The sequence below is a fragment of the Atractosteus spatula genome, chromosome 8, assembly GCF_055471065.1.
Source record: "Atractosteus spatula isolate fAtrSpa1 chromosome 8, fAtrSpa1.hap1, whole genome shotgun sequence".
NCBI lineage: Eukaryota > Metazoa > Chordata > Actinopteri > Semionotiformes > Lepisosteidae > Atractosteus > Atractosteus spatula.
This window is the reverse complement of record NC_142713.1, coordinates 31,383,114-31,594,302: the sequence shown is the minus strand read 5'-3', so window position 1 is coordinate 31,594,302 and position 211,189 is coordinate 31,383,114. Positions and strand designations below refer to the sequence as shown.

Genomic DNA, 211,189 nt, shown 5'->3' with positions numbered 1-211,189 from the left:
CATTGCTAGGTACAGAACAATATATTTATACATTTTAGAAAAGATTAAAAAACAAATGTGACAATTTATCATTAGAATTTATATTTTGACCTTCATAAACATTTTAAGTCAAATGATAAGATGTGAATAAAATACATACTTGATCAGGATTCAAGGTAACTTTCTGAGTGTGTCAATACTACAACTCACATGTTGAACAATAAAAAAGCAGGATAGGACCAGATAGCCTCAATCTCAAAGACTTGCAGACTGGTTTCTATGTCAGACTGTAAATAAATACATTATAAATAACATCATTTTAAATTTGCCACAAAATTGCAAACAAGCCTATTTGCAAAATATTCTTCTTTTGAGTAGAGATGCAATGTGCTGGTTAGTTTTGTAAACCCATTTACCCATGATGTTCAATACATACCGTATACATTAGTGCTGAAAATAAGCTGTTACCATTTCTTTTAAAGACCCATAATTGCTGTATTTAGATTCTAGTTCAATAATTTCATTTTTGGTACCAATGTAGTTGGTTTGAGAAAAGCCTGGTTTCATGTAAACAAGGGAATTATGATAAAGAAAATGAAATAATTCTTACATTTGTATTGGGATATTACAAACATTTCTCTGGATTGTACGCTTTATCATGCAATGATGTTAATGCATACAATAGTGCTATTTTGATAACATTAATTTAATGGAATTATTTAAATGTAATTCAATACTAGGTGGACTAACAACATTTGGCACGAAATAGAGTAGTTGTGATTTCCTTAGGTTTAAATTTGACACATCCCTGTACTTCAGAAAGCAAACCAAAGAAGGCCAGTGCTTGTGGATGAAGCTTAATGAACCAACCAAGGAATGATTTTTTAATACTGTTGAGAACGTTAAAAAAAAGTCTGCCTTCATTCCTTGGATAGACTGTTTCTTTTAAATATATTTTGGTTAAACAAGGCAATAAATTGGTTTCAGACCCCATTGTACAAAATTTGTTTTTCAAACAAATTTGCAAACCATGCAATGTGTATCTCGAGTTAGTGCCAAACTGCCAGCTATTATAAATTAATCAATGAAGCAATTACTCTGGCAAAGAAAGTAACGGGATGTTGATTTAGAGCTGGAAATCTGAACTGGCCCCGGAACAAAAACAGACATTTAAGTATAAACCATTAATCCTATTAATTTGCGTGAAAAGGGTGTTTATGCAATGAATTTAGTTGAATTATTCAATTAGAGTCTTTTATAATTGTATTATTTTTACTAATCTGTAGTGGTCACACTCAAAATCCCTTTCCCCTTATAAAACAGACAACCCCTTATTCTATATATTCTATCCTTATTCTATATTCTGTACCAGAGACAAAGAGAAAAAAATAAATCTAAAGAATCTAAGGATTAAATCTACAGAATATTTTAACATTATCTCCATTTGTATACTGCATTTATATCTTACATTTACAGTAAACCTGAAAGTGTCAGTGTTGGAATAAAACTTGCATCTTTGTCAGCTTGTAGATGTATTCTCAAATTGTATGACATTCACAGAAAGACACAGTAGACTTGTTATAAAATCCTAGTTTGATCAGCATGGAATATATCCTGACGCACAAAAGAAATGCAACACTTAAGTGTACAGGACTTGTAAAATATTTTAAACAAACCCACAGAAAAGAGTGAAAAAATACCTTATCTTCTTAGCTTTTTAGAATAAAACATGAAACACTACCATAGTGAAAATATTACAAAGACAGCATAAAGTGTAACCTTTCTGAAAATTAACACTACCTGGCACAGACCAGATCATCCTCTGGGTAGAGCGCCTTGTACATGCCTTCACTCTGCAAGGTACCAGTTATTTGTCTGCTGTCTTACTTGAGGTTTGAGGTTAGGGCGAAGGTTGGGTTCATGGTTGAGACTAAGGTTAGGTTTATGGCTGTGGAACTCAGCTAAGGCAGCTGCTGGAGTCATTGTGGTTCCACCCACTAGCATGGGGAGCTATAGTAAGCACACTAAGGTCCACACTAAAGTAAACGGCTATGCTCCCAGGGAAGAGGTGCAGTGCCTAGTTCACAACAAAAGTGACTGCAAGGATCGACTGCACCTGTGGGATGTTCTGCCACTCTTCATCTTGAGCTACAGCCAGCTGGGCCAGTTGTTGCCTTCTGTCGATTGCACTGGCAAGTTGGTCCCAGTAGATGTTTTATTGGACTCAAATCAGGAGAAAAAGCTGGTCCCAGTAAGGCTTCAGGATTGCATTCTTAAAGCTGTGTGGTCCTGCACTTTACTCACGGAAATTGGACACTTCCGGATTGGCTTTCAGGAGCGGAAATCTGTTGGCTAAAGAACTTTGTCAGTGTATTGCCAAGTGTTCCCATAATGAAAATATGAGGGGGAACAGTGTATCGAGAGCGATCCAAATTCTGATAAGGTTTGGAAGACATACATGTCAGACCCAATTGCAACTGCACTGTTGAGACCTTTCGGTTTCTCAAACATTCCTGCAACTGGCACTTAGAGCCAATCATTGACCAAAGCAACTGCTTAAGCTGTTAACATGCTGTTAAGCTGTTAGCTACCAAACATCCAGGATATCTACTCAGCTAGATACTTTAGATGTCCATTCTCAAGGACCCCAGTCATCCCAGTCACAAACTGTTTTCCCTCCTACCATCCGGTAAACGGTACCAAAGCATTCGGTCCAAGTCCAACAGACTACAGAACAGCTTCTACCTCCAGGCAACAAGACTGCTAAATAGCCAACCTGCAGCTCCTTTAGCAAACCACCTGTAATGGCTACATGGACACACAGTTTTCACTGTATTCAGCATAACTGCACTACATGTATATAGTGCATACACCATGGACACACAGCAGCTCTACTCATATTGAGTTTTTCAACTTCTATTACATCTATTATTAAGTAACCTTATTTTCATAACCTCAATTTTGTGATTTCTGTGATTTCTGTGATTTCTGTGATTTCTGTGATTCTTGTGATTCTTGTGAGCTCGCAGAAAAGACATTTCATTGCCAGCAACTACTGCTGCACGCTGTAATGTTGTGCATTTGATAAATAAACTTTGATTTGATTTGATTTAAGGATGTTGACTGACTCACGTTCAGACCAATTCATGGTTAGTCCACCTTCCTTCATGTAATTTTCCTGCTTCATGTACAGTAAGTGCTATCACACTTCATATGCTACTGTGTTCTGGTAGGTTTGTGATTAATCACAGCAGGTCACCCTGGCACCTGGAGAAGCCAACCCCTCGCTCAGGCAGTGACGCAGTAACTGCTTGAGATGACAGGCCAGCCGTGATGATGCTGCTGGGTGCAGGTGGCATTGCGAGCTAGAAACTAACAGCAAGGGCAGACAGAGCTCAGGGTGGGGGTGATGTAGTGGTCCCCATCCACTGCATGTAAGGTGTGAGAAGTCAGAATACAAGAACAATGGAAATGTCGTTATCAGACAGCTGTTTGTTCCAGATTGGAAAGGAATGGCATGAAAAGCAATTCCCATGGAAAGGGTTCTGGCAACCTGGAGCACAACCCAAAAAGACAGGATGTCTGTCTGTCACACGGTACACATAATGTAAATACAGAGATAATTAAGAAACAGAAATCAACCTGTTAACTTATAATACACGTTGGCATGTATTTAGAAGATAGACGGAAAACAGAGAACTAACACAAACATACTTATGGGGAGAACATGCAAACCACATACTGTAGAAGGCTCCCCGGTTTTTAATCAAACCGGGCCATTACAATACCTGTATGTTTATCAGCTCTTTTTTCTCCTTATGACAAAAATACCAATCCACTGTAAATAACAGTGCATTTTTTTTTCCGATTATTGTCAAAAAATACTTTGGAATACATTAGATTATCTTGTGTTATACTGCTTTATCTTATAATCTGATAGGAAAATTTGATTTTTATATTTGTATAAATTCTAAATTCCTTGTATTGCATTGTTTATGGAGGACAGGTAATTGTTTTTGACTATTTGCGTATACATGATCACCTTTAATAGCTCCTTATAGATCATTTTGAATGTTTTTGATAGAATGTTCAGCCACAACTAGTATGATAATTCTCACCTACCTCTGCCTGGAATTGATGACCTGCATTTCTTTAAATATTTTAAAAAGCCTAGGACCTTCTTACCTTTGAAAGAAATTTGGTATCATATACTGTTCATTTCCACCAATATAAAATGTTGGTATTGACAATAATAAATCGCCAAGCAACTATAAATCTAATTCATTCATTGAGCCATGAGAACAAGAACACAGTTCTCAAAGCACCTCTTTAACAAGTAGAACCTTTTGTATTACTTAACTAAATTAAATGTAGCCAAATCAAAATGACTGATATTTTTGTATTTATGTTCGTCTGATCCATTCTTTTCAACAAAAGGTCAACATTTCTTTGCGGCAAGAAGTTAAACCAGGTTCTCCGCCTCTTGTTGACTTCAGTCCGTTCAGAAAGGGCAGCTGGATAATCTGTGCAAACAAAAATCAGGTACAGCTCTGCTTCTAAGATTCAGCTGAGAAGTGAAAGTAATAAAAGAAAACATATCAGGTAAAGTAGAGATACTCTTTGAAGTAACATATGTATATATATTTTTGGTGTTAGACCTCTCTAGAGCAAGAGAAGGGCATGTTGCAAACATAGTAACCACTTTACTTTGAGCCTTCTGTTTGTTACCTTTTCATTCCCTGTGAGGCACAGATCCGTATTTCACATTTTGAATTCAGCATTTGAAGCTGGCATCTTTCAATCTATCACAACCTTCCATTATATACACAGTAAACCCACTGGCAGGTCTTTCTCAGAGCAACAAAAAAATAAACTGAATCAACCTTGCTTGTCGGGCGACCGCCAAACTCTGGAATTAACAAGGAAAAAATGATTTCCGTGCTTAGCTTGGCCCAGCATTTCTCAGGGCCTGCATTAACTCAGATTGGTTCCAAACTCCCAATCGAACACCCTTCCTGGAGCATATGAAGTGAAAGAAAAAATAAAGAAGATGGAAAATAATACAAAACAATAATAAAAAACTAGAGGCCCATGTAGTTTTTCAATGGCACCATCATGCCCTTGCTGAACCATCCCCCCCTCTCTGAGATGTTTTACTTCTGAGCTCATTGTACATCCATGAGAGCTGATCATCACAGAGGAGCCACTTTGTTAACTATACCTAATAAATCAAAAGCAGACATTCAGCAGAAACTCACCACTGCTTTTGGCCACAAGTACCAGATTGAGGGACATGCCAACACATCAATGTATTTAGCATTTCACTGTAATTCTTGGCCCAGCCAGAGCTCAATTTTTCAATTAAGTACTGAAAAAAAGGGAAAAAAACTGGCAGTAGATCTGCCAAAGCTGACAATAAGAGGCTTGTTCTTTGCAGAAGACTTTATTTATATTTCTGCAAAGGTGTGCTATCAAGGACAAAAAAGGCAAAGAGAAGTTTAATCTCATGCATCTTCTTTCTCGCTGCCTGTCTCTTCAGATTTTATATGTTAACAATTTTTCTCAACTGTGGTCGCTGTTAGCTCTTATACAAGAAGTGGAAGCAATAAAAATGCAACCACTAACATGTGAGCAGGAAGTTGCTAGGTGGCAGTAAGTTACATTCACAACACTTGACCCCTGAACAAAAACATATATTCATATCATTAGCATTATTAGAATCATAGTGAAACAAGTTAGCATCCCATTTAAACGATTTACTTGAAGCTGATCGACACTCTTGCAGGTCTATTAAATACACTTGTGGTTAATTCCCAAATTGAATGAATATTCTTGTGAAGAGTAAAAAAAAACACATCAGACCTGAGTGATCTGTTTCATTATTTAGTTATTTAAAAACACAGCATACATACATTAAAACTGATTTGCAAGGGCAGCTAAACCTGTCACAATGACACTTGCTAGGAGTACAGTTTGAAATCTATGGCTCCAATGTAGCTAGTTTGAGCCTGGGTCATGTCACTACAACTGGCACCAGGATCCCCCAAGATGTGGCTGAGCCTTGCCAGGGTAGCGTTGGGACACACCAGCAAACAGTGCCTTCTTTTAGAGGCTTGGAGTAGTGATAAGGAGAGATGCACTGCTCCTCCAATTGGCACTACCTCTCCAGAACATGTGGAGGTTCCCATGTGTCGAATGACAAATGGCCGTGTAGCTCACCATGTCAGAGTAGTGTATCTGTGGGTCATTCCCTCTTGATCAGGTACAGGAATTTTTGCTGAAGAGCCGAGTCAAGGTTGTTCCTTGGTTCTTATGAATCTCATGCTCTACCAACAGAGCTAGTCGAGGCCCTATTCCAAACTGAGTTGATATGTAATAAGAAATAACTGGCGATTCCAAATTCATATTCAAATTTGTATTTTGTATTAAGTATATTTTCAGAAATACTTAAAGTGCTCAAAAAATTTGCCAAGCCTCAATATAATTAAGAGAAGTACAATTTCCTATCATGATACCCGTATGTACAGTAACAGGCTGCCAAATTGGGAATGTATAAACGTGGCTGAGCCGCCAGAGGGCAATGTTGAGACACTCCCAAAACAAGGAAATATGGCATTCTCACGAAGGGATCAAGGAATTGGCTACACCCGTGAGCATTGCTTCACTATATAAAAGTCATTCAGAGTAGACAGGGGTTGTCTACTCAGACTCTGGATGTTTTAATCCAACGGCAACCTTTAATCCATCGACAACCTGTACTACACTTAACCACTTTTTAGTAGCAGATTTAATTGTTGCTGTACCAGTCCGATGGTAAGAAAGATTGTGTTTTGAATGAACTCATCTAATTGGGGCCGACTTGATAGGGATTCCACTGCTATTGACCTTAGGAAGGGGAATAAAGGTGTGCACTCATAGGAAGGCAAATATAGCATCAGGGCTGATCAGTTTGCTGCTTAATTCCCTGCTATAGGGACAAGTTTATGTACAGATTCCCTTGCTATGCTACCAATTAGGGGAATCTATGTCACGATTGTTACTCCTCCTCTTAAGGGCGCTCCAGCCCTTCCTCGTTCTGTCCCATTCCCCACACCTGTTCCTTATTCCAGCCCCTCTTTAGTTCCACCTTTAAAGCCAGACGCAGGCGTTTGCCCGAGGCTTCTCATTGATTTCCGCATCGTGAGAGCCCGGGGTCCTGCCGCGTCTGGCTCCGTTATGGTTTTAGTTTCCTGTTCCTGATTCCCTGCCCCGCCGGTCCCGACCCGGTTCTGGTTTTAACTTCGGATGGATCCCCTGGTCTTGGACTAAACCTCCCGTCTTGGATTCCCCCTCTGGATTTACCCTTGGATTGTTCGCCCTGATTCACTCCCCTTGGACACCTGCACTCCTCGGACACGCCCCCTGTCTCCTGACCCTTCTCCTGCATGACTATTTTCCCAATTGTATCCTCACATTCCGGATCGTGTCGTCCGCATAGGGCCCGGAAAGAACTGCGCGTGACAATCTAACCCTCTAATTAGATTAGAATATTACACCATGTTTAATTGAAATGGATATTTTCTTAAATTATTAAAGGGGATTATGTGCACCAATTCAATCTCTGCAGAGATGTAATGGTGTATTATTTTTTCCTATTTAAAAAGAATCACTGTATGTGAAACAATAAGTGAACACCTAGTTTACTTAGCATCCTATGGTTTATGGCTGGAAATGAAACAAGCTATTCATGCAAGTAACCTTCAAATGCCTCTGACTTGAAGCAGTTCTATCAGGAAGAATGGGCAAAAATTCCTAAAAGCTCATGTGAGAGACCGATAAACTCTTCTAGGAAACACAGCTGAAGACATTTTTGCTCAAGGAGGTGCTACCTGTCACTAAATCTAAGGGTTCTCATACTGATTCACACTGAAACACGTATCATTGAATCATTTTGTTAATTAAAGACTCTAAAGATCTCATGTCTTGATATTATACATTTAATCATGCTATATTCATCTCTTATTAAGACTTTCATGAAGCTTTAACTATGTTTTAAAGCCTAAAATATACAAGAATGTGGACCAGTCTAGGGGGTTCTGTTTACTGCACATTCTAGTCTTTCTTTACCCTTTCTCCATTCCCCCACTTCCAGAGTCCATTCCTTCTCCTCCCTCAGCCCTCTGTGGTGGAATGAACTACCCACAGAAATCAGAACTTTCAGCCCCTGACCACATTTCAGCACCGGCTCCAGACTAATCCGTTTAGACAGCACCTGTTTGAATCCATCAATAAGTCTTACAGTATATTACATCAATCTGTATAATTCACAAATTCACAAAGGATTTCTTCAAGATCAACACTGATACGAGAACTTGCTTTAAACATTATGAGAGTCTGGAACCAATTCCCTATTCTCATTTGGGAAGCTGACTTTGGGGGATCTTTTAAGAAATGGGTTAATGGAACCCTTGCCTCATTAGTAAGCTAGTAACTAAATAAGCAAGGTGGCCTTAAAAGTTCCCTGTCATTATCATTCGTACATGTTCTAATTAGGGACAGGCATGTAAATTTAAAATGATACAGTTCTAAAAAGAGCCTTGGGGTCTATCCGAGCAAACTTCTGTTAGGTGAACAGGATCGTAAATATTAAAGAGCAGCACTGAAATGCTTACAAAGTTCAAGAGTTTCACAATTAACAACATCAAAAGGTTAGATCTAGTTTTGTAAATGGTCTTGACTGAAAATTATTTTAATCATCGCTTCTCAATCATAAACCGTCAGTGGATGTTTATGTATTTGATAGTCACAACATGCTCCACAATTTGCCTGTACAGACAATATCATATAATATTATGTGTGAGCACTGTCAAGAAAGTCATAGTGCTGTACAATAGCACACACACAACAAGAAGCATGTGCTGCTAATGAGATGGCTCTATTATTGATTTAAGGTTAAGAGGTAAAGTGTACTCATTTATATACACATGCAATAAGTCCTTAACATAACATGAAGGTAAACCATTCATGCCTTAAAAATAAGCAACTTATATAATTTTAAATTGGAATGACATAAGCATTGGACATTTTAATAGAAGCTTTGAATTGTGTTTTCATTTCAGAGAATACTTGCTCAGAGAAGTATTTGCCTGAAACATGTTTAAGAAAACATTTAAAAATTCTACCATCCTGCCACTGTTAGACTAAGCAAAACTGCTTATTCCTGATAAGAGCTGTGGAAAACCTGCACCAGAAGCAAAGGGGACAAGGTGTGTCTATATCCTTGACCGAACATCATGCCTTCACAAAGTACACACTGTACATGAGCACACACAGGGACACTACAGAGGGACACCAGTTAACCTAACCAACATGTTTCTGGAAAGTGGGAGGAAACTGGATCACACAGTGAAAAACTTTGTAAACATAAACTCCACACAATCACCACAAGTCACCCCAGTCCAGAAATGAACTCAGGACCTAAGAGGTGGGAGATGGCAGCACTAAACATCATACTGTACAAACATTGTATGATGAAATAAAAAACATGAATTCCTTGTTTTCTGTGCACCCAATATAATGTATACACCTCAGATTACATTTTGTGGATATTTTCAGGCAGAATGAGCATTTAGTTAAAAAGAGCCATTTTAATTAATAATGCGCTCCAATTTGTACTGTATAAAGTCAGAACGTTGCTTTGAACTGCAAGCACTGCCATACAAACCGATTTTCAGCAGGGACATCTCTGTCATTTTCCTATTAAATAAACAAGTTTCATATTGTTTTTGTTAAGCAGAAAAAAATTGGGTTATGTATTGCTCCTACCTTTACTCTAAATCTATACAACAAAGACCGATTATATGTTTTTACATCTTTGCAAATTAATGCAGTTTAAAATTGTGCTTACGAATGTGTAAAAATGCTGAAATGCAAATAATAATAAAATGCAACTTCCTAACAGGCAGCAGGCCTAAAATGCATCCAGGCAATGTAAACTTTTTACAAAATCAGCAAATCCTTATACACAGTAAAAGGAAATTACAGTTCAAAACGACAGTATGTACTATATATCTACGTAGAAATAATTTATGGAAAACGAATGCTTTTTTGCAGTTCTTTTAATATTTGTTTCTGTATGCATACACTTTTTATTTATAATCTAATGTTGAGAGAAAGAACTCGCAAGTAACATGTTTGGTCTGTGTCAGCAAGCATGTGGGAGAATAACTAGAATTATTTACTGATTCAGGACTGCAATCAATCAATAGCTTTCTTGTGAAAGAGCAAGTTTTTATTTTCAGATATTTCCCTTTAGTGGAATCCCAGTGGTGAAAAACTGGCTTATTTTCCAAGCTTTTTTTCAAATCCATAACAAAATGTTGGATGTAGTTTAAGATTCAAAAGGCACATAGTTCTATTAGATAAGGTCACCAAAACGCTCTGCTGTACTGAACATCACAAAGTGTTAGAATACAGCTTCATAAAGCACGGTCATCTGTAACATTCTCCGGAGCAAGCTTTTATGCGGGTATAAATGTTAATTTTTCAACAAAAAGAAAATATGCTTAGCTTAGCGATCAGTTACCCAATGCTCATTCAAACCTCAAACACAGTATTAAGCACGCCTACAGAGGTGTCTCAGGCATGTACTGTTGAGCCAGAAAGCTTCTCTTGAAAAAGCAAGATTTTTTCTTGTTTTTTTGCTTCTTAGAAAACCCCAACATTTCATTCATTATTCCTTTTTGTTTTCACAACCCAATACTGTATACAGCACACCTCATTTTTAATCTTTAAGTGCCTTGACATTCACTAGACTAGAGTATTAGACTCAACAGTTATGACATTTTGGCTAGCAAATCCTACCTGTGGGGATTTGTTGGGACGGCACTGTTGTTTTCACTTTATCTTGGGCTGTGACCCTGGAATGGGCTGAACACTTAGGGTTTTGGTGGTGCCAATGGCACACGTTTGTAAGTCATACCAGTGCCTCTTTTCAGAAACCTCACAGCATGGCTTGCTTGTGCCAGCGGTGAAGGAATAAGGTGCCAAAGTCTACTGGGTTTGGCTTTTTCACTACACTCTGGCTTAGACTCCCATTACATCCAGCTGAGGTACAATAATTTGACACCTCTTAAGCAGCAGGACCCTTTAGCGTGACAACCACGGCTTTGTTTTATATTTCTTAGTATTTCTAATGCAATAAAAAATTACAGTCAGCAACATCTATGCTGTATTTTTATCCACCTTAGCAGTTCTGCCACCACCCCCCCCCCCTTTCCTATGTGGGATTTAACATACACTTTGTGGTAGCCCTGCTAAGTTATTAATTTATTTTTCCAAGCTCACCTACACTGAATAAAGGTCTGTTTCAGTATGTGCGCCCCCTAAAAATTCAAGGCCAGCTTCCTCCTGCTGCAAATTAACCCTCCAAGGCCTCACTATTGGGTTCAGTTTTATTTGAACTGAAAATTTACTGGTCGTATAAAATCGGCTCCCATGAAAAGAATCTGAATGTTTTTTTACAAATTACCCCCTGTGCTTCTGCTTGGAAAAGGTAGTGCCTTTGACTTTTTATTGTTATTATTGTTATTATCTAAAGAGGGGCCCTTACCAGGGGGAAATCTACCAACATAATATGGTATATACAGTACTTGCCCGCAGCTCTAGATCTTCAGGAACAATCATGCACGTACAATAAGCGATCAAGATGGAAAAATAAGTGGAAGAGGAATACAAGCTAGCATACCATGCTAGGCAATACGAAACAGTATACAGACAATATGGACACCAAGCAGCACTGAATACAGTCCATGTCTACAGTGACTAGAAGCAACAGGCAAACTACACTGCCAACCTGAGATCAAAGGATACCCTAAAACAAACAAATAACAGAAGAGAGATATTGGGCCATGTGTCAACAAGTGAGTCTTGAGCAGGTGCCGAAATGTGGTCAGGGTGTGAGCGGTTTTAATTATTGTGGGTAATTCATTCCACCTCTCAGGATCAAGAGTGGAGAATGAATATGTTCTGGAAGTGGGAGAATGGAGAGAGGGCACAGAAACTATAAACTATAAACTATAAAGCCATAAATTGTACTAGTAAGGATACTGTTGCTCGATTTTGGCAGTTAATTACCATGCATTTACCCAAGTACAGGAGTTAACAAGGTCTCAAGACAAAATACAATGTGTAAAAACTGTAAGACTAAAGAGGACCTGTGTTATGGGTGGTTGTGCTTTAAGGATGGCATCTTATTTTCAACTATGAAGGATGCTTCCTCACTGTAGTGAAAATAGCTTCACAAGCACAAAAACTGGCATGACATTACTAGATTCTTTACAGTGAAAATTTGTAAACTGGGTAGTAACATCTTCACGAAAGTCTTAAAAGATGAAGATAATTTAATTTAATCTATAGCACAAAGACATAAATGTATTTGGATTAACAATACCCTGGTGTGAATACAGGCAGATGTGAACCGTAAGTGGTAGCGCCTCCATCAGCAGCTGTGATTGTAGATGTTTCTTGTAATTATATCAGTCTCTCTCATCAGCTTGTAACATCAGTGACATTCTAAAAAGTCTAAATTAAAGTCCAGACTTAGAATTCTAAAAGTGAAATTCCTTTTTTACCCATTTTGTTCAGCTTCAACTGACAAATATCCTGACATTCTCCTCCAGAATCTGCTAATATGATGCTGAAATTCCAGTTCCATTTATTGAATCCAAAGTTTCAAATACTCACATGAAGATTTTTGCTGTTGGATTCATTTTGCAAATTAAAAAATCCAAATGTTTTATGTCTTGTGTTTAATCATCTTAACAATTATGACTTTCGTGAAGTTTTAATTACATTTCAGGTCTAAAATATATAAGAATATGAATTAACTAAAAAGGTTCATAAATTGATAGCTGAAAATCAGTAGATAGGCAAGACATAGACATTCGTGAAGATAACAACCCAGCAGAGTGAAAGACTATTTTTTTCTCCTTTCTCCCTTGTTTTTTGGTCAATTGTTTTTCAGGTTGAAGGATCACGATACGAAAACCAGCAAAACGGAAAGGAAAGCAAGAAGCCAAGGTTAGACAGACAGCACCATGAAGAAAGGTATCCTTTCGTTTGCTTTTACTTCCTCAGACAGCAGAGACAATAAATATATAATTATAGAATATAAATGGGTATTTGGTAACAACACTAAATTCTGATGAAACAAGAGAAGGCTAGAATAACAAGACAGGGAAAAGAAAAAGACAGATTTTTCACATTCTGCTAGTCCTTTTTAAAAAAGTGGGGAGCAATAAGAGATCAAACCCATACATACCAAGTTCTCAAAAAGGTAGCTCTTGATCCGACACTTTATCTGAAACAAAGTGCCAAATATCCCTGCTCTCCCTCCAGATCCAGCTATTGATTTTATCCCTAAATTAACTCCAAACATTAGAGGTGTCATTTCCCAAATGTATTCCACTATACAGTTTCTCTGGATTGCACTCCATTTGCATCTGTGAAATTTCTATGGGAACAGGATTTAGGAATTGAACTTTCTGAAGAAACATGGTACTGTACTATCTTGAATACATTCTTCATCTACACAAGCAAGGCTTAGTCTAATACAGTTCAAAATAGTTTACTCCATCCACTTTTCAAAGGTTAAACTGGCTAAAATTTTCCCAAATATCACTCCAAGTGTGATAAATATAAGCAGACCCCTGCTACACTCCACCACATGTACTGCTCTTGTCCAGCACTGGAGTTATTTTGGAAATCTATATTTGAATATCTTTCATTTTAGATGTGCCTCTTGAGCCCACATGAAAATCTTCATGTGAGTATTTGAAACTTTGGATTCAATATTTTATTGAATATTCAGTTCGGCACCTCGGCCTTTTCAACTTTACTAGCGAGACTTTTGATTTTGCTCCATGGAGCAACTCGATGCATCCACTTTTACTCACTGGGTAAGGGATGTGATGTATTGTTTCCACCCTGAAAAATTAGATTTTCCCTCCATGGCTCAACTGCAACATATTATTCTGCCTGCAAACCCGTTTTAAACTTCTTTAAGAGCTTGCTGTTTGACCCAGACATTCAAAAGATCTTGAAGACTGTGGTTCCATCTTCTCCTCCTTTCTTATATTAAATTTGGATTTATAAAGTTTGTTTAGGTAAAAAGTCTGCCATACATAATGATTGTTCAGTTTTGTTCTTCATTGTATGTGGCACCCTGTGATATTGGATTTTCAGAGAAAACAAATGAATTAAAGGGTAGCTCTCAAGAGAGAGAGACGGGGCGGACTGTGGATCTAAGCAAGGGCTAGAGGTCATTTTTCACTTCGATACACACACTCAAACAAGGCAAGACCTACTTGCTCTGCACTTATTTATATAATAAAACTAAAGAGGACACGACAGAGCTGAGTGAGCTCTAAATCTCCAAGGGAGGAGGATGGAGACAGTGTCAACCCACTTATATAAAATGCTCAGTTCCCTTGCCTTGTAAGTTGTGATATCCCCCTTAGTTATTTGCTACTCTTCACAATGTAAAGAAATTACCACAAAAATGCTTAACGTTGCCATTTACCATTTTCGTCACATACCCACGAGAACTGGAATCACCAGCTGTCTGTTTTTCCTTGATTGGCTTACAGCTGCCTAGCAACCTGGGGAGGATGAGGAAATGTAGACAAACTTCTCCGAGTCCTCCACCTTCCAGCCACTTGTCTCGTTACACATCACAGGTTATACCATCAGTACCAGAGGAGCAGCACCATTTGGAGGACAGCCACATCTCTCATATACAGCACCATGAGCCTGCAAGTGACAAGGAAGCTGCATGTAGCGAACTAATAATAAATTGCACATCACTACAACAGAAGTCCTGGTTACCATCATCATAGTGATGTGACTGAGACTCGATCTTGCAATTGACTGCATCACAAAACTCCACCTGCAGTCATATAAGCACCCTTACTGGTTGAATGCCTTGGGAACCATGTTACTTTTTCCGACACCAAACGTTTTTTATTTTTGTAGCATACGCAGTATGTTGCAAAAGCATTGAGATCCTTCCAATGGTATCCTATTTATTAAAGTTAAACAATGATGCATACACATTTTTAAAATGTTAATTTTATTCAGAACCTCAGTGCCCATACTAAAGACTTCTAAGGGCAAAAACCAAAGAGAAAATCTGAAATATGTTGATTGCTTACGTATTTAGACCCATGAATATTTGGGGGAAGGACCTTTGGCAGCAATTATAGGAGCAAGTAGTTTTGGATAAGCCTCTTCTAACTTTGCACAACATTCAGTGCAAGTTTTATCCATTCTTATAGGTAGATTTGCTCTTGCTCTCTCAAGTTACTGTACATGGTGGCTGCCTACTGACTGCAGTTTCCAAGTCTTCACACAATTTCTCAATAGGATTCAAGTCTTTGTTTTGGGTCACAGTTCTGATATATAATTACTGCTGTAGATATAGGCGGGACTAAACTAGAAACTGGGTTTAGCATTGGAACTACTGTTAATATGCAAGTTAGGTTTAGGGTGGGACTGAAGTAAGTGGTAGGGCTAGAGTATTGCCATGCTATCCAATTTATAGTTTTATACTATGAAATATCTACTTTACAAAAGTAATCGTTAATTATTTTGTAATAATGCCATATAGTGTATATACACAGCCATAATGTCACTTCACTAGAACTTCACTCCAAATGCTAGTTTACTTTGGGACTGTATGGGTAACATTTTATTACATACATGCTAATGTAAGAGTTTACAGATAATATTTCACAAGCTCTGCAGGCACTATATCAATAGAACTTGAGTATTCTTTGACTTTGATCATTTGACCACATACATTGAGAGGCAGATGTACAGTAACACCATCAAAGTATGTACAGTATGGAATACAGTAAAGACACAAAACAAGTTACAAAAAGAAACGATTATCACCTAAAGCAATTGGAAGTGCATACGCCAGTTATTGATCATTGCACCGCTCAATAGACTCATGAAGATAACATTCTGCAATTCTGGGAAGATTACTTAGTCATAAAACTGCCACAGAGGCATATTTCTTTCAAAAGATTAATAGTTGAGTAGGTCAACTTTAGGGGACAAAAGAAAAAGGGATCTGGAAGGAAACAAATTTAGTTGAAGATTTAAAGCCAGAACCTTTTAAATTCTGGCACTATTAGAAGGTTTGGCACTTCACCTGTCACATGAAGCAACATCTCCAAAAGGAAGCTTGCTCCAACTTCTTGGGCTAACGATAACTGGAGTGTTCCAGAATTAACCACAGTCAAACCTCAGAGAAGAAAAAAAACCCTTATTTTCTAGTTTGTGGAATTCTTGATGGAAAAATGGAAAGACCAGCGGTCAACTGTAGTGAGCAAAAGCAGGTTTCCATCTCAAACAAAGGATGAATAACCAACACTGGGTGGATATTTTTCTAAATTACACTGGCTACTGCACCTTCAACAGGAACTACTACCATAACTGTATTTAAAATACTTTCAAAATGTGCTTACATCCCAGTGCTGGGTTAAATTGCAGTTTAGAACCGCTTTTTGTATTTAGGGAAATTATAGAAAATGAGGCATTGTCCACTAAGAAAATCAATTTGAGATGTCAAATGGTGAAATCATTTTTTTTTAATCTAGTTTTCATTGTTGAATTGTGATATGTCAACTTCTGTCATGAATCCAAAATGAAACTATGAATTATTAACATAATTACTATAATGTCTGACATAGCTGCTCTCTGAATGCAGGAGGGACCAGACCTCTGTCAACAAAGATCTCTGGGCTGAGGACAGGCTACTACTGCTTGAATGTTGTTCTGTGCCAGGAATGCTTGGGTGAGTCTTTAACATTGTGTGTAATCTGTCAAGGTGGAGTCGAAGAGGCAGTAAGAAAAGAAATGAGAAAAAACAGTGGTCTTGATGTCAAGACACATATGGATGATCACTTCTGGGATGGTCTGCAACAGTGTATGTTAAGGGTGAATAATCCATCAAAATCCCAAAAAGTTATTTTGCAGTTACAAATAAGACACAAATTGGTTATAACTACTGTATTGTCATAAATAAGACAAGTTTTATTTTTACTATGGAAAAAGGAACCAACACCTGTTGAAATAAAATTATGTGATACGATGCTAGCAAGGTTTCCAGACTTCTCTATGAAGGAGATATTCCCACTGGCCACCATGGCAGGTAACAAAGATTGATATTTTAAAAAATAGCTCCTTTTTTATTATTAAAAGTTCATGCATTTGTCCTCTAATAACAATTCTTAAGTATGATAACATCAATGGATTTACTAAATCAAATAACAGTCAAGAAAATACTAGGCCTAATAGTCTAACTATAGACAATAGATTGGTCATTTTCTAATTGTAAAAACTTTTGGCTGGCTATCCCCTCTTAGAGAAAGATCACCCTGTGTTTTTCAGGTGAGGGCTCTAGAGTGTAGTTATTTCAGCATTTCTACATCCCAGTACTGGGTTAAATTGCAGTTTAGAATTGCTTTTTACCTTTCGGGAAATCATAGAAAATGAGGCATGTCCACTAAGAAAATCAAGGTTGACACACATACAGGGAGAGAAGCTTGGGGTCAGAGCACAGGGTCAGCCATTGTACAGCACCCCTGGAGCAGTTGGGGTTAAGGGCCTTGCTCAGGGGCCCAACGGAGTAGGATTCCTCTACTGGCCACGGGATTTGAACTGGCAACCTTCCAGCCACAGAGCCCCATCTCTATTTTTTTTATAACCCTGAGTGGTGTGTCCAGTTGAGCCACTCAAGAACCCCAATAATAAATAACAATAATAAAATCATAAGAAAATATGAATATTTTTATTGTTAATATTATTAACATAGTGGCACCTATATCTTCTTAGTTGTCGATTGGATAAAAAAAAATGAAAAATGTGATCGGATTGCGTTAGACTTAACCATATTTCAAGTATTAAAAAGAAGAATGTAGAACTTGTCTAAGTACTAGCTAGGGTTCTAAGCAAATGTCCTGACTAGTTAATAGATTCGGCGCTCTTTACTGAGTGCACAAGCTATAACTCTCAGGCACTGTACCGGCACTAATCAGCCTCAGGACACTGCAACACAATGAGACACATTGGCTTCAATTCACAGAACAGGAGTATGAGTCCATTACTCTCCAACCAGACTGAACCTTCTCACCCAGATGCACTGAACAAGACACTCTTGTATTTGCACCCCTCCCCCCCGGCTAAATAAAGAGGTCACTGAAAGGGGGGGAGGTGATAAAACAACAAGGACACACACACACACAAAAGAACACAACTAATACAATTAAAATAACTGTCAATAATTCAACTATTTATAAAGAAATGCCTAGCTCAAATGTCTCCAGTGTCCAATCAATTCCCACGGGTAAGTCAATAGATGTAGTGAATTTGTGAATTATCCTCCACAGGCAGGCAAGTATAATTTTTCAGCTTATGTCCTCTTGCAAATCCACACACTTTGGTCACTGTTTCAAAAACACCTCAGTGTTTTAGAAGTAGATTATTGAAGCTCTGGGTTTGCCCCATTTTATATTTTCAGTTAGTGTTTTTGCAATTTTCATGTAACCTTTTGTATTGGTCTACTGTACATTGAAAGTCCTCTGCCAGCTGTTTCTCTAGTCGTGAACTTTTCTTCTGAAATCTCAAATAGAAATTTTGATTTCTTTGTCTGCCTCTCCAGTGTTTGCTAATCATATTTTGGGATCATAGGCAGACTCTCTACCCCTCCTGGGATCATGACCTTCTCGTCTGGACTCACCACCCATGAGCCGGAGGACTGGGGCCAGGTGTGATGACCGGCAGGAGACAGGCATAAGCGGGATGGATCTGGACAGACTAGAGCTTGGCTCTTGGGATGTGGACCCTCGCTTCTCTGGGGAAGGAGCCGGACCGGTGTGGGAGTTTGAAAAGTAAAGACAACATAGTTGGTCTTCCTTCTATACACAGCACTGGATCTGGAACCAGAATCCCTGGTTGGGGATGATCTGTCTAAGATGAAGCATCTCTGTGTTCCCCCAGATCACTTTGGTCCGAAGGTCAATGACTGATTGCGTGGTGGTATCATCAGATCTGTGGCTGGGTGGTCTGGACTCTCAGGTAAAGAGAGCTCTGTCCACTGATCAGCACTTAGTGGAGATCTGTGTCTGATGGATGGGGCATAGGCTGGAGAGAACCGGGAGGCCCAGATGGGTAGTGAGGATGTGCTGGGAATGCCTTGTGGTTGCCTCCATGTGGAATTGGTTCAACTCCCACCTTTCGAAGAAGTTCTCCCCTGTCCTTATCCAGAGGAGAGGGGAGGTTAGGGACATCAAGTCTGAATTGACCTTGTTCATGGCCACGGTCATTGAGGTGGCTGCAGGGAGCTGTGGCTAGAAGGTAGTCAGTGCCTGTTGTGGAATGGACCTATGCCTGACTGGATGCTGTCAAGCAAAAGAAGGAGGCCTTCCATGCACTAGCAGGCCAAGTACCAGAAAAATACCATCAGGCCAAGAGGCTGCTGAATTGAATGGTGTGGGAGAAGTTTAGAGAGACCATGGAGACTGTCTGTCAGATGTTAGACCATTCCAATATCTAAATAACTTAAATATATTTGGCATAATAGTTTATAATAGTTTACCCCATTCTCTCTAACAGACTACCTGATCCTGTACTACTAGTACTACTATGCTTTTGCTGTTGTAGTAAAATATATGAAAATATTTTAGTTTCCAATGTAATACTGTTTTCTCTTTTTGCCTATCAGTTGGGACTCATTTTGTTACTTTCAGACACTCCAAAAGGTTCAAGATCTTTAAATCAAATAAGATTATGTAGTAGCCACAGTTTAACTAAAGTCCAATAAAACACAAGTTTTCATAACAATGGTATGTTATATATCTTTTGTGCCCAGATGGAGTATTCTCCTGGGATACAGATCTAAAATACCTTTAGACACCCTTAACAATGAAACAAAATACCAAGAACAAACATTCAGTGTTTTTTCATAAGTTAAAAAGAAAAAAACAAATGTGCATTGTCATTACTTTGACTGCCAACTGAGTTGTGTAATTCAAAAGGAAGCATCAAAAGAAACATTTTTACAATGTACAGTATATACAGGAATGCATGTAAATACTGTCAATCTTATACATAAGTATTTGTAATGTATACAAATTAATTCCATTTACAACAAAAACATGCTGTACACATTATAAAAAAATGTAAATACGGTATCTTGTCAGGTTTCCAGGCAATGGATTTTTTCTTCCCACTTTTGAAATGAAGCAGCATGGAAACGTAGGTAGGTATATTGTGAAATATAAGCAATTACATTTGTGACAAAACAGGGGTCCATCATCAATCAAGATGGTGGCCTAATTTGTGCATTGCAAAACATTTTCAAAGTCTTCTTTTGGACCACCCACCAACTGAATTGAACCATGGTAGACCATCAGCAACCAAAGCTTTATTAAGTTTGTATGTGAAAATCTGGAACATTAACATTCTTTCTACTGCAATGGGTAATAAACCGTGAGAAGTGGTCCATCATGCAAAGTTCTCCAGCATAAACATTGTTTGGCCAGTTATCTCCAAATTAAATTTGTTGACTTCTAGTCTAGGATGAACAGAGCAGAATATTGGGTACTGGTACAGTATAAAACAAAATATTCACCTGACTGCCATTTTCTCAGCTACTAACAATAACACTTGTTGATTCTTAGCATCTTTTTAGTGAGCATAAAATTAACTGCTGACATGCTGTCAGTGACAGAGCAGTGGAATCTGGATGGTGAGGTCAGATCATGCCGAGTTGCATGTAAGCAATTCAGACACTGGAGAACTTATCAGTAGCAAAGAAACAGAAAATCAGAAACACCAGCTGTGACCCTATTTCTCTCTATACAGTACATCATAATGGGGACAAACACAGAAGAGTAGGAATGGCAAAGTTCCACTATCCTTAAAATGAACGCTCACCAACCAGAGGAAAGCTGCTAAAACATAAAGTGAAGGTGTGGTGTCCTGACTAAGAGACGCCAGGCAGGTCAGGGTGGGAACCTGAGACCACAGACCGAGATGGGGAAAAATGCGACAGCCACACGTACACTCGCATAACATGTACACGAACCCCTGTCCTTCCCCCAAGTCCCAGAAGTTAACAATCTCATTAACTCAAGTTCCCAACTATCCCAGTTTCCCCATTTACCTCTTCATTATACACAAGCATTTTAAGAAATGCTCTTTAAAAACTCCAACAATACTTTGTACACCCAACACCAGGTGATCATATGCTTGATGAAATGCACCCTATAGTGACAACCCCACTTTGGTTAAGGAGATAGCAAAGGATGGACCCTGTGATGATCCAGGGAACTCGAGAGTTGGTAAAACAGAGTTAAACAGGGGGAGCCAAATACAAGGTCCAAAAAAGTAGTAGGTCAAAAGGTCTTAGAGGAATAAATACCTAATAAATACCTGATTGAGAATCCAAGATTCTTGGTCAAAAGCAAGACTAAATTCCATAAGCCAAAAGGGAAGCAAAGACTGGCTCAAAGTAAACAGGAGGTATGGCTCTCACAATATAAATCTATACAGGAAAGGGACTGAGAGCTGGGATTAAGTAGGCTGGGAAATGGAGGTGTGGTGGTGAAGAAGTGCTGGGATTGGTTGACGAGCTCTAGGTAGTCTGAGCGTTCCTTGAGTAGTTGAGGTAGGTGCCTATGGGTTCAGAGCCCCCTGGTGGCTGGATGATGGTACAGTAACAACTTCTACAAAAATGTTAGGTCACTTGACTTGAAATTTTATAAGTATAATGGTAACAAAAGATCAAATAGATGTGAAAATGAACTACTGGCATCAACCTATATGGCTACATTATTGACTTATTTTTCTGTGCTGTTAATGTAACTTTGTAACTAATAATACTAACTCTTGTTATAGGTGTTATATATATGCAATAAAAAATGAGCTCCAATCATGATATAGATAAATCTAAACATGGCACAGTATAGATCCAGTTTCCTCTTTGTCATGAAAATGGTTAAAAAAAGTTGTATGGACTTGCTTAGAAGTCTTCATAACTGCTTGCAGTTTTACAATTTTTATTTTCTAGCAATTAAATACTGTTATTGGTACTGACTATCTCTCTACAATTCCAAATGTTCCAGCCTTTATTATAACTTTATGGTGCTGAATGACAGTAAAAGCTGTATTTCCAAAACTGAATAAAGCTCAAAGGTATGTCACTACTGACTTGGTCCAAGAACTTTCAATGTGTCCAGTGTTATTTCCATTACTCAAGCAGAATTCATAAATGCAAAATCTTGACATAAGCAATAAAACAAAACATAGCCCCAAATGCAGTGTAGGAAAAAAATATGTTGTGAAGGAAAACAAAATATTTAATACAATTTTAAAGTCCTGTGGACTGTGCACCTCAAATCCATAAATGAAGTGTTTCAACTGTGAAGCACAAATCAGAGAATAGAATGGAAATTAAGGGGAAGTGTTTTTTAAAACAGAGAGTAGGAGACATTTTTTTTACACACAGTGTTGTCAGGCATTTGCTGGAAAAAGCTACCCTGCCATGTCCTCAAAACCAATTTACTGGCTTCTATCATGAAATACCTGGATGAGATCCTAGGATCAATGGTTATTACCAACCAAACGATCAAATTACCTTCTCTTATATGCAGCCTCTTTTGTAAAGTTTTTTTTTTACATTGGAAGTGATTAATTCAGCTGTTCAAACTGATTTGCTCTGATGTGTGACACTGATTATGTGTAGAAAATCATAGATTTTATGAATTTTACCGTTGAAAGAGACTTTAAAAGGGGTCTAATAGAAACGTTCAAGTCTGGTGTCACAAGGTTCTAAATTAAGATCATTTGGGGACCAAAGTCTTAGTTCCCTTCAGCAGCTCAAGGCCCTGAGTTAGCTCAGCTACCTTGTGAGCCTTCTTAGACCCGAAGAAGGCTCCACAGCCAAAACATTGTGTTTCTTTTCTGTTCCTTTGCTGTCTAATAGAAAAGTCCTGCCTCATTCAGTCACTCAACCAGTTGATGACTATAAACCAAGAAGCTGAGGTTTCCTCAGGGGTTCCACAACTGCCATTTGGTGACACAGGTCAGGATCCACTGTTCTGCGTGGCAAATGTGATAGAAGCCGAGACTACGAGCGAACAACATTCCCGGGGACAAACTCAAGCCAGTGTTGGGGAGAGAAACGACTTGATTCTTGAAGAAAGACAGAGAGAGTGTGAAAGAGTTATAAGGAGAAACATTTTTTTTTGTTTAAAATATATTTTTGAGAAACAGTGTTATGATGAAAAATATTAGCCAGTTGTTTTTTCCAGGTTTTGAATTTCACTGCTGCCGCTGGTTATGGAGGGAGAAGAACTGAAGAAGTCAGAAGCCCAAAGAAAAACTTAGGCTTTTGTTTTTGATTACTTTTCTGCACAATGAGTATATTCTGTTAATTTATTTTAAGAATAAATTAGCATTATTTTTACTTTACAGCAAGAGTTTTGTGTCTGTTTTTCCTGGGTCCCATCTATTAAAACCTGTGTCACATTACCTATTCCTCATGTTTGGAATCTCTTGAAACTTAGTAATCAATTAAGTAAGCAAGTACTTTTCTCGATTCAGAGAACTCAGGTTTTGAGCTTAATTTAGAATTATTACTTGAGCTTAATTTCACTCATCATCTGATCATTCATCAAAATTAAATTGTGGAAATTGATAATTTAATATTGACCAAAATAACCTGCTGGTCTAGGGCTCTCAATGATCATGATTATAGACTCCTACTTTAAAAAACACCATATAATGACTATAATCTAAAGTCATACACTAATCTGTTCTTCTTACTGACTTGGTTATTTGAAAAGACTAAAAGACTAATCCAGTAAAGCATTTCCTTTCAAAATTACTCATTTCCTGATCAGTAATTAGGATTCCCAATTCCTAATTTCCTAATTTCTATTTGTTAATGCTTCTCTATCCAGTATATCTGATCCATATAGACTGTGAGACTCTTAATTCACATAGATTAGCATTCTTGTGCCTTAATGCTCCTCCAGCTCTACTTTTCCATCTCTCATTTCTATTCTGAACTCTCTTTATCCACTATCTTGTACTCATCACCAGCCCTCTGTTACCCATGTTTCAGTGATTCCAATTACTGTACTTCATAATTGCACACTAATGCAGAAGCTTCTAACACAGCTGGTATTTCTGTACAAGCACTTAATTAACAGGTCTTTTGAAGTACTGTTACATATGTTAATTTCTGTGATTTTTTTACTTTTTTGTAAGAAACATTTTACAACGGGTTTAAATCATGGGTGACTAATTTGATTATTCATATTAATTTACAAGGGAAATCTGATCAATGTCACTTCATGGATTAGCTAGACATTTGCAGGCAGTAGGTCTGACTGTATTTTGAAAGAGGTGTAGTGAAGTTGTGAGTTTTTTTAAATGATCCTAAGTTGTCAGACATGTACGAAAAGGATGATAAGCCTTGATTATAAGATACATACTGTATACCTGTATATATAATCCACATTTTTATTTGTATTTAAAACAAACATAAAACTATTTCAATAAAAGTCTACACATTTTCTTTTTATTTGTGAAATGTAATTTTAATTTTCAAAAGATAATATCTTCCTGATACATTACAGGCTTCGGGTTTTATACTTAAGACCACATTCAAGTGTTTTTCTTAAACAATATTTCAATTTCATTCTCGATAAAAGTTGAGATTTCTTCATGAAATATATTTTTGAAAAATGGAAAAATACATATACATAGGTTCATACAGTATATGAAAAAGATTTGCGGTTTTAACAATAGGAGATTTTCTTCCCCACAAGTTAGCCTTGAGGAAAAGTTGCGCTCGCAGTGAAATTCAAAACAGGGAAAAAATGACTGGCTAATATTTTTAATCATAACCTTTTCCCCCAGATTTCTGGAGCAGGCTGTTCTCTGGATTAGTACAATTGCTCAAAAAGTTCACAAATTACAACACTTGGCCAAATGTGTTGCTTGCCTTTGGACATATTTACAATTGCTATTTCATCTTGTATCAGCTGTGCAAGTTAACACTTATGAAGACCTACAGGCATGGGAAATAGTTGTCATTTTGCTGAAGAGTAGACTGTTCCAAAGGCTTTTACCGAGTTCTGCCTAAGTTTTGTTCCTTCTTCATGTCAAGATAAAAAGCAATTTAAAGAATCCTCTGAAAATAATTTGCAAAGTGTTTCTACATTGATGATTACAGAGAAATTAAATTAAAATGATAAAAACAGAAAAAAATATCCAAATGAGAGGTGGAGCGTTTATGAGCCAAACTCTAGTACTTAAGACTGCATACTAGCTACTGTATTCTAAAGTACTTTTTAAGCTTGGGCATCACAAATCATTTTCCTTGTTGCTGCCACTTGTTAACAGCTTTTACATCACGTGTCAAACATAATTTCTTCTTGATCGGTTTGAGAGAATATTGGCTGAAGATGCATTAAACTGTGTGTGCCTTCAGTAAGTAAACAAGTGTATAGGAATCATGCTGAGCATCTTCTGGGTCTATGGTTCTCACTTCATGCAAGTAGAATATTGTAATATACTAATGCGAAGGGCTGCGTAACTCCTTCTTTAACATAATGTAACAAATTATATTATGATCGTCAAAATGAGTTTATGGTTTAAAGCAGAATTACCTGACTGAAAGCCACTTTCTTTATATTTACCACAATTTCAATCGGTCATTTTAAAATTATTTGAGAAAATAACCACACAGTAAGCATATGAACGCAAGACATGGTGAAGTAGCTACACATTGAAGGCTTGGTCAAAGAAACTGCACTGTCATTTTCTTAAGCGGTTTTTAACAGGACATGATGGTAAAACTGATGTTCATTTTTAGAATAACATAAGCAACTGCTCACCCATTGCTATTTATCCTTCTACACACCAGGTGCCTGTACTGGTACTGTACTTATATTAATATTAATATAAACCACTTCTATATAAAAGGTTTCTGTATGTTAACATTCTGAGAAATTAGTTTTCCTACAGATGCTTGAATTGAGCACATTTACTAGTAACGTGCTACCTGTGGGTATGCAAGATGCGGGTACTGTACATAGTATACATTAATTTTTGAATGCCTGCAACATAGACCCTTGTCACTGGGCTTTTGGAAATTGATTCAATCTTCCTGTGATGTAATCATTGTGTTTGATACTTAAGGTTATGTGGGTGTGTTGCAGAAAAGCAAACAGACCCACGTTCAAAGCATACAACTAAGTACAAAAGCCTCAATTTACCCTCAGACAAAGCAAAACAGAAATCTTTTTCGTTAGAGGAGATACTCAGTTTTTCTTCCCTCTCCGTAAACATAATGGAGGGAGTGTTCATGTATTTAACACAAAATAAAACAAACACAGTTCCGGACCTGGGTTAGTTATCTGCATGGAGTTTGTATGTTCACCGCGCGTTTGTGTGGGTTTTGGCTTGGGTGCGAGTGTGCGTCTGTGTTTGTGTCTGTGTGCCTGGTGGGTGAAGGACTGCTGGCCCGTCAAGGGCATATCTCACGTGGCGGCCATTATTGGCAAGGCTAGGCTCTGTATTGGAATCCTCAATCCAATAAATTGGAATGTCATCTGTTCTCTCTGTCTGCCGTTGTCTCTTTCCAGGCTCCATATTCAATACATGACATCTCGCCATTTTCACGGCATCAGCTCAGCTGGCAGGGGAGGCCATCATCAATCATCAAATAACCTGGATATATTAAATCGACTGATTGTAGGCATACTGCTCAATAACAGAAAAAAAAATCTTAAAATAAATGCACAGCAGTTCGAGCAGTTAAAAACTGGAATTCTTCACACTTGAACTACGACTTGAATGTAATTGGTCTGCCTATCGCTTGCTTGGTCATTCAGGCAGCATTAATCATCAAATAGACACAATTGTACGAACAGAATGCTCAAATAACAGTCAGCAAAGAAGAGTATTAACATTATTATTGTAATCACTACCCTTATCATTAACATGACTAACTTTATTACCACTGTAAACCATATTATTGTTTATGATTGTGGACTATAGGAAACACCAGGGAGGAGATCACACACCTATCTACATCAATGGGACTGCAGTGGAAAGGGTCAGCAGTTTTAAGTTCCTGGGAGTTAACATCTCAGAGGACTTAGCCTGGACCCACCACACCAACACCGTGGTCAAAACAGCACAGCAGCATCTATTCTTTCTCCGTAGGCTAAAGGCGTTTGGCATGCCATCACATATCCAGGCCAGCTTCTTCTGGTGTACTATTGAGAACATCCTGACTGGTTGCATCACTGCCTGGTATGGGAGCTGCTCCGCCCGGGATCACAAAGTACTGCAGTGAGCTACCAAACATCCAGGGTATCTATTCAGCTAGATGTCTAAAGAAGGCCAGGTCTATTCTCAAGGACCCCAGTCACAAACTGTTTTCTCTCCTACCGTCTGATAAATGGTACTGAAGCATTCGGTCAAAGTCCAACAGATTATGGAACAGCTTCTACCTCCAGGCAATAAGACTGCTAAATAGCCAACCTGCAGCTCCTTTAGCAAATCACCTGTAATGGCTACATGGACATACAGTTTTCATTGTATTCAGCATACTGCAATACTTGGACATAATATATTGCATACACCATGGACACATAGCAGCTCTATTCATATTGAGTCTTATTCAATTTCTATTACATTATCTATTATTATGTAACCTTATTTTCGTAACCTTAATTTTGTGATTTTTGTGAGCTTGCAGAAAAGACATTTCATTGCCAGCAACTACTGCTGCACGCTGTATTGTTGTGCATTTGATAAATAAACTTTGATTTGATTTGATATTAATTACACTTCTACCTTAACTGTTATTTACTTTAACCCTTGCACAGTGTGATAAAAGCTGAACAATACTTTCAACACTATCTGATACACTTGAATCTACAGTCAGCTGTAGTACTTGTACTTCCCATCGGTATCATTCTTTAAATACTGTTACATACTGTATGGAATCCTACACTTATGGAATGCAAAGCATCTTAGTATCCTTAAACCCTACAAAATAGCTACACTATTACTGTACTGTAAGCATGGCTTTATAAAAAAACAATCAATCATTTCTACGAATGCAGTTCTTTTCTAGATACCAGCAGTACAGTAGAAAATACTTTTTCAGTATTGTCTCTTAATCAAGAAAGACAACAGTTTAAACAATTGTTTTATGGAAAGAAATAGTATTCTTATTACTCAGTTTCAGTTGGGCAGCAGGAAACAAACTTGCCACTAAAGCATTGTCTAATAAGTCTACCAACTGGAACATTTTGTATCGAAAGGCGAAATAAAATTATTGAAAAAAATCTCAGGATTGCTTGACTTTAGTCTCATAAAGACGAACACAGGCACAACCCCTCCTAAGCAATAATTGGTGTATGACTCAGTATCTGGAAATTAAAATATCAAAACAATCTGGCCTTTTGAGACAAAAATAATTATAAGATATATCTCATGAAATAGATACAGTAAGTAGTCTATGTCATATTTCTGTGCATTTCTTTTTCTGGAAACCTAGAAGTATTCCAGTAACCCTTTCGGCAAATGCATTATAATTCTGAGAAAAAACACAACAGCGCCCTGTTGTCTTATTTTTAAGGTACAGATATGAATTTCATGCAGGAGAAAAAGCCGTTGAGAATAGAACCATCTGTTGCTATTTACCCAGCTGATTTTAATTCTGTAAATTTCAAGGAATTTGATTCAACAGTGTAGCTGGGTTGCTGCCCAGCCTCTTAATACCAGATCAGGGACATATGATGCTGACAAGAAAAGAACATTTTATAACTAAGTCATCCAATGGCTGGACAAAGCCAGTGGGAGAAATTAGAGGTATCTGGGACGTTTTTCAGGCCGCAGCTGAGAAAATCCGAAGTGCTTGAGATTTTATTTTTCCTGCAGCTGGAATAATAAATACCGTTGGCCACCTTCACAGTTCCAACATCTCTTAATTTTTCTGCCTTTTGTGATGGATGAGTCTGGTCAGAAGTTAGTGAGGGGTTTAAATGGTAAAAGTATTTTCTTACCAATGCCAAATCTACAGATGATACAGTACTTGGCTGGATGCCCTCTTAACCCATACTGTAACAAATTCTTGCAACCCCCACAGTCAGTAGCCATAACAACTTCATACATGCACCCATCAGGTGTTGGTGAATCTGTGCTTGGTCTGGCTGGTATATTGACACGAGAGCTCAAGAAGGTTTCCTCTAGATATGGAAAGGAACAGGTTTATTCCATGCTGAAAAGAAAAGAGACACAACATTGTGGCTGTGGAGCCTCCTTCAGGTGAGAGGGACAAATTGGCAGTTGATACCTGAACTTTCTCTAGACATGGTATTGGCTGAGAAATACAGTAAATTGAGGATACCAAGGCTACTCTTCCCCTTTACAGGAGAATGGTACGAACTCTGATGTCACAACTATAGTAGATCAGTACAAGATCCCTAATGTAATTTCTCTATGTTCATTTCAGCATGAAATGCTGTTCCTTTTGTCTTCAAGCTGTTCTTTGTCTGTGGTCTTATATTAGAATCTAATGTTCCTATCCAAGACGTGTTTAAACACTGATTATGCTATTCCATTGAAGAAAAATCTAAGAGTAGTTCCTTAGTTCTGATCAAAAACACATTTCCCAGCATTTCTTTAAAGGAATTATTAATGACCACAAAAGATGTTAAAATATCAATTAATTTGATTTACATTTCAATTTCACGAGGAATGACAGCAGCCGAAAGCTTGGGAGAAATTAGAATCGTTTATTGGGATGTGGAGATTTGGCGTAACCCGCTTGGCTGAGGGCCAACCTCCCGGCCGTTGGACGGGGAGGATAGGACCCCCATGCGACCAATTGGGGAGCTGCAAAGGTGGAAAGGGGGTGGAGGAGGGATGCAGAAAACGAACGAGGAAGAGGAGAGGGTGACGTTTGATATATATGGAGACCGGTTGCTTACGTCAGGATTAGTGAGAATTGCAGCAGCTGTGTCGAATGAGTGCGGCTGCCTTCATTCCTCCCGAACTTTCATTAAAAACTCCATTAATTAATACAATGAAACATCAAAGACTCTTTGAGATGATTACTTATTACTGTGCCACTAATCAAGACCCATAAAATTAACTGGCAAATCTGAATGTCCTGATTACTTTTCAGACTCAAGCCTCATCCAAGCAGATCCATCGAAAAGCTCCAAAAAAATTGATTCTGAAAATCAAGTATAAAAAACAGTCACTTGCTGATTATAAAATATTCTTCCAATAAGAATGGCAATCATGGCCTTGCTATAATTAATGTTCCAGTTTAAATATATTTAATTATTGTGACATAACATTTTATATACAAATACTGAAGCACATGGAATATCGTCTCTCAGAGAAAGACAAAATAAGAAATGAAAAGAACATGACCAAGGTGAGAATATGTGCCGCCTGTTCTCAGTTTTAAATTTTCTTTCACTACTGACCCCTCTCTGGATCATGTTTCACTGTTCACTCTGAAGAAATACGCTAATTTAACTTGTCACTGCCTTTGAGGACTTTGAACACTTGTATCAGGTCCCCTTCACAGTCTTCTCTGTTCAGAACTAGTCTCTGGGTACTAAATGTTTCTTTGGCACAATTCTTGTAACAGTCCCTATGTTTTGTGAACAGCATCTCTCATTTCCATCAGTATAATTTATAAGATACCATCAGGCACTGGGTATTTATTAATCTTAAGTGCTTCTACTAGTACCAAAAACAATACTCCCTCTTCTATGCTATCTTTGACCTTCCATTGCCTGAGGCATGTTGTTAATTTTGTCTTTAGTGAACACCTGAATTAAATAATTTTTAGTAGCAGTATAATAATATTCCCCATTCACTGTTTAGAAGATTACCATTTTTGTCCCAGATATGTTTTACTTTATCCTTCACAGTTCTGTTGGTGTTGTAGAGCTGAAATAACTTTTTATTGTTATTGTAGCCTCCGTTGCAATATTTCTGTCAATTTCTCTTTTGGACTAATATTCTTTGATGCCTGAGCCTTTTCTTTTTCTTTAACAACTTCCTGTTGTTTTTTTAAGTTTTCTAAAGCATTTTTCTCTATTTTCTCTTATATTTTTCCAGCAAAAGAAAAACTCCTTCACAAAATCATGCACATCCCTGTATATTGTTTAAATCAATTTGTTTTCAATAAAAACCAAATGTATTTGGTTTCTATCTGATAAATATGGTGAACCTGTAATGCAAAACACAATAAGAAGTATTCATCAAGGTTTGTTGTCTAATTTAGTATAATTCACTTACAGTTGTCGTACATTTGCTTTTGCTATGTGATAAAAGCTCATCAGGAAGGGTGGACTGAAAATCAATGGATCAGCGATCAAATGAATCAGTGGATAAAAATGTATCATTTTAAATCAACTGAATTTACATAAAGGGTTATCAGAGCATGTAAAAAGCTACCCAACCCAACAACCTTGGATCAAATAGCCACTAAACAACTTACTGTAGATTAACTACAGTAAATACCCTTCACTCATTTGTAACTCTTCTTTTGTTTTCATGATGCATATACAGTACAGTATATATAAAGGATATCTAAGACATATATAAAAACGTGAGAATCCAATAAAGCATAAACAGAGTCTATCAAAGCATACACAGCTGCTTATTTAAATTATCAAATTAAATCAATTGGTAGTTTCATGAAAAAGAAGAGCAAAATTTATAGTTGCCTTTCATTATTTCAATGAGATACTAGCACAAATAATGGTTTGTACAATAAAAAATGCAAACCATTACAAACCAATACAAACCATTAATTCTTAATATCTAAGAATTAATTGTCTATTTTATTGCTTATTTTCCATCCTTCTATGTCCCACATAAACAGTGGCTTGTTCTGATGCTGCCGTTCATGTTGTGATGACGATAGAAAATGCAGCTCAGAATCCTTATCGAGGAAATGTAGATACCAAAGAAACAGAACCAGCATGATAACTGTTCAAAACATCCAATCCATGATCCCATTATCACTGTATAATTACAACACATACGTATATACTGCTGTTTGACTTTCCTTGTCAACTCAAAATTGTGTGGACTGAATAATCTGATTTTGACAGTAAAGGGACACAACATACACATGGCTAAAAACAATAAAAATACATAAAATAATAAACTGCAGAGGAAGGAGGTGGGGCAAGATAAATATAGGAAAAATACAAGACGCTGTTCCCAGAGACTACCACAACAGGAAAGCAATATTTTCTCTAAGCAAACCCTTAAGTGCCACAAGTCTAGAAGCCAAAAATATTTTAAAAAAATGATGGAATTTGAAACTGCGGGATTAATGTAAGACTCTAATGTCATCAGAGTAGCAGAAACTTGGCAAAACTTAATGATGGAAAAGAATTCTCTATTAGAACATTATAGTTGAGGGTAAAAACAGACAACAGAGAATAGGTGAGGCCTCATACTCTGTATTATAAAACAGCCCAGAGGTACTGTAAGTGCACGAAAACCACAGGGCGCAATCATTCAAAAATCATATCAATCACCTTCATAGACAAAAATATATTAATCTTTGTTACAACAGTGTGCTAAAGGCAACCAAATTCTTCTTCCAAAATACTTTTATTGTACAATTAAATTAGAAATATATGCAACACAGAGTATGTCATAATCAAAATTATTTCAGCTACCTGTGCAGACCGGCAAAAAACAACCCAGGGTTATGCGCCGATATTGAAACAGTGAATCTCATAAATGTATGCTTTCTAATCTGATTTAGAAACACATCTTGCAAGTGCTGTAGACTTACCGGGCCCCTCAGTGAAAACAGAGAAAACAGAAGACAAAATATAATTAAAATACAATACCATGTAAATGGGGAGCCCACTGGAGATTAAAGGAATTGGAACATATACTGCCCTAGCGAAACATGAGAGAGCACCGTTAACAGTGAATCAGTCCACTCCCAGTGGCAGCTCCAGCTGCTGTGAATCAAGGCCCTGACTTCACTGACGTTTGGAGATGTTCAGAGATGTCCATCGAGATGGACGTCCACTCAGTAGGATTTCTCACAAGATGTGAAATCTGCTGTCGGTCCCTTTGACTTCAAAGGTTCTTGTGGGCTTTGTAGTTCTTTCTGTTGACACTCTTCCTCCGAGACCATCGAGGATTTGTGTTCAGTACACAAAATAAAACGAATAGGAACAGGGAAAACACCATAAGCAAGAGGTTATAAGATACTGGTTCAATTTCATGATTTGTTTCACTTAATTTGGGTTTGCCGAGTCGGCTCCCAAGGGTTGAAGAGAAAGTGTGAAGCCAAAAGGGGAGGTTTGAGATACATTCTGACATTAGGTTGGATTACAAGTGCATTTGCTTGTATCGGTACTATTTTTAATAAGGAATGTGCTTACAATTGTCATACATGCTTATAATTCAAAGGTAGTGTAAACAGCACGATTTGAAGCAATCAAAATACAATTATCAAATGTTACCACCTTCAACAATCTGTGTGGAAAAAACACAGGACTGGTTGACAAGTATGTCAGATACCTGTAGGAGCTGCTAAATGTTAAATATTACTTTTCTGTTACAACAAAGAGAGAAAAAATGTTAGCAGATCTTAACAGGTAATGTCAATAACAGAGCTCAACTACAGGAAACTCCGCAAACTCCACGGCTGAAACGTGTTTTCTTTTTTCTTTTTTTCCGGCATGGAATAAACCTATTACTTCTTTTTTTTAATAAACCTATTACTTGTTCCTTTGCAGCCTACGCCTGCTGACGCAGCTACCCACCTGATCTATTACTAAACTGCTTATATGAATTCAAAAGTAAGAAACAGCACAGAGCAGACACCTATTGGAACCATTAGGAATAGCCTTAAGTAAAATACAGAAGTGATCAGGTACATTTATAACAAGACTGGTTGAAATATGCATACAGTATATACAGTACAGTAGCACTCCAGAGATTATAGGTCAAAAGCATATGATCTCATGACATTCATAGCAAAACGAGATTCTAAAAAAACATAAAAAGGTATAACATCTAGAATCTGTTTAAGTATTAATGAGTAAAAATGTTCAAGTAAATAATCTGTCATAATTATATCATTATCAAGTTCTGTTGAGGAGAAATGAACAGATTGGGGTGGGCAGTAAACTATTACAAGACCAGTCATTTTATTAACATTAAGACCACACATTAAACAAAGATCTTCTCTTTTAGATGAACGAGAAGAGGACAAATAACAAGTTTCACGATTCTAGAGCATCTTTATTAATACATCTTACTGCGCACTCTAGCTTTCTGCTGTTCTCCGTCTTATTCCACCCCGCTTGAAAGGAACTATTTTCCACTGGTCAATAAAGCTCCAACCCAATTTACCCAGGACACTGTCTCAATGCCACAAGTCTTTTTCACTAGTTCATTAACAGTCACCTCCATTAATCTAAAGACAATCCCTAAAACAAAGAGACCTTCCATATGTCTCCAGCAGCTGACCCCACATTTGGCCGGTGCCTTACTTCCACGTCAGTAACACCAGTCCGGCTGTTGCGCTACTTCCTCTCGGCTCCGTCGCCGTTCTCGTGAATCCTTCTCCTGATTCTGGCTCTGATCTACAGTTTATCTTCAAATTGTTAAATAGACAATCTTGCTCTGTCTGTTCGTGGCCACAAATAAGCATTTTCTTTAAAGGTGTTTTAAAGGTATTGTAGAAACATCTTTACTATCCAAACACCAGCCGTTTCTTTTCGAAATCCTAGCTGATCAGCTTCATGTGTAACAAGGTCAGTTCTGACCCATTTCAAATCCTGCTGTTGTACAGTAGCTTTTGGCCTCCACTATAATCCGACACTTTACACTTATATGGTTGAGCGACGACGTATGTGCTGCCTTTAAATATTTACATTTTGGGGACTTTTGCAAAGTCAAACGGGTAATCCATTTATCCGCATTCGTAGTTTAAATATGACTAACCCTAAAAGCTGTTGGATACATTTCTGTTATGTTATATTACATGTTGTGTTTCTTTTTATAGTGTTAATGTATGGTGCGGGTTTGTTTAACTTACTAAAAACGAACATTTTTTTATTTGTCAAATTAAATGTATTTTTACCGCACGATCACTTAGTATTGTAGGACCCAACCGTTTGATGCTGCTGAGCTGGAATATAATCCCGAGTGCTTTACTAAACATTTCTGTTATTTTCTGCATAAATCCATTTTATGTTCACGTTGTGGTCTCTGATAAATTCACGTTGCGATCAGGCCAGCAGCAATGGCATTCAGTACACTGCTCCTTCAAGCCTCTAGTCCATTAAAGTCACAGAAAGCACAGCCCCGTGCTGTGGGTTCAGTTTGCACCCGTTGGATCAGAGTCACGTCCCTCAAGACAGTACTGCATGCAGGATTTAGCCAACTAATCCCATCCTAAACCCAGTGGCACTGGGAGGTCACAGCAGGATAACAAGATGATAGAGATGATGATCATAGAGCTCTATCACTAGGGCTCGGGCATGTACCCCTGTAATGGTCTGAAGGACAATTCTGGTCAAAAAGTGGTCAAATCCTAACTATCCCTCGTCCTCTCATCTAATTATAAGTATCACAATTCTACCATAACTTCCTGCCCATAATTCCTGCGCATCCCTCCCAACTTCTCCCTGCTTGTTCTTTGTAACAGCGAAAGGAAGACCATCAGGATTGTCGTTTCCCTCAGGCAGGTGGAATAAGTCAAATGAAGAAGCCAAAGAATCCGAAAATTCAAATTGGGTCTTTATTTATGGTTTGACTGAACTAAGAAAAAACAAAATTGAATCATTCACTTAAATGGAGAAATCCATAAATGCAGGGAGAAGCGCTGATAAAGGAGATACAGTACGTGACATCAACACTACTCCCTGACTACACTGCACAACACTATTCTATGCATTCTCCAAATTTTTAGAATCGAGATCCAAGTTAATGGTGAGCAATCAAATAACTGATTAAAATGGATTTGTTTGCTTAAATAGAAAACACTTAGTAGATGCAGGCATACACTTTACATACTCAACTAATATGCTTGTAACTATTTGTAAGGAACCACTCGTAAAAGTTTAAGCATTTGTCCTGGGTAGAAACTGCTGTGGTGCTCGTGATTGGATTTTACTTTAACAACTTTATTGTTTTTTGTTCAGAACAGCTCAGAATCTATCCTGAGGGATGCTGTACAGTCAAATTTTCAAGAATTTAAAGAAAGTGATGAATCAGAGGCAAGAACTCAAAAAATAATTGTCAATTTTTCTTTTTCAAGCTGTAATGAACCCCTCCTATGAGGATGTAGATCACATTTCATGAACAATCATGGCCTTTCCTGAAAACAGGAAAGTTGTCTACGAATCCAGCGTTCTCTAAGTTATATTAATCTTTCAGCCTGGTGTTTTATGGGGAAGAAGTTCAGTAAAAGTTTGTCCCTAGCAACAGGAATGTGGCCTAACATATTAATTTTTCCATTCTGCAGATTTAGATTTGTGATGAAGGCTTTAAAATCTGCCTTGTATCATTTACATCAGCATACACAGCCAGTTCATGCTGTTCAATAAACCTGATTAATTTATAAGAAATATTTACTCTTGTGTAAATATTGTAATTTTTCTAAAGCTCCATTAACATAGAGTTATTTACTGGGTGAGGCAGTTCTGTGAGTATAAATCATCAATAAACAAAATACATTGAAAAATTGTGTGTTACAGAAAAAAATTCTGATTTTTTTAGCCCACGTAGTTTGTTCATACTATTTAAATCAGGTAAATAACCAGAAATATCACTCAAAGATAGGGTAACATAATATAATATGGGTTTCTAATTTTTGAAAATCAGGTGTCTTATTTTAATTTGTTTCGAAAGCAGAAGGTGGCTTCACAAAGTGCTTGCTTTCCACTTCAGAATAACTTAATTTGTACACAAATTGTTTAATTATCTATTATTATTAAAAGTCTTTGATTTCACACAATAGTTAGCTATTAACCATTTAGGTTAGGTTTGTGGAGGTGTGGGAGATGATCTGTTTAATCAAATGGTTTTAATTAAACTAAATTAATTTAAATCCCAAAAGATTTACCTTGATCAAAAACATTGGCTGGGTATAATAATACAAATTGTTGAAATTATAAACTATAAGCATATGCAATAATAAACACATATACAAATACTGTAGGTACACAGAGTTTAGGGTTAAGCAGACATCCAGGTTTATTTCAGAACTCGCATGACTATGAAGTGAAGTTTTAGTTGTATAAATACCACATTTGTTTCAGTTTACTCTTTGTGTGGGTTAAAATCACACAGAGCGTATAAGAATGTCTTTCCTTTTTTCTCACAAATGGGAGTCAAAACCACATGTACACAGTGTAAAATGCCGAGCAGCATTCTTGAGCAGTGATGCTGCATGCTCTGTGCAAATCTTCGGCAAGTTTTAACCAAAATATTTATTGACCACTAAAAAACAGAGAATGTATTTTTAGAGACTTAGCAGAGCCTTAACATTTGCCGCTGAAGATCAACTTTCCATGGATTCCTTCTTGGGGGTATAGGAGTCATCAAACGGGCTGTAAATAAGATGCACGGCAGGGTTGTAATGAGACTGCTTGGTCTGAGCCCTGAGTGCTTGGATTAAGAAGGTGCCAAACCATTCCAGGCAAGTGGGTTTACTTTGTATGTTCTGGCTCAGGAATCGTCTCCTTTATTAAAGAAATTAAGATGTTACACCTTTGAATAAGTTATTCCTCCCAGCACTTATGATTGGTGCTTAGCTCGGTGCGTCAGTCTTAGTCTTTACCCATACTGTATAATGCTAGGAAAAGGCTTCGCCATGACATATGCAGAGGAGGATTGAAATTTTGTGTTCGTTTCAATGCCTTTTAGGTACCCAGTGCAAAACATTAGAATAATAATTCTAACTATCCTACTGTGACCAGTCTACAGGAAAGTCAGCAGTAACTAACACCACCAAACTTAATCTCTTTTTTTAGAATGTTTTCTTAAAATAGTGCATGGAGCAAAGGGAAACAATTAAACAAGAACATGACAAAACTATGAACATAAAGAAGTATTTAGACCTCTTTTGTATGTAATAATAAGAGTTCGCAATGGATGAAGGAGATTTCATGCACTGGGACAGCCTGCTCTGTCTTTCATACCGTTTGGTGAAAACAAATCAAACCACTGTTCAACATTTCTTATCCATAATTGTGCAAATCACTTTTTATCAATGACATGGGTCTATTATAATTTGCCCTGTCTTGATTCATCCATTGATTCATGTAGAATAGGATTTATATCACTCTTCCTGTTCATTTTGGGCTGAAACTTGGAACCATGCATTTTCTAGTTACACATTCTCTATTTGATGCCTTAATTCAGGTACAGTAGTTCTTGCTACTGTGGCAGAGCTATGGGTTTACTTACCCTCAGTGAAATGCAGCTGGACTGGAGTGCAGATCTCCCAGGGAGTTTGACCAGAGTGATCCTGTGTTCATGTGCTTCTGTGTTCTCAGTTCTCAGAAAGTGAGGACTCACTTTCTATCCTGGGTTCAATTCTTGCAATACAACAAACAGTTTAAGGACTGCTGGGAACAGTAAGTACATCCACAGAAAGAAGATTAATAGTTCTGAAATGGAACATTTTTGGTCAGGCTAGTCTCCTTAAATAAATCCTTATTTTGAGCTATAAAGTGGACCTTTCCTTCTCTTTCTCATCTCTTTCTGGAACATAAATATCCACATTTAAGCTTTAAAGCAGAAACTACATTTTAAAATAAATCCTCCCAATTTACTCTACAGTTACATGCTGCACTTTGACTTTGCCTGGGTCTGAACCTACAATGCTACTTAACAGAAAACCCCTGTAAGACATGTAACATTTTACAAATTACATTTGCAACATTTTCTTTGGTAAAAAATCTCTACTTTTCAGGTGAAAACACTTTAGATACTGTATGAACATCGTGTGGAAAAATTGTCAAGGCACAATGCATCCATCTAGCTACCCATTTTCTAATCACTTTCTCTGATCCAGGGTCATAGGAGGGCTCTGACCTATTTTGGTGAGAAACGGACCCCTGCACCACCCTGCCAACCACAGTGCATCCCTGTTTGAAGCAAATGAGCTTTCCTACTGTGACAACCATCCTCAAAGCATCTTAGACTGAAGTCTGCTGTAGGTAAGGTTTGTGTAGACTGCTATTTTTAAAAGCAGACCATGCTGAATTGTATTGCTGAAAATGTAATTTAAACTGACTTCAATTTTGACTATTTCAATGCTTTTAAACTGCAGCAGAGCAAAACATCTCATAATGCAATAATTATTTACTACTTTTAATTCATGTAAATTTAGAAGAAGGATGGTTTTGGTATCGGCAGCATGGTGCTGTGTTGTTAGCATTACTTACTCTGGGTTCAATTCTATATCTGCAGAGCAACTGTGTGTGTGTGTGTGTGTGTGTGTGTGTGTGTGTGGAGTACATATGTCAAACATGACACTGGCATGAGTGTGTGTGCCCTGTGATGGACAGGTATCCTGTTCAGGGCGCGTCCTGCCTTGCACCCCGTGCTTGCCGGGTTCGTCTCTAGTGTCCCCCGTGATGCTGTACTTGATAAAGCTGTTAGAAAATGGATGGACGAATTATTGTGGTTCAAGCGTTATTGTGGATCAAGCGTTATTGTGGAGCATCTCATATCTTTCTCTCAGAATCAAACATGTAATAGACCAAACTATCTGCATCTTGCTGCATATACTGCATGCTGTTAATGTCACAGATGTCGGAAAGGACGGACCGTGGAATGACAGGAGAGCAAAAAGACCCTATGCATAGCGGCGAGACGGGGGTTAGCCCGGGCTCAGCTGTTCAGGGAATGCCGTATAGAAACCAATGCCCTCAGGTAGCGGACGTAGGGCGACCTGGTGCTAGGCGGGTTTCAGGACATCCAAACGTCAAAGCTGAGCCCAGGCAGACTGAAAGACCCGGAAATATATAGCCCCAGAGAGAGAGAAACACCGGAAGGACAGCAGAGAACCAAAAATGAGAGACAGGACAGAGAAGGAGCGCCTTCTGGCTACAGAGGGCGTGACAGTTAAAAAGTAAATGAAAAAAAATGCAAATTCTCTCTTCAAATCTGGATTCTCTACATGCAAAGACCATGTACCTTTCTGTGCCACTTTCCCCTGTGTTACTATCCTTCACAATCAATTAATTGTTCAGTGTAATAATGAATGATGATATACAATTTGGCACTTTTGTGGATGTAATGCGTCACCATAAAATATCTTTCCTCATTTTAGTGCTGTTTATGAATACAAATCTTAGTGTCTCTTGTGAGACACTAACATAACCTTAAAGAGCAGTTTACTATGCAGGGGCAGGGGTGGGGACTATCAGTAGTACAAAGTAATCAGGACTTCACTGCCCCACAATGCAAACTTGAACTGTTACCTGTGGAGGAGAAGGGAAGGAAAGCAGACAGGGTATTGTTACAGTTCCAACAGCCCGCCACCAGAGGACACCCAAACCAAGAGCAAGTACTTCATCCACTCTGGGGAGTCGTAGGTTAACCACACCTCGTTAACTCATTACCACGCCTCCCCTCCCGCCTATTTAAAACCTGCTCCCTGTTCATTCAGTGCTCAGTATTGGTTCAGACCTTGTGAGTTACTGACCAACTATTGTGATACCATCTCTGGAATCCTTCCTGACTTTTGGCTATGATTTTTGGAATTTGTCTTGGACTCATTTTGTGAAGTTTCTCCTAGTTTTTTGGCTTCTTGACCCTTTTGCTAGTCTTTGACCACGACCTTGGATTTCCTTGTTGTTTAAGTGTTTACTCTGTCCACATAGGCTCCATCCCTTTGCTAATTGCTGTGTAACAAAAAAGCAAAAAGGGAAAACGAAAGCGGGAGAAGAGACCCAGGGCGGATCCACCTTCGGAAGGACAGAAAAAGAGAGTGGTAAGGGAAAACCGTTTCCTCGTCCTAGAGGAAACGGAACTTTCTTCCCTCGAGGCCCAGGAACAACCGGAGGAGGCGCTTCAGGAAATGGAAACCCTCCCCCCCGAGGCCCAGGAAACGGAACCCCCCTCCCCTGAGTCCCACGGACAACAGGAGGAGGCAGCCCAGGAAGAGGTAACCCCCTCCCCCGAGGCCCAGGGGCAACAGGAAGAGGCAGCACAGGAAGTCGGAACCCCCTCCCCCGAGGCCCAGGAACAACAACAGGAAGAGGCAGCCCAGGAATTGGAGCCCCCCTCCCCCGAGGCCCAGGAGAAACTGGAGGTTCCCGAAACTCCCGGAAAAAGGGAAGAAAGGAGTCTTCCCGAAGCGGTGGCGGAGAGTATCCTCGAGGAAGACGAGGATTACTTCGAAGCCGCCCTGGAGCCCGGACTGATGGTAGGGCTGGACCTGTCCAGCATGTTTACATTTCAGTCCCCAGCGAGACCTGGAGGGAGCCCAGCATATTCCCCCCAGGACCCGAACGAGAGGAGTTACATCTAGGCTAAACAGTGCCCAGATGTAGACTCCCAAGTTTCAACTGTAAGTACAGAGAGGAGGTTTAACTTTCACTAGTTTAATCATGACTGTGAAACTAACCTTCCTAACAACTAACGTGAGAGGGCTGAGAGACCCAGTGAAAAGACGGGGAGTCTTTCATGATCTGGCCTCAAAGTCTTTCTCAGTTTGTTTCTTACAGGAGGTCCACCTGAAGGATGAAAGCGACAAGCTGACATTCACCAGGGAATGGACGAAGGGAGAATCATGCTGGAGCGTAGGAGGGGTCCACTCTTCTGGAGTGGGAATCCTCCTCGGAAACCCAGAGATGGCGCTGGTTTCCTCCTTCTCGGTGGTGCAGGGCCGGATCCTGGTCGCAGACATCGACTGGAGGGGGCAGAAGTTGAGAGCGATTAACGTCTATGCTCCGACGGAACCCTCTATCCGGAAGGAAGTGTTTGCTGATCTGGCCAGCTGCTGCACCACCAACAGACAGGTGGTGCTCGGCGGGGACTTCAACGTCGACCGGGAGAAGGGGAGCGACGCTAGCTCGGCAGAGCTGGAGTCGCTACTCAAGCAGTTCTCCCTGGTAGACAGCTTCAGACGGTGCCGCCCTAATGACGCCGGAACGACCTGGAAGAACTCCCGGGGAGTGTGCAGCCGCCTGGACTACATCTTCCTGCACACGACCTGCTCCCTGGAGTCGGCGACGGTGTCCCCGGCGTGGTATTCCGACCACGAGCGCTTGACGGTGGTGGCTAACACCAGCCTGCCGGCATTCGGTCGTGGGTACTGGAAGCTGAACCGGGAGATACTGGAGGAAGACGACTTCAGGGCACTGTTCTGGAAAGACTACGCGAGCTGGGTCGACCTGAGGGACGGCTACAGCTCCGTGGTGGAATGGTGGGAGTCGGTGAAGGACAGGACCCGAACCCTGGCGCAGACGTACTGCAGACGGAAGGCGGCCAGGGAGAGGAAGGAAGCTGCACGACTCCAGAGGCAACTCGAGGAGGAGTACAGCTCGGCTAACGGGGGAGGAGCCTTCAATTCAGCCCGGGCACGGGACCTGAAGGAGAGGCTCCGCAAACTGCACACCGAGAAAGCCAAGGCTTTCCTGGTCAAGGCACAAAGGGAGCATTATGAGAATAATGAAACCTGTTCCTCCTATTTCTTCAATCAGGTCCGAGGAGCCCAGAAAAAGAGGGTGATCCACAGCCTGAGACGGGGAGATGGAGAGGAAGTGCTGGACGAGAGCGACAAAGTAGAAGCGGCCACCGCTTTCTACAAGGAGCTCTTTTCAGAAAAGCAGACGGAGGTGGAGGCAGGCGATGCTTTTCTGGAGGGGCTGAAGGCACGAGTACCGGAGGAGGTGAGGGAGGACTTGGAGGGTCCAATCACGGCCGAGGAGCTGAAGGCGGCGCTCTTGTCCATGGAGAATGGCAAGGTGCCGGGGCTGGACGGACTCCCCAAGGAATTCTACACCTGCTTCTGGGACACCCTGGCGGCAGATCTGGTGGAAGTGGCGCAGGAGATCTTCCGCCGGGGGAAACTCGGAGACACCATGAGGGAGGGCGTCATCTCCCTGCTCTTCAAGGGAGGAGATGCCGCCGACCTCAAAAACTGGAGGCCGATCACGATGCTCTGTGTGGACGTAAAGATCCTGTCCAAGCTCCTGACCGGCAGACTGAGAACCGCCCTCCCCCACATCATCCACAGCGACCAGACGTGCGGGGTGGAGGGGCGATCCGTCAGCTGGAACCTCCAGCTGACCAAAGACGCCATCGCCTGGGCCGAGGACCGGAACGTGCCCATGATGGTGGTCAGCCTGGACCAGGAGAAAGCCTTCGACAGAGTGAACCACAGCTATCTGTTCAGGGTGCTGGAACGCTTCGGTTTCGGAGAGAGTTTCAGCCGCTGGATTCAGATTCTGTACTCTGACGTGGGCAGCAGAGTGAACGTGAACGGAAACCTGGGGGATTTCATCCCCCAGGAATCCGGAGTATGACAGGGCTGCCCCCTTTCACCCCTTCTCTATGTTCTCTTCACAGAGCCCTTAGCAGAGGCGGTGAGACGGGACCCTGTCATCGACGGCCTGGAGATACCGGGAGGCGCGGGGGAAACCCTGAAGATCTCCCAGTACGCCGACGACACGACGCTGTTCCTGAGGTCGGACAGGGGGTTGAGGAGGGCCCTGCAGGTCATGGAGCAATACTCCAGAGCCTCGGGGTCGAATCTCAACCGCCGAAAGAGCAAACTGAAGTTCTTCGGGCCCTGGAAGCACAGGACGACGGCGCCGGAGGGTCTCGAGCTCTGCACGGAGCCCCTCAGAATACTGGGGGTTTCCTTCCAGAGCCAGGACAACGAGACCAACAACTGGACCGAGAGGATCGCCAAGGTGAACGCGAAGCTGGGTCTGTGGAAAACGCGGTCGCTGTCCTACACGGGGAAAGTGATGGTGTTGAAAGCAGACGTCCTGCCGGCTTTGGTTTACCTGGCGGTGGTGTACCCGCTGCCGGCCAGACTCAGACGAGCGCTGCAAGGGATGATCTTCGGCTTCGTCTGGGGCGGCAAGTACAAGTACATCACGAGAAACCGGATGTGTCAGCCGGTCGAGGAAGGGGGTCGAGATGTCCCACGTTTCCCCCTGAAACTCGACTGCATCTTTTTCTGCAACCTCTGTCGGGTGCTGCGGGAGCCCATCGGCCACAAGTACCAGTACTTTGTCAGGCTGTGGCTCTCCGTCCCGATGAGGCACTTGGTCCAGTGGTCAAACACTGGGCCCAAGGCAGAGAGGCGACCGAAGTTCTACACCCACGCTGTCAAGTGGAGCAGGAGGTACGAGGCCACGAGACAGCCAGAGCTCTGCACCAACCACAGAGCTCTGTACAAAGAGGTGAGGGGGCATCTGGTCGCCGACGAAAGGCTGCAAGTTCCCAGACAAGTCTGGGAAAGGACGCAGCCTAAAGAACTGGACAATCAACTGAAGGACCTCAACTGGATGGCTGACACAAGAGACTGGCAACCAGAGAGGTCCTCTACAGACACTCGCTCACCAGGAACCCGCATTGCCCCCGGGACACGTGTTTCGTCGAGGAGACTCAGGAGCACGTGTTCTGGAGCTGCCCCTTCGCCAAGGCAGTGTGGGGCAGAATGGACAACACCATGCAACTCCTGGAGACGGGTGCGGTGCTCAGTTACCAGTACATTCTGCTGGGGCTGGCACCTACCGGATTGGACAAGGGGACGCAGTTCCTGATGTGGCTGCTGCTGTCCCTCACAAAGAAAGGCCTGTGGGACGCGAGGAACAATCTCATCCGGCACAACATCAAGTGGGGAGCGAGGGAGCTGGAGGAGAGGATCCTGGCGGACCTCAGGAGGAGGATGAAGCGCGACGTTGCCAAATGGGGTTTCCCTACAGCAAGGGAGCGCTGGAAAGGACTATGGACCCTGTGCAGGGATTAATGTTTGACAGCAAGCGGTAGGGTTTGGAGGGACTCTCATAATAGCGCAAATCCGCCCACCCTTGCAACGATTGATAACGGACAATCACCGCCGTTCCGCCGTCGTTTTTTGGAGAGTTAATGTGTGAGATGGTTACTTTTGCGATGCTTTTTTTCTGATTAAAGTATATTTTATAAGAAAAAAAAAATATGGCACACACCCTAGCACAAAACCTGAAGTTTGGTAAAAGCTACTTTTGTTCAGTGTCTGATCGAATAGTGTTTTTTTAGAAAGTGTACCTTATGTGCTGTTTTTATATTTTTTGTTCGTAATAATTGTATCTGTGTAGTATGTAAAACTAACACAAAGGTACTTTATGACAGATTTCGTTCCTGCATAATATACATGCTATTAGCAGGAACTATCTGACAAGATCTGGAAAGAAGGTGGTAATTATCTTTTATTTAATCATTTTCTACTGACATTTTGAACTTTGCAGATGATTGTACTGGAGCAATGATATGATAATGATCTCATGCAATGGTAACAAAAGGTTTAGTGCCTCATCTTTCATCTATAGGAATTTCATGTGAGATTCAAGTTAAATTGAGGTTATTCTCAGTTTTGTTAAGGCCCCTGTGTTTGACGCAATGGCTGATGACTTTTTCTGTTTAAGTTTTTTTTTACTTGATTCACACATTTGTTCATACTGTATTAATCATTCTGGATACATGTTGATTTGTCTTGGCAACCTGTCAGAGCCATTAAATTAATGCCTGTGTTCTGCTGAAAGGAAAAAGGCATCTCTTTTAATTTCCACAAACAGTGGGTGTCCTGCTTTACCAAGAGTGAAAAAGTCATGTCCAGTCTTGTTTTGCAGTGAATTACACTGGGTTAAATAGCTAAATGCTGCTTAAGATCTGAACTGAGCACATGTTTCATCAACTATGCCAATCTATCTTTACATTTTAACCTTTTGAGACTTATTGCAATACAGAACTGTCATTCTTAAAAACTGTCATGTTTTCTGAAATGCTAGATTAAAGGCTTACTATTTTCCATTACATTTCTCATTTATATTTTAATGTACCGGGGATGTGTCACATAAGAACAAAGAACTGTCTTTATATGTTTGGGATGTAACAGAATGGTAACCCAAGCACTCAACTAAAGCACATTTGCAGCATGATGTCATTCATACCTCATGTCATTCAGAAGCTGAGAAATAGTGATTTCTGAGAGCTTCAATCTAAACAATTAAGTTGTTACTACCGAATCTAGGATTCTAATGTGCAAAAATGTAGTTTAACCAGTCACAGTTTTCAGTGTGAAATTATTCCCAATATATTTTTTGCATTTCCATTACTTGCACTCATTTACTTAGTTCAAGTGTTTAGGAGTTGAAGCCTGAATTCAGTAGGAGACGTACTTTGGCCGTCATTTCCTACTTTAAAAAGCAAAATCTGTCTGTTTTCTGAGCCCTTCTGCATGGAAATGAAAACAGTTTTTAAGAATGAAGAGTTTTCAGTTTGTTGCTAAATATAGCATAGGCCGGTAGGGGACGGCAGGTTTCTCAGCCATTTTCAACAAAGATGAGCCCCAGGGTCTGCCCAGAGCCCAGCGGGTGGTGGCTGCCGGTGGTCTGCTTTTCTCTTATGCACCGGCTCTTAAATAAACACACTGCAATCCTGCGGTCATCTTCAGCATGGCAGCAAGCGAAAGGGCTCACTGTACTAATGGCAGCTCCACACAGCCTCTGGTGTTGTGCCTCTCCACCCCCACCCACCCACCCCTAGCCTGAAAAACCAAAACGCTGTTCCAAAAAGTTCAGGGTTGACGTCTAGCGACATCCACCTTGTGTAATCCTGAAGGAAATATGTTTACTCCTGAGGGTGGCAGTGTAATACCTTTCTTTAGAAACTCCATAACTTGCTCAAACAGCAGGCTTGAGTACTTTGGTACCCCAGCCTTCACAGCATTTAAATTTCCTGTTTCTTTTATTAGCCTCAGTACTGATCTTTAGTCCTTCAACTTAATAAAAATCCAGTTCATACATGTATACATTCTGATGCAGTAGTGAATTGCATGGATTTCTCCCTATGCAGACTACAATGTATGCTAAAATACAATGAGCAGATCATCTAATGGAAATCTGACTATTTTAGATAATGTGATTTCAGATCATAATGGAAGCCCTAGTCTAATAATGTTCCTGAAAATATATTTAATGTGTTGTATTGATTTGTGGGGTTCTTTCTACATATATTTACAGTAACAACCTTAGAAAAAAAGACAAAAATCTCTGCTTAACATTGAGCAGACATGATGACAACAAATTGTCTAATACTGGTCTCAGAATATGATATTTCATTTAAACTTGTCATGTCTTAAACATTGTGGAGTCCTAACTGAGTTACTGTTACTAGTGCAGGACCATGTAAGAGTGCTAATCGACCTTGACTTTCCCATGGGTTGGGGAAGGAAAGTCAGTTGGAGTGAGTTAGTTTGGCAGACTCAACCACAATAAACCCTAATAGGTTCCTGGTGAAAACAGATGACCTAACCTGGACTAAGCTTCTTCCTCCCTAAACCATCATAGACTAACATTCAGTATCCTGACCAATATCCAGAATTGCAGATGGTATTTGTCAAACGTGCTTCAGATATCAGTGTTTAAAGGGAATGTCTTATAGAAATCAAAGTTAAGGCTTATTATTCCTTTTGGAATGAAACATTTTTGTAACATACGCAGTACATTGTTATATTCACGCTGCTTTCTTCTAGTTAATGATTAAAATGACACGCTGGGTTAAGCACAGGCTGAAAGCCAGTCAAGTGGGATTTACACAGGCAATGAGGTTTCAAACATTTTTGAAAATAGCAGTATAGTAAAAAAATCAAACACAGAGATGTTTTAGTCTTCTTATTACTTGCAAAATATATATATATTTATTTGCACTGTACTCCAAATGATCACTGCCAATGATCAAATTCTGTTTTATCACAGAATCTCCACCTCTAACCCACATCTTCAGTGGATAAAGAAATAGAAGGGGCATTATAGACAAATACGTTTTCCTTTTAATGGGGTGCTATGAATTCTCAGCAGATTAATACATTTAGCTGATGACAATTCTATTGAATTTAAATCAAATGTGTTACATACTGACAGATACTAAAATGCAACTATGTAGTATTGATAATACCATATTCTGTAACATTTGCAATGCTTCTCAGTGTACATACATCAATGCACATATACTCAGGTCTTGAGTGCTGGGTTTGATTCCTGACTTGATTACTTTCTGTGTGGCATTTGTATGTTTGCCCAGTATTTGCACGGGTTTTCCCTTTGTGTTCTGAAGTGTCTGTGCTCTGTGATGGACTGGTATCCCATCCAATGTGTAGCCCTATCCATTTTGCCCCTGTGCTTCTCGGATAGCCTCTGGGTAGCCATGAGCCTTGCCAGGAATAAGTGGATTTCAGCTTATTGTCCCTTTTAATGAATGCAAAGGAAAAAATTGAAATTAGGAAGAAATGGAATGAGGGTTATGCATATTCTATATTTATAATTTAAAATGTGCACTGTAGCACTGTACCTCTGCTTAATGCCATATTAAATCGTAGTACTATATCGTATTTATGTTATATATTTCAGACAGAACTGCACAGTCCTACTGTATGTACCAGTAAAAGCTTTTCTTGTGTAATTATGTTTCAAATGAAGAATATTTCAAAGTCAAAAGGGTTTTGATGGAGGTTGTGAGTAAATGCCTTGTTTATTTTTTTTAGTGGAGCTTTAATGTGTTTTGGGTATATGTTATACATTCAAAACTTCAAAAAGTGATTTGTTTTTCTTTCATGTGGTAATGGGAAACCTTTCTTGTCAATACAGGTGCTAAACTTTTAAGAGCTCATGCCAGTTCCTTGTCATTCCTGAGGCCAAGCACCCAGAAGTGTCATTGTAGAGCACAGGCAGGAAAGACCATCTGTACAAGGGAGGAAAGCCTTGTTTTAGTAGACAGGTTACCCATGCGCTCAGCCTTTCTTAAGTGTGAATGAAATCTGTCTGGTTATGACAGTTAGCTTGATGTAGAGCTGTTCTGTGAACACAGGTTCTACTGTGTTTCTCCTCATGAGAGGGAAGTCTGCTTTTCTCATTTCCTAAGGAAAGCTTTTTTAAACAAAATGTCCTTAGTCGTGGATGTTTTATTGACTAATATTAATATTAACTAGCAATGCACCTGCAATTTAGTAGAATAAAGCAAGAAATGTGCAGTGTATGAAGTCTTACGTAATGTTTTTATATCACCAGAGCTTACACGGCAAGAATAAACAAAGTTTACCTCAGTGATTATTTAGCTTATTTCATATAGAGCATAAGAGTCAAGGCCCATGTGTACCATGAAACTTCTTTATCTTGGTGAAATAACAGTCCATATTTTCCATTTCATATTTGCCATGGCAGCTCTACATTTTGTGAACTGAGGTAATATAAATGATTGCCTTTATGTAGTACAAAAGAATGCATTGCAGGTGAGTTTGTCATGCTGTTCAGCTATGGATGGGTGTAAGAGAGAACTGGACAGTTAGTAAATGAAGAGTCACTTCCAGTAACAGAGGAAAACTACAGGTTGATAATGTGGAAAAAAAAGACCTTTGGAACCACAGAAAGTTAATTATAGCGTCTCCAATGTTGTACGACATCTCTCAAACACGGATAAACATGTCCTCCAGTTTTAGTGGTATAACTCATCTGTCCAACAGGGTAGCAAAAGCAATAGAGATTAACAGCATTTTGATTGGCAATGTTAGTGAGTTGAAAACAAAAGGAAAAAGTGCAGGGACGAGTATGAATGCTCAATAAACAAAAGTCCAAAATGGACTAATGTGCCACACAACCAAAATTATATGACAGTAGAGGGCTTGCACCCATCTCAATTTTTTGCGTATTTATTTTGTGGCAAGTCAAAGCAATGCCAGTTGAATAAGGTTAACCTAAACAAGAAATGCCTTCCACTCACCATCTGACAAGTCAAACCCTAAGTAAATCTTTCATGTCACTTCCAGAAAATTGAGTGTTATACACTCTAGAATACATAACTGTACCCCTCCTGAATCTGTAGCATTTACTGGAAAAAGGGATCAAGTTTCAGTGTCTGATGTGATTGATGTCTTCCAAACTACACTTATTGTGATCTTTTCTGTTGGTTTCTTTAATATTGGTTTCCTGGCAGTAAGCCTTCCATTTTGATCAGTGGCAATAAGTCTACGTCTAACAGTGCTGGAGATGTAGGGGTCCAGATTCAATGATCAATGCAATTGTAAAGTTTACATTGGTTTACCTTAGTTAATTAAGTGCTGGGTAAATGATTAAATGTCACTCAACAGTAAAGAAAGACACCATATAAAAAAATGAAAGACCAGGCAAGGAGGGTAGAACAAGAGAGAAGAGAGGAGACAGGAAGAGACAGAACTTTTAGCATGTGCCACGTACTTGTCCAGATCATCCGTAAAGAACAGATATGAACTACGTATTTGAACCTTACTAAAACTTATTTGTTAGGGAACTCTGATGTCCTGAGTGAAGAATCCCTCGCTTGTCCTGGTTTGTGGGTGTATTTCCAGGTTCTGTTTATTTTGTGGCATCCGGATTTGCAGAGAGAGAAAGAATTTCACTTCTTTTGGCCTTTGTAGTTGAGTACTTGGTAACAGTCTTGGATTTTCTGTGTGGTTAGGACATTAGGCCTGTGGGACACCTTGTCTGTAAACTTCAGCTGTACATACACTGTAGGGTAATTTGCATGTTGTATGCGTATGTTGTGTATAGTGTAGTTTGTGTATTGTCACTATTTGTTTAATGAAGTGTGCCTGCATTATTACTCTTTTCACCAAAGCTGTGCCAGAGAACAAAGTATTCATCTGCCTCTAACTATACCACTCAGTTACAGCATATTCTTGGTAAAATCTTTACAATTTGGGGGTTATGATTATTTAATTTGCTTTATTAATTAATCTGCTCAGTCAATTCCTGTTATTCCTTAATTTTCTCCATTCTTGTAACCCCCCATTCATAACAATAGTGATGCTCTAATGCATTACTCTTTCAACTAAAGTAGTTAAACCTTCTCTGACTTTCATCTGTCCTGTAAACTGTGACTTGAAATATTTATTCAAGCTTAGAGCTTGTTCTGAATAGCCTTCCTTTTCATTTTCTCTTTGAATCATCTGTGAAACATTGCATTGTTGTCCTCCATTGTAAGAAATCTTGTTTCCTTACTATTTAAAAAAGTACAGACATCCCTAAATGTCTGAATTCCTATGTACTGTGTAATTCATGAGAAATTACTTTTCGGGTCATTTTTGGAATTGGTTTCATCTTTCCACATTGTTAAGTCTACAACATGGCAATTTTAAATGTATTTGAAGACTCACATTTACAATTTGGTATTTAGTCACTGGAAATGTATACAGTGCATAAAATGTATTTTGGATTTTTTTACCCGATTTTTGAAACGAACATTAAATGGACAATTTTCTCTTGAAATGCATTAACCATAAGATCAACAGTTTATTGGCCAAATAATGTTATTTCTATTTTAAATAATAAACAGCATGGTATTGTTGATTGTTTAAATAGCATAGTTCCTTGGGATAGCAAACTAGTGAGCTGAAGTCATATTTTCAAAATTAAGTCAAAATTCCATAAAAGTCCCAGGCGTGTGGTGTTTCAGTAGAAAATGGCCAAAATATAGTAAATTAATTAAGCATTTGCATAAAAACTCATTCAAAACTCATTATTTTAAATAATTCAAGAACAGTGAAAGATACAACAGTGCCCTGCTTGAGTAATGAAAGTCGTCTTTGGGCTGCTGTTGGAGTAATTGAAGGTGGCTTGTCTGTGATAAACGTCGCCCAGAGAATGAGATGCTCTGCCTCAACAATGCAAAGAATAATCCAGAGCACCCATAAATCTGGCACCATGAAGGGGACAGGCCAAGTCCTTGATGGCAGTGGATCACCACACTGACCTACGACTGTTTATCTGACCCAGCTGCCTAATTGATTTTTGATTGTATTGGCTATAGCACAAGAAATTCCAGGAAGAAGTAACCTGCACATCAGCAGAATGACTGTAGTTTGCCATCTGCATGCTTGGAGGCTTTACAGGGGTAACATGCTGACAGCTGAGAGATGAAATTGCCATCTTCTATGAGCCAGAAAACATCTGAGTTGGCGGCAGAGAGAGTGGTGGAGTGTGTTATTCACTGATGAATGATGTTTGGCCCTTGACAGACTTGACAGAGGACGGCAAGTGTTGAAAAATTGCAAGCATTATGCTGACTGTTGCGTTGTGCAAGCCAACCTGTAGGGCAGTGAAATTGTTTTGAAGTGGCGATGAATCTCCTTTAACACCAGAATGCCTTTGGTGCAGACTGAGGGCAGCCTTACTGCTCAGCCATGCATCGATAAAATACTTCAGCTAATAATGAATAACAAGAATCTGTTCTGGAAAGCCAATCAGGAGGTATCAGGTTCTTTCGCAAGACCACGCAATGACCAAACTGTTGTTTTGTTGACTGGTTGTGGTCAGTTTTTTCCAATGGGTCCAACAGAACACCTGTGGCACCAGCTGTAAATCAACAGGAGATAACTGCAACTTAATCAGGTGGCAACAGCGACACAGGAAGAGTGATGCATCCACCCACAGCAGTCTTCCCAGTGGCTGATCAGGAGAAAGCACCCTCACTGCCAGGATCATGTTAATGATCAGAAATGTCATACTTACTTTATAATATTTTCATAAAGACAGTTACAGATAGTTATATAGACAGTCACTTTTCTGTCACTGGAAAACATATTTTATTCTTTTATCCTCAGTTTTGTTGACATTTTCCATGATTATGCTTGATTTTTGTGTTTACAATATTTGATAAAATGCATTAGGAGTTCTATGTTTTCTTTTGTACATCAGTATATATAATCAGAAATCACTTTGGAATCAAATCAAAACAAATCTCCTTGAAAAACAAATAACCCCAACATAAGCACACTATTGCGATACTGATTATATCGCATCTTTAATTTTCCAGCATTTTCTATGTTCTTTCATATTGTGATTTTTATTTTTAGAATTTTCAAGGAACCTCTTTTAAATCACACCCTTTTCATGTGGTCTTGGTGGAATATGAATATCAGTTTGATTGTAGAACAAGGTCTACAAGATGCAAAGAAAGGAAATAACAATATAATTAAAAAATCTAGATACTCCAAAAAATAAAACAGTATAGTAATGTTTCCCATTTTTGTGAAAGCAAAGGCAACTATTACTATTTGTTCATACACTGGACATTTCAGACCATTCCATATACATTCTATGGCATAAAAAACACTTAACTGTACAGCCCTTTGTTATGAGCATCCATTGTGCAAGAAGGTTTTGATTTTCCTTATCAATGCAGAGTAAAATCAAGTCTATCCTTGTCCCATGAAGAACCGAAAGGTACGTGAAGTGCTTTTTAATGAAAATATTTTGAATTAAAACACACAACCCCGATCAAACCTTAACCAAATTTAACATCGCACAGCAGATTTGAAAGCTGCAGGAACTCAAAGCAACCAAATAAAAGAGTCGGCGAGAGCAGAAATAAACCAACAGGTTTCTGCCATGTGGCGGTAGTGGGTTATTTTTTTCTGCACTGAAAGCAGGTTCCATTTTGCAGATTGTAATGTAGAGGTGATAAGCAAGTTTAAGAAATTATGTTCAATTTGCAATTGAGGCCAACTTAATGAGTGAAGTAGGACTCGATATGAAAGGCAACAAAGAAAAACAAATGTGGAATGTCCTCACACAGGCCCCATCTGACAATCATGGTGAAAGTGTTCATTGTTTCAGGGTGCTGGCCAGGGATGTTTGGCTCTCCTCTGCCTCCACAGGCTTATCCTCCATAAGGCCAGAAAGCTGCTTTTGTGCACAGGTCAGGAACAGCTCCAGGCTGGCCAGGTTTCTTTGTCTGGCTAGCTGATCAAGCTGTGGAAGAAAAAAAAATGGCGATAATTGAAGTAATACTTTACAAAAGGGCCTCTAACTGTTCAAACTTTTTAGTCAAATTAAGTTAATATGTTGCAAATGTGAGAAAAACAGGCCCAGATGTATCGTAAGATTACATTCACATTTTAAACTTTGCATTCAGGAAAAAAAAAATCGGACAGGTTGCGCATCTATAATCATAGTTTAGGTCAGAATATGTGATGAATGAGGGCTTTGTCTGTGCAATGATAAAAGCCTTATGGCAAAAATTTGCTAAACTTTACCACCTGCTTCACCCAGCTTTTGCTCAATTATAGTGAACCTGTGTGTAATTAGCACCTGTTTACAGCTCAGGTTTGAATTCCTAATTGGAACATTTTCTGAAACAATGCAAGGTGCAGAGACACCAGTTATTATGCTGAGATCAGTGGAATTGCCTCCTCTCCTTTGTAACCTTTCTTATGTTCTGATGTTTCCCATGTTGTAACCAGAGGACACAAGAGAAAACTATGGAGGAGTACATTTAGAACTGAGAACAGGAGGCCTTTTTCTATGCATAGGATTGTGGGAGTCTGGAACATCTGGAAAAAATGACACCCTGCTTTCATTCAGTAAACAGCTAGATGAAAACCTTTCATCAATTATCTACAAGCAACCAATCATGCTAGCTGGGTCAAGTGGCCTCCTGACAATTGTAACCTTTCTAAAGCTCCATAGCACATTAACATCAGAATAAGCAGTGCATGCAATCTGTGATTTCCGATGGAGGAAAAGCAATTGTGCAGTCTATTTTTAATAGGCACACTGAGAAGTATTAATATCTCACACAATTCTACTTTTAACTTAAGCTCCTCTGAAAAATCATTGACACAATAGGGTCAGATTAAATTTTAAATTTTGTATTGATCTTTTTTATGAGATCCTTGTCATCATGATTTTTCCAGTCTCAAAAAAACTGGAGGAAATGCACACCTTAGATTAAGTGAAATTTATCTGTACAGGAATGTAGGTTATAGTAAGGTTATACTGACGGCAATGGCATGTATTTGAGTCAGCAGTTTTATCTTGGTGAAAAACAATGGCATTTAATTGCACACTCAGCTTAAACTCTAACATCTGGCAAGTGTCTATGCTTTTTGCAAATGCTTGGAATTGATACGATATTTGTGTTCAGAATTTCACGCTTGTTGGCTCAACAAAATGCAGTTATTTGATATTTGATTGTAAAATCTGCATTGCTCTTTGTATGAACAGTATATCATGTCCTATTATAAATGTAATCTTTGAAAAGGTTTGTTTTTTTTCTCAGAAGAAAGGTAAAAAATTGATTTACCATGCTGAGTTTTCTGTGAGTTAAAAGCAGCCGACACGATGTGATTGCACTCTACATACAGTACAAGTTACATGGCAATATGAAGACATGCTAGCACAAAATGTTCGGTTTTATGTAACATGTTAAAATATATCAGCTGGCAGCTGTTTTAGTTCTGATACAGAATGTATATGCAGTCACTAAGTACATGCTGCTGCTTCATCTGCTCAAAAGAAATGCCTACATGCTCCTTAGCCCACAGCTCACTACTGAATAAATGTGTGTTCGAATGGCCATTGTTATGATAACCACCTAGAAACATTTGAAAAGTGCTGTGGAAAAGTAATTGCCAGGTTGATTGAGACTGATGACATTTGTCAATCGTACTTGAATGGAAGTGTGCCTCTCTAAAAAGGAATTATAAAGTACGCAAAGGCATGAGAAACCTACTTGAGCTAAATTACGTTTAAGTAGAACAAAAATATTTTCTTTACTTTTTTCTTTCTTTTTAAGAGACCAACCATAATTTCACATAGAAAGAGATTTTCTGCCTTTATATTAGCCTCACACACTGGAGGATTGTCTCAGAAGGTTCATTTTTAAGACAACACAAAATGGTTTTTTGCTTCGTAATCAGGTTGCAATTCATTAAAACACTAATACCGTAAACACTGGGTTTGAATAGAAAGCGGATTCCTTTGCTACCTGCAAATTATTTGTTTTTACATTCCTTTTTTTTCTGGTGTTAAAATTAATGTAATTTTTCTGCAGAAGACAGACTATTCTAATTTTCCTTGTGTAGGATCAAATCAGACTGGGACTACAATTGGCAAGGATGTGGTTAAGAAGCTCATGTGTTCCAGTGTTAAGACGCCTGGTAGCATAAAAAAACAGATTCCAATTCTTTAATCATATAAGGGTATTTTATATCTAGATTGACAGTTTCATCAGAAGAAGGTAAAAGCTTCAAACAAATAGCCATTGTTTATATGTGGAAAGATACTTGTATTCAAATACAATATAGCCTTTCAAGAATATTTTAAAAATGACCACACAGAACAAGAAATGCCACACTTACATACACATGGACGTTTAACACAGGAAATCATCTAAAGATCCAGTACAGATTATGCTGTTTTTAAATATATTAGTTACCCTGAAAATTCCCACTCTTGGTTACACCAGAAAGAGCAAATTAAATAATATTAACTTGTTGCTTTTTGGACCTATTCTTTTCTATTTTTACTCAACATTCTCAAAGGAGAAATGATCTCATTTTCTAAATAAACATCAATGCCATTTTTGGCAATTAAAAGGAGACCACTCTCCAAATGTTCACAGTCTGTAGAACATCATTTGGCCTTTAAATGCTCAATTTGTGCACTCAGACAAGTGGATTGTAAATGAACGAGCCACCATGGCAACTATCTGTCCTTGGGTTACTGAGTTTACTTTCAGAGGCTGTGCATTCTATACTTGGAAAGAATGTCTCTGCCTCACTCAAAGGCACTCATCTTTGACACTGCCTAAAATAAACTGAGTAAAAAAATATACATTTTTCACTCTGTATGTGAAATAGTTCTGCCTATCTACTGTATTTATTTTCTTAGTTTTCCAATGATACACTACTTCACACACTTCATTATAGTTTGAAGGTTGTAGCTATAATACAGTATGCCATAAGATTTTGAGGGAATGAAATACTCCTTCTTTTGAATGCCACACTAGTTCATTCGAAAGGTACTCTTTCAAACATGACCATGGGATGTTTAAGGAACAAATAAGGTCTCAGTTTAACATCTGAAGGACAACGTTTACACTATTACACAGTGACCCTTGTCACCATACAGGGTCATTGGCTGTGGAAATTCTGGCCCAGAAAGAAAATTGCCCCCTCTCCTACCCCAGCACTGACCAGGCCCAGCCTTGCTTATCTTCTGATATCTTTTGAAACTGTTATATATAGTAATACAAACTATGTAAATTACTATAATTTATTTAAAAAACTCCAAAATGTGATATTAATAAAAAATTGCACACACTCAAAGTAATGACACAGTAAAATCATTCCTACAAAATAACATATTTTCACAAACATCTTACGCTATAGTAATGCAAAGCATGTATTAAAGTATGTTTGAGGAGTTTAAATACTGTAGTCATTCTGCTGAACAATGATTATTCTTATTTTGTCAAAATGACCATGATCAGTCCTGAAAAAATGTCAAATATATTTTAGCATGTTTTGTTTCTATTTTAAATTGTGTGGCATATTACTGTCATCAATAAAATTAGGCAATCCACACTTTGCCTATTTTTTATTTCTTCAGACACTCCCTAGAAACAAAAATATTCTTGAATTTTGTGTTTCCTAGTATCTTGAAGGAAGTTAGTTGAGAAAACAATTTCAATACTGAAAAGGAGTATATAGTACAATTAATCTACTGATTTGTTTTTCAAATTAATATAATTTAATAGAAGTTAATTTAGTTTGAAGCTCACATGTTTTATACAGAAAAAACATTTCAGTCAATGTGGATTTAAAACGTGTAATTTTATATTAATGCTTTCTTATGAAAAAACACTTCTCCTTTTATCGATCAGGTAAATTTAGCTGTTTAAAAATTGTTTAAAAAATATGATATCCCTTCATCCACTAAAGATGCTGTCTGACCTTAATTTTCTCTCTTAATGTTAAGACAAATAATAGTAAAACACAAAGGGTCTGCTGCTAGCCACAGCTACTTGTTCTCCAGTGTGATGGACTGTGGTTAAGGAAGTTTAATTTTCAGACTCCCACATTAACTTTCTACATTTTTTTTGCAAAGTCTCACATGATTTCCTGCTCATTTTTGCCATAGGAAACAACAGCAATTCAGAATATGGAATTCTCACTGACAATTATTGAATACTATTTATTTTCATAACAGTGATATAAATCTGGTGCCTTGAAAAGCAATGTGAAATAGAAAAAAAAAAGCTAACAAAGTCATTTTCAAACTAGTTAATGTTCTGTTCAGGGCAAAGCAATCAATGGCCTCAATTAGAGGCGGTTTGTAAGGACTCCAAAACTGCAGCTAAGTGCACACCAAGAAGTGAAAGTGATTTTCTTCTGTTTACACTATTACTTTCATTCCACTGGATTTATAAGACAGTATTAGTATTTAAGGAACTTTTGACCTTTAGAAATGTGGTATGTGCAATTCAAACAGAATCCACATCCATTGCAGAATTCAGAGTAATTCAAGTTAACTTAAAAAAGGGGGAAAAGGAAACTCAGCAAAGGAAAGCAAAGTGTAAAAGCTAACCAGTGTCCCTGAAACGTGTTGTGGCCATGATCAGCTGTATCTAACACAATTCTATCCATTCATCAGCTATCAGATCTTGCAGGTATACGGTATAAACTCAAAAGCAGGTTTAAAAATAAAAAAAATGTTCTTCCTCTACGTTTTATTTTGTTACAGACGTCATTTTTTCAAACCTGATCATTATAGTTTGCATGCATTCATTCATGTGAGCTGATCTTAGTGCACTAAAGTAGTCAAGTGTTAAAGAGAAGAAGTAATCATAAAAGTGGCAAAACCTTAAGAGGGGTTATTTCTTGAGCAACATACTGTAAGCAGTCTTCACAAGACTTACAAATTGTATTCTGTTCCATAGGCAATTTTAATATGCACACGTGTAGCTTGCTTCATTATTTATTTTCCCTTCTCAAGATGAACATGTTGATGATAGTGTCTTTACATCTCTTATTTTTAATGTTATTTTATGACAGAGAGTACAATACCTGCACTAGGAGATATCATGAAATAAAACAAACAATAAGCACCCTTCTCACAATTAAGGTCCTTGAATAAATCAGTTTACTACTGCAAAGAAGCCAATATTTTTATCAACATAACCTTCATCAATCTTACTCACTTTAATGAGGCTTTAATTTTTGGGCCTACTTAAATAGTGAATGACATGGCACACAGAATTACCTTGATTTTAGAGAAGTCTGTTGATTTTGTTCTGTGTGTTGAAGAATTAACACCTTCTTTTCAAGTTCAAATTTGATATTCAGTTTAGGCACTAAGAAGAGAGGACAAATGCATATTTTCATTGTTTCTGATCAAAACAAAAAAAGACTAATAAATGGGATAAACCAATTTTGACTTGTAATGCTAAATCATATCAAAACATTATTTTCCACGAATGAGTTTAGAGGAAGGGATGCTTGTCAATAATTATCCCTTGTAGTGAGAAATTGTACTTTCTTTTAGGATCCATTTTAAACTTAGTAAATAAGGTCTGAGATGGTGGGTGTAGTTATGTTGTGGGTGGGGTATGGTTTTGAGGTGGGGTAAGCGTTACTTATGGTAAAGTTCAATCTGAGAACATCGGTATCTTTCAGTCTCTGGAAAACAGGAATCCTGTGACTTGCTAGCATCTGAAGGCTTGCAGCGACACCAGTGAGAGACATGCAGCTCCAACAAAGAGATCTCACCTGTCAGGAGTCGTGAAGCTTGCTGCATGAAAAATGGTAAATGGCTCTGCATGTGCGCATGTTGTAGGTGCATGTCTATGTGTTTCAGTCACAAGTACAGTAGGTGCAGGGGTTACTGCACATATATACCTGTACGGTATAGAAAAATCAATTGGCTATTCCAATCTCTTATATAAAAAATGATTGTGGCACAGAACTATTGGAATTGCACAGTATTGATAAAATCCGTACAGAAGTGCAGAAAAGTCCGTAAATGAGAATGTATAGAAAGAGTGGTGGGATTGCACAGTGTATTAAAAAGGGAAATGAAACTAGAAGGGACAAACCATATAAATGATACTAATGGATAAAAACACCAAAAGCTTAGTAATAGGGGTATGCTACCGACCACCAAATTTGATTCCAATGAAAATACTTTACTATATGAAAAAATCAGAAACATATGCAAGGAAGAGGAAATTATAATAATAGAGGGTTTCATTTTTCTTTACATTGATTGGGAGAAGCCATCTGGGAGTTGTGAGGCTGAAACTGAAATGGTAGAGCTCGTAGATGACTGCTTTTGGACTTAATCTGTAATTTCAAGTGATGTTACATGAAGATATTTGGTACATTAATTTGTGGACATAGTGGGCACACATTTATTTTTACTAACTGCTCACCAATAATGTTATCCTTATTAATGTTGTGACAAAAATCTGATTTTGAACAGCATAACACTAGAAGAACTTTGGCACACAAGCTGGGAAGCATGTTGTGTTTTGCTGCTATTACCTTTTCTAATAAATTCTATTACAATGTAATGCAAAACACTTTATTACATTAAATTATGTTCAGCTACAAGAACAATTTCTGTTTTGTATAACAATAATTTATGCAGCACAATCACCTTATGTTGACAGCAAAGCTTCTTTACCTCAAAACCATAGGGGGAAATTCCTCCTAAACCAGAGAACAGCAAACATATGAGGAGAGATTCTTGTCTTTACCACACAACACATACAGCCATCCCTCAATTTGTGAACAGTTTAATTCCGTGAAAACCTAAGGGTGAAAATTTGTTAATTTAAGTTCCATAAAATTAGATGTAAATCCTTCTGATTGGTTCACGAATCCCAGGACAATTACAGTATAATCTTTTGTACAAAAGTATTACAATCACAACAGTATTATTTTTAATGCTACGTTCTGACCATTAAAACCTAGTTAACCTAACAGACCACTTTTCATATAATAATAATAATAATAATAATAATAATAATAATAATACAAATTGCTTACACTTATATAGTGCTTTTCTGGACACTCCACTCTTTACAGCGCCTTACAGGTAATGGGAACTCTCCTCCACCACCACCAATGTGCAGCAACACCTGGATGAAGCAGTGGCAGCCATAGTGTGCCAGAACGCTCACCACACACCAGCTAGCATTGGGGAGGAGAGCAGAGTAATGTAGCCAATTCATAGATGGGGATTATTAGAAGGCTGTGAATGGTCTTCTAATAAGGGTTACATCCCTACTCTTTTCGAGAAATGCCCTGGTTTTTTTTTTATGATCACAGAGAGTCAGGACATCAGTTTTACGTCTCATCTGAAGGATGGCGCCTTTTTACAGTATAGTGTCCCTTGTTTAATTTAAGGTTTAAAGTTTAAACTGAACACTCAACAGAAAGCTGGCATAGGAATGTGTTAATCAAAGACTAAATTATTTTTGTTACAGAAAACACAGGTCCATATTTCATTTTGCATACTTCGTTATAGCACAATTAGCAGTATCAATATGTTGTGCGATGCTTGGACCTATGTGATGCAGTGGGACGCACTCCTCCAGTTAGATGTGCACCATTTTGCAAAAATTTAATTTCATTTTTTGAAAAGAGGGCATAAATTTGCACACATCGTTGAAGTGAAACTGTAAATCGCTTGTTCGTAAATCTAAGGATGCTTACTCTATAATTAACGAGAGGAAAAGGTCCCCCGGACTTTCCACAAAGTTTATCAAGGAAGGCAACAGAGGCTTGACAATATATGTGAAAAGGAGACACCTTCACAATGTACCATGTACACAATGTTTTATTAACTAATTCAAACACAAGTTACAGATAAATGGAAGTGAAAAACAAATATGGAATAGATCCTTACTAAACATAAAAAGAAGAATGAGACGGAACGCTTATATTTAAGACTACCATATTTATGTGACAATTTCATTTTTTGTGAGGTGTATACACTCAGTTTATAAACTGTTCTATGATCATTCATCGCATTGCATCATCCACACCAAAACAACAAGAGCAGACAAGTACTATTTTCTTCAACCCCTCCACACTTCTGTTAAAACAGAAGACAGATTCAAGTTTGAAGCAGGTCACCGAACATCGGACATTGCTTAGTAACTAAGAAGGCATGCATATGGTAAAGACTGAGAAGTGTAGCAATAAAAAAAATGAGAACACCCTGCAGTCCACAACAAAATAATCTCCATTGATCCACAACAAAATAATCTCCAATCTCCAACAGCAAAAGTGTTCTTTAAGAAATCATTGACAGATTAATAAAACAACAGACAAGGGAGAAGAATAACAAGGATAGCCTGTATACATATTGTAATACACTTATCTCTGTTTTCTCCTTAAATAGTGTAGGATGTTCTAAAGAAAGACTATACAGAATACGTGGCTGAATACCCTTCACTTTAAATTAAAGCCAAGCTGAATGTGGCATACCTGACTTTGCCTAACCTTCTCTGTCTTTTTTTTTAATTCCCCACAATCACCACTGGGAATGAGCATGTTCTTAACAGTTGCTAAATATAGCAATGGGTTGATTGATTAAGTTGAAATAGGTATTTCCACCACCAAAAATACAGCTCTTGGAGAAAAACAGATGAATTACTGCACACATGAGGCACCATATGCTTTAGTGAAGGGTCACATATTGACCTGCACAACCCTAGACCACTCAAGCGCTCACATCTTGACACGCCATCACCAGGTCCAAGGAATGTAGTGTGTAAAAGCTGAAGCACCATTAAGAAAAATAATTTGGCCATCTGTCCAGCACACATTTCTATCTCTTGCAGCACACAGAAGCACATCTGCCCTGTCTTGTGTGGAAGAGATAGGAAAATAACTTGTCTGTCCACCCTTACGCCTGCTGTTTCACAGCTGGTCCCAGGAATGTAGAAAAACACAAATGTGCCTGTCTGAAATCAAACACACATAAACACATGAAAGTGTGACCAACTTTTAATTACTCAAACTAAAATTACAGAAAAAAATCTATAAAATGGCAACCCGTGTCATTTATGGTATATGAGGGTCATATTCAGATTTAGGCTACTTCTGAATTTCAGGTATATATCTGAAGAATTCCACTGTGGAATAAAAATAAATAACCTAGGAGGATCCTTTGCAGAACCAGAGGAAGGGAGTGTCAGACATCCTTTTTATTGTCCATGGCTAAAGCTGTACCAGACCAAAATATTTTAAGCCAGTGAAAGTCGGCAGTTCAAAAGGACAGAAGGAAGAATTTTCCACAGATGAGGGCATATTCTTAACTCATAAAAGTAAGAAGAGGTCAATAGCAGAATTTGTTATTTATTTATTTCAATGAAAAAAAAGTGTGTTTCTCAGACATTTATGTTCAGGCAAATTCTATTTCATGCCAATACTTTCTAATGTAACAGACAAAATCCTTTTCTTTCCTGTGAGGCATCTCGTGCACCTTTAATACAGGGAGAATTGGTCCTTTAAACTGGGACCAAAGCATAGGCTTACAAGTCTGTTCTTAGAATTTGGAGGATTAAAAAATAAACTGTGCTGAAAAAAATGTTATATTTACTAAATCTTATACTGTATATAGTACCATCCAAAATTATTGGGACAGCAAAGTGAAAATGGTCATTTTTATTTTACAGTCAAGCAATACATAATTTTTGTATCGTGAGATCACTATAAATTATAACAAAATATGTGTTTTGCAAATATATATATATATAAAATATATAAAAAAGAGTCTGGTGAACTCAGTGGGCCAGAGATTTCATGCAGTTATTGTTTTAAAGGATTATGCAATCAAATATTGGCATTTCAATCTGAAAGTTACTTTAAAGTGAATGTGTCCCAAGTCTTAAGGTCACTTGAAATCACTGGATTGAACACAAAGTATGTTTTTGTTCTAATGTGATCACATGTTTGCTAGGAATATTATTATTAAAGCATATATCATCCTGTATTTATTATTCATATTATTTTCATAATGACCAATACAAATTGTTGAACTATAAAGCAAAAATAACCATTTTGACTGTGCTTTCCCAATACTTTTGTAATGCACCATAAATCTATCCATATCTTTAGGATTTATGCTTGGATTTATTTTACCGTAATAATTTTTTTTGTGAAAACCGTTAAATAATGTTTTCCAAGCATTACAGAAAAGGACTATTTTGCTGAAACACATACGGTAGAAACAAACTTCAGTACTTGGTTTTATGAAATGACATATAATAAAATTAAATTAAAAAGCCTCTTTACTGAGACTGCGAGCATCTGGTCACTGTGAAAACTTGACTGTTAACTAGGACTTGACTTCTTAGATGTAAACCTTGCTGGAGGATCATCGTGTGTCTGCAGGAGAGCTTTGTCAATTTGTGTTTTCCACTTCAAGCTCTGCTTCTTGTGTTTTAGTTTTTCAATGTAAAAAGCAGTAACCATGCTGGTTTGACACATCAGAGGAAGAACTCTTGTGCTCTTCAGTTCTCCCATGGAAATGTGGTATAGCCTTGGCAAGCTGGGATAAAAAGAGGCAATGAGTCTCCATAGGGAGTAAAATCAGAGAAAATGTATCAAAACTGTAAAAAAGTACCTCAACTTACAATAACAACTTTACCGAATTTTGTAGAAATATAAGAGGAAACATTCCCTGGACAGGTTTGAAGCAAGCCTCTTTGAAGTTTCAATAAATAACGTTTGAAAATGAAACTTAACACTGCCTTTGTGGTAAACTTGGTTAACTTCTTGGTTTCCTGCTTATGGTCTGGGTTTTGTTAAAGACTTGTGTTTTACCAAAAAAGACAGTGATGCTGTTCAGACCTTTGCCTTAAGGTTTTAAGGGAATTGTTATTCTCTGCCCTACAATTGGAATTTGAGTACTTATCTTAAAGAACATTTTTGATTGTTAAACCATTCTTTTCATAAAGAAAACTCAATAAACTACCAAAGCTACTGTTTAATACAGACTATTAGTGCTGAATTACTTCAGCAAAAGTAAGGGAATGCTTATTGTATCAGAGCAACTGCTGTGCTAAATTACTTATTTAAAGGAATCAACTACACTTTCTTGTGTAGTGGTCCTACTGAGCAGATTTGGGATTTTATAGTGTATTACTGATCACATCTTTATTGTCTCAATATCCTCCAATTCTGGTAGCAAAACATTTAAAAACATATAAAAAAACAATTTAGCCCCTCCCCAACTATTTTACATAGGTGTTCACAAAGAAAAAATAAAAATATGCCTCAGATGGAGGAAAGGCAAAGTTCTATTTTTAATAATTTTAGCATAGAAGAGGCTGCGGTGTTAAATGTACTAGAAGTACATAAGATAAAATCTTATTTTATAAAATCCTATTTTATCAATTGTATCTGGAAAATAGAAATGTTAGGAATCACTCAGTCCCTTAAGACTGGCGTAATACCTGTTGACTGAAAAATGTCAAATGTAATACTCTCCATAAAAAGGTAACAGCTTATCCAAGTAATTACAGACACACATGCCTTATTTCTATTAGATACAAGGATGGTCAAACAAACAACAATAATTAAAACAAAACTGTAAATAATCAGGATAATAATAATAATAATAATAATAATAATAATAATAATAATAATAATATTCTAGCAGCTTGCCAACATTAGCTTGTCCTCTAAAGAAACTACAGCTGTAATGGAAACTTATGATGTATTTGAAATGAGAATATATTTAGATTTCCCTAAGGTGTTTTATAAAGTACATCATAAAGAATTCAGTCAGTATTAGGACCAATGCTCTTCTAGATTCTAGTATAGTGACTACACTGGTCTAGTTTGAAATTGATACAACATTAGGATGATTAGCAAACACCGTAGAAACCTCACAGGAAATTAAAACACATGTAGACAGAATTCAAGACTGGGCAAACATCTCTTAGAAAACATTTACATACAGGTAGCAAAAACAAACTATAAATACAAAATTTGAATCACTGAACTTAAAAGAGCTAATTGAGGAAAATGATTTAGATGTTTATGTTGGCACGTTTTTAACACCCAAAAAATGACAAAGCAATACAAAAGTCAAACAGAATTAAATTGGGCGATGCTACAGTATGTTAAACTTGTACAATGCCCTAGTATAATACCTCATTTAGAATATTGTATAGCTTTGGTCACCATGTTAAAAAATATATTTGAACTCTAAAATCAGTCCCAAGATTATATCAGATCAGGTATAGTCCCAGACTTAAAGGAATGTTCTGATAGATCCTTATTTAAGTCTTGAAAAGAGAAGACTATGAAGAGACCTGGACAAAGAATTCAAAATCCTCACGTACATTGATGAGCTCATCTCAAATCAACTCAGAAAAACATGGGTGACCGCTGGACCGTGTCCTTGCTCAGTTCTCTCTCTGGCGCAGTGCTCCTCCACTCCACGAAGGTGCAGGAAGAGGGCAGAAGTTAACAGGCACTGCAGGCCTCCACTTCCTGTTCTTCCTGTCACCTGGCCCGTAGCTTTCCTCCACTTAGTCAGGTGGCCAGGATGGCAGGTCATTCCCCACTGCTCTCTGGTCAATGTGGTTCTGATGAGAAATGCCATCTTGTCCTCACTTACAGTACTACCTTCCTCCAGTTCACAAAATAAATGTATAGTAGATTTCTGTCCAAGGGTCGTGGAAACCCTTACAATTCCACCCACCAAAAGGGAGAACCCTCTCCTTGGCCTTTTTTCAGTAACAGCAGCTTTAAATGACAATTTGTAAAGTTTCAGGTTACACCATCACGGTTCTCTGGATCTGCATCACCAAATGTTTCGATATTTGCCACTTAAGTAATACTTGGACAGTTAAGTTTGTAATCAATGACTTATGGGTGTCAAATGTTCTATAATCTAATTTTCTACTCTCCAGACATAACAGCTTGCAGTTTAATTTTGATACTGGAAACAACTTATAGCACTTTGGGGTTTCACTTACGCCTGTTTTATATATGACTAATTCATCAAATTACTGACAGCACTGAACTCTGAAGCTCCAGATTCTTTACCCTTTTACTTTATGGCTGAAGTACTGTTCAGACATCTTTAGGAAGAGGGTTCAGCGCTTTAAATGAAACATGAATGGGCCTGTTACACTTTATTTGTTTGAAGTAAGGACATTTTGGAGTCAAGTCCTTCTCGAAGTCGAGAGCACTACAGTTCAGCTTCACTGTAAAGACTATCAGCCAGGAAGTTCTCATGGCAAGATTAAAGTGATACAAGATGCTAAACTTCTTGGAATTATTTTTCTTCAAACCAAGGTTCATGGTCAGCAATGAGCTTGCCCAGAATCTGTACATTTCTTGAAATGCCGTCTATTACAATAAAATAGTACTGCCAAATGTCAGCAAGCAATCTCTTCCAAGGCTTGTTTGGTAAAGGAGCTGTCAACAGAGGTTCCTCGTGTTGTCTGGCCTTACTTCCTCAACCAAAGCCATAAGATGCATTTATTTCCAAGATGTTTTTTTCTCTTCCAAAACTGGCTACTGTACTGACATGTTTGCACGATCATGGCATTTAGTGATGATGTGGTGACCGGTTGGAGTCTCTCCATCCTGTTTGGCCTGTTCAATACTGGAACCACAATCCTGTTTCCATCTTGTAAAAATCCTGTTGAATTTTCTCCGACTGCTTCTTATTAAGACATACTCCATTGCTTGGCACGCATTGCCTGCTTTGGATATACGTAACAATCTGAAGTGCAGCATCTTCTTTAGTTGCCTATTTCACTTGAAGCATGTTTCAACCAGACAAGGGTCTGAGGGAATGATTAGTGTCTTTGTATGCTGAAATGCTTTCGAAACTTCTAAGACTTGTCCTTATAATACAGGTACAGGGAGGATGCAAAAGGTTTTGGTTTCTACAGAGGTCTGGGGTTAAACATTCATTTTCTTCTTATCACATGCACCAGCAACCTTCTAACTGATGGAAAACTCAGAAATCAGTAGCTCATCCTTGGGTCATGATCTGTCATGATCATGATCGACTTTATATAAAGAGTTGTGGAAACTTGCGCAGGGAGGAAGAAACACCTTCTCAGCACCTATCAGACCAGTCCCCCCACATGTTAAACACATTGAGCAACATGCCATAGGATTCAGCTGCAGTAAACAGCTGCCCCATAGGCATCAGCACTAAACTGCTCCTCCTATCACTATGTAAAACACAGACCTGCTCTTCAGCAGGAAGCTTAATTTCACTTCAAGTGGAAATTTACACTAATCTGGATTCGTCTGTATTGCACTGCATGAAATTGTGGAGAATTGTTGGAGATTTCTTTTTGTAGGTAACTTATGCATTGCACATTATTTTCCTCTTTCTTATCTCAGTAAACAGCACAGACGTCTGGTCCTATTGATGAGCAATCGCAAAGGTAAGCATAGAGAAAAAAACCCTCTAAAGCAGCTTATAAAAGTGGCTAATTTGGCACTGGAGGGCTTTAGTGGGTTTTTGCCAAAAGTCTGCCTGCCGCATCCGGAAGGGAGTTTTCTAGCACACTCCGGCGCCAGTTAGCCTGGGAAAGATATAACTCAGTGTGGAGGTAACACATATCTAAAAGTTCTGTGCTATTTTAGATCCCCATTCAGTTTACTGCTCAATTTTTCTAGGGCGCCAGCACTGGCATCACTCAGAAGGCCTGGTCATTGCTTTTCATTAACCTGCTGTTAAAATGTACAGGGAATTTTATTTTCCTTTTTTCAGAGCAAGATGGTGGCTATTTGTCACCCTGACCATTTGGATGTCTGGTCTCTGACCTACCAGCTCAAAAATACAGTACATGGCTATTGACATTTCATTTCTTGAAAACTAATTTTAGGTTCTAAGAGTAAATCTAGAAAACTCTGTATTCCTATGACTTAAATATCTTTCCAAATAGTCAAAGTGAAGTCAGCAGACTTCAAAGAAGCCCTTCAAAAGAAATAGCTGTGAATTCTCAATTATTTCACTATGATTCTTAACAGCATAGATGGGCTGAAAAGACACCTCTCTTCTGTAACTATTCTTTTGAAGCACAGCAGTTGTCATTTTAAAAAGGGAACTTGTCAGGCCTGCTCCCACAACAAGCTAGCGTTTGCCATGGGAGCCGGACACTCGTCTGCCTCTCAGTGGCGGTTACCATGGAAACATGTTATGTCAGGAAATCTGCATCACCTGCTAGCTGCTATTATAATAATAATAACAATAATAATTGCTTACACTTATATAGCGCTTTTTCTGGACACACCACTCAAAGCACTTTACAGGAAATGGGGACTCCTCTCCACCACCACCAATGTGCAGCATCCACCTGGATGATGCGACGGCAGTTATAGTGCGCCAGAACGCTCACCACACATCAGCTAGCAGTGGGGAGGAGAGCAGAGTAATGAAGCCAATTCACAGAGGGGGATTATTAGGAGGCCATGATTGGTAAGGGCCAATGGGAAATTTGGTCAGGACGCCGGGGTTACACCCCTACTCTGTTTGAGAAACGCCTTGGGATTTTTAATGACCACAGAGTCAAGACCTCGGTTTTACGTCTCATCCGAAGGACGGTGCCTTTTTACAGTATAGTGTCCCCATAACTATACTGGGGCATTAGGACCCACATAGATCGCATGGTGAGCGCCCCCTGTTGGCCACACTAACACCTCTTCCAGCCTTAAGTTTTTTCCAGGAGGTCTCCCATCCAGGTACTGACCAGGCTCACACCTGCTTAGCTTAGCGTGATTATGACAATGTCTTGTGGATTTTCCCTTTGTGCTTTGGACTGTTCTCATCCACCCGCCCTCCCCTGCCTGACCACGAATCTGAAGTACAGCCTACTATTGCCCTGCGTTATCTGCCCGTGTGCTGCGTGCACAGCTCTGTGGCCTCTCTGAGTCCCTAGCTTGCTGCTCAGCTCACTGGGCTCTCCTGCCTGTGTGCAGAAGGCAGCCGGTCCCTTTGAGAACGCGCTACCCTCTCAGCCCAGCACCTGTGTACGTGCACACAGCTCAGTGAGCTCTGAGAGACTGCTCGCAGTTTCCAAGTTACTGTCAGCTGTCTTGCCCAGTGCATGGGTTCATCCTACGTCTTATAGAAATGTGGCTTCCTCATCAGCAGCAGGACCTGACGGAAATGCTTAGAAATGACTACATGTAATTCATGTCAACACAAATTCATATTAATTCATATTCAGATTTATCTATTTCACCGTTTATATAGACTATTTCTATTAATATTGACCATTTGTTTACTATATTGACTATTTTTTCTTATCTTTAATTTGGTAAAATATTTCCTGTCAAAGGGACATAAAAACTGACCATTTTTAGAAAAAGTAACCTTAATACTGGTAGAACTAAGAAAGCTAAGATACAAAAATGTTTAAAAATGTTATGGTGATTTTTGAAAATTACCAAGCCTGTGTCTATGTACAAAAGGTTCACATGTTCAACTTATTGTCGGTTGTCAAAATCCCGCTGCCGTTAGGGTGTGTTCTAAACATGCTTTGCAATTGTCCTGCGCTATCATAATCATGGAGTGGTGTACCTCTTGGAATTCATATTTCCTGGACAAACTGTTCGCATATTGAAACAATCAAAAAGTACAGTAGGAAAAAAACAGTGTTTTGCTGTGCTGACTCATTTGTGGGCAGAATTCAATGGGAAGACGTTAAAACGTTTTAATTTTTCTTTCCACACATTTTCAAAACCTTAAAGCTTGTAGCATTTTTAATAGTACCCTAATGGGAAGAACAGTGACAGAATTAAGAAGTTTGAAATATGCTAGATTTTGACACATTTTACGATTTCAGAAATACCTCACCACATTTAAATTGTGTCCTCCATGAACAAGCATTTCTCTACGCTTTTAAACTCTTAGAAGCAGTATCAGGTATCATCTTATTTGAGAACGAAGCCTCCATGTTTTTCTGTTTCAGCATTGCTGTAACTACTTCTCCAGATGAGTTCTGGACAGACCCATCCTTGATAATGTCCATCTGTGTGTGCCACAGCCAGCTCTGTGCTCACAGCTTTAACACAATTCTGCTAACACTGTATTGTAGCAGCTCTTTTCAGCCTCCAAGAAGTAACATTCTTTAACACGTCTGGGTACTGGCAATTGTTTTACTCATCAGAACAACTGGCAGCTGCTTGTAATACCACCTTTGACCCCCTAACACACAAACTACCACTGCACTGTTTAATAAATCCAGATCAGTGCTTGTATGTAATGAAATGCCCAAATTAATCGTCTTATGTTTTCAAATCAAACAAAAAATAATTATCTTATAGTGAAATTAATCAAACTTTTTTTAGCAGAATCTGTATTGCAAACATATTTGTCTTCTGTATGGATTTGAAATACACTATAACCAAAGGCCATACTGGTGTATTTTAAAAATAACTTTAAAAAGAATCAAAGAAGTGGTTTTCTGAAAAAGAACATAAAAATAATCAAAAATTAAAAAAGCATTACTGCAAAAATGTGTTTGTAGACATAACAATCATTTTTGTACATAAGCAGCTATAATGAAATAAATAGAAAGGAAAAAATAAATAAAAAATGTATACTCTATGTGCACCCACAAAGACCTGCAAAAGCAAATATAGTCGAACATAAATGTAATGCAAGAATTCTGTGCAGGCCAAAGCTGTGGCCTACTAAAACAACACAAAGTTGGTATTAGCAGGCCTGGGGTTTGGGCAATGGCTAATGTGACCTCTGGGAAACCGTTAGGTTAATGTGACTCTGCTTCTGAAATTCTTTTTTTTATTTTCCCCACCACAATCCTATATACAGCACATGATCTCTGGATAGGAGCAGAGAAATGAGGCTTTGAGGCAACTGCCAGACCAAATATTTAAACCTAAGTGCACTGGTAACACAGGCCTTTCTTATGTAGAGTGTAGCCTATAGACCCTCACAAAAAAGGTGTTTCCTTATTTCAATGCACTGGATTAGCACAATTAGCCACCTTTTCTGCATGGAAAAACAATGTATTTGACTTGTACCTGTGTATTTGACTTGATTAGGGGCACGTTAGCAAAGTACTGTAAGATGGCAGACGTTCTCACCACACAGAAATAGACAGAACAAATCTTTTGTGCACACTGGTTGTAGCACAACATAGGGAGACTGTTCCTACTGATTAAAGTAAATTGAAAGACCATCTTTAATTCATTTCTGTTGAAACACCTCAGCTTGCCCTGTGTAAAAAAACCACAAACTACAAAAAAAAACTCTGAGATGATTGTTATACTCATGAACCATATCCTCTAGGATCCTGATGTATTGTTCAGATTGATATTTCTACAGTACATTAGTGTTACTTACTGTATGTCTTGTATTATGTGTTCTAATTTAACTTAACATTTGAGATCTTAACCTACTATTTTCCATGCATTCTTCCTTTAACGCAGTTACTGGGAATGAGGAGAATAAGCACTAGCATGAGAATAAACATAAAAATTATCAATGGAACTCACACAGACATATAAACTATACAAACAGTTTAGTATGCTATGAATATGTTTTAACTATAAACAGCTTTGATTTAATTGAATAGGGCATACAGATTTCCTGGATCCTACTATTTGTAAATAAATGCATTGTAAAAAATGGCAAAGATCTTTGTGTCATATATTGACACTAGTGCCTATTTTAAAATATATTTCTCGATCACCAGATTATTATACACAGATTTAAACTGACTGATGGACTGTGTACAACAGATTTATTACAGTATCTGCAAAAGTGCATAATAATGAAAAATGTTTAGCATCGTTCATGACACATCATCTCAGGGCATTGTAGAATGAAACAAGACAAAGGAAACAATATACTCAAATGTACATACTTAATTAAACAGAATTAAAATGTACTGTATGAATGCGAGTTTTACACAGGATATGTGAATGGTTACTGACTGACATGAACAATCTATCCAGGCCGGGAGTTTATTCCCCTCCAGGGTTTGCAGCTTCACGCAGAGCCTTGCGAAGGAAGGCTAAGTCCAAGGAGTGCAAACATGCGGGTGTCGAAGGAGTTAACAGCTCACCGCTGTAGTCAGGAGCCAAACCAGTCGCAAGCCCTTGAAGTTAAGCAGTATTTTATTCACAAATAACAAAGCTAAAAGGGAGATATATGTTCCAGCCCGTTTGGCTACACCAGCGAGCACTGCATTACAATAATCAAGCCGGGAAAAAGATATAAGCGTGCATGAGCTTTTCTGTCACACCATGGGAGAGATATGAAGAGATACAGTCAAAATTAAAAGGACAAAATAGACACTTTCGCATCACTGTGGAACTCAGCTTCAAATTCAAGGCCTGAGGCAAAGATGGCAGCGAGATTCCTGACCTGAGTTCTTGTGCTGATTCCAGCACCATCCACTGTTGACAGTTGAGGAGTTGATAAGGAGAGCCAATTATCTAACTACAATCAGAGTTCATACAGTACATAAAACATGTTGTTGCATCCATTTTTAAAATGATCTGAGCAATACCATAAGACAGATACCGCTTTATTAACATCAGTTTTCATGCAAACATATATATGCATTTCATTATTATAGAAATGAAAGCTGATGCCACACCTAAGAAGAATTTGACTTGTACTGTCATTACTGTATAGATAATGGTAACATATACTATAGATACTACAATGAATGGGATTAGTAATATGACTAGTAAAGTTATTTTCTACTACACTGTGCTGATAGACTATGTAATATGATAGACTATGAGAAAATGCATTGCAATAATAACTTAGCAGATCTTGTTGTACTGAAGGTTGTTAGTGATGAGCAAATAATAGATACTACCTTGTTAAAATTAAATTAAAGCAACAAGCTTTATAGAGACAATTACAGTATACCTAATCTATTTAGCTGTTCCTCTAATGAAAGTGCTTCTTCATCAGCAATTAAGAACATAGTTAAGGTTAACAAAGTAAATGATCACAGTATATTCAAAACTTGTGATACTTCCACTCAACTTAATTTACTAACCGCTCCGAATCACAAAAATAAGCCAGTATGTCTTTTTGGAAAATATGTCATATACTAAAGAATATAAAAGTATTGTGGCCAATTTGGAACAACACTGTGTCAAATATCAAAACCATTAATTGTCACTGATTCCTGTGAACTATAAAAAATCTTCAAATGTTTAATTGTCCTTTAAAACAAAGGTAAATATTTTGGGTCACTTGTAAAATCTGTAAATATTTGATATTTCAGTTAAAACAGGTGATATTATAAAGAAATGTTTTAATAGATTTACCTATGCCAAACCATAAATGGATTCAGACAAATGTTCAGGACTAGATTCAAATTATTTTAAAAAAATGGGTCATTCATAAAACAGAAACTGATTCAATGATTCAAAGACACAAGTATATTGAGACCAAAGCTTTGTTCTTTACTAAAAATACAGAATATCAAAAGAGAAAATAAAATTGAAGTAACTAGAACTAGAGTGTTTTTCCTTATTTGAAAGTAACAAAATATCAGCATCTGAAATTGCCACTATTTGTTTTACTGTGTATTTCCACAATTTAATATGGAAATATATTTTAAAAATACATTGAATATATTTACATATAAAATAGTTTTATTTTAGTTTAGTTTTGCATTATTTTGGAAATTCTGCATTGTGATAAGTATGGCAATGCAGTCATAGCATCTTTTGAGAAACAAATGAAGCTGTGGTTAGCTTAGACCACAGCACTGGGAAAAGCTATAATCAGAAAAACACGAAAACTATAGAATTCAAAGGATTCAAGGAGTTTTGTTGCTGAGAATCATTAGAAATGCAATCCTAGAGTGTGTCAAGAAACACTTTTAGAGTATTAATCACCAACCTTGCTCCTGAAGAGTCTCAGTTTAGTTTAACTTATTTTTCACCTACAGTATTTCTAAAAATAGCAGCTTTTGGAGCTACTAGTGGATAGAGAAAGTAATTTGTCCAATTAAGAAAACTTTAGGGATAAAAAGTACTTCTAAACTGTACAATATTCGTCCAAATTTACTTAATTTAACAGATCACATTTTTAATCAATAACAAATTTTTGTTCTTGAGATTATCTCACTATTTGATTACATCTATTTTTATTAATGCATTTTATATTTTTTATATCTTATTTTATTTGGCTTTGTTTAGAACACTACTTACTTGTGTGAGGTTTGTCAGCTGAATTCAGCTTCTTCACTATTGTTACAAATTCCACTGCTTCCAGTAAAAAATATGCTTGTGAAATCTCAGAGGTAAAGATACTGTATCTGTTCTATAGCTACTGTAGCTGCCTCAACTGTAAAATAACAACTACTGACATTTGTTTTGGCAATGTGAAAACAATACTGTCCTATACAGGTATGTAGTTCTCATTAGATGCATTGATGGAGAAGCATTCCACCACCTCTTTGTCTTGGAGCCATTCTTTTCTCATGTACAGCAATTCTACTTGAACGGCCATTCAGCTATGCATGATAGTGTTGGCATTCGTGTGTCACAGTAACAGGTGTCCATGAAAACTAAACTGCTGTGATGAACATTGACTGTTGCAGCTTTAATATTACAATACTAAAGAAATCCTATCACTTTCTGCTGTTTTACACTTCTAGACCCCTAAATTTCCCAAGCGAAAATATCAACAAAGCATCCATGGTTCAGAAAGAAACCAAATTGACATGTGCCCTTTTACTTGCCTGTGGTCTCTTTTCATTGCATTAAACAATCTATTGAATTCTGAAGGCCAGAAGGGTGCTTAGACACTGTCCAGCTAGACTTCTGATATTTATGACTCAGTGCAACATACTGAGTGCAGGAAACGTTCCCTAAATATTACAGCAATCCCCTTTCACATGACTCACATTGGGAAAAGTTCAGCAGCTATTTTAATCATACAGTATATAACTCAAATATGTTTTTAGGAACTGCTGGACGTCAGTTGTGAAGTCGGTTGCTGGAAGTCATTATGTGAATACAGCAATATATTTCTGAGTCCAGAGTAATGGAGAACAGCCCTCTATTGAAGAACAAGGTGTTCTTCCACCTCACACTAAAGAAAGTCTCAAGCTAAATTTAGAGGACAGGTCCAACTACCATGTAGTTCATCTGATAGCAGATGAGTTTTTGAAAACTCTTCAAACTTACTCCCGACTTTAACAACAACAATACCTACAGTACAAATAATTCACTGCTGTGTGCATCCTTAAGATCTTCTTTCATATCTTGCTTTTAAACGTTTGCTGCTCTTCAAGAAACACTAACAAAATATCATTAGATTATGTTTTACACATGTCATAAGTGTCTGTCTGTCAAAAAGGTGTTAATTGTTCAATGTGGTTATAATAAACACTTTAGGAAAAGACTGTGGATCAAGAAATGTTTCATGGAAGTTATGGACCAAAAAGAAGAACAAAGAAGAAAAAGCTGTAATTTGTATAGGCATATCTTTCTGCTTGGATAATGGAGTCCAAGGTTGATCACAGGATGCCATTAGAGGCCACTATCATTTGTAAATAGACACACTGGGTGGTTATCAGTTAATGAATTAGATCATTGGTGGTGGATAGGTCCACTTTCTCACCTGAGACTAATTAGTGTGGAATGTTTGTGGATATAATGGGCCTCAAGGGGATAGTCGTGGTTGGGCTTTTAGTAGCAGTTTAGTAGCAATTAAACTTTATGTGTTCTTTTGCAGACCATGCGTGCTGACACACTGCTGTACTTGAACCTCTAGGAACTGGGAGGTTGTGGTTCAAATTCCAGGTGAGAAACGTACCCTTGAACGAGGCATCTCACCCAAACCGTACCAGTAAAATACCCAGCTGTTTAAATGGGTGCAAATGGAGGGTGGTTGGATACAAAATGTCAGATACAAATTTGTCATATACACCTGAGCTATATATATACCTGAGCTATGATGGAGGGGAGCTCTGTCTCCTATATGACCCTGTATTTGTTAAAGCAGTTAGAAAATGGATGGATCATTTGATTCCTTCATAATACTCTGTAATTGCTTAAGTCTACAATAAATGTCCTCTGCCAGACATTTGCTAAGTCATGAGTTTTTGAGTTTTCTTAATGTTTTTTAATCGTGTATTTTGGTATCATCTGCAAATTTTACTAACTACCAGAAACTAAATCATTGATATACATTAAGAGCTGCAATGGTCCTTATACAGATTCCTATGGTACACCACTAATTCATCCCTTTCACCCCTAATCTTTGCTCTATATCAATCAATTTTCAATCCAAATATATGCATTACATATAATGCTTACCATCTATAAAATCCTCACTATATCTTATGATCTCCTATTTCCATCTAGATTATCCTCTAATGTAGTTCTAATTGTTTCCATAAATGTACATGCAATAGAAGTGAGATTGGTCTATACTTGGCTTTGTCACCCTATTAATGGATGTGAATTACAGGTACATTAATAGTTTTTCAGTCAATGGACATTAACTCTGTTCTGAGTGGGTCTCTTCAATGAACTGTGATTATGAAAGCAAATTGTAATTCTCATTCAGACACAGAATCACCATTTACAGAAAAGCTTGAACTTGACAGGGACATTTAAGACTGAAGGGTAAAGCTAGTTTATGGGTAGTCTGCTGATAAGTAGGAGCTAGTACAAGATTCACTGTTATCACACACTGATCAATAAAAACCAAGAAGCTATCACCACGTAGTGACTCAGAGGAAGAGGCTAACTTCAGGAAGGTGCATGCAATTGTAAAAAAATGTTTTTATAAGCTTAACTAATGGTCTGTGGGTTCTGTATTTCTCCAAATGTCCTTTCTCTCTTTTCCCACTTTAATGAGGAAATAATGAGCAAAGGATTATCCTGCTTAAAATGTCAGAATAATCATTGCCTGCCTGATTTAAAAAACAATTTTTGAGATGGAATGACCGTTCATCATGCTTGTTTTGAAGGTGAAGGATCTGCCTCATTTAGAAGTATTTACAGTACAGTTACTCTGAGTCCTGAGACTTTATAACAAGGGCGTGTCACTTAAGTTCATACAAAAAATTGTTTTTAATTCATCACCACTATTTGGGTCATGGCTCATTTAAAAGCTTAGTCCATCAAATCCTTATGCTAAAAAATGATTTCCTGCTTCTCTTCTTGGCTGGAGGATACGTGCTTGAGTGAGGATACTCCTCTAAAAACACAGGTCCCTATGAAACTCAGTACGGGGTTGTCATCAAGCTCCTGGTCAAGGATGGTTGAAAAGCTATGAATGGTGGGTTGTGGGCAGCCAAACCTCCCAGCAAACCTCAGCTGAGGTCAAGCATGAATATAAGTCCATTGTGGATGACTGGTCATGACACCTTGGCTATGTTTTCACGTATGACTTGATCTCTTGGGTCAAAATTAATAGTGATCACTATTACATCACAATAAATGAAGGAAGACCCAAGGTTTACATTTCCCATGGGAGGGATTTAGCCATCATCATATAAGTATGTCATAGTCCTAAGAAGTTGGACTCATCCGAATGTCAGGGGTCACCAATGGAAAGAATCAATTTTCAAGGGCATATAGGATCAAACTATTTTAAATGATTACATATGGTAACTGAAAAAGGTTTCTCCCTTACCTTAATAATGTACAATTTTAGTGACAGGGGTTTAATAAACATTTACAAATCAAAAATAGATATTTTCACAATGGAATATATGCTCATAATATGATGTATTTTTTTAAATGGTAAAAATCATCAGACATTCAAGTAGCAGCCATGGCTAAACGTATTTGCAGTAAATATGAAAACTGCTCAAGGTAAAGGATCAATGTAAACCTGCAAATCCATGTATTGTAAAAGAACCAGAGTTTGCCACTTTTGACTGGATATGTCAAAAATGTAAAAATGAGCAGATCAATTCTAACCCAGATAGATAAAAACAACTACTATGTTAGATAAAAACAACTACTGTTGAGAAGTATTGTGCCAGTTTGGGACATGTCATCAAGCAGAAGAAGAAGAGGGGGCTGTTGATCACATGTGGTGATTTTGAAAAGGTTAATCACCTACCCTCCAGGCCACACCTTGCCTCAAGATTGTACTATTAACATTTTAGGGGTTCACCCATTTGTAAAGGGTTAAGAAATGATAGATGTCTGAAGGTATTCACAGAGGACACACTAAAGATGCAGCCCGAAGAGTTCAAATACGCTAACCTATATAAGAGGATGGCAAAAGGCATTAAAGTCAAGGGCAAACTTATAGAAAAAATGGCACAGAGAAAATGTAACTAAATACATTTTAAGTTACTTCTATGAACCTATTGATTCACCCCCATTTAATACAAAGGTAATCTGTCCCAACAGCATGAAGTACTTGTTATTTTACAGTGTTCAGTCAGTGACTTCTTTGTTCCAGTAAACCACTAGCGGAGATTTGTTTCTTTTGTGTCACTGCAAAACTGATACCTAAATACATCCAAATACTTTTTACTGCTAATCAAAGGAGGTGGGCTGTCAAGCAGAATGTAAAAACAAGGGACTGTATTCATCAAGGTTAAATGAAAAATACTGGATATATTTTTTCTTCTCTTCAGTATTTTATTCTTGCTTTTAAAAACATATTTATTCAATACATGCCTAAATGGATTAGATGGTACAGAAAGCTTGACAAAGTCATTTGCTGGCCAAACTGTTATCATAAATCCATCTCAGGACTAAGGCTTTCATGTTGTCTCATTTTTCTGTGTATTGAGGAAGAAGTAGACAAAAATATTCCACTTATAAATACAGACCTGAATTAGGCTACATGCTAGTAAAAACACTGGAACAGAGTTGTAGTTTTCACAAGGGAAGTTGCAGAGACCTGGCATAGAAAATGCCAGAATTAAACCACCTCCTGAGTGGGTTTTCTACTGCTAGTATGAAGTTTTTGCCTTCAGCAAAAAGCTGTGATGGCATAAAATCATTATGTGTGGGCAGGGTTAACATTCTCTGACTCCCCGAACAAGCTAGTAAACAGTGGAGTGTTCAGGTTGTACATAAAATGTATCTGAACATATATATAAAATTTAAATGTATACATTTTATATATAAATCTATATACATTTAAAATTCAAATATAAAATATCTATAAAAATTCAACAAGCAAGATTTTGACTGCATATGTCAACAATTTAAAAATTAGCAGATCAATTCTAACCCAGATAGTCCAGTATTACAATTTCTAATTATTTGTTAAGATCCAAAGTTGGATGCATAACTCATTTAGTTCTTATCATCAAAGAAAGACATTGAAGTTTTGTTTCAATAAAATTTAATTAAAAATAAAATGGTATTCTTTTTCAATGGTATTTGTATCTTGTAAAAAATTAGAAAATGATCACAAATAACATTTAAAACTTTAAACACTCTCAATGTCCATTAGTATTATTCACTAGCTTTTTAAGAATGATCAATAATGTTTGTTAAAATATACACTGTTGAGAAAAAGTCTTTTCATGAGTTAAAATACATATAACTCCTGTCTGTCTATCTGTACATGGAACAATATACAGTATATGTATATTATCAGCTTTAAAATTTACATAAAGGCTCCAGTAGTGTTTTCTAATATTCTAACACATTTGTTACTAATACGACTTAGCTTGAGAAGATTTTCATTGAGAAATATTTAATTTACATCAATCACAACCTTGAAAAACATTATCAAAATCACACATGAGCAGTGAAGTGTTGTTAATCCATCATATTAACCAAATCTAATTTTCTAGAAATTTTCAAATCTCATCTCTCAAGTGTTCCTCATCTTAACTGGTTCCTTTCTACTTATCTGTGAAAATAAAGGCTATTTTTGTAAAACAAGATACAGATCTTTGTGTAACTGTAAAGATAAACACTGAGGCTAAGAGTAGAACAAATGTCTAAGATGTTTGTATATATGGTAATGTACATCCTTAATTATATTTATTTTTAAGTTTATTGAACTTTTTATTTAAAATGTATTGAAGTTTATTGAAATACTGCCAAGTGGCTGCAAATATGTTATAACTTATGCTAATATATAAGTAACCTTATATTTGCTGTGATTCTGCTTTTCAATTAACTAAAGAGCTTCAATATGATTGGCAAATAATTCCAAATACACAAATATATAACTATTTACTATTTTTATTTATAAATAAAAAATACAGAGTAATTATTATTCTCATAGTAAAAATACATTTCTAAAAGCGCATTACAGGGAAACTGGGGAATTAATCAAGTAGAAGGATAAAGCAATACGTTTGAAATGGATGACACTACAAATTATCAAAACCATCTAATTTCATGTACATAATCATTTCCTGTGTCCCCTTAATTAAGACTAAGAGGAAAAAAAGAACTGACACAAAACAAAAAAATGACTCACCCAAGTGAAATGTCTATTTGCATTATGTTTTATGAGCAAGAACACCCCAGTAGACGCTAACTTTGCTATTCTGTTAAGGTACTTTAAACACTCTTGCTATTTTGAGTTCTGTTTTCTCTGAAAATGTACTGATGCACTGTGAAGCCATTTAAATTTGTCACAGGAGTTTGTTCTGAGCACAGCATGGGCCATAGGACTGACTAATCTCTAACTAAAGATGAGGCAGTTTTTACACAGTGTTGAATATGGACCAGAAATGAACAAGATTGATTTTACAAATATATTCAGGCAAGAAACATAACAATTTCCAAGCATAAAAGGGCTGCTAATACAATGCAATTTTATAAATAGTATCTTGGTGATTTGGCAGCCATGAATAAGGTGGACAATTATGAAACAGTAACTAAAATACCCACCATGCATGCATTAGCTTTAATATGCACACACTAAATGGTACTGTACAAACAATATCTGTTATCTTTATGAAGCCACATTCAATTAATACTTTCTTCTGTTTTCTCCACAGCACAGTAAATTGATATTTGAACCCCTGCCAAATCAACTGCAAAAACAACAATTTCTCTCATTATATCTTCAAAGATTTCGATCATAAATTGGACTTCTACATCTTAAGTATGGTAGCGATATGTTATCTTGCAAGTGGTATTGTAACGTTTTACTTTTTTATAATTTTTTTTTTTCTGTCTGAAATCTCTGAAATTATGGGCCGATTGTGTTTATGACAGTTTGGGGGTCATTTTTAATGTACTGGTTTTCTATAAAGTGGCTCCCCTCTATAGTGCTGACAGGGTGGTGGGATGCTGAAACACAGAGTGGTTCATGAGCAAGGCCTGATGAGACGCACAGCACTGCAGCTTGTGAAAGCAACTAAGGATCAAGATGTGCACTTCACATTCAGTGCCAACAACTGAAATGTCAGGGGCACCAAAATAACAATAAGCTACAATGATTCTATAGATACAACATACAGCAACTTTTTAATAGTCTTTATCTGCCAACAGCAAATTAACAAGTCAACCTAGATTCCATAAAATATACATTAAGTTAAGATAAGATTAATGTATATAGAGCCATCGTTATAAACTGTCAGTCTGATCCTGAAACAGGTTTGGGTAATTAGAAGTCTGTACAATGGCAACTCCATCTAACTGTGCACAAACATCTTTTAATCTGAGCATTCTGTTGGCCCAAATCTTAATTCAGTGATTTAGAACCATATTTATTATTTTCTTGAAAGGAAAACATACCTGCAAATATTTACAATAGGTTATAATCAGATTAACACAAAACCAACCAATATGGTTACTGTGACATTGGCTTATATTTAACATTAATCAAGTGTGAAAGCAGTGCTTTAAAATGTCCTCAGACAGGGTATTAAAGGTATTAAAATTCTTTCATAAGGTTTTATTGGGCTTTATTTGGTTTCAGAACCACCAGTGACCTAAAATTTGAGTCTGCCCTTCCATCTCTTTCTGAACGTTTCTGCCACCTCAGACAGGTTGGTTCATTTCAGGCGCTCTCAATCATTTCGAATGGCTTTGTTTAGTGATTGTTCAGGATAATTCAATGTCACTATATTCCGATACACTTACTGCAACATACTTGCAGAAAGTTATGCTCACAGCTCCACTACATGAGCAGAAATCTTTCATCTTTAAGGAGTGATGCAATCAGATCTCAATCCTATCTCATGCCATGCATGTGAGGTGAACTGGAAAGACAACAGACAGTTACTGTACCACCGTGATCTGCTGTGGTAGACTTCCCCACCCCTGCAAATGTTTAATCTGCACTAGCAGAACTGCTGGACCTAATATCTCCTTCAGCTCGTTTAACGGATCAACTGATGTAGGTGTTTACCAAAGCATAAGCTGTATGTCTTGAACATTATTGGAATGTGGTTCTCAGTGGTGTGGTTCTTAACCCAACAAGAAAAGGTCCTTTGTTTTAGCTAGGAGAACCACGTCTTTATTTGCTCTGCAATTTAGGTGCTTTCTTCTCAAATCAAATTGGTGCCCAATGGTTTGAGGATATTCATGGAGGGTAGAATGCAGCTTTGGAAAGTGAGTGCATGAAACTTAAAGAGGATGTGTGGTTTTGGGATTTACAGAAAGGGAGGGGTACTGTCAAACACCTGACATGCTTCACTCTACACTTTACACAAAACCTCCTTAAAACATTCCAGACTTCTCTTACTGAGTTTTGCTTTTTTAGAAAAAAAAGGTTGTATCAGCATTTAAAGTTGGTGGTATGTCTTTCAAAAACAACAAAGATTATTTATTAACTCTGACTATTTATACATTTCAATAACCTTTCTAAACAATATGCCATTACTATTACTACTACTACTGATCAATTTTACCGAAGTAAAATCAGCATAAAATACTGTATGGATACATATCAAAATGTGTAAAACTTATCAAAAGGACAGATGCCAACTTTTGTTGGAGCTTCACTGCTATTTTTTCTAGCCAAAATATCCTCCCTTATTAGCAATCACACATTTATGCTTGACATTCTGTTTCAAATTTAACAGTGTAACACCGATTTGGTCCATTCAGTTCCCAGCCTCCCCAGGTCTTTCTTCAGCATCCAGCAATACATTCAGGAAAGATAACATGCGGGTGAAGTTTTTCTAAAGTATAAAAATTAACAGAAATTGATGTGCTATCCCCAGTCCCCTCAAGAACCCCCATGACATACCTGTGTCACCGACTGTGCATCATAGCAGAGTGGGAAAGAGTACAGTCTGTGTGTGAATATACAGCACAGTACATATTGTATATCTTTAAGCAGAATACGTCTCTCAGACTGCTTCAGTAAATATCCAGCTGTTTGCATGGGTACAAACAGAAGTGGCTTTGGATAAAAGTATCAGGCAAATAAAATATGGAGAAGGAGAAGAAGGAGGGGCGACTGGAAAACTATTAGAATGAGGGGACAGCTAAAATTTTGTGACAGAATGTGCAGAAAAGCTGGAAAAGCTGAAGGTCTGGAGGAAAATGTCTTTTACTGCGATTATTTTACTGCACCTATTTTTCTGCATTATCAATAGCTTAGGGTGGCAAGGTGGTGCAGTGGTTAGCATTGAAGCCTCGCAACACTGGGGCACTGAGTTTAATTCTGAACCTGGGGTGCTATTTACATGGAGGTTGAATGATCTCCCTGTGTTTGCATGTGCTTCCTATGGGTGCTTCGGCTTCCTCCCGCAATTTAAGAACATACTGGCGGGTTAATTGGAATCTGGAATCTGGGAAAACTGGAAGAGAAAAAGAAATGAGACAGAAAAGTGGTGCTCTGATTGGGCCTCAATTGAAGGACTGAGGGACAGAAAAACAATGAAGAAATGTGAATATGAAAAGGTCAGTGAAGCTTTGTTCTTGTGGTTCACGCAGCAAAGGGATAAGGGCATGCCTATCACAGGTCTGATACTTCAAGAGAAAGCTCTGATTTACAGTAGGTTAATAAACCAGATTTCATACTTATACTGCACTTCCATTAATCTGTGATTTGTCTACTCAGTCTCCGCATTATCCAACATACTATCGGTCCCATTTAGGTCGGATAATCGGGACTCTCCTGTACTCCAATAAAATTTCCCCCAAAAATCTGTGGCACACATTCTGGTATTTTATACTAATGTTGTGGAAGGTTGAAGTGACATAACTGTCCTCGTGGTCTCCACCAGAAAAGAGAGAGAGTGTCGCTGGTGGGTGACAGCGCCCTGCCCGCAGTTTTCACCAGATGAGCTAATGGCAGGATCTTGTAACCTCCTGCCGTCAGATGAGGCACATGGAGAGTGTTGTTTGGTCTAGGAGTGAAGTTAGTTTGGTCTCTTCCCTCCAGCCTGCCCTGGTTTGGTGCAGGTTTACGCCCTTCCCCTAAGCTCGAGCCGAGAGGGGAGGAAATATGGTAGGTAGGGTGAGACAGACTTCAGCCAGCCTTCCACTAGGGGCCACTAGAGAGCCTCTTATACTTGTGCCGTATATAGACTCATTGCTAGTATAAAAATCGTGCTTGCCACCCAATAAACACCGGACAGTTTATTACAGATAAAGGACGTTCATTGGGAAACCACTTCACTACCAGGTAGTAGTTAGTGCAGGGCCGATGAAAAGAAACATACTCGTGTGTATTCATAGAGAGTTGCTGAATAAAGACTCCTTGTAATGTACTTCGTTGTGCCACCCTGAGTTTTAACGTGCTCAGACCCCTTGAGCAAACCTAGTTTAAGCTGAGGCCAATCACAAAAGTTTTTATTTTTTATTATATTTCAATTTCACACACAGTTCAGTGTAGTTAAGGCCATTTATGTGTAACAGGCATTAATGGGTGTTAACAGAAGGTTAAGACATCGGAAAAAGATCTACTGGGTTGTTTAATTTTTTGGAATGACTGAAATAACTTTTGCATTTCAATAGGAAAATGCTTCCTGGTTTTTTCCTGGGCTCTTCTTTGCTTTCCACTGACACAGGAGTTTAGTATACATGGTTAACATTTTGACTTTTGCAACACCATAAACCATCACTGGGCTTTCAAAAGCTTTCATTAATCAACATGGAAAGAAAGTAATAGAAGCACATTTAATTATCTAAATGCTCACATTGAAGGACCAAGCTATTTATACAGCAGCACTGAAGGTTTTTCCTTAATGAAGATTGAATGAACAATGCTTTGATGTCTTAAGCATTCAGTTATTAGTATGTTAATTACTTAAATGATTATAGGTACAGCAACTGGCCGCCAGTACAGCACACTGAGCCACACACCATGTTCAGAGCTAAGCCACCGCACTGGCACTGCTATCAAGCATTTTGCAGCCAGCCAAACCTGGATCAGAACAAAGAGCTGTGAGCCCAGAACTATCCTCTTACAGCCTGGGCTTTGGAACACACAAGTCGCACACAGGCACTGACACCACACAGCGATCAAACAGAAACCTACACAACCCTACACTACAGCTCCAGCCATTTACAGTACATAATGAGCAAGTTGGAGCCAAGTAAGGAAGCAGAATACACAATACAGCACCTTGGAAACCTCTCATCTCACACATAGTACTCAGGCAAGACTTTCTCGGCGCAAGACAACCCACTTCCACATTTACAAACAAGTAATCCTTGCGGTTCAGGAAAATAATGAAAAATCTGAATAACTTCACTTCTACAGTAAAAATAATTCTTACTCTATTCTATAGCTTAGAATATTTTATGAAATATATTACTATGATATTTACACAAAATGAAAGTAGACCTGACCTTAAACACAGCAGCTATGTTTTTCATTTCTATGTGAAATTTAAACAAATGTGAAAACGTGCAAAGAAACAAAAGTGAAGAGTCTCTAGTGGCCAAATGGTTAAAAACCCCAGTCTAAAGTGAAGAAGCTGACAGATTTAATTCGGAGTTTGTAGCTTATGGTGAAAACTAACCGTTTTTGAAGACCTCAGTGGAGGTGCAAAAGTTGCCCAGGGCTACTAGAATTTAAGCAGACAGGTTTTTAAGATTTTCTTGCTTTCTCACAGAATAGCTGCTGCTATTGGAGTCCCATGGAGTGTGCTAATATATGCGTATTACATCTTTACCCTAGATGACCCTTAATGTCTTTTGTTTCTATTGCAGAACAGTAATAAGATAACGCCTTTCAATGAGGATGTGTGTTTTGCCTACAGTTTTTCAAAGATGAGAGGCTCTTAATTGATTTGTGAAGTGTAAAACCGCAGCACCATGCTACACAAGGTTAAACACAACAACACTGTTAGAATTATGGTTACTTAGAACACTCAAGATACGAGCTTGTTTACTGCAACAATGCAAACTTCTGCTGCAATCAATCCAAGATTCCACACCACTGCATCTTCTACCTTGCGTGTCCCCATGTTCTCTTTCCTATTACATCATAAGACAGCCACATGTGCTTTGGAACTCTTCATCACTCATACTTTCCAGACACCATTGCATTGGACCTACTCCCTCTCCCCATTTCCTCATTCTTCACAAACTGTCTACAACTTGGCTGCCTTACCTCCTAATTCAAAAACTCGTATAACCCAGATTCTCAGAAAATCCTCCTGGACCCTCCTATTCTAAAGAGTCTACTCCACAGGAAATAGAATATAAAGTAAAGTATATTCTAGTGATAGAATTATCACCATCACTGTGTCAGTGAAAGTCCGGAAATATACTGCTCTTATTTGGACTGATTCCAGCACAGCAGTATATTTTCTATAACATGGAAATTTTTTGCACACCTCCTCAAGACCCACCTTACTCACTAATTTGTCTGGCTAACGACATCAAAAGTAATTTATACTTGAATCCACTTATACAGCTGGGTATTTTACATGAAAAACCTTGCACAAGGGTACAATAGCAGTGTCTCACCTTTGAACCCACAACCTTCTAGGACCCTAACCACTGTTGTTCAGTTTGTGTGACTTAACCCTGAAATTTCAATGCGTTGAACTGTACCACTTGTATTTCAGGTACTTTGGCATGTACATTGTAACTGCTTGCAGTTTATTTTATGTCACTTGTTCTAGTTACTGTTTTGTGATATTGGTGTTTTAATTTCGTTTGGTTTTATACCTTTTTCTACATTATGTTTTTACACTATTAATATTTTACTGTACTTGTTCTTTGCTTTAGATGAAAGTGTCTTCTAAACAGATGAATAACAATAACTACAATATACAGCCTTGTTAATTATATACTGTATATCATGACTCCATAATCACTTTATTCTTTTGTTTTTCCTTGCTTAAAAGCCTTGGAAAATCAGGTAATAGTTTTAGGCTATTTAGATATTGCTTTATAAAAGACAACAACAACTTATTGTAGAAGAATATAATTTACTGAATGATAACCACTGTCAAAGAAAGCCTCCTGGCATTGAACGTTTTCGGTGAGTGAACAGGCTATGAACCAAACCACGCACATTCTGCTTCTTCACAGCTTTTTACAAGGCAGATCAGCACAAATTTGTTGCTTACAGCACAGACTTGCTTACAAAAAATAGTAAAAGAAGGCTGCATTGGGCTTTGACCTTGATTTCAAACAATTCAGAAACATACAATATAGAACCATAGAGTATCTGATGGACTACCGGTAACACTGAAACATAAAAATAAAGAGGTGTGATCTCATTACCTTACAGGACAATCATTCCTTTTCAGGGGTGGGGCAAAAACGGTGCAATCAAACTGTAAAAATGAGATGGTTCAAGTGGCTTTATTGAAGCTTTTTTGAAGCCATGGATCAACAGTGGCAGCAAGCCAAAGCAAACTGAAGTATGTGTATTTCCACTGGAATAAAACCCACCACCTCAGGCGAAGACAGCTGCTTTCAATGACCTGCCTGTGTCCTTGTGGGGGTCCCGGCCACTTTAGGAGAGGGAAGAGTATGAAGTTGAGTGCTCCGTCTTTTTCATTCGATAAATCTTCCAATCCACTCATTTTCTCAATTCAAAGCATTTGCAAAACTCAGAACAATAGTATTACTGCCCTTTCATCTTTCCCATTGCAGCATAAAGAATGTTTTGGGTGGGCAGCGTTTCATGTAAAAAAAATCGAATTGAGTTTGTTCAAACAACAAAAACCAAGAGGAGTAAAAAAAAGCAGATCTTTGAAAAGGCGTCCATTTTAAGCAAGAGGTTTTTATTTCTTCTCCTCCCTAGTTTTAATACAGACAGTACCAAACACAGACACTACTGAACAGCATGCTATGGTTAAACTGAAACATTGCATCATTAACAGATCATCATTTATTGTACATTTATATTTATCAAATAGTATATTTCTTGCCAATTACTTCTGACTTGAATTTGACTTGGCTCTTGTTTTTATGGTTTTATCATTGCAAAAAGCATAATGTATTATCATCATTATTATTAGTTCCAGGAGTTCTATACTTTACTCACTTGACCACCTATTGTATATGCCTCACTGGAAATACAACCCAATATTTTCTTTTAATGAATGGATTTGAAATTAGACATATTTTTGTGTTAGGAGACTGTGAATGCTATTAAAAGTCACCATAACGCTGAAAGTTGTTCCTTTAAAATACATATATAAACCTATTTCACTGGTCAGTGATTTATGCTAGGCTGATAATCCCTAATAAGGGCAAAACAACATGTCTGTGGTTGCTTCCAAAATCTATACAGTATATGCAAAGTGGAGTTAGAAGTCTGTTTAGGTGTTTTTGCTTTCTAGCATTGTAAAACAGCGATAGATAATGAATATTCACATTCTATAATTCATAGAACCTTGAAAGATACAAGGTGTTCCTTGAAATTTTTTTTTTTACTTTATTGTTGCCTCTGCTGTTATTTACATTTGTTTCAACTGGCTTTAATGAGCTACGCAACCAGACTTCCTGGGATCCTTCAAGTAAGAACTGGACATGATCTTCAGATTTTCGAAGCTACAAGAAACTGAGTAAGAATAGCCAAATACAATCTTCTCTTTAGTACCCTTTCTTAAAGGCCTCTTCTCCTTTGTACCCTTTAAGTTTCAATTAATTTGCAACAGTGAGATTAAAAAATGAAACTGAAGCTCTACATGATTCTTAAGTGGCAGCTAACATTACAGTATTATAGAAGACACAATATTAGTTGCCTACACCTTTCTGCTGGACTGCAGGTAGTTCAATGCATAAATTGGAACTGAATCAAGCTGAAAACCTCTTTTAACACCAATATCAGAAAGGTAAAGATTGCCACAGCATAATAGAGGTAGATGGGAAGACAGTTTAGATGGGTAGATAGACAAAACTGATACGGCTATCAGCTTTTGTTGCAAAGTATTCCATTATGTGCATTTTATAAGGATATCTCTGGTGGCTCTATAAGGAGTAAAGGTTGTGTGACACAACCAGGGGCTCATTGCAGCAACAGACCTCTTTTAAACAGACAACACAGGCACTCCTAAGGCACACAAATGTTGTTCTTAATTTACATAAGCAAGAAACCCGAACTTTCCTAGAGTTTAACTTAACTCATCCCAGATTGTCTTCTCTGGAAATAGCCGGGCAGCTAAGCTGCCCAACAGCTTCAAAACCAAACTTTCTGAACTCACAAAGTCTAAACTTTTTGGGGTCAGTCACTTCCTTTCCTCTCTGGATCAGAGCATAAGAGGGAAATCTCCTGTGCTCTCCAGATGTCAGATATAGAGTGACCCTGGAAACCTCTGCTACTTGCATTTTCCTTCCTCCATCTGACCAAGTGACAAAGGGCACTGCTGCCACCAGATGTGATGTGAAAAGCAAACATGTGGAAAGGTAAGGGAGAGCCTAATGTGTGTGTTTCATGTTGCAGGAAGGATGACAGGCACTGTTTGTGCAATTGCATGCCAACACTGAAGTGAAAACATACAATTCCTTGTAGTACTAAGGAACTGAGAAATTAGAACACTGCTTCAAAGTCATTTGGTGCAATAGGTGGGAAACAGGAAAAATATTACTTGCTATCCAATAAACACTGGACACTTTATTATAGCCACTCAGACTGTAAAGACACTGAGGTTGAGGATGTTCATTGGGAGTTCACCTCAATGGATCAGGATGTCTAGTAAATGCACTTGATTAACATCTATATGTATAAATACATTGTTATTCCTACTACTATTGGTATCATTGCACACTCATTTCTATAATAATATTCATGTTTTTTACCACTTCATCAAACAGGCCTATACCTTATAAGCTAATAAAAGCCAGGCTGCCTGAGGCACACTTACCCTCTTCTGCTCTCTCACATATATCATGAGCTCCTCTCGCGCTTTGGCAACACCTTCTGCAAGTCTCCTCTCACCAGCCTGACGCTCTTCATCTATGGCTGCTTTCAGAGCTTCCTGCAAAAACAGAAGTTTCACTGCATTAGAAAATCATGTGTGTGTTCAAAGCTGTCTTGATTTGAGGCAAACTTTATTTTCAACTCCATTCTAGGCTACATGCTTGGCCACTCTTGCACAAACGGGACAGAAATATATTTGACTCAATGTTGCCTGGTACATTGTTCTTATCATGTCAGAAGTGTTTCACACGGGGAGTTTAGTCTAGTTTAACTCCAACAATGGAGCACTCTTTGAACAAAGTAAAAAAGAATGACATCTGTGGTTCTGTCTCAACCTTCATAAAACAGCCACTATCAGGAGCCTGTATTCTGTGTACACCAGATTTGTCAATTACTTCCTCTGTGTAAGAGGTCAAGTCAAAACTAATTCTTAAAGATCAAGCATTTAAACAATGGCAAAATCTTTGGAAATTACACAAACATATTATATTTTTTCTAGACTAAACATTGATCCCCATTTTATGAATGTAGAGGCTTAAAGGTACAGGATTTGCCAAACAAGGGGCAACATTATTATAAAAACTTTATAACATTGTGATTTTAAAAGATTAAAAATTGGAATTTTATTTGCATTAAAAAAGATGTGCAGAATGTTCTGCACTTTGATGGGAACCTTTCAAAGAGGCTACATAAGAAAGTTAGAAGGTTATAAAAATGAGAAATTATGTCAGTTTAGCTTGTTTGGTTGTATGCGCTTCAGCAACATGGCTGGAAAGCTTGGTTCAGACTATCACAATTAGTTGTTTAAAGAGATGGCCCAAGTTTGCCAGTGTAAACGCATTTTCCTTGCATCAGAAATGTCTCCCTGTTTATTCTGAAGAAGTCCATTGGGTTGATATGTCAACACCTTTGCAAATGTTGAGTAGTTTTAGCAGGATCCACTGTAGTTTTCTCTGTTCAAGACAGTTTGTCTTTTTATTGCTTTCTTGAAATGTGTTGAACAAGAAAGTGATACATTAAAATAGCTGTGTTTCTCATCTGTATAGCTTATTTTTATTCTACCTGCAACACTCTCCACTTGTCTACATTAAATGTCATCGGCCAAGTGTTTGTCTAGTCCTGAATTTTGTCTAGGACTTTCTGAATTTCCTTTTTAGCTTCTATAAAATCTATATATATTAAACTTAAATTACAAAGACAAGCAGGTTTACCACAGATTCCAATGGTACTTCACTTATTATATTACCCCACAAGAGAATTCACCTCTTATTTTTATTCTTTGTGTTTTATCTATTAACCAATTCTCCACCCAAATGCATGCATTATCACTAAAGCTTACCACGTAAAATTAAAGATATTTTTTTAGGATTTAGTTGTTCTGAAGATCTAAATATAGCATGTTATATGATCTGTTTATATCTATGCTCTGCTCCTGTTTATTCAAAGAACTCTATAATTAGTTAAGTAAGAGCTTCCTTTTATGCAGTAAATTCTAAATTAATTTTGACTACCCCTAGAATCCTATTGCCATACAAATGATCTTCTGCTTTACTTCTAATTATTGTTTGAATAACCTTTCATTTAATAGAAGTAAGACTTATTGGTTTAATTTTATCACCTTTTTATGCTTGGATGCTACATTAGCAATTTTCCAGTCAATGCATATTACCCCCTGTATTGTATCACAGAGATCTGAATGACTGTTGTTAACTATCTATGAATAACATCTCGTTTCATCAAGTACAACAGTTTGAATACCACCTAACCCTGGGGATCTCTTCATCTCAAGAGCTCTTAATGCCTGAAACACTTCTTCCTCTTCTGTGGTAATATATACTGAATATACGAGTAGTGGACAAATAAATGCATGCACCAATGTTAAGTCACTTAATAGGGTGTTGGGACATCATGTGAAACCAGAACAGTGCCATGGTACTAGATTCTACTATCCACTGGAAATCTACAGGAAAGATGCAGCAACACTGCACAAGAAAGTCAATTAACTCATGCTTGGTTGATGGAGGTAGAAACCACTATCTCAGGCATCATTGTAGAAAAAGTGCTTATTTTGATTCAGGTCTGGTGACTGAGAAGGCCACAACTTAAAGATAACACCAGTGTGGATGAGGATATTGTCGTCCTGGAAGAGATGAGTATAGAGTTATCCAAAAACATCTGCGGCTGTAACTGCAGCTAAAGGTGTTGTTACGAAATATTAAGGGCACGGGTCTGAATATGTAAGCATTCTGTTGTGCCGAAGCGAACCAGAGCTTGCAGCCCTTGGTCTCCACAGTCAAATACCTCCCGGTGCCGTGACAACTCATTTGGGTGCGCAGTCCCAGCCACCTGCCCTCACTTTACAGGAAATTATCTCATTAGCTCCAGTTTACTTAAACCCTGATCTGCCTAGAGTCCAGCACTCTGTCATGGAGCTTCTTACCTCGTCAGAGAAGTACTCTCAGCACAACCGGTCTGCCCGAAGAAAAGTGAATCTGCCTGGTTCAGCCCTTCAGAATCTCCCTAAATCAGAACCGCACTGCCAGCCAGATCCCCTTCTGTCCCCTGTTCTCTACCAGGTGCAGTTACTGGTTCTCCAGTCCTGCTAGGCTGTGCAGCTTCCCTGCTCTGCCCTGCTCTGCTCTGGCTGTGCCAAGTCCTTTCAGCCCAGCTGCACAGAGCATGTCCTACTTCATCTGTCCTTTTCTGCACAGAGCATCCCCAAGCTCTGACCTCTGCAGTGCCTCACTGGGACCAAGCAAGTGGATTCCTCAGCCTATCCCACAGACGTCTTATAACAAATTCAACAAAAACTCTTACCCTTAAATCATCAGTGTGAGCAATCTGGTTTTCAATAAATTATTCAGTTTAAAAAATGAAATTCTATGATTTGTTGACTTGACAAAATAGTAAACCACAGGAAGGCATTTTGTAAGTACATTTTTCATCTGTAATTTACTTAATCAGTTTGAGAAAGTTTTAATTGGGTTTTCATATTTTCTATTTTAATAAAATTAGTTTATGTGACATATACGCAGCCTACGTACTTAGCTACGTTGATACAGTGCGCGCTAATACTTGAGTGTTCATACTCCTCTCAAGCTTTCAGAGACAGTTTAGTGCCACATTCGCCAAGAGAACAAATGATCGAAAATGAATACCTCGCAAAAATCAAGTATTATGTCATGGCTGAAAGGGATAGGCGGCAAGAGTACTGACGCCAGCTCCGACAGATCAGGCACACCTGTTGAGAACGAGGAGGATTATACATCGGCCACCGACACTAGCTCTGCTTATTTTGTTATAGTTTATTAAGTCTTTAAGTTAAATAAGTCTGCCACAATGATCATTTAAAGGACTGTATAGGCACTGCAAATATTTACTTTGGATTTCATACCATTTGTCATTTGTTCGCTGGCTTTTCTAAAAATTGTGGTATGCTTAGCACGGTGGAAAATGTTAAGTGAATATAAGTGTTCTGCCTAAAAGCTGACAGGGATCATTTTTGAAACTTAAAAATTAAAAGTATTCAGAAAAACAATTCCACTGTAACTTCCAAGAGCCAATATGTTTTCTTTATGCTAATTATTAAATTTTATTCAGAATTCCACAGAACTCAAACAAGTTCTATTCACTTAAAAGAGTCACTAGTTTGAGTGACAGCTGTATTTCCACTTTGCCAAAACAAGAAAGAAATAGGACAATATGTGTTTTTAGGTAAAGGCTGGAAGTTCTTTGAAATTACATACTGAAACTGTTCTGGAGGGAAGAGGTTGAAAAAGGGTCAAAAAGGAGTATCTAATACTGAGGAGGGCAGTATGAATGAATGGTCAAGGCTTTAATTAAAGATTCTGGAGGGTTGTGGTGTTGAATGATTTGTTTTATTGCTGCCATGATAAGGCACAGTGGTGTATGATTTAACATTTACCCTCAATGTCTAATGTTTGTATGTGTAAGATACTTCCTGTTCAACTTTAATCTAAGGAGATACATCAATACAGATTCAGACATCAAAATACCTGGTGCAGCTAAGTATTTTTTAACTTGAAAAATGCCTGTTTTTTTAAGGCTACCTGGAAAGATAATTGGAACAACCTTCCAAGAAAAAAATATATTAAAAAAACAAATTTCTAAAAGCAGGGGGATACTTCCATTAAATTACTGGTTGAATTCAATATTTACAGGAAACAGTGATATTTTTGGCATAAGAAGTTACAAATTGTGGTCTTTATTTTTCTGCAACTATGAAAAGAATTAAAAAACTGGATTTTCTGCCCTCTTTTATTAAACTTTTGATTTCAGATTACACAAACATTTATTCTTGAGAAATCGTTCTTAGCAGTTTTCTGTCCCCGATGTAGAAAAAGAGAACTGTTAGGGATTTCCCTCCCATTCTAACACACAAGATGCTGTCCAGATTATCCCAAAGCATTGCAGTCAGGAGGTTTTATCTCTCTTATGTCTTTTTAACTGGGCTAAAATGTGTGCTGTGGTATCTTTTTAGTACAGTGTGGCTTTCTTTACTTCAGTGTGGCAAAGGGGAAGGATTTACTGTTACTCCCAGACAGACGTTCACAGCTTGTGCTTGGTGGACTCAGTGCAGACTTTTGGCAAGGCTGAAATATTGTCACTGGCATGGCATCAAACCCACGAGACTCACATCCAACACTACCTACATAAACCCCTAGGATATTAGGATGATAAATCTCCAACATTTAGTGGTAGAACAAAAAATATTGGCCTTGCTGGGGATATTAATTTGAATACATTTAGAGAGAGAATGCATTCTGGGGGTTTTCATTCAACTATATCAATATTGAACAAAACGGAGGAGAACTGCAGGATGATTTACTATTAGAGCATTAGTTACAATATGACAGGGAAGGCTTTGTCATGCTCAACAGGGTAACATTAGAATTCCTTGGCAAAAACTCAGCATCTTTGATTGAAATGGCCTCAAGCCTCAACCTGTGTTGTGTCAGATCTCATGGAATCTGACCAGATATAATATGCCCTAGGTTTGCACTATATATTTTCATTAAAAATTTAAACATTTGTTTTCTGTAAACACAATATATATTAAATATAAGCAAATATACATCCATCCATTTTCTAGCCGCTTTATCCAATACAGTGTCACAGGGGAGCCAGAGCCTGTCCTGGTAAGTAACAGGGGCAAGGCAGGGTACACCCTGGAAGGGACACCACTCCATCACAGGGCACACACAGACACAAACACGCACACTCTCATACCAGGGCCAGTTTTCTCAGAAGCCAATTAACCTACCAGCATGTGTCTGGATTGTGGGAGGAACCAGAGTATCCAGAGGAACGCAGGAAGAAAACATATAAAAGTCCAAGCAAGATACAACAGCACCCAAGACATTTTTAAACCAGGGCCTCAGTTTTACAAGGTAGCGATGTTAATAACTGTACCACTGTGCCATCCTGATACACAAAGAATGAAAATCAAAACAAAAGGAATGAATAAATACTGTCCAAAATTGTGTACAATAAAAAATGAGTGTGACCCAATGAATTAAATTGGATGAAAGAGCCTGCTTAAAAATTAGGTATCTTGGCAACAATATTTAGCACAATGCTAAAGACACCAACAAACAGGGCTATAGTTTACTGTATAGAATCATCCAGAACACCTGGGAGAAGATGGTGAATAGAGCTATCAAAGCCAGCTTGGGACAGGTCCAGCACCAGGGAAAACCTGTGCAGTGGCATTTGTTTCTATCTCAGAATCTAGGTTCAAATCTACGTGGATTTGACCAACATCACCTTAGGTAATGGACAGGTGAAGATAAAGAAGCAGTAAAACATAAATTGTGAGTGCTCCTTAGTTTCCACTCATGTTCTCTGGTTCTTGCTTTTTTTTAATTCAATAGAAGGTCTATTGGATACACTGTATGTTTCTAAAGATTTTTTACCACACTATTGTAACTACTTTTATGTTTTTGAGCATTATACACCCTAACAAAAACATTTATTTTTTAGCAGCAGACTCTCGCAATTTTAGATCAAGCTGGGTAAAACTTTTTTTTCATTGGACCATGAGCAGGTTCCCAAACTTTGTGGAGAAGCAGTGAAATGAGCCTTCATTTTCCAAAGCACTTACATGTTTACAAGTCTCTTCTGAGAACAAACCAGACTAATGAAAACCTGCATGCACTGCTCAGAGATGGTTGCCTCCTCACTGGAGCCCAGTGTCCAGCATTATCAGGACAGTGCTGCAATTATTTTTATACTGTATATAGCAGAATGTTAAATATGAAATTAATATTAATAAGTAAAAACATGGATGAACCTCTGTAGTGTACAGCTAGTAAACACATGAATCCTGCCACAGGGAGAGAAAACAAAACCAGTTTTACCAGTCACTTGACTTCCAAATACTAACAATCTCCAGGATATTCCGAGAGAGTTGGGGGATGCCCTTATTAAAGATGCCCTTAAATAGAAATGGCAGTTTAGTTTTTTGTGCATATTTACTCTAAAATATTAAATTTTAAAGTCACTATGTACATTTTTATTATTATTATCTAAAATATTTTCAGTTACATTTGTTTTTGCTGCACTTTTTTTCTTCTTAGTAGTTGATATAATTTAATAATTGTTAATAATATATACTGTGATAATAAGTTTTATAATCATTTGGCTTCACCAAAGTGGTTGAAGTGCTTTCTCATGTAGCACCTCTTTCAGCTTAACTTTTCTGATTGCATTGTCTCCTTGCAGTGGTACTGGGGGTACACCTTTTAGAATCATTGATGTGTAAAGAGGTACAAACCAAAACCTTGTTATGCTGTAATTATTTTCAGAAATTTAATTTAAATGTTATCTATTACCTAATTGCATTTTAGGAGCCATTGCTTTTTGTTTATGCACAATACGTAAGGCTAGAATATGGCATAACAGCGGTGTACATCAGCTCACGACAATTACGGTTCAACAGGTATATTTATATATACCTGCTTATGAATATATAAAGCAGAATACCACAAACTCTGACTACGGTACAACTACTGTATGCATCTTGTGTGGGTACTGGATTCAACCTTTCTTTTGATTAAAGAAAAAGCCTCTATATAGTACAGACTTATATCAGATACAGTACATTGCAACTTTTAGTATGCGACCAACAAAGTCATTCAAATCATAACTCGAAACAAATTTTTTGTTTTTTACATGTTTAGATTTTTTAAAATATGACCACTGTGTATAATTACTATCTATACTCAGTTACTGATACTTCTTTGTACTGAATGCAACTAAGAAAACATTCATTCTGTTAGTGTTATACAGTATTGTTACATAATGTATCTCATTTGGAGTTGTGTGTAATCAGTGTATTTAACAAAACTGTCACTAGTACAGTATGCATACAGTATGATTCGCCCCCTTATGTTTGTTTATCTTAGGTGCTTTTAGGGCCTGTAACACTTCTACCTATTCTAGTTGTTTGTTCTAAGTTTAGATTTCTAGTGACCACTTATTCCTAGGCTATGCAGCAGGAGAGTAAATGTAGGAGCCCACTTCAGCAGCATTTTCAGCCTGCGGATCTACTTAACCCGACTTTCTTCAGTTTCTGTAGTAAAGGCATACAGTAGCTTGGTTAAGAAAGAGTTACACTATGTAGAAGTGCATCCTGGGTTATGCTGTAGCTTTCCAGTTTCTTTCGGGAAAGTGTTAGATGTGCCTTGTATGTAGACCTGCTATCAGAGTAATGGCTTGTATGTGACTCTGTGTTGTGCTGTGAAATAAAATAAACATTAAATAACAAAAACAATCCTTGTGGTCTCCTAATCCCTAATCACAGCCCCAGTTCTTGTGTGTCTCAAAGAAAAGGATAAGAAAATAAATTACAAGAAAGCGAACTAGACAAATTGCAGAAGCAAGAGAGCAAGTTGAGAGGGAAGGTAGTGATTTCCCTTAATTTACTTTGCTATCTGCTATATTATAAACTTTGTTGCAGTACAGTAGCACTGCATTTATAACAGACAACAAGATGTAAAAGGTAAAGAAAAGTTCTTATTTCATTCTCCAATAAGAATAAAAAACAAACTGTTCTACAGGGTAAGCTACAATATCATAGCAGTGATCACATTTGTGTGCACATGAAATAACCTGAGGTACTGTCTAGGGAGAAAACAAAGTTTTTAAAATTTCCAGTACTCATTTACATTATATACTTTAAATACTACCAATAATTACTAACACTATTCCTGAAATAGTTAACAAAAATGTTATACCTGAAGAAGCCTTCACAGCTGAAACACTGTTTCTTTTCCTAACCTTTTAGCTTGGAATTAACCTTTACCTGCTCCTTTGCAGTCTATACTGTACATGCTGATGCAGCTACCTGCTCGAACCTCTAACATAAATATTACTATGGAAATGCTTGTTTCAAGAGCTGCAGAACCATACGCTATTTTCCCATAAGGTATTAATTTCCTTATTCCAAATCCTTAAGGTACCTAACCCTCCTGGATACTGGGGTTTTACTGTACATACTGTATATACTGTATTTCTACTTCCAATATACAGTATAATGTATACTGGTATAGGCAATGTCGAAGTACATATGTAGATATGATTTTCTACAGTTTACTGTACCAAAAAAAAAACTGAACAACAAGAAATATTTGGGCAATGTAGTGAGATGGCTTTGTGAGAAATCACTATCTTGATTTAAACCACAGGCCCAGTGGTGTGGCAGTGAGCCAAAATGGCTGCCTATTAATTGGGAAAACCTGCAGAACGAGGCACAGCTGGTCTGAATGAGTAATTGGCACTCAAAAGAAGTGAAATTCCACTTGAGGAAAATGAGCTGATAGGATAGGCTCCTTGTGGAACTAACCACTCCTCTGGGCTAATTAAGAGGCTTATAAGACTGGTTTGGAGGAAAAGGGTTTCAGTCTGTGTAAAGGCTCCAGCCTGGAAGGAGGGAAAGTGAGAGTTCCAGAGGGAGAACTCCTTCAGTAACAGATAGGGGGTTTGCTTACAGGCCCATGGGCTAGAGGGGAGTAAGGAGACACAGATAGTGTATATAGTGAGGGGTCCTGAATACCCCTACTACCTTAACATCAGCAGACATGGAAGGTCTCGGAGTGAGTGAGTGAGAGAGAGAGAGTGAGGAAATGGCAAACCTGGTTGCTGTTGTAGGAGGGTCTAAAGTCTCTGTGATGGAGAGGCGCTGCTGACTAATGGGTGAAGTCTAGTGATGATAAGTGAGTGACGACTTGTGATTAAGAGATTGTGAACTGGGCTTCATGGGGTAAATTGTGATGGAAAATGATGGTGAATTCCTTGTGGAGACTGGAAGAGGTATGCACAGCCTTCCCTGAGAGGGGACCAATGAGTAAGATCTAGGATCCCAGAGGGGATCTGAAAGAACAGCACTGACCACTTAAAACGGAAACAAGTAAGGTGGTGTGCTGGTGGTGTTGGTATTGTGGTGCCAGGGTTTGCAATAATTAGCTTCTTTGACAATTCTAACCGCTAGGACTGACCTGAAGTTCAGAGAGATCATAACAGTGCCTTCTACCAGTTAGTTCTGTTATATCTGTAGAGTACTGGCCCACACTGCAAGAAGGCCAAATCGCTGACAGCTCTCCAAATTGAGAGGAAAAGACTGGAAATGTTGGTCACATCAGTGAGCAAACAAACTATGAAAATAATTTGTTAAAACTGCCTACATTACAATTATCCCTCAAACACTGGTTTACCCCACTCATAAAACTTGACAACATAATGAAAGGTTTGTGTAAGTTCATTCCCCTAATGTCATAACCAAAGCCATAAAATCTACTCTGTAAATAAGCCATAAATGATGACTGTCACTCTAGCCTTGAAAGATACTGTACAGCCACCTTAAAAGAAACAAAAAGCTCACTTGGTTTCAGCTGCGCGGTTATTTTTGTTGTGGTAATTTTGGAGAAAATGCGGTTTTGTCAAAACTTGAAATTTACCTTTCATAAATCAAAGTCAAAATCAAAATAACACATGGTGGCAAGCATAGAATTACAGCTGGAGAATATAATGTCTTAAAAAACTGGACACACAAGATTTAAAAGACTCAAATACACGATGGTTGACAAAAAACAAACAAGGATTAGATTTGTGTGGTGCACAGTGGGCAGATCTACAATTTGCCATTTGTTTTTGTTTTTTCCCCCCAAACAGTGCATTTAGCTTTTTCCTCTTCAGTGATGCACAGATAAAGGGCTAATAGCAGAAGCAGAAGCTTTATATGTACTGTACAGTCCTTGGCAATGCATTGTGTTCAGTATGTTGAATACTGCTAAAATTATCAGGTATTTCACAGTAAACAACACAGCACAGGGCTGCAGTGGTACAGTAAGTATTGCTGCCTCGCAGCACTGGAACTCTGGGATCAATTCCTGGGGTGCTTTTGGTGTGGAGTTTGTATGTTCTCCATGTGTTCGCATAGGTTTCCTCTGGGTGCTCCAGTTTCCTTCCACAATCCAAATACATACTGGACGGTTTATTGGCTTCTAGATAAACTGGCTTAGGTGTTTCTAGCCAGGATAGGTTCTGGCTCCCCCACAACCCTGTACTAGATAAAGAAGTTAGAAAATGTATGGATGGATATCAAAGTGGTGTTTGCCTTCAATGCTTAAGTTCAATGAATGCTGGCAGAACAGATTTTCCAAGCAGTACATTTTTTTTTTTGCTTTTTAAAGAAGGAATGACAAAACTCAAAAGATAAAACATTGTTACGTCTAGTTTTGTGACATTACACAATCTTCTGCCAGACTTAATGAACTGTTGAGTTAGTGACAGGGACAACTGCTAGTCTGAAACAAAGAAAGCCTTATTTTATGTTTGGAGTTGGAGGTGCCCTGTGGATTCCAGAGTGTGCATGTGTGTGTAGGCGGTAAACCTAGCCCCTACTATAAACACCCTAGGTCATTTCCGTCAATGTCAGACAGGGTCTGTGAGGATGCTAGATTCCCGGCATGATACTTTATAAGTTTGTCTGGAAAAGCCAAAGAAAAAAAAAACTGCTGGGTCATACCTTGATCTGAAACACGACTAAAATAAAAGCAGCAGAGAAGTGTCTTTTGAAAGGCTCAGGAGATTGCCCGAGATGTCTACCTTGCTCTGTTTCCTCTCCTCTCTCAGAGCCTCCTGTATGGCTTGGGCCAGCATCTCCCTGTCTCTGCCGCGCTGCTCCTCCCAGACGGCCCTCTCCGCTGCGAGCTCCTCGGCCGCCCTCCGGTGCTCCTGCTGCACTGCCTCCAGCACGGCCTCTTTCACGCGCTCCTTCTCCGCCTGCAAGAGAGACTTGCAGTCTTGGTTTTCGCCCCGTTTCACACGTGGGACCCTCGTGGTCACGTGAGTTTCAGGCGGCACCCTGGGAGTTCGCATAGAAATAAGGGCTCTTCTGCAGTTTTTTTTTCAAATCTACTTTATTATTGAATTTCCAAACATGGATGGATGTTTGCCCGTTATGCCTTCTGGCAGGTAAGAGCAGCAACATCCTGTTGCTGTTTCCGTAAAATTAGTTTTTTTTACAGTACAGGGTTGTTAGCCTTGTGACAACCTCCAACATGGAGGACCTGGTGCCCGACGTGGGACACAAACCCACTGCCCTGAGATTATGAGTCTCATCCTCTACCAACAGAGCTAGTCGAGGCCATCATTTCCAAACAAGTTTAACAAAAAGTGAAAGAGAGCAAACATCTACACTAGAAACAACAATACTGTAGCGATACAGTCACACATTTTTTCCAAATTGAATCCAAGTTTAATCCTAATTAATATAGAATATTGTGTATATGTACATTTACTATTTTAAGAAATTATTGCAAATTGAATTTGTACCCAAGCAAACTATTTCTAGCAGCTGTGGAAATTCCATCCCAAGGTTGGATTGTTTGAGGAGTTATCGGTTCTAGCAGTTGTGTATTCGAAGTCTGCAATATATGGAAATGTGAGTATTCATTATTTATCTGGCACAATGTCTGGGCTTATCCAGAGTTGTGGAACTGCTTTTTTTACAGCTGTAAAACTAGCAAAAACCAGTCTTTTTCCTAATTAAAGTAAAATCAACCAAATAGTCATACTTCAACAAAGCTCAAGCAAGGATCTGGTTTGTAATGTAGAAACCAGTTGCTCTGGCCATTATGGTACAGACATGAGTCCAGAGGCTGTGGATGCAGTGTGTTTTTCTGTGACACTTTCTACTGTAATTTTATTTTTACTCATTTATATATTTATATTTTATACAGTACTCTGTAATACAGATTGGACTGGAAAGGCTACAAGCCACAGAGACGGACCCATTTCTATGAAAATGAAAAAAGATAGGAAACTGTACCTGAATTGCTGCTTCTATTGCCTCTTGTGCCTTCTGTTTCTCCTCTTCTAAACATCTCTCTAACACTTGCTGTAATTACACAAACATCTGTAATATCAATTCTTAAATATAAACAAAATCAGGAGATTTCAGGATGGGAAAACCAAAAATGAAAGTGGAATATGTTTTTGTTTAATTAAATAATACATTGATGAATGGTTCTTAATTGTGATACCAAATGTATGGGATTTTCATTTAAGTGCAGAAATTGGAAGCTTGTGCAGCTCTTCACCAGAGCTGATTCAACTATAAATTATTTTAATGTCCTGCAGTTACTGCTAGGAGAGTCTGTACCAGGGGTGTCCAGTAGTGGTCCTGGAGGGTCAGTGTTTCTGCAAGTTTTCATTCCAAACAAGCCCTTTTGGAGCTAAACCAGCCTGTTACTGGTTTAACTGGACCAATTTAGAAGCTCTTCCTAGCTCTTTGGGTGCTGCTGCTTTAAAGCTAGAAAATCAATAGACACACAGGAGTCGTAGGAGCATGACTGAACACCCCTGAAATCCATACAATAAAAATGTCTTGGAAAACATATACTGTAATACAGCTCAAAAACAAACCTACGAAACTGTAACATTTAGAGTAATCGATCAGAATTTCAGAAAGCCCCAAAACATGAAATACACTAAATTCCTACATCATAAGGCCTTAATATACCGTCCACAGCAAATTCAAGGTAAACTATGAGCACATAAAGGGAAGAAGAAATGGAAAACACATACAGAATATTAACTGGATCTCCACTAGTGGTAAAAGTCAGAATACAATGTCAGAAGGCTGGCTTGGTGTCAGTTACAAGGTGAACGTCTTCAGAAGATTTGAATCACACATGATATTCATCAAGGTTTTCAAATTTTTTTAGATTAAGTGTTCTGTTACATATCAAATTGTGAGCTTGCACAATTTGAAAGTAGATTTTATAGTCTTACTGAGTACAATGGAGCGATTTTTAATTCAATATAGTCTCACTAGGCGTCCCATTCAGGGAGATGGAGTCACATGCTTTCTCGTCTGCCACTGAGACCATGATGCACTCTTGACCAGGATGACATTTGATACATTTATACTTCCTGCATTAGGGGCAATTTCCAAAATTCTGCTTTGTCTTTTTTGTAAGGTTAGAAATACACACACATATTATGTAAGATTTGTGCTTCCAGTTTCAAGGGTGAAACACACTAGAAAGAAAGAGAGGTGGGTAACTGTTAGCCTTTTCAATACAGCCAACTTAAATATTTCCTTTATTGAAAGTGGTACCTTCTGATGTTGCGCTTGTTGACTCAAAGTTTCTTTTAATTTTTCTTCTAAGGCCTCTCTCTCAGCATCTATCAGGTTCAACAGCCTTTGATGCTAGAAAAAAAGCAAAAACACAAAGATTTTCTCGGATGTGGAGAAGAATATTACACACTGTATTTGTACCCAACATTGACTGTTATAGTAAACGTATACTGTAGTACTTTGTTTTTTTCACCTTAGTGCAGGGTGTTTATATCTCTCAGTGCAGAGTTGCATCTGAACAATGGAATTATGGACTTTACTGTTTCTTTATGTCAAAAAGGAGTGATAAGAGATGGGTAAGAATATTTTTCTCTTATTAGGCACTCCTGTTCAGTGCTGCTTAATCACAATTAGCATTAAGTACTTAGTCTACTTTATTTAGCCAGCAGCCATATCACCCTGCAACTCACAACTTGCAACCCACTGAACCTAAGCAGGTGTGAGCCAAACGAAGGTTGCTGCTTGAAGAGGTGTTAGTGGGCCCAGCAGGGGGTGCTCACCCTCCAGTCTGTGTGGGTCCTAATGCCCCAGTATAGTGACGGGGACACTATGCTGTAAAAAGGTGCCGTTCTTTGGATGAGACGTAAGATGACTCTCTGTGGTCATTAAAAATCCCAGGGCGTTTCTCGAAAAGAGTAGGGGTGTAACCCCGGCGTCCTGGCCGAATTTCCCATGGCCTCCTAATAATCCCCCTCTCTGAATTGGCTTCATTACTCTGCTCTCCTCCCCACTGATAGCTGGTGTGTGGTGAGCGTTCTGGCGCACTATGGCTGCCGTCACATCATCCAGGTGGGTGCTGCACATTGGTGGTGGTGGAGGGAAGTCCCCATTACCTGTAAAGCGCTTCATGTGTAGTGTCCAGAAAAAAGCTATATAAGTGTAAGCAATTATTAATTATTATTATTTATACAATAAAGACATAATTCTAAATCCCATGCTTTACCAATTAGAACAAATCACTCTGTTTCTGGGACACAGTTTAAAAAAAAAAAAAAAAGCACACCATACCAAAAACCAGCACTGACTCAAGAGACTGAGACCATGCAGGGTGCATGAAGTCTGCAAGATTGGCTTAGTCATACTATTGCAGAAAGAACTCCAGTCAATAATACACAATGCAGGTATGTCTCCACTGTCAGTATGGGTTGGATGTGGCTCTGCTCTTCCCCTGCTAGGATTTTATCACTGTCAAGAACTAGACAGCGGCGAACCCCACTTTGTCAAAAGGCTACACAGCTACACAAATTCAGGCTTTTTATTTTAGAATTTCTTACAAAACAAGAGAGTAGAAAATAAATAACTGTCTGTCAACCAGAAGAATCACTGTACCTGTATATGACTGCATATTTTAAACTGGTCTGGCTGTAGAAGGGTTTTATTGTTGTTTATTCATTTTCTTATGAGAATGCAAATCACACTTCTGAAACACTCAATCAACTACACCTGACCTGTTGTCAGCTGACATTGTATGTGAATTCCAAAGGCTTTCTGAACACCAAGTACAAGCTAAATTGTTTACAAATAAAGTGAGGCAGCCCTTCATCCAATCAAAACATCCAAGGTTTTTTTTTAGTACATCCAGGACCCATAGAGCTTGTGCTTATGATTATTAATAATATATTAGCATGGGACATATTTGAACATACATGTAACATAGTTAAATACACAGCCAAAGTAACATCACTTAAACTATGTTCCTTCTTTCACTCCAGTCATAAAAGGAAAAGGGTGGTAGGAGCTACACATTTTTGTACATTCTCATTTTCTTGTTCTTTAGTTGTCTTTTCTTTTTCCTTTTCCCTTTTTTCTTATTAATATACAATGTAAATGTCTATTTTATCTCCTGTAACATTTTTGTACTGCTCTACTTTGTTGGTAATGTTCGTCCTTGCTGTATTGTTGTGTTGGACTGTGCCATAAAACAAATTTCGCCCAGAGTATAATAAAGCTGAACTGAATTAAAATCTCTGCTGCGAACTGTATCTATGTACAATATAGTCTACTTTAGACCTATAGCATTGAATGTAGGCCACTGATACGATTTTGTGTTTGGCCATGTACTTATAAACAGTTTCCAGTTCTTAGATGATCTATGCATATGGCTATGCAAGCTAAATGGTTTGTACCATGTGGCACTGCATGAAATATGGCGTTCGTTTACACCAATGACATCACACACGGGCTCTGCTTCTGCGAGAGAGATTTTCAATCAGTCATCACACTTAATATTTGCACTTTTTTTCAGAAACAAACTGAAATATGAATGGCACTTTCATAGACATATTTAGAAAGGATAACCTCACTGATCCCTGACTACACTCCTCCTTTAATACACTGCCACAGACATGAAAGATGGAGAACCCTAAGTTGGCTACCCAAGGCAATTATTTTGATATCCTAGTACCACATTTTATCCTTAATGAAAAGGGAAAAACAAAATAGGCATGCAGTTCAATGCCTCTTCTATATTTTGCAACTAATTCTAATATTGAGTAAAGGAAAGTTGGCACAGATTACTCTTCTATACTCCTCTACCTTGGTGTTTTGCATTTATTGTAAGACCAGAAACAAACCTCTTAGATTGAAAAATGGAGGAAAAATCCATTTAAAATACTGAGGCCAAGGTTAGAGAAAGCTTTGGTCCACCCAGTAATAGGAAATTATAAACTCAGGAAGTTTCTGCTGGGTAGAAGTGAAGAAACCTATGGTAAACAAAAGGTGGCAGTTCATTTCAAACTTGCTTCACCAGTAAAACTTTTTGCCGCCATATGTTTTAAGCTTTAGATGTAACGAGAGGAAATGAACACAGAGGAAAGACAAAAACAATGAATCCAACAAGACTGAAGGAAAAGGTTTTGCTTCTCTGAAAGATAAGCATTATAAAATGGGCAAAGCATCTGTGAAAACGACAGCTCACTACTTTTATAATCCTCAAGGAAAACAGCACGTAGGTTTCTCAGCGGGACGCCCCAGCTATCTGGGAATGCTAACAAAGCTGTGTTAAGGAGAAATCGCCCACTCCCACACGGGTTCTGTTTCGAAGGATCACCATATGGACCTGAGCAGCTGTAAATACAAGCGGTATTGTCAATAGAACATTCTGCCGGGCCCATGAAACACTTGCCTGATCTGTTTATTTCCTCTTGTAATATCCAATAAGCCAAACCAGGTTTCTTTTCTTTCTCATGCCTTTTCCCATCTTTTGGGTTTATGAAAAAAGGGAAGAGAACGAGATAAGTTTATGTTTGCTGCCATTCAAAAACAGACTGGAGTTTAATATAACCTAAAGGTCTTATTAATGACCTGTTTGAAACTAAATATAAAAGCAATAATTCTTTACAGCTAAGTTGCCTACTTTAATTTTTTAAATCTTATTTCCATTCATCTGACAAACATTGTTTTTCAGTGATATACAGAATTTCAATATGTATTTCCAAAGTTACCTTCTACCACCTTGATAAAACAAATGGAATTTGGGTTTATTTTTGCAAGTGATTCAATCACAGAATTGATTAAGTAAAGCCCTTCTGAAGAAGATAGTTTTTAGTCTGGATTTGAAAGCTCTAATGAAAAATGGCTCTCTAATATCCTTGAGGATAGAATTCCAGAGCTTTGTGGCATAGTAGGAGACGGCCCTATCACCCATAGAGTGTAGACGGGCTTGGGGAACGGACAGGAGAACAGAGTCAGATGAACGAAGGCTGCGAGGTGGGGAGTAGGAAGATAATAAGTCAGACAGGTACTGAAGTGCAAAGCCTTGAAGAGTCTTATAGCTGAGCATGAGGATTTTGAAGTTGACACAAAACCTGTCAGGAAGCCAATGCAAGGACTCCAGGATAGGAGTAATGTGATCACTTGCATGAGATGTGGTCAGGATTCTGGCTGCTGAATTCTGAACATACTGAAGTTGGTTCACTGTGCTACACCAGCAAGTAGGACATTGCAGTAATCAATTCTGGAAAAGATGAATGTGTTGACCAACTTTTCAACTACAGTCAGAGACAACATATTGTAGGACGTAGCCTAGCAATATTTCTGAGATGGAAATGTTTTGACAATATTTTGCACATGTAGGTTGAACGTCATGCATCACATTTTTCAATTTATATTGAAATTCAACTACAGTGCCATCCACAGATAGGATTACGTCATTGGCTTTACATAATTGATGGGAGGTGCCAAGAAGCATGACTTCAGTCTTGTCCCAGTTTAAGGGAAGGAAGTTTTGAGTCATCCAAGGTTTTATGTCAAAGATGCAATTAGAGAGTGCAGAAGCAGCTATGTCAATGTCAAGTTTAGTATGGACGTAGATTTGAGTATCGTCAGCATGTACTTTAAATATAACAGTTACCACAAGCACATCAGGTTACCTGGGCATTCAGCAGCTCCTCACATTTGTGGCTTTGCTTCTCTACTGCCACTTCCAGGCACTTTTCACTGATTTCTTGTTGTTGAAGAACCGCTGACTTTGTTAAAGCCTAGAAAACAAATGGAAGACAAAAGCATCCAGGTCAAATAATTGGAATTGTACTCAAAAGCCTTACAGGCTTAAGGCTACAGGCAAAGGACAGAACAATTTACCTGCAGTAAGGCATATTTCCAATGGGCACACGCGTTTTAATCTTGTGATTATTTCTTGTAGCATGACGGGGACAAAATATTTAATTTATTTAGTCATCAGATTAGCAAATACAGGGAACCAGGTTTAGAATTCAAAGGTAGAAAAACACACTCAGTATATCAAGGTAAATACTACATGGCAATTTGGAATGAACCCTCCAAAAAATTACATCACCAAAAAAAACTTATGAGAATAAAAGGCCTCCAGTTACATGTTGTAAATTTCTTTGGGTTCCTTCTTCACTGAATCACTGAACCCATTATTAACAATTTCAGCATATTTATTCATCTGAATTCAGCATGCCTTCCAGGGCATTACCTTATTTTTCCATAACTCCATATATGTATTATTTAATTTCTATTCCCTCTGCAGGAACTCAGAGTCTTCATGTCCTAGACCTACAGCAACACACTCTACACAGGTAGAAACTGACGGGCATTTACCTTTTGTTCTATACAGCATTTGCTCCATTGCTTTCTAAAACTGGTCACAAGAAAGTCCATTTAAAATAATGGTTCAAAAGGCAAAATGCAGTTTTCACTTTACTGCAGACATGATGCAGGTATACAGTCCAATACAAAATGCTTATGGGTGGTTTAAATGTTAGGTAGATCATTTCCAAAAGATTTCAACCAATATGAGTCATAATGACATAATATAGCTTACATCTTTATTGTGGTGAGTTTCTAAGACTCTCATAAAGAAAGAATTAAGAAGGGAAAAAAGCACCATGTTTTCAAAGGACAAAGCAAAAACAGTTTGGAATTCTTTTCACATGTGCAGCTGCCTTACCTCTGCCTTGAGGAAAAGTTAGATAACATTACTGAGAGCACAGTATTTTTACATTGTAATTGGTTTCTTCATCAGTGAAGAACAATGTTGCACAATCAAAAACCAATGTAAATGCATAAATGCAAGTATACTGTACATGCTGTATACATTTTTCTTAGAAAAAATGTACAGGAGACTTAAACGATAACAGGAAATCTAAAGAAAGTCTTTTTAAATATACTGAAGATATATTCCAAAAAATAAGATTTTGTGCTTACACATTTCACCTTCTGGAAGAGGAATTACATATAATACAATCCAGACAGCATATATCTGTAAAATTAAGTTAAAATGCAATGCATATTCCACCCTAAATCCTTACATTTTGTATTTCTACGATATAAAAACACCAATGGAATTTCAAAAGTTTCCTATTTTTGGGATTTATTTCAACCTACCTCTTTTTCAATAAACTCAGTCACAATCTCTTAAAAAAAACAAGAAAAAGCTATTAGTTAAGGGGTTAGTTGTTTTCTTTGGTTCTGGACTGTAATGAGTGATTTCCTTGTGATGTTAAGGAGATTGACTTTAACAAAACCCATGCTCATCCCCAGTCCCATATTCATTAGTAATGTTCATACTGTATAATCCATCTCCCTCTCTTCTTTTCTGCTTTATTAATTTAACTACAATTCAGTGTATCCAGAAAATTGACATTTTCCTGTAACACTAACAGGCAATATGTTTCATTACAGGAAGAGCATAACAACAACCCTTCTATCAAAGTCTTGTTCTGGTGCAATGTAACAGCATTGACGCAAGATAGACAAGTGCACTGCTTTCAGATTAGGCCTTATGACATCAGTGTTTGATAAAATGCTAGACGTCCTGGTAGCTAAATCAAGTTAATCATTGAAGTAAATGAAAAATTAATAGGCTCCTTTATGAACTAAGCAGTTCACTTGACTTACGTTTATATCGTGCATCACTGAAGCACATAATGTCATTGACAGCATTCACAAATAAGGTTATGAATAAGGATTAATTGTAGGTACAAGATTAATTATTATGTTTGGCATGAACTACTCATACAGTATATTCACATGACTTGGGTACATATGTGTGATCCCAACAATAATGCTAAAAGCTATAATGCTTAAAAATTAAGGACAATGGTTTAAAACAGTTAAGATTTATATAATATGTATGTATATTGAATACCATATTATATAAAGTACTTACTGTGCAATATTATAATCAGGGATAATTCAGTCATGTGGGCAATTTTGAACAAAACTAGACATTTCTTAATCTTTGTAATAAATTGCCCCAAATCACAAAGACAAGAAGTCTTGCTTTTTCTAGTGTTATTAATAAGGCTTTAATAAATTCATCATGAGGCAGTCATTCTAGGCTGACTGTTCATTCTCACCTTTTTATTAAAAACGACTTCCTATTCCAAGACAAAACGGATTTGATTTCTTCAAGGGATTGTTACTGTGCACTCATTGCTGATCCCATTTTAATGGGGAGCAGAGTAATGAAGCCAATTCATAGATGGAGATTACTAGGAGGCCATGTTTTGTAAGGGCCAATGGGAAATTTGGCCGGGACGCCGGTGTTATACCCCTACTCTTTTCAAGAAATGCCCTGGGATTTTAAATGACCTACAGAGGGTCAGGACTTCGGTTTTACATCTCATCCAAAGGACGGCACCTTTTTACAGTACAGTGTCCCCATCACTATACTGGGGCATTAGGACCCACACAGATGACAGGGTGAGCACCCCCTACTGACCTCACTAACAACTATTCCAGCAGCAACCTTATTTTTTCCCAGGAGGGCTCACACCTGCTTAGCTTCAGTGGGTGGCCAGTTGTGAGTTGCAGGGTGATAAGGCTGCTGGCTTTATTTTAACTCAATAAACTTCCCTGGATACTAAAAAACATATGGCATTAGTAGCAGTGTTTAAAGTCATGCACATTGGGACACAGGATTACCAAGATTACCAAACCTGAACACAAAAAGAGAGAAACAGGGGACATCTGAACAAGTTCAGACATGTTAATACTCAGAATCACAGACATGAAAAATGAAAGAAAAAGCATTTGAAATAACCAAGAAACACATTTTCATGCATCAATCATTAGTAGGATGCCTGTTCCGTCAAGCTAAAATCTAGCCTTGAAGTACAGGGTTCCAGGCAACACAGAGAGCACACATCACAGTTTTCTCCCTGGACAGGACAGTAGCCCACCGCAGGAACATAATTTTGAATAGCCACACCCATGTCTTTGAACTGGGGAGGAAATCGACCCCAGAAATCAAACCCAAGATTCTGACTATGCGATGCAGCAACGCTAACCCCCATGCCACCCACAGACTTAAATGGAACCTACAAATTGCTTCTTTAATTAGTATGAAAAACAGCAGTACTATACGCGTATTTACCTTATGTGAATTTGAGTATCTGCACAACATTTCCTGTACCGTAATTTTAATGTACTGTATTTTTAAGTGAATTCCTGATAACCTATATAGATTCTGTACTTTATTCAAGATATTCAAGAAATATATTGCAAAACAGAACCAAAACAGAAATGATAGGCTGAAGCATTGTTTATTTAGTATCTTCAGTAGTCCACTTAGCAAAATAACCTTGTTTTTTTAAACATGAGTGATGTACAAAAATATTACGTTTTCTGCTAAGTACATTTCCATTATTATTTTTTCGTCCACTGTAACAAATTACATTTAATTAAATTTTAAAAATTGTGCATTATTCTTGTAATGCTTGGGTGCTTCCTTTGATTGGTTGTTGCATGACTGGACATTAAAATATTTTTCATTTTCCATTTTTCTTCATTTAGAATTCCCTTTGTTTTTACCTCTCATAGTATTTTATGCAATATTTGTATATTATACTACAGTTTTTTGGGGAAATTTGGAAAATCACTGTAACTGTTTTCATTTAACATAATGTACGTTGGAAAAATGAAAAGAACAGCAAATATCCCCTGATTATTAACTTTCAGTGACCTGCAGATGTCACAGTGAAGACTGACAGCCATTGTTATTAACACGCCATACAAAACTGCTTCACTGACAATATGAGTGTCTAAATACATGGAGTTTCAATCAAGAAATGCCTTCACATGCTGAAGATTTTGTGGCAGTGATTAATATTCCAGAGGACATGCATATTTCAATCATTTTAAAATTATCTACCTCACCTTTGCAGAATATCCCAAGTTTTTCAGCTGATTTTCTGTTAAAATGCCACACAGCCATAACACACGTCCTTCAAGCCCTGCATCTGAACATCACCTGCTTACTGCTGCACAGCGAAGCCTGTGTGCTAACATTGATCCTTACTGACACAGCACAGTTCTACAATAGCCTTATCAGTGAATGGGGCTACCATTGTACGGAAAGTACCCATGCCTCACTCTGTCTAGCCCAACTCCATAAGCCCCTGGCAATTACTCAGTAAGACTTCTCTGCTCTCTGTGGAATTGCTTTGGAGATACCTACTTCTCATCCTATAGCTTGCCTGTGTCCCCTCGTGGAGAGGAGCCAGCTCCTTCAATTTCTTTGTGGCCGAAGTGTGACTTGATTTGGCATAACACTGAGGAAGCCAAAAATTATAAAGCAAATGTTTTGATATAACATTTTAATATATTCACACTTCATACACATGTACAAGAATGAGGGTCAATGAGAAAAAAGTACAAATAGTGCCCTTTGAAAACACGGCTTATTTCAGTAACTGAACAGATCCTAAACTTTCTTATTGATATCATTCATGTGCAATATTTGGTCTTTTTTTCACCAAAACTCTGCCTGGTGTGTCTATTATCCTCTGACATTGCCCAGTCTAGTGAGGAGACAAGTATAGTTGTCACATTAACACAATTAAATAAGGACTTTAAAATATTGCCTCACACGAACACACACAGAGTAGAGGTGACAAGTGCTATTACCCTTTAGCTCCACATTACGTCGTTTTAAGAAACAGACCACACAAGCTGAAGAGGATTTTGAAGGCAAAAAACATACATTTTTCATTTGCAGAGAGAAAATAAAAGGACTAAAAAACTCGTCTCCTTTCAGCACATACATTGGCATGCAATGTTTTCCCAAGGGAGTGTAGTTATCTAGAGGACAGCAGGATCAGAGGGAGACGGGTGGAAATTCAAACAGACAGGAGAATGGAGTATTGTGCCATCTGTGTCAGTGGGTGTGGTTCAGCGCGTGAAAAGGAAATAAAATCTTAGTCCAGTCACAGCCAAGTCCTCTGGGACAGTACACTGCGTCTCAAGGCATTTTGACTAGAAAGGCAATGATATTTCACATATTTACTATAAGCACCACAGTCAGGCATAGGCGAGTATCAACTGAAAAATGAAAAATCCGATGTAGGATACCTATGATTAGGTACAGTGCAAATAAATGTTGATCCTTACAAGTATAAAATGCTCTATTGGCAAAAGTTACTGCCATGGACAACTTTAACAAATTATAACTTACAAAACAGTCCACATAACCTTTGAAATATCAAACATATCACACTAACATCACAGCTTTTAGATTATCTTTGCTTTTAATTCATTTCCACCAAATGGTATTTTGGCAAATAGATCAAACACCTTAGTGTGGCCAAACAAGCAGATTCTGACTCAGGCTTGACATTGAAAAAATACATCTAATACAAATTGTTCTTGCTTCATGCAGGTACCATCACCTGCTGGGTCCTTTTTTATTTCTGACATAACTAGGAGCCTTCATATAGCATTGCTCTGTGGCTCTTTCTGCATACAGATTCCAGGCTAGAAACAGCATGTCTGCAGCAGCCTCTAAGAGTGCGGAGCCATGAGGCTCTATCATCAAGCGTCACAATGCTAAACAGCCTGATGCAGGGGATTTGAAAGCTCCTAACAAATAAGGGGGGTCATGTTACTGTAACACTTTCATTCTATACTATATGCTCCTTCTAAACTCTGTTACATCCTCAGTAAGTGACACACTGTTCTTACTTGATTTGGGCCCTATAGTTAAATGCTATATGGTTTCAACATCTGAGGAAATCCTCAGAAGAACTAGAACCAGCATTGCAAAGCTCTTGTAATCATCAAACTCATATACAGTAGCAGGTTTACAACACACTACAAGCACTATTACACTCTTTGTCTGCTTGCTTGCGAGTTCTTCTTCAGATGGACATAACTCATAAGTCATGTTCCTTTGGATCTTCCTTAATTTCTTAATTTCCTTAATTTCTTCCAAAATATGACAAAAAATCCAATATTTGTACTCACATTGAAAAATCTCAAATAAGGTTTGGGTCTTACAGGGTAAAACACGGAAGAAGGAAAAGAAATGACAGATTGTTATTAAAGATGTTTTCGAGGATCCAAGAGCTAAGAAGGAACAGATTCTGAAAGCTGCAGACAATACTGCTATGTTAGCAGACATTCTAAAGGTAATGAGTTCAGGCAGCTTTTACAGGAACTATATGATACTTCCATTAAACTTTCCAGGATTCTTAAATCAAACCTGTTTTTTAACATTTGCAAATGTAGAAAATTGCAAAGAAAATTCTTCCCACTGGGAGTTACTTCATCAGAAATGAGTTGTCTGGAAGTCTCCTCATATGTTATGCCCTTTATACTCAGTCTAGTCAAGCAATTACATTACTTACTGTATCATTATATAAGTCTAATCTTTGTCTGTGCCAGGAAGTTTTAACTCACAGGAAGAATAACCTGATCTGAACTTGATGGTCTTTTAAACAGTCAGAATGGTTTAAAATCAATGTTATAACGAAATGAGCATACCAAGTTTTTGGATGCTTCACAGTAACTGGATTCTTGTATAACTGAAACATTTAGTTCACAACCTGTGCGGGGATCTAGGAAGCTGTGTTTTGTATTTGATCACCTGATGTGTTTTTTTAACTTGCAGTGATTTGCTAAGCCAGCTGTATAAACCAATAAACCTTAAGTTTCTGGGCATGCTTAAGAGTATATAGAAATGATAATGTGTCGACTGAGCATAGAATGATGTGCTACTTAAATGTAATTCATCAACACACCACACAGAGACAGGAACAGTGTCCTATCTTGTAGCTTTCTGCCATTATATTATTTTTGTTTGAGTTGGCAAAATTATACCTTAGATAGATTTTGTCTTTTGGCATCCTCAAATTTATATACGACCTTAAAAGGTAGCATACCCATTTTTCTCTAGATTTTCATTTTTGTGATTTCTTTTCAGGATGTTTGAACATTTGTGTTTCACTTGGAGGTTGTGTGTTACAATGTGTAGATAAAGGTACAATAATGCACCTTGATTTCAGGATTTCAGGTCACAAAATGTGTTTCTTTGGAAAGGGTGTGTAGACTTTCATAGGCATCATTTTAAGTAGGAGTTTATTAGAATATTCAGTACAATTTCCGTCACCATGAAGCAAAATACCGCTACCCTGGGATCAGTCCAGGGCAGAGGGATGAGGTACAATCTTGGGCTTAAAAGAACATTGGCGGACTAAAAGAACTGAATTTTTTAGTCTTTTGTCAACAGCTATGTCACCCTGCAACTCACAACTGGCAACCCATTGTTTTTCTAGATTTTTATTTGTAATTACACTGAAGCTAAGCTGGCGTGAGCCTGGTCAGTAACTAGATGGGAGACCTCCTCAGAAAAACTAAGATTGCTGCTGGAAGAAGAGTTAGTTAGGGACCATTATGGAGCACTCACCCTGCAGTCTGTGTGGGCCCTAATGTCCCAGTATAGTGAAGGGGACACCATACTGTAAAACAAGGCACTGTCCATCGGATGATCTCCGTCAACATTTAAAATGCCAGGGCCTTTCTTGAAAAGAGTATGAATTGGCTTTATCTCTCTGTTCTCCTCCCCGCTGATAGGTGGTGTGTGGTGAGAGTTCTGGCACATCATCCAAGTGGGTGCTGTACATTGCAGTGCTTTGAGTGGAGTGTCCAGAAAAGCGCTCTATAAGTGTAAGGAATTAATACTATAATTATCCCTTTGTGGTTAAAATACACATTAAAAATTCAGTCAGCACAAATTGTTTAATTAAATATTTGCCCCAGGTTCATCCTCTTTATAAAAAAATTACAAGCAATTATTATTATTAAATTAGCTATTAGCACACAAATGAGCAAAATAGCCTCCTCTCATTTAACATTTCTTATGTGTTTATGTCATAGTCAGACTACAACTAATATTGTATTCCTGGCCACAAAATATCTTTCTTACTTCCGTATTGATTAGTAATGTGCAAAGTTGGTACTATTTCTTATTAATAAGTAATTATATAGCAACCAATTAACTAATTATATAATAATAATATTACTATTATTTCTAAGTAATAATTAATGATAAACGATGAAGTCTCCTATTGTCAGACCACACAGACCTTTAGGCTGTGGATGTATTGAAAATAAAGCAACGATGTTGATTTCATATATTGTTCAAAATATGAGCTATCGCCTAACCCTTATATTTTACTTAAATGCTTACATTCTTTAAAAAAATCAAATCTTGCTTGTTTATATTTGAGTAATGAGGAAAATTAATGAACACTGTTTTCCTTACAGTCAAAGAAGCATTATCCAGATTAATATACGTTACAGCTTTAATACAGGTGTGCAACTGAGTGCAGAAATGGTCAAAATGACAGAAAACACATCTTACTCTCCCATCCATCACCCTCTAATGAAGACTGTGTCTATCAATTAGGTCTTTGTTTAACCTTAATGTATCTGGGAACCTGATAGCAAAAACAACTGAAATTAAAAGAAAATAACTTGACTAAGCTTGATGGATGGGTAAGTGCTATGTGTTTTTCTACAAATTATACAAGGTATCTAATTAATGCACTTTTTTTCTGCTATTCCCTAGATGTTTAATCGTATTGGCCATTACAAAAAAATTACAACTGACATCTGGAAGAGCTTGTTATTCACACTATTTCAGGATGATTAATGAAGAGTGGTTTAAACATGTGTATTGCATAGCATCGTACTGTAAAGTGGGTGGGTGTTGCGATGTGGAGCTATACTATAGGTATTTTCATTAACAAGGTTTTTCTGCAGTCTGTGGGTATGCATTATTGCTAAAAAATCTGGAAACAATACAGGAACGACTCAAGATGAGGAGAGTATCACTCATTCTTTTCACTAGTTTATCAACATATTGATGAACATTATAAAAATGATCTGTCTTCTATTTAAAAGTGTCCTGTAGGGATATAAGAACCCACAGTGCAGCTCAGCGAAACTTTGAAATGAGTTTAATTATGGATGGGCTCTTTCTGGAGAACATAACAGGGATACAAAACATATCTTCTCCAGCTATGCTCTAAATATAATTATTCTCGGAGGCGTTTTATGATCCAAGTACATCCCTGGCCAACATCTTGAGTTACTATAAATGTCAAGACACAGACAAAACATACAGCACCTTCAGTAAGTATTCACCCCCCTTTAATTTTTTTAAACATGTTTGTTATGTTGTAAAATAGAAATACATTTATAGATAATTAAGATATTTGGTTAGTAATGTGCAAAGCTGGCGCAGACATACCTAAAAAGGCTCAGTACTGTAATTGCTGCAAATGGTTCTTCTACCAAGTATTAATTCAGAGAGTTAAATATTTAAGTAAACAAGATCTTTCCATACAGTATTTCTTTTTTCATACATATTATACTCATTAAAAGTAGTTTTCCCCTTTAAATTGTTGCATGTTGTTTGAATCACTTCAATGCATTAAAAAATCGGGTCATAATACAACAATATTTGCAATTGTTCAGGTGGAGTGAATACTATCTGAAGGATGTGCACATTTAAACACAGAATGTAAAAGGTGACTATACATAATTCAGTCACAAAATTCATACTCTTATGTCTGGGTGTTTGTAAAAAGTACATTAAGATAAATAGCTAAACTGGTTACAACCAATCAACAGGTCTGTCTGCCTGAATTCCACAGCCCTAAACTTAGAGGATCATATTAAGTTAAAAGTACAATATTTACAATTTACCAATTATGTCAATAATAATAAAATATAGGAGGGGAAATGTGGAATCAACAATGTGCAACAAACACGCATTCATACACTATGATCATATGAGCTTATTTGCATGAAGATATGGAAAAGGTCTTACCAATGTCAAACAACACAAGAGTGTGTGTCTGAAAGCAAGACTGTAAAATGGTGTTTCTGAGTAAAAGCATGAGCTATTCCACACATAAACACGCCTAAAACTTGTCAATCAAAAAATTATTGTTAGATGAGACACAGAGCAGTTTCTGTACACCTGTACCACTGTGGATTGTCGTCTGAGCATTGTGCTTTTCAAGTTTGCTTGAGCACAGTATACACTTGTCTGCAGTATATGAAGTTCTAAAGTCCACTATCCATTGCAACCTGCATAAGATTGTTTGTTTGTTTGTTTGCCTTGCAACTTTTATCTAGGAATATTCTGCAGTGGGAAAGCTTTTGCTTGACAGGAGTTTTCCAGATTGAGAGCTTAGATTTCACGAATAGAGAAATGTTTCTACCTTTTGGACTCCAGTAAAACTTTCAAAAACTGTTATACTGTTATACCGTTATACCGTTATGACCGTATATGTCATAACTGATGAAATACGATACATGCACTATAAATGAATATTTACAGTGCTTTAAAGTTAATTGAATGTAAAAACATAATGGAGTGATTTCAAGCACTTCTCCCTAAAGTTGCTTATTAAAGCACCTGCACCATAGATTTGTGTTCGTAATAAAGCTACTTTTATCACAATGCTCCCCAATCTAAGCAAATTCTAAAATTCACCCCAGCTGCAGTATGGGTTGAAATCTTGCGTAAATTGCTCTAAATCAGCAGGCAGGAAGAAACCTGCAGCACATCACAATGCAGTCACTCTTGAAATACACACAGAAGGAGGGCCATATACAGTATGGCATGAAAGTGCCTTTTTATAATAACAGAGAGAATAAACAGTTTTCTCCATTGATTCATTGCCATTGCCATGATCTTCTTTGAGTTCTTTGAGAAGCATGACTGCAATAACGTTTGGGCAACAGAAACTTGTACCCCAAGCAAAAGAGGAACCATTTGTCTGTTCAGAGAAAACTGCAGATTTAATGACAAGATGACCCAGCTAATGACACGGACAAGCATGGTGAGACTGTATTAAGTACACGGACTGGGGTGATGAAGAAAAGGTAATGTTGTTCTCGATTCTGGGCACTGTTCACATCATTTCTCCTTAAAAAAAACATCTGGCTAACATTGTACAGTTTAAGCCTCCTATGTACAGTATGATCATTTGAAACACACAAAGCATTTGCAAATGCTAAGCTTTATACATTTACCACATTTGTATTAATGCATTCAAAGCAAAGGACAGCAGCACAGTCAGACATAAGAAACTGGGACTTCTCTTGTGCTTTTCCCCACTGAATTAAAAATATTAATACAAACACTCCAAAAAAACTTCTGTAACATTAGTTTTTGTGCTAAGGAATTTTATTACATTAAGGCAAAGACCCTTTTTGAAGTGGATACTGTACGTGTAATAAATGAATATACAAAATAAGATGAAATGTTATTCCGCTGATGAAAAAGAAAGGGAGAGGAAATCTGCCAAGTCTAAAATGTCTGGAAAGCCTTTCATGTTACAAATAATGCTAACCAGTACATTTACATTTTCTGAAGCTTCTCATTTATTTATTTTGCCATCACATTATTCCAGTCTTTTTATTTTAAATCCTTATAACAACAAGGGTTACAAGAACTAATAAATGAAAGATTTGATTTCCTTCTGGAGTGCCAAAGACCACACTTTCCCCTCCAAACTCCAAGGGTCAATGGGAATCACAAACGGTTTGATCAGAGAGGCTAGAACAAGGGTATTTAAGTTGAAGGGAACTACAGGGTGGGAGTGTGTTTATGCTTTAGGCGTCAACTTTTGATCTTATATATCACTTTGGCCTCAGAAATCCAGCCAGGGTGGGTAACCAAGATAGATAAGCCGGAGAATATCATAACATTTATCACACTAAATGTACTAAATTATCTACACAGCACAATGATCACCAAAAAGATCTAAAAGAATCTGGATAATACTGGGAAATATTTTTTGTAAAGATTCGTAACACATTAATATAAACATTGACGCCTTTTTCAAGAGTGTTTACACAATTGTTACATAATAGTTCAAAGAACTAAAGTGGGTTGTACATAATATAAACTGTAACCATGTGAAGGAAGGCAAATTACAGATTTTGTTTTTATCCTTTTCTATTTCCTCATAGGCCAGAAGCTTCTAGAAATACCCTTAACTTCTCTTGACAGGAAAAGCAGATTGCCCTGGTTTTTCATGTCCCATGTCAATCTGTCCTGAGGTTGAGATTAAAATCTCTCTTGAATTTGGAGACTCTACATTGAGACCAAAGTGCACAGTAGTTTCTATTGTCTTTCAGAGGGCCTCATTAGGTAATAAACCAATGACTGATGGACACAGAAGAGGAATCTGAAGCAACATTTGAAGAAGTAATTTGAAGAATTACCAAGGCAAGTTTAAAGCACAATGCCAGGGCAATGTGAACAAAATAACACTGTGACAGGATATGAACAGCCATCTCATGACAGAAACGCCAGAGCATTTTAGCAGAAACACTTAAGTCCGGACATGTGTGGGAGTAACTCACTCATTCAGGAAACGCAAGGAGTCAGTGGTTCTCAGGGTTTTCTTCACTCAGAATCAGTATCACCTAGTCTAAACTGCACTGATTTCAATTACAGCTCTGCTTTCCAAAGCACGGTCATTTTATTTGAAGTTAGTTACCTGGCAAGAAGAGTAATAGTATTGGTTGATGTAGCTGAACGTATTTGAAAATACGCAACCAGGATGTTGTAGGTTTTTTAATGTATTTTTCCTAATAATTATCTATTTGTTTTTCTCTTGACTTTTGTTGGTTGCAAGGTCACATTAAAGACGGAAAAATGTCTGACATGATTTATCTTGATTTCTGCCTTTACATCCCGAAAACCTGCAATTTCAATAAGGGTGTATAGACTTTTTATATCCACTGTACAGTATATTACAAAGTCATCTTTCACTCAGCAGTTGCAGCTTTTTGCATAAACCATGTGGGCTGTATCACAGACTGCAGCCAGAGCGCAGTCACCCTGCAGTCCAGAGACTAATACCACAGTATCCTCAGACCAAAGCCAGCCCACTCACTTCCAGGCTGAGAAGACTGGCAATGCTTACAGAGTCTAGGGTACAGCATGTTAACAATGCCAGGATCTAGAAACTGAAGCACAAGGAATCCAGAACGTCAGCTGAACTTTAACATGTAAGGATGTTGATGTGACCTAACATACTGTATTTGTTTGTTTTACCTGAAATTTGAAAAACATTATGTGAATGTTGTACATGTAAGGGGCAAAAAATGCATTTGAAAAAAGAAAAAAAACATCCTGTTTCTAGGTTGATTAAACATTTCACTGGACACTGGATACTGGACATTCAGATGATTAGATGATATACTTCAGAGGCCCAAATTTTTTACACAATGCAATTTTTGCAATTTTTAAATTACAGTTTAATACAAAAACACAATGACAATTGAGGCATTTTATCAGTTTTGTTAGTGTAGATTCCTGGACATAAAAAGTATTCCTCTTATTAGTGGATTTTGACATTCATTATAATGTAAAATGCATGTTTATTTGCTCACAAGATAGGCCTACAATAAATTAATAAATCACAGATGAAAGCAAATTGAAGGATTGTGATTCTTCTTCCTTTTTCTAAATAGGGAACTCAAAGACGTTAACACTGATTCCCAACTAAGTAGGATTTAATACACATTTAAAGAAAATGTGAAAGAACTTTCTCTGATAGCTAGATTCACAAATTGGTGGAACATTTAGTACCGGAATGAACTATTTATATAAGAAAGCAAAATTCTGCATAACCTTGCAAGCCCCTATTTGTGTCATAGCATGTACAGTAAGTGAATTTCAGTCAGTTTTACTGTCAAATTACAGCCAGATAATTAAAAAAACAGCACGCCAAATTTTTCCTTTTCTGCATTTGAGGAATCATTGTACAGTACATATCTAGTTTTATGAAGGCCTGCAAAGTCAGTTGCATTTCCTGTCTGGAAATTCTTTATGCATCTCCCATTAAATTTTATATGTTGTTTTTTCCATTCATCCCAGCTTTCACGTTCTTCTCCACCCAATTTTCCGACTCTTTATTTGCTAAAATGCATACCAGGAAGTAAAATTCTTCACAATAGCCAAGACTGTAAATCTGCTTTTTTCTCTGAATCTGGCCTGAACTACCTGCTCTTCATGGGAATAGTGGGAAATATAACATTCCAGTGGCTGTGTTGAAGCCATTCCATACATACATAGCCTCTGCTGAACTGAATCCACCACAGGTTGCGGTATGGGCTTATAATAAAAGGCAGAAATCTGTCATCCTGTGTCTTAGAAGACACATAGTAGACTAACAATGAATGTCTAATTAAATACAAACACCATAACAAATAAAGAAAAACTAGAAACAAACAAAATTAGATTTGAAAGCTGAAATTGAAATTGAAAACCCCCTCACCACACGTTTCAAAAGCTCAGCATTCCCTGAGGATATTCTTTTTGTTCTTCGGTAGTAACGTACCTCTAGTTTTGCTTAGCTGTCTTCCTTCAAACATGAAGATCAAGAAACACATAGTAAATTATATTTTGATCCGGAATTCTGAATTCAGGCCATGTTTTAAAAATTCTGCCCTGAGGAACCGTGTGTGTCGTATAATAACGTTTCCATTGTATTGTTGTTTTTTTCTGGAATCTGTCAAAAAAGTAAATAGGTTCAGAAATATGAAATCCTAGTAATACCACTGTTCACTAACATGTCAAGTCACAGTGCAGCATGCAGTAAGGCTATCCGGAATAGGGCTTGAGTACACATGTTAACTGTTCATGGAGGGCCTGGCAAGCAATTGAAACTGGAGACTCATGATAGTTTCCCATCTCCGTCGTTCACAGATGGGTTGTAGCACTAAGAACAGTGAACAGGACACTCCAAATCTGGAAGCAACTGTTAAACCACGGGATGAAATGGTTTCACTAAATGAACTAAGTACAAAGTCAAGGATGTGTAAAATAAGCTGTCATGCATCCAATCACTTTTGCTCTACATGCTACACACAGTATGTTAACATTAGAACTTTCAAACCAAACTCATCAGCACAATGCCAGTAATGCATTACTCCACACAAAATTGCTGGCACCTGATGATGTCAGCCAAGTCAATACATCTACAGGTAAAAGTACAGGGAACTTACTTTTTCACTCATTCTTTTATCAAATAGCAAAACATATGAACATTTGCAAAAATTTTGCTACCAGTTCTTATTATATTATTATATGGGGCGGAGCAGTGGCTCTGTGGCTAAGGATCTGTGCCTGTGGCTGGAAGGTTGCTGGTTCAAATCCCATTGCCAGCAGAGGAATCCTACTCCATTGGGCCCCTGAGCAAGGCCCTTAACCCCAACTGCTCCAGGGGTGCTGTACAATGGCTGACCCTGCGCTCTGACCCCAAGCTTCTCTCCCTGTCTGTGTCTCATTGAGAGCAAGCTGGGGTATGTGAAAAGACAAATTCCTAATGCAAGAAGTTGTATATGGCTAATAAAGTGATCTCATCTCATCTTATATGTAAAACCAAATTCAAATGCACACGCAATTCACAATACTGTGAAGTCTAATTCAAGCAATTATAGTGAAATAAATATGTCCTCTGAACTCTCTCTGGTTTTAGTACCTTGTTCTGTTATTTCAAGACAGAAGAAATGAAAAAGACCTCTCTGGCAAAATTAGAAACATGCAAAAACAGACAGGAGAAGAGCATTAAAGCAAAATCTTATAGTAATTCATATCAGTGTGCAGACTTTTATAATGAAATTCTACTTGACAAGTTTCTTGTGGTTTGAAATGTTCTCAGCCTTATAAGAAGAAACCAAAGGTACAGTAGCTGCACCAAATGTAACTGCAGCTACTTTTAATCTATGTCGAAAATAAACATTCAAAACACAGTGTAGTAGTAGACTGTATAGTTCACATTTAATGCTCATTTTTTTGCAGGCATAAAGGATGACAAAATGAAAAAACAGCATAATAAAAAGAAAGCAAGACTTGGTTTAGAAAAACAAAAATACTACAGTGCTAAATGCTCCACAAAAATGGTCATTTACAGTAGGTTACATTTTTTAAAGTGATTGCTGGCCAAAGTACTATCAGACGTTGTCTAAGGATGATTTGGCCAGTTCTCCTTACTAACCCTTTTTTAGCTGTGTAAGGAGGTAAAAACTAAAACTAAAAATTTCCATTCATTAAAAATAAAACGTTCCTTTGACAAAACCCCTATGCATGAATATCAATCTACAGAACAATTAATAACTGAAAGTTGTGCTGCATCTACCAAGAATGTCACAAAGATTACAGTCCCAGAAAAATATAACTGTAGCACAGTATATTTTTGTAGAGCTTTAGGAACAAATGTCAGAGATAATGATAAAAAATCAATTGATACTGGATACAAACACATCCATCATAATCTATACATCCATCAACAGTAAACAAATCACAACACCAGCTGGATTACTCATATCTTCCTATACTACTTCACAACACACAATCCTACTCTGCTTCACAAACTACAAGGAATACCTCAAATAGTTTCCAAGACACCGGACTTTGGGGCTTCCTAAAACCTGCTACAGTGTTTGAAATGCCCTTCACAGCTCATTAAACACTTTACACAATCTCTCAGAGTTTCAAGGCCGAGACACAGATACCTATTTTTAGACCCAACTCACAGAAAGGCTATAACATTTTGACCCACAGTTGTCTACAGTATGTGTAACTGCAGCACAAAACTCAGCTAGAAAAATGTAGTACAGAATTAGATATTCTGATCTTATTTTTCTTATTTTCTGAAAAGTGTCCCACTTGTTTAACACAAGTGAGTGGTGTTCTCAGAGTTAACAGGACTGTTAAACAGACAATCATATGATGGTCAGATCCGTTACATTTCACATTAAATGTTTATTCCATATACTCTACAGCAGTAACAGCAAAATATCAGCAACCTATTAAAAGTTATATAACATTACTCGTGCTACAGTGAGGAAGGTACTCAGAATCAATATTAAAATGACAAGTTGCTATTGGAGCTGTATGTGTATACCACTGTTTGGTTTATCTGCAACCCAAAATACAATATTCACAGTAGGTTAAATACAATAGCTTTTGATTTCAGTGGTCAGATTAGCTCTATTTTAAATTAGTGTTACCAATTACCCCAACCTTCCAACATAATTTTTACTTTTCAAACTATAAGTGGTTCTGACATCTATACAATATAAAAGTGGATGAAAACTATAGCCTCTCTATTATCTGCGTATTAATGTAAGGCTCTCTGTAAAAATAATTAGAAGGTTGCAATCCATCCTTAGCAAATTCCTGACTTCCTTATGAAATAGAATAGCACTACTTAAACAAAAAAAAATTGGTTAAAACATCTGTACAACTCTCCCGGCAAATCCATTTGGCCACTTATTTAAATATCAGCCTTTTCCTCTTCCTGCAATTATTTCTCCAAACATTCTTTTTTACCTTTTTTATTATTTTACATTTTCACTGGGAATGCAGACTCTTGTCTGTGAAGATAACATACTTTCACATATGAATATTAAAGCCCAATTTGCCATTTGCAATAAAGATTTAGTTTTATTATGATCGCCTTTATTATGTAAAACGACTATCTCCTTTTCCAACACCTGTATTCACCATTGTTAATACTGAAACATCCCTTTAGTAATAATTCTTTCATTACTAATACGTCATCTACTGTATGGTGAGGGCATATTAGTTGCTCTAGTTGTGCAAAGTCCAAAAATGCATATTATTAATCTAATAAATGTCTGGTGACTGAAATCTGAAATTACATCAATGGTGATTTCAAAGAGTTAATTGTGCTCTCTTTATTTATCCATGCCAGTCTTAGATACCACATCTGAGAAAAAAGATAGATTTCACTTTAAGCTGACAAATCGACAAATCATTAAACTTTTTCTTCTTAATTAATGTGTTTAGAGTGGCAGTAACACTGCTTTCTCTCAGAGCTGGAGTCCTGAGGTGCTATCTGCGTGGAGTTTGGAGTTTGGAGTTTGTATGGTTTCCCCCTGTTCGCATGGGTTTCCTCCATGTGTTCCAGTTTCCTTCCACAGTCCAAAGTGGCCCTGGTGTGGGTGTGGGGATGTCTGTGTCTGTGTGTGCTCTGTGATGGACTGGCGCCCTGTCCTGGGTGTATCCTATCTTGCGCCCCAGACGTCCCTGAATATACTCTGGGCAACTATGACCTTGAATTGAACAAGCGGTATTAAAAGTGATGTGATGTGTATTTCAGCTTACTTAAAGAGTGATCATTTTCTTGCTCCAGAAAATCCAAATAAAAACAAAACTTGTAGACTACTAATAATAGCCCATTCAATGCTAATCTCTTTGGAGATTCAATGGGTAAAAAAATTGACAACCTGTAGGTTTTCGATAAATGATGGTTTTATAAGGTTATTTACCAAACTGCAAATGCAACAAAATTATTTAAATATTTTCTTTTTAGCCAATCTCTTTGTTAATTGATAAAGGTAATCTTCTGAACCTTCCCTGCACAAAAATACAAAATTTGTGGTGACAAATATATCATCCAAATCATTGCTTATTTAAAAAAAATATTTAAAAGATAAACTTCAAACTGATCGCATGACAGACATTTTAATTTAACTTGCGTTAAATAATGAAGGATCATCTACTTAGGCTTTCCTAAGTGAACCAGACTATCAAATTAACCTTCTCCTGAAATTCAACACTGTGCTGTCATAATGGTTTTGACAGTAATTAACAGAGTTCAACGATTTTCGGGGAAACTGTTCCATAGCACCAAATTTTTGATGACAGCACTAAGCTTGTTTTTATTTCAGTGTCTATTATGCTCTTGTGCTCTTTACACAAAGACTATAAAAATGTCTGTTTAAGGACACATGAAAGTATGAATGCCACAAAGAGTTGGATAAAACAGAAAGAAAAATTTTTTCCTATGTTTCCTCTTTTGTAACATTTAAAGATTCATCCTTTGAGAAAAATGGTAAAAACTGTACAACCTTATTTACTGTATCTCTTGCAGTAAATGCCCAGCTATCTCAGAGAACATGTCAGGGCCGTGAGGATCAAAGATTTCTCCAAGCCCATAGTTTCTCATTTCACCTCTAATGGCCATGATCACACTGATCTCTCCGTCTGCATTCTCAAAGTAGGGTTTCTTAACTCCTATTGCAGAAAGACATCTGAGACCAAAACTATCCTGAAACTAGGTTCACACCATCCCCCTTTTCTCAACGACGTTCGTTTCCTTCTAATCCTCTCTATTCTTTTGCAGGTTTCGACTTCACACGTCTCTTCACCTCTCTCGACTTCACACCACCTGAGTGGCCTCTCTGCCTCTTCCCTGCTCTGGCCTCCTCTACACTCCCGGCTTTTGTTCTCCGATGCTATATCAGCTGGTGACGTCCTTCTCTTTCTCACACTCGAAGAAGGCTCCACAGCCGAAATGCTGTGGTTCTTTTCTTCTCTTTTTAGCATGGAATAAGCCTTTACCTCTTCCTTTGCTACCTCCTGAAAGGACAAACATGCTGGTGCATTTGGATGCTAAAACAAAAGCCGTCACAGTTGAAAGAGATGTGCATCAACATTTCATACGTTTTTGAAATAGCACTATGTTGCAAATGTTTGTTTTTGTTTGGATACTTCGAATAAAGTCACTTCACTACTGAATATTTTTCCCTCTACTAAAATATCTGAAAATGGCCAGACATCTCTTTGCAGTAATACTGTAAATGAAAAATGTATACCGTACTCACGTACCTTAAATTCCTCGACAATTATAGTCAAAGCTTCATGTCCGGCCTTCCTCATTTCTTCAAGTCCTTTGTTGTGCTTTTCCTACAACATAAAAATATTTTGGCTATTAGTAGTAATAGTAGCAGTAGAAATATAAGTTATAATACTAATAAAACCAAGGAGAGAAGGTAGAATTGCTATGGGTTTTTAACTGATCTCTGATTATTTATAACTGTCAGACTTCCCCTGAGAAATCCTACATTGGAGTTAAAATAACCAGTCTTAATAAAAGTAATTACAATCTGCATGGAGTTTGTACATTTGCCCTGTGTTCGTGAGGTTTCCTCATTTGTGCTTCATTTTCCTCTCACAGTCCAAAGAAATCCTGGTAGGTTACTTGACTTCCGGGACATTAGGCCCTGGTGTGCTGCTTGCTTGATAAAGCAGTTAGGGAATAGGAATCCATGCATTTTCTAACAAAGGCAAAATCAATGCAACAGGCAATTTGTACATTACATCACTTCAGTAACAATGCAATCCTTTTTATATAAGAGATGGAAAAAAATATTAACCTGGTGGTTACTTTGGAGCTCTTTTAAAATGACTGAAACACATGGTCATGTTTAGAACAGATTTAGTTAGATGCAGTGCCTGAAAACAAGTATTCAAACCTTTCCAATGGTGCCCCATTCGATGATATTACAAAATTACAAAGTGATGTTTTATAAAATATTTTAAAAATGTTCTTCAGAAGCAGAATTCTCAAACTGAAGATGTCTAAGGGTAAGATAAGATACAGTAAAAGCCAGTAAAAACCTTAGAGGAAAAAACTAAAATATATTTAGATTGTATGAATAGTCAAATCCAGTAACTCAGTATTTGGTGGAAGCATCTCTGGCAGCAATTACAATCACAAATCTTTTTTGACACCAATTTGGTGTAATTTGTGCCTGTTCTTCATGACAAATTTCCTCAAGATCTCTCAAGTTGCTTGAGGATTGCTAATGTACAACAGTTTTTCCACTGACTTTCAGATCATTTTAAGTGATTTTCACTCAGGACAATGCACTTTCTTGTTCTTAAACTACTGAACTGTGACTCTGGCCTTGTGTTTTGCGTTATTGACCTGCAATTTGCCAGTACTAAGCTAAGTTCCCATCAGTCTTAATGAGCTTCCCAGTCTCTGCTGATGAGAAGCAGAACTAGAACATAATGCTGCCACCATCATGCTTGACAGAAGAGATGGTATTGCTGTTTAATGAGTGATCACTATTTCTGCAATTTCCCTCATGGGATCAATAAAGTATCCAAAGTATCTATTTTGGGTTTTTTACTCAGATGTAACTCTTTGTATTTAAACCTGAAAGTATGCATTTTGTCTTTGAAGACAAAAGCTTTTGCCATGTGTTTGCAGTATAACCTAGGTGCTTTTTTTCATACCTCATGTTGATATTAAGAAGTTTTTTTTCAGTTCCACATAAGCCCACTTGTGGACTGGAAATTGTTGGCTAATGCACATTTTCTCCCATCTGAGCAACTGCACTCTGTACAGTAATTCTTTCAGAGTTACTTGCGTGCTAGTCTCCTCCTTGCCTGACAGCTCAGTTTAGAGAGACAGCCTGATATAGGCTGTGTCTGGGTGCCTTCCACTTCCACTCATCAACTTCACCCGACTCAAAGGGCTATTAAGGGACTGTGAAATATTTTGTTCTCTTCTCCAGATCTGTGCCTTTGTACAGCTTTATTCCTGAATTGTTTTAAAAGCTCTTTTAGTCTTCATGGTTGAATTTTTTTTATAACAAAATCACTTTCTGACTGAAGAACCTTGCAGTGAATTATTGTATTGCATTTACTCTGAAATCGTGTGAACCATTATTATTGCAGACAGACAGAGCACACACAACTTATTGTGCGGCTCGTGAAGGTAATTTTGTGCACCTAATGAGCCACACAATTAAAACCTAAAGTAATTTAGGTTTTACACAAGAAACAGTTTGAATATTTATGTAATTAGGACTCTTCCATGCTACTTTGATAATTATCTGTTTACTTCTTTTCGCTTTTGAAAACTGGAATCATGTCTTATAGTCAGATGAAACAAAATACTCTTGATTGGCTGCCTCAATCTCCAGACCTAGGTCAAATCAAACATTTGTGCTTCAAGGCAGTTCACAAGGAGACCAACATTTATGAAAAACCTAAAGCAATTCTGTTGACAAAGGAGGAACGGTGACACTCCACCCCTCATAGTACCCAAATCTCATTCACACTTTGGTGTGAATATTTGTGACCCTTGTATTTTCTGTATTTACCTTAATTATTGGTGACAGATACTGCACAAAGCTAATAAGATTATCATTACAGCATTTTTAGACTTTTTCAAGCAAGACAATCTTTTCTGTTATATGTTTTTGTTTCTTTTTTACTGGGGACATGAATAAATCTGGAGGGCACTGTACTGAAAACATAATTTCAAACATCGCATATTACTTTAATGACCTCTTTGTGGTTTGCACTGTGGTTAAAATCTACATAAAAATTTCAGTCTGCACAATCTTGTTTCATTACATTTTTGTCCCAAGTTCATCCAATTTATAAAAAAGTTATCAACAGTCCTTAACTTCTATTTTTCAATAAAACTGCTATGAGATTAAAGAAGAACATGGCTATAGTTTTAGCAGTTCAAACTTAATGATTTCCTTGAGAAGATGTTTCGTAATTATTTTCTTCAGTATCTTCAAATTTCAATTGGCTTGTAATTCTTTTCTTGAATATCTACAAATTTCAATTGGTTCATTAGTAAAATTCAAATTTTGTCATATTGGTCTGAAACCATGGCACATTTGTTACATTGTCCACCTCATTAAACTGTATAAATACTTTAGAAAACAATTATGCTCTGAAAAGCTGTACTGTTGGTAGAATATTGTCGATCAAATCGAGTACGTTGCTGCTATTGCAGTTTTTTTACAGCTCCTTCTGATAACCCAGCATATCAGAACTGGGTTCAGAGCTGTTCATAACTCATGTTGCAAAAATCTGGCACCCTTTGTGGAAGCTCAAGGGATTCTAATTGAAATTGATAGAGAACATTTCCATGAGAGCATTACTGTACATTCATACCAAGATCAGTCCATTCATATCCAGTATAATCCAGAGGTTTTGCGCTATGTATCTGTACAATGCTTATCACAGAACAATAGCACATTCAGGCACATAAACATGCACTGCATTACAATACTTCCATTATAGATATATCCCTGCTTTTAGGCAAGTTAAGCTGATAAAACAGGTGGAAACAGGAATTATGTATCTTTAGAAGTATCTCTTTTACAGATAATATCTATTGTAGATCTGGCAATCATGAGATACATGGCAAAACATCGTTTCTTAGAAAGAATATAACTGTGCAATGTTCAACATTGGCCCATCTGCATTTATCCAACTTCATTTTGAGAACTGTTTGGAAGAACTTGGCTCACCTGACTGATTTCATGTGTGTTTCCACTGGGACAGCAGAATAACAAAGACATTCAGTCTCCATAATATGTCTCAAACCGTTATTTATTTTTTTGTTCTTATTCCCTATCTTATAAAAGTGCAAATGCTTTTGCTTCACGAACTCAAACAAAACAGTCACTATTTAAGCATACAGTACCTTTATGCAAACCATGTGGCTTGAATTAGAAGAATATTCATTCATTGAGTCCAAGCTTGTCATCAAATCCAATACACATGAAAAGTTCAGTATTTTGGCAGTTACTAAAATTAAACTGTACAATTCCCAAGGAGCAGAGGAGGAATAGAGTTCAGAGACCTACAGGTAGGCAGGAAGCATTTATATGAGTTCAGCAATACTTCATCTCAACAACCCATCACCCTTTCCACTGAAGGATGAACACAGCAGAGGAGAAGAAAATGTGCCGAAGTCAAGCTATTTTTATAGATCATCACGGGGCTGCCAAGAATTTGCTTTCGTGTCCGTCTTCATGGTAATATCTGAAATTACAATGTCTGCATACTTGAACGTCTTTCCGTATCACCTGGAGAGCAACAAAATGTCTGAACAAAAAGTTCTTCTAATTCCTGTCCCTGTACTGTGTAATTCTACTTTATGATCAAGTGATGAAAATGCACATTATTTTATATAAAACTTTTTAAGATTGGGAGACTATGAAGAATATTCCAGAACAAAAGAAAAAATGGGAATTTAAAATAAATTGACACCTTGCGGGGTGAACAACTCTCCAGAAACAATAACAAAATATCTTGCAAACAACTTGAATTTAAAAGGGGGGAATTTTGATCGCAAGAAACAGTGTATAGTCTTGATTTAGAAAAAAAATAATGACAAAACAGAAAAAAGACTGTAAAGTTTCACTTTCTAAAGTAAAAAACACTCAAAAATCTCTTTTCTTTCTTCACTTCAGATGTCAGGCATGGACTATCTTTAGGGCCTCTATCCTGATCCTATTCCACTGATTACACTATCACAAATCTCTACAGATCTCTGACAAAGCTGCCTTCTTGACCAAGCGTCTGAGACAGACAGTGAATGCCTTTCTATGCTTGTAAACTCTCACAGATAAATGTTGCACACCCACTGGAATGCTTTCTAAAGTGTAAGAAAGACCTAACCCTCACTAGGAAAAACAGGCTGAACATGGAAGGATGGATAAAACAAAGAAACATAGTGTAGGTTATTAGAGAATGGGCTTTGTGTTATATAATTGGTTGGTAAATTGATTGCTTGACTGCTTAGTGTTATTTTCTTCTTTGTTTTGCAGAATTTTTTCTTAACTTTTGTTTTCAATCCATACTTTTTAAGCCAATATATCTCAAACACTTTAACCTTTTATAAAGATACCACTGGGTATCATTTGAACTGTGTCAAGGTAAAGTGAATTATCCAATACGAGCTGAGTTAAGAATCTATATTTCTAAGTGAGCTGGGGTTTGTGACTACTCCCATCCCTGACTCAGGGTTTATTATTTAATTCAGTATTATGCATATCCAGCAGGCTTTAGAGGTCACCATTAAATCATCAATTTCTAAAGACACAGAACAATTCCATTGTGATCAATTAAAGAGGTGAATAGTTCCATTAAGTAATTCAGAGCTCGTTTAGGGAATAAAGTCTATGAATTCTTCAGCTGTCAAGGACCAAAGTTCTCTTAATTGAGCAGACTAATTTCACCTTCTGATTCACCAGTAGCCTACAGTTGTTGACAATCTTTACTTACAGGTGTTCTATAAGGCTGACTGGATCAGGGCTCTCCAGCACCAGGGTTGGAGTCCCCTTAGGTAACTGCAAGTTTTCTTATTTCATTTTAATTCTGTTGATTTGTGACATCTTGGTTTATGATAATCTTTTGGTTTTTAAGCAATTTTTCTTGTATTTTAGAATATATTGATAGGTACTTGTTTATCTTCATCTTCCTTTATTTGTAGTGTTTACTTCTTTTTTACTTCTAAGTTTTTATAGCGCTCAAGCCCCCCAAAATTTAATTTCTTCAAGTCAGATTTGCAATCAAGTGTACTAGTAAGATCTGCCGTTGTGATATATCAGAAATTCTCTGCTGTGAAATGGATTAGAATTTTTGAAAATTGTACAATTGCAAATGATTGTTATGCTTATATAATGTAAATCTCCCTTGAAATCTTAAAAGGGCAAAGTCCGGTGATAACACGGGAATTTGTGTTAGTTTTTACATAAATACTAAATAAACACCTTTTGTCTTACTATGGTTTCTCTGGAGTCAATTCATGATTTTATCGTCATATGTCAATGCTATTTTATTATGGTGTATTATGTGACACAAAACGGTGCATGTAAGGTGAAATAATAAATAATGACCTAATAACAATTATTATGATGATCCTAAAGGGAGGTTCTAACTCCATATCCTGAATGTTATTTTTAAATAAGCAATTCAAAGAGGCAAAAGAGTTTAATATTTCTAGAAAATATTTCCCGTGCACCCACTGCTTTATATAACTCTTATAATATATTGTTTAAGCACTTCCATCACCAATCATGCATAACATTCAAGCCACAGGTTTCCATACCACAAGCCTAAACGCACTTAGCTGTTAGTTGGGCCACAAAGGCATTCATTTCACCTCTCTTCTGACCAACACGCTCCCTACATGTTTAGAAAATGGCAACACATCCAAAAAACACAGCCAGCTTTACCACTGAAATAAATTTAAATTTCCTCAGCCACTTTCTTCCTTTACCAGTAAGCAATGAGTTTAGCTATCAGAGGCATTTTTCTATCATTCTTTTCAATGTTATGTCTATTTTTATCTCTGTTAGCAAATGTTCAGATATTTAGCTATGCTTTGGTGTTTTTCTTGCATTCATTCAGTTTCTCTGCTCAAAAGCATTCTCTCTGGCCCATCTGGGTTAAACTTTAATCATGTGAAAAATCATTTATAAAGCTATTTGCATAAATTTGGATACCTTATTCATTTATGTGGAGCATACTGTATTTATGTCATGCTAAATTGCATTGCAGCTGTTGTAAACCAGTACTTACATTTGATGAGCATCTACTTATTACAAAAGAAAACATCTAGGGGACTAGAAGCATTAAAAGAGAGTGTTTCAGAGAACATGTGAAGTATTTTTCTTCTTATTCCAATTGGAACAAGACTAGACTTTGACCACAACATTAAAAAAGAAGGTAAAGAAACCACTGTATGTAGGACAATTATAAAAGCACTAAACAGTCTGAGAGGGCATTACAGACCCCAAAGACCAATCTGGTTTGCAGTTAGGTAAAAAAGAATGGATCTGTGCTGTGAGGCTCCGAAAAAGGAAGAAAATTATATGAAAGGCATAAAAGGTTATTGTTCCTGTGCTTTTGGAAAACCAATAAATTAGCTTTTATCACACATGTCAGTTTTTCTCTTCTGAAGGTAGGTAGAACTATATACCATATATAAACTACTATATAACGTTTCTTAAGAGAGTAGACACACCAAAGGCTCAGAAGGTGAAACATACAGAATTTTTGTTATTCATATCCTTTCATTTTTATAGATAGCAAATGATTGTTCTATGTGTTAAATAACATTTCAAAGGGAATGAAAGAAAATACTTGTAGAATTCCAAAGCTCTTGAAAGTGTTAATACACTACATCATTATATTTTACTATATTTTTTTATAAATGGCAAATTTAAACACATTTCTGTTGGACATAATGGGTAAATACATAAATTATTTTGTGTAGTCACTTCATTTAATGAGTCCACCATTTTGACACTTTCAATATAGACACTTTAAGCTCTGTATTTATGAAGTAATGAGTGACTTTGTATTCAGATCAATAAAATCTTTAACATAAAAACTTAAGCAAAGTTTTACTGTAAACCACATTACCAACAGAGGTGTAAACACATATTACATGCAATCAAGACATTTACACTGCTATATTTACCATAGTATTTTGTATAGTGGGTCTATCACTGTTTCCTATGGATTAACATGACTTCAAAGTGGTTTACTACAATGAAACCACTGGAATATAAGGACAGTTTATTTTTTTTCACTGTGGCTCCAAATCAGATGTAGCAGAGCTCATGTGTTAGTCTGAAAACAGATAAACCCTATAGGTCTACCACTCAGTCCTGCTGTTGCCTGGGTTGGTAGAAGAAGGCACTGATACACAGCAAGATCAAAGATTTTCATCAAGTGATCTTTACTAATAGTTCTAGCAGTACGTACCAATAATCCACTGATCAAGTCAAACACAGCAGCAAAAGACCTGCAGATGTGTACTAGCTTCCCTATCATTACAACGTTAGACTGAAATAAGCCACATTTACCCCAGTAATACGAAATGGGTAGCTTGTTTTAGACTCCCACACATGTGTAAAAAGATGTCTCCTGAGCTCCTAAAGGTACTCAGTTAGTACACTTCAACTTGTGTCCTCTGGTTCATGTTTTAGTGTTGAGTTTTCTGAAGTCCGTTAGACTAACATTCTCAAAGGCCTTTTAGGATTTTGTCTTAGCTTTACATTTCCAAACATGATACAGGCAATGCAAAACAAAACTGCCCCACAACTCCCCCCCCCCCCCCCATCAGAAATCATTCCCTCTGCATTTACCACCAAAGGCTTCACCAAGGGTGATATAAATGACACAAAAGTGTTACATGTACATGCTGAATGTCTTGTATCATACCAACAAAGAGATGGTCTTCTTCTTTAAATGTAATAATTTCCATTGTTTTACACACAATAAACAATAGACGTATTGGTCTATAATTACGTGGCTAAGCTGTGTCACAGTTTTGTCACATTACATTAGCTGTTTTCCAGTCAGTAGGTCCTGAGTGACTGTTAAAAGAGTTTTGTAACTGATTTTGAACAAACTCTCCCAGTCTACTACAGTACTTTAGTTTTTCAAACAGGGCTCTTAGTGTATTTGTAATAGACAAATAACCATATTTACACATCTAATACTGTATCTAATAACAGTATTCCATATAAGAAACTTCTCTCAAACATATCGTTAATTCAGCCAAGCTGTTTTTTTTTCAGGGTAATACAATTTCTTTTGTGGTCGAAACACATCACGTACTGTTACTGATTGATGCCCTGAGTCTACCCAACAGGTAGGTCTGCAAACAGAATTGCCCCCCACTCTCCTCAGACTGCATTTGCACAGTCTTATTTTTATTTGCTTATAATTCTAACATGAATTATCTCCTGTAAAATGAGATGGCGCCCCCCATTTAATGCTGGCATTGACAGGCTGTGACTGTTACACCATTACGTCTCCTACAGCTTGACTTCCTTTCACATACTCGAATTTCTCATGGAGCCCTTTGGATGTAACAAAAACAGGATGCTGAAAATTTAGAGAAGATTCAGGAAAAACTCCTGCAGGGTCTGGCAAAGATGTGATTCTACATTAGAAACAGATTACATCTATGAAAACCAGCAGCTACTCAATTGAAACTGAATTACCTCAACAGGTAAGTCAAAGGTATCAAAGGTACTGAAATAATGTAAGGGTTTAGGTGCACATTATAGGACACTACAGTATTCCTTTGCTCTATATGTGTTTTTTTTTTGCTGGTGAAACAGATTTGAAGTTTTAAAACATAATCCATTCAATAAAATTTATATAAATATCAGAATGCCCATGCATTCTGGTTAATTTTGTGGCTCCATAGATGTTAAAGTTGGTGATTGGGACTTAAATAGATCTAATTATTCAAAAAGTGGGCAAAATGGAAGATGCGCTATATAAAAGTGCCTTTTTAAACAAGGATAAATACTTTAAAAGTTTAAATTTTAAATTCAATGCACATTTTATACCGGCACACTGTAATCAAGCAAGTGAAATATTTAAAAAATAGAAGCTCTTGGTAGAGAAGGTACAGCTTTTCAAAAGTGACACTAAGTTAATAAAAGTTGTGATGGAAGAAAAATAGGCAGAAGTAGAAATTTGGCCAGCTTTCATGACATATTGCTTTTATTGCTCTGATAACTGGACTTTCTTTACCTTTTAACCTACCACAGAAGGTCTGGAGCTGTATAAAGTGAAATGATGCTTTTAGGTGATTTATTCTAGTGACAGCAATATCCTCAAGTCTTAATAAAGATAGCAGTTTTTTACCTTTTTAGAATTTGGTATCAAAACTACTGCACCTCTTGAACAGACATGAGATGTATTTATTTACACAAACATATGTCATGAATGAAATCTTATGTGTGACAATAATTGAATTATGTTATCTGCACTGCTGATGAACTAACACAAGGCAATTTTTTTTTTCAACTCATCTGTCCAAAGATGTTAGAGACAGAACCACAAACCACATCCATAGAAAACATTCCTGCAGAATAACTAACTCCAGCACTTTATTATATTTACTTATAGGTGTGTCATGTTTTTTTGTGGCTCTTCCCAACATCAAGATTTAAAAAAGCAATTAAAAGAAAACAACAAATACAAAATAGTTTGGAAACCATTAAAAATATTATTTTATAGGTCAGAGCCTCATGTTCAACACACAGTCTAAACATTGTTGGGTCCAGGATTTATCACACAATTTTGTAACATTTTAGAGAAACACAAAAGGGAATCTCTGACTATGAACACATCTGCATCTGTGTGGGCCTGTCAATTGTGATTTTTTTTGACAGGCCTATCTGCCTTTAAACTAGCCAATGTAGGTCTTTAAGAACCATGTTAATAACTTAATCATTATGGGTAGCATTTTGGCTATTAATTTTTACGGATGGGCTAGACACTGTTTTATCCTGAGCAATAGATTTCACATTCAAGGGCCTGTTCTTGTGCTTGTTCATTTTTATTTTTGAATGAAGCACTAAAAAACAGAAAGAAGGAAATCACAAAATAGCAATAAAAGCTCCTTTTTGAATGTATTCAACGAGAGGAAAACGTATTAACTTTGTTACCTTAACCACCTTCCACTTTCTGTGCCTTTAAATATCTTTTTACCTTGACCAGTCTTATAACTGCTTTACCTGTCCTCATCTTTCTCTCTGTTTGTCTGACTTTAGGTGTGCAGCATATTTGTGCCGATGAATGTGTGTATCTTTGTTTGCGGGTGGATGTGTACATGTGGGTGTGTGGGTGTGTATGTGTGTGGCCGACAATGCACGCTGCCAACTGTAAGCAGCAAACTAATCTTGGCCTCAGCAGCAGAGTGTTCAGTGTAACTGTAAAGAAACAGTTGGAGGCAAAACCAACACCGAGACTGATGAGGTCCAAGCCAGCGCAGACACATTCCAGAACTTTCCATGGCCTGACTCTTAGTGCCAGCAGGCCTTGGCAACACTTTGCAGCCTAACTGCACACCTGGCCCACCAAGGGTGCTGCAAGTGACGCCCCTGTCACTAAATGATGAACAGGCGGTTTGAAATTAAGTGTGTGTATTTAAGCTTTGGAGAAAAAAAATGTAGGAAAAAACATCTTTTAAAGGTTTGAGTTAAAGCAACATAGACCTTTGACAGGCACTGACAACACAGTGACATTTCTGTGTACCACACTTCAAGTTAAGTTACGTGCCTTCATTTTACAGATACAAGGCTTGACAAACTAAAATACTTCACGCGGAACACAGGCTACAATAGAGTGTAGACTGAGACACATTATTATAAATTGTCACAACGTAGTAATGAAATTCAAAACCAATATATTAACATAAGCACCTTTACTTTCTAAAGCCAACTGAATGAATAAAACTTAAACTTAAATTCAAAAAGTGAATAATTATATTCATTCAATTAATTGCACCAGTCATGCTCCCATATCACATATAATCATACTTACTGTCATTGCTTTCGTGCTTTAGCGAAACTGTTAAAATCATACTGTAACACCTGTTACATTATTTGAGGTGGTTCCTATGCACCATTTTTCCTGGCCAGAAGGTGTCTAAAACATATGTTTTTTTTCAAGAAACCATACCATTATCATACTTCAGCTATTGTGTTACCACCCCTTTAAGAAAGCTGGGAAAATATCCCTTTAAATTCCTATTTTGAGCATTAATTGGGGGGAGACTATGTAACACCTGTGACATAATTTTGCGGAGGCACCACTTTTCCTGGACAGGACGTGTCTATAAAGTACGTTTTGTTTCGAGAAACAGTACCGTTTTTAGACTTTAGCTTTTTTTTTTACTGCTCTTTCAAAAAAGCCAGGAAAACATCCCTTTAAATTGCTGGTCTTGTTATGGGGTGGGGGCTGTTACTTCCATTAAGGAGAAAGTTTGTGAATCACCCTGACAAGAATTACTTCAAAACATGAAAATTTAATAAAACAGGAAGGGACACAGTTTTTTTTCCTGTGACTTTATAGCATTTATTTCCTTGTAATTTCTGATTTCATGCTTCCAGTATCTAATGGTATTTACTTTCCAGTTTACAGGTAGGAGTCTGTAAAAGGACCAATCTTTCAAAAACTACTGTTTTTACACATTTTGAATTATTTTTTGGAAGTCTGGATAGCTTTGAGGTGACTTTCCTCACTGCAACACTTAGAACTTGTTGAGACCTTTCCTTTTTTCTTTTCTTTTCTCCCCTGTGGCTGGACTTATGCACACCGTCAGTGTTACTTTTATTTTTGTCATACACTGGCTGGCGCTGTCCCTGCATTTTTGTTTTAACTTGGACTCTAGAAGATTTGGCACCATTTTTCTGCATGGGACTTTTCTTGAGACTGTTTTGATTTGTGTAGCTTGTAATATGTGTGCAACTGTTTTCCCGATATCACTGTTTTTTGTGGTGTTCCGTTATTCTTTTTACTCATTCCTGAGCCACATCCGTGTTTCAGTTTTGTCTGTGTGGAATTATTATAGAGTGGGTTATCCTTCAGAACTTACAACATCTGAGGCTTATCTCTCAAAACATTATTTTTTTTCCACTGCCATTCAACCCTTCTGTCCTCGATTATATAAATAATATTCTATTGGTGGACAGATACCCATCCCGTAAACAAGACACTTAAGAATAGATCAAAAGGGTACAGGGCTGACCATTATAACAATTTACACTTATAGTACCTTAAAATGTATTCACTGCCAATTAGTTTTCTTAGAGTGTGAATTTTGCCTAAACCATAATTTTCCATTGCTGAAATTTGAATTGGCCTTGCATAGAAAGAGTATGGGATTTTAAGGAGTTTAGAAATATGCATGAAATTATGCGTGTTTTTGCACACTTTCACACCCATTTAAAAACACAGACTCCATGCAGTACAAAGAAAACACTGGAATTTATAATATTATTATTCTGACATGTGATCATGTAAGTAGTCTGGTCAAGTCAGTAACAGTAACAGTAGGACATGCTATATAAGCTTTGTGATTCTTGTGGTATTTAGGATGAACGTCTGTGAAAGTCTGAGACACTGATGCAAACCACAGAGAATGTTTTCCTGATGTTGCTTACAATACTGAATGGGGCAGATGAGATCAGGAAAACCATGAAGGATTGTTCAGTCTGCTTTCTGCTTTTCTGCAATTAGTCTGCCTGTCACAATGGACCACCTGTGTGCTCCCTTTATAAGAGCTGAAGTAGTTATTTAGAAATGAGACAAAATCGATCACGGAGTACAAATGAAACATAGTTTGCACATATTACCCACATGAACAAGGGCATATGGCAAAAACCCTATCATGTTAAAGGTGGTGAAAATGCAAATCTATATGAGAGAGTTGGTTTCTAATTTTTCATCTAGTGTATTTCACCATAAGAGGGCAGTGTATTGAGGCTATAGTTTATTTCCTAGTGACATATCTGGAAAGTTAGGTTTAGTTTGGGTGTACAAATAAAAATTGAAAGAAATACTTAACTTATAGTACCAAACTGCAGATTGTACTTACTGTATGCATCACAGAACACCACAAGCAGTAGATTTAGAAAACACTTCTTCCAAAATAGGGTACAGTATTTTTATGAATGTATAGTCAGAATCTTAACAAGCAAAATATAAATCATAAAAATGATTTATGGAGTGTAAAAGAATGCATAATTAACAGTGACATTGATTATATCTGACTTTGTCATGACAAGCTCAGTCTGTGAATTCTGAATGACATTTGTGCATGAAAAAGAAAAGTAAAACCATTGACTTTAGATTAAAGGTTCCTTAATTTTACTATAAACAGATGCAAAGTGTACGCTTCTCCATCTCTGACTGAAGCTGCTAATGATATTATTCTTGTGTCACTGACTGATCTTAAAGTATATTAAGTGTAGTTGATGGAGTTTCCTCAGAGCTTGCATAGAAAATTGTGTTACATAGCAATTTTTTCTCGGTATGTGTAATTTATTGTAGTCAGAATTTTTATGACTCCCACTGTGTAATAAGAAGGTTACACAACTTTTCACAATGCAGAAATGACCAATATCCAAGAGGGGACTTGTGATACCATATCCAGCTCCTCGACAACAGACGTTTCTGATGTAAAAAAAATAATTTTACATGATCATGTCTGTGCCTGAGCCCTGACATCAATGATGGTAACATAACTAGTAATGCCTGAATGTGTTAAGATGTTTTTTTTTTTAATTTTACACAAAACAACTGTACTTTTCCAAGAGGTAAAGAGTTTTGTTATAAATATTAACACACACTGACTAAATAACTGCCAGTTAGTTAATTTTAATTAATCATATGAATGTTTTTTTAAATGTTTTCTACCTTAAGATTTCAATAAAAATAATAATTATAATAATCCCTTACATTTATAATGGAGGGCATCCATTGCATCTACTGCAGCAGCCTACTACACTGTAGATCTGATAGAGAAATGTGAATTTGCCTCACCAGCTGAATTAAGTGAGAACTTTATGTACCCTATATTATGCAAACCTAGGGTAGAACTTATCAAGGGCACTGAGGTGAATACCCATTTCTGATATTAATGTTAATGACCAAGTAGCCAAGACCTCAATTTAAACAAATGCCTGAATAACAGATGACCACTGTCACCATCACCATTACTTTTCCTAGAGGACTCCCATTCCACAGGTCCATCTAGAAGGGTGCACCACTACCATAAGAGTGGCTATGAGCTACAACTATAAGTAAGAGTTCAAATCTCCAACCCTTTATAACGAGTTAGGTCATTTCTCAGCTTTGTCACCAATTAGACACTAGGCATTAAAGTATGATTTCGTTGAAGTAACATTTATCTATTGTCATGAAGAGAAAAGCAGTTCTGGAAAAGTCTTTTCAACAGAAGGGATGTGTTGTGGTCTCTTATACCAATCACATTCTGTATAAGAAAAAAAGTAATTTGTTTGTGTTAAGTAACATTATTACCCAGAGAGTTGGGATTTTCTAACCTCTAAAAGATACCTTTCATACTGGCAAACTGAAAGGAAAAATGTAGTGACTTTAATATGCCATAATATATTAATGTACTAATGTGCAGTATATCTGTCTTGTTTTAGAAATATATTATTCAAAATTGGAACACTCAAGAAGGCTTTGATTTTTGGAATTTAATTGAATGTACAGTAACATTTTAATCAGCTCTTTAGGCTGTTAATTGACAGGAGGAATAAGTAAAGATTAATTCTGATGTGAAAGAAAGACATATTTTGTCTATGACTAGTTGAATGAAGGAATGAGCACATGAAAAATGCTTAATAATGTGTTTCAATTGTAAAATACATTTCTATCAATAGTGAAAAAATAGTTACACTGAGTAAACAACACTATCCCTATGACAACTACAGCATAACACACTACAGTAGAACTCTATATGAGACAGTGTTTTTATAACATCTTGCTGTCATATACCATCAGTAGTGTTTGTGATGTGTGTATTATTGCTCTGTACACAAGGGATACAGAGGTAACGTTTCTCATGCTAAAACAGTTTAAATAAATATTTTTTTTCTTTTGGAAAATTATATATAAAAGGAACCAATAGTAAATTCTGTTTTGACCTCTTTGCACTTCGCAGTACAAGATTACGGGCAAACAGCCCAAACCAGACAGACTGAAATTACTAGTTCTGAGTTGGATTCAGGCAATAAAAAAAATACACATGGGAGACTTTACTGTGACCTCTTGTTTCCACCCTAAAGACAGCCAAGAGGTTCCATAAGCAGCAGAAATTGAGGTTACACAGAAACACTGCTATTTTTTACAGCTATTATTTTTCCTTTTGTTCTTTTTTAAAAAAAGGCAGGACAAACAAGGGAGCTCCTCAGTCAAGTCTGGTACTGAAGTGTTACCCTCTCTTGCTTTTACCAGACGATGGGTTGCGGAGGCAGCTGATGAATAACTTCGCCCCCAGTTAGCTGGTTTTATTTTTTTTTCATGACCTCATGCTGTAGGTAGACCACACAGGGCTCTTAAGCATACATACTTGTGATTTCCTCTTGTAAACAGCTCATTAAATGATTGTGTGAAATACAGCTGCCAGAATGCATAGTGATGCTTGCGGCATTTTTTCAGTGAGCACTTACATTGAACAATACAAGAAAACACAATTAATTTACATGTTTTCAGATTTAGCTAATTTTATATTCAAATGTTTCAATATTATGGCACAGTACTGGTTCTGTGTGCTTGAAATTTTGCATTTATAACACAGTGTGCCAGAACATTTTTGATATATGCCTCGTGTAATGTTTTACAAACCCTCAAACTCATGACATTAGTAGTTACCAACAGTGTTTGAAATGTTTTTTGTGTTGTTTTCTTGGCACTTGTCTTAAATATGATACATGCCTGGGGAAAAAAATCAAATCAGCAGTAAGCAATCCATTTTTTAACAGCACCATTCAAAGATTGTTTTTATGTTGCAACTAAGCAACTAAGGTTGCTGCTGGGAGAGGTGTTAGTGGAGCCAGCAGGGGGTGCTCACCCTGCGGTCCATGTGGGTCCTAATGCCCCAGTATAGTGACGGGGACACTATACTGTAAATGGGCGCCGTCCTTCGGATGAGATGTAAAACCGAGGTCCTGACTCTCTGTGGTCATTAAAAATCCTAGGGCATTTCTGGAAAAGAGTAGGGGTGTAACCCCAGCATCCTGGCCAAATTTCCCATTGGCCCTTACCAATCATGGCCTCCTAATAATCCCCATCTATGAATTGGCTTCATTACTCTGCTCTCCTCCCCACTGATCGCTGATGTGTGGTGAGCGTTCTGGCGCACTATGGCTGCCGTCGCATCATCCAGGTGGTGCTGCACATTGGTGGTGGTGGTGGAGGGGAGTCCCCATTACCTGTAAAGCGCTTTGAGTGGAGTGTCCAGAAAAGTGCTATATAAGTGTAAGGAATTATTATTATTATTATTATTATTATTATTATCATAAAGAATGCATCTCTTATAGCCGCAACTAAGCAGACATCCCTGGATAATCAGATTACAAGGTGCAAAAGAGTCGTAGGGCACAAGTTACAAGGTACAAATGAGAAAACAAAGAAATAACACGTATGATAAACATACTGTAAATGGACTGATTTTCATTACTTAAGCTTAAAAATCCGCCCATTCACTCACCCATTTTCTAACCTCTTTATACAATACAAGGCTGGCGAGCAAATTAAAAATAGTGATTTTAAATAGCTGAACTGATCTCAATATTAAACGTGCATATGACTGCAAACATCTGATGGCTTTTCTATGAATACTGCTTGACTTTAAAATTTCGAGACAAATCTAAACCACAGACTGCTGGAGGTAAGGCAATCAATCAGACTGCCCCTGCAAGGGTAGCAGACTTCACATTCTCAAGTTAACCAGCTGTTGTCAGAATTAAATAATCACCTTCACTAACTAATAATGCAAAATCATCACAGCTACCTTTTCTCAACATTGATCTCAAGTCATGTACTCTAAGCATTAATAATATAATGTGACTTAAATATATTAACTTCTATTACTTGCTACTAGCACTGTGGCTAAGGGACTGCGCCTTTGGCTGGAAGATTGTCGGTTCAAATCCTGTGGCCGGCAGAGGAATCCTACTTTGTTGGGCCCCTGAACAAGGCCCTTAACTCCAGCTGCTCCAGGGGTGCTGTATAAATGGCTGACCCTGCACTCTGACCCCAAGCTTCTCTCTCTCTCCATCTGTGTGTCTGTGTGTCTCATGGAGAGCAAGCTGGGGTGTGCAAAAAGACAAATTCCTAATGCAAGAAATTGTATATGGCTAATAAAGTGATCTTAATCTTAATCAAAACAGATTCACCACTTACGGAGCAATAATAATTTTAATACTGCAGGTTGTTCACTTTTTTGCTTCTTCTTCAATCTCAAAGAAGGAAAGTTACTCATACTTTTGACAGTCAACTACACACAGCCTGCAGCCAAATTCTGGTCTATTTTCTCCCATTTTTAGGTAATGAAGAAGTACAGAACTGAAAGAATACTGCCAGTTTTAACGTTAAAAATGAGAAAAAGATGCCTGAAACATGATGAGGCAAAGGTACAAAAAAGTTCTGACTCATTGCTTGGTAAAATTCCTCCCACATGGTGGAGGTTCTTACTGCTCAGTGGGAGATTATAAACTGAACACAAGGGGTATGACACATGCTATTTACACTGGAAGACCGGGTGATTCGTGCATGCCAGCTTGGACTTCACAGTCTCTCAGAAATCCTGTTAGTCTGGCTGTGTTCAGAACCAGTGGCACTGTCCAATGCACAGAACAGAAAGCAATGAAATCAGCTAGAGAGCTAACCATTACAAGCACATTTAAAACCCTACTCCGGTAAAAAAAAAAAGCTCTAGGTAATGATAGAGATCCAGAGGTGCCACCAGTTTGGTTTCTACCAGTCCTCAACTTAATAGCAAAGGTTGTATTTCTCATACTGTGCATATTTCCCTGTGATTTTCTTTTTTTTTTAATCCCACAACATGGTTTGTCCTTTTGAAGACCTTGTGTGTCCCCTTAATATATATAAATCAAAATTGGCCAAAATAAGTGTTGAAGTTTAAAAAAAATCAGTAAACTTGGCAATTAAAAAAAACTGTTTTCTTTCAGCATATCTTTTAGCTTTTTGGTTCCTCAGTTTAATTGAAGTACGCACTCTGTAGTAAGTCGGTCACTGAGTAGCTGAGTAGATCAGTCATACATACACAGTATGGTTCCCTTGCCAATTGAGAAGCACACAAGGACCGGAAAAGGATACAGTCTATCAGGATGCACGCTGTGTTCATCTGTACAAATCTGTCTGGAACTGGAGTGTGACTTTGGTGGCAAATAATATAGGTTTCAGTCACTGAATTTTTGTTTTATATAAAATATTTCAGATGCTGAACAGAGTCCCATTAAAAATACACAATTGTAAAGATCTTGCAGCAACAGTCATAATGTATACAGCACCTGTTAATAATGTATTTCAAATGAAGAGTGTATTTCAATTAAAGAAGAACAAAAATATGTGTTTCTTAGACAAATGTGAAAAGGATAAATAGCACAAACGTATATAACGGCAGACTGTAGACAGTTCTGCTTATGCAGAGGAGGTGTATTAAAAAATGCCAAAGTAAATTCCATGGCAGCGAATGACTTGTAAAAATTACCTGTTGGGATGGAAATGGAAAAGTGCATTCTTGATGTGGTCAGGCTGAATGGGAAAACTCTGCCACATTTAAGCTCTCCACACAAATGTGAGTTTATTGTATTTCAAAGAAATGCCTTTCAAGGTAATAGTGAAGTGCATGACTGTCTTCATAGCCTTGGAAAAACACAGCACTCCCCACGAAGTCAGCCACAATGAACCTACTGAGATAACACTGGGTGGGAAAAGAATATTCCCAGAGTGTTTAACTAATACATAATAATACCCCACAGCATCACCAATTGACTCAACTTTTTATATGTGGACTGCAAAACAACATAATAACATGAAAATTTGAACTATTGCACTTTGTTGCTCTAAGCTGTATAGGAAAAGAACCATAAAGCATTGGACTAAAGAGCTGTTGTCTTCAACCCATTGGCTTTGAGAATTCCAACACCATAATTTTGCATTACTAGCAAAATAACCACTTTAAAAGTGAAAGTGTCAATCTATAAAAATAAAAAAGCATTAAAAGCAGGCAAATGTCTGTACTACTGAGATGACTGCCTTGATATATACGATGATTTAAGGAGACAATGTGCTGAAGAATAGACCAGAGGCATGAGCAAGACAGGGTAAAAACTCTTCAAGGTCTGTTGACGTGACCCTTGCATTAACACCCACCAGGTACTGAAATTCAGTGTTGTGCCAAAAAAAGAAAGTGAAATCTGAGTCCTCATCACCGTCAGTAGTAACCTTCTGATCACCAGTTGTTCAGAGGTTGGCGCAATGAGAGGCAGATCCACTGCCTAACCTGAGGGAAACTACCCTTGACTGGCAACTTGACAGGACTGGTATTTGAAATCGCAAATAATGAAATGAAATGATGAGTGTCAGTGATAAATGGTTCACCTTAAAAATCACGCTGCAGGGGACCCTGAATCGGCTGAATTGGTAAAGGCACTCGACCAGCAGAAGGTTCATCCATATGACAATGGGTTCAAACCCGGGTCATTTCAATAGCTGACCGTGATCGCCCTTCCCCAGTTCGCTGAGTGCTGCTAGGGCAGAGTGAGATTAGGCCGCCAGGGTTCTCTCAACTCTCAGTGACACAGGCACCCCTGTGGCCCCTGGGAAATCTGCACGTGCTGCTGGTGAGGGACTTGCATCTGTTCTAATCAGTGGTGAACCTCTGGTATGGGGCTGTGAAGCCTGTGATGCATTAATAGACAAATGGCTCAAGTGCCTTGAATGGCTCAGGCCACGCTTCCTTTTCTTTTACTCCCCGGTACACAATCGCACAGCCCACAGCCACAAGCCAAGACATAAGAAACACCACACTGGCCACTTCACATCAGGTGGAGAATTCATGCTGTGGGCCAGTCAGGTGATGAGTGCCCCAAGTTTACAGATTCATGACTAATTCTTGAAAATAAATGATGCAGCGGCTGTCTGCATCTCCATTCTTGGATTTAAAAAGTAAACTGTTGCAGAGCCCATGTGACTCATCGAGTATGGGTGGTCTGAAGATCTCAGCAGGTATTATACAACCTATAGGCTGTTACGTTAACTTATTGCAAGCTCGTGGAAGCAGTGCATTATTCACAGAGCACGACTGGTATGAGGTGAAGTGGAATCTAATCAGGAAACCCTGGCTTAGAGCTCAGCTTGACAAACCTTGACACTGTGTGCAGTAAGCACAAGAGACTGCATGTTATCACTGAGAGCAGGGTCGGGGTTTGGACTGTCATAAAATGTGCTGTCCGACATTTAGGAGTCAGTGCAAACAGAAGTGCATTTCTTGTCAAAGAATATACCTCAGATGACACATAAGCATTTATTTTTCCAGAGCTTATACAAAGGATGGAGTGCTGATTTGCAATTTGTTATTCCAAACGGATAGCTATAAAATGAGGGACACAAAATGTACTTCTTTCTAAAGACATCAACACTTCTCCACATTAAATTACTAGAGTAGTATAACAGGTTTAGTTACAAATCTTTAATTAATTAAACTGCTGTCCCAGAAATGTCTCCCACAGCAGAAAGGTTATGAGTAGATTTAGTTAATTATGATATAAAATCCAAAGGACCTGATAAAGCCTGTCACACTAACTGTACACATCTCTTTGTGTTAATTAAAATTGACTTCAGATCCAAGTGAAATACCTCTAACAGAGCTTCAGATTTGCCATTGAATTGGTAAACCATGATACTAATTTTAAAACCCATCAATAATATTGTGACTTTTTAAGAAAGAGGTCCATTTGTAGTTTTGGTGCAAACCAATACACTGTTTGAAAGTAAAACGTCGACAAAAATATTTTATGATTCTCCCATAAAAGGTTTGAATGGGGATCTGTCAGTATCTAAGCCGCAAAGTAGTGAGTATGAGTTAATTCCATGCTAAAAATAGAAAAATATGCAATGACGTCTTCTTCAAAACATTTTACCCTTTTTTACTTTTAAGATTTGTTCCTTTGTGTCTTTCAATGTCATTGGTACCTCTACCTTATATGATGCTGCAAACAGGCTATTTTAGCCACATTGCATTAGCAAACTCAGATTTAACAAATTTACACAGGATAGGATATTGACAGTTCTTTTTCAGAAGAATCAATCAGTGTGGGAAATTTAGTGCTTTTTTGTAAATGTATCCTATTTCTAACTAAACAAACTGCATTTACTTTTCATTCTGCTAAAGTACAATAAGGAATTTGAAATGTGGATGCACTGAATTTTAGAAATCTGTTTTAAGATTTTTCTCAAACCCTCTCTTAACCTTTTGGTACGTTTTCCAGTGATTTGTAAGGATTATACTATTGCCAAATGTGTCTTTTTCTTATTTTTATCTAATGTGGTTTGCTCAATTTAAATGTCTCCTCCACTGCTTTTAAGTATATGTGAGTCAGAGAGACTAAATATTAGTGAATGTACTTTAATCTAGTTACACTGCAGAAACCTTCCTTTTCAAATGACATACCTGATCAGGGAATGCAAACAGTGAAAGACTAGAGGAGTTTAGCCAAAGACATTTACACTGGGCTTTACCACACTAGTCCTCAGCAAGTGTCAATGTGGCACAATGACACGAAATGTGCCTATACTACTCTCTTTTTCTCAGTCTAGACAGGATATGTGGGATTTCAGTTTTACATTTGACTGCAAAGACCATCTGGGCTTCAATTACAAAAAGTTAAGCAGACTGCAGATAGTCTGAAAAACCAAGTATATGTCATCAACAGGGTTGATCAACAGGAGCTCTACTGTGAAAGCCACAGACTAGTAATCTGTGTGGCCACAGTTGGAAGAAATATACAGTACAGTAAATTGTACATGTCTGACATAGGTTTTTTGTGTTCTTGTCTGTTCCTTTCCTCCAGTACAACCTAGGCAAACTTTTACCTGTTCACTGGTCACTAAGCCCTCAGTTGGCCCAGATCATCCCATAAATGTTCACTGGAGCTGAAGTCTGACAAACAGGGCGTCCACAGCATAACAGTAACATTCTCTTCTTCACATGAAAACCATCATTACACATGGAGTGTGAGGACATGCACTGTCCTGCTTGAACGTCACATCAGGATGAGCCCTCAGGAAGGAGAGATGTCCCTGGACGTGATCAACATCGCTCTGTCCTATCAGGGTTCTGTCACTCACCACAAGTGGAGCTCTGCAGCGACAAGACACTCCTGCCCACACCATCACATTGAAATCCTGCTTCAATCTCGATGAGCTCTCCTGCACTGTGGCCTAACATTTATATATACTATATCATACTTTATGTGGTCTATAAGTTGCTTGCAATGTCTTGCCAATTTTAGAAACTGCTGTCTGTATAAACTCCAGACCATGAGCTACAGTGCACCAACCTAGTCCAGCTTCCAACGTACTGATGGCAGGAAGGAGCTGTTCTCCTGATAAGTTGAGCATATTGGTTCTTGTATGTGTTTTTCTATCTTGATTTTCTATTATGAAATGTGCCCATACCACCTGGACAAGTAAAATTACCTCATCACTTGTGCTAAGTCCACTCTCATTGATGTGGTGATTTAGTGCTCAAGCAGCAATCACTGCCAGTCGTGAATGATCAATTCAGCCAAATAAAACCCAAATTTATATGTTTAATAAATATCTAAAATCCATATGCTTTAGTTTTATAAAAACATACACACATACTGATTTATTTGTTTTGGTGCTCAGTATATTATTTGCATTGATCATTATATTTGTGAAGGTATAGTAACATGCCTAATGGTTTAACCACTTAATACAATTTACTTCCCAGCATCTGGCATTGTATTAGTAATCATGTCTTTTTTCTTCTTCAAGAAGCTTTAAACAGACAACATGAAATGCCATAAGCACAAGCTTTGGTATGGGGTATTGGGTAGGTTACCTATCGCTACAAAAAATATACTTTGTTTATAGAAACAACAATGTTAACATCATAGCCTTAAAATAAAGATCTCTTCTCTTTTTTCTAGTCTCTTATGCACTTTCTTTTTCTCCAGATCTTTATAACATAATTTGCTATTATGACTTCCAATGCTGCAACTCAAAACATGCATAGAACAATCTTCCTATGTAAACAATTCCATGGAAATCATCTTTCCAGGTACAGTATGTACCAGGTTCATATAGTTTGCATATACAGTAACAGCAAAAACAAAAAACCAAGACAATGTACAAATGCACAATCCTATTTTTAGCATTACTTATTTTTTCGGTTATCTTTCAAGAAATCAGGTGGGTAGCTGCGTCAGCATGCGTAGGCTGCAAAGGAACAAGTAATAGGTTTATTCCATGCTGAAAAAAAGAAGAAAGAGAACACAACGTTTCGGCCGTGGAGCCTTCTTCAGGTGTGAGGTGTGAGGTTGCTCACACCTGAAGAAGGCTCCACGGCCGAAACGTTGTGTTCTCTTTCTTCTTTTTTTCAGCATGGAATAAACCTATTACTTGTTCCTTTTCAAGAAATCATATGCCTTTATTCTGCATGTTTCAGCAAATTAAATCATAAGCACTATTTGTACCAGCTCTATCTCCAGGTCAGACCATAACATAACAAAAAAATAATCCTGTGAAATGGAACTGTATTACATCACATATACTGTGGTTCCTAATTTTAAACCTGGAGCAATTTTCAGTTATTGGGATTTCATTCAGCTGAAAATAAAATCTTCACACTAGCTTACAAAGTTTTCCCATTTCAGAATTAAAATGTGGACCAACATATTGCAAGTAAAGAAAACAGCAGAATATGTTCCATTTCTTCAAGGGCTCTTCCATATAAAGATACTGGCATTTGCTCCGTTTTGAAGTGGTGAATCAAATTCCATTTAGTCCGCTAGAGAGAATGCAGAGTCTGTGGTAGGTTGAAGATACTGTAAAAAGATGCCTTTAGCACTTTTTAATTACTTGTGGAAGTGTTGAACCATGTCAGCTATGCATTTTGTAACACATTAACCTCTACAAAGCAAACAGACCAAAATTACATGGAACAAAGGTTGTGGTTAGCACTCACAATCAAAGATTTTTTTCCCATTGTTACGTCTTGCAATGATATGTAGGTGTCTTTCCCCAAGAGCCCTTATATAGTATTACACAATTACACTAATAATTAAGAAATAGGCTCTACAGATTTGGTTCTCTTCTCTTATAAAACTGATCACTCTATTAATTCTTGTGAACATACACTGTAAACAAAGATATACCCTCTGCACATGGCAAGGATGTGTATATGCAATATATATGAGGCAGAGTGACAAACAAAAATGGAGAAAGATACCAATTTACTAATAAAAATTTTGAAGTAGACATGATTATTTTGTGTGATCTGGGACGTCAAAGGCAAGCTCTGAAAACAACTGCAACAGGTGTAAAGCAATAATGAGATAAAGTCTCCAAGATTTTAGTCTGAGAAACCAAATCCTTGCATGGTAGCCTGGTCCATAAAGAAACAAACATAAGGTGAAATAAGATGCCTAAAAATTAAATATTGGTTCCAAACAGCAACAATAATGGTTACAGTTTTAAAATGAGCTATGCTGGCAAGAAGTATAACACCTGGCAGCCTAAGACAGGCATTTTACACCAACCTATCATCACCGACAGATGGAAATTACCACACTTTTGAGTAAAAGTACAAGATGGATTATGAAGTTAAAGCCTTTTTCTGTCCCACATACAGCAATCTGTTTTGCTATGTCTAGTGTGAAGGGAAGCCCTTATTAACAGATGATAAGGCTGATTCCCTCACCAACCTCAGGTATGTATGCCCACACACTGATTTCCACATAACAAAGGCTTGTTCTGTTATTAATTAGGTACAGCAAACTACTGTAGGTGTCTTGTGTTACGGGAAAGGGGTTATTCAGTGCATAGACGAAAAGCTGTAAGGTCACTCAGTCCAAAGACATCGGTTAGGCCTGATTAAATGTAAAAAATTCTAGCATTTAATTCACTCAAGGCTCATTAAAAAATAAAAATATTGGGTGAACTTAATATTGTATTCTATACAACTAAAAAGGAGAAAACCCTGAAATGTGTGTTTAGGTGCCAGTCTTACTTGGAGGTCTGCATAGCGGCTTTTGTGAGCCTCTGCTTCTGTCTCCTTTTCTTTCAGAAACTCTTCTTCTAATTTGGCATGCTTTTCCATCATCTCCTCGAGATCCTGCAAGCAGCAACAAAAGGGTACGGACTGAATCTTTCCTGGTCTTTTTCAATGAATTACTTAATTAACATTTTTAAAAGAAATAAAACTATAACTCTTCCAAATGTTTCCAACATGTGTCTCAAATATAGCTATGACCCCTGCACACTGTCCTGAAAGTTACTGCAGATTTCAAATGTACTGTACATCAAATGAGGAATTCATCAGGAGGAAAATTTTGAAATGTCATGAAATACCATGGGGAATATCACCCATTTATGGGTCTGTATTTTGCCAACAACAGTGTTTGGTATTAAAAGTATTTAATCATACAGGTTTATAAGCTAATGTGCAAAAATCTCCAGTGCTGCCCAAGTAACAAAAAGCATATTACCCTGGAGTGTGCAAGACCATAATCGTCTTGCCAATATCTGTCCCATCGACACAACAAGGTTGGACAGGTCTACAATGTAGACTCCTAAACATCCATTAAAGTGTATTCTTGTTATATACATAAAGTGGTGCCCATTTACCTTTTTGATCCAGGATTTTTCTTCTTCAGTGGCAGAAAGTTTAGACTGCAGACTGGACAGTGTTTGCTGGAGCTGCTTCTGACTTTCCCATGACAGTGATGACACACTACCCTTCTGAGAAGTAACAGTTGATTCTGCAGCAGATAGGGAGTCCTCACAAGGAACGGGAAAAGCCTAAGCACAAGCAGTAGAGTGATAACTTTAATTTCGGGCTCTGGGAGCAACTGTTTTACTACATGGTACTTCTGCATTCTTACTTCAGTAAAGAGAGCTTCAGTATCTGACTAGATCCTTACATTCACTCCAATACCGACTAGCTACTGACTGTTTTAGATTTCAAATACTGTACCATCTATGAGAAGATATTCAAATACTACTGGTATCACAATAAACAGTCTTAAAAAGCGTGTGTAAGGGTCCAAAACCAAAGAACCTAACTTGCTATAATGTAATATATGTAGTGGGGCACTGAATATTAATACTAAAGAGGCACAGAGTTTTAAATTTTTAAGAGAGGCCCTGGATACTGTGTTAAACTATAAGAGTGATGGGTATAGAAGAGCTGCACAAGGGTGGGGGAGTCGCATGTACCAGTTAGTACCACTCAAATCTGTGGACAGTACTGGGTCTGGGCCTGTCCTTGCAATGGGATTTAATCTGCGGTCCCCGTAGTCCACACTGAAGGATACAAAGAAATGGAAGAGAGCCTCTCTCCACTTACGAGTGAGACAGGGAGCTACCGAGTTTCCCGCTGTCCACTGGCAGAGCGAACATGATGGATTACATACCTGCTGCTCCTCCTGAGCGCTGATGACCGGGACAGGGCCGGGGGTGTCAGACTGCTGGAGGGGCCCTGAGAGAAGAATCACAGAGCTGGCAGCTGTCTGGTCCAGTGAGAGGTCTGGAGGGGCACTCTGGGAGAGTTTCATCCCCGGAACTGCACAATCGAGAAAGCATAGGGGGAGAATAAACAAAAAAAAAAACACATCAAAAAGTGAAGTGTTCCCACTTGATCACTTGTCCTAAGATCAAGTGACTGGGACTATAGCACTGAGCACAGGAAAATATCACTTTAATTTAATATGATCAAAATGATATAAACCTGCTCAATCAAAGCCTATTTAAAATCTCACAAGATCTGCCGCAGAAAGAAGTTCCAGATAAAGAAAATGCTTATACAGATACAAGAATACATACAGTACTTAACATATTAATACACGGTCAAACTTCTGTGCTACCACTTTAATTTTATAGTGAATTCAGAGGAGTAACAGCTTTTATTGACTATTTTGGCTGGTCTTAAAAAAAAAAAATCAAAATCAAAATTTCTTCAGCACCACTTCATAAACGTCTTTGTTGCACATAATCCCCATCTCTGCACAGGTCACCAGGAGAGGAAGCTGCATGAACCAGCCGAAGAGGGGAGAGAAGGGGCCTGCTGGATTTACGAGGTGATGATCTGAGCCTCGCCTCCGGGCACAGCCCCGAGGGCAACGTTTGGAAAAGACAGCAGAAAAGCACAGCGGTGGAAATCTTGCTGAAGTGTGCTTGAAAAGGATCCCTTTTCTTTTCCCTCAACAGACAGCTCGGTTTTCATACCAGCTACTTACACTGGCTGGGAGAAGACTACATTTGTTTTCGTTAGAAAGTATTCTCTTTTTTTTTTTAAATTGCAACTGCGTTCAGTGTAGTTTGGCAGAGCTGCTGCTGAAAATGCTGATTTACCAGACAGGGACTCCAAAGTCATTCATGAGGCCGGAGAGGAAGGCTAATGGACAGGTTTCCAATGGTCAGCCCAAAGCAAAGCTGAAGCGTCCAAAACCGCAACAGGGAAGGTCAAATACCTTCTCTGAAATTCCAGTCCCTAAACACTGTTAAATCACATATCTGCTTGTATGGTATTTTGCAACTACTGCAATAGTAATATTCTCCAAAAATATGTTTTACAGTTCCCCCTCTTCAAGACTTGAGTCTAGATTTATTTTTCCTATTTTTTTTCGTACAAGGTCCTAAGATCTAGTATCACAGGGTTTGATCAGTCCAACACAATCACACATTGACTTGTGACCTTTAGCAAGAAAACACCGGAGCTGACCAATTCATATTCTCTTCATCTTTGGACTAGAGATATTAGCTTGTCATCTACAGTATTAGTGGTGTCTCTAAAACAGAAATCAGAGCATGTTTGTTTGAATGTGCACATATGCATTAACTCTGAATTAAACCTTGCTTTCTTATGTGCTGATATTGCATTTTCATACAAAAAGTTTGGAAAGTAATTTCTTTCCATAAAAAATGTACAAAAATGTACAAAAACGACACTGAGACGTGACTAAAGTAGAAACTCTATACCTCTGTACCTCAGCACTTTGGTAATGTTTCTCTTAAATGCATTGGGGGGAAAAAACAGCATTCAGAAATAAAAAGAGATAAAGCCTGGAGAGCCTAGATCAATTTGGCAACATGTAAAATATATAATTGTTTGCAATGGACAGTAATGCAAATCATTGTTTGACTTTCATTTCTTCACCATTACATAAAACATTGAATTGTGTTTTGTGCTACCTTTACAGTTTCTAAAAGATGGAATACAAGGGAATATCTTTTCCTTGCATTGAACCGTCAAATCTGAAACCTCTGTTTCACATAAAATCATCACAATTATTACAAAGATTTCCGCCGATATTTGCCCATATTTTTTAGATTCCATTTTGTCAGACGTGATACATTATTTGATTGTTTTGACTATTTGATTTTTATTAAATAACCTAAGTTAAATATTCCCTGTATAAATCATTACAGAAACCCACCTTGTCTCCTAAAAACGAAGGAAGGAAGCTGTGGATTTATTAGAAAAAAAACAAACGAGAGGATCTTTCCCACAACAGCAGTGTGTAAGTAACCCCAACCTCTCATTAGATAAGTGTTTTGAAATAATGAGACAAAATTACCTGTGATGGTTTTAAATGTGTGACTGGGTCATAAAGTTCACTGCATGCTTCTACTGGTTGTAACCTTCAAGGGTCCAAACCTCAATCTTTTCAATGAAAGTGTTTCAATTTTGAGGTGTTAATAATGTTATTGCTATTAACCTTTTTCTTTGTAGCAATAACTATAATGTTTATATTACATCACTTAATTGAAAGGCTCTACCTAAATAATGATTTAAATCACCACCTGGGGCTCCCAAGCTGCTCAGAAATTAAGGATGCTGATACAGTGATACCGATACCGATACAGTGTGAAGGCTGGGCAATGATAACTGCCAACTACCTACCAGTCTTGAGGGGAACAGACATAGTGAGGGTTTCCTTGACTTGCCAAAAATCACCCCTGTGGTTTGCCAGGCTCCTGTAAATTTTTGACATCACTGGTGAAATCTATTCCTAAAATGTTAACATTGTGCCCTACCTCCACTATATTAGGTGACAGCAGGGTCACCACCTCGTAGCCTGATCCTTCAGATCTCTGAAGACAGGCAATACTGGACCTGGACAGTATTAGGATTGGAGACAAGTCAAGAAAATCCATGTTGCTGCGCTAGTAGTGCTGGTGAACCCAAGAGCTGGCGCTCTGCCATCTAAACCACAACATTCAGACTAATGCTCCAGTATGGTGGCTGTGCTGTAGAGGTCTACCTTCTGTCATACAATCCAGCTCACTGAATTTTTCTATTCGTGCCTCACGACACCCATTTGGATGCTGCACTTCAGTGATAGACAAACAGATTTTCACTTTTTGTATATGTAAAATGGTCTGGATTTATTCAGGAAAAACTGTGCAATTAAAATGCAAAATGGTGGTCTTCTCAATCTCAATCATAATATTAATCCTAATCTTAATACTACACAATTAATCTGAACAATTGGGCATAATGTCCAGGGGTTGAGTTTGTTTGAATAGACAGATCACAATGATTCTACTGGAGCAATATCAATTACAAAGACAGGACTAAGTGCTAAGTGCACAATTTAGCACTATTTGCTGATACAATTGATGATGAAGCTGCCAAATAAAAAGTGAGTGCCAGGCGCACTGGTGGTAATGAGGTACTAACTGCTTGCTTTTGCATATAGTGCACATGCAGTCTGTTCTGACAGAACTGCGCAGATTAAGCTAGCTGGAAAACACAGTTGGAATGGGTGGCTAACTGTTAGGGAATCAAAAAAATGTAAAAAAAAATGTGGACAATCAACATCTACAATTTCTGTATTGAGGTTTCAAAATGCAAGGGTGTGAGCAATGACTGTATTTTAAATTCTCAAACAGGGAACACCCACTAACCAGCAGGGGGTCCCCATTTTGTTGTCATGCGAGGAGCTATTTTAGTCTGTATGTGTGTGCACTTACTAATGTCTGTGTCTTAAACCAACTCTCCAGCGAGACAATACAATGAAGACATCATCAAAATGTCTTACTAAACTTTTCCAAAGCCTCCCACATGTGTTGCCTCTGGGAAGGGAAGGGGAGCTGAATCAGATCTGTTGCTCTGTTTACAGACTTGTAGCAGAGTCCTTCAAAATTCATCCCTTTATACTTATGCCTTACAGATTTATTTTATGACACAATGAAAACAAAGCCTTGCAGGTCCACCCAAATCTAACGGGCAAGCGATCTGGGAATATGGGTGTCCAAAGAGAAACAAAGACTTGTGCTCACTTTCCTTTTCTGGTCTTAAACTGGAACACAACCCCAAACAAAAAATAACATTTAGTATTAATTTGATCTCTCAACACAAGAACTGTTCAAAATCAATTTCTTTGTAAAAATCAGCAGTGAAGAGTATTCATAAAGCAAAACAAATCAAACAGGATTCTGCTTAGTTCTCCGACCAATACACACTTTATACTGCAGGGAGCCCAAAGGGCCTCATAGGGATTCTATTATGACAAAACAAGTACAGAATCTGGACTTCTACTGTTAAAGTACACTCTTTCAGGACACAGATTTTTGCAGTTAAATGCATGCGTTAATTTCTAGCTATCAGAGAAATGTGGTCTATTTCCTGCAATATTTCTTACATACTAAAAAGATTTTCATACTTTTGGGCTTCAGGATATTTTTTTTCCTGTTATTTTCCATTTCACCTATATAAACATAAACAATTCAGGAGATCTCTCAGGGTTGATAGAGAATTTCCATGCTTGCTTTCAGGTCCAGCGATAAAATATACAGCCAGGAAACAAGAACAAGAAAACAGTAAAACAATGTGTTGCCTTTTTTCAGCTTTTCTGAAATCAGATTGTCAGAGTTAGATAACATGGCATGTAATAATCTTACAATGAAGCACTTCCAGAGAATCAAAAACCACAAATAGGTCAGTGAACATGTTAATAAGATAAGCAATAAAAGGAAAAGCCCAAGTAATAAAAACTTCCTTTTGAAAAAAGGATTTGAGATTGTGTAGCAGCTTCTGTTTGCAGTTCTACAGGTATTAAAACTGCAACAGAGGTAGCCTGCAGTTACAGTGTGTGTGTTTCTGCACAATGCTTTATAGCACGTTTACATTGAGCAGCTGATACTGATCATGAACTGCATTCCTGACATTCTCAGGCCCAAACTCTCAGCCAATGACTCTGCTCAAGCACAGGTATTTCCAACGGGTGAGAGTTGAAAGAGACTCAACATTTCACCACAGCTAGCCCGCTTCAAGAAAAAGTCCACTCCATTGATGAAATATTAAGACATACACAAAACTGATTTAAATGTGTGCCATTAAAGCAGATCCCTCTGTTGAAAAGAAATGCATTAGACATCGCAATAACAAGATCAGAGATGTGATTAATTATAGTAAAGCTCTGCCAAAGAATTAATATCCTTGGGTTAAATTACAATTACAGGGTGCAGGTACCTCACCTGAAGGAGAATTTTAGGGCTTGCAAAAAGTTGGAAAGTTAAACGCAAGCAGCTATACACACTATGGTTCCTTTGTGTAGTGCAGATTAAAAGAAAAAACTCCTAACTTCAACAATAAGCACCTCCTAATCTCGATAAGGTTGCTTTAAGTCTTTCCTGTCATAAAATGGGACTTTGAAGCCTTTTAAGACACCAATCCTCAGAGACAGGATGAATTTTTTGGACTAGACAAATTTAGTGAAGTATGTTTTAACTCAGAAGGATTGCCATGCAGTTTTTCATCCTCCCAAACAGTCATGAGTTCATCTCACTGTTTTCCCATCACTGGCAGACTCATTTAGCCACTGGAAATGATGTGTCTGCCTAGCTACAGGTCAAACTAGAACTTAAGCAGAACTCTTTTCAGATTTAGTATTGCCACAATGTGAGTTGGAATTAAAAAAAAACAATATTGCTGCTAACATGCAAAATCACATTTGAAATACATAATTAAAAAGGTCAGTAATCAAATGTATATTGTAGCATTTCAGGTCAAAATACATCCTGCAACATGCGTCTTGATCACATCAGCTCGGGCTGAACTGACTTATTTAAAAATCTTTGTCTGTTCGACATGCAGTGGCCTTTGAAATAACCCCAGTGTTGGACAGAAAATGAATTTAGCCCCAAGAAGATCCAATCCTCCTTGTTTCATGTCATGAAAATAACTCGTTAACAAAATTACATTATCAACTTTTGTGCTTTTTTCTTTCTAAATGCTGCTTTTCAGTACTGATCACAAATAATAAGAATGCCAGGAGCAACTGTCCCATCAGTCGTTCTTCTTTTGTAATGCAACCTTTATTACATAGTCGCAGCTGAGGGAAATGAGAAATAGCCATGAGATGGAGGAACTTTGAAGTCCCAGTTCGTAGTGGCATGTGTGCCAAATATCAGACCCAGCAAGGAGAAACTGACAGACAGGAGTGGGTCCCAGGTTGTCAAAGGAAGTAAAATACAACAGTCTATCCTGAAAACCACACCTAACATCATCAAAGTTAATTCCACTATAGGAAACGAAGATTTAAGACTTGGAAGTTAAATTTAGCAGCTCGTGGTGCACGCTTAGCACTGACACTAAAGCCCAGTTACAATCAGCACCAGTGACGCCAACACAAGAAGTTGAAATGGTGGTTTTTGGTCCCTCTAATCTTAGAAAAACTGCAAGTGAGATGTAAAGCCAGGACGCTGATTGAACAGCAGTGTGCTGTCCTTGAGCGAGCATCCTCCAAAGAGTAGGCCTGCTCCTAATCATGACTGAGGTGGAGACTCAGTTGTTGTTGTCTGTGGTAGGACAAATCTCATTGGCATAAACAACATAAAAAAACAAATTCAGAGATCTTAGAAACAAATTTACAGTTAGGACTAAATGAGTGTTTTTCTCAGAGATCCTACCTGTGCTTTACGAAGGTGACCAAATGTTAAACTATGACACGGTGCGCTCATGATGGCTCCAGCTCCATCAGCCACTGCAAAACTTACTTTGACAAAGGAATGAGATACATAGTCGGCAAGGGCCAAAGTAATACAGAGAAATGTGAAAACATTCAAACTAGAGCAGAAGGGGAGAGGATTCACAGAAAATCTGCTAGGCAGATACACAGGGTGAAGAAGATAACCCAAGGAAAAACACAAGTTGCTCATAAAAAAACTGGTACCACTGAACCATGGCAAAGAATATAACACTGCTGCATGCATTGGTACTTTGCATTCTGAGAAAACAGAGAACAGAGAGAAAAGATGGAGGTATAACACTATAGATCAAAAGGTGCACAAGGGATTTTAGTTTTCATCGTTACATTGGGAAACAAAAACAAAGACATCAACAGCTAAAGCTGAAAAGGCAACGTGGCTAATAATTGATTTCTATCAATGCCAGAGCACTGGGTAGAAATCTTGATCTAGTCTTTTCAAACAATTAAGATAAGAGTAAGAAAAATTCCCGTGTCATTATAATATTGAATACTGTAAATGTCAGATTTAAGTTACTGATTCACAATATAAACATAGGTTTATACTTTCAGGAAAGCAGACTACAAAGGAAAGAGACAAGTTACAAGAAGCAGAGACGGATAGGACAGATTTGGAAACAGTAGAGACAGGATGGCAACATATTAAAGAGATTCTGCTTGAAGCACGGAACAGTTTAATCTTCTAAGTAAAATAAAGTCAGGATAAAAGTGGCCCAAATGGTTTAACAAATCAAATAAGAAAAATATAGGGAGAAAGAAAGCGATTATTAGAACACCATCCAGCTAATGAAGAGAAATGGGAACTGCAAGCAAAAATAACCAAGATGCAATACAGTGCATTGCACAGGGAGGCTATGTAGTTTTTCTGTATTATAATAGTATATAAAAACTATGAAGGATAAAGTGTCTCAGAAAAAATACTGGAAAAATATTAGACTTGTATATTCAATTATAAGATAAATACTTCACTACGTTTCCCAAGGAAGAAAGTTCTATGTTAAATAATATTATCATAGACAGGTTCAGATGTGTATCAGATGCATGAAGAAAAATTTAAAGAGCCTGAAGGAGTTCTAGCAATTGTAATTAAGGCTTAATTTCAATAGAAAAACTAAAGATCTACAGATAACTTTTTAAACCTTTTATATGTCATAATGAGCTGCAAATCTAGAACAAGTTATTGTTGCTGTCAAAATTCGTACATCATCTTTCTCAAAAATGGCTTTAAACAAGGCCATTAATTGGCTACTAGCGCCCAAATTAGCTAGATGGGCCAAATGTCCTCTTCTCATTTTAACCTTTCTTAAGTTCTCATACAAGTTTTAGAAATAAAAGTAACAGAGCTTTCAAAACCTATAACAAAGCATTAACATTTCTTAAACTTTATGATTTGGGGAAAACAATAAAATGGAAAGGATTAAGTTTCTGCTTTGCAACATAATCTCCCAAGAAACTGATTACAAAGATATATTTGGATAGGTATATTAAATAATTATTAAATATTATTTCACAACACAAAATTGGATCACAAAATAACAGGTAAACAAAGATTTTTTACATATTCTGAAACCTAGCCACTTGACCATTAAATGTAGTAAAACATCAATGCATTTCTTTTAAGGAAAATAAATCAAGAAATTTAATCTGATATCACTTTTGATTTAACCAAATATTCTTACATATAAGTTACACATACAAATATAAAAAAAATCCTTGTCAAAGTAATAAATCAACTCTAAAAAGTACTGAACCAGACTAATCTTTTTATTTGTATTCAGCTTTCAACAGAACTTTCCCTCAAATGGAAATGTTTGGATTTATTGTACTTCTCATTGTGAGACAGTATACAGTATGCCATAGATGAAACGAGAAGAAATGGAAAAAAAAACACATTATGAGCAAGACATATCCTGTTACCATAGTTTAGGTATAATCTGCTGATGATTCCCTTTAGCTGTCATTTTACTTTAATGGAATTTCTCAGAACCTCAATGACTATGGATGTTAGATAATGACCTATCGTCTGGAACGGCACTTTTGAAGTTTAGAAATGCAGGGCCTGCAGCCAGCTTTTAACAGTAACACATTCCCCCAGCTACACACAGGGTTTCAGTCATTCACCTCTGGATTAGAGAGAAATGGGAAAAAGGATGTGCTTCCTCCTCTGTTCTCACTTTGCTTAAAAAATTACAAAGTATGCCGAAAGTTGAAACTTTGCCCATGATGACTCACTGAGGTTTATATCTCAGTCACTGTAGCCTCCAGGTGGTGTTCTAGTGTGCTTTGATAAGAACACACACAAGTACAGTTACTACTGCAGTTTAAAAACAATCATTTCCTGTTAATAGAGATTCCAGTGCTCTACGTGCAATTATCTCCTACTACATTTACCATTTTCTTTGTGTAAGATTCTTTTTGCATTTAATTTACATCCCATTATAACTTCTTTACTTTACATGACAGCAGCATTGCCACTGTCTAGTCTGTCAGATCTCAGAAGCAAGGCATGGCCTGGTCAGTACAGGGACTGGAGTCTTCAAAGGAAAACCAGGTTGCGCAGGTGGTCACAGTGGACCAGGAAGTGGTGCTTTTTCCCCTGCACCAGAAATTCCAAAACAAATACCAACCATGGCGATGTTAGACTGCAGATTTGCTGTCCTTTAGATGAGATATTAAAGCAACATCGTACTAGGTCATTAAAGATCCCCTGGTACTGTTTTTAAGAGTACTGACTAAATTCCACTGTGTGCTTGCACATTCTGGTCTCCCTAAAGTGCCCCCTTTATTCAACTAGTGAAGCAATTCCTCACATCTCTCCCTGGTCTGTTATGTAGAAGAGATGCTGGCTCATAAGGCATGCACTTCAGTGTTCAATGAGGTTAGTCTCATTTAAGAAAAGCTCTTGGAGAATCTTCAAGATGAAAAGCACCATATGGATGCAAGACTAATTAAAGATAAATAGCATGCAGGAAATACCAGAAAATGCTCAAATGCAATTCCACAAAAACTAAATGAAAACACAAATAATGAGGTTAATGACGGTTTCAAAGCATGCATCTACCACAACCATATACTCTGTAAGACTCCAATATGCCTATTTCTTTTCTTTTAATATACACAAATGGAGAACATCAGGGAACATTAACTGATCAAATAAGCAAATCTCAAATTTCATTCCAGTATTACTGTTTTACTTCCACACTAGTTAATGTATCACTGATTAAGGCTAAATTAATTGCTCATCCTATTAGGAAATGTATGAATCAAGTTATCAAGTCAATTAATCAGTCAGTTAGTAGAGTATAATAAAAAAGACACAACAAGTAAAGCTTGGAGTTTCTTGACTTTTTCTAATTTTCTACCCTGTATTTCAGTCTGACAACACCAAGAGGTCATTATAGCCTCGTCTAAGGCCTGTTAAGAAAGGTTACAAATGGGAGGAAGGTATTCAGCCCATCTGGCCTGTTTAGTATTTAGTACAGTAGATTACTGAAAAAATAAGAAAAGATAGTTTGCAAATTCAGCAGTAAATAGGTCAAAGTATGCAGTCAGTACTTCTTCAATGTCAAAGTTTTAACTCAAAGTCTGTTTATTGTGTTGTCTGTGCTGTGCCTTTACTGTACCAGTGTTCAAAATGTTTTTATAAATTCTTTACTTTTATTATACATTTAATTATAAAATGTATTACTTAAATTGTACACGGCTCAGGAGGCATATTTTTAAAAGAGTCCAACATTTCAGTTTGATTTACTCATGTATTACTTGCAAAGCTGCCATTAGGGAATTACATGTCCAATGTATTGAATTTGGCAACAAGCCTCAGTGAATGTCATTGTATACCTTGACCATGTAACTTGCATTATCTAAGATGAATCCAGTCATGTTTATGAGATCTATTTCTAATATGTTTCATAATGTTCCCTTGCCACTGAGGAGTAATTCTAAAGATGCCGATAAACTGCATCGGCTAGAATAACTGTCAGTTCACTGGCACTTGATTGTCTTTGGAAAACAAAATGCACAAAGCATAGCAGACTTATTAACTACAGATGCACTGTCAAAAATTTGGAGCAGTTTTTAAAATTTTGTTTTTGTGCAAAATGGTCTGTTGTAAATACCCTTTTCTCAGAGTTGTTATGGGAATTACCCCAACTTTTATCACATTTCTTGTGAAGGCCATGTATTTTGGTTCACATTCAAGGGAAATATTTTAAAAGGAAGTTAGTTAAGATGTGTGTATGTCCCACTGGGACGTCCCACCACCATCAAACTCATACCATGCACAATTCCCAAACGCACAGTCACGGAGCGCATCCTGTATCATGTCCTTAAACCAAACATGCAACACAACACTTTGGTTACACCACAAAACATATACACGCGATATTTTATTCATTCATTTTTAATTTCTCTCATATGTGACTTTTCCAAAATTCCGCAGCATACCCGTTCATGCTTGAAAGCATAACTCCGCACCGCGCCGTGTTGTTTCAGTAACGCAGATATGATTAGCCACAGTGCCTATGCTGATGACTGCAGACATTTGAGTGATTATGGTGCTGAGAGGAAAAGGACAGACCTTGACAATAAGGCATGGGAGCACTCTCTAAATCAGTGCCATCTAATGCTACAAGTTATTATGCACACTTACTATGCTGAATAAATACATAGCATATAAAATGTATATTAAAAAGACTACAATATAAACCACTAATATAAGGAGTATAATGTGCACCAACATGCTTCATATTCTATTTTCTATTTCTTACCCAACCCTTCTGTATTCTTATTACAGGGGACTAAAATAACTTTCCCCTTTATTAATGAGTTGTCGTTTTAACATTTGGAGATAATATTTTAGAAAAAACATTGTTTTTCTTGACTGTGAATATTCCTCTCAATAATTAATGGGTAGTTGCATTAATGCATGTAGCTTTTGTTCTATGAAAGAACAAAATCCAGTTTAATGTGGACTTGAAGTGATGATTAAAATTATTTTCTTACTGTATAATCTATTTTAAATTAAAGGATGAAAAATCTGTCCTTCTCAACTAAGGTACTGAAAATAATGGTGTTTGCGGTTTTCTTTTCAAAACTTCCATGCACTAGTAACTTCTAAGAAAGAGATGAGATTAAATCCTGTCACACCCATTCACTTTTAAGTATTTATTCTCTACTTCATTTGTGCCATGCGAACCCTTTAACATAAAGGTTTGATTTGTACAGAATGTTTTATAGATATTTTGGAGATTGCTTTTTCAAAAAATTAGATTTTCGAAGATTTTATTGGTGATTAAGAGTCTTAATTTATAATGGTTTTTGCAGTTCTATGCCAGTGTCACCTAGGGAAATTATTTTTTAACTAACCTCATCTTTGAAGTAAAAAACTGGTCAGAATAAACACATCTTCCACCCAACCCTAAAACATGGAAACTGCTTAGAATTTGAGAGAATGTTGAGAATTATCTCTGAACTTCTGACATTTGCTTAGAAATGGGCAGCAAGGTAGCACAGTGGTTTGTATTGTTGCCTTGCACATTGGGTTTAATTCCTGGGGTGCTATCTGTTTGGAACATTTATGCCCTTCCCATGTTCATATGGGTTTCCTCCAGGAGTGAGAAGAGGAGAGGCATATTAGTAGTAGGCATAGAGGCATCTTTCATGATCTATAATATAAAGGATCTTAGCAATAAAACAAGACCAAGACAAAAACAGGAGAAACGAGAATATGAGAATTACAGTATACTAAACAGAATCAAAGTTAAGTGTATAAAACTGAGGCTTAAGACAGGATGTGAAAGTGCTGACTGCCTTGAAAGATCTAATAGTTTCTTCTGCATAGCTCCTGACGTGCTCCAATCATCTGTTCCACAAACAGGGGAAGTTATCCACCGCTTGACAAAATGTGGCCTCTTAAGACGGCTGCTGGATCGTTTGATCAGCTATCTCCAATTTTGGTAGGTGACATTCATATCAAGATGTAGCGAAATAGGACTACCTACTGCATAAATCACAATGGCCACCAGACTGCTATTTTTTAATAACACTTTAAGCTATCTTTGTTTTGGGACCACTGCACCATTTTACATGAAACTTGGAAGGTTTACTTCAACTCAGAACTGCACCTCACAAGATGCAGCAATATGAACTATATTATTGTAGCAAAGGAGTTGCTGTGCCTGCTGTTGTCCGTCTCACACCAATTGCAGCTCATGAGGCAACAGTTTTCTGCAAACCATGCTGTACAACAGAGAGGCAAATGACAACACTCAGTGAAAGAGTTTTTCGTTTATTTTATTTCACTCAGAGTGTTAAAGTCAATCCATCTCCCTGCTGCCGTCATCTTTCCTGCACCGCAAACCGCTTCAGTGCAAAAACTGTTTGTCCACTTTGTTGTAAGACTTGGTAGGTCTAATTCTAGTTTCCCTTGGTACTTGAAGTTCAATTACACTGCTAAAGTATGTGAGTAGGTACCTCTCTAAAAGGTTTTGTAGTTTAAGTATTTGTTTTCTGTAATCGTTTATGAGCATTCAACAAAGAAAAATCATCATTCAATGTTAGCACTACATGCACAATCACATTGAATAAAAAAGAGCTTCCGTACTGGTTATGTCAGGCCAGATTATCTGTCTTAAACAGAACAGTAAGACTTTATCATCATGTTTAATACTGTTAAATAATTTGCTGCTCAATATTTACTAGCATACCAGAGAAAACTCTATATTTAGAACTTTAAAAAATTAAAAGTGGTGCATCACATTACAGGTCTGCAACCAAAACTATGGTATATATCTGATATCGTATCTGATTTCATTAGTGAGTTTATATATCAACTGTTGTACCAGTAACACACTGATCCATGCAGATTTTTTGACCAAACAAATGCTTTGCAGCCCGTATGCACTATGGCATAGAGTCCACCATCAACTGTAATTCTGCAGGAAGGATTGTGACTATCAGTCTTTCACACTTGTGTGATGGAGGTGGAAAGAGCTCTCTCTGGCGTTACTCCAGAATAACCCGTGAATACGTAATTGGCTTAAGATCTGATGACTGTGAAGGCCATGACATATGGATATCATCAACCCGATGGGAAACTCCACATGCTCTGTGGTGAGCACCGCCATCCTACAAGCATCCCTCCCAACAGGAAAGTAATGCTGTAACATGAGGTGAAGATTATCACTCAAGCTTTGACCCTTTCTTCCAGGGCTTGAGTGCACCCAAACCATGCTAGGAAAACGTGCTTCACAATATTATGGAGCCACCAGACCCCTTCACTGTCGGAACCAAGCACTCAAGGCTATACGGATTCTACAGGTTGGAGCCACATGCGCACTCATCTGTTCATCGAGAACATGGAGAAGGATAATTCATCGATCCGATCGCATTTCGCCACCGCTCGGTGGCCAATGCCTGTGTTCTTCGCACCACTGGTGTAGCAGTTATGCATTGCAAGGTGTGATGAGCAGTTTGTGCACAGAAACACGACTATGGTGTCCCGCTCTGTGGAGCTGTCAGTGGACTCTCTTTGAGAAAACTGGCTGCTCATGCCCCAAGTTGAAATGTGCAGCCAATTAATCTGCAGTTGATCGCCTGTTTTATCTTACATACTAAATTTACACGTGGATATCCTGACTCTGGAGCCATAGATACATTTGCCTGTCAAAAGACAGCATGTTGATCTGTCTAGGTCACTAAAGCTCTTGCTAAACACACTACAATCACCTCCCTTCCAAAGTCACTAAGGTACTTATACAGCCATAATTACAGGCAATCAGGCATATCCGGAATTTGTATACATGAGCTTAAGTACACTACAATGTGTCGCACCTAATTAATACATGAGCCATTCCTGTGTGGAAGCTTTTTCTTTTAGTATACTTGGTATCCCTCAGTTACACTGGTGTTTTACCATTTGTTTGCCTACTGCCTGTATCTTTCATAAGAAACAGTGATGCATTTCATTTATATTGTAGTCAGCAGCCATATCACCCTGTACAATCGGCAACCCACTGAAGCTCAGCAGGTGTGAGCTTGGTCAGTACCTGGATGGGAGACCTCCTGGGTAAAACTAAGGTTGCTATTGGAAGTTGTGTTAGTAGGAGGAGTTCACCCTGCGGTCTGTGTGGGTCTTAATGCCCTAATATAGTGATGGGGACACTATACTGCCAAAAAGGCACTGTATTTCAGACATAAAATCAAGGTCCTGACTCTCAGTGGTCATTAAAAATCCCAGGGTGTTTCTGAAAAAGAGTAGGAGTGTTACCCCAGTGTCCTGGCCAAATTTCCCATTGGCCTTTATCATGGCCTCCTAATAAACCCCATCTATGAATTGACTTCATTATTCTGTTCTCCTCCCCACTGATAGCTGATGTGTGGTGAGCAGACTGGTGCACTATGGCTGCCGTTTCATCATCCAAGTGGGGCTGCATATTGGTGGTGGTGGAGGGGAGTCCCCATTACCTGTAAAGTGTTTTGAGTGAAGTGTCCAGAAAAGCGCTATATAAGTATAAGGAATTATTAATTATTATTTAATAATGCATGTAGAATAATAAAACACTGGAGCACTGGAAGGCATTGGGAACAAGTAATGTCAGAGCAAAACGCAGTGGCTGTCCATTGAAGAATATATTTACCTGAAGAGAAAGCTGCCCATGGTATTGCTGGCGAAACTGGATGTTGTGCGTTTGTATCCCCAAATTCAAACGTCTCAGCGGCCTGCAAAATCAAATGAGTTTGTTTTTGACACCAGACAACAAAAGCCTAGTTACACTGCACATGATAACATACAATGAAAAAAGAGAACATACCAAAATAATTGACTTTTATGAACTGAAAGTGTATATATTGGAAGTTCTAAAACACAAGGACTGTCAATGCAAAAACAACAATACAGCACAAAACACTAGAAAAGGCCTGAATGCTGAAATCATCAGTATGGTGGATTTGCATTAGAAGAGTATTACTTAGTCCCGGTTAAGAATTAATGTACTTTCTTTGGTAACATGCCTCCTGGAAAAGGGCACAAAAATGTTAGACAATATGTCCAAAAAATAAAAGCAGCACATTTAAAAACTTTGGCAGGAATGTTGTTGTTTTTTCCAGACACAACAGAAATACCATTTGTAACTAGAAAAATAAATCACAATCTGTGTCAAGGCTAGGAAAAATTATTTGATTTGCATCTTCATTTATGCTGATACTGAAGACCTATGTAGTGGCAATTTGTATACATTCCGGAATTACTATGATTTTTTTCCTTTACTGAAAATCTTAAATCACAGTATTTTCCTTTACAAATGAGACTTCGCTCAGTATTCCACATTAACTCAGACTGTAATATTGCTCTTTCATTCCAGTCCTGTCGGTTCATCGTGTTTTTCCATTTTTTTTTGGAATAATCAATTTTAAGTACATTGTGAACTAACTTAAAAATAACTTAAATAACTTAAAAAGTAAAAATAACTGTACTGTGAGCTTGCCTTTTAACATGCTGTTGTAGAAAATTAGTTTAAATTATTAGTTTACCTGTGCATACACCAAGAAAGAGAAACTTTTAAGCATGTCTTTATATTTTTAACCTATAATTTCTTTTTCTGAGACAAAACCATTTTATTCTATTGGAATTGATTCATTTAAAATAAAATGTCCTGGAATGTTTACACAGTACTGTGTATTACCTGTTTTGAACTGTTTCTGAATTTATTACTGTGAATTCTAGAATTAAGTTTGGTAATAACGTAAATAAACCTTTTTTCAATTCCTTATTAACGCTTTTATGGTAATTAATCCATGACATTGTTAATAAACTAGTTATAAATACTGTATTTAACATCTGAACTTAATATGTGTAGTAATTTATAAACATTGCATATACTGTATACTTCAAAGGGGTAGTGCTTGAAAAGAAAACTTTCAGCTTTCTTGTGAGGTCACTTTTCTCAGTGACAATTACAAGTACAGTACTAACATTTATGTAACTAGTCTATAGTTGATAGACTTAAGCTAATAATACCTAAATAAACATTAATGAAGTATTTGTTAACAATTATTACTGAACCCTAACATAAAATGTTACCATTTACAATGAGACATGCTGAGCATACACCAAATAAAACAAATGGTTTTCCATTTTATTGTATTTTAAAAACTCATTCACCATCTCAGAAAATGTTACACTACAGCTAGATTCCAGTTTGCCCATGCATGATCTGTAACAGCAGATCCCTTTTCATCTGCAGAACTTGACTAACTATGACACCCTTTCTCCATTTGTCATGATTTCCCAATCTTCTATTTCTGCTTTTGAGTGTTTTGCTTATAAAATGAATTTAGAAAATGCTCAAATATCACATTACATAGTCTGTCAACACTGGTACCAAATAATTACTCATGCTGTCATTTCTGAAATATCTGCCAATTGTAATGAGGTGTGCTGCCATCCAATAAATGGTGCTGGATCATATTTAATTAGGGTATCTACTGAAAGTATGACTAAACAACAGAGATTAGTGTCATTAAATCCTGACCCGAATCTCCACCAGTCTTATGTACTGTATGCATAAAGGAAAAGAAACAGACGAAATTGGCTAAATAATTTCAAGTTTACTGTAAAACCTGCATATATGAATATATTTATAGGTATTGTATAACATATTAATAACAAACCACATTTTACATAACACCTTTTTTCTGCTAATCATATTTATGATTTACCTCAATATTACATGAACTCACTTGTAATAAAACAAGCTTTAAGAACATATTTAATAACATGCGGTTCAATTTGGAGTACAAAAAGGGAGAGGCACACTATAATAGACTAGACACAATTCAGTTCAAATAAGCTTATATTATTTAACACTATGGAGACATGTAGAAACAAGTTCATTGTTGAATGTTGCTGAGCAAATCTGGTTTTGTAATAAATTGCTTTTACTTTCATAAATTGCTTTATTCTGTCCCACTAAACACCAGAAGGTTTTTTCCAAGTGATCTCTTTCTACAAAATAATGTTAGCAGGAAACCATTTTGCACCAAATGGTGTTACATTATTATAGCTGTTCAATACATCACAACTCCTGATCAAGAGCTAATACAAAACACTGAATCAGTTTCTCAAAAGGCACCATTGGGTCTTGCAGTAATAAGTGAATTGTTCTGCAAAGACATGACCATCATCATTCAAACTAATATGTAACTATGTTCCTTATACAGTGCATCCTAATAATTATGGTTCCACCTGGTGGTGAATTTGTTTTCCCTTGCCTTCAGAGACTCGCGACCCCAAATGTGTTTCTTACTTTCAAGCACAGTGGATTGACGCCTAAATGAGATGGGGTTTTTTTCCAGAGGCAGCTGTAAGGCCTTATAATCACCTTGAATATAAATGTGGAATCCCTGAAAATGAGTGAAATTAAAACTCTCAGCAACATGCCACTAATTTTTACCAAGGCAGCGTTCAGGAGAAATGGTTAGGTTTCTCCGTTTGTTAATATGCTTACCCTAATAAATAGCATCACTGAAACCCACATGTCTGGTAAACAAGTGTTGGTTGAAATGTGCTTTCATGAATGCTGAATTCAAGACTGGTAAGTACAGTGGAATGTTCAAGATTAATTTTAAACAAACTTGAGTTTCAGTCCTCAAATCTGCCCCTTTAAAAAAAAATGCAGTAAATTCAGTAGAACGAAGGGTATACTATAAAAATATGATGTCATGCTTCTCTCCACTGCTCTACGTACATACATTTAGTTTGTCTTGTTTTTATGAGGTGCACCACAGTATAGAGCCAAACCTCAGAGCAGAATACCACATTTCTGGCCTTTAAAGGAGGAGAAGGGAAGACTTTTAAATTAAATAGTGTTGGAAAGGTTCCTTCCCATCTGGGCAGAGAACCGCCCAGTTGTCCGGACACTGAATCACTAAGTTAAGCCTGTATCATTTTATCTCAGTGGTGAAATTCATTGAACCAGCCAAGTAAGGGAATTAGGTATGTTCTCTTAGGTACTGAATGACCTGGTAGCTGGAAAACCTAGGTGGTGTGGTTTAGGAAACTATTAATATACTGTAGAAGGAAGAGCTACAGTAGTAGCTGGGAAAAAGAGGTACCAAAGAGCATCAAGGACAATACTGTATGTGGTACATCTGGTACCTTGCAATCGTACTGTATCCTTACTGTGGTGTCCCCTTTTGTGAGATTACAAAGACAAGCAAACACATTTTTAAATATCTTATAAAAAATGTGAATGCTCAAACAGAAGACTTCTAAGGGTAAGATACCAGCTATAGCAAATCTCAGCAAAAACTAGAATGAAAAAAATGGAAAATATGTTGATTGCATAAGTATTTAAGCAATATTTTTTACACCAACTGAAATGTAGCTTTGACATGCTACTTTTAAAGGTGCTATATAAACCATTTTTTTTGTTTAAAGCACCTTTGGTAGGATTTACACTATCAAGTTTTTATAAGTAAGACTCTACTAACTTTGCACACTTCACCAATCTACCACATTTGGACTCGCAGCCGATTTGCACAAGCTGTTAGGCGATCACTTACAAACAGCCATTTTCAAGTTCACTTTCCACAGAATCCCAAAAGCATTCAAGTCAAGACTTCACTGGGCTGCTTAAGTTCATTCACTTTCTTATTCTTAAGCCGATCCAGAGCAACTCTGGCCTTGTGCTTTGGATCAATGTCCTGCTGAAAGGTGAATTTCTGTCCCAGTTTTAGGTCTGAAGCAGGTTTTCCTCTATGAATTGCCAATATTTGGCTCCATCTATGTTTCCATCAGTCTTGACCAGCTTCCCAGTCCTTGCTGATGAGAAACAGAACTATAAAATAATGCTGCCACCACCATGCTTGACAGCAGGGATGGTGCTGACTGAGTGATGCACTGTGTTGGTTTGCCTCAGATGTAATGCTTTGCATTTAGATAGAAAAAAATTCGGTTCTGTCTTCTCTAATCACAAAACCTTCTGCCACACATTTGTAGGGGTTTTGAAATGGGTTTGTCATCCTGCTATACATAGCCAGCTTTTTGAAGGGATTGGGATATTGACGACCCCTGGACATTTTCTCCCATTGGATTCAAAGTGTTTACTTTCCCAGCTGCTCGGTTTTGAGGGACAGCCTGAATTAGGCAGTTTCCACGTGCTTACCACTTCTTAATGATCAACCTCACCATGCTGGTAGAGATATTAAAGGTCTATGAAATGTTCAATACCCTTCTTCTCCTAATCTGTGCCTTCATACAACTTTAACCGAAGTTGTTTTGAAAGTGTCTTGGACTTAATGATAGAGTCTTTATCTGACATTCACTACCTGACTAAGAATCCGTAAGGAGATGGGTGTGTGTATTCTGAAAACATGTTAACCTCTATTATTTCACACTGAGACCACTCCAGGAATTGTATGTCTTTTTAAGGTACCTCTTTGCTCATAACTAAGTTAGGTTTGCCACAGCAAAGGTTTGAATACTTTTTACATATTTACTTCTTTCTTTGTTTTCTAATTTAAAATGTGCAGAGCGTGCCGTGTATATAACAAATATTGTTACTTCAAAGTGCCAGGACTACAAACTTTAAAGCAATAAACTGTGCGAAGTTTGTGATTACTTTTACAAGGCACTGTCTGGAGCTGGTGTACAGTGGGACCCAAAAACCAGCTTACACAAAGAATGTGTACTTCTGCAGTAGGTGTGGTATGATTCTTCTGAAGATAGAATTGGAAGTGTCGTGAATAAATTATGCTTGTTTTAAGTCTGTATTATTATGTGAACTACAGTATAGCCCTGGAGGATTGTTTCTTTCAGCAAGTCTTGCAGGAAGGCTATGATCAACACAGAACGTTTTCCAAAGTCTGTGTTTCACATCTGTGGAAAAGGAACCCTGACTAAACCCTGCGACACAGATTCAAAAGCAGTTGCAAGACTGATTGATTACGTTATGGAACTCTACCGCTTAGCTATGTGAGATTGAAGACATAGAGAGCTTGAAACATTTTCTAAGAAACAAATTAATATTCCACACACAGTAAAAAAAGTAATGGAATTGTATTTCATTTGTTTAGAAAGATCTTGTACGAAAAACAGAATTCATTTCCCTGAAGATAATTAGTATAATTCCCAAACTACACACATCTTTCTTTTTAGGTCTCCGTACTAATTGTACATGTCTGTAATTGGTGTCATCCTTATTCTGTAACAAATAACTACATGCAGTAACATGCCAGATGGTGTAGCTTTGATCATGTTTTATTGCTTGCCTGCCCATGGTTATTTAAGACTGCCCAGGTTTCTTGGCATCCTTCTTCAACCCCCATTCGCCTCCAATCTCTCCACTGCACCTTCCCAGAAATCTCACCTGGCAGCCCTTCATGTGTTTTATGAGCAGCAGAAAATACTTTGAAGGGGCATCCATACATTCAAACTCCTAAAAACAGGTTCATTACCTGACGCCCTCCTGTCTGCTTACAACGAAAATCCATAATTTGCACGTTACAAATAAATAAAATGTTTAATGTGGAACGATTTTTTTAAAAAACATACCTCGAACCCGCCAAAATCATCGTCATCCATTCTTGGGCAAACACCTAGAAGGCAAAAAAACAACAACCCCAAAATTAAACTTTCTTTATAGAACAAAGAAAAAACTTTTTGACATTCACATTCCTGAGATCCCGAAAGGGTTCTTTAACTCTTTGTCAGTCTGAAGGGACCAACTTGAGGGTTTCCAAAACCCCAGACAAAAGTCTTCAGAGGGGTGGAGGGAGCAAGGAATTGTGTGACCCCTCCAGTTGTTACTGGAGTCTGTCCTCACAGGATTTCAGTATTTGGTTTTGCTAGGACATCTACCGGAACCTCATGACTTTTCTGATGTATTCGGCATATTAAGCAAATACTCTCGTAAAAATAAATTATATTACAAGTATATTACTTCCATTCCCCAACTTTTTTTCAGCAGGTTTTTCCAAAAGTAAGGTTATGTTAGAAGCGCCCTTTCTCACTTGTTCCATGAGCACATACTCCTTGTTATATTTATGAACAAAAACATTTCGCTTAATGAACAAAACATTTTACAAAACTAAAATTAAGATAATTAAACATTAAAATAACTATACACTTAGAAATACACAAAATGTGGTGCAACATTGTAGACAGAATTGCTTTTTACAAATGTATAAATACTTACATTTCATTGCCCTACACTGTACTGTTCTGTAATTAAACACAATATGAAATATGTGACTAAGGGATGGGTTAGTCACAATTTTCAGGGAAAAAGTGTGAAGTGATATGCAGAGGTAACCATCACATACTGTATGTGAGAACAAAGCACATAAAATGGCGTCCTGGTGGATACTGGTGATGGCCGCATGGAGCTTACTTCACGCTAGTCATCTGCAGAAGGTACACAGGTGGAATTGAAGTATGTCAAGTACCCCATGGAGGGCGTGTATATTATTAGTAGCAGTATTAGTTGCATCAGAAGTAGAAGGCCGAGAAAAAATCTTTAAATCCCTCTTTAAAGCATTGATATAACCTTCGTTTCTGTCATCTCAGTCCTTGTGATTATAATGATGAAGATGAAAATACAAATTTAGGGGGGAAAAAGTGGTAGCATAGGTTATAGGGTACATGTGCACTTCAGGTATTAATTTTCTGTTATACTGTATATGTCACAGGCACACTAACTGACACAGTCATAAACTGCTCCTGCAGGAATTCAATCAAGAAACAAACTGTGTTAGGGGAATTTAACTTGGGTAGGAGAACCACTGCAGACATTTCTGGTTCTATATATTTGGCGTCCTTGTATAACCAGCATCTACTCATAGCCTCAGAATAACTTTATGTCACCATCCTTGTTTTATTAACCCACCCTCCTAAAACAGAACAGATTGTTGTGATTGTTTACTACACACAAAGTCTGTAATTTTTTTAAACATTGTTCAAAGATCCAATTTCTGCGTATGTCGTCTGTATTTGTTATGGCACTACTACGCCATGTGCTGATGTTTTCCTAAACAGGGCTGTTCACACATTCTAGGTTTCATGCACTATTATTAAAAACCGCATTTTAAAACAATTTATTTTTAGCAGTCTCAGTTAGAAGTCTTGAATCACAACTTGGGTACAGACACAGTCACCAGTTCCCTAACCTACAAAACCAGCACAGCTATTAAAGTCTTGTAAACTTTTTTGATTCCAAAGACGAAGACACCACTAGACAAGTGCTACATATTTAAAGTATTTTCTCAGTCTGTAGCATTAATTTGGGATCACTGAGAATGCGTTTTAAGACTCTCCTACCAGACGAGACAAAGTAATTACAAGAATCATTTAAAAATTCAAAGCAGACCTTGGCAAGACCCTAAGCTCCTTGGCTTGGCTGGTTGTGCTCTAAAGCATAAAATCAACACTCAAAAAACCAGAAAACCATAACTTGGTGGGTGACATTGACAGCACCGTGTTACCACGAGACTTTATGTAATGTTTAAGTTGTTCATCTTTCTGAGGCTTTGATATAGTCCTATTCCTCTTGTACACTGCACTGGTTTATAGCATTTATGATTTTTTCAGGATAATCACTGATGTTTTATTCAAAAGCATATTGTACTTACATATCTCTTGGAGATATAATCCCTCTCATGTACGATTCATCTCAAGTGATCTACTGAACACGTCATATTGTTGGAACAAAAAAAAACATTTATTTCTATTCAAATAAAAAGTTTGATAAAAATAAGAGTACCAAGTTCTAATGTTTCCTTGTGTATCTGAGTATTTGTAATGGTAAAACTGAAAATGTAAGCAAGTTAAGGAATGAGAGGAAGCCATTCAGCCCCTGTTATTCATTTGGTTGTTGGTAATTTATCGATCCTAGAATCTCACTCAGCCATTTCTTGATTGATAACAGAGTGTCAGGTTCAGCCATACTGGTGGGCTGTTTGTTCCAGAGCCGATGACTCATGGCACAAGACGTGCCCGAAAAGTAAAGCATCTGGAACAAATGGATGAGCCAATTAAAATGAAGTCAAGCCATTTAAAGCCTTGCTGTTAAAGTAACTTAGAACTCATTGCTTTTGACAATTTCAAAGCTTCAAAGAAGCTTACTCTGGGGGGTTGCGAGCTGAAAGATGTCTGTGGAAGGGTGTGAGCTCAAGACAGACAGATTGCTGTGGATGGGTATGAGCTCAAGACAGACAGATTGCTGTGGATGGGTGTGAGCACTTCTGTGGGCAGTGTTGACAGAGAGAGCTGCTTTACTCTGCTTGATACTAAGTGTCCCACAGGGCATTGGCACGTGTATTTTTCCACAGGAAAGCACACATGGTCTTCATCTCAATGATGCTGGTTCAAGGGCTGCAGTTTGGATGCCGAGTTGACTAGAAAATAACTGTTACAATTCTAACTAAAATGTAAATAACTGGAAAATGTAAATAAAGAAAATGGGGTCAAAAAATACCCAGCGATTCAGCAAAGTAAAGCTCTTTATTGAATAAGAAAATAAGCAACAGGTCCATAAAATTCTGTCAGATTTCAAGCCTGTAATCAATAGGTCTGCATGAGAACACCTGGAGTTTTCACAGATGATGGGTAGTTGCAGTCTTTTAAAGTAACAGGTCTGAACAAAATCAGACATCTGCAGGTGTCTTTTAAAAAACGACATTAGTTCTATTTGAAAGGCTAAAGTAACACCAGTGACCAAAAGCACAAATTTACAGTAAAAAATAAAAACACAAATCATTATAAAAAAATCTGTTGCTGTTCTGTAGCTCAGACAAAAGAATCAGCAACATACTGGTGTATAAAGGAACGTCCTACACTGACCAGATAAAATCATCTTTTTAGTCTATAACAGGGAAAACTATAAGGAGACCTGATTCAAGTACTGTATCTCAAAGGCACTAACAGAATCAACAGTGAAACACAAACCATAGGACACAAGTAGAAATTATATGGAAGAGCATATAAAATGGAGAACAGCAGACACTTAAAAAGCTACATGGCTTATTTCAAGAATGATGGGATGAAATTCTCAAATCAATTGTCTACTAAAAGGAAAATGATAGGTTGAATGGTATCTTCTCATTTGTAACTGTTCTTATGCTCTTATGTTCTTTAGTTTTACAATTACAATTAGTCTCACTAGCAAAATCAGACCTTAAACTTACTTATGGAACCGCATGCAATTTTAACTTTTACTTTATCAGGTTCACGGGAAGCTTTGTAAATTGTACCAAGTTGTCTAATTATCCACTTGGGGTACTATTATTATTAGCATGCTCTGCTCATTATAGTTAATGGTTGTAAAGAAAATCTGTAAAATTGCTTTTAAAGCAAAGAATTAAAGCACTTTTGACTGATCCATATTTGAAAACTTCCTAACTCTAATAAAGCTAAAGTACATTTGGGATTTTCTTTAATGTATCTTTAGGGAGAGAGCAGAATGTTTTGCCAGCAGCCAAATCACCCTGCAACTCACAACTGGCAATCCCCTGAAGCTCAGCAGGTGTGAGCCTGGTCAGTATCTGGATGGGAGACCTCCTGGGAAAGCTAAGGCTGCTGCTAGAAGAGGTACTATTGGGATCAGTAAGGAGTGGCCTGTGTGGGTCTTAATACCCCAGTACAGTGATGAGGTGAATATACTGTAAAAAGGAACCATCCTTTGGATGAATGAGACATAAAACCGACATCCTGACTCACTGTAGTCATTAAAAATCCCAGTGTCTTCCTTGAAAAGAGCAGGGGTGTTAGTATGCTGGTCAAATTTCCCCCTGGCCTTTATCAATCATCGCATCCTAATAATCCCCATCCATGAATTTGTTTCATCACTCTGTTCTCCTCCCCACTGAAAGCTGGTGGTGTGTGGTGAGTGTACTGGTGCACTATTGCTGCTGGCGCATCATCCAACTGGGAACTAAAAATTGGTGGAGTGCTTTGAGTGGAGTGTCCCAACACCCTTATGTATCAAATGAATTGGCAAAAACCTGTTCTGTGAAAACACATACATTTCTGTACATTAATAATCACTTAGAAACCTTAAGAGTTTTGAAGAATTGGTGTCTGGAATTGAGATTCAAATCTGTGATTTGATTTTGAGCAGAAATACTTTTTTCAGTTATTGAAAAAGAGTCAGAAGTTTAAAAAAGGCTTTTGTAAATTACATTCTGTAAAGACACGGTGCTTATGAATAGTTTCAGGTTCTTGATGTTGGCCTGTAATTTGTTTGTGCTTACACTATCATTATTATAACAAAAAAAAGCTTCTTAAAATGATTAAATAAGACAGGAAGCAAGGAGTCAATCTGTCAATCTGAAATGAGCAGCCATGACATAACACCACTGGTATGCAACAACATACCAGAGCCAAAACAGAGACAAACCCACCACAGCTTAGTCCTGTGCACCACACAGGGCTGCAGGCAGGCACTGAGGCACAGGGTGACCATTTATCAAATTGCACAAGAACAAGCACAATATAATTTAAGTGATAATTTTATTCCTTTATAATGCTTCTATGGGTTCCATCAAAGGACTTCAGAGCCTTGTATGACAAATAGTCTTCCCTACTCTTCCACGGAGCTCACTTTGAGAAGTCTTACAAGGCATTCATTTTCCTTTTTTGCCTCGTACCATCACTAAAGCAAACAGAATTTCCTTTTTTCATTTTCAAAAGCAGCTCAGGTCTACGGGGGTCCGTATTCTTCTTAAAAGAAGTTCTGCGTCTGATTTCCGAACTATAATTAAGATCTTAGTTGTACCATTCTGATAACAGGCATCTTACATACAGTTCAGCTAAGGACACAAGCCTGCTGCAGAGAAAATAAAGATATTGCAATAAATCATGTTGCTTACAATACATGAATTATAGAACTGAAAATGTCCATGTTGCTCTTTCAGATCAAAACAAAGCTCTGCAATGAGACAGAAACATTGAATGCACAACATGCTGTCTGCTATAGGCAGTCCTAATTGGTAGCAATGTGCCTGGTCTATTAACTGCTGCTTTAAAATGAGTTAATACCACACAGCAGCAAGACTTTAGTTTTTACAGCTGGCACAGCAGTTTACATTTTAATTCTGAGTGGAAAGGTGCAGTACAAGCAAGGCTAGTCAGCCGGTGCCAGCAATCAGTAAATTTACAGTTAGGCGAAATAAAAACAGCACCATGTTTTTCACTTAACAGAAACAACACAGGAGTCAGTTAGTTTGGAGGCGATTTTGACAGTCTGCTCTTATGCCTATTTTTTGTCATTGTAAGGATGGAATTGGACTTGCTGTGAATTTTAATGCGCTATAAAACAAGTGGCAGACATCTACAGAACACACTATCACATGTTCTCAATTTTGTTGTTTTTTTAAATAGGAAAACAGATGAATATTACAGAATTTTTGCTTTATTTTTTTTTTTAAGAATACTTCATTTTAATTGCATAAGTGTAAACTCTGTCATTGTCAGTGGAAATTTTAAAAAGGGTATAACAGAGGATAGCCAAACATCACATCAGCCTCCCCTCCACAGCACATCACTGGACGGGTATCGGATGGACTTCATTTAAATGCCCTCAAAACACAGAAAACTGTGGATGTCATTTTATAACTTCATAGTCTAAGAATTGAATCAAGTGTTACAAGTGAACCAATAGCAAGAAATAAATCCACTACCACACTGAAAAGGAGCATGAGGATTCACGGTAGAATAACCTGTGTGATACGATCAGAAGAACCATCAGTTTCGTACAGCACAAGGATATAAATCGCTAATCCCCGAATTTCTCTAGACAAGGGCTTTGACATCTACATTTTATATTCTTTCTGGAAAAGGGACACTACATCAATAAATTCCCACTAAGCTTTTTTTTTTTTGCATTTGTCTCTGCAAAAATTACACAGAACTTCCATTACTGCCTTGGCAGAAAAACCCAAATTTCACCAATAAAGAAGGAAATGAGACTAATTATTTCCTGAGTGGAAGTCAAAACTTTTCTACTCGCTCAAAACCCAGCACTATGACTGAAGAAAAAGCGCTCTATTAACTGTTGGAATGGCTACAATTTTCTGGATAAACACCCAGCTCAGATCTATACCTACCTACAGCCAAGGGCTAATGTTATCAAAACACCTTTTTTTGCTATAATTGCTTTTAGTTATTACAAGCAATTTGTATCATGGGATACTACTTCAGTGGGGAGCCGCTTCTGAAGACTACCCTGCTGACACGATCCAGGGTAAAAAATGTGTCAGGAAATCAAGGATTCACCATGAATCAAAGCTAGATATCATGGTAATTCTTTATTGCCCTAGACAAGGGAGCAATGTTCCACCTTTCACTTTTTACACTCCAGTATAAAATTTCTTTAGGCGTGACAAACAGGAGACAAGACTCACAGAAAGACCATCTTTAAGTATTCCCAGAGAGGCACCTCAAAAGTTCACAATACAGTTAAGAGTAACTTTCTTTTTTTATTATTCGGTTAGACAAAGCACACTACGTCTGCAAAAGATGTGCAATGTCGTTTGATTTTCCATTTATCTCAGTGACTCCATGAATCTTAACGTTTGCAGAAAGGCTTGGGATTTTCCTCTAATTTGTTGCCACAGAGATCTGTTAATATTCTATGTAAACACTGTTGTTTCCACAGATACAGCATTAGAGAAAGCAATTCTCAACACTTGGAAAAAGGAAACGTTTATCTTTTTAGAGAAACCACCATTTTATGAGCAAGCACCTTAAATTGGCTTCTTGGGTCCCTTGCCTCCATCTCACTTGTGTAGTAAAAGAGGTTGTGCTGGAAATGTATAAATACCAAGGTTACGTTATTTGACATGGTTTATTTACAAACAGCATACCAAAAACAACATATCATAAAATTTAAGAGGAAAAACCAAAGCCAATGCAAATTAGTCTACCCATGAACTATATTAGGAATTTCACTAGACCGAGCAAAACTGGTTTGCCTTTCTTCAGTAATCTCAGAACACTTTATAATCTGAGATAGACATTCTTGCACAGTATGCCAGCAGTTCCAGATTTCCTTTGATCCTAAACTGCAAGAATTGGATTAGTTTATGCATTGTCATCAGTGTTCAATTACAATTGTGTATATGTGTGGTTGAGGCCATTACGTGCATACTTTTTGGAAGTTCATACATTAATTAGAAACGTAGAACAAAGTCAGACCTCTGAAGCCTGGCACGTATGTGAAAACCCCCTTAAAAATATTTGAACTACCATTTAAAAATCCTATTTATGCTTTTATATAAATATACTGAGTAGAACGCTGGAGCCATTACTGGGAGGTTGCAAGGGCCAGGGCTTTAAAGGTGATGGATTAAAAATAGGCTGTAAGATAGGTTACATGCTCTATTCTCAATACAGACACACACTCTGTAAATATGCTTTTAATCTAATATTGGTCAATACTAATATTGTTTGTGGATAAATGGCTTAAAAGCCTTGTGCATATTTGGTGCAAAACACTGTTCACAATTGCTGAGTCGATCTTAACATAGTATGAGCTACATACTCATCCATCCACTCAGGATGCTTACAACCGCAGGGTCAAGCTGTGTCTTTTGATTAAAAATATTCAAAATATGAAAACCTTGCTTTTGTTATGCCACTGTTGCCCGCACTTCAGAGCAATCAATTCATAAGCAGGCCTCTCTATTTTTTTTTGCACTTCAAGGCTTTTTAATTAAAATATAGCAGCTGTTCATGAGCTCAGAAAAGGCGTGCGGGTAACTGTGACCCACACAATTTCCCCCTAAGTGGTCAGTGTACAGATACAACACCTCCCAGGACCATTTTATCAGATCACCTCATCCTTGCCATCACTTCCAAAGTACTTAGCAAGCCACAAAATCACTCCCTGGAAGTTGAGTGCCAGTACTGTTGTGAAATGTGCAGAGGAAAAAAGAATGTGTGCTTGTTGGCTTCTGCTGTGACTGACCATCCCCTGCTCTAAGACCTAGCCAAGTTCAAGCTCCAATACATCTGCAGGAATCAAATCAAATCCATTGGCCTAATGTACTTTTCACCGATGAATCAAAAATAAAATTCCCTCAAGAATCTGAGCTGTTAGTAATCAATTGGTTTATTCATGGCCTTTGAACACAATAGTAGCCCATCAGAGCCCCAGTTTGTACTCCACAGAGAACAGAATGTCTTACATTCAGGTTGGGTCTCTGAACGGGACAATGAGGCACTAATGTATCTCAGTGTTTTGTGCAGAACATAATTGTAAAATATCACTAAATACTTATAAATATAAATATAAATATAAAAATAAGTAGGTTTTTGCCCAGCCATTATTAACCACTTAACCATAATCAGAAATCTTAAGTACTTTGTTATGGTGCTGCTCCTGTTAACGTTAATATTTCTAGAATTCTACTACTACATACTAAAAAACTACACTACACTGCTGGATACTATTAATTTAAAGAAGCTTACTGACCCCTTTATACTATGTAGAAACGTCACTCTACAAGAACTAAAATCTCAGTGTTTTCCAAATGTTTCAAGCTTTTATACATGTCCTTAACTGTTAACAGTACACTTCCTTATTCTGCCATGTGCATGTGTCACAAGAAGTACCGAAAGGAAAAAATAAATTTGCAGATGAGTGGAAATGCAAGAAGTAAAACAGAGAAAGTTTTACTTTTACCCAAATTAATGAATGTTTCACTGGACAGTAAACTGTGCAGTAGCTGCACAGTTGCAAACCAGACTGAGTGATACAGGAATGAAAATGCAGCATCTGCCCATCCCTTTTCTAACTGCTTCGGAGAATTTAGAGTTGCAAGGGGAGCTGGAGCTTATCTTGGCACACAACAAGCACACGGGAGGGTACATACAGTAGCACAGGATAGGTTACCAGTCCATCACACAGCAGAAAACACACACACACCTCACATCAAGGTCGATTTTCCCAGAAGCCAATTAGCCTACCAGTATTTGTTTGGACTGTGGGAGGAAGCCTGGAGTGAACCCACACAAGCAGAAGGAGAACACACAAGCTCCACTCAGAGAGCACCCCAGGCCTGGAACTGAACCCAGCTCTACAAGGCTGCAATGCTAACCTTTGTGCCACTATGCCACCCCAAAATGCAGCGTCGTATCTAAAGTAAAGGAATTCAATTCCCTCCAGTGGGGCAAGGCAACCCATTAGAAAATTAAATAAAAAAGTCAAATAAACTCAAAATGAATGAAATGAAAATTGAAACAAAAAATCTTTAAAAACCTTGTACTCTCAAATGTTATTAAACACATAATTGCTCCATACAGTATTTCCAACTGTACCTTAAACAGCACCTTCTTATAAATTCCTAAATTATTAACATGATGATTCCTTTAGTATATTTTTCTGTATTCATTTGACAGTAAGTCACAAAAGAACACAAAAAAGGTAACAAAATGAAGCAAATAGAGAAATGTGAAGCAGATGGCTCTGCATAGATAAGTAAGAATGAAGCAAAAACCAATCTGGTTTTAGAAAGGTTTCCTAGGGGAACATATGCATATTTTTACATGTTTACACTATTAAAACTGGTTTAGTAAATACAGAAAATTCTTGGCCACTAATTCGAAAATGACTTATATCAAATAAATACCACCTCTTCACCATTAAAAAAACTCCCCGTCCCTGACATTCCTAATTCATATACTGTACCCACCAACTGCCTCTGTACAGAAGCAACACAATCTACCTAAAGCTTAGACAGTGAGAAATGTCACTTCAAACTTCTCAGTCTCAAAGCGATCATGCTATTATTTTATTATTTTACTGATTATGGCACACATATAAGACTTTTTTTCTAGCAAAATGTGGTTGCAAAGACAAGACAAGGTTTCTGTCCTGCACTTTCAGAAAAGGACAGTTGGACTCTATGGGGAAATCAGACCCAGCGCGAGACGTTAGAAGAAAGAGCAGTCAGGAAAAGGGTTAAAATGCACATTCAGTGGTCATCAAGTAAAACCAGTACAAACCCAGAGGGAGGATTATGACATTCTGGATGCATTCCTCTTATTCACAATTCTAGCACCACTTCAGATTTACAGATATTAATCATTTTCAATTTTAGAGCTGGAAAACAACCCACATGACATTGAAGTGATTGCAGAAAAAAACTTCATACAGCAACACTGAAGCTCCACAGTGCTACAGGTATTTCTGTAGAAGAGCATAGATGCCAATAGAGCACATACATCTTTGTAAAATGTAATATACAGTAGATGGTTTTAGCAAAGTAATGCAAGTGTACATTCGGTATTTGAAGCCTAAATGACTGAAAACATGAGAAGTTATAAAACAATAATGGATATCAGATAAATGTATCCAAAACATGCACTGTTTTTATTTATGAACAAATAATGAACACTTGCATTTTTTTCTGCTAAATCGGCTTACCGTTATATTGTACCAATAATAAAAACAAATTTGGAACCTAGTACATCACTCAAGCTGACTGTAATTAAAGAAACAGACCACACAAAGGAGTATATTGTAGCCATGAGTAAGGCTCTTCACTCAAATAGCTCCTATAAATGCCTTGCTGTATAACTGGTTTCCTAGATCAACACTGTAAATGAGAATTTGTTCTCAGTTGACTTACCATGCAAAATAAAGGAATAAAAAAGAAAGCAAGTGTTAAAAACACTCTTCTGATACTAACTCAGGACGGGAATAACACCCCTGAAGTGGAAACTGCTTATTTAGTCAGCAGTAAGGTTGACAAAACATATAGACCAATAAGTTTACATACAGCTTGGAAAATCAGGAGTGTTTCACAGATTTTGAGACTGAATCAAAGCTATCAAATGTTTTCGGGGGCAGAAAGTGGCTCTATCTAATTCAATACCATCACTATGAACCCACTACTGCGCTTACTGAACTACAACAGCCTCAGCTGACTTATCACATAGAGTAGGATGCACGGCCGCCAAATGTTTATTCGCACACACTTGAAAATATAGCAACATCTGGCGATACACACATTTAACTCAAGTTGCTGGTGGAAGGTTATTGATTAGGAGGCCTTTAATGTTATTCCTGGAGGACTATTCCTGTAAGATATACTGTATAGTTCACTCCAAAATATACAAAACTACATAGATATAATTGCATACATAAAATTACAATGTCACAAGGACAAAAGCCCAACCCCATCTGGGTCACCTGGGTGAGGATGTCTGATGCCCGTAGACACAAAACACCCAGTGACCCCAGGTAACATCACTGATGATGTGTCGAGGTGCATCAGAGGATATATTTGTCAACTAGTTCAATCCGACTGGGCCAGGAAAGCCCTGGAATAATCTGGGTGACCACCAAGAATAGGTTGGTGACAACAGGAGAGACAATCGATAGTGTGGAAAGATGACGTTCAGGGCAGCAGGGGTTTGCGTTTTCCAAAAGGACAAACCCCTGATCAGCTACAGAGAGATACCGCCAGGGAGCCCGAGAGGGGAGGAGGATGAGCACCCCAGTTGAGCAGACCAAAGCATGACGACCATTCCAAACGAATCACCAACGATGAGCGGGGAGCGTGTATGCGGCAAGGTCTGTTAGGACCCGCGAGGCTTGAAGATCCACCAAGTTAGGATGAAGCGCATTACTCTGGGTGAGACGCAGGAGAAGCCCACCCTGGAGTCATCCAACAGTGCCTGGTGCCTCCAAGTGGCACAAGCTCTCGCCACTAACAGAGAAACGGAGCAGCGTCCGGTCAGATGGCCTCTAGCCAAGTAGGTAAAGGGCTGGCTCCAGTTCGATCGGGATGAAGACAGGATTCTCAAGACAGCAGGCAAGGTGAGCTGGCAATTATCGTCAACATTGCCACTGAGAGGTTTGGTATAGTGGACAAGCCCAGTATACAATGAACAGGTGAGCTGCCAAAACACACCAGCTAAGGTAGGAGCAGAGGACTTTGAAATGGCAATTTAAAGAGACACCACTGACTGAGCTTCGGAATATCCTCAGGAAGAAGCTCTTGTCCCTGCATCAGTGGGATGGCATAGAAAACGGGGGAAATGGAGGGCAGAAGCGCAGTGGCCATTTCACATGTTCCAAAGAGTAAGTATATTGACTGTTCTCTCCAGAATACCTACAGCAATGAAAGACAAGAGCAAAATCTCAGGCACCGCAGGGACTTAGTAAATCCAGTAGAACCTGGCATCAGCGCTGAGGAGCCCAACTGGAAGGAGATACAGGAGCTTGTCAAAGGAGGACCTGTAAGGTACTCCATCAGCTTTGAGAGATTTTGAGGGTAGTGTAGCAAAGAGGCAGAGTGGCCCAACAGTGGAGGTCAGCAGAGCTCCATATTCCTAAAAAAGAGAACTTGAAGAACATCAAACCATTCAGAATTATTTCACTGTTCAGCATTGAGGGAAAGACAGATTTCAGCATTATGGCCCAGCGTTTGACAGTGTATCTCCACAAGAATGATTACGTCATTGCAGAAGGGTGGGATCCCTAAAGTGCCAGGTTGCTTGGAGCACACAGACGTGGTCAACGTGGTCACACAGCTGATCAGGGAGGCATGAGAAGGCAAGGGAGAACTGGTTGTGCTGTGGTTAGACTTCGCCAATGCATATGGGTCAATACCCCACAAGCTAGTACAGTATTATGTCCCATGGAAGATTAGGAACCTTATCTTGGGCTACTACAACAGTTTTATCTTCAGAGTTACCTCTGGGGCAATAACACCAGATTGGCACTGGCCGTAACATTTCAGGGACTCTTTTTGCTTTGAACATGCTGGTCCAGTGAGCTGAACTGCAGTTAAGAGGCCCACTGACCATTCTGGAGTGCAGCAGCCCCCAATTAGAGCTTTTACGGATGGCCTGACAGTAACAACAAATTGGGAGCAGGTGGATCCTACAAGGCCTGGACTTGTAAAATAAATCATAATATATGTAATACAAAACATAATGTTGTTTCCTCGAATCTAATATGTTAATACAAGAGTCCCAATAACCTTTAAGATGCTTACTTTTTACTTTATGAGCAAAAATTCAGTCACTTGCTGAGCTTAATTGTGGATTGTTTTTTTTTTGCCTCATATGAACCAAATCATGTAACTAAATAATGACAGTGTGAATCAGTTATTTGTGAAAGTGGTGATATAATTATTATCAATGATTAATTCTGTTAATAAAAACAATTGACAGAGGAGGATGAAAAGTAGTATCCCACAAAGCAAATGTTAAGGAAAGCAAGAATATTAAGAACTAATAAAGGAAAGAAGTGTGTTACTGAAATTATTCTTGCTTATGGAAAAGAACATCTTTCTAAGTAATAGTTCAGAGTCCTAGACTAATGTGGATTGTAACACAGTTTTTTGTGATCTTGCAGCAGCATAATCTAAGTTCCCGAATACTTTCAATTAATAGTTATTTTTACAGAATTTAGCTGAATATTATTGTATTGAGCAGTTAATGGGTTGGACATATTAATTGAAGTCTTTGGATTTTGTTACTAGTGGCTTGACTTAAAGAATATTGGTATTATAACAGTACAAACTACGCAACACTGTCGGGTTGATATCAGGTACAAGTACATAGCAATAGCTTCTGTTGTTAGGTGATGGGATAAGTAAAGCAGTACCACTTTATTTTTCAAATGAATGATGCTAAAACAAATGTCTCGACCTCTTATGACATCATGTCATTTGTGCATGCCCGTGTTGAGCATAATGAATATGATCATAACATCTTGCATAGCAGTTATGAAGGGATTATAAAGCCGTTCTGCAGCAACATTCATCTCAAAACCTCTCTGTAACTCACACAACATTTTCTAATGTAAACCAATCTCATTAGGGTATAAAGAAGACACAGTACATAACTTAAAGACACGAGTAAATATGCTTCCAATGAATACATTATTTGTTGGATGACACTTCTAACCCCTTATCCATATGAAATAATTAAAGGAAGATTTATAATAATTGCAAAATGAGTCACTTTCACCTGCTTGTTCCTCTCCATAACTCTACAATAAATTGGGACAAAAAGATCAAGACTTTTATTACTTGACAGATATTTGAAACAATGACAAAAAAGTGTGAGATCAATTTCAAATGCTTCAATTAATTCCATTTTAAGGTTTTCAGTGAAAACCAGGGAATTTGTCTAGTCATGTGCCCCAAAATAAAACCACAATATATCCACACAGAAAAACAAACACACCATAGTAATAACAGAAGAAATAAGAGTTTTAACCAGATCAGGTTATCAACAACATTCAACATGACCATTTATCTAGTCCTAAAGCTGTGCACAGAGGAAGGTAAGATACCTCTTCACAGATTTTGATATTTTGTACGATTTTTATTAAATAAAAAGACACAACTCTTCTAAACAAACTTACAGCCCATCCTTTTACAGAATAGTTACATTACAGAAAGGTAAAATCTGAGATTTGATTTTAAGACATCCTATATTTCCATTTAAAATAACAGTACCCTCCAGCTAGTAAAGAACTCAAAAATATGAGTAGGAAGAGGAAAAGTTTGACAATGAGTCATATTTTCCATGGTCAAGACTAATCTGCTGTACTGATATGTATGTTCTGGGTGGGTGGTGAAATCACATCATTAGTGCCTGAATAAAGTGTGAGTTTCATTAAAGACCCTTTATTGTTAAACGTTTTGTTTGCAGCTGAAATTTAAGCTTACTGCATTCAGGCGATCAGTCCTCACTGTAGTCAAGATGTCTGCCACCAGACTCCATGATGGGATCTCAGTCTGCCAAGGGATTTAAAACTAAACTCAGTTGTGTGGATCAGTTTTTTATTATGCGGTTCTGTAATTCAAACCTAATGGAGGAACAAGGGCAGGATTAATAAATAAAGGCTGTACAGTAGCCCCTACTGTAAGTTTACAACTGCCAGCTCTCTTATTCCTCCTCAGTTTTACCAACTCCAGATGGGTTGCTGATGTTCACAGTCTAGGTCTGGATAAATATAGATCTGTCAGTGACTGTGTGAACTCTTCCATTTTTTTATATAACTATAATTTAATTTTATTGTAAACATGCTTTCAATGCTCAGACGGTCAGTAAATGAGTTACTGATGTTATCGTGTGCAATGAAACTCTATGGTCTGCAGACTATGCAGGAGATGCCAAAGCATGAAATGCATGACCTTTCACCTTCATACCATAATATAAACAGACTCTTGGTTTCAATTACTTTCAGCAAGGTGACGGAAGGTAGGGGTTTACATCCTCCCTGTATAAATCCGAACACATTTCTGCAATTTTTTCCATTTAAAATTGATTAAATTTAAGCAAAGGCTAATAAACGCTCAGCCCCTTTACTACATGAAGAGTAGATTGTTTTTTTCTAAACAATAGTGGTTTTGGAGGTGTAAACATCAGAATACTTTCACAGTCTGTGAGCAATAAAGTCCTTCATTTGACAAAGACAAAGCCAAGGTTTGCATTCAAAGTCAGGGGTCAACCATTTTGAACTGTTCCTCTTCTTTGTTTCTCAAGTGTGTTTCATAAAGTTTATTAATTCATCATACAATTTCCAAAACAAACACCTTCAAAAAGACACAAAGGACAATAAAAGGATGGTTATAATAAGAAGGCTAAAGAACTGACCTTGCTCTGACTCTTCTATAACCTTTGACTCCTTGGCACGATGAGCACAATTCAGCTTTTTTTTTGCACCAAACAAACTCAAAAGCCATTCTGACATGATAAAGGGTGTAACCTGTTGGGTAATTTGTCACAGAATTACCCAGGAATTAGAATACCAAATGTGACGCTGACTTTTGGCTCTGTTCTGCTTGAAGACCCCACCAATGTAGATGACATGCAATAACATAGTACAGTATAAATATTATCCTGAAGCACTAAATTCTTTCTGTCCTTATCATCCCAGTCAGACAGATACCATTCACTTTTCTCTTTTGGATGCATTTGTACTGAAAGTGCAGCTCCTGTATTTGTTATTTTTAAAAATATTTAGGCCTACAACTTCTGACTTAAAAGAAAAGAATCGGCTTTAATATTTTTTTTACAAAAAAGTAGTTGCACCATTTTTGCCAAGCTGTACTAGCTGCATAGTCAGCATTTAGAATCTACATATTGCAGTCTTACACAGAGACAAATGCTCCAGTAAAGTGCAAGTGATGTATTTTACAATATTTATAAGTGTAAGTGACAGTATTCCAAGTTAGTCACACACAACACCTTTCCTTCTGTGTCAGAATACAGGAGCCAATTAGCCCCACAGAGGAAAAAAATATTATTGGGTTTTAACAAGATAACATTTCGGTTATTTTGCAATAATTCTTACATTATTATGAGATAGAACTAATGGGTATCTGCATCAGAGACTTTGATTACACAAGTATTTTCTCCTACGAGCATGCAGAATTTGAAAAACAGTCCTCTGTGTAAAATGAACACGAGTTCTTCTAGAACACGAGAACTTCTAAATCCAAGTTTCTATTATAGTGCTTGTGACCAACAGGCGAGTTGTGACATTCACAAACTTCAACGCATATGTCAGGTTGAATTAAATAGTGGCTATAGAACAAAAAAAAATCTATCAAAGAGCTTACGTTGTGAGATAGAAATTAAAACAGGAAAAAGCAGAAACCTTCTTCTCAAATCACTGGTTGTACTTTGTTTTCATTCCTGTATAGGAGTAATTGCTGAGAGAAAAGGAGGTAGACATTGTGAAAGCAGTTATCTATGATGAACTTGTGGACCCTGAATACATAACTGACAATGCTGCTGATGGCATTTTACTGTGCAAAGTGGAAAACTTTCTAGTGCACTGGCAAGAGTAGACAGAAATGAATTCCTCATATTTTGGCAAGGGAGTGTCATTTACTGCTCTGAAGTACCGCAAAGTTTGAGATCTCTGAACTGCTGAAGCATAGTGAAGCACAGCAAAGTGCTTCAGCTATGCATATTACACCTCATTCTCACAACAATGGCAAGGGAAATAGATATTTCTAAACTGTGTATAAAGTCGCTGAGAACAAATACAGTTTAGACCACGTTTGTAAGCTCTAGGCTCTAGTTCCTGGGTGCTTGCTCTTTGACACAGAAGCGGTTTTCTTTCTTAAGTCAGTCTGTGCGTGAGACCGTTCATGTGTATGATTGATTGATTTGATTAATTGTTTCAGTAGATTAAACACCATCACATCACTACATGGTTTAAGCAAGCTCTAAAGATCTAAAATGTCTGCCTTATTCAAACCATATAAGCATTCTCTGAACAATAGGATGCATGAAGTCAGAAAAAACAAGTATATATAACAAGTATCCCCTTGTCCTATTTCAACTGGATAAGCAAGTTAAAAAGAAATCCTAAAATAAAAAATAGAAATAATACGATAATAAGTAGAACTGGGTGCCGCGGGCGACCCGAGTCTTGTAGTAATGCCCTCAGTTTCCAGGGTGTTAGCTGTGTCTGGTCCCACTGAGGAAAGGAGCTAGCACCTCACATCACCTTGGCCATCTCGAAAGCCGATCTGGTGCCGCCACCTCAGCTGCTTATGGGGTTGCACGCACGAGAAATAAAAGTGTTGAAATCATTGCGGGGGAGTAAGTACTCGCAGTTTTCTTGGACAAAAAAGAAAAGGAGGAAACGCTGCCATTTCTGCCTGGCGCTGCCACGCTCCAGCAGGGTGGCATTTCCACCATCGCGCTCGAGCTCTGCAGGGCTGCCATCCGCATCAATCTCAGCCGTCCGGATGCCAAAGACTGCATCACAGAACAGGCAGGGGGGGGACAGGGCTTCGCTACACGACCTTTAGCTTGAAAGGGATCCATTTAAAATAGCATATGGATAAATAAATAAAGTGTAAGTGAACTGTAATTGGCCAGGAAGTGTGCCAACACGGGATCAGTTACAGTATAAGCTGGTAAAAAACACTTGGCACCACTTTGGATTGACGACTGGAAAGTCCAAAGTAGGTAGTCTCGTTCTTGTGGAACTTCTTAACATGATTTTGATTTATTTTATTTTTTTTTTGGAAAACAGGAGAGGAAAAGCTCTGAAAAAAAAAGACCGAAAACGTATTTTCTTTAATAGACATGGTTGTCTGCTTATGGCTCAAGCTAGAAGAAAGCTGTGGCTTGGCTTTCCTGTCCCACAGCAGTGAGTTAGACCTTTACCCTTAGGTATCTGCAGTACAAGTTATTTTTCCTTGCACTTCACCTCACTATCCTGTTAGGATTAATGTTTCAAATTTTGGAATTTATGGCAGCTTTCTGAAATGTACACAACGAAAACTTCCCTGTAACACGGGTTTTCAACACCTAGCATTTGTTGAGAATAATGTGAAATAAAACTTGTTCTGTGGAACTTTCACTGCAGAAGATAAATGGCTTTTCCTTGCGCCAAATATTAAAGCAGAAAACAAATGGACACTCTATAAGAAGTGTTTATTCTCCAACATAAACTGGATAAGAATCGACAGCATGACAACATAGTGTGAAACCAGCAACAGCACATAAACTAATGACAAAGGCTGCAACAGCCTAATTGTGTAGAAAAAAACTACAAAGCCTAGAGTAATGACTTGACAGCTGGCAAAGGTACAATATGACACAAAGCTAAAGCATGCAGTTATACAGTCACATTGAGAAGATACATGAATCTGGCTATTAGTTTGTTTTCAGTTACACAAGAGTACAGTACAACAGAAGAAATTACAAACAGAAGCCTTCCAAGACTGGGGGACCAAGTAAAGCATCCACAAAACCCGAGAGAAAAATTGTTTCAGATGCTGGCAAAAACCATAAACCACCTCAACATTGGAGGCACTCAGGAATTATTTGGATGAAAGAGAATCATTTCATAGGTGGTTGGTTAGATCCTAATACAGAAAGAAATGGATCACTGCTATGGCACCTACTTATAGTGGGCATTCTCAAACAACTAAGCTACTGAATTTAGTTTAATCTTTGTCTTATTCAAATAAATCAGAATGCATTACCCAAATAAAATTAACCTTGAAGAACCCTACTGTCACCAATGTTTTGTGACTCAAGAAAAAAAAAAAGCTATTTATAGAAATGTGAGTAACATTCTTTAAAAAAGTATACTAGATGTGCTGAACCATGCTTTCAGTCATCAGAGAACATTACAGTTCCTGTCTTTTCTTATATGGAGTATTTAGCTTTCCTTATACATTTATCCATTATTACAAAGGACAGTTAATAAGTAAAGTATATTTGTGGATCATCCACTAAGTATGCTTCCCTCTGAGGAGCTTGTTTTTCAGCATGGTTACTCATGTCCACAAACCTTTTCTATGGTGGCACAGGTAAGGATTAAACTATAACGTAAGGATTCTTGTAAAATGATGTGTGTGTTAAGAACGTCTTCTTGCCCCCAGAATATTGCCATCTTCATATTCCTGACATGCCTTGAGGGTTTTTGATGTTGTTGACGATTTTGAGATATTTGCCCCAATGTCAGAATTCTGCTGATGGCCACAAGCTCCAAATAATGGTGCAGAAATGGCACCATTCAACATCATTTTATGGGAGGACTCAAAGCCATATGAAACTATGGCAGACATATCAAATTAAAATTCAGTGGTCAAATCCAAATCAAGTGTGCACAAGTTCAGAGATTGGTAATGAACCAGAACTGAAAAAGATCTCAATGTTTTGCATTGGAATTGTAAATGGCATTTTTTGTGAATGGGATTATCAATTCCATATTAATTTAACTAGAAAATACACATTTTGCACACAATTATTGTATTGAATTGCTTCAATCATTCACTGGCTATGGCTCAAGGTCGTCAATCACTTTAGCAGAAGCTTTGTAGCATCTAGACACTCCTTCCAAGACCATCACACTTACGGTACATCTCCATATTGACTGGCCTGTTGTACACAACACTTTGTGTATCATTCTGCATGGCTATTGCCACACTTACTGATGTCTAACAGGGTGGTCTACACCAAACCTTGATTCAGCACTAAAAAGTAGTTGGCTCTACTGCTGGCATATCTACAGAGATTACTTAGATTAGACTCCAACATACCGATTGCACAAAGGCTTTGTTCTCTTGATAAGCATGGCATATTGGTTTTCTGTGTTTCTTTCTTGATGTTCACCAGGCTTGGCATTCAGACTTCTTAAATCATCTCCTTACCTGTGCCACATCAGCTTGCTTACTAATGAAACAATAAATGAATGAATCAATTAGTCATTATTGCCCCCAACACATTTAATCAAATTCCAAAATCTCACAAATGTATTTTTCTAAGGTATGCAAGCATAAATAGAATATTTTTATGCTTAGTTAACATGTGTGAGACTGGAATTGAAAGCAAGTAATTTGGACAGAGAAATTAACTTTAATGAGTTTTACTGACTCTCACTCTGACAAGTAGATTATTGTTTGAAAAAGTCTTACCCAAATATAAAGTGTATTCAGTGGCTAATTCACTTTCAGATGAACAGCTCCAGATAAGAGAAGGTCATTCAGCCCATCTAGCCAGTTAAATCGTTAGCACTGCCTTCACCAACATGGCTGGGTGGCTTGTAACATACTCCCACAACCTTTTGGGCAAAGAAGTGCCTAATCTTCGCAGTTGTCTTTCCATATGGTCTCCTCTCATGTCCTAAGGTTCCTGTTTCACTGCAGATTCTGAAAAAAATCCAGTGGGTTCACTTTGTTAGTGCCTCTGAGGATTTTGAATATGTGTACCAGGTCTGCTCATAGTCTCCTGTATTCAAGACTCGTTTCAGTTTCTTTGGCCTTTCTCTGTAGGCCATTCCCTTAGTTCAGAGTTCAGAGCAGGAATGTCTTTTTTTATAACCCTCTGCATTGACTTTCCTTACCTTCAGAGTACGTTCTCCTACACCTGAAGAACTACACTTCTAACTGTCAGTTTTAAAAGAAAGGGCTTTACTCATCCCATCACCAGATAACAGAAGCTACTGCTTGCACCAGAAATCAACCCTACAGTGCTGAGCCGTCTGTACCGTTACAATACCAATACTCTTAAAGCCAAGCCGGGAATAACAAAAGCAGACTTCGATTAATATGTGTATCTCATGCCAAGATTTCCCATTAAATGCTCAATACAATAAGAATCAGGTACAATTCCTGTAAAAAGAACTTTTAATTTCAAAGTATTTGGGAATTTAGATTGCACTGTTGCTGCAAGGTCACAAAAAATACTTTCTTTCCATGCACATCAGTCTGGGACTCTGTACTATTGCTTTAAAAGACTATTTTCCAGAAGCAAGAAGAATTTCAGCAACAGACTTTTTTTTTCCTTTATGAGTTCTTAAACAATATTTTCTTTTTTTATCTTTTTTTTTCGTGGGATTCTACTGTTCATCCTCCTCTGTCAATTGAGGGAAAACGTGTCTGTGTCTATATGTGCCCTACAATGGACTGATGTCCCATCCAGGTGTATCCTGACTTGAGCCTGGATGAAGAGGTTAAAAAAAGGGATGGATAATGTTTAGATAAATCAGGAACCTCCCTAATCTCGATCTAATATTATCGACTGTTGCTTGACAAGTTTATTCCAAACTCCTTTCCATTGCACAACAAAAATCTTAAAAATTGGTTTTCCTTAAACAAAGTTTGTAAGAGTAGGAAATTGGCAGAAAATTAGATTAGAAAATTAGAAAAAAAACAGAAAAAAGAAGATTTAAGGAAAAACATTCCCAATGGAAGTAATTTACCCCAGAGTGACAATATAAGGCCCTGCCATCATTAAATCATTATTAAGCTTGGGGAAAAGGCTGGTCATATTGAAAAGTTGTGCTTCTTTAAATTAAAAAAACTCTGGTTCATACTGTAAAACTAGACAATGACAACTCAATCATGTTTTTAGTTAAAAAATCTTTCCAATGATACACACTGGCTTAATCTGCCTTAAATAACCTTTTGACGTACCACAGAGTTTTGAGGCAAGCCAACAGTCATTGTTAAATCAAAATTTAGTATAAGAGCTGTTCATTGCATATCAGAATTTATAGGATCTATAATGTATTTGCGTATTATCATAAACTCCCTTTTACCTGAGCTATCTGAAAGTGATGACACACACTGAAGATTTTGACGCAAACAACTTTTAGCAACTCTTTGATAGCACATCCTACATCCTGAATCCTTGCTAAGAAACATTCCTCCAAAATGTCAAAATAAAACAAACAGATAAGGCTGGCAGTGCTCTGTTCAGGAATCAGTTTTCTGTAAAAATCCTCCACTAAACAATGTTAACACCAGTTACCTTGCCCATATTTAGAAAGGCCTCTATGCCCCACAAGGCCTTACCTGTTTAAAACGTTATGTAACATATTTGCCTGTTTCCGTTATTCTGTAACTTAATCTAATGTAATTTCTATAATCTGCAACTGCTATAATTTAATTGCATCATGTTTTAAGGTTAAGGTAGTCTGTTGTTAGGTTTATCACCCCAAATTCACTAATACTTAAAATTGTGTCTTTCTGGCTGTCCCAAGCAAAAGTATTTGCAAATAAATAATTAGCCTTCATTTTCAAGAGCCATCAATCAGAACTCTTCCAATTTCTTAAGTTCTGCACATTTTTAAGATGTCTGTAATGGATTTAACAACCATATTCGGTTAAGATTCCAGGAAAACTTGGACACCATTTCTGTAAAAGTGCACCAAAATCATCATTGGATAATTATGCCCTTGCTGCACAAGATCAAGTCTTCTGCTTTTCATCCATGGGAGAAACATGGTTGTTTCTTTACATTCTTTTCAGTGTGTGTCAGAAATGAAAATCACTTTCTTCTTTGTATTTTCTGTTCCACAAATACAGAGATCTCACTTAGCAGGTCTAATAAGGCAGCAAACCACAATAATTGCTCTGATTTCATTCCCTGTTACACTACTTGCCCATTGGTGGCTCATTTGGCCTGCTCTTTTATTGTTTTACAGAATTATTTATGTGACTCAAGTCAGCTGGATTTCCTCTTGGAGCCTTAATGCAACAGGGGAGTTACATAACTCTTTATAACTGTATCAATGGAATGTATACAAAGTACATAAAGAGCATCAAAAAAAGAAACAGGTTGAATGATGCCTTATAAATATTTATTACGGCACTCCACGGTAAAAGCACAGGAAGGATGATAAAACGAAATTATGGAAAGCACAGAAAGGTGCACAATGATTGGTATGATTCATCTCAAAAGTCCAAGTCCTAAAGTTATACATAAGAGTCAACATATTTATTCATACCCTCTATGAATTGTAACTGAAAGTTGATTTATCATGAAAATCTAGGTGTACATTCAGCGATTTTGGATAGAAACAAAATAACTTGTATGATTTCAAGATGTAAGATGTAGAACAGATGATCTGATTACATTTTTAAATGCATGGAGTTCAACTTTATTCATATTCTGGCAAATATTATTTTATGAACTGTCCTTTGATTTTGATAACATTGATGAGGCACTATCGGTAAAGTTCTTAAATTTGGTTCTTAAATTACTGATGAGGGACATTTGAACAGTTCTGCATGCAGAACATCGCCAGTTTTTCTAGGTTGCATATCACAAACTTAAAATGACCTACTAGAGACTATGATAACCAATCAAGAAAAGTCCTCTGTTCAGGGACACATAAGGAACACTGATTAGTATTTAATCTTTTACTCAGTTTGAGGCACACCTTGTATTAAAAACACTTTCAAGCTTATTAAGAGCCATGTTTTAGATTCATTACAAAAGGCAACAGTTTTGGCTAAAATATCTTAGAACCTTTATAACCTATTTGTTCCTCAGTTCTAACTAGGACAACAGGACCAAAAGTAAAGCAGAATAGACCAAGTCAGAAGGGATTACATTGTTTTTCACCATGATCTTCATCTTTCTGTTTCTATGGGACTATACACCCCAGATTCACTAGGTCAACCTCAGATGGTAGTTTTGGAGACAGGATATTCTGACGGTGCTGCAGAATTCCAAAGATTCTCAAATGTTTCCCCTTGGTGTGATGTTATCTCCCAAAGCCATGTTTCTACCCACAGGCTGGAGCTTAAACTTTCTTACACCCTCTCTCTGGTGCATTATTCTTGAACATTTTTATGAAAGGCACCACAGTTAAAGCTGTCGCTATTTTAAATTAGTTTAAATGTTTTTATATAGCTGTGTAGCGGCGAGGCTTAATAATAAGGCAGAATTAAGTGTTTCTGAGCTTCCCAAATGAGGCCCCATTTCTCTGTTCATCTCTGTGGTGCAGCCACAGAGAGACCATTAGTGCAGGGTGATTTAAGGTTTCCTAGGACAGCTCCCAAAGGGGGATGCATTTAGCTAAGTCTGGCTATCATGATCAATGGTCATCCACTGGCGCCTATCAGTCTAGGGAGTGCCGGATGGACATCTGGACTGCATTCCTAAGTGTCAGGACTAAGTGACTCATATCTCACCTTGATCAACCAATCAGGGACTGGTAGGGCTGAGTAACCCACGTGGGACTCTGATGCCCATGGAACTTTCAGCCAATCAACGAGCTGAAGTTCCTCCAGGTTAAAACAGGCAACACAGAGAAGGGGAGATTCAGTGAGATTCAACGAGATTCAGATTCGGGAGATTCAGTAAGATTCTGGAGAGGATTCTGTGGACTGTTCTAAAGGGAATTCAAAGGAGAATTCCAGGGCAGGACGGCCCAGGAGCAGAAGGCTCCCAAGGGCAGGACATTCTCGCAGCGCGCCTCCTGACCATCCTGAGACTCAGCCCGGACAACCACGGAACGGCCAGTGTGTCCGAGTGCCAGAACTTTCCTTTGTTCTAAGAGTCTAGAGTGGAGGTTGCCAGAGAGTAACCAGCAGCAGGCCTCGTGAACAGGTCGGAACTGTGGACAGCTGAATCACTATTCAGAACTAGCGCTTCATCAGGAACGAACCGGTCCTCTTCCTGATTTGCTGGGACCCACAGTCATCTTTTCTCCTGTGCACAAACTTTGCTAGTTAAAGCCAACACTAACTAGCCGGTCAGTGAGCATCAGCAGCGCACCGTCGCAAGCCGCACAGCACAACCTGGCACCGAGCCAGAGAGCGCGGATTGGACAGCAACAGCCTGCAACTGTTTCTTTGTGCCCGCAGGAGATCTGAATCCCCAGAGATTGGATGAGTATTCAACTTCAATGCATTACAGCTCGAGAATTCAATTGTTATCCAAACCAGTTGATATCAATTTAATTCCTAAGAGTTATGTACTTGTTTCAAGTATCTAATGTAGAAGTTATAACCAAGTTCATTTATGAAACGGTCTAAATGAATGATATACTGAACGTATGTCCTCTTGATATGTGTAACTCTTTGTAACTGATTGAATATATACCTTTTGTATTCTGATAACCCTCTCGATAAGATCTGTTAGGTTTACATGCATATTCTATGTATTAATAAATGTATCCTCGTGTATTAGTACCTGTGTGTGTGCGTTGTTTGAGTTATGTCGCATGGTTGGATTCTAAAGCCATCAAAAGAATCAACTTTGTGATTTACTGCTACAATTGATAATTGTCTCAGTAAATGCCCAAACCCTACAGAACTGGTGCCTTCAGAGAGCCACTATGATTATTTATTTGGCGTCCCTGAACGGCTATGAAACACTACAGCTGACTGCATTTGGATCAGGTCACTGATATTTTACTGTAGATCACCCATTAAGTGGAGGCAGGCAGTTGGGACAAGCAACCCGTGCAAGTCCACACAGCCCCAGGAGGTGTTCAAATCCTCGTATGAATGCAGGTGGTTTCCATAGAGACTGAGGGTTGCAAGTTCTAGCTCGCTCAGGTGAAACAAGATGTTTAGATGTTTCTTATCTTTTCTTTCCTATGATGAGTGTCTTATTTCTGTGTTCAATCTCCTTAGATATCCAGTGCCACCATAGTGACCTCTAGAAGCTTCTAGGAACTTTGAGAAACTACCGGGTAACTGGAAAATGTTAGAGGATTAAATATACAGCAGCTCTTTTCAGCACGTTCCAGATATGAATAAACCAGAATATTTTGCACTTCAAAATATGCAGTGCTACACAATAGTATCCAGCCCCTCCAATGATGTCCTATTTTTGTGAATTACTAATTATGTATAATTGTTTTTAAATGGTATATTTTCAAAACTTTAATAATCAATTTTAACACTTTTAAAGGTGAAATGAGGTGGTCAATAAAAGATGCAAAGAAAAATCCAAAAATAAAATACAAATTACATAATTTATCACACCTCTCAGTCAATACAGCTGCCCTTTTTTTGGATAAGTCTTTGCCAACTTTGCAGATTGAGATGGTGCAATTTTTACTTATTCTTCGTTACAAACATGCTTAAGCTCTGTCACATTGGTTAAGTATTTTTTAAGTATTGGTTAAGTACTTTAATCTTGCCATAGTCAGGACTTTAACTGGACTGCTAAAGGACATTCACTTGTTTCTTATTATTCCAGTGTAGCTTTAGCTACTTCACCTGTATTTTGCTCCATCCATTTCCCCCCAGTCATGGCAGGCCTCTCAGTGCCAGCTGATGAGAAGCAGTCCCATAACATAAGGCTGCCACCATAATACTTGACAATGGAGATGGTGCTGACTGGTGTCTGATTTGCTTGCTGGGTTTGCATCACATGAACCCCCTTGCTTTTAGACCAAAAAGTTTGGTTTTGTCTCATCTGACCACAAAGCCTTTTGCCACATTTGAAGTACCACTTAAAGATGTTGTTGCAAACTACATATATAATTTGAGATTTTTTTTCAGTTCTATACAGGTCAGCTACAGTATGTGCAGTAACCAAGATATTGTTGACTCGTGAAAATGGACAACTCTATAACTTTATCCACATTGCTGTTGGCATCTCTAACCAGTTTTCTCTGTGCTCAGCTGTTCAGTTTGCAGAGACAGCCTGATCTAGGCAGTGTCTGGATGTAATGGTACACCAGCCACTTCTAAGATTGATTTCATCACGTTCATAGGAATATTCAGTGTCCAAATTTATTTACACCCATCTCCTGATCTGTACCCTTCTACAACTTTATACTTTGTAGTTTTGAACGTTTGTTGGACTAAGGAACCTCATAGAGAGAAGTGCATTCTGAAATCAGGTGAAACCAATATTATAGGCCTTTTGTCTGACATACCCATTCATTCACCTACAAAGGTGTTCAGTATAAACTTTCAAGTTCTTGATAAAAATCTCACTTTAAAAATGCACAGACATAACTGTAATACAGGAGGATAGGGATTCATACTTCTCCACCCATTATTTCACTTAATGATGACTATGAAAATGCTGCAGAGACACAAGTATTTCTAAAAAAAACAAGAAAACAGCTCTCATACCTCTCCACTACTACAACTTCAACAAATAATAACCAAACAATAAAAATTCCTTCACACCTGAAGAAGGCTCCACGGCCGAAACGTTGTGTTCTCTTTCTTCTTTTTTTCAGCATGGAATAAACCTATTACTTGTTCCTTTAAAGAATAAAAATGGTGTGATTGTAAGGTTCATTTATTATTTTAAAACAATAGCTGTTACACAGAAGAGTGTGGAATGTGGGCTCATGTTCTTTCCATTACAACATATATCATTTATAACAAGACAACATACCACCTGGAACATCTCAATGGCCATTCTGGCAGATGAAGGCTGCCTGAGAATGAGACCTGCGATTACTTGGGTCTTCATGTCCTTGAATGAAAGTTACCTTCTCTGACGATATTATGTGAAAAGTAACAGTTTCTCCACAATAAATGACAAACAGAGGTGTCTTCCATCCAAAACACATTCTCCAAATTCTTTGGCATCCATCTTAGGGCAACAGAAGAAGTACAGTGATATCTGGAAGATTCTTATCATGATCTGGCACGGGTGCAGCTGTTACAGAGGGTTTCTAAGCACTTGTGAAGAAGTGCTTGGCTTTAAATGTGACTGAGCAGCCCTTTTTAGGATCTGCTCTGCTCTTCCCTTTTTATGCAGCAGGCTACAATATGTTCAATCAACAAAGTCTGTTTCAGCACTACTCACGAGATACCAAGTTCAGAGTTAGCTCCTTTCTACAGCTGCAAAACGTAAAAGAATATTAAAATGTGGGACCTGGTACATCAGAACCCTCATGGACTGTACAGATAATGGACTGTGTTGTATTTATGGCCTGAGACCTATAGAGATATGACAGTGACATTGCCACTCAAGAACAACTCATTCCTGACAAGCTGAGGAATGGCACCTCAAGAAACATGGAAATTACTTCATCTTCTTCTGAAATCTTGTTCTACTGATGAAGAACTTCAAATTCAAGGCACAAGAATGGAATTATCAGCTACCTTCCTGAGTTGTTGGAATCAATGAGCAACTCGTGACTCTTCTTCTCTAATAAACAGAAGATCATGATGTCTGCGTGATAGGTCCGACTCAATTCAGACCATAAAACCAAAATTATTTTATTCTTTGAATCCTCAAGGAGGACAGGCTCATTTGGCCAGAAGACGTCAACACCAGATTTAGAAACGGAAAGGAAAGAGTTGGAGATGATTACCTTTGAAGTTCACTTCTACTTGCCAAATGCTCACATTGGTGTGTCACTGTTTCACCAGAAAAACAGACACTAAATATCCAGACAACATTTATGACCCAAACAATGGCACCTGATTGACTATATGTCACTGTTGAAGTCCAGAACAACAAAGATGCCCACATTAAAAAAGCATTGCAGGGTGCTCCTGCTGGAGTGATCATCATCTTATCTCCTAAATATTTGGTTTTGTCTGCAAACTGACTCGCAAACTTGCAAAAGAAGCAGTGACCATGGAAAATAAACATTAAAGCATTACAGGAAACCACCAAAAAATGTTCAATGATTGCTTTAGGGAAAAGCAAATGTCATTACTTATATATTCATGTAAATAATTCGGATATTTAGAAATTGTGTAATGATTTTTTGAAGAAAAGCAATCTGTGTTTGACTTGTGTGCTTATAAACTTCCGGTACTAGAACGGTAACGATCAGATGTCAATTGTAACAGGAGCTTTACAAGAGCCTCATTCATAACCTAGATTACAAAATATGAAAATCCCTTTCGCAAAGATCATTTAAAACAATGAATGGCCCTCTGTCTGAAAACTAACAGTTTCAAATCTTATGCAAATTTGTGCCCACAAATTATTGTTGCCTTTATAAAACAAACACTTGGGTGTCTATTATGGCAGTTCTGAACAGGGTGTTGCAGAAAGAAGTGTGAAATTAGATAGTTCTTCAGTACAGTGTTCCTACCACTACTCTGGATTCAAAACCCTCCGGAATTTAATTGAAAATGCACAATAATAAGACAAACAGCACAGCAGTCTTTAATATCTAGAAAATGGCCCTAGTCCCTAGTACAAAACTGAGGTGCTTTTGCACATAAAGCAACAATAGTTCAGCTGGTTTTGAGTTCACATGATGCCACAGCACTTCAGCAAGAACTGTCAGTTATCAAGTATCAAAGTTGTAGTTTTATTTTTTGTGCAAACTGCCACATTTATTAACCGCTTCTTCTTATTCATGCTTTAAGCCCTTTCATCAGAATGTTCCGAACTGATAACGAAAAAAACAGCTGTTTCACTCCAGCGCAATGCGTCAAGACAGGCTAGGGCATAAGCAGAACTCCAGAGATCAAGGAGGCTTCTGTAAGGCTTACTTGGGGCAAACTACCTTGGAAAAGGTCAATGCTGTTAGCCCAGAGATCTGTAAATATCAAGAAGGACGTAATCACTCAAAAGGCTACGTTCTTGCACAGCTGCGGACCCTTGCAGCTATCTTTAGGTTTTTTATTATTAGTGGGGAAAAAAACACAGAAAAACTTCTTTTATTACTTTTTTTTACCCAAGATCTTATTTTTTCTTTTTGAAATTTTTCAGTCAGGGGCAGGACATGAAGCTGAAAGGGCAGATTCCAACTTTTCTCAAAATGCAGTTACCCAAACAATTCAAAGCTTTTTTTATTGAGATATATAAATTATATTTATATAACACAATATAAACTGAGTCAAAAAAGGGCTAAGAGTCCACTTTTGCTAAAGCAAACTTTAAGATTTTCAAATAATCCTAAAACTGTTAAAATTACACTGCATAGGATTACAGTCCTGACTGATCACAAATTCTGACTGATTTCTTTCTGTCCTGCTTTGTTCTTTATTAGTTAAGGAAAGTATTGTTTGCAAAAGAAGGATGACTGTCCTTCCCGGATTGAATAAAAAAAAACGACAAGTGCTATTATGTTTTACACAGCACCTTTTCAGACACAAACTGAAACCTGGCGTGTGGTTCTGTTCTCTCCCTTAGGAATGTGCAAGATGGAAGAATGAGAAGTGCTTCACTGTCTCAAACAATGTCTGTTTTTCTTGTTCCAAAAAATTAATAATCCATTACTGTTAAATTATTCAGCGACGGTAGAAATGCCAGGTGTCAGATTTATGGCTTAATAGGCACATAGATACTGAAAAAGATTAAACATCTCCATGTTGTAAAATATCACATTATTTATTTAACTGAGAGTAATAGGCATTAAAGCTACTGTAAGAGTAATGTATATTAATAAGGACAATAGTGTATGGATACCAGTAGATTGATGTACAGGGCTGTAAACACAAAACATAAAGTCTATCAGGTTTGATATTTTTTCTGCATTCTTTACACAGCTTCTTGGACATGTCTTAAATCATTATAACATAATAAATTATGGCTAAATTAGTTATACTACTGAATCATAATAAAAAAAAATAATGTGATAATTCATTCCCTTCTTAATATGTACTCAATAATTGTTGGTTCTATGTATTTTAATTTGTGATATAAAAAGGATGAACAGATAGAATAATCCAGAATTATAGCAATTATTACTTAATAAGCATAGTAATCCAGAACTTTCAGATCTAGAATTTCTCCATTATATATGCTGGAATGCAACCATATTTGCTGAAATGTGCCAAAAATTACTGCAAAGAAGCCATACAGCAGCATCCATGAGTCACAATGGGCATCTACATTAAATGGAACTTTGTGATGAATTCTCTGGCATTTGACTTAAATAAACAGGTCTGTCTGGGACTGTCGGCTAAACTTATACAGCATGGCTCTCTTAGCTAAATTACTGTAACAGCACATCTGCCTGCGTGTCATATGGTTCCTGCCAGCATTGGTAATAATATTGATGTATGCTTGCAGCAGTTCTCTCTATAGTTATACTATTCAGCCTCTTCAAATTTGCATACTCAATTAAACATTCAGGACACAGGAGACACGTCTTTCCACACAGTTTTGACAGAATTTGGAACCAAGTCAAGTTGTTGAAGCTCACGGTGGGATCTTCGAGCAACAGTTTGATACAGGGATGCCCAACTTCAGTCCTTGGGGATTTGGTGGAGCCCTGTGGGTGTTCTGCCTTTTTTTAAAACTGTAAATGGCTGAAGAAGGGACAAACTGGTCCAAATACTGTAAATCTTAACTGGATCAATTTAATATTTTTCCTAAGGGAAACCAATAGTAAATGCAAGTGTGCACATTAGTGAGAGCCTACAGATGAAAACTCTGAAACTGTATCACATATCACAACACGGGAGTTTATTCACTTGTGCTGTATAATAAAGGCCCAGAGTAATTTATGGCTCTGTTAGAGCTGTACAGTAGTCTCAAGCTATACATTCAGACAACTAACTCATAGAATTGAAGTACAAAGGCTGTCACATCACAAAAAACAATAAAAACAGATGAGCACAAAAAAAAACAAGTAAAAAACCATATAATGTTGGTTTTCAATCTCACAAAAACATTTGTTTCAGAATTCACTGGACATTCAGCGCAAATCGAAGGGCAATGAAACTTTCAATGGAGTCATTTATTCATTCAGCCACTTCAATGAGATGTTCTGGCAGGTTGACATCAAAATGCTCTGTATTACAAATAGATACTGTATAGCTAAAAAAAACAATCTAGGACAGATACTATATTCCAATACTTTTTGAAGAATGCAATATTGAATGTATAGTACATATTTTTGTCTATAACATTATTGCACTGCAAAAGCAAAGAACGTAAGAGTTTGGAAGAGGACATCAGTGGATGCCATTAATGTCTTATTAAACACATGTAAATTGTACAACAAATACAGCCGCCCATGATTCATTAAGTCTGCGTCAATGTACAGTACGTTTGCTGTGCTTGGGTAGTAAACTTATTATACATCTCCACCAATAAGTGATGCAATGCTTTTGTCCCAGCGTGCGAGGTCGACTATAAACATGTAATGTACAGCATAAATAAACGCGCATTAACAATTTAAAGCCAATACGTTCAATGCTTTTTTTACTAATGGTGTGATACCTAGTTATAAAATGTCATCAGTAAAACCCAAAACCAGCATGACAGCACCTCCTCAACGTTAATCAAGTCACATATTAAACTGTCGATAATACACAATTCAGAAGTTGAACCTGAATTACCAGTAACTAGTATCTGGAACTTAGCTATAATTACTCATGTTAATTTCATACAATCGAGTAAATACGTATGTAGTAACTGATTTTAAATTCTTCGTTCATTGGAAAACGCTAGTTCTTTAATCAAGTATCTTAAAAAGTATACAAGTTCAGGAAACTGGTCACAAGACCTGTGGTACGCATGTCCTGTTCGTACAGCACAAGCACTGTAATGAATGACCAGCTAGCAAGGAGAGGGGATGTCAAGATTATTTACGTATGAAAACATGCTAACGCAAGCCGACATAGGAAACTCCGCAGACAAAAACACCATGAAGCAACATAGGTGCATAGGTTTTCATGTAACGATGGATATACAAACAGGGTTTACCTATACACGAAGATCTTCTCTGTCTGTGTGTTAAGGGGTATACCTGCAGTAGGAAACAGTCGACCCGGAAGTGCTAGAGTGGCGTATGTAGTGTGTGATTTGAAAAGAGCAAGGAAACAGTAGACAGTTTTAAGCACAAGAACAGGAAAAAGTAGTCCTTCACTAAATGAACACTTAAAGCAAAATGAGAGTTTTTTTCGTTGCTCGCAAACACTGCATCTCGAGTGTAGTGCCACTGAAATTTCTAAGCAACTTTACCAATTTACCAACGTTTACCGGTGTATCTTTGCGCGTGTGGTTTAGCTGTGTTTGATGCAGCATTTCAGTGCTGCTTTATTAAGACCGAGAACTCGGGAA

At 37.6% G+C, this 211,189-nt stretch overlaps 1 protein-coding gene across 1 annotated transcript; it reads right to left on the bottom strand.

The window, feature by feature from the left end:
* Window positions 1–52,891: 52,891 nt before the first annotated feature.
* Window positions 52,892–210,898, bottom strand: LOC148829417 (coiled-coil domain-containing protein 91-like). Its single transcript, XM_088923508.1, has 13 exons — window positions 210,833–210,898; window positions 177,548–177,591; window positions 171,633–171,714; window positions 156,415–156,563; window positions 155,627–155,800; window positions 155,010–155,114; window positions 129,443–129,520; window positions 109,395–109,502; window positions 105,004–105,096; window positions 103,711–103,779; window positions 102,486–102,662; window positions 91,303–91,416; window positions 52,892–54,083 (listed from the first exon to the last, which is right to left on the bottom strand). The coding sequence occupies exons 2-13, from the start codon at window positions 177,575–177,577 to the stop codon at window positions 53,937–53,939; spliced, it is 1,326 nt and encodes a 441-aa protein (XP_088779634.1). The 5' UTR covers window positions 177,578–177,591; window positions 210,833–210,898; the 3' UTR covers window positions 52,892–53,936.
* Between the last annotated feature and the right edge of the window lie 291 nt (window positions 210,899–211,189).

Coding starts and splice junctions, on each gene's coding strand:
- LOC148829417 (XM_088923508.1), bottom strand. CDS start 177,577: ATGGATGACGATGATTTTGGCGGGTTCGAG. Junction 155,801..156,414: donor GCGCTCAGGAGGAGCAGCAG/GTATGTAATCCA, acceptor GCTTGTGCTTAG/GCTTTTCCCGTTCCTTGTGA. Junction 105,097..109,394: donor AGGAGCTGCTGAATGCCCAG/GTAACCTGATGT, acceptor CTTTTTTTCTAG/CATCAAAGGCTGTTGAACCT.